The 288,358-nt window shown below is 41.6% G+C and overlaps 2 protein-coding genes and 1 long non-coding RNA gene across 8 annotated transcripts; 2 read left to right on the top strand and 1 right to left on the bottom strand.

Annotated features, from left to right (window-relative positions):
• The first annotated feature begins 49,023 nt into the window (after positions 1 to 49,023).
• Positions 49,024 to 185,354, top strand: drosha (drosha ribonuclease III). Of its 6 annotated transcripts, none has more exons than XM_039617617.1 (34): positions 49,060 to 49,098; positions 49,202 to 49,241; positions 51,912 to 52,740; positions 52,816 to 52,884; positions 54,347 to 54,653; positions 57,768 to 57,909; positions 59,297 to 59,457; positions 63,026 to 63,106; positions 64,974 to 65,060; positions 65,209 to 65,295; positions 67,820 to 67,891; positions 68,235 to 68,316; positions 70,782 to 70,856; positions 71,963 to 72,132; positions 75,335 to 75,459; positions 80,009 to 80,108; positions 84,395 to 84,502; positions 91,921 to 92,028; positions 107,539 to 107,677; positions 107,774 to 107,834; positions 107,926 to 107,976; positions 108,123 to 108,182; positions 113,624 to 113,723; positions 117,104 to 117,206; positions 126,742 to 126,812; positions 139,526 to 139,570; positions 145,135 to 145,292; positions 154,443 to 154,548; positions 155,700 to 155,841; positions 160,732 to 160,814; positions 162,345 to 162,448; positions 165,980 to 166,072; positions 167,062 to 167,108; positions 184,715 to 185,354. In XM_039617617.1, the coding sequence occupies exons 3-34, from the start codon at positions 51,914 to 51,916 to the stop codon at positions 184,843 to 184,845; spliced, it is 4,095 nt and encodes a 1,364-aa protein (XP_039473551.1). In that variant the 5' UTR covers positions 49,060 to 49,098; positions 49,202 to 49,241; positions 51,912 to 51,913; the 3' UTR covers positions 184,846 to 185,354. The 6 variants fall into 6 exon arrangements, with proteins under 6 accessions (XP_039473552.1, XP_039473551.1, XP_031584405.1 ...); XM_031728545.2 differs by having other exon boundaries at positions 49,066 to 49,098; positions 49,176 to 49,241; XM_039617618.1 differs by lacking the exon at positions 49,202 to 49,241 and having other exon boundaries at positions 49,024 to 49,098.
• Positions 185,355 to 187,745: 2,391 nt separating this feature from the next.
• Positions 187,746 to 262,900, bottom strand: LOC116311429 (cadherin-6-like). Its single transcript, XM_039617671.1, is given in 13 exon segments — positions 187,746 to 192,127; positions 194,391 to 194,642; positions 194,749 to 194,866; positions 197,239 to 197,360; positions 197,950 to 198,086; positions 204,744 to 204,759; positions 204,762 to 204,996; positions 211,506 to 211,693; positions 213,831 to 213,998; positions 220,718 to 220,837; positions 222,747 to 223,041; positions 236,654 to 237,047; positions 262,795 to 262,900. Coding segments are annotated over 12 exon segments (2,388 nt in total). The 5' UTR covers positions 236,888 to 237,047; positions 262,795 to 262,900; the 3' UTR covers positions 187,746 to 191,624.
• LOC120441985 lies at positions 207,088 to 211,572 on the top strand. The gene is made up of 3 exons (XR_005614435.1): positions 207,088 to 207,224; positions 211,222 to 211,374; positions 211,494 to 211,572. It is a non-coding gene; the product is annotated as an uncharacterized LOC120441985 (long non-coding RNA).
• Positions 262,901 to 288,358: the final 25,458 nt, after the last annotated feature.

Raw genomic sequence — 288,358 nt, 5'->3', positions numbered from 1 at the left:
CCCAACTCAAATAAGTGTTTTGCCTTAGAGACCTGTGGAGATGAAGAAATGCAGTATTTCAGTTTAGAGTAATTAAACTGTTTATGTAACAGAATTTTTTTAGCAATTTTTTTTTTTTTTTAATCTCCTTTAAGATTTCAAGACTATGGTTTCTGTTGAAATACTGAGCTCTAATATACAACCTAGAAGCAATTGTTCTCAAGTAGAGCTACCACTGATGATCATGGGCTTTGTATTGAGCTACTGCAAGTGAACTCCTTAAGATGCAAGCTTTCCCAAAGATGATATCAATGAGAGAGACAAACAGCAGCTAAATTAAAAAGTTAGCTAACAAGCTCAGGACATCATCAAAAAGTGTCTTGTTTCAAAAGTTTCAAGATTTTGATGAAGCAGTCACCTGTGACAAACAAAAATCTACAGTACATTGCAATGGAAACAGCTTATTTATATAAGAAAACCCTTGATGCCTGCCACATTTTTCCACATTTTTTAGCCATCTGTGGCCCCCATTGGTTTACAGATGAGAGCCTTCAGTGCATTTTGATACTGGGTCATTTTACCTCGTTCAGCCTCTTTTCCTTTTACCCTTTGAGTTTCAGATGAGGGTTTGCTTTGCTGGATGTAGGGCCCAGTTGCAATTTGGTCCCACACAATGTTCTCTCTAAGCTGCGCACGTGCGCAATTGCGCACTGCTGGCACGGTCTCTGCGCACAGAAAATCTGCGTTGCGCACAAAAACAATTCTAACCTGAATTGAAATTAAAATTAAAACTTCAACAATTCTGTTTTGCAGTGTTAGTCAGTAAGTGACTGGCTGCTCCCGTATGGGATTAGAACGATGCCACCTTATCCTATAGTCCAGCCAATGATGCGATTCACTTTCGTATATATGCAGCTAATCAACGTCGTCGGCAGGCTATGACAGCGTCCCTATGTGCCGACACCGGTGTTTTAGCTAGCAAAGCGGTGTGGCTGATGTGGAGTGAAGCCACGTTAATGACAACGTGTACAACCATTGGAGATGTGAGCAGGACAGACGGAACAATTGACGGAAAAAGTGTGGACTTTATACCAGTTTTTAAATTGTGTTGATAGGCCACGTAAAACCAGAATTATGATAAAAATATATACAATGTTTGGTTTTCTTCCTGAATACTATCGTTGTTTATATTGTAATGACCTGGCTGGGGTTGTTAGCCAGGTGCATTCTGGGTATTGTGTTGTCTGTGTTTTCTATTGTTCTGCTAGTTCCTATGTGTTTGATTCGCATGTTGTGTTAGTGTTATGTTAATGTAAGCCACAGTGAAGTTGATGTGTGTTCTGTGGAGCGGGTTGATGTGGCATGGTTGGCTGACACCGCGACCCTATGTGGTGGGAGCGTGATAGGGTTCGTGTCAGCAGCATTACAGTGGTTGAAAAGATTGTTGAATAAATGACTGGTGTGAACCACTACTGCCTCCTGCTGGATCGTTTGGGGATTACAAGCCTGCTGCTGAGACGCTCGGGTCGTAAGCGGGTGTATGAGGCACGAGCGCTCTCCATTCGCCGCGAAGTTCAGCGATAGCTGCTAGCACCCTGCTAGCCGCTTTTAGCTAGTGAGCAGTTTAGCCAGTTCAGCTCTACTAACCCACGGTCGCTACAATTGGTGTCAGAAGTGGGATTCGTGAGTGTCTAGCAGACACTATGGAGCCGACCATAGGCGAATTAGAGCGCCTAATCCGAGACAACTGCTTGCTTCTGGAAAGCATGGCTGCCGAGACCCAGCGGAGAAGACCCGAGCTGGGGCGGCCAGAGGCCACAGCGCCGCCCGGAACAGCCACCCCTGCTCCCCGCGGCCGGAGGGGATTCCTGGGCTGCACCACAGCTTCCCGCAGGACAGCTGCTAAGCTACAGCACTACACTGGGGCGACGCAGCTAGAGCCGCACCTGGCCCAAGTCACGCTGGCTGCCACTCACAACGGGTGGGGTCAAGAAGAGACTGCCACCCACCTGGCGCTCGCACTGGAGGGCCCAGCGCCCAGGTTCTGCTGGACTTGCCCCTAGAGGAGCAGCGCGACCTCCGGCTCTGACCACGGCGCCGGCAGACGGTTTGGACAGAGACCACCAGCCGAACAGAGCAGGGAGGAGCTGGCTCGCCGACGCCGACGCCGAGGGAGAGAGCCTGGGGTCCTTTGCTGCGGACGTCCGCCTCTATGCCCGACGGGCTATCCAACGCTCCCAGGAGCGGCACGAGAGGAGCTGGGTCTCCACGCCTTCCTGAGGGGCCTACACCGGAGGGCTGCGACAGCATGTCCGCTGTCATCCCCCGAGACCTGGAGGAGGCATTGAGGGAGGCTGAGCGGGCTGAGGAGGTGCTGCGGGCGAGCCAGTGACCCGACGATCGGCCAGGGGGTCGAGCGAGAGATGAGCGTGACCCAGTCGGATGAGGAGGAGGAGGCCAGACGAGCCCAACCAGAGGCAGTCCCCGCCGGAGGCGCCGGACAGACTGCTGTTATCGGTGCGGGAGCCCGGTCACCTCGCCCGAACTGTCCTGCACCTAGTCCTCGGCCCGAGTGACATCACCAACGGAAACGGCCACGGGCGGGACAGTGAGGGAACCCCGCCCAATCATTAAACCCTCTCCGTGACACTCATCCTGTGGTGGGTCGCTGTGGGTCCACCCGTGGACTATACCTGGACTGTATAATCGATGGACGGTCTTGCCGGGCCCTGGTGGACACGGGGTCCACCATCTGCTTGCTGCGGAAGGGGTGCTTCCGGAGACGGGCGGTTCATTGCCGAAAGATTGGACCCCTACTCACACAGCGCTGTACACTGTCACAGGAGAAAAGACTGTGATGCCGGGAAAAAGACTCTGCAGGTGGTGGTGGGAACGAACAGTGTGAACCATGAGTTCTGGCTTGCCGACATAACAGACGAGTGCATTGTTGGACTGGACTTGCTGGCCCACTGGGGGCACGGGTCGATGTGCCGGGAGTTGCCATCCACCTTGGTGCTGAGACCGTGCAGCTCCAAGTGGGCATGGTAGCCAGGGACAGACCCCACCCCACCAGCACCCCAAAGCCCTCGCGCCCCACAGCTCCAAGCCACAGCCAGGGGTCGGGGCGGCAAGGGTGCGGAAGAGGACCCAGGGGTGAACGTAAGCAGGGCCAACATCCCGCAGCCAGAGTCGCCGCCTAGCTCGGCAGTCTCCCCACCACCTGAGACTGTCGCGGCAGTAGAGGAGCTTGGGCGGCGGAGTGGGGTGCACCTCAGTGCGATACAGCAGCGGCAGCTGCAGAGCCTCTTGGCAGAGTTTATGGACATGTTTGCCGCCAGGAAGAGGACTGCACCAGGACGGGCCTGGTGCAGCACACTATCGACACTGGAGCAGCTGCTCCAATCCGCCGCGCCCCACCGCCTGCCCTCGCCAAACGCCAAGCTGCCGAGGAACTGATAAAAGAGATGGCAGCTAATGGTGTCATTGAACCCTCGGATAGTCCATGGGCCGCACCTGTGGTTATGGTGCGGAAGAAAACAGGGGTTGGCGCCTTGTGTGGACTACAGGCGCCTGAACGCGGTCACCCGCAAGGACTCTTACCCGCTACCTCGCATCGATGACGCACTGGATTACATCGCTGGGTCCAGTTGGTTCAGCTCGCTAGACCTCCGCAGTGGGTACTGGCAGGTGGAGCTTGCTGCTGAGGCACGGCCCAAGACTGCATTCACCATAGGGCAAGGACTGTGGCAGTTTAGGGTGATGCCTTTTGGACTATGCAATGCACCAGCCACGCTTTGAAAGGTTAATGGAAAGGGTCCTCAAAGACATTCCCCGTGCCCGCTGCGTGGTCTATTTGGATGACTTGCTGACTCATGCCAAGGACTTTGAACAGGCTGTTGCTAATCTGCGAGAGGTCCTGACTGCCATCCGCGGGGCCGGACTAAAGCTGAACCCGCCAAGTGCAACCTTCTTGCTCGCCAGGTGAAGTTCCTGGGACATGTGGTGAGCGAAAAGGGGTGGCTACTGACCCCGAGAAGGTGGTTGCTGTGGGGACTGGCCTCCCCATCGAACGCCGCTGAGCTACTTAAGCTTCCTGGGGCTGGCCTCCTATTATAGGAGGTTTGTAAAGACTTTGCCACCGCCGCTAGCCCCTTGCATCAGTTGACAAACAAGGGTCAGCGGTTTGGTTGGACTGAGGACTGTGCAGCGGCTTTCGAACAGCTGAAAACTGCCCTTGTGAGTGCCCCGGTCTTGGCGTATCCTGACCCCAGCCAGCCTTTCCTTTTGGACACTGACGCCAGCAACGTGGGGTCGGAGCTGTGCTCTCCCAGAGGGGAGAGGCTGAGGAGCGAGTGGTGGCATACTACAGCTGCAGCCTCAGCCGGGCCGAGAGGAATTACTGTGTTACCCGGCGTGAACTGTTGGCTGTGGTCCTGGCGGTTCGTCATTTCCCACCTTACCTCCTGGGCACTAAGTTCCTGCTCAGGACCGACCACGCCAGCCTAACCTGGATGCTGAACTTTCGCCAGCCGGAGGGTCAGGTGGCCCGGTGGCTGGAAATACTACAAGAGTACGACTTTGAGGCCCAGCACCGACCAGGGCGGCAGCACGCCAACGCTGATGCCCTGTCCAGGCGCCCCTGTTCTGCGGATGAGTGCCGGTACTGCAGGCGCCTGGAGGAGCTGGACCGGGTCCCACATCGGCAGCAGCAGAACCCGAGGGTGAGGATGAAGGGCAGGAACCTTTCACCGCGGGCGGAGCTGCAGCAGCACCAGGTGAGCGATCCAGCGCTGGGGATGGTGAGGGACTGGATGGAGGCAGGGACACGGCCAGACTGGTCCGCCGTGTCTTCCCAGGGGCCCGAGACGAAGTCGCTGTACTCCCAGTGGAACAACCTGGAGCTCCATGGTGGTGTAATCTCACCGGCGGTGGCGAGCGCCAGACGGGAGGCGACATACTCCAGCTCCTGGTTCCCGGGCCTTGCGGCCTGAGGTCCTCCGCTGGGTTCATGGGGCTGCAGGTACTGGCCATTTTGGGAATGGCAAGACGGTGCGGCGGCTGAGACGGCGGTTCTACTGGCCGGGTGTCGCCAGGACGTGGAGATCCATGTCCATTGCTGTGACGACTGCACGGCGCAGAAAGGTCCCAGCCAGCGCCCCATGCCCCATTGCAGCAATACCTAGTTGGGGCGCCAATGGAGCGGATCGGAGGGACATCCTGGGTCCGCTCCTGTTACTGATGCCGCAAACCGGTATGTCCTGGTCGCGATGGATTATTTCTCAAAGGTGGCCAGAGGCGCACGCGGTGCCGGATCAGAGTGCGGTGACGACGGCGCGGACCCTGGTGGATGAGATGTTCACGCGGTTTGGTGTACCGGAGGAGCTCCATAGCGACCAAGGAGGAATTTTGAGAGCCAGGTGCTGGGAGAAGTGTGTCGGAGGCTGGGGTGAGAAAACGAGGACCACCCCTCCATCCTCAGAGCGATGGTCTGGTTGAGCGGTTCAACCGCACGCTGGCCACCCAGCTGGCCATCCTGACCAGCCAACATCAGAGGGACTGGGACCAACACCTGCCCCTTGTTTTGTGGGCATATCGAACAGCAGTGCAGGAGTCAAGTCAGTGTACTCCTGCAGCGTTAATGTTCGGAAGGGAGCTCCAACCCCGTGGACTTGGTGTTCAGGGCGCCCCTGAGCCGGAGATTGCTGGTGGACCAGAGATGGACTACTTCCGCGGCTCAGGGAGCGGTTGCACACGGTGCATCAGCTGGCAAGACGGACATTGAGGGAGCCGGGGCCCGACAGAAACGGGCGACGATACCCGCAGGCGCACGGTCCTATGCTGGGGGCCGGAGATCGGGTCTGGGTGTTCTGCCCCAGAGGAAGCGGGGCTGACCCCAAGCTCATGAGCCACTGGCAAGGCCCGCCGAGATCCTGGAACAGCTATCGGAGGTGGTCTTCCGAGTCCGGACGCCGGGGGGAAGGCGGGCGGTGCTACACAAGGATCGGCTGGCGCCATACCATCCGCTTGCCCCCAACCCACAGACTGGTGTGCAGCCTGGGGACTCCTGCCCCCACGGCCGGCCCAAATGGGGCGCCATGGATTCAGTCAAGGCCGGCGTGCACTCGACGCCGCCCGGACATTTGCTGGACTACAGAGTGGACAGTTAAGGTTGTGGGGACACTAAACCTCTTGGGGGGCTGTGTAATGACCTGGCTGGGGTTGTTAGCCAGGTGCATTCTGGGTATTGTGTTGTCTGTGTTTTCTATTGTTCTGCTAGTTCCTATGTGTTTGATTCGCATGTTGTGTTAGTGTTATGTTAATGTAAGCCACAGTGAAGTTGATGTGTGTTCTGTGGAGCGGGTTGATGTGGCATGGTTGGCTGACACCGCGACCCTATGTGGTGGGAGCGTGATAGGGGTTCGGTGTCAGCAGCATTACAGTGGTTGAAAAGATTGTTGAATAAATGACTGGTGTGAACCACTACTGCCTCCTGCTGGATCGTTTGGGGATTACAAGCCTGCTGCTGAGACGCCGGGGTCGTGCGGTGTATGAGGCACGAGCGCTCCCATTCGCCGCGTTCAGCGATAGCTGCTAGCACCCTGCTAGCCGTTTTAGCTAGTGAGCAGTTTAGCCAGTTCAGCTCTACTAACCCACGGTCGCTACAATATTTACAGCGGGAAGAAACGTTCTATAAGAAAAAACACTCGAAAGCACTCTCCACCTGTGAGCAAAAGCAAAACCAAAAACACCCCCACCCGAAAAAAGTACCATGTCGACCAATCAAAAAATGATATGGCAAGTTGTTAAGAAACGGGGGGAAGTTTTAGGAGTGACGGCGGTGTTTTGAGATGTGAGAGATTTGAGACGTTTAGCGCAAATCTTGTGTAATTAGTGTGTAGTGTAGTCAATAGTTTTGTTGTGTGTGTCAGAACAATGAGGCGGCTGCTGAATGTTACAGGTGTTACAGGAGTGATACATCTCCTGTTGTCAGGCCTGCAGGTATCAGGCTGTTGTTCTCCTTTATGTGGACAGAAATTATTTTTTGGAGTGGCACAAATAATTTCTGTGGCATCAAATTTGATGCAGAACAGCTGATTGTGCTGTAAATAGTTTGAAATGTTTATTTTAAAAAAAACACCTTGGCTGCATTTTAAAAAAAAATAGCTGCAAAAAACTTTGTTGTTTGCCAAACTGAGTTACTTTTTTGAAAAAGTAACTATATAATTAATTGCCCAACATTGGTCTTTATATACTGTATTTTGCAGACAGAGAGTTACAGACTCTCTCCCAGACCACAGACTCATAATACAAGTCAGAGCTTTATTTAAAAAAAAGAAGAAGAAAGTTGTGTTTTCAAAATTGGAGTTCAAGTTATTTTTACTTCCAATAGTGTTAACATACTACACAGGTCAATGACTACATTTTTGTTTTACATTTTCATTGTAAGTGGGCTAAAGCAGTTAATTAAAAGTAGTCTAACATAAATGTAAATGCTGTAATTTGATTATCTTAATAAACCATGTAACTTGGATGGATTCGATGCTGGCGTGACCACAGTGCACACGTCTGATGTCGCTCACAGTGGTCCAAGGGATCGCCCAGGGAGTTCGCTCAGACACATGGAAAATTAGAGGGAACATTGGTCCCACACCTTTTCACTCCACAGTTTCTCTCCGTTTTCACATGAGGAGTTCACCACACATGCTGTTCCCAACCAACTAAAGTGGAGGAGGCTTGTGAAGCCCTCCAATGCAGAGTCTGCACCAATAAACGCATGCTAGCCACACAATGAACGTACAGCACCTGTTTTCTAAAACACAGAAAAATGACTTCACTCTGCTTATTTCAGGTCTGACTTAGTCATGAACAATAAAGGAAAGAGTGGGAGCATTTTGATTGAAATTCAAACAGAATAGTTGATTTTTTTTAATAATTTGTTCATTCCTTTTCACAGCAAGTTTCCCACTGCAGCAAGGACACCCAAGCTTTCTATACGACTAAAGTGAGAGACTGTTAACAGCTCAAGCATGAGTCAGAGTCACACGACTCACCCGGTGAGAAAGCGAAGGGGCTGGATTGGAATTGGGCCTCAGCTTTGGAGTATCACAAAACACATAAATCCTGTCCTGTCTGACAACTTTGTTTTGAAGCTTACTTTCGGTATATACAGTGGATGGCTAGAAGTTATGTCCAGTAAAATAATAAAGTTTGGTTTCAAAATGTGCCCCTTGTACAATAAATGATTCTCCTCATGGGTAACCAGGGCATTAAAATGACTGGGTTCTCTTTACAAGCTGCTGTTTTTGTTATCAATTATATCAGGTCAGTAGATTTATATTATTTTGCTGAGTCAGATCAAAATATAAAGTGTGTTTGGCTTAGCTTTGTTAATTTTATTTGCATCAGTGCATCCCTAATGCTCAGTTGACCAGAAATTTAAGAAAAAAACTGTCTGAATCTTCATAAGTACTTAAATATGTTGCAGTGATGTTATTCTGAAACACTTTAGAGAACAAGTGTATGCACAAGTAAAAAGTAGGAACCAAAAGAAGACAAAAAAATTGCACTTCTGTGGCAGGAAAAACCCTGATCTTGTGACCTTTGGCTTACACCCCCAGGCTTGTTGTTACTCATGTAACAGTAGCAATAAAGTCTTAATATCTCAGTCACAGGGGATATTTTACTGAACAAATGGTACTTTTTTAATACCTTTTGGTATCAGTGTTGTTTAAAGCGTGGATCTGTTAGCCTGATTAACAAATTTACCAGAAAAGGCTAATTTGCTCCCTTTCAGTATAATACTGGTGGAGGAGGAGAGTGTATTTCAGTAACAGCTATGGCTGGAAATCTCATTAAGTCATGCATTGGTCTGAACATTTTACACTTAATAATTTCTTCAAACCAGAATCATAATCATCCAATTGCCAGTGGAAAAAGAAAAATAGCTTGAGCATGCTAAGGCTGTCGTCACAAAAATCAGATCAACTTCAAATTTGTTTAGGGAGAGCAGTGATTGGAGACTGCAGCACAAACACAGTTACTGTAAATTTGATCAGTGAAATTCTGATCCCGTTGCCTTTGAAATTATTGCTATGTAGACAGGAATGAGGTTTGCAACAACCCGTAGTAAATTGCTGTCCTCAAAGTAACCTTGGTGTGTCAAGACAGTAATAAAACAGCAATAAGACAGGCAGTCTGTGATGAATTTGTGATTAAATATGATCAAGCTGGCCATTACATGCAATCTGTGACCGTGGCAAACATCATAAATCTCTTGCAGTCTGCATGTACCGAAATTCAACTTAAGCAAAAGCTCATATTAACTTCTCACACTGAGAATTCGGCTGGACTCACAGGTTTTTTTACTCATAGGAAATTCAGAAATCCCTCCAAAAAATAATGACCAGATGTTTAGGGACAGCAATTTAACTACAAAATGATATATGAATACGTTCAGATCAGCTGATTAAAACCAGCATGCAGCCAGCTCAGCGGAGTCCTCACAGACGCACTTCCTGCCAAATACTGACTCCAACTGATTCCAACATGTAACTTACACAGCAATTATTTGTAAACCTTCACCAGCCTTTCTGACAGTGATTGCAGTGATTACAGTCTAACTCGGTCACCACACCGCCGCACACCAACCTGTGCATTCACCTGAAAGTACTGAAGTACTTCAGTGTGCAACGCCCGCAACATCTGAGCTGCTAGTCGCCATTTACAATCAGTCGTAAAAGGAAATCAATGGAATCACCAGCCAATCACCTTTTTTACTTAGTCACAAGAAGGTTGCTGTCCGGCCTTATTCTCCTAAATAACAAACTGATCCAAACACATAACTTCTTTGGCAGATGTAATAAGGGAATGATGCAGGTATTGACAATGGATTAAAAGACTTGGTGTTATGCTTGTCTCTTAATCAGTAGTCATGGTTACGCTGACTACTGATTAAGGTTTTTTGTGTTGCTTGTTTTGAATATTTAATAAATGAGAGTTTGTTTTTCCGTTGAGTTTGCAGTTTTGATTTTTATGTTTGATTGGTTGAGTTTTGGTTTCCTGCCTTGCAGTATTAGTTAACAGTAACTTCTGGCTCTCTTCCACAGTGCGTCTTTTATCCTTCTTCCTAAACCAATCCCTGAGCCTGGTTCTGCTGCAGGTTTCTTCCTGTTAAAAGAGAGTTTTTACTTCTTTCCATCGCTCTGTGCTTGCTCACAGTGGGCTGTTTGATTGCTGGGGTTTATTCTCTATTATTGAAGGGTCTTTATCTAACACAATGCTCCTTGAGGCGACTGTTGTTGTTATTTGGTGCAAAATAAATCAGATTGAATAGAATCGTGTTATCATTTTAGCAATGCAATTCTTTGCAAACTCCTTTGACTCTAGCAATGCTACGTCTCCTTTTTATTGTATTATTTGAGTTTTCTGAGTAGCAGTTTAGATTGTCTTCCTGTTCTAGTATTTGTTCAGAATTCGTGATGTGTATTTAGCTTTCTACTTTTAATTTGCTGTTTGTGTTTACTTCCCTCAGTGTTTCCATATTCACTCATCTCTCTGCCTTGTTTTGTTGAAAGTTCTCATCTGAATTAGTTCAATCATGTTGAGAATTTGTTGACTTTGACCTTGGTGGAAAACTTCTTGAGGTCAAGGGAAGGAGAATTAATAAGAAATCTCACAGCTCTCTCAAACAGTGTGATAGCAATATTTACGATGTTAAAATTAAAATGTCCAGAAGATGGACTACAAAATGCACATCTTACTTCTTCCCATCGTGTTCTATCGTGTTCATTACATGGGTTGTAATTTTACACACACAGTAACCTAAAGTATGAATGCCTCATATTTCCTGCAATGTAACTCCTTTCATCCTGATTAAAGATCTCTATTTTCCCTCCAACCATCACTTATCCCAGCTGACCCAGAGTGAAAATTAATTAATGATAATTCTCAAGGCTGGCAACAGACATCACTAAAGCAGAACTGAAAAGCTTTAATACAATTTGATCAGTTACCACGGTTCATAGTCTTGATTTAGAGAGCTTATATAAACCTTCATAGATTCTTATAAGCTGAAGACAAAAGCTTGATCAAAAGGAGATTTTATCTCAGCACTGATGCTCAGAGTTCACCTGAGGGTTTACCAGCCTCCTGTTTAAAAGTGTATGAGCAGGCTGTGGCATCAAATTGCAGGTCCACTTATTTAATTGGCCTTTACCTAATGTGCATTACTTTGCCAGATTTGTTGATGTTTTCATGAATGGTTGGTCGATAATTCGTTGTTATGAATTAGGGGCTGGAATTTTCTCCTTTCCTTTTATAAAAAAATGTAACGTCTGCTAAAGGAGGTAATAAATAAACCATCGAATCATCCTTCCTTAGCTCTTATTATGCCTGCCACACAGATAATTCTAGGTCACTTCCCTCATTTAGGAACATTCCTAAGTAAATGTGACAGTTCACCAACAACCCATGTTTCTATATCTCCTTATTTCAGTATTAGTTGGTTCATTTCATGTTGGTTTTACTTTTGCAAATATCCTTGGGCAAGACACTAACCCCAAGTTGCTCGCCGATGCATCCGAGCATAAATGTGTGTGAATATTAGATAGAAAGCACTTACATAGGAAAAGCATAGAAAAAAGTGAGTGCATGAATGAGTGAGTGAGGCAAGTTGTATAAAAGCTCTTTGAATGCTCAATTAGACAAAAGCAAACCAGTCCATTTATCAACTGTCTCATTGTTTACTCAGCCATTTTCCTAGTTTGTGCTTGGTACTGCTCTCTGCTTGTTACGTCATCTCTACTGTAGTTTCTCAGTCTAGTTAGCCTTTGTTTGCTCCTCTGGCACCTTTTTTTATCCATTTTAATTACGTTTTTTGGCATCCTGACTTTTCAACATCCTGCTTTTATTACTCTCTCTATCAAAAGATGATAGATTCAGATTAAAATTTGTTTTCTATCCTCTATTTCTTGCATCTTTCCTTAGATCTTCATTTGGGTTACTTGTAAAAAAAGAAACTCAATGTTCTACTATGTACTTGACCCGCTTGCTTAAAATCTAAAGTCTTGTCATACTAATCTTATTAAGGTTAATAGATTTTGAGTTTCCTGGCTGTAAGAGACTCTCAGATATCTAACATAAGCATGCTTTGAAGCTGAATGAAGATAAGCGAATCATAATTTCAAATGATCTGATTAATAGTAGCTTAAAAGTTGAAGATGATATAAACCTCCTACCTTTGAACTCATTATAGTGAAACCAAATTTTGCATTTAGACAGACATGTAAAATTACCTTATTCTCATTACTGGTTTCAGTCCAATAATGCTGATGTATTTCTGGAGAAAAACCTGGGACCTCTTGAACCTCCTATTACATTTTCATTTTTCAGACAGTGCACGCTATTTCCACAAAAAAAAAAAAAAAAAAATCCCCACACATCCTGCCAGCCTCGACGATAGCTTCTAATCTCAGTTTCTGACCCGAGAGGAACCAATGCCTCCTCGAATGAACAATGCCGTTCTCGTCAACGGCAAAGAAAGAGAGAAGACTGAGTGACTGAATAATTTTCTTTTCATGAAATATCAAGCTATTATTCTCAAGTGTTTTTCGAAAGGTTATTTTAGAAAATTACCAACAATTTAGTGTGATATTAAAGTTATATCAAAAGTAGTTAATTATACAATGTGCTGTTTATGTGCCTTCTTTATTTCAAACTGACACTTCCTTTTGAAATCCTCCACACAGGAACTTCTCAATCTCCTCCATCAGTATTGATCTTCACATCCTGAACAGAGTTGTAACTGAACTTAGTGAACTTAATGGCCTTATCGATTCTTTCAAATGAACAGGAGCGTGTGTGCTCTGTTGGATACTGTTTAAACAATCACCAATAACTCCAAGAACACCAGCAGCGATAAGACGTCAATCACAGATAACTCCTTCAGCAGCTTACATCATAAAACACTTTGATTACTTTAAAAAGTCTGCAGTGAAAGAGGATGGCTGGCTCTCGGGGCAATAGCAATACAGCATGTTGTTATATGCAGACATTTTATTTTAGGAAACTACTGCTTGCAGTATTATGCACTCTCTTTACCAGCAACTTCCTAGTATCAGGTTGGACTCCTTTCGCCTTCTGTTCAAAATCTTTGTGGAGCAGATTCGAGGTGCTGGAAACATTGCTCAGAGATTTTGGTCCATATTTATGCGATAACATCACAGAGCTCCTGCAGACGTATGGGCTGCACATCTGTTTGTTCCACAACCTCCCAAAGGTGCTCTGGTGGATAAAGATCTGGAGACTGTGGAGGCCATTTCAGAACAATAACCTCATTGTTGTGTTCAAGGAACCTGCCTGAGATTATTTGAGCTTTGTGATATTGAATGTCATCCTTTATGAAGCAGCCATTACTAGATGGGTACACTGCAGTCATAGAGGGATGGACATGGTCAGCAACAATACTCAGGTAGGCTACACAGTTTAAATGATCCTCAGTTGGTACTAAGGGGCTCAAAGTGTGGCAGGAAAATATCCACCACACCAGGACACAAGCACCTCTACCACCTTGAACTGATACAAGGCGGGATGGATCCATCTCATCATGTTTATGTCAAATTCTGACACTATCATCTAAGTGTTGGAGCAGAAATCGAGACTCATCATCTTCTCTTGTCTTCCTCCGGTGAGTCTACGTGGATTGGAGTTTCGGTTTCCTGTCCTTAGCTGACAGGAATAGCATCATGTTCTCCAATTTATCAGCCTGTCAGTGATGCTCTTCTGCCTACCTTGGTTGCAATGAGTGGCTATTTGACTTACTGTTGCCATCCCCTTGAAACACTCTGGCCATTCTCCTCTGACGTCTCACACCAATGACTCATTTTCTCCCAGAGAACTGCTGCTCACTGGATATTTTCTATTTTTCAGACCATCTCCTGTAAACCCTTAAGATGGTTGTGTGGGAAAATCTCAGCAGTTCCTCAGTTTCTGAAATACTCAGCCCAGCCTGTCAGGTGGCAAGGTAATTTTGATCACCTTTCTTAACATGCTCAGTTTGAACTTCACCATGTCTCCATGCTTAAATGCATCTGGTTCATTTGTATTAATGGCAAGTTGCTGTACCTAATAAAGAGGCTGCAGATTCTAGCCGGACTTTGATGCTCAACCTGAATAAAAATTCTGTCTACATGAAAGTAATTTACAACAGCAAATGTGTTTTTAAGGAAGGGTAATTGCAAGTGGATTATGTTTTCTATTAATGTGACAAGGAAAGTGGAAAATGGGCTGATAATGGTGTATTAGAAAGCTGTTTATGACAACGTTTTTATTTTCGTTCCAAAATAATTTCCTACCAGACTACAGCATCATTAATTGGTGGGATTGTTTTACAGAGAAGAAAAAAGTTACTTTTGCTTGGAGACATGTTTTGTTTGTTAACATCTAAATAAAAAAAATGATTTGGACAGAGTGCTTTACATTTATAGAACGGAGTCAAAAGTATGACTAAACGCGCCTCGAGTGGGCAGTGAGACTGGAAACGTACGTTACATTATATCACACCTAACCTTAACCAAACAGCTGTTGCCTAAACCCAAACACAGATGTGTGAGAGTTTATGGGCTTTGCGTACCCACCATCAGCTGTAAAACCCTCCTGACAACTCCAGTCCAATTTATAATGTACTCAGAAATTTTGTCTGTAAGCCTAATCCAGACAAAAGTTGTTCCTAGCCACAGTCTAATTGGCAAGACAATTTAGAGCCATGTGGGCAGTTACAGACTGTTACTTCAGTTGCTACACAATTAGGAAACCACAAGGGATATGGATGACTATATAATTTTTGCTACATAAAAAGTGAATTGCATCTTTGTGAGGCCTTAGCGACCCATCACTGATGTCTTCAACACAGAATGATGGAAACACTGAAGGTCACTACCCATTAAATTAGATGTACCCATTGAGGAATCCTAGTAATGTCGGTGACGCAAAACACGAACTCATGATTTTTATGTAGGCTTCTTTGTAAACGCAGAATGACGGAAACACTGAAGGTCACTCCCCGTTAAATTAAATGTACCCATTTAACCCACAAAACATGAACTCACGATTTGTACGTAGGCTTCTTTGTAAATTATAAGTCACATCCAGCGGCGGCAGGACAGTCAATGAGATCACCTTTAGACAATCACAATGAAAAAAAGTTCCCAGTATTAATACCTTTCTTATTATTTCTTGTTGTCATTCCTCCATCTTCAAGCAAAGTTGCAGAGGCCTGGAGCCTATCACACCTAAGACTTGGGGAAAGCTCAACAGAGACATACCATTAACACTCATATCTACACCAAAAACCTATTTAGAATCCCTCATGTCTAGACTTTGGGCTACCACTCGATATTTATGTTTCTTGTAGGATAAATGGTTTGTCTGGTGATTCTCAGATTTCACGTGTAGCCTCATAGTTCACTCAATATACCATTCTGTCCACTGGACTTAAAAACCGATCACCAGTTTTTATTAAAACACAAAACTAAGATTGTGTGTTCCTGGATACTAAATTTGCTTTGACTCAGGAAGATAAACACCGCCTCTTCAAATCTGAATGCAGCAGAGTTCATTTCAAAATGTCAGCCATCCGACATGACACAGTTGGAGTTACTGGTCTGACACAACAATAGAGTAAAATATGGATGTACTCTCTGAACAGTGTCACTGTTATGGATGCACCCCTGGGTTTAGACTAATCTAGAAAGGTCACTGTAGCTGAATTCTACAGACATGCTTGTACTTCCACACTGGACCGTGGCTGAGGACGACTCTGATTTTGGATCAAAGTGGCTTGTGTAAGTCAAACTTTAGAAAGTACTCTTAATATGTCTCTATAGAAATTTAAAGAGGGCATTGATCAGATTGTGAGGCAAACATTAAAAAGTGATCTTACTTGAAAACTTCAAAACAAATGAAAATGTGTTCAGGATATTCTCACAGTCTTAGAATCAGTGATACCAACTGACTTCAACACTGCACTCCTGCCCATTGAGGACATTTCTGCTCTGTTTAGTTCACAGTGCCATCAAAGACATATAGTTGCACTTTTCTAACTGTGAATACATTTCCCCAAAACCTAATGCACATGTATGGTTGTAATTATGTGTAATTACAACATATATTCTTATAATGACCAGCAGGGGGCGAATTCAAATTCAAATCGCATGATATAGGACCTTACAAAATAATCATCATCATCTTGTGTTAAACAGATAAACTCATTGTTTTCTAAAGCCAAAAAAATCTTCTATTACATGGCTGCTTTGGAATTGGCATACAGACATACAGACACAGTGTGAGATTGCTCGTGTCCAGTTTCGAAGCCTGACAATGAAGATGGAAAATTTGCTTTGATAGAAGTTTCAAGATGGAGCTTTACAAACCAGTGAGTGACTTTGTGGCAGTTATGTCCATTTTAAAATATAATATATGGCGGCAACTGCCAAGTGGCTCCATCGTCTAATGGTTTCCATAGCAAGAAGATACACAAATCCCTTTATGATTGCACCAGGAAGTGCATCCAACATTAAAACTTTGCCAGATCAAACATTCAGAGCTACCTGCTGTGGTGACCCCTCGTGAACAATGGGGCAACAAAATTAATTATGTGGCTGCGCTCTGTAATCTCAGTTAACCTGTGCTAGATAGTCCTCTTAACTCTTTAGGTAACATGAAAAGATTTACAATACAAAACTCCAACCATAAAAATGTCAAGAATGCCACGAATAGTAACCAACAACACATTTCCCTGTTGTTCTGTGTTTTTTCAGCTCATAGTGCACACCGCCACGGTTTGTTAGCTTTGCCATTTCAAACACAGGTGCACAGTTCGCCTGATTGCGTTACTCTCACTGATGAACACAGTGTTAAATTAGAATTAGACCTGTTTATTTAAAGGGAAGAAATCCAGACATGAGAGATTTTGACTGACTCCTGTGTCTTCCTCCTAAGTAGACCTTTAACCTGCAGTTTATGAATTCATCCACTGCATACAGGTGCATTTTTATCTATAACAGAACTTGTGTCAAAAGGTGCAAAGATTAATCCTTTTTTCCTTTTGACATTAAGTTTGGTGTTTAATACTATAGGCGTGCAGTTTCCTGCATTTCTCTGTATCTTTAGGTTGGGGCGATTGCGTGTGCGGGCATTGCAAGGTTATCGGGTGAGCTGTGATGTGATGAAATGTCCTATTTTGGGAGCTTTGATGCAACAAGCCTCATGAAACCCTGCTGTGCCAAGTGTCCACACTGTTTTCTCAGAGTGCTGTCGATCAGTCGGGAGGGTCGATATGTTCCTGTCTCTCCGGGGGAGGGAGGGGGTTATATAATCATGACTTCACTGAGGAGACTGAGGAGTCATCTTTGTTGTTGACAGCGAGACTTGAGCACTGAAGAAACTGCATGCCTTTCTTTGAACTCTTACTAACAGTCATTAATTTACTCTGAAAAAAGAGATGAAAAGCAGTGCAGTTGTTTCTTCTGCTTTGAATAAGCCTGAATTTTTCTGAAATCTCTTTTAAGGCATAAACAATTTTAATAAGGAACATTCAGACATATTTACAGTGTTATATTACGGTATACAATTTTTAAAACATAATATGAACTACTCCAATTAGCAAGACTGCAATGTTTTAATAACCAACTCCAACAATATGTGATTCTGGACACTGACACACAGTATTTTTAATATTTTAGCTTTGCACCTAAGCATCTCCAAATTACTAGGATGAATAAGAGCTTGAGAGGTTGAACAGGAGGCGCTGAATCTGTCAGGCCAAAAGTACATGACCATAAAAGAGGATCATACAGGACTTTTATTTGATTGGAATTATATTAAACGCTACATTGTATTTTGACTGGGAATCTTTAAAGAGAAGCTAACATGGGGAAAAAAGATGTTTTGCTGTTGCTCACATGGTTTTTCAGAGCTATTGTGACATCTTATAGTTACAATATAAGCTTAGAAGTAATGAGTTCATGGACTAATTTTTCAGCACGTTTCTAATTTTGACAATGAGCATGTGCAAGATGGACAATTTCTTTGCCATAGTGGCAAAAAGAAACCTTTCTTCTAGTAAAGAAAAAAAATTCTCCTACCTTGTAATTTTTGAACAAAAGGTAAAAATGTCGCGTAAAAACTCGCAGCTGTGTGATAATAAAAGTAGCACAGCCTTTTAGCAGCACTAATTATCCGTGTACATTTGGCCACAGTGGGATAATCCACTCTTTTTGACAAACTGCCTTACTCATTCATTAAAAAGCATAGTTGTTTTTATTCTTCGCTTTCAAACCAAAACTCAGAGACTTGGTCTTCATTATTCTAAAGTCATAAAGTGTTTGTGTGAGTGCTAAGTGGAGGGCTTCCTGACTGTAAGACCCACATTTAATACTGAATATTGTGTGGATAATTAATCAGAAAAAGGGGCTAAATTCAGCACGTTTACTGTTTCCGTCACCTGTTAGTGACAGCTAAAGCTCTTATACACTTTGAGTGCTACTTGCCCTTGAGGTCCAAAGTCACATGAGTGTTGGTTACATATTTATGAATTAAGTGATAGTGCCTTTATAGTGCAAATTAACGTCTGAGTGTAGTCTGCTTTAAATTGTAAATGAGAGTTTGTTTTCATGTATAGTGTGGCTGTTATATCTTGACCTCGGAAATGGATCCAGAAATCGTTAAACAGTCACTTTCTAGGCCTTTCAGCAGAACCTCAGACTCCATTAGCAAACAGAGCTGCTCTTTTACAGCAAGCGCACTGAAGTTCAGTACTTTTATCACATTATGACAACTTAGATGTACCTGTTAGATGATGTCAATTGAGAGAAAACATCAACAGCTCCATAAAAGATGGTAAGTGAGCCACCATTTGTGGGTATTTCTGACCTGTGTCATGGTTCTGGGTGATTCGACCCAGCATTTTGGGTTTGTGATGTTTTTCTGATTTCTTTGTAAAGGGTTAGTTTTGTCATTTAGTTTAGTCCTTGATTTTCATGTCAAGTTAATATTACTCCCAGCGCTTGTTTTCTTATCCCTGTGTCATCCCCCGTTTTCTGTCCGAGTCTATCGTGTCTTCTGTGTCGCGTCGTTGTTGTGTTGTGCTTCATGTGTGCTGTCTCATGTTCCCTCGCTCCCTCGAAACAAACATGATCGTGATGTATATTTACAATATTTCAGACCTTCTACCCTTATGTTCATCACATGAAGTAAAATATTTGAGGCCTTTTTCTATTCAAATTTTGATGTTTATTGGTTATATCCTAGATCGATCAACAATACAGGAATGCTCAACTTCTGAAAAGTATGTTCTTACATACACTCAGTATTTGGGGTTGGTTAGTGCAGTTCTGTCGCTCTACACTCTTCGTCCAGACTCTGGGACCTTGACTCCGAAATGAAAAGCAAAAAAAGCTGAGCACGTTTCAGTTCCTTTGGTGTCTGTGGTTGAGGACTGCCTTTATAATAAGACTGCAACAGTTATCTTTAGGGCATCTGTGCACGCTAGCACTGACACTGGCCTCAGTCCACTCTTTGTGAAGCTCTTTCTAGTTTTTCAACTTTCTTGACAATCCTCACATACCCATTGCGTATGCATCTTTTCCTACTACTTTCAGCTGTGTTTGAAGAAATAAACACTTTGTCTTGGCTTGTGATTTCTTCATAATGGGAAATAAAGGGTCTCAGCTTTTCTTTCTTCTTTTCTTTTCTCCACATTATGGGTTGACTGGAGGCAAGCAATATGGTTAATGACACAGTTGGCATAAGGTTTTGGTTTCACATTACTTTTAAGCTTCCTGCACAAGCTGTCAGGTGCGTGTATAACTTCGACAAGCCCTTTTCTTTCTGTGATTTTCACCCCAAGTTGCAATTTGCATGGGACTGTCAACACAGCCTCCATTTAATGTTTCTGGCCAATTCAGTTATTTATTGAGGATTTGCTGAATGAATAGGAGTAACCTGGCAAATACTAAAGGAAAACAGGCAGATGTTGAATAAATGGCCTTGCTCCAAAAACACTGGCTCCTTTAGAATTTGTGTTTTGTAAAAGCCAACGAAGAAACCACAGAGTCATGAAATCAAGGACAAAAACGAAATTACAGGCAAAAATATTCCTAAATTATAAAATAATTATTTAAATAAATTGTCGGTGGACAGTGTGCGTCAATACTGCTTTAGCGGTGAGTCACTCATTCGTGAAGATGTTCACTCACATGTTTGCATTGCAACTCACCATTTCAGAGATTCAATACATGAGCACTCTGTGCCTGCTCTCTCTGTGCTCTGTACTAAAGTTCTTTAATTTGTTAGTTCATCTAAATCTAAAACCACAAAAACCTTTGACTTTGTTTGTCTTAAGGTTGAATCAATTGAAAGCTTAGCTAACATATGCTGTCTACTCAGTGTTTTACTTTTCAGCAGAGGACAAACTGTTTACAAGAGATTTTGTGCACTTTCCTTTAATCAGTTGGAAAATTATAGTTGAACTAACTCTAAACTAGGCCTGCACAATTATAACTAGAATGATTATCTCAATTATTTCAATCAGCACTGAGATCACAATTACTAGTCATGATTATCCACTGACAATTTTTGTACATTTTTTTTAAAACCTGGCCTAAGTGCATCTCTTAGAAGCAAAAATATTAAGGCTGTCACTCCATTCAATGCATTTGATGGATGTGAAACTTGAAGCAAATAATTCAAAGTCTTTCCCTTATGACTTTTGTGCTTGCTGTCTGGCCAAATGAGCTCAGGACAATATATTTAAATGTCCTTTATTCTGAACAAACTGAGTTTTAAGACCTATTAAAACCTTAGGCTGTAACAATTTCTCTAGTTGATTTCATCAACAACAATAATGGCTTGTCATCTTCTAGTGCAAAGGTGGGGAACTTCAGGCCTCAAGGGCTGGTGTCCTGCAGGTTTTAGATCTCACCCGGGGTCAGTGCACCTGAATCAAATGATTAGTTCATTACCAGGCCTCTGGAGAACTTCAAGACATGTTGAGGAGGTAATTTAGCAATTTGAATCAGCTGTATTGGATCCTGGACACATCTAAAAACCTGCAGGACACCGGCACTCGTAGCCTGGAGTTGCCTACCCCTGCATTAAGCAAACCGCCGTTTCTCACTAGTGAAATCATACACTCCTTCTACTTGAGCTCAGTGAACAACACCTCCCTCTGTTGCAGTGGCTCTTGTTCTTGCTCTCAGCTGCACCTTCACCTTAGTAACCCCTGTGTTCAATAAAGTGTCAGTTTCCTGCTCCCTTCATCCCTCACTTGTGAACAAGACCCAAGATATTCAAACTCCACCATTTGGGGCAGCAACTAATTTCTTACCCACAACGTGCACTTTTCCAGATGCCATTAAAACATACTGAGCTGAAGTTGGTCCATAGATTCTTCAGGGTGGCTTCCTGCTGCTCCTAATACTTAAAGGGTTAAATGAATTTCCCCATGATAGCAATAATGTACATCTAATGATAAATATTTCCTGGTTTACTAATATTTCCTGTCTCAGCCATGTTTATGAGGATTGTTTTCACTTGACACATTATGGGCATTTTGATTGTAATAAATCATTAACCACTTATCTAAATGCATCATGTAATGCGATTTGACAGAACACACTAATTAATGTGTGCATTTTTGTCTGATGGGTGAAGAGAGTAAATTATTTTTGATGGTGTTTGTGTGAAAATAACAGGATAAGCAGCCTACAGTTACAATTCCTAATGCACCCGGCACATTGTTGATAAAATTGCACTCTAGGATAATTTAATGAATTGAAGTAAACTGAAATTTCCCAAAAAAGCTGAGCTGAAATCAATAAAAATGACTTGCGGTAAGTGTGAGTGAATCAGGAATACAATGCAAAACCAGATATTGTGTTTTACTTCAGGATATCATTGTCACGGGATTTATATAAGTGCTTAACCTCTGTGAACTGAGGATAGTGTATTTTTCCTTGAGTTTGACACTTTGATATCTACTAGTTTTCTTCTGCTCCTGCTGGATGCATGGTTTATACCCAGTTTAATAAAAGAGAACTCGAAAGAATTTAATAGTTTAAACTGCGCTGTTCTGCAGCTCCACTGTCTTTTAACCTTCAGCTAAGGTTGATCGTGATTTATTGCTGTCTCAGAGTAAATATCAGCCTTTATTAACTGGTATTATCTGAAGAAAAAAGACTTTAAAGAACCTTTAGAAATGATGTTAGACTATGTGGTCCGTAGAAATGGAACGATGAATGAAAGGATGTTTGTTACTTTTAAATGATGTTTTTCCAATTTTTGCTTAATTGTCTTTCAGACCTCTATATATTTTTCTGTTTAGTCACACAGCAAGCCAGTGGGGTTTTTTCATTTTGTTTAGTAGCAATTTGTACTTTTCAGTGGAGAGCTTATTACTTATCAAGAACGCAATTCCGGTTTGCCTCAAAATAAACATTTCCTTTATGGCATGAATTTGTTCTACCTGCATGGTCCTGTTTGTGATTTCAGATCTATTTAGCAGCAACAATCTGAGAGGAAGCATTACCAAATATGGTTAAAGCTTTCCTGAGTTTCAGGCAGGTACATTTGCTTATCCAAAGAAAAAGCAAACTGGACGCCTTTGGGCTCGAGTAATGGTCGCTGCTGATTCCTTCTATCAGTCCTCCTGGAGTAAGTCAGGAATCTCACCCGCCTGCCCTCCTACCGTATCTCTGTTTGCCTCCGTCTTTCGAATTTTGCCAAATTTGTCTATTGTTTATGAGTCACTGAACTCTGTATGGGGCCAGTATTTTGAAGAGTATATCCATGTCAAATTAACAATGGAGGCTAGCAGCTTTTTCTTTATTATATTTTTTTTTCAGTAAAAGAAGACATTAATAAAAGATGTTTTGTGTGTGGGGGGTTTTGTTTTTGCACCTTCATTTGCTTTTTGTTTTGTATTTAGGAAGGGGTCATAGTTCGGGTTGAAACGCACAATCAGGGCTGTGGATGTGGATTCAGCTGACTTTATTTGCATTTATGACCTATTATTCAGACCATACAATTAGTCTTTATATTATGTAAAAAAAATAAATAAATGTAAAATTAGGAAAGTATTACTAATGTTTTAACAGTTTTACTCCTCTAAAACTGTCCAACACAGTCACTTATTCATACACTTATGAATACTCAGACTGCAAAATCATTGAGTGCTTTATCAGGCTTGGAGCAGAGCTCATTTCAACTCTGCTCCAACAGTCAGTCACACACTATTAAGTAAAATATATTTCTTCCAGGTCCAGTAACCTCAGCACTCAGCTCAATGGAAAGTCCCCCTTATTAATGAGACGTAAACATGCATAAATTGGTATTATTTCCATGTTAATTTGTATGAAAATCATGTGCACAGGGCTTGACTGCTTATCAAAAACTAACTTGTCAAAATAGTTTTATTCCTTATTTCAAAGTCACTCAAATCACATTTCTTCTCCATTCTGAGGTTTTTTTTGAATTTCACATGCTCTCATATGATTGGCTAATTAGATCTCCTTAATTTAATATGCAAAAAATAATACAAATAAACATAAGTGAATTCAATGAAGAACGGGGAGAAATCTGCTACACTTTAACAAGAGAAGTAGAGAATAAATCTATACTGTAGAAAGACCCAAACGTGCTATCATATTTAAAGTGTCTTAAATGGGCAATAATGATAGTAGCGGAGATACAGTAGAGCTAATGGATGTTCTTAACCTTTCTACTTGTAAATGTCAGGAAAACAAAACTGTTAACCCTAAACTTGTAAGAACATGGTGGTTACATCATATACATGAGAAAAATGCCTGAGTGACATTTTTACCAGGTGGTCTGTTAAGTTTTGTTTTGGTTGCAGACATTTCGCAGACATCTCAGCTCTGTTAAGCTGTCCTTCAGTTATACAGAGGTAGGCTGAAGCTTTGTTACTGAAAAAAGAGGTACAGGTTCAAATATCTTCATACATTTAGTCACCTATCCTTTAGATCTTTAGTGGCGATGAAACCTGATGATTACTGGAGTTAGTTCATGACAAATATGAAAATGGTTTCACACTTTAAATTCAGCTTTTACAGTTTTCATGTCTGTCATGTATCTGACACATGCACAACAAATAACAGCCGAACTTTGCAGAAGTCCTTCAAAAGTGGATGCAAGCACCAGTGTGTTTTTGTTGCTCTATGGTCATTCATTTAAAAAAAAAATGTCCCATTACACCACATGGATTCTCAAAATAGCCACATTTTCAGGAAATGGACATAATTTCCAGGTCAGGAAACAATTATTTTACCACTGGATCAATTGTAGCAATTTTACTGTTTCTTTCAATGTTCCTGACTACAGGGAAGTCCAATTTTCTTCTTTAGAGCTTCCTTTTCCCATTCTCAACAACTATGTATCATAAATCACTGGGTACCTGCATAATTAATTCCATATCGTACAGAAAAATGATAGATGAGCATTATCCTTTTTTCTTCTTTTTTTTTAAATTAACTTTGCTACTTGCAGAAACCCACACTGGTTAACCTCAGCTAATCAAGCTTTCAAGTTATAGGAAAAATCAAAGCAACATTAAAATTGTCAGATTGCAAATTAAATCAACAACAGCTGTGCATCCTTTCACAGCAAGGTTTGGACATTTGACACACTAATTAAGTACTCTGCTATCAATGGATTTTATTTATTCAGGACTCCACTCAGAAAACATTTGATTAATGTTCCACCCTTCTCAGCCAGCCTATTGCAGTCATTGATTGCCAGGAGTCCGGGCTCAAACAAGAGTACTGCTTGTACAACTACCTCTTTAACTTTGATAATTCTGTTGTAATTGCATTTTCGGGTTCCTGTAACAGAGGTGCTACCTGATGTAGCTTTCTTCCTCATGACACTTAAGAAACAAGCAGGACCTTTGAGTGTTATTTTCTGCTCCCTGAGTTTAAAATGTTATGCCCAAATAAGAAAAATAACACAAAAGTCAAAAACATTGTTTGGTTTTTGTGGTTTAAGTTTATTTCTGACACTATTTTTCTCCATTCAGCAGGCGCTGAATTTGATTTGCGAGTAAAGATTTGGTCATCGAAATAGTGAGGGAGAACAAAACAGGACTGAGCATACGGACAAAATGATCAGCCGTTTTTTGATGACCTTTTAATGCTCTTCATCCTCCTGCCTGTTATTCACTTGATTTTAACATTAATTCATTATTTTATGTTTTGAGTGCTCAGATTTGTGCGAGGGCGCAGGATTAATGGAGTGCTGTGAAAATGTGTTTGAATTTTAAACGCATGACTTGTGTTGCTGTTGTTGTTGGTCAGAGACTGTTTCCTGGTTAAATCCAGCACAGTCTCACATCAATGTGTGAAATATTTTACTGCCGTGTCATTTACTTCATAGTAGACTCGATCAGAGTTATGATAACAGTTTAAAACAAAAAAATTATTAAAATTCTGTGTAACAAAACCAAAGAGATGTCATTATTTCAGTTATTTCTCTTTGCGACTGCATTACACACAATATAATTCAGTTCAGGTGTGTTACCTTAATAAGCTTTAATGCTTCAAGCCTGAGGTACAGATAAGCAGCTTGTTATGGAGGACTCCTAATCTTAAGGTAAGATTATTTTTTACTTTATAGCAAACGCTGACTCGGTATTTTTCACATGATCCTTGGAGTGCAGAATTTAATGATTTGCAGGACATTAAGAAGTTAAAAAGTTTATTGAACGTTGCAAATAAATTACGCAATGTTATATATTCTTAATGCGTGCAAGTCAAAAGTGAAGCTTGCGCCTTAGTAAGAGACTTGAATGCAAGAACAGCTCTCTACAGATGGAAGCTAATGCATAAAACCACCATTTCCGTGATGGTTCTCAGTTTAACATTAAAAAATGAGAATATTGGTGTCCAGAAACACAAATCAATAAATGTAAGTTGGCGTTTTTCACACAGGAACAAATTAATTTATCTGTTTAGCTCGTTTGGGGATTCTGGTCTTGTACCTATCGATTTGTGTCCTTAGATGTGAAATGAAGTTTAGAAGTCCTTGTATAATGCATGAGGGCTTGGTGGTGGTATCCTTTTGCCAATAACAATAAAGAACACAGGTCTTCAAAGCCCCACATAGAACAGATCCCTGTAACACTTTCTTTGGTATTACCCAGTTTTACACTACAGTTTATTTTCATTCATTAATTGGTGAGATTTAAACTCCAGAAACTATGCAGTAAGGTTTAGGTTAAAACTTGTTGGTGTTGCCACCTTTTTAAAGATCTTATTCTTTGTTGCCAGGGTGACGAGTCTCAACAACTTATATGACGCAGATAAAACATACCTCCAAGTTTCAATTTCATGACTTCTCTGCCATCAACTCTGAGAGCTCAGTTTATTTAGTTACATGATTTGTGGTGTTGCTACTGTTTGGTACTTGAAGAATAACTCATGGAGAGGTGAGTATATCAATAATCTACAATGTAGTGTACTAATGTCGCTAATTGAATTAAAATTCCTGTATTGTCATTGTACTCCAACAAGATTCAGTTAGAAATATCTCCATATGTTAAAATAATAAAATAAAACTTGTTTTCCAATGAAAAGATGTGATAAAAGAAAATTCAAATATACAATTTAAGAAGAAAACAGGGCGTAATATACATGCAGTGCAAATTATTTTAAATGAAATCACAAATTTTAAGAATTATTTTTATTTTAAATATATTTGATTTAATTGTGCAAGTCCGGAATGATGAGTTGTAACTATACATACCAGCAGTTGTATCAAAGGCACTGCATATACTATTCAAATGCATTGATAGTTCTTACTATAAATGCAGTCTCTGAGCCTCAAGGTCTATGCATGAAAGGCACTATAGTGTTTGTCAGATCAGTGAAGTTCAAAAATGCTGTGGGTTGGAAACGTAAGGTGAAATATGACATTTATACTTTTAAGAACAGTTGCAGTCTCTTCACATAATTTCAGCTTTTCATCTGTTATCGTTTTTACAGACACAAATATTTGTGCATAAATACTCAAAACAATATATTTGGATTTTTTTTTTTTTAATTGATGATCAGCATTTCCCTGTAAAATGACCGTTCCATACCTTTAATTGCATTTTTATGGAGCTCCAGCAATATAGGATTTTTATATGTGGTGATTAATAAAAGCCCATATATTGGGATTGATATATTTTTTCTTTCAGACACAAAACATGAACCGTTAAATGTGTTGTGTAGTTATTAGTGAGGATGCAGTATAGCCATAAATTTTATGCAGCCTGAATGATTTGTGTGGGTGAAGATACAGATCTCTACTAATTGGTGCTGAGTTACACAAAAACATAATGTCCATCTAGTTGTTTTCTGTCTAAATTTGACCAAGAAATGATGGAAAAAGCTCAGATGACTCTTCTCATGTCAGAATATAGAGAAACAACCTGATGTGGTGATTAAAGACATCACGCGGTCCTTTCTTTGCCCATCGGTCGAGCCTGTTCGTTACGATTTATCTCAGCTCCCTTTTAGCTCGCATTTAGAGCTAAGTGGTTTCTCTTAATTAACCTATCAAAGCTTCTGCTTTTGATATAGCATCAGTCACCTACAGTGTGGTTTCTGCAGATGAATGGGAGTTTAAGGGAGTGACGCAGTATGGGTTCTTGTACACAAAACTAATGCTCATGTATTCAGACAAAAGCGAAGTGTAATACATCTGTCAGTTGCCCAGAAATCGGGCATATTTGTGGAGGTGTCACAAATAAAGCTGACACCTTCTTAGTTTCTCTCCCAGGCAACCAAGACTGCATCAAAGCTCCTTGAAATTACTTATCTGCCTGCTTTGTTCAGATGTGGCTTCATGCAATTGGTTTTGCAATCAGTGATCTGTTACAGTAAGGGGAGAACATCAGCAAACAAATCTCAGGCAACGGCAAATCAAGGAATCTTTTCGAATTTAACTCTTTTAAGGAAATCTGGTCAAAGATATCAGCTACTGAGATAGACAGGGTTAAAAACTGTCGATTTATGGATGAATAAATAATATGAAATATGAAATTCCTGATACAAAGTGCAGACATTTATTTACAAGTCAGATTCAATTTCTAAAAATGGTGAATGAAGGATACGTAATTATGCTGGTTTTTGTGGCACATGCTGTTTCCTAGAAGAGAATCTCATCTGTTCCCTACATTCAGCTGGGAAATGCACTCATTTTTAAAATTAATACAGTCAAGTACCCTTCAAATTTCACATGAAATGGAAAGGAAATCAGTAACTGAACATAATGTGCATTTTCAATGAATGTAATCTCTTAAGGGATAATTGTGAGCCTGTTTTACCTTTTAAACAAAAGGCTTTCCGGTTCAAATGTTTTCAACCCATTTAATGACCTTTGTCTGTTATTGCTTCGACAGATACAGCCAGTAGGTAATTATAACTTATTATTGGCACTGACAGCCATAATTCTTTAAGCACTGTGCATACATTTCCTTAGACTTGTTGAAAATGCTGTTTCATCTGTGTCCAGGTCAAAGTGGCAGGAATAATCTAATCTATCACATCCATAAAGCTATGTACAGTGACAACACCCTATCTCTACTACCAGTGCTGACCGCTTATTCAGCTGTTTGTGATATGATAACTATGGCGGAGTGAACACCTGATAAACATCCATCATGACACTGGATTTGATGCTTGAAGCAGAAGGAGGGGTGGACTATATACAGTAATGGACTGCATCAGATGTGTGCATAAAAGCTGTGTTTGCACATGCTTGTTTCTGTGATGATGATGATGAGACGGACTCGCGACAGAAAAGCCGATCAGCTGATCGTTAAGCAGTTTCACGATTGAAGTAGCTAGGAAGGTGAGGGAGAGAGAGCAGTCGCTCCATATATCGGTTGTTTTCAGAGATGAACTTACACACTTGCTTTACTTCTCTCTGGGATAACTTCCTCGGAGATGAACTGCCGGATTGCTAGCGAGGCTACAAATACACACAGCCCGCTCTATCACGTGCTCCCTATACCTGCGTGTAAAAAAATACTGTATTTCATAGTTCACGAGTTAACCCTACTCCATGCTCCCTATTCTGGGTATTTTAAAAGTTTTAAGCAACCTGACTAATAGGGTGCAAACTCCCAGCAAAAAAAAAAAAAAAAAATGGGAACCACCCCCACCCTCCACCTCATGATGCTTGCTGCTTAAATGCTTTTAATTAAATGCTCTACATCCAATATCGATGCTTCTCATGTGTCATCATGAGCACAATGCTCAGAATTGTTTGCCATGAGTTCTTTGGACATGGATCAACCACAAGTTGCTAGAGGAGAATGTGTGTCCATCCTTTAGGTTTGTCGAGTAGAATCAGTTGCAAAGAAGCTGCTTTGCGTTTGTTGCTAGTTATATTGCTTTATTCTTTCACAGTTATCTGCAAATACTTGCTAACTGCTAGGCAAGTGGTATTAAAACTTCAAAAAGTGTGATTCAAAGTTCCTCTTCAAAGTAAAAGCTCTACTGCCAATGTTTAAAAAGGTGCAACTGTTCCAGTTTGTATCAGGCTTTCCCAATAAACTACAGCTTGGAGACACAATTCCATTGATTCCATTCAAACTACAACCAATATGCAAGTGAACAAAGTAATCACAGTGAGGTTTTTGGCAACTAGTTGGGAAATGTACGTTTTTCCCTGGCAACAGGTGGTTACCAAGGGGTCACTGGCCTGTGTGACATGGACTTTTCACAGCTCCAGCTCCACTCACAACTCATCAGATCATTTATTTTCCACCATATAACTGGTGGTTGCTGACTGGTTTCCAGGCCTGTGTGACTGGGGCATTATTCACTTAATCCAACATGGTCACGTATCCAAAATGGTGGAAAGGTTATTGTTGCAGGTAGGTGGTAATCTGCTGGCTTATTTGCTTACTTATGAATGATTAATGAATTATTTAATCCATTTTGGCCTTTTAGAAGGTGAAAGTGTCCCATATGAGACAAAATTTGAGAGCAATAGAGATTGCTGTTTGTTTCAGCACTGTTTCCTTTAGAAATATGGGTCTTTTAAAATTAAAAGAACGTATTTTAGCCCAAATCATGATATCAATCAAAAACTTTGTGGTCTCATCACAAAAAACGGTTACTTCTTAATTTCTTTAAAGGTAATAACATATCTATTTGGACTTCAGAGCTAGTTTTGGGTATTTTCTCTTCATTTTGACTGCAACTTTTTACATTTTTTCCTTAGAACATTCTTTTCTTTTTTTTTAACATCTATATGTTTTCAGATTTTGTTTATTTTTATTGTTTGTTTTGTTTTTTTATTCAAAACATTTTCCAGTACAAGCTTCCTTCCCCTGGTGGTTCAAACATATTTTTCATTGTGTAATTCACTATCACACCCCCAATGATACACAAAGGTTAAATCTGGGGGGTTCAGTATCTTGTCCTATGATACTTTGACCTATGGACTGGATGAGAGAGTAACAAACCACAGCTGCCCCTGCAGTGCCTTCGTACCTGCTGCTGCCTCAGTAACCCCAATAAGATAATTGAATCCTGCATATTTTGTTTTTCTAGTAAAATGGACAGGGATGAATTTTTCTGAATACTTCTAATCACACATAATCACAGCAACAACCTACGCCTCGGTACTTAAGCTGAGTACATCAAAATAAACTCCCCGATCCCTATTTTTCAATGAACTTTATTTCCTCTTCCCAGCACTACAGTGAAATGTATCATATTTTACCAAATGAAAAATGTGCTTCAATCTCTGCAGGCTGCCTTTAATAATTATCTGTTTCTATGTATGTGCAGTCTCTGTCCTCCACAGTGGCTGAGATGGTAAATGCAAACTAATGAGGAACATGCTTCTGAAGAAAGCGGCATTATCAGTTTTTTTTCCATCAAGGAAGGAACTTTTGTTGGTTTTCGTCATAGCCGGATAATCACTTTGTATTTTACAGACCGGTGACTTTGAACATAATAAGCTACGCTGTCAGCAGAAAGAATATCAATTACTTTTTTCTAGAATTCTCCTGTGGACATAATTATTTACCTAGTTTTAACCGTAAATAACAAGTATACTAATGGGAATTAGTCATTTAATCCTCATGTCTATAATTAGTACCTCATTGCCATTTAAAATGATCCCAGTGCCCTGTTTCCCATCGTAAACAGGTCAGAGATAACTTGTAAGCTGAGCCATTAGGTCAGACTTTATAGCCTCTTACTCAGATGTTGTGGATCCATTAAAATCTGAAAGTGAGTTAAAAAGCAAAGAGCTGCAGTGTGATAGAAATTACCACACTTAAAAAGTCTGGGTCATACTAAATTGGTGGACTAGATTTTAATGACTCAGGCATCACATTACAGCTCTTTGCTTTTTCACTAGCTCCTTTGCTTGAGCCATTATTTAAGATAAAGATGTGCTTTAGATAAACAAGCAGCACTAATTTGCATAAAGTCAAAGGAAAGGAACTAGTGGAAGACTCAATGAGACTTTGCTCCTCCAGAAAACCCTAGTAAGCTCTTATTATAACTACAGTTATGAAGCTATAGCAAGCATGTGGATAAGTGCCTGTAAATTCAATTCAATTCAATTCAATTTTCTTTATATAGCGCCAAATCACAACAACAGTCACCTCAAGGTAGACTTGTAGTCAAAACCACCTAATCCGAGACCAAGACAAGACCAAGACCAAAACGAAGTTGAGACGAGACCAAGACCGAGACCGAGTCGAGACAAGACCAAGACCAAGACCGAGACAAAAAAAGTCTTTAAACTGCAGCCAGATGCTGCTTCGTTTACGGGTCTCAGGCATATTTATGTGTTTTTGCTTTCGCACAGCCCTCCTCACTGCTGTCTACTGTCTCACTCACTTACTGAGAGGACAGGCGGATGCTCCACTTGACTGTCGCGTCTCTCACCCTCTCTGTTTTTCACATAATGATATTATCCTATATCCTTGCATGTGATTGGCCACAATATGGAGGGATTGGAGCATAGCTGAGCCACTGTGTGAGAGCTGAGCAGCGAAAGGAAATTAAGTGAGGGTAGAAATGACTGAAAGATTATTAGGCTCTGTTTTGAGTTTTGTTCAAAAAAGAATGACTTCATATATCGTTAGCTTCATAGCATAAGTGCCTAAGTCATTGTCTGGTCAAAGTGACTTAGGCAATTATGCTATGAAGCTAACGATATATATATATGAGAGAGAGAGAGAGAGAGAGAGAGAGAGATTTCAACATTTATTTATCTAAAACAAAAGTTTACTCTAAATTGATGTTTAACAGTAAAAAAAAGTTTTTATGTTTTCTCCCTAAAGTGTATGTAAACATCTGGTTTGGTTGTATTGAAATTCCTCTTGTTTTGCATAGAAATATACTGAACAACATACAAAGCATAATATATAAAATAACATCTACCTGAGTTTTTTCTTTAAAAGAAGCTCCTTATGTCCATTGTTGTGTTCATCAGTACACAACTGAAACCGATTTAGAGAGTTTGTTTAGCCGTGGAGGGTAACAACTGAAAATATGAAATGTAAGTTAAGACTCTCTAAAAAAAATCAGCATTGTCGTTCGGCTTTTTATTTATCCATTTGTTGATTCACTCGAAGAGCAAGTAACGCAACCAAGTGATCAGTTTATATCAGTCTTTTGTGATACACTGTCATATTTACATTATTTGTACAGTACGAATGATTTGCTTTGGTACCTGGTCAAACTTAAGCTCTCCTCTGTCTGCAGCAAAGTCGCAGGCAGCAGCTTCTCCCCCCTCGCTCACATGGGTGCTGTGCTCAGTCGCCTAGTGCCTGAGCTTGGATCATACCAAAATTAGGGGGAATTTACGACGGTGCGCTCTGCGCTTCGTGTGTTGTTTTTGTTTTATACAGTTGTCAGTCAGGCATCTAACTAACAAATTACACTCCAAAAGACCCCATGCTTCTGAAAAAATGACCCTGGCTTAAGCCAGTAAGCCACCCCCCCGCTCCGCTGATGGTTGACTCCAAATCTCCCGAACACTATGTCGATTTGAGAACGCAAGACCGAAACAGCGAGACCAAGACAAAAGTCCGTCGAGACCAAGACGAGACCAAGACCACGTAAAAGTGGTCTCGAGACATCCAACTCTACCTCAAGATCGTACAATAATAGACACAGAGAAAAACCCAACAATCATATGACCCCCTATGAGCAAGCACTTTGGCGACAGTGGGAAGGAAAAACTCCCTTTTAACAGGAAGAAACCTCTGGCAGAAGCAGGCTCAGGGAGGGGCGGGGCCATCTGCTGCGACCGGTTGGGGTGAGGAAAGGAAGACAGGATCAAGACATGCTGTGGATGTCAGGGTCCTGGGTCTCCTGACCCAGTGTGTTTAGTTCTTCGTGGTTTTTGTATTATTGTACTTGTGAGTTATTCTATGGTTTCTAGTTTTGATCCCTTGCCCTTCATGTTTCTGTGTCCCCTCGGTTCTGTGTAAGTCTGTGTCTTTGCATGTTTGAGTTTCTTGTTTTCTGTCACTCTGTATTGTGAATTATGTTCTCATGGTTGGTCTTTTGTTACTCTCTCAAGTCTAGTTTCTTGTGTTCCAAGCTTAGTATTTCCCTCTGTGTATTTTGGTTCTTAGACCTCTGCCTTATGGTTTATGTCTCTGTGTTTCTTAGTTGCTGTCTCCACTGTGCCAAGTTCGCGTCTCTGTGTCATACTTCCTGTTTTACTTTGAAGGTCCATGTCTTATGTGAATGTGTCCTGCTTTGCTTCCTTGTCTCGTCAGTCCTGATTTCTCCCAGCTGTGCCCTCCTTCTGTGTCTCATTCCCCTCGTTACTTCCCAGTGTATTTAAACCCTGTGTTTCTCTGAGTCAGTGTCATGTCGTCCCTCATGCTGTGTGGGTCTCCTGGTGTCTCCCTGTAAGTTTAGTGTGTTATTCCCCAGTTTAGTTTACTTTGTATGCTTGTTTTCTGTTACCAGCAAATAAAGCTGTGGTTTAAGTTCATCCCTTGAGTCTGTGAGTCCTGCACCTTGAGTCCTCATCTCCTGCCTGCCACACAGCGTTTCATGACAGTGGAAGAGAGACAGATTAATAACAGGTATGATTCGATGCAGAGAGGTCTATTAACACAAAGTGAGTGAGAAAGGTGACTGGAAAGGAAAAACTCGATGCATCATGGGAATCCCGGCAGCTCACGCTCTATTGCAGCATAACTAAGGGAGGATTCAGAGTCACCTGGTCCAGCCCTAACTATATGCTTTAGCAAAAGGAAAGTTTTAAGCCTAATCTTAAAAGTAGAGATAGTGTCTGTCTCCTAATCCAAACTAGAAGCTGGTTCCACAGAAGAGGGCCCTGAAAACTGAAGGCTCTCCCTCCCATTCTACTTTTAAATACTCTAGGAACAACAAGTAAACCTGCAGAGCGAGAGCGAAGTGCTCTAATGGGGTGATATGGTACTACAAGGTCATTAAGATAAGATGGGGCCTGATTATTTAAGACCTTGTATGTGAGGAGCAGGATTTTGAATTCAATGCATTCTTTTGGAAAACAACATTTTTACACTACTCTATGCAGTCCTGAGAAAGACTTAAGTAGAGTTAAGCCATCAGTTGATCCAAAATGCTGCAGGAAGAGTACTGACAAAAACTAGAAAGAGCGAGCATATTTCTGCTATACTGGCTTCTCTTCATTGGCTTCCTGTTAAATCCACCATTGAATTTAAAATCCTGCTCCTCACATACAAGGTCTTAAATAACCAGGCCCCATCTTATCTTAATGACCTTATAGTACCATGTTACCTCATTGGGGTGCTTCGCCCTCAGGTCTAGCACAGAGAGACCGACAACCATTCCCACATATGAGCAGTTTAAAATCACCTGATCCCACTAACTGCATGTCTTTGGACTGTGGGAGGAAAAAGCAAAATAAATTGCACATTTTTAAGGAGCAAAATACAAAAAAAAATTCCAAAATGTAGCAAATATGACAAAAACGGAAACAAATATATGCAAAGAAATATTTAATTTATTTTTGTTAATTTCATTTGTTAATGTAATCAGATGAATTAACAGATGAGTTTTTTCATCTTAAAAATAGATAAATAAATAAATCAAATTAGAAAATGCATCTTTGTTTTGTTTACTTTATTTAAGTATAATGCACAAAAACTTTTATCATGTTATTTGACTTGTTTATAACTAGAGGATATAACTTTTTTGAACAGGATCTGCAAGTTTGTTGAAGATGCAACAAAAACAGGGAACTATTTTTACCATATATTCAAAGACTGTGAAATAACAAGAGTGCGATAGCTTGTTAAGAATTTAAAAGACTGTCTCTCCAGAAAACAAATTTCATTGTGAATCCAGTTTTATATTTTGCACTTTACAAGTGGAACGCATAGTTGAATCTAGCCTGATAAAGGGAAACAGAACACGACTTCGTGCACAGTATGCGGTCCATATTTGTACAAGAGGAATGTTTTTCTGCAATCTTCTTTTTTGTGTTCCAGGCACTGTGTGTTCAAATGCTAAAAAGGGGGAAAAAAAAAAAAACAAAGCCTTTTAGTCACACCTCAGATGCAGCTGAGCTAAAATCATGTGGCGATGAGTAATGTTTCTGACTGCTTTAAAAGTGTTTTTGCACAGGAAAGAAAAGTATAATGGGACTGCTGAATGATGCCTGAATTTTAAATTTGTAAATGGTTTGGTTTGGGATTTAGGGTTGGGATTTGTCACTGTGCCATAGTGATTAGGCTGCACATTAGTAGCTTCAGTTACTTCAGTAACCAGGATAACTACATTAACTACACCTTTACTGCTTTCACTGGTAAGATCCTGCTAATTAAATGCACTTGATTACCTGATCATCAGTGTGAGTACTTCTATAAATGCAGATGTTTTGCAGTTGGTGGTCTGAAGTATTCAGATATGTGTTAACACAATGTCAGAAGTGGGCATCGCAGCAAATTTACCCCAAGATCAGACAGTGCAGTGCTCAGAGAAACTGCAAAAGTCCCAAGAGCCTCATGTCAGACGCAGTTAGCATGTTGAATAGGGTGCTTTTCTAAGTGCTTTATACGTCTTATCTCTGAAAAACAAAAGAATCCAGTCAAAAGTCCAGACCTCAGCCTGACTGAAATACTGTGGTGAGACTTTAAGAGAGCTATGTTTAATCAAAGCCCACAAAACTCAATGAATCCAAAAGACACTGTAAATAAAAGTGCATCAAATTTTCTCCACAACAATGTGAGACACTGATAAAGTCATACAGAAAACCATTACTCTTAGTTACAGTTTTAGTTATTCATGCTAAAGGTCATTTTTCAAGTATTCAATTACGAGGCATACTTTGGTTTTAAAAGAATTGAATCAAGCCTATAAATGGCAATATGCTGCTCCCCTTAACAGTAGAGTATAAATAAAATGTAAATTGGTGCGTTAAAAGTTTACCCTTCTTCGAGTTATCTGGAGAAAATTGGCTACAGAGTTCAAAAACTTTTTGTATTGCAGGCTAGGGATGGGTATCGAAAACCGGTTCTTGTTGAGAACCGGTTCCCACTGTTTCAATTCCTTGGAATCGTTTGCCATTTTTGCAAACGATTCCCTTATCGATTCCAGTCGCCCGAATGACGTCACCACGCTATGGAGCGTCATTTACCTGGCAGGAAACATGGCGGCTCAAACGCTCAAAAGTTTGGTTATACTTTACAAGAACGGATGACAACAGGGCAACTTGCAATACTTGCAAAGTAGATATTTCACTTAAGGGAGGAAACACTATGAATCTGCAAAAGCATTTGCTCACGAAACACGCGATAACCTTAAATGAATGTTGTGTTTTTAATTCCGCTCCGGACTCGTGAATCTGAACTCAGCAGCAGCGGTAACGTTTGCACGTCATCTCCCGTTAATGCGGCAGGTAAATAATCAACTGTGCATATTATGTTAGCGCGATCTGCTTTATTACAAAACCTGCCATTGTGCATTTAGGTGACCATGATGAGAGAGACAGACAGTCTGGCTGGCGCTCGCTGGCAGTTGTCGCTGCAGTCTACCGGTAGCGTCTCTTTTCAGGCCCGAATGTCACCGAGCAGTGACTAGTTTGTGGTCAAAACCTTGCAGCCATTTGCCACAGCAGATGGTAAGTGAATGTGTTTAATTGTAGGCAGGGACATTACTGGATATTCTTGTGTAATTGCTACAGAATAATTTATGTTATACTTTGTTATTGCTACAGAAGAATATTTATTTTATTATTTTACGTTTACAATTTTCCCGGGGACCCTGTGACACCCCATTGAAGAGTCAGTGGGCTGTGGATCTCTTAAGATCTCACTGTTGGGTTTGTAAGGCCATGTTACTCCTAAATTTCTATCTTGTTGAAAGAGAAGATATAAAACAGTTCTAAGCTAATCGACCTTAGTGTTCTCCTTTTTAAAAACAAGAATCGATAAGAGAATCGATAAAGAATCGAATCGTTAAACAGAATCGAAAATGGAATCGGAATCGTTAAAATCTTATCAATACCCATCCCTATTGCAGGCGGTAAATATGTTTATTTCTGCTGTAAAATTTAGCTCTTTAATTTGGGAGCATATGGGGCTGACCCATTTTCAGACTCAGCCTCAAGTGGCCCTTCCAGGTACTGCAGGTGTTTTCTGATCTTATTTTTCAGTCCTGCAAAATTACTGCTGAAGTAAGATGGATAACACTGATGGGTACTGTTTTAAATATATTTTTGCACGGGTGAGGACTGCAGCAGTTTAGATCCACAGCTTCCCTCTCAGCTTGAAATATACACAAGTTTACACCCCATTTTCCTCTCCACAACATCATATCATAGACTGCCATGTCATACTGAATAGCAGTACTGAAATTCCTCTACGTGGAATTAAATAAAGTGTCTTGCTATTTGAACAACAAATCAATACCCTGTGCAATCAGCAGAAAATTAGGTCTGCCTTATTTTGTTCCAAATCCTCAACGACCCAGATGCTGAAAAATCCTTAGCTTTGCTCAGTCTGTATTTACCCCACCAGCCACTTTGGCAGAGCAGCAGTCATTGTCAGAAGCTCAGTTTCCACTTGTCTACATTTTAGACCCAGATAATTCACTGTTTTCCAGCACACTGCTCAAGCCTCTTTTAGGCACACTTTGATTTGTTGCCCTGAAGCCTTCAGAGCAATACAAAGCAAAACAGACAGCTCAAGCTCCTCTCTCTCAGGTTGAGTTAAGTAAGTGAAGAATCTGAGTCATTCTGCTTGTAGGCCTGGTTGGTTCTATAATCTATTGGCTACAATAAAAATTCAAATAATAACATCTGGCCATGAGTTCTGCTGCAAATCACCACAATTATGAAACCAGAGGGCAAGTACCCATACTGAATATCATCAGGAGGTATCTCTCTGATTGCATTATTTTATATAAGCTAATACATCAGTGTCTTCTAGCTTTGCTAATATGTTTTTAATCTTGCAGTGTCATTACTCCAACTTACACTTTTAGCTGTAAAGGTTTTTGTACATATAGAAATTTTAAACTGGATAATTTTAAAAAGTGTGTATGTGTATGGCCATTGATTTAGACTGGCTAATGGCAGCACCAGAAATAAATTCTCTGGATGAAAATGCCTTGTTGAGGTCAGAGGAGAATGGTTAGACAGCTGACAGGAAGGCATCAGTAACTCAAATAAACACTTGTTACAACTAAGGTATGCAGGAAAGCGTTTCTGGATGCACAATGCATCAAACCTTGAAGCAGATGAATTGCAAATGCCACTCCTGTCAGCAAAGAACAAGAATTGTAATTGTACTCATAGTTTCAGGCTCTCCAAAATCAGATAATAGAAGAATGGAAAAACATAGCTCTGATGATTCTGCTGCAACATTTAGATTGTCGGAACAGAAGTGCATGTGTCCATCCTCCCAGGTATCATTGGTGGTGGTGATGGTTTAATTGGGTTATTTTCTTGCACACTTTACTACCAACTGAGCATCATTTAAACAGCATTATTTTTGCTAACCATACCCTCATAACCACAGTCTACCCATCTACTGACAGCTGTTTCCAACAGGATAACCCATCATGTGCAGCTGACAAATTTGCACCAAATTTGTGATGTTATCATGTCAATATAGACCAAAGGTGTTTCCAACACCTTGCACAATCTGTCCCACAAGTAATAAGAGAACACTGAAGGCAAAGGGGGTCTGTCTATTAGCATGGTTTACCTAATAAAGTCTAGCTGCTTCTCTCTTTCTCACTGTCTACCTGCTTTTCATCACACAAGGTGAAAGGGCGCTCTCTCTCGAGTTGGACACAGGATAGACACACACATGCACACATACACATGTGCTCAGACCCAGATATGCCTTGCGTCATGTACTAGCAGGTGCTATTCCTATAGATATAGACTGTCTTCATTCTCAGTACATAATTCATTTGCCAACAAGAGGCAAACACACATCTCAACAATAGCAATATTGTTTTATTTTATTTTATTGTATTTATTTCAAATATGTAATCAAAAATAGTTAAACTGAGTTCCTCTAGTCACACAGAGATATGACGTCAGTCCTAGATGACACACAGGGTTGACCTAAGTGGGCTGGGATGGAGTCGGATTTCCACCATTAATTAATATGTCAGTGTCTCCCATGTTGGCAGAGGTACAGTGCAAAACCAAACTGGAATTATTGTGACTTTTTATGGCTGGAAATGTTGGAAAGTTGCTCAGAATAAGATGGAAAGCATATTACTTAAGCCTGTGCATTATTAAACATGAAGCTAGCTTACATTAGCATGAAGAACTTAGCCAAGGTTCTTGTTGTTTGAAGGCTTTATGCTAAGCTTCTGCTGGCTTCCATGGTCTTAATAGCTTTGTTTATCTGCTAGAAAGGGATTACAGTTGTATATTGTCTGTCTAGTTCTCAGCCCTAAATCAACAGAATGTACTTAAAAAAATGTGCATTTATATATATTTGCATTTCTTTGTGTGATTCCATGAGAAAGTGTGTTTTCTCTGTGTACAACAAGCTGTGACATGTGCAGAAAACATTTATACAGACACAATGCTGCATGCTGGAACGGCAAATGAGAGAAACTAGAGAAGTTACTCTTTATGTTCATCGTGAAGAAGCAAGGACTCAGCCTTGTCTATCCTCATTCCAGTGATTGCAGTCATGTCAAAGTCGATGACTAAGCACTTCATAAAAATTCTTCAGACTTTCATTCTTTCATATTTGAACCTTGAATCAACAAAAGGCTTTGGAATCAACACGGTCAACACAATATTAAAGTGTGCACAACTGAAATATCTGTAATGAGTGTTTATTTCACGATTACTGTGGATTGAAAGGTGATTTATTAAAATATGTTTCTAGTTTTTATCCACAAAGACCATGTGGCTCAGCCCATACAGCATTTTGACTCATATAGCACTCTTCATTAATAGGAGAGACGATTCCAGCAGCTGCTGTAAATGGAATAACTAACATAAAACTGCAGATACGATGTTCAGTTTTTCCACCCTCTTGGAGTTAAGTACACTGAAAACCTACAGGTGACATAGATGAACTAGCTTTCAATCAGGTGAGTTTTTAATATTTGAACCTATCCATTAAACCCTCCTGATGATGCGCTTATTTCAATACTTCAGTCTTCCCACAGATGCATTACTCTCCAGTGTGTCACCCAAACAACATTATTTTCTCTTTGGCCTTTTCAGCTGAAATGAGTCTTTTTTTTTTTTTCCTTTTTTTGAAAGAGGTAAAGCACAATCTCGCTCTGCAGAGATGGTGTTTTAATACTTCAAACCAAGGTTGTCAGTCTCTGCTTAATTGCACTGGTTCATCTTTTGTTTGGTACTTTAATTCGGTGCAATCTTGTGGGTGTTACGCTTCACTACAGAAAAACAACCGGATTCAAAACTGGCTGAGAAGGTTTACAAAAACTAAGTTTTATTAATATGGAGCACACGCCAAAAGACAGATTTTCAATGTTGGGGGCTTAACCTGGTTAGATCACTATGCCACACACATGACCTGCTCTGGAGCGATCCAGCCATCCATTTTCTTCCGCTTATTAAATTCAGGGTCACAGGTGGGCTCGAGTCTATCCCAGCTATCATGGGTAGAGAGGCAGGGGAAGACCCTAGATAGGTTGCCAGTTTATTGCAGGGATAACACAGAGAGACAGACAACCACTCGCTTTCACGGACAATTTAAAATTGTCAATTAACCTAACCCACAGTGTTCACATTATGGGAGGAAGCTGAAGTACATGCAACATGCAAACCCAACACAGAGGGGCCCAAGCAAGCCAATAGATTTTGACCCAGGACCTTCTTGCTGTAAAGCAACAGCACTGCACCAACACTGCAAAATCTTCTCTAGAGCCATTTAAGATTAGAGTCAAATATATTTTCACAGATGGTCCAGACTGATATAAATTTTCATCTTAGGAACCATAAAGGCCAAACCTTTTTAGCTATTTTAGAAATCAAACCAAACAGAGCCATGCCATTACAACTGTAATTCTCTTTTTATTTGTATTAAATTCACACAGAATCTATAACTTAGCCTATGCAAGTGATACTGGTGTTCGTGGATTGCTCTACTTCACTCCCAAAACATTAGCTGTTAGACGGGTTTCTTTATTTGAGTTGATCCTTTTGTCTTCTAGCTGATTCATGAAATCACTGTTCAAGAAGATATAGCCCGAAAGTGTAGGAGGAAACACTGGGTGCATAAATCCTGCATTCCATAGTCACCATACTCCACTGCAGATGTGGAAAACTGGTATTTCTGTTAAGACTTCTTTGCAATCCACCTAAAGGGCACACCTACACACGTTGTGTGATATCCACTCAGATACTCACATTCATCATGTGATGATAAAATTTACATCACTAGCATCCAAGTGGACCCTAGCAGACTCAAGTATGCAGAAAATGTAGCACACCTATTATCCATGCTGCTGAAGGCGTTGGGATGTCAGCACAAAAAACATCCTTTTGTCTGCAGGGAGGATTGCACTGAAGCACACTCTTCAGCTAAGGCACCAGTCACAAAGATGTAGAGACTGGTTGCTGACCACCGGTATCCACTGGTAGCTAGGAAAAAATCCTTAACAAAGTGGTTGCTGGAGGTTGCTTGCAGATGCTATGAAATCAGCTGCTAAAGCCCCGTTCACACAGGGCTAGCGACTAGACAATGACCTCTCTTAAGCACCAGTTGGTAGACAAGAAATGTATATTCCCCGACTGGTTGAAAAGGTTGTTTACTGTTGCTGGGTGACATTGGTCAAAGATACTGCACCAAAAACATCCTTGCAACTGGCCATTAGCAGCCTCCCATCATCACCTGTGGTTTGTACGAAAGATGTTATCCAGAGTTGCATTGCACTTGTTCATGTTTCAGCCAATTTAAGCAGTAGGTGAGTGAGTGTTTGTAGACAAGTCGTATCTTCCATCTAAACTACAAGTGACCACATCGCTCTCTTTGCAGCCAGCAAGCATCAGGAACTACTTGCATACTAGTCAAGAAAAATACATGGAGGTTGCCAGGGGGCTGCTGACCAGACTCTTGGCCCTCCATAAGTGCTCTCCACCAAGTTTCATACTTTTGTTGGGCTTCTTGTTTGAACTATTGTGATTTTTATGACTATTCACTAAGTTTTTTTTGTTCTCCTTAGCAGCTCCAGCCCTGTCATTTGATTGATTTAGCAAATTTTCGAAAATAAAAAGTGAATTTAAAAGTAGAGTTCATTTAATTTCACCTCTCAACCGTAATGAGTCTGTGCACCTTACTATCAATTTGTAGAGTAATTAAGCTTTCCTTTTCTGTCGTGCAATTCCCCAGGTGGTGTTTTTAGTCTCCTTCCTATTCTTTTAATATTACACAGTACAATTACATGTTCAAGTTAATATGAAAGTCTCTTTGCTGTGTGAAGCATTTCTGTGAGTAGAAACCAAATGAGCTATAATTTGACTGCCATAATTTCTATTTTCTGCAGCAGGAGTTGAACCCCTTAGAAGAAATAAGAGTCTGCATGTTGATTGCATGTTGCCCATTCTTTAATTAAAAACAATTACCAACCCTAGTCTCAAAGTCTCTGCTTCTATTATGTTATAAGAGCTTCTTTTAAGCTGAAAGGATGTCCAGTCCTCTTCTTCACTTCTCCAGCAGCTCTTTTGAAGTATCATCCGGCACACTCATTTCCTCGGCTCTCTCCTCCTCTCTCTCATGTCCCACTCATCAAAGGAGTCAATCAGCAACTGCCAAGTAAACTTCATCTCACTTTCCGTGTATTGTTTCAACCACAAATGTTGTATTTGTTGATTTTAGGAGGCACTGCTAGCCACCACACAACAACCTGATTTCTAACTCAGACTATTGAAATATGGACAAAAATATTAATGTGGTATTAGGCTAAGTAAGGGCAAATGCTGAGACTTAACACTGTTTACTCTCAGATGTTTGCCTATGCATAAACATATGCTCAATGATAACAGCAAATTAAACCACACACTGTTCTTTCCTTTCTTTGCACCTGCAAAGTGTCTCCAAAGTCCACAGCAGCAAGAGGTTCATCAACTAACAGCTGTTCTGACTTTTGTATTCAATATTGCAGGTGCACAGTGCTCCATTAATCCCCCCTGCCACAACAACAACAAAACTATTGGAAAGTTTTGACTTCTGTGCTTCTGGAGACAGACAACAACAGGCAGTGCTGCTTTTTCACTTAATCAAATATATACTGGAATTTAGAAAAATCAGTGATGGCCCTGAGTGGCACTTCTCGGCCTTGTCTAGATTCATTGTTGCTTTTCTGTTCAAAAAAACATTCATATTCACATTTATTCTGGCTTTTTTTCTTTTAAGGTCCCAGGCTACTCACAAAACATCCAAGGCCCTCTGGTTAATGATACATGTGAATAAATATGTTAACATGGATTTAAACTTTTAGTTCTTTCTGCCTGTACTTAACTCTGTCTTATTTTTAGTAGCAGTGTTGCTTTTGTCAAAATAACCATTTATATTCACAGTTTCTCCCCATTTCCTGTTCCTCTTGACAGAAGTAGGGAATGCTATTGGTACATTTTGTGCAGTCTTTGAAAAAGTCAAATGATGATCTTCTATTAGAGCACAATTAAGCTTGTTTTAGCCCATTACCTGTGCCTGTGGCACAGGGTTTGTGGGACCAGCAGTCAAAGGATAGATGCCCAGAGCTTCTTCTCTAATCATCCAAGGAGTGTAATTGCCCATCTCCTGGGTCTGGGTCTCCTCCCACTTAGACATGCACACAACACCTCAGTTAGGAGGAACTTAGGAGGCATTTAAAGCAATTGCCCAAACTGGCTCCTCTCACTGTGGAAGAGCAGCGGCTGTACTCTGAGGCTCTCCCGATTGTGTGAGCTCTCCATGTAATCTCTAAGGGAGAGTTCAGCTGCCTTTTGAATGAAGCTCATTTCAATCACTACCCACAGCTCATAACCACAGGTATGAACGTAGATGAAGCGGTAAATCTACAGCTTTGCTTTCAGGCTCTGTTCGCTCCACTCTTTCCACACTTGTGCACAAGACCTTGAAGTTCTTAAATGCCAGCTGGCCTCAGACTTGGAGGTGCTTGGATTGTGGTCCGACTCGGGGTAAAACCACAACCATGGCAGCATGATCTTTTCCTCATATTTTATGTGATACTTTGGATCCCTGCAGGCCAGTGAAGAGTATTAGGTTTATGAAACAGAGGTTTTCAGCATTTCGAAATACATATGTGTCTGTGTTTGTGCAGTACAACTGTGTAAATTATTAAAAACAAAGTTTACCTGAGGAGAAGGCATCCCACACAGTCTAGCAGCAAATGCGAAATCCCCTTTTTCTGTGATTTTATGAATGAAAAATATGTATCAAAACATGTCAGACAGGTTGGTTGTGTTGCAGCTTCCTGCAGATGGAGAAACTCCGCTTTTGTATTTTAAAGAAAGGAGAGTGAAGCTGGAGAAAGGCAGAGAATATTAATGCTGCCTGAGGCAGCCTGAAGTGAATCTGAATGGAGTTCTGCTGACCATCAGACGCCTCAGAGGAAAACCAAGAAGGCTGGTGAAAATGTACTCCTCTCCCTTTAATGTCTCTGTCTCTTTCATCTCTGCCACGTATGGTGAGGTTACGTGAGGTCACTCAAAGGACAATCTACTCCACAATACAAATTTATGATGATTTTTAGCTTAGATTTATTTATTTTTTTAGCTTTTTGGGACATTTCTTTTAGTGATTATCACAGTCAGACCACCAAGTCTAGGCTTCAGGTTTGGCGAGCGAAATTCTATTTTATTTGTTCATTTCTTAGCACTAGCATCTCCAGCTCAGCCTCCTGTCTTTGTGTCATTGCCACTGTCTCCAAACCATCCATCACAGCAGGCCTCACTACCATCTGACAAATATTTCTTATCCCTTTCACTTCTGTTGAAAAACTACTTCTGACACTCGTCTCCACCCTCCCTGCACTCTCTTCTTCATGTTACTTCTGCACAGTCGGTTGTTTTGAGTGGTTGACCTCTGGTATTTAAACTCTTCCACTTTCTCTACCTCTTGCTTCCTCCTCTTTACTGCCTTTCTCTCATTCACATACATGTATTCTGTCTTACTGACTTCCATTCTTCCACCTGCTCCCTACTCTCACTACAAATCACAGTGTTGTCTGGAAACATCATAGTCCACAGAGACTCCTGCTTGACCTCATCTGCCAACCTATCCATCGTCACTGCAAACAAGAAGGGGCTCAGAGTCGCTCCCTGATGTAATCCCACCGCCACCTTGAACCCATCTGTCGCTCCTATCCATTTATACCATCAAATAGTTTAATAATGAAGCTTTCATTCATAAAGTTCTGTCTAGAAAAAGAAAATGTTGGCGAAAATGCTAATATTTTGAAATGCACTGTCTGAAGCCATCAGGTGACATCGTGGCGGCTACGTCCATCTTTTATACTGTGTATTCCTGTAACTTTATAGGTATTTGTGTTGTGCAAACATGAACTAGTTTAGACACTGACAATCTGCAAGTGTATTTCCATACTAGTAGCAGCTACTGCTAAATTTCTAAAAGCATGTGCACACATGTGCAAACATGCAATCCAAAATGAGGGGAATTTTTAATACATCTTTAAAACTTGTTTCAGTTTCAGATTTCAGCAGATTTGAGTAACTTGGCTGCACATATTTGCTCCCTTTTTGCCACGAGAGCACTGGCGAGGTGGACATCATCACTGGATTTTGAGAGATGAGGTCTCTCTGGCTCAGAGCTGAAGCTGAACTGATTAAATACGATCAGCAGTAAACTGAGATGCTACTATTTCCACGACTGATTCAGTGCTGTTATATTATAATCATTTTAAAAATACAAAGTAATAATCCTGGCTTTGGCCCGTGGACTTGTGTTAGTTTTGAGGATTGTTTTTCACATTTTTTCTGGTATTTCGTAGTTTGAGTGAGCCAAAAGTAAAGAAAATATTTACCTGTCTGTCCAACAAGCATTCTTGAGTTTTGTTTTTTTTTACATTGGATCTCCCATGCTAGGTGATTAGTGGTCAGAGCAGAATGTGCGTGTTTCCTCTTAACAAGCTGTGTGGGTTTGTACACCTTAACCTTGTTCTTTCACATTAATTCACATAGCAACAGGCTGTCCATAAAATCACAGCAGAGGTCACAGCAATGTTATTGCGCACAGAGGTTAACAAGTGGGCTGTGACCCTTGTATTCAGCCCAACATCTCCAGAGACAAACTGGTGCTCTGTATTGATCTCTGTGTAAGAGGCTTCTCTCAGAATAATACAAGAGAAGTTCAACTGGCTGAGGCCAGATTGTCCCTCAGGTTCTTTAAGTGTAGAAGAACAGGCTGACCGTAAGAAATAAATGTACGATGATACACTGCAGACTCAGTCATTCATTCTGGAAAGAAAACAGGTTTCCATGGTAATGTTTCCCAAAGTTATTGCAATGAAATTTCAGGGGTGGAAAAGGAAACCCTCTGCTGCCCTCTAGGGGAGTTTTAGCAAAAGTACATAGTAATAGTTGTAAAGATGGCCCTGCTTTCTTTATCTCACAAAAAAGAAGCTGTGATAAACAGGATTAGAATCAGGGTCACATTTAGTAGCCAAAGAAAGCAAAGACACATACATCCTTGCCTGATGTACACTAGAAACAAGATGAAGCATGAAACATGGAGCACATTAAAGAAACATCTATAAAGAGAGCATCAGCCTGCATTTACCAGTAATCATGTTCACAAGTTAAAGCCCCCATAAAAATGACAAAATACATCAACCTGTCCCTGTTTACATTCACTGGTGCATCTCTAAAGACTTAAAATCAAGGTCCATGAATCTGGAGGAAGAGTTGGAAGCCATAGAATGAATCCAAGGTGTTTGAAGGTGATGGTCTGGGGTTCCTCATTATCAGCTGGTGTTGGTGGCAGTTGGTTCACCCTTTTAAATCATGTCCAAAGTCAACTTGTCTACTAGAGGATTTTAGAGCACTTCACATTGCTGGCAGGCTGCATGGAGATTTCATTTTTCCAGCAGGACTTAGCACCCTCCCACTGACCCAAACCTACTACCAAATATTTTGCTGATTATGGTTTTACTGTGGTTTAGGGGTCAGCCAACTCTCCTGACCTGATCCCCAAAGGTAATATGAGACGCATAGTCAAGACGAAGATGAGAAACATCAAAATAGAGATGAGCTGAAGGCACCTATCAAAGCAACATGAGCTTCAGCTGATCAGCTCAAGATGCCCAACTAAATATTACGTGCAAATTAAGATACCATTCAAACGTATATTATAAATTAGTTTTTGACTTATCTCGGAAAACATTCAAATCTTTTATAATAATCAGGCAGGCTGGTCTGAGTATTTCAGAAACGGCTGATCTGGGATTTTCCCAAATGATCATCAAAGAAAATGGTCCAAGAAAGAGAAAATATCCAGTGAGTGGGTGTTCTCTGATTGAAAATGCCTTGTTGATGCCAGATGTCATTGTGACCAGCTTCTAGATGATAGGTAGGCAACAGTAACTCAAATAACCACTTCTTACAACAAAGCTAGGCGGAAGAGCATCTCTGAATGCACAACATCAGGCTTACCAAAACTGAACAGCAGGAGATTGGAAAAAAAACGTTGTCTTGTGATTCAGATCTGACTTTGACATAAACATCATGAAACAGCGATCATTCCTGCCTTGTATCACAGTTCATGCTGGTATTGTAATATGGGAATAATGTATAACACTGTGAGCCCCTTAGCTGAGCATTGTCTGAGTAATGTTGCTGACCATGTCCATCTCTATATGACCGCAGTGTAGCCATTTTGTGATGGCTACTTCCTGTAGGATAACTTATCGTGTCACAAAACTCAAATAATATCAAACTGGTTTCTTGAACAGGACAATGAGTTTACTGTACCCAAATGGTCTCAATCCAATAGAGCACTTTTGGGATTTGATGTGAATAGATCACAGATGTGTAGCTGGTAAATCTGAAGCAACTGTGTGACAAGCGGACGAAAATCTCTGAGAAATGTTTTCAGGACTTTGTTGAATCCATGCCATGAAGAATTAAATCAGTTCTTATTAGTTAGTAGCAATGTGTACTTACTGAGGTGGGTGTATTTTCTGTTCATTATCAATGTTTAAGTAGTATATATATTTAGTAGGCTGTATGTGGGCCATGAGCTAAAAATGATGGCCTAGACTTTATGCCCATTTAAAGGCAAGACTGGGTCTAGCAGACATAGTTCAGGGTTTAAATTACACACCACACACGTTTCCTGAAAGTCATCTCATTTTGTGTCGAAAGCATAAATGTTAATTTCATAAGCCACAGATAGACCAAGTTTAATTTATCAATTTATTTATTTGTTCAATTATTTGTTTATTTATTTGTGTGCTACCACGACGCCGTTAGGAACCCACCAAAACTGTAAAGTTCTATTGGACAACCTCAAATCCATGAATTCGATTGGTCCATCTGTGTCCGTCTCCTTAAACATCCCGACCTGAAACACGGGCACCTCGAAAGCGTGACCAGGTAGCTAGCCGTATTTGCATAGCTTCCAATAACAAATATTTTAAATATAATAATAACAATATAATATCAACATTTAGGATTTCTGGATTTTTTTGACCAACAGGAATGACACTCTTTTGTTGTTAGCCCTCCTCGATTTGAAGGTAACGTCATACATCCTGACATTATGCTGTTGCTGCTAACTTGCTAACATTGCCGGCTATCCAACCTAAGGTTGGATAATGCTATTAAATTAGAGTATTCGCTTCTCTTTTAACCTTTACATTACGCCGGCTGCTGTTGGTTATTTTCTGCGTTTTATGTTTGTATTGGTTAGGTGGAGTTCATAATTGCAAGCAGCTCGTTTAACGGTGCTCAGCTGTGAAAACCTTTACTATCGTTTAGCCTTTATTTGGCTTTTTATAAGACGCTAACGCTATTTTAAGTTTCAAAGTCATTATATCAGGCTCAGAGTTCCGTATATGTACAAAAATTAGGGAATAAACGTGCTAGTCACAAATGTACGACTTTCATTTGTCCATCCCGAGAGCTTGAGCGAGATTGTTCATGTAGAGAAAGGGCTATCTAAAAAAACCATTGTGTGACAGTGTATTTGATGCACCGATCCAACCTTTACTAAGCTTTTCTGATTGCTGATCCAATACCAGTGTTAAATTAATCATCACAATATTAAAGAAACTGGGATCCAGTCCTTATTTCTAGGCAGCATTAGGCTGGACTCGAAATCTTTCCTAACTCTCTCGAATAAGCAGGAAAAAAAACTTCCAAGAATATAAATGAACGGAAACGATATTTATTAATGAAATAATACGTAACACGAGGATCACGATACCATGAAAAAATAGCGAGGTAATTTATCTTATTTGTTTTTACCACTATTGTCTTTCCTGTGAAGCAAACTGGCCAAAAGGGACCCTCCCCAATGAGTAGTTTGCTCTTACAGTCTGCATCACATTAATAAAAATAATATCCATCCATCCATCCATCCATCCATCCATCCTCATCCGCTTTATCCGAGATCGGGTCGCGGGGGCAGCAGCCTAAGCAGAGAAGCCCAGACCTCCCTCTCCCCAGCCACCTCCTCCAGCTCATCCGGGGGAACACCAAGGCGTTCCCAGGCCAGCCGAGAGATATAATCTCTCCAGCCTGTCCTGGGTCTGCCCTGGGCCTCCTCCCGGTGGGACATGCCCGGAACACCTCACCCAGGAGGCGCCCAGGGGGCATCCTTGTCAGATGCCCGAACCACCTCAACTGGCTCCTTTCGATGTGGAGGAGCACATTAAAAATAATAATTAATACTAATAAAATACTTATAGCAATCGAGCTGTTTGGGAACTTTAAATGTAAAGCTAAGGTTTTTTTCTTTTTAACGTCCATCTGCAGCCTGACATCAGCCACCCTCTCTCTTTCTAGCAGAGAGACTTGCAGCATTTAGAGGGAAGTCTAAAGAAGAGCTGATGTTTTATAGTTTATACACAAATGATTTTGTAATATAGATTTATAATATAAAATATAACTCTACTTATAAGTTGACGTTCTTATAAATTAGCAGCTTATGCAGTAAATAAATTACAGTCGTGCACAGAAATTTTGGCAGTGCACAACTTTCTGTGTTTGTCACTTCAGTTTTTATTTAGATTCCTTTTTGCATGTTTCTGTGATTTGGGAAAGAACAAAAACAAGCGTTTCATACGTTTCAGTGACTTTTATTGGCAACAAAATCAAATTGATGCAAAAAAAAAAAAAAAATTAAACTGTTGAACCACCTTCTTCATAACTTCTGCAATTCTCTGTGGCATGTTGGATATCAGCTTATGAGCCAAATCCTGATTGATGGCATTTCCTGCCTTATCAGTGCTTGAACTTGAAAGGTTTTTTGGGCTTCTGCTTTTCCACCCATGGTGGGTAAGGACTGACTAAAAATGTCTTTAAAAAAACATCTTCTTCCAATGATCCAGAAACTGTTTGGTGATCATTTGTGTACTCGATGCTGCTCCATGTCACTAAGCTAAATTGATGAGAGCTTGGAGATCATGAATTTACAGTATGGAGAGTTTCATGGTCATGGACCCAAAATGGTAATCTGATCGAGAATCTGTGGTTAGTCCTGTTCTTTAAACTAATCTGATTTATTTGCCAATCAAAGTATTTAAAACTAATGACAATACTAATGACTGTTTTTCACTTTATCAAAGAGATGTAAAAAAAAAAAAAAATCTAAATAATCAAAATAAAAAACTGACTTGTCAAAATGCATGAAACACAAATGTTCTGCCAAAACTTCTGGCCATCACTGCACTTTGTGAGCCAATACTAGTGGCCAATAAAAGTCTGATTTTCTGGTCTGATGTTTATTTTGGGGGAACAAATGTTTTTTTTGAATACTGTCAAAAAATTAGAAAAAGTCCAACAGTTCCTGAAAGCATCCATTCTGTGCTTTTTCAGTGATCTTAGGGTCATTACACTAATCCCAGGCAGGGCTCCACATCTAAATCTCAGTTCTCTCAACTGACCATCGTCTTTGCAGGGCTGCTGTGACACCATGCCTGGGATTACTGTAATGATACTAGTACTAATAAAAGTGCAGAGTCGCTGCTTTCAAGAACCAATGGAATTATTTCATTTGAGCAAATAGTTCAGGAGTTGCCGATGTTTGAAACCACCTGTCTGACGCCAGCGACAGGTTAGGCTTTAGAGGCTTAAACCCGTGAGTGGAAACTAAAGCTTTCATGTCAGTCGATTGATTTTCAGATGTGTCTCATTCGCACGTGGATGTCAGTTGTGTTGACCCGATTGTCTTCTTTTGTCCACAGCCATGTCTTTCCATCAGGATCGTGGGGGTCCCCGGGGAGGAGTGCCTCCTGGCCAGCATGGTACCAACCAGAACTACAGACCCACCAACATAAGGCCGCCCCCTCCCCAGCCTCCAGTTCCTTCCTACCGTTACGATTCGCAGACTGCCCCCTACATGCCTCCACACCCTGACTTCATGCAGTATCCTCCTCCAGTTCAATCCCAAACTTCCAATTCTCTTAACCAGTGCCCAGTGCGCCCACCTTTCTCGAAGCCCCCCACCCGACAAGGCTTCCCTGAACCACCACCTAACTTTCCACCTCCTCCCTTGCCCGGCTCCGCAGGTGGTCCCTCTCCAAGGGCGCAGGTATCTGCTCAAAATGCCTACCACCCTTACATGATGCCTCCTGTGCCCCCACCGCCACTACCACACCCCCCAATGCCTCCCCCCATGGCCTCTCAATCAATGAACTACCACGCTCCGTACTCCATGAACTACCCCCATCCTCCTCACCCTCCATTCCCTCCTCCTACCTTCAGCTCCAGCTACACCCAAAGCAACACCCAGTTTCAAGCAGACCACAGCATCAGGCACGGGGGGCAGTACAAGTACGAGAAGCCCATGGACAGCAGGAGGTCCCCAGAAAGAGGGTATCGGCACGATGATCACAGGCAGAAGTGCTTTGGCTATGGAGGCCACGGCGACAGGCACAAAATGGAATTTCCTGGAGAGAGGAAGGACCGCGGGAGAAGTCCAGACAGGCGCAGCAGGCAAGAGGGTGGGCGGTATAGGTCTGAATACGACAGAGGCCGGACTCCCCCCAGACACAGGAGCAGGGATCGCAGCAGGTACACAGACGACGCTCTGCCAAATGAAATCAATCAGTGAAATGATTTCCTTTTAACTACTCTGTCTGTTCACAGAGAGCGGTATCGGCACAGAGACAGTCGGAGATCCCAGTCACCCGACAGGCACAGAAAGAGGCCTCGAAGGTACACGTGTTGCTTTGTTTGGCTTACTGCAGCTGTTGTGAAATAGTACTCATCGATAAAGTTTAAGGTCACAAAGAAAAATCCTTGGTTTTGAAAGAAAAGCACATTTGGCGTTCATAGTTGTTTTTTAACCGCCATTTCACGCATCAGTACAGAAGATGTTTTCAGATTATATAGAGAGAACACCCTGAAGAAATTATACTTTTTCTTTCCCTTAATCAAAGGAAAAAAAATCTCTGCCATTGCTTTTCTTCCTGTTTTGACTTCTTTTGCTCCTACTCTGCAACCAGGGCAGTGACGTTAAACCAAGCTGTAGTTTAGTCTGTTGTCTCAAGCATCAACCTTTGTGGCTCCATTATAGTCTCTAAATGGCAATTGGGACAATTTAGAAAATTACCAAAAGAAAGTAGTTGTGATGCAAATATGTTGTCTACTCTCTTTATAATCGGCACATTTTAGTTATGGTGGTTGAGTTCAGGATTTCTGAGCCTTCTGTTTCTCAGACAAGAGACTTTGGTCTACTGGCATTGTTCAGTTTTGCACTGTAGCCTCCTAAGTTCTCTTTCCACAGTAGTTAAAGCTGGATTGTGCCCAACTGAGAAGTTCGAAGTGCACATCCTTGTATGAAATACATAATTTCCTCAGGGATTAATAAAGTACTTGGATTCTGAAATCTTTAGAACAAGAGTTGGTTTGCTTTTTTGGGGGGTTGTGTTCTGGGGAGAGGCAGGTGCAGCAGTGACTAAGCAAGAAATAAAGAGTTTTTATTTAAACTATTTAAAAAGAGTTTAAATACCTAAGGTCTAGCATTCAAAGCAAGAGACTGTGCACAAGAGAGGTGAAGGAAGGGTTGAGTGGATAGAGGTGATTTGCAACAGAAGGATGGCAGCAAAAGTAAAGGGGAGTTTTACAAGATGACAAAAAGACAGAGAGCAGAGCTGAAGATGCTCAGATTTTCACTGGGAGTGACCAGAATAGACAGGATTAGAAATGAGTGTATCAGAGGGACCGCTCGGGTTGAGCGGTTTGGAGGCTCACAGCGTTTGGACTTGTGCAGAGGAGGGAAAGTGGATATACTGGACAAAGGATGTTGAAGATGGAGCTGTGAAGCAGGTGGAAAAGAGACAGACCTCAGTAAAGATTCATGGATATTCACTTTAAATGAAAGTAATGATATCTAAGACCAAAACCTGAAGGCCCCATACTGGTAATGAATCATGTCAAAAACCTCTGTGGCAGAAAAAACTGTGGTTTCTTGAGCAGTGGCTCTATTTAGACAGAGGTCATTTTTCAAGCAAAGAAAAGTAGTGTCATATAAACAGTTTAACTTATTAATTTCTTGCCGTTTTCTAGTATTTTAGTATTAATATATTTTCTTTGATATAATGAGCTAGTGTAAACATGAGGCTTTAATTCAGATTTAACCTCCTGTCTCATGTTGACTTTTCCTTTTCATATGTAGCCGGTCAACGAGCAGAGACAGGAAACGTGGTCGCTGGGAGGAGGAGAGGGACAGGAGGTCAGAGAGCTCCTCGGGGCTGAGCAGAGAGCGCAGCTTCTCCGCCATAAGGAGCAGAGACTCTGATGAAGCCTTCAGCGACAGAGACCGAGAGCGGGAGAGGGAGAGAGAGAGGGAACGGGACAGGGAGCGAGAAAAAGTGAAGGAGAAGGGCGATGACGAGAAAGAAGAGGAAGACCTGCTGAAACCCGCCTGGATTCGGTGCACCCACGCCGAGAACTACTATTCCAATGACCCCATGGACCAAGTGGTACTGTTGACATCTTTCTTTTTTTATAAAGCTAGCATTTGCTAAATTCCTAAATAACTCTTTTACAAAGTGTCCATAGCTCTAACAGTATATTTGTCTGTGGTTATAATACATTCTTAAAAGGAAACTTTGCTAGTCTTCTTTCTGCCATTACACTAATTTTGCTTGCAGTGGTGTTAAAGAATAGCTTTTGAAAGATGTACCCACCCCAAGTAGACTTACAACACACTAATAACAAGAAACCAGAGCCAAAGGAGTAGCATAAATTATAAATACTAAAGAAATAAATCAACCTACTGTCTTTTCTAAGCTTTAGAAAAAAGTGCAATCAGCTTAACAACACCAAAATGATTAAATACCCATTTTATTCAGTGATCATTGCCATACCATCCATCCATCTATCTATCCATTTTCTGTTGGTTGGATCATAGGGTATGATCATAGGGATCATAGCGTTCCTCCCAGTCACTCCCCTCTGGTTCATACTGTTTCCAGTAGAAGAAGGTAGTCACCAGTTGCAACACTTTCCAGCACCCCACCCAGTGTCTTTAAGAAGGCCGGGTTCCCTGGACGTTTGTTCGCAGCATCCACAAGGGAAAACCCACTGCCTCTCACTGGGGACAACTACAGACTGGAACAGAGTCCAGCCCCTTTCCAGAGGACCTGTTCCAAAGCTCAAGCTGTCCATTGAAGTGAGTCAGCCTATATCTAGCCAGTATCTCTAAACCTCACGCACTACCTCGGGCTCTTTCCTGATCAGAGACGTGACATTCCATGGACAACAAGCCTGTATTCGAAGCTTGTGGTGGGCCACAGGAGAGTGGACTTCTGTAGCTTTTTCAGGCTAAGGCTGGCTGGGCCCCCACTGGCTTATAGCCAGACCACCAGAGGTCCTATCCCCGGCGGTACCCTAGTAACCCTGTTACGATTGCCCCACCAAATTTTATTATATATCGATACATTCCACATCCTCTTGAAGAGCCACCATAGCAGAACATTTATGAACACCTAAAAAAAAGCATGCATATCTGTATTTATGCACATACATGTGTTGTGAGTAAATAAAGTACCATAGATCTTTAAGTATTTTTACTTCACAACAGAGCTTAATCTACCAAAGTTCCAATTTCACAGTTGATAAATTCGTCAAGAACAAATCCCGAATATTTACTTGTGATACTTTTTGGATTGATGGCTTTGTAGCAGTATCTTTTTCAGTCAGTCAGTTAAGCCGACACTCAAATAACATCTTATTCCCACTTTTTTTTTCTTTTAGCAAATCCTTCTCAAATGCTTTTCTGAAGTCTTTGGATCTTGTGGATACTGACAACTACTTTTTCTCCTCTTTCCTCGCTGACCTTTATCCGTAGTCTCAAATGCTCGGTGTCCTCAGCTCCTTTCTCTCCCCACACATTACACATTCTGGCAGACACTTGACCTGTCCTTAAAGGAAAACTGAAGTGATGTTAAATGTCAAGAGGGAACACAACTTTACTCGTAAGCCTCCTTCACAAACCGATTTAGCTCTCCTGTGTCTCTGTTATGACAGAGAGGATGTTACCTTTGGGTGTCAATTACTGCTGCTGTGCCAGATGTGTGTAGAACTGACTTACACTTAGATTACACTTCACAGTGGTCCAAGCTTTGTAATAATTTAAGATACATTTCTCCTGGAAAGCAGATCATTTTCTCTTTTAAAGGCATAAGTAGGTTTTGCAGTTTTGTTTGTGACATTGTTATACCACCTAACATCACATTTTGTCTTGATCAATAGACTGTTAGTGTGAGTATATTAAAGAAACTCAAATATAGTTGTGCATAAGTTTTAAAAAGTCAGTGCGCATCCTGGAGGCCTGTGGGTTTGAGACTTTGACCGTGAAATCCCAGAATCCTCCTGATTAGAGTCCAGCTGGGGTTCTTTGTTGCATGTCATCCCCTCTGGCTCAGTCCTCATTTCCTCTTTGCTCAGAACCGTCTCCAGTGAAAGCATAAAAAACACACACAAAAGTAAACATAGTTTTAGTTCCGGCAGTCCACAAAATCAAGCTCAGCTACAATCCCACCAGATCAGCTCATCTCATCTCAATGCCAACCTTCATCAGCTGGTGCATCCTGTCAGCACGTCTTGTATAGAGTGCACGGTCTAAAATTCAACTGACAGAATAGTCTGATATTTCTATGTGATTTTATTATATTTTTTTAATAATAAAAAGGTTTCCTTTCATCAGTTGTCATTGTTCTCCTACAACTTTACATCCATGCATCCATCTGGACATCCATCCATTTTCTCCTGTTTCTGAGGGTTTGGGTTGTGGGGGCAGGAGTCTGAGTAAGATGCCCAGGCCTTCATCTTCCCAGCCACCTCCTCCATCTTTTCTGGGCAATATTGAGGCATTTCTAAGCCAGCATAGAGATGTAAATTCTCCAGCATGTTCTGGGCCCACCCCAAAACACCTACACTGGGAGGTCCTTAGTGGGCATTCACATCAAATGGCCAAACTGGCTCCTTTCAATGTGGAGTAGCAGCAGTTCTACTTCAAGCCCTTCAGCCTGTCTCTATGGCAGGAGCAGACGTATGGAGGAAGCTCGTGTCCACCGCTTATTCCCATAATCTCATTCTTTTGGTCTCTATCTAAAGCTCTTGGCTATAGGCCAGAGTGAAATGTAGAATTTTAACCAATAGCTTTCACGGCCTGCTCTCTTTTCAATACAACAAACCAATATCCCAACTTGGAACAGCAGCTCCACACTTTTCAATATAAAGCATACAGTATAGTTGTGATAAACACAGTCAGTATATCAGTATACAATAAGATATCAGTTCTTTTAGATTAGGTTGCTTGAGGGTTAATTAGAGATGCATTATCTTAGGCTTCACTTAGGAGTGGGAGCTACATGAGGCATACTACCCTATAAATAATAATAATCAATGAGTACAGGAGGAAATGATAATCTTCTTTTGACTAAAGTGGCTCTGACTGAAATATCCATTAAATATTAAAATGTTAGTTTGACTAAAAGATCCTGGAATCCTTTCTCAGTCTACAACTTTTCCATTTAACATTCAGCAGTTGAACAAACTTGACTTGTTGCATTTGAACTTCTGTATTTCAGGGAGACTCTACAGTGGTGGGAACGAGTAAACTGCGTGATCTGTATGAGCGCTTTGAGGAAGAGCTGGGAAACAGACAGGAGCGAGCCAAGGCTGCTCGACCCAAGTGGGAGCCGCCCAAGACCAAACTGGACGAGGACCCAGGTTAGTTGTGCTATTTTTATATTTTAGCTTTAACCTCACAGTCTTTAAGCTTAATTCTGTAAAGGAGACCCTGCTAATTTCAAGCTCCACATTTTTATTCTTGGACGCTATTAGTGTAGCTTTGCCTGATTCACAGTTCAAAATAATCCATCTTTGACTTATGCTAAGGGGCCTTGGAGCACCCTCTGAGACTGAAACAAGCCATTTTAGATCCTTTCTTTGAACCGTCCTTTAAGCTTACTTTCTTCTGATTGGCTGCCCTTTGTAAAAAGAGGATTTGAACAGCAAGTAGGTGGGGCTTCTTTACCTGAGATGACCATATAAGGGATTTCCTGTCTGAATAACATCATATAGGGCCAAGAGTATAAAAAAACTTGCTGAAACCGAGTGTTTAGAGCCATCTAAGACAGAGTATTTTACATACACTGCCCTCATCATTTATAACTGGCCATGTTTAATATCTGCTGTTGTGACTGTATGTATGTATGATTGTCTTTAAACAAAACCTTGGCCTGCACATACTTGTTGTGTTACCAAATAAAAGCCATCAGCTAAAACATCTGTTGACAACCTTTCTTATTGATATGGGGGGAAAAAAGCTTGCTATCTTCTCAGCAGTGCATTGGGGCGAGGCAGAGATTAAGTTATGTTTCTGATTTTATCTGCAGGGCTGTCAGCCCGATTGTCTATTTCACCACCGCAATAATATAAATCTCACTCAGGGAGATCCAATTTGCTAAATATGCTGCTCTGGGCGCCGACTTCACAATCAAACACTCGAGTTAAAGCGCTGATAAGAATTAAAGACTCTGCTTAGCTAAGGGCCACAAACCATTCAGCAGAATGGTAATTATAATCCTCATTTTGGTTTGATCTTTGTTTTCGGTGAGGGAGAATGACAAGTGAGGGAGAAGGAGAGAAAACACGAGTGCCAGATGTCAACTTTGGCAACTGCACCCCTCTTTTAATCTCACGGATGCATTAAAGTCTGCAACTGGCATGAAAATTGGAAATTGTTATGAACAACCGTGTTTAGACAACGAAACCACCACAGTTAGCTGTTAGTCATGCTAAACTATATTTGTTTGCATAAAGAAAGATTAAGCAAGTGCAAATTAGGTAACAGATCTTAAGGTTTGCTGTGTCATCTACACAGCCAGGGTGATTATTCCTCTTCAAGAGTTGGCAGAGCCCGAGCGCGCACAGTTTTAAAGCATTTTGACAGATTACTTTACTTTGACTCTGCCTTGTGAGTGTAATACTTTGCGTGGGCACAGCCGAGCAGAGGAGCTTAACCACTCGACCAGCTCCGGCTCGCCGAATTAGTTTTAATCGTTAGCCGCGTAGCGTTCGCATGATTAAAGACCTTCTTGCACTGTGGTTTCAGATGACAGCAGCAGCGACTCAGACTGTGAGTCAGAAGGCGAAGGAAGCACCTGCTCCAGCAGCTCTGACTCAGAGGTTTTTGATGTCATCGCTGAGATCAAAAGGAAGAAAGCTCACCCCGACCGGCTGCACGAGGAGCTGTGGTACAATGACCCCGGGGAGGTTAGTGTGTCTTAACAAAAGGATGCCGAGGATAGATTGTTCTATCTTCTGTGTATACCTCTTTAATTCATGTCCGACAAAGTATTAAATCATACAGAATATCTCAATCTGAAAGCATTCCTGAAATACAGGAAGACATACTGTCAATGTGAGAACGATAAGGCAGCTACACAGGCAGGCTGAAACCTTTAACCAAAACATTTGGTCTCTCGACAACAGCTGACTTTACATTCATCTTTGAAACAATGATTTTAAAAGTTAAGGTAAATCAATCAAATCATTTTTTTTTACACATGGACTACAGCCCTGAACTTTCAAAGACATCACCCCGCAGAGAAACAAGTGAGAATGCAGATGTCCCCTGCAGCCAGATCAGACATTAAATGGTCCTTAACCTGCCAGCTCTCTAGATCAGAGTCCTTGTGATTTGTGCCTATGTGATAACTGATGATGTTAACTCTCCTGCCCCCCTGTACCCTCTACCCAGGAAGCACCCTCTCCAAAACCAGAGTATTTCCAGCACTTAGATGTAATCTAATGTGCTGGCTCCTGCTGTGCAATGTGAAAATGACTTGATACTGGCCCTGCATTGTGAATAAAAGCAGGAAAACTGCAGAGACCTCACTTTGCGTTAGGCCAGAGGCATTATAAGAAAAGGACTCAAGTAATCCTGAATTAAAACCTCAGGCAGAATTTTGCATCAGCAAAGTATGACTTAAAAAAATGATTTTGCAATCTTAGTAATTAGTTTTTTTTAATCTGTCAGCTTTAACTGAGTCTATACACGTTTATTTATGTCACACTTGACCTTTAATAAGTGTCCTTGCAGGACAAAAAGTAATGAATAAATTCATTGGACAACATGAATAATATATTATACTTTTTAGGAAATAAGAGTACCTTAGTTTTAACATCACGTTCCCATATTTTAGTTAATAAATTTATGAATTGCTAAGTTATCATTTGTGTTTTTCCTCCATTTAACTGATATTTATTTATATAAAAAGATTGAATATCCAATCCATGAGCCATCATCACAATACTCATGGGTCAGACTCCACCTGGTTTTGATCTTGGCCTTCATTGATCTCAGTTACACACTTTTATGTGTGTTTTGAGCGGTTGTCATAATCCGTGCACAGACATCGAAGCATGTTAAACACCTGCCAAACCACTTAGAGCTGTTTTTGTGGTGCTGTAACACTAGGTGTCTCCAGGAACCTATTTTCCTGACACATGCAGGTTCACACAGGCTGGACCTCGTTTTGCTTTTAGAACTCTTTAAATTCTTTGTGGCATAAACTCAACAAGGTGCTCAAAACATTCCTCAGAGATTTTGGTCTATATTTACATGATGGCATCACACAGTTGCTGCAGATTTTCTGGTTGCACATCCATGATGTGAAACACCCATTCCACCACAACTCTATGAGTGGGAGATCTGGTGACTGTGGAGGGCATTTGAGTAGACTCGTTTTCAAGGAACCAGTTTAAGAGCATCTCAGCTTTGTGACATGACACATTATGTTGCTGGAAGCAGCCATAAGAAGGTGGGTACAGTGGTCATCATGGGATGGACGTGGTCAGTAATGATACTCTGTTGTGTTTAAACGATGCTCATTAACAATGTCACTAAGGGGCCCAGAGTATACCTAGAAAATATCCCACACACTAGTACACCACCACCACCACCCTGAACTGAAACCAGGGAGGATGGATCCATGCTTTCCTGTTTCATTCAGTTCAGAACCGTCCAAATGTCGCAGCAGAAATCGAGATTCATCGGGCTGGACAGCGTTTTTACAATCATCTGTTGTCTAACTTTGATGAGTCTGTATGAATTGTAGCCTTAGTTTCCTGTTCTTAGCTGACAGGAGCGGGGCATCTGGTGTGGGCTTCTGCTGCTGTAGCCCATCTGCTTCACGGTTCGACATTTGCTCTTCTGAAAACGTTGGTTAAAAGGAGGCGTTATTTAAGTTACTGATGTACTCTTATCAACTAACTGAGCTGTTGCTCAGTGGATAGTTTGTCTGTTGAAACCATTCACTGTAAACACTGTAGGTGGTCGTGTAGGTAAATCCCAGTAGATCAGCAGTTTCTGAAATACTTGGACCAGCCTGCCTTTTCTTCCACATTCTGGCGGCTGGTTTCAACTTCAAACTTGACCATGCCTAAGTGCCTAAGCGCACTGAGTTGCTGCCATCTCACTGGCTCATTAGGTGTTTGCATAACAAGCAGCAGAGCAGTTATGCTCAACTTTATAAACCATATAAAGTTACCTGTGAGAGTATATACTAGTTTTAAGACAGTAGATAAACTGCTGTCCAGTAAAGCCTGACTTATTTCAGCAAGAAAACCACACTCCACGTGTATTACAGCAGCATGGCTCTGTAATAAAAGAGTAGAAGAAGAAAGAGTAGAAGAAAGCTTGTCAAAAAGGCTGTAGGGCATCCATATGATCATTGCACCTTTGTCCAGTATTCATCTGTGTTAGATCCACATAGGTAAAATAAATACTGACTTTGGATAATCCAATAAAGAAGAAAGAAACCATACCAGCTATGCTGTTGGAACTGAGGATAATCTGCACATTACTTAACTCCAAAACAGACTTCAACTCGATAAGACTGCAAAAAACATTTGAAAAAAGCAGAATGTAAGAGTTGATTGTTGTGGCCATAAATATCTAGTGTAGCTTTTATTTTGATACAGTAAGGACTCTGTTTCTTCCCCATTGGCTTCTAAAGTCTTTCTTGTAAATATCTGAAACCACTAACAGCACATATAACCAAAGTCCTCCTATAAAGAAGTCTTCAAACTCAGCAGCCAGCAGAGCCTCTGGGCATTTATTTTGAAGCTGCTGTCTACATAAATTGGAAAAGAGCCATAACTTTTATTTCAGTGGGACGTAAAAAAACACATATATAGACTCACCAGCCAGATCTTACAATCTGCTTTTCCACCTGCAGGTTGGACTTCTAGTATCCACAGAAAAAGTAACAAAGTCCTACGGCTTCATTAGTGGCTCGATCCAGGCACCAGAGCACTGAACACTGCCACGCTAATTCATGTTTTGAATACACCTAGCTACATCTTTACTGCAAGGGAAATTACTGATGTGTGAATAAGTCTGCCACCAACCACTTGAAACTGCCGTGACCCTCGTGTCAATGCGAGTGGTTGGCTCACAGGTTTCCTGGTTCGGGTCTTTATTGGCTTTTTGGTTGCAGTGACAGGACAGCAGTCTTTCACATTTTAAGTATTCCTTGTATTGTTGTCTCGTCTCTATGTCAGTTGCACTCTTCCTCTTTGCTTTGAATAAATGTCATTTCCACTTGATGGAAAGACAGTCTGCAATAAAGTTGTAGGCCAGCAGTTTTATTGTGAGGATATGTATTGCGGAGACAATGTCACAAAGTGAAGTTTAAAAAGTCAAAACTTCAAACTGCAGCAAAGAAATAAAGGTCAGGAGTCTGCAGTTTAGAGATGTAAAATGTTGAGCAGCCCCTGTGTTATACATGGCAAGTGAAGCAGTTCTGTCTGATTTACGTATTTTCTTTCTGTCCAGATGAATGATGGTCCCCTGTGTAAGTGCAGTGCCAAGGCCAGACGTACAGGGATCCGCCACAGCATCTACCCGGGGGAAGAGGTATGACACGCCATGAATAAATCACCCTTTCATAACCTTGAAGTTGTGCCACGCGGGGGCAAGGGCATTATTTTAGTCAGGCTAAATGCATTTTCTATACAGAGGCCATCTTCTATTGTGTTAAAGGCAGGATAAGTGAGACAGAAGCATCTTAAAGAACAAAAAGATATTACATTTGAGGAAATTTGACTGGGGAGTTGCGTCCGAGTGATTCATCGGGTATTTTTCCACACACTGAGATATATTTTCTTTTATGACTCACTTTCTTACTTTGCTGTGTTTTGGAACTATAACTCCCACCAGCCACATGCTCATCTAACAAGTAAAATGCATTTTATCTACAAAAAGCTCCGTCGTTCAGTTGTTTCTTTTGCCTTTATGCCCAGTAGGAAATGATCAAACTCTGGGATTGTTTAATGAATCCTTAATGACTTTATTAACCAATGATAGGTACGTTGAATAGTGGTAAATGTGCATCATCCTCCAGACAAAGGCGGGTAAATGTCTGCTCCATACTCACTTGTTTGGGGATGTATATTTGATTGATTGATTTTTTTTTTTTTTTTTTAGTAATATTTTCTGTCTTAAAAATCTGTCTCGAGTTAATTAGTGCGTTAATTTCTTGTTGCTCTTTGTTGACCTGGAAGTTGTTAGTCAATTATTTGTTTTAATAAGTTTCTAATGTGTATTGACTTTATAATTATGCTCATTATAGGATGCCAATTAAGCTTTTACTCATCACTCATACCAGCAGTTTGTCTTTATAATAACCTCTGCAAACATGCTTTGCTCTTCACTTACTTCTGCACTTAACAAGATGCCTCTGCGTGACTGCATTCATCTGCAGAAGGGAACGGCAATGCCCCCTTTTTTTTTTTTTTTTTCAGTCGGCTCGACCAGCTAATGAGTGAAATCCTATAAAGAGTCCATTAGCAGAAAAATCCACTGTATATGCTTAAGTAATTTCTCAAGAAAACTGAAAAATATGTTGTAGTTTAACCTTCATAATTAGAACATTTTGATGCCTTTTTCGCCCCAAATCGGTATAAATTGAATGTTTTTGGCTTGATTAGAAAGGACCAAGAAGGTGAATGACAGATTGGAATTAAAATACCTTAAAAGTAGACTGAAAAGAAACTATGGAATTAGCCACTGTGGCTAATCGCTATCTTGGTCAGAGTTGTATTCATTAAAGCAGCGTTCCCCAACCTTTTTTGCGCCACGGACCAGTTTGTCGGACAATATTTTCATGGTCCGGCCTTTAAGGTGTAAATACAACAAAGTAAAATGATACGACCAAGACAAAAACTGTGGTATTTTGTAAATATAATAATAAACGCGAATTCATTGTGTAATTGTGTAACTTTATTAGCAGCGTCCTCCTGAAATGCTCCAACAACATTGAGAGTAACATCCTCCTCTCTGCCCCTTAATGCTTTCTGGTCGCTATGGTAACGCATAAATATTTCTTTCAAAATAAGACGCACAACTACAACACGGGAAAAGACCCAGGGAAACTGAGTTAACGATAACTCCGTGGCCCGGGGGTTGGGGACTACTGCGATAAAGAATTATTATTATTATTGTTATTGTTATTATTATTATCATTATTATTAGTAGTATTATTAGTATTATTATTAGTGTTATTGTTAGCCAGCCTCAAGTGGCCTTGTGAGGAACTGCAATTTTTGACACTTTGATGTTCGCATCATCGTTAAAGTTGCTGTCCTGTGGGTCTATGAAGGAAAAAAGGGAGTTTCAGTTCATTCATGATTTGCACCTCTTACATTTGCTTAAATTCGCCTATAAATGTTGAGCACAGAGGAACACCTCGGTGTCAAATATTGACTTTTTTAATCTTTTCCAGCCTGTGAAACGGTGCCGTCCAATGAACAACAACGCTGGCAAACTGTTCCACTACAGGATCACTGTGTCACCTCCCACCAACTTCCTGGTATAACTTAAAATAAACAACTAGATTGAATACATGCTAACACATTGTTCTGATAGTAGCCAGTTTGTTTATATTCACGGCACTCTACCTAAACTACAGCGCTGTGTTTGCGTGCTCGTGAGACTGTTCTTGTTCTTCTCTGTTCCAGACCGACAGGCCGACAGTGATTGAGTACGATGACCACGAGTACCTGTTTGAAGGCTTCTCTCTCTTCTCCCACACTCCTCTCACTAACGTAAGCCTGCTTTGAATTGTTAGCAGCTCGGGCGGTAAGCCATGAATTTTCCACCACAGCACTCTCAGGTTTTTGACAGTAACAGTGGGTGTCAGTGTATAGTCATTTTTCTCAGTTATGCTGTTGTGTTTTATAGTTTCTATTTTTATTTATTTACTTGTTCGGAGTTGGCAGTTCCTTTTGCGTTGAGCTTTTCGGAGGCGAGTGTCACACTGAGTTTACTCTATTTTGTTTGTAAGTGTCATGTTAAGCCTCGCAAAGGTGAAGTATAAGTGTACTGGGTTGGTTATGACTTCTTCATTGACATTTCACCTCGGGGGAGTCTTTTTCTGCACAAATACTTGATATAGTGTGTTATTCATAGAAAGTACTATGTGCAGCTTCACTAATGACTTAAAGGCCAAAAGGTTGTCTGGTAGAAACAGGATACACAAACCTAAATGCTTAAGTGTTTTTTGTGGATTGTTTCTTTTATTGGTGATATTTTAGGGCCTTTTTGGAAACTCATTACTAGGAATCCTGCTCATTAACCTTAGGGTTGCAAGAGGTATTCACATATACATAAATCTTGCACATCAGTTATCTTGCAGCTACACGAGGTCGAAAACAACAAGAGGAAAAGGAACCACATGTGTAATCTCTGTATATAAAGTCCAGTCACTGAAGTCCATGCAGTTAGAAAACAAAAAAAAAAAAAAACACGTAAGTGATTTAAATGTAATTGATTATTCCTTTTAACATCATCTCCGTGCGCATCTCTGGACCACTTCTGTTGTTGCTTTTACTTTAAGATCGTGACGTTGCAATCTGACTGCTCCCATCTGCAATTTCACAAGAGAAAAACTGGATAAATTGTTCTTCCATAAAACACAGATTTCCACATTTCCTAAGGCAGTAGATCTGGAAAGAAGTTTGTCCAAGAGCATCCAAGTCATGGTCCCCTAGGGTCAGACTGTCAATACCAACTCCAACTTGAGGCATCTGAGTATTTGGGGAAAAATAGCACCTGAGTTTGTGCCATCGTGTAATGGTACATGAGAATACAAAGTTTTTTTGCCCACACCATCTCAATTGTCCCTCATTTCCCCACCTTGCACACCTGATGTGGCTGCATGTGGTATTTTGCCTTCTTTCACAAAATGAAATGATGTATTAAAGCAGTTGAAAGGTCACTGCTTTAATACATTTGAAGAGATCCAGCACGCATCATCGTGCAAGCAGTCACAATGGAGCTTCCAGAAAGCGATCTAAAAATAGCAGAAAACCCTGGAAGCATGTCAGCGCCACACAAGGAGACTTTGTTCAAGGGGACATCAGCCAAATTAAAATCAGGCATTAGTTTTGATTTATATGGGTGGAGTTGCAGAAGTTTGCAATAGCAAAGCAATATTTTATTATATCATATAATATCCTTAATACATTTTTCTTAGTTTTCTTATTCTCTTTTCCCTCTTATGTGTGAGCCTGCCTGCTCGAAAGCCTGCAGTTTAAATAGCCCAGGCCTACGATCAGTTGTGCAGCTCAGTCAGATCTAGATTGGCTGTGATGGGACACTCTCAACCTTCTTCATGTCTGTTGAGGCAACACATCATTTTTTCGTATTTTCAGCGTGTAAGTGGACCATCCCTCCTCCTTTTAGCTCCACTCTTGTCAGAAATAACTTCAAATCGACTCTTGGCTTCGGGTCGACTTCTTTGTCGCGTGGACAAAGTGCTCCTCTCTCCCAGGGCTGACCTTGTCACAGAGTCCTCTCACTCACTTTTGAAGGCCCATCAGTGACTGTCAAACACTAGAGTAGCTGTGATTTGAAAGGAGCCTCTCTTTCTCTCCGTCCTCAAAGTGGAAGTTTTAAAGGAGCAAGAAATCAACCGAGGGGATCACCAAACGCCATTTCTGGAATATTTCCCTGCCCTCTCTACGTATGTGTGTGTTTTTCCTGCACGTTTGAATACTAGAGCACTCGGTCAATATCCCCTCTAGCTTGAAAAGAACCCCGAGGATTAGGCATGATTTGAACTGGATAATTTACACGGCCCTTGTTAAAAGCTGGGGTAAACTCTTCATGGCGGTGCGGGGATTAGGAACCGCAGAGTCTGGTGATATTAGCCCCCTGCTAGTTGGCTGCTGGGATGGGCAAGAATGAAAGTAGCTCCCAGGTTAATCTCTTAAAATGGACCCCTGCGCTCTAACAACAAAGACCGTGTAACTAGGGAGATTAAACACAGAAGAGCAGGCTTATCTATTTAGCATGATTTCAGTTAGTTAATTTTCAAGAGTCAGGTGCTCACGCCTGTGTGAGTGAGTAGGGGGAGAGCACTTGTACATGTGTGTTTGAGTTGCTTTTTTTCAATGTGGTTTCCAAATATTCCAACAGATGTGAGCTAGCTCCACTGAAGACAAAAAACACCCCAAAAACAAGGTTTTAATGAGTTTCCTTGCAAAGCTGTGACCTCTGCCTAACGCCATGGTAATGAGTCGGTCTGTCCTTTCTTCTCCTCGTCCTCTGCTCCTTTCATCATCACAGATTCCATTGTGCCGTGTGATCCGCTTCAACATAGATTACACCATTCACTTCATAGAGGAGATGGCACCGGAGGTCAGTAAAACCCCACTTTATCTGCCAGCTCTTTTTCTCCCCTTTCTCACCCCTTTTGTTTTTATCTCAAACGGCTGAGACTGAGCGCCGCTGAGCCGCGTGTAACTCTCGCACCTCAGTGCTCGGATGAGTGAAGGTGCTAATCCTTTTAGAAGAGGAAAAAGAGCTTCCTTTTGACCCGCTGAGGGTGATTGTATCAATAAGGTGGCTTATGTGATAAAGTCTCAGAACTGGATTTAGTTATCAATCATATCTACATTATGGGGTAGTCTTTGTGGCTGCATGCTGCTACTGTATATTCACGTGGCGCTGATAACAAACCTCTGCTGTCTCTCATGTACAGAACTACTGCGTCCGAGGCCTGGAGCTGTTTGCCTCCTACCTGTTCCGGGATATTCTTGAGCTTTATGACTGGAACCTGACAGGTATGATTCCCAAAGCGAGGGCTCGCGCTTACACACAGATCACAGAAACTCCCAGCTTTATCAGTGATTGTCGCTTGTAAATTGCAGCGTGTTCTACCAGAATCTCTTACGCATGGGTCACAAAATGAGAGGCAATTATCTCAAATTGCAGCTTGGATGCTACAGAAATACCAAAATGGGCATCTTATTGAATGCCATCCTTTATTTTTATGGAAATATTTTTTGTGTATAGTAGTTTTGTTTTTTTTAAAGCCTCACTTTCTCTTGTTTTTTGGGTTTTTTTCTTTGACACAAGTGACCATATTTAGATGAGGGGATGTTAATGCTTGCAAGGTTTGTTAGCAAACTGCATTCACACAAACTCACACACACAAACCTGCATTAAGAGTTAAAAGGTGGGAATGCGCTTTGTTAAAGCAGCCAGCTTGGCTCAATAAAATAAATTCTGACTCACTGAACAAAACAGCTCTGAAAAGTTGAAATCGTACACTAAAGAACTTGTTCGGCTAAATAGAAAATACAAGAAAGCGAAGAGCTCGATAAATCAGATCTAGTATGAGCTTAAATTTAAAATTAATAGAAGTATTGTGGTGTCTGTTATAGATACCACAATGCTTGCGCCCAGTAGATGTAATAGAAAATGTTGAGCATCTGCAGTAAGTGGTGCAGAGGCTGGTAAGGACCTATTACCATTTGGGTGATGCTTGTATCCACTGATGGAGAATTCCAAACTGTGTTGATGTAAACTGGATGGAAACAGAGCAATTCCCTCAGCCACTATAATGGATGCATTCCAACAGCTAGCAGTTCGATAGTTAGTTCGCAGAAGCATTTCTTCACAGCAACATGTCTGCGATTACATCGACGTTTAAACCACAACCACTGCAATCCGTCCATATTTCTTCTTACTGCTCAGAATAACGTTACATGTGAAGCCAAGTACACTGTGGTCCCGGGAAGTGTGAGTGTTTCATCTGCACGCCTACACTTAATCAGCCCAACGAGCTCGTTCCGTATTATTGTCCCGATACCTCCCGCGCCTCGTGGAACAGCTGTGAAAGACGGTCATTTCCTTCATAGCTTCTCTGGGATTACAGGCCTCGCTCCTGGTGGTAGAACTGTCAGTGCGATCAGCTGATAGAGATTCGCTATTCCCAAGAGTGTAATCCAATTTAAAAACACTGGTAGGCTTTTAAAACTTCACTGCAAGACAAAAGGTGGCTGTTTCGATCTTGCCTAAAACACAGTGAGCAAGGAAAATCAACCTTAAGTTGAAGTCATTAAAAACAACATCATGAGCTGCTGCAACAGAGACTGCCTCTCAGTGTTTCACTCACCGAAAGTGGAGCACACCTTTCTCGGATGAGTGCTTCAAGCACTTTGGTCGGTAGTTGCGTTAAAAATGATCCAAAGGGAAACAGACACCATCGGGAAGAGGTCAATTTTTGGAACTCCAGTTTTTCGAATTAAGTTTTTTCTTGTTACAAATGAGGCGACAATGATATAGATATATATGTATATATATACTAAAATTCTTCAGGACAACCTTAATCTCAGTAAATGGAAGCACCAAAGCCTCATCAGGCAGGTTATGGCATATTTGTCAAAACTGCCTAAAACTAAACATCAACTATCTTTTTAATGTGATTTTAGTTAGTTTTGTACATACAAACTCATTTGTTAGACTTTTTTTCAGTAAACTACAAAGTTTTACGATGACTCGTCTAGTTTTAAGGTTAGTTTTAATCCACTATTATTACGTTGCTGAGACACCTGTCAATCACTATGGCCAAATTTCTCATTTTGAAATTTTAAAAGTAATCATTTTTGACAGGTAAGTTTAAAAAAAAAAAAAAGTTTATACTGTGAAATATATTTTACCGTGGGACTCACTTGTAGTGTCAGCCCCCAGTGGCCATTTGTGGAACTGCATTCTGTTATAAACTTGCTGTAATGTTTTCTTGGATGCATATATAGTTGGATAACGAGGCTCATAAAACTAAATAATGGATTTTTTTGTTGCTTAGTAATAAAGTTATGCTTTTTTTTCTCCTTGGTTAAAATCTGTTGAGAAATGTGTTTAAAACAATGTCATTTTTCCCATTATTACAACAGTGCTGCATTTTTGATAACAGCGTGCACAGATCATGCATTTATATTATACCTGTCAGAGTGATAATGAGGAGATAAGATGGGGGCAGAGAGCATTGGCGACCAACACGTGATCCTATATGAGTTTAACCTTTGCGGTCATTACACATACAGAGAACATTTTAAATATTAAACATTGTATTTCACATTTAGAGTCACATCCATGATATGAAGTACCAGGAAAAGTTTGAATTCTTATTAATAACTCTTATTTTAAATAATTGGGGTCTTCATTTCAATTTCATAAAGTTAGACTCTTAATAATGAGTGAAAAGCACGTAAGGCTGTGTCATTAATAAATGTCTTTTTTCCAGATCCCGAGTCTGACGGTGAGGTCTCTGGATGCCCGCGTTTCCATTTCATGCCACGTTTTGTCAGATTTCTGCCCGGTAGGACTCGTCACAGAACCTTCTTTTTTTGCCATTTGTCTCCCTCTGGTGGTCCGTAATTCTTAAGCTGTCTCACGTTGCCTAAAACCAAAAAAAGCTCGCCTCCAGCAATATCCGCTCGAAGCTTTTACACTCATGGTGATAGTTGTGGTTCGTTCTTGGTAAAATGGCAGATGGAGTTAGTGCCTGAGCCTCTGTGCGTCTGCCTGGTATTCATCTTTGATACACATGATGGTGCTGGTGCACTATGATATTACCGTGGCGTTTGTCATGACAGCCGTGCCCAGCTACTTTCTCTCCATCAAAAAACAATTTCTCTCCCAGCTCTCCCAATTTAGTCGGCTACAAACACTTATCTGTCTCTTTTACAAAAGCGCCAGAAGACCCAATCCAGTGTTTCTGATGTGATCTGTAAAGGGGAAAGAGGCAGAGAGCGAACAGGGGAGTTGCAGTGAGAGCACGATGACGGCGTGTTTGGAAGTTAGAGTCACAGGGTGTGCATTAGTCCTAATGCATCCCGGACTGAGAGGGCAGTGGATTTTTTTCGGTTTGTGTCCATCTGAAATGGAGGTCAATCAATTTTGCATGAGTGTCTATTAAACTGCCTCTATTTGACCTGCTTGATTGCCCGCTTGTGTTCAGCTGTATTTCTCTGCACATGCATATGTGTGTGCGGTGCCTCTCAGCTTATTTCTGATCTTGTAATAAGCGTGTCATTATGTGCCTTCACGTATCACGCGCTGTCCGACCTTGCATCAGCTCCCCTGCTCACCTGTGCACTTCCTGAACAGTGCCATTGTAATGCACGGGGACATTTTCACAGTATATTTTCGCTGAATATTGGCTGAGAAACTTAGAGTTGGCAGAGGTGAGGTGGGTTAGATGCCTGTATAAAACAAAGAATATTCTTCAACAGCATTCATGATTTTTATACAATAACACATGGATGCTCGGAGAAATAGTTAACCTCCTATAACTGCAGTGAGGCTTTTACATTTTTCTTTTTTTCCCATTAACTATAAATATCTGGTGAACTCTGTCTTCAGCTTCTATGCATAAGTGGCTTTATTAATTTATTTCTTCTTTATGTTTATGAAATGTCTCAGATGGCGGGAAGGAGGTGCTGTCAATGCATCAGGTGCTGCTCTACCTACTACGCAGCAGCAAGCCCCTGGTCCCCGAGGAGGAGATTGCAGATATGCTGCAGTGGGAGGAGCTGGCGTGGCAGAAGTACGCCGAGGAGTGCAAGGGCATGATCGTCACCAACCCGGGCATGGTGAGGCCCTCGACTTCTTTGTTACGACACCGAGGTGGCTTTGTCTGACGTTTCAAGGACGTTTGCGTGTCCCCGCAGACACTGCAGGAATGAGGCTGCTCCTGTTAGCCTGTGACACGAGCAGCCTCACCTTTTATGCCCAGGGCATTTGTTGTCATCAGCACTATTACGGCAGGAAGGTTTTTATGTCACAGTCAAAGTTGGTTAACCTTCTCGTGTGGCCCACATTATGAAGGAGGTACAGAAATTGTGTCTGGGTAAAGGTGAAGATGTCCTTGCTAGCAAGGATGTTGCATATGAGCAGTGAATATGATTGTGTAACCTTTGGTGTGGGTGAGTTATTGAGTCAACTGCTGTTCCTGGCAGAACTGAATTGTTGCTGTCAGGCTTTCCATACAGTGGGTGTATAATGGTCTTCCATTGCTGCGCTCAACTTAAAAGATTAGACCGCCAGTCAAACAAAGTGTATTAAAGAGGTCGTGTCTGGAGCTTTACCCTCTTTGAAGAAAACAGAGTTATCAGAGGCAAGGGTCAAAGCAATGGATCACGACGCTCCCAGGAAGCTTTTTCCAATATTGGTTATTGTTTGGATGGCTGTTTACGGCCATTTCATTCTCTCTGACCAAGCATGGTTTTAAAATATTTACAGCTCTAAGCCCAGCGCCTTAAGCTTTGATTAAATCACTGTCGCTCCTGTGTGTTGTCTGTAAAACATGCCAGAAAATTAATATTTTAAACATGCCAATCACAAGTTCCCCGAGTCCAGGGCAGGGTTTCCAACAGGAAAGTTGTCATGCCCGGCGGCTGCGACTGGTCAGGAATGCGAGTTCAATCAGTGTAGCGCTAGCAGCTGTGCACGCGCTCGGTGGGTGACGGGCGTGAACTCACCTCAGGGTGTTTATTTCCCACTTCCAGGTTAAAGATAAAATAACGACGGCTCTACCAGCAGCGGTACATCCAATCATGTTTAACCTTTAGCCATGGATAACTTGGCACTCTGGTTTAGTTAACATATGTGGCCGATCAGCTGAGCAGGCAAAACATATGAACTCATAATACTCTGTTTTTTAAACTTGGACTTTCTTCAGGCTGTTGCTTCTGGATTTATTTCTTTTTAATCTCCCGCTGTGAGGCCTGGCAAGGGTCAATTTAGGCCTGCGACTCCGTTCCAAGGAGGAGAGGGAGGAAAGAAAAAATGAAGGCCTTATTATCCCAGATGTTTTGTAACAGCAGCCAAAACACACATTATGTCGGTTTATGAAATGCCTCCCACCTGCCCATCTCAGATTTATCTTTAAAAAAATTCCCTGTTATGCACAATTTCAGGCCCCTGCTGTTATTAGTTTTCTCCAAAATGCTTTTCAAGGCATGGCGGTCGCATCTTTTTAGGAGCCATTTTAAATTTCATTATCTCGAAAACTACTTGCACTCGGTCATTCGAATGTTTTAGGGTAAATACCTGGTACTGTGGCTCTATGAATACGGACTCTCAGCAGTGTCAGCTTAACAGAGAATGATGGATGCTTTAAATTTGATCTCTGACAGCAAATTTAAAGGCCTGCAGAAACCACATTTTTGCAGGCAGGGGACTGATATTTGATTTACAGCTTCTCATAAACAAGGACCTAACATTTTTTTTTCTTTTAAAACAGTCCAAATCTGCTGAATGATTTCGCAGATATTAAGTGTATAATATGGGAGGAAAAAAGAAACTTCACTGTGATATTCCCCAGGAATGACACCGTGTGCCAGCGCCATGTGAACTTTTTTAGAAAGAGCAAGATTGTGTTAATGTTATGCTCAAAATTTGTGATGTTTCTCTCTCGTTTTCCCCAGTATGAATTTTTGAAATACTCTTATATGAGTGTAGCAGCCAATGAGCTGTAAGACCACATTCACAGAGCCATATAATCAGATATTTATCCTGAAAAACCGAAACGATCTAGCTTAAGTCGTCATGCATAATTACTTTAAGGAAGTGTATCTTTCCCCTGGACTTCTTTCAGATAAATCTGAGGTGGGAAGTTTCTATTAAATCCAAAATAAAGTAACAGCGCAGTAAAATGGAGTATGATAAAAGCAAAGTGTTCAGTGAAATAAAAGCAGCTTAAAAAATGCTTAAATAGAACAAAATGGCTCAATCAATTATAAAAAACGTAGAAGTAGGAAAGTTTACTAAATGCAGTGGAGAACAAGCACAGCAAATAGCAGATGGCAATAAAGTGGCTCATTATACACACAGTTTAAACTGCAGCAAACATTGCAATTAAGTTGGAAAAATACACTGCAACCAGGCATTTTTATCAATAGATTAATTAAACCTATCCAGCGGCATTCTCATTTCCGTCAGTCACATAATTGATAGCAAACACAAGTGTTTTCTTGCAGGTATTTAAGTGTAAACCATACAGCGCTCCGTAATCAATAAAAATGTCCTTTCAGGGCTAAGTGGTGTAGGTCGGCCCGTACGTACTCTGGCTCTGTGAAAAGCCCTCACCTGCTGCGTTACACCAAGGTCACATACTGCTCCGAGTGAAAGCATCCGATGCCAATCACGCGAGGCTCCCCTGACGCCATCACCTTTCAATCTGTTACGGTGCATTAAAGCATAGGTGGAGGAGCTGAGGACACTAAATGGCCTAAGATCTGTGAATTAGCATTTACAGTGTATTTGTCGGGATTGTAAACAGGGCAATCACGACGCCAATCAAACCTGATTATGTCGCTTTAACGGCACAATCAAAGTTGCCTGCCGACCTCTCGCTCTCTAATCAAAGTTTGCATGCAGGCGGCGACGGGCGGACGCGGCTAATGTCAAGGTGAGCGCAGGCCTCCAGCCATCTGCCATGCAGATCAGCGCGCCTTATGCCGCGGCCCCTTCCTCTGATCCCACCCCACGCCTGACAGGCTAACTGTGATTTGGGAGTCGGCCGAGGACATGTTGCCTGTCAATCTCCTCCGCGATAAGAGCGTCAGAAGTTAGCTCGCCATCCCCAGCATCGCTTTATCATTGTTGTGCTCACGCTACGAGCACAATCTGGGCTTCATCTCATTATGTTCCTGTGACAGATGACCCTTGTTGGGTGGATTATTTTTTATTTCATATGCTGGCAGCAGGTGACTGATTGATGGTTGCCCGGTAGCTATGTAAATATGTTTCTCCTCGCTGTGCTGACTTCTTTGTTTTTCTCCCCCCCTGCAGAAACCGAGCTCGGTGCGCATCGACCAACTGGACAGGGAGCAGTTCAACCCAGACGTCATCACTTTCCCCATCATCGTTCATTTTGGGATACGGCCCGCGCAGTTAAGCTACGCTGGAGACCCCCAGTAAGACCGCCGACATGCACAGATAAATATCTTCCCCCGCTGCTCACCGGCCCCCTCGTTCCCACCGCTCCTCGTTCGTTCGGTGCCGAGAGAAGAACCGGCGGCGTTGAACGTCAAGGAAAGACGAGAGCGGCGTATGTCGAAGAGGAGGGGCGCTAGCTGAAGGGGAGGAAGAGGAAGAGAAAACGAGCGGCGTGACATTTTTACATGCGTCGTCACGGGTCCCAGGTTTCCGCTGGGTGCCTCCGCGGCGGGAGCTGGCGCGGTTTATGTCTCGTGAATAGTAATGCAACATACACGCACCGGAGGGCTTGCAGTAGGGAATACTGTGCTGTGCCGCTGCATAATTAACAAAAGCAGTGTATTAGATCATGTGAGCGGCAGTCTCTGAGGTGTTCAAAGAGATGCGACAACATCGCTAATCAAAAGTCGGCACACAACTCCTGCACTCTGATGCTAAATTTAAACCTGTGGCTTTCTTTTTTAACTCAAATGTCTGGTTTAAAGCTTAACAGTCAGGGGGAGGTGCGGGAGGAAAATGGTGGTGATGAAGATGCAAACAAGAGGATGATCATTAGGGAATCCATTTAGGCAGAACTAGTTTGCTTCTTCCCTCTGACTAATGTCCCCTCTCCCCTGCTGCCACGTTTTAGCAGTCTGTCCACTGAGCACTTTCATCCCCGTGCACCCTGCTGCCATGTCAAACTTCTCAAAGCGGCAGACAACGACAAATTTATGGATGGATTGGGACATCATTAGCCGATGCAGAAACGAGTAGTAAGAGACCAGCGGAAAGGATTTCCTACCACTGCTAATGATGCGTGTAGCGAGGGCAGGAGTCGGTGTTGATTGCGGCTGCAGCAATGCCACAGAGAGGGAGTCTTGGACACAGCAGCAGCATATATTAACTCGGGAGACTGAAGATGCTGTGTTGTCATCTTCCCTCGTCGCCGACCGCTGGACACACGTGCGCTCGGGGGCTGCCACTCGAGCTTCCCCCAGCTCGACCAATGAGGCAGGAGTGATGGCGTGACAGAGGTCAGGAGATGTATAGAAAAGCAGGAGCTACACACACAGGGGGAGAAGGGGTAAAAAATATGCAGAAGGATGGAAGCGCAGAGGAGGCGAAACCCCTCTTTCAGAAAAGCCCTCAAACGTGCTGTCGGGTTTTCATGTCGGTCTCGCTGAATAACTACAACGCCGCCAGCGTGGCTCGAGTTTGAACCGAACGCCGTCACGTTCATGCCTCGCTGATGTATGGCTTCAGAGTGGCAGAGTCTCTTGTCACTCATGAGCCTGAAGCTGAGCGCATAATTTACATACCGAGCTGTGATTGGGCCATTTTCTCCTGACACTGACAGTGACACTCTACTGACACAGTGTTTCCATGCATCATTTTTCTTATCCGTGCCTGTGTAGCTCACTGCAGTTACATTACACAGAACGCAAAAGCGGCTGTCTTTATTTTTAAATGGGTTTTTCGAAGGTTTAAGGAGAATGGAAATAAAATGGTGCACAGTGTTTGATGAGGAAAGCAAAATGAAGTTGATTTGATCCTGTCAGGTCCTGTAATGCTGAAGGTTTCTCATTTGTCTCAGATGACTCGGAGTCAAGTCTTTGGTCTGAAAAGGCAAAGAGTGCAATGTAAAGAGTAAAGCAAGAGAAACTTGAAGAAATAAAGGAATTTATACACTTTCTTTACAATAAATGACCTTTTTTAAACACAAATATATAAAACTTACATTTTCCCCCATCAAAAGTCTTCATATTTACAATGTTTAATGGATTCAAATTGTCTACTTTTATTATTTTTTAATCATAGAGCAGCTTCGTGCATTGAGAGCCTTGAGCTTGTTTCATGGCTTCATTAACTAGCTGGTCGCCACTTATTGTACAGAGTGGAGCATTTGAATCACCTGTTGCGATGAACCATTGATTTCAGTAAGATTCTTGATCTTTTCTTTTAAATGCAGCTTTCTTTTTGTTGGCACTCTGAGACTCTTCTGGTGTCTCATCTTTGGTTCTTTCTTGCTTTTCAAAGAAGCTCTTCAGCGACAGGGTTAGTTTGTAGACTTACTGATGCATGGAGGAAAAAAATCGGACTGAGTGCGGGCAGAACAGCACGAAAAGACAATCGGTTTAAAAGATAAGAAAAAGTTGAAATGTGATGCAGCATGTGAAAACCAGGCTAAAATAATTAATTGTTAAATTGTTTTCATGTTTCTGCAAATATTTTTGTTAATTTTTCTATGAATTTGGATTATTTTGGTTTAGCACAGTCATTTATAGCAGGTTCTTTGGCTAAAGAAGGAAAAGTCACTAATGCCTGAATTATACTTCAGCAGGAAATCTACGTTACAACGTAATCGGAAACTGTTCTTGACTCTACACCATAACCTGATGTGGAACTCCCGAAATATAAGAAATTATGACCAAACAGATAACATAAATAAAAACCTGCAGACCAGCCTGGATACCTGTGTAAATAATAATATGCTATAATCCTCACAGTAAGAGACAGAGTGTCATTCTCTATGTGTTCGAAAAGATCGAGCTCCATCCAAAGCATCAGTGAGAGAATCATAAAGCTGCTGCATCCAGCTCCATCACCACACACACACACACACACACACACACACACACACACACACACACACACACACACACACACACACACACACACACGAACATCAGCATGTGAAGTAATATAATAAATTTGACAACTGTTTAGTTATCATCTGTGCACCCCTAGCCAAGTGTCCCTCTAACTTCTACCCTATTCAAAGTCCTCCTGACTGAATAAAGCTTTGTCTCATCTCAGCCTTTCTGTCATGTCAAACTTCTTGAAAACAGTTAAAAAAACAAACAAACGTATAAATAAAAACTGTTGGTGTATCAGGTGCAAAATCCCTCCAAACTGCTGCTGCTTTGCTGCTAACTTCCTCCTACGATAGCGCTCCTACTGGCTGCTGCAGTCCTGCAAACAGAGAGGCAAACACAGTTAAATGGATCAGTTTGTGTTGATGGTTTATTGAGTAAGGATCAGACTAATATCTGATCAATGCGTCCCTATCGTTGTGTCTTATCTGCACCTTAAAGCGCTCTGGAGCGTTTTCACAATCCAGAAGAGACAGTCGTCCCTCTCTGAGCCTCTGTAAAAGGGGTGTGGACAGCTGCTCCCCCACGCAGCACCCAGATAAAGAGACAGTGGTATTAGACCAATATTACAAGTATTGTATTCCATCATTGTAGTGGGTATATGAAAGAGCAATGTAAACATAAAAGTCACTTTTCACTGCTGCTTTGGAACACCTTTTGCACTGCACTTCCCAGATTTTTCCACACTGGAATTTTGAAGCCAGAAAGGTGTGTTTGAATGCCAAAGCGCCATTACTGTAACAGATAGATGAAGCCAGCAGTGGTCTACATTTGAAAAGGGCTGGAGATGGGGGAGGAAGGGGAGGGGGCGGTTGAAGAGAAAGAAAGAGGCAGCATATGCTAATGAAAGCATGTGCAGGGAATGGCGAGAGCTGCGGCAGCGCTACCCTGAGAGCACACAGCAGATCTGTGGAAAGGTCATTGGAGCGGATTGGGGACGAGGGGGCCTCCCAGGCTGGATAGACTCGCTCTCTCCGTCTCGCTCTCCCTTTCTTTCTCTCCGTCTCTCGTCCGAGCGGGGCCGCTTCTGTGCGGAGGTGCTGGTGAGCTGATAATCGGGGCGGTAAAGCCGTCTCATTCCCTCGTCTCAGTCTCTAATGAAGTCCCCGCTATTAAAGCTCTATAATTCTTCTGTTCCACAGTATACCCCCCACCCCATCACCACCACCTCCCTGCTCATCCTCCACCCTTACTTCCTTCCTCCTCTCTCTCCCTCACTCCTTCTGTCATTTTATGCCACTCTCCCTGTCAGCGCGCCATCCTGTCCCCCAAGCCCCTCCATCCCACCAATCATAATTGAATAACTCTGGGTAAATGAGGAGAAAGTCTCCTGAATGGGAGCAGAACGGTCACACTCGGCCCTTGGTGCATCAATCAGGGGGTCTGATTGAAAAGAGAGGGAGAGAGAAGGCGAGAGAGAGAGAGGGGGGGGGGGGGAGGTGGTTAGTATCATGGCTACATGTCACCTTGCCGATAACTCCGTGCCTCTTTTCAGATGCAAATGAGAGCAAAGACAATAGAGTTTTATAGAAAATGAGAATGAGGTTGCGAGATAACTCGAGTCAGTGTCACGTCTGTTCCCTTTTTTTCTTTCATTCTTTTTTACGACGTGAACTGAAAATCGTGAGTCTGTGTGTGTGTGTGTGTGTGTGTGTGTACTTCTGCCCACAGCTCAAACAGTGGACATCTGAAACACTGACTCTTCTGTGTCCACTGCCCCTCACACACAAGCAGCTGATGCAACAGTGGCTGCAGGCTGCTGTTAAATTATGTTTAATATCAGGCAAGCTGCAAATGAAATATTGATGTGTTGTTGCAAAGGGTGGAAACAGAGAGAAAAAGAGAGAGGCTGGACTTGTCAGCATGTCACCTCCTTATTTACCGTCCGCAGGTATCAGAAGCTGTGGAAGAGCTACGTGAAATTACGCCACCTGCTGGCCAACAGCCCCAAGGTCAGGCAGATCGACAAGCAGAAGATGACACAGAGAGAGGTGGGTGAAAGAAAACAAAACCGCCTTTGATATGTATTTCTTTGTTTCCTTTCTCACACTCATAATTTATCAGGAGAACGCGCTTTCAGTGGAAGCGCATGTCCTGGAGATATGAAAGGTGCTGCTGCAACACTGGAGCTCTTACTCTCTCTGCAGAAGTAAGAGATTCGCAGATATTAATTACAACAACAAAACTATTACCATTGCTATTATTCCTGCTGTGCGCACTGATTCAAAAGCTGCTTATCGGAAACTCCCCGCCAGTACTCGGCGTTATTGCGGTAACAAGGATGCTGTTCAAAACTTACAAAGGCAGCAATATTTGATTCTTTTGTTAGTTTTTTTTGTTGTTCTTAAGAAAACGTAGCCACACTTTGTTGCATTTAATGTTTTTTCGCAGCAGAGGTAATTTTCTACACATTAATACCTGGAGTTTTTCAAATCATGTTATTTTTTTGTGTGTGAATATCAGACTTAAAGTGGTTGGTTTTACTTAAAGCGTAACTTTACCGCTGGTTAAACAGTCCAATTGTCCAGCCAACGCGAGGATATTTAGTCATTTTTTTCTTGTTAAACTATTATTTCGGCCAATAACAACCTTTTTTTTTTTACTCACAGTTTCTGATATTTTCTCTTATGTTGCTACAGTTTTGCACTGTTGAACGATGGTGCACTGAAGAACGGAGCGACATTAAAACATTAAAAGATTTTTGGCGTATTACTACTTTTCTCACTCTTCGCACCTTCTCTTCCACTTTATCTGTTTTAACTCCGTTCTCTTTATTTTGACAACTCACATTTGTTTTATTTAATTCAGTCAGGTGACCAGATCACCTGGGCTCTAGCATGCCTTCTGTGCATACAGACCATTAAAGCGTCCCATCCTAATGCACTTCCTGTGTTCTGGGCTAAAATTCAACTTTTCTGCAGTCTGAGTCTCACGAGTCGAGGTATTATCGGTGCACCTGAATATTGTTTTATGACAGATGTGAAAAATGCGACGCCACCCTTTAATGCATAATTTAGTTGATTTTTACTGCTCAAAATAAAACGCCTGTAACTGCGCTCTCGAGTTGACTGTGAAGGTCAAACCTCCACCTGGGAGCAGGAGTGGAAAAGGTTTAGGTTTAGTGAAGTAATAACCGTGTAGCCACGGGGATTCACGGGGTGGCGGTGCTGTGTGTGTGTGTGTGTGTGTGTGTGTGTGTAGGTGTGTGTGTGGCCTGGGCAAGCCAAGAACAAGCACCTTGCCGCACTGCATCCTTCCCACAACTTCTCTACAGCAGACACAGCTTCTCCTCTCTCTAATTCTTTGAGTGTGCTGCGGATCCAGCCTCCTCCTTTGGACTGTTTGATACACTCTGGACCAATAATGAGCGAGAACTCGGAGCTCAATTAGCTCGTTTCCCAGGTAGCTCGGCAAAGCTCCCCGGCTAACAGGCCCTGACAATCCCACTGTCAACCTGCACTGGAGCAATTAGTGAACCCAAACACTGGATCCATCATGCTCCTCCAGCAGCATTAGCCATGTCAGTGTCTCCTCACTGCAGTGGCAGTGTGGCACCGCTATTTACTTAATGCCCGAGGGAACACTGAAGCTTCCTCTGTAAATGGTCTTTCACTGACAGACTAAATGTCTGCTCATCTGATAGGCATTTTAAGAAGCACCCTGTCAGAGGTGTTCGCAGCAGTGTTGTGCGCCTCAGACGGGCCCTTTGATACTTCCGCACTCCCTCTGAAGTCCGCAGAGCTCCGGGGAGAGCAGAGGTGTGGCAAAAACTGGCCTTCACACCCAGGCTCACGCCTCTGCGCCCCCTCTGCATCTCATGCTGAGAGCACAGAGAGGGGTGTGTGTGTGCGTGTGTGTGTGTAGATGATTTGGCATTGACAGACATGCAGGCTGACTGTGTTGCCCAGATGGACTTCGTGGCATCCCCTTAGCCAAACCACTGACTGGTTCACACAACAATGCTGTCATATTTTTTGCAGTGATTATTTGCAATATAAATAAAGTTTTTGGTTAAAATTGTTCCCAACATAGAGCGGATAGGTGAAGTGTGTTATAAGATGTTATTTGTCTCTGTATTAGAAATGAAAGAAAATGAAATACAGAACTGTGCTACTTTATTATCTCATATCTCTAATTTGAATAAGTATTCAGCCCCGAGTCAGTGCTTTGACAGTGGATTCAGCTCCGAGTCTTCTCTATCAGCTCGGCGTATGTGGATTTGGGGATTTGCTCCGATTCTTCTTTTGCAGCATCTTCGCAAAGCTATCTTAAACTCATTCCACAGATTTTTCTGTTGGTTTCGAGTCTGAGCTTCAGCTCGGCCACACAAGAACTTAACGCTCTCTTTCCTCAGTACGTTCCAGCACCGACAGGGATATATATATATATATATATATATATATATATATATTGCTACATTGGTGGATGCTAAAATTAAACATGACTAAGGTTTCAAATAAAGAGGTCAGTGCATGTCAAAGTAATCCCTGTGAGCCAGAAGCTCAAGCATCAGACTGCTCTAAACACACAGTTTCAGATAGTAAATCACCCTTTAGATTATATCTTGTTTGGATTATTTGGATTATGGGTTAAGTACACTGAACCTCTGTAGAAACAGAGATTTTACCCAGAAGAACAGGCACCAATCATCGAACATAACATTAGGTTAGACCGCAAAATTCAGCCTGTGATGGTGGCACATCAGCTGATCTCATTGCCGTAGCATTATGATGTCTCTGCAAGCCAGCTTGCAACCCACCCTTGACCTTTGCTACTGCTGGTCATGTTATTTTTGACTCAGTAGTATCTGTTGTGCTCTGTTCTGTATTGGGCAGTCTTGCTGCTTCCCTCCCCTCATCTGGCTTCTTGCTCCACATACCCACATGTGGAACACAACAAGAACATAAACATGGGATAATTACTGTAGTGGTCTGGACTTTGGCTGAAGAAGGTAGCACAGCAAAGTTTAATAAAGAATCACTGGTATTCATATCTGCATTTCCTCCACATCTTATGGAAATTAGGGCATCAGCTCTAGCAAATCATATGCTGGATGACCTAAAATTGCAAAGGCTTTAATCTTCCTGCTTTGTACTGGAAACAATATGGTAGGAATAAGCTACAGGGCCCTAAATGAACCAGCAAAAGCTGAAGTAAATGGTGCACACATGCCACGGATGTGCACTTGCCTTCCACAGTCATTGAATTTCAGACAGTGTCTTTGGTGTTTGACCTCAGCCTGCTCCAAAAACACAAACACTCTTCACAGCAGAAGAGTATGATGATAAAAGTCAAATGTGCCATGACTCGTCTCTTTGACCAGCAGAAAGTTATGTCTCATCTCCTTCCCACACTGGTTAATTATTTACTTTTTGTGCTTCTCGTTCATTCCCTGACCTGGTAGAGCCCTGCAAAAATGAAGTATTTACATATCATTCGCACTTCTCTGTGATTACTGCTTTCCATATACAGTGGTTGGCTGTCCATGGAAAGTGTGTGTCTGTTTGTGTGTGTGTGTGTGGTTGCACATGCACGCGTGCGCGTGGGCGACGGTGTTCACTTTGATGCACAGTTCAAAGTAGGATGGCATTATTTATTCATGCCTTTGTTGTTCTTATTTCCTCTGCGAGTCGAAAATTCCTGGCGTTCCATTTTAGGCAGATCACGGCTAACTCAGACAGAGTCGATAGCGTCTCCGCTGAATGAAACACATGCATGCGCACGCACATTTAGGAGGTGCTGTCTGTCAATACATCTTCCATCTTGGTTGTTATTTGTAGGACCCTCTTATCTCAGACTCAAACTCGCCTTTTCCTCTGCTGAATCTGCTGTAGGGCTGACGTGTTTGTCTGTTTGTGTGTCTGTAATGATTCCTGGTGTTGCTGATGGAGGTACCTCTAGGCTCTGGTGTGGTGGGCCTAATGGGCAGGCAGGTGCCTCAGCTCTTGGTTGCAGCGACTGAAGCCTCATCATCAGCTTTCTTGCACCCAGGAGCACCACAACCACCACTCCCCACAGCCATGCTGACCTATGGCAGCGCCTCAATTAGCTACAACCAGCAAAGCTGTCACTTCTCCTCTTGCTGCTGTCTGCTGCTATACTATATGTGTATCCTGCCATGGAGGTTTCAGATTATTGCATGTGCTAGCCTATCTGTTGGAAAAGCAAGAGTCAAAGAAAGGAGGGAGCGAGGGTGGGGTGAGGTTTTGAGGATAGGAGCTGTCCCCGTAGGCTGTGCTCCAGTGGATCAATAATTGACTGGCTGGTTGTTTGGCAGGAAGCTCTTCAGAAGATCCGTCAGAAGAACACGATGCGCCGAGAGGTGACAGTGGAGCTCAGCAGTCAGGGCTTCTGGAAGACTGGCATCCGCTCCGACGTCTGTCAGGTAACGCCACTCAACTGTATGCATGCACATACAGCACCGATTCCATGGATCAAACACATGAATGTACACATTGTTTCACAGTTACATAACAATGAAGCATAACGCCCTGGTGCTTTTAAAAGTAAAGCGATTCAAAACATCCTTTAATGCACTCCAGAGAGAGAAACAAGTATGAACCACCTTTTAAAACAAACTCTTATATATATATTTTTTTTAACAAGACATAATAAAATACCAAATAAAGATAATTTCAATTACAGACTATTTATTTTTTAAAAATTCTATACAGGGTTCGTACGGGTGCTTGAAATCCTTGAAAATGCTTGAATTTTAATGTTGTCTTTTCAAGGTTGGGAAAATGCTTGAATTTCAGATGTGGTGCTTGAAAGTGCTTGAAAATGTAACTGTATTTCATTCACCACAAATAACTATCTGATTAAATAGTTTTCTTATCAGATAGAGAAATAAAAATGAGTCGCAAAATGTAAAAGCAAAATTTCCCTGCCTGGGCTGCGTCTGTTTCAATATGTAACCCCGCCCCTCCCTCGGACAGTCGGGGATGAGTGCGCTAACATACCTGTAGGTTGCTGTTTAAATGAGTGTATGATGGAAAACGACAGTGGCGGAGTTTGCGCTCTCCAGTCGCATGATAGGTGAGTGCTAGTAAATAATTTTCCAGTACGTGTACGTTACGCATGCAATTTTTTAAAATTATGATTATTATTTTGCTAGCTATCAAACTCGCTGGAGAAATGATTGAAATGCACTGAGTGTGATGCAGTATGGCAGCGCTATTATGGAACATGCTGTGAACTTAGCTAACATTACTTAGCAGTGATATGAGTTAATTTACTCAAGTGAAAGCTTTAAACATTAGCCCGATACATAATTAGCCAACTTAAGGCTTTCTGATTAACCCTCTGGGGTCGACCCAGAGTCTCCATTTCAACTTGGGTCGAACGTGCGGACTTCAAGCTATATACCAGTGTTTAAACTGTGTTGATAGGTCACGTAAACCGGTGTTTTTGTTTTAATAAAACAGTGGCGTTTACTCCGGGAAGAAACGGTAAAAACGGCGTTTTCTATGGAGAGCGCTAGCAAAGACGCTTTGCTTGTGAGTGAAAAAAGAAAAAGAAAAAACACTCCTTCCCTATTGGTGGAAAAATGTACCATGTCGACCAATCAAAAAATGATATGGCAACATGTGCAATTTGGTCGTTTGGGAAGAGAGGAAGTTTTAGGAGTGACCGCGAAAGAGAGAGAGAGCGAGTGAGCGAAAGACAGAGAGAGAGTTTTGATACGTGAGAGATTTGTGACGTTTGCCGTGTTTGGAGTCTCAAGTTAGTGTGTTGTCTTGTGTAGTTAGTGTGTAGTTTTTGTTTTGTGTGTCAGTTCTACTAGTGAATGTCACAGTTGCTGCAAAAAAGCCACCAAAGGCAGATTGCAGTGTAAACGCTGAGTGACACACCTGCCGTCAAACCTGCAGGTTTATCCCTGTGGTTTATCATCTGTGTTATAGTGGACACAAACTATTTTTTGGAGTTGCATAAATAATTTGTGTGCCTTATTTGATGCAGCACAGCTGATTGTTCTGTAAATAGTTTTGAATGGTTATATAAAAAACTTCTGAGCCTTGGCTGCATTTTTAGGTAAATAGTACTATATAACTTTGTTGTTTGCAAAACTTGTTCATATTTTTTAAAAATGTCCAATTTCTATTTGCATTTCAAGTTATGAAAATGATTCCTTAAACATGCTTGTGGTTTTACAGTCAAAATATCACTTTCTACTTGTATTTTAAATTTTGTCTGAATTTAGATAAATTGTGCTGACACATTATGTCAAAATGAGATAATAACAGATTGGCAAGATAAACAGTTTTTAATGGTGAAATATAGAGGCCAAATCAAAAGTAGGTAAAACGGCCAATTATACCCTGGACACCAGAGGGTTAACGGCTAAAAGCAAAGTTGTTACCAAGTACTGTTTATATTTGTGTGTATTGCTGCAGCTTTTTATGTATTAATTTGGTGCCTTTGGGTGAAATAATGGTAATATGAGGGATCCATATGGTCACAAAGAATAGCCACTTGTTTCTGTGCTACCAAGGTTCCCCGGCTTTCATTCAAAATGTGTTTATCGCCACCTACACATTAAACTACTTAAACAGTCAGTGCTGTTCTCCATGCCTGCCTGACTTGATGTTATTAGCACAAACACTTTAAAGGTGATCATTTAGGACTTCAGGAATAATACAGACAGCAATGTAGTTAGCAATAAAACAGTTTTGTTGGGAAATAACTTAAAAACAAACAAACATCTGTCTCCTATTTTTTTTCACACACAGGAAAAAGCATCAATATCTAGACTTATTTCTTTATTTTTCGTTTTTCTTTTTCAACAGGAGAAGAATATCTCTAACAAGTTGATTTGTTCACATTTGCACATCTTAATTTTTAAGTGAAATGTGCATTTTGAGTTTATACACTAAGTATATAAGGTGACCGTTCCTTTTGCAGTATTTTTGTGTGGTGCGTTTTCTATGTCCCAACAAAAGGGGAGCTAAGGTGTTTTTTCACATGGTCTTACTGAGGTGATGCAAATTGAAACATGCATTCTCTTTTTTTTTTTTTTTTTTTTTGGCGGGCAGTGCGGCGGGGGGTACTGGAAAAGCTTAAAAACGGATCTTGAAAGTGCTTAAAAAGTGCTTGAATTTGACCCTGAAAAAAGCGTACGAACCCTGTCTATAGTAAAGAAAAAAAAACATTTTCCTTAAATTCCAAAAGCAAAAAATCCTCACTTTCAGGAAGCTGAAAGCACAGATTGAGGAGCATTTTTTGTTCAAAAATGAAAGAATCAACTTTGTAAGTGGACTGGTATTTATACAGCGCTTTTCTCAAGCATTGAAATCCCTTTTACTGGAAGCCACAATCACCCATACAGTGCTTTATTCTGTGCCTTTAAACACTTTGTACAAATATAAATGCACACTCACACACTGATGGATGCATCGGGGTCCATTTGAGATTCGGTTTCTTGCCCAAGGATCTGCAGACTGGTGGAACCAGGAATCAAACCACAGCTACTTATAACATGTGTTGCTGACTGACACGGAAAAGCAAGGCAGCTAAATCCTACCCATTATTGTCAAATTAAATAGACAATAATGCTTTAGTATTCTTGGAGTTTTGACTGTACTATAGACAGCTTTAACAGTAGGAAGGACGGGTTTATAGGCAAAAACCTATTAATGACCACACTTAGACCTAGAAGAGAAGGAGAACTGCGAAGTTATCAGTTAATACTGTTGGTTAGCAAGGTGCATTCACAGACTGTACGGATACAGCTACTGGCACTAGCTCCAGTTAATATGCAAAGGAAATACTCAACATTTATCCATCAAAACTGGTGTGCATCCTTCTTGGATGGTTTCTTAGTGCAACTAACCAAACACTAAGTCATATGATCTGTCAAATAATCAGATTAACATGATCAGAAATGGCAAATAGGTCTGTGACGCTAAATGGTACAGGTTAGAGTGGACCCAAATCATTTTTTGTAGCAGGCACTTGTTTTATGCCTGCTGTAAAGGCGGAGTATTTTAAGGTGGGAATCTACTTTGCATTGTTTTTGTATCTATGTACTGTTTTCCTCTGTAATTAGATGGTTTTTAGTGCCACCTTTAGCTACAGATTGAGCTCTATGAAGTTTGTCTAAATCTTGTCTACGTTATATCTGTTAACAATGTAAGTACAATAGTTTCAGGGTACAAAGTGAAATGCTTGCTTTGTATGCTTGTAGCAGGTGGCTGCCTCTCCCTGAGTTTAGTTGAACACGAGGTCTCTTCCTGTTAAAAGGGAGTTCTTCCTTCTCACTGTCGCCAACTCCTTGTTATTTACCCAGCAACGTGAAGCCGCTTAAAGCAGCTGCTGTTGTGAATTGCCTGTATTTAAATAAAACTGAATTTGTATTTAAAACCAAAAAATATATATAGTTGCTAGAAGGTGGAGACATGCACATATTGCAGTGGCTCCACTCAGACGGACACGTCCACTGCACAGCCACAGCCCGACACTCGGCTTCTCTTCTTTCCACACATTGCGTCACTTCTCCATTCAAGTGTCAAAATCTGTGTAGGCAAAGCGTACTCCCACAGAGCCGCAGCGGTAGCCATACCTTTCATTAAGTAACAACTCCGACTGGACAGCTTATTTATATGCCACTTGACTGTCACTCAGCATTTCATGCACTTTTAGCAGCAAAAAAATATATTTAGGATGGATTCTTATTTTATCTTAACAGTAGCTCATTTTCTAGGAAGTGGAGCAGCGTGTTCAACTTGCACTTCGATGTGTGCACGCGATTTCGAACGGGCAGGACTAATGAGACTTGAACCATAACCCTGAATGTGTAAGCAGCGCACTGTGCCCACTGAAACAGAGCGCTTCGTGTGCTCATGCACTACATTGATAGTCAGTGTAATGATATAGCTAAGTCTGTTTTAGTACATTTTTTATTTATCGTCTATTCTAGGATCTTTTTTGTCTTAAACTTCTTACTGAAAAGATAATTGGCATCAGTGTACCACGAATTATTCTCTCGGCACACCCACTATCAATGTAGTGCAGTGAAGGTATCCTACAGCTGATGCTGCTGCTCACATTTGGAGAGGAATGACAGAATGTTCTAGCCGTGCAAGCCAGACCTCTCTTACAGCAAGGTCTAGCAAAGAAGAATCCGATCCATAATTGCTGTCCAATTATATTTGCTTCAAGCCGTACCGCTACGACTAATTGCTTCATGAATAATTTCAGTCCGAACTGCAGTGGTACAGTCTACACAACATGTGACACAGACAATAGATAGCTGCAAAACTGACCCATAGTTTCTCGATTTTAAAAGCAGTTTTGTTTTTTTTTTCCGGAGCAAAATCAACCCCCTTGTTACAAACATCGTTCGGCAACACCAAGGTTGTTTCACTTGAAAGGCTCTGTCAAGGACCGGGCTGCACATCGGGGGCAGAGATGGGACTTATTTATTCATCACAATTTTATTTTATGTTCATATTTTTTTTTATTCACTGCCTTTTCTTTCTCTCTCTCTTGTTTTCTTTTCTTTTTGGCTCCCTGATCACATTTATGTTCAGGCCGTCAGACAGTCAAAAACATTTCAAAGGGAAGTCTGTTTTTCTTTTTCTACAGTGGAGAAAATAAGTGTGGGCGGGTCTTTGTTTTCTGCAGCAATTACTTAGTATATATATATTAATCCACCTACTTATAAATTATATAACTAAGGCCAAGCATGGAGAAATACAACTGTATCAGCTGTTAGGGGTAGGTAATAAAGCTCGCCTGCAAAGGTGAATTTCTGCAGTAGTTTACATTGCACAATATATACAGCCTAATAAAATCTGTGGAAGCACTGTAAACCAGAGGCCTTACACTCACATCACACATGGCTCAATGTGCATCAAAATAAATGAGCCTATCAACGAAAAGAAACAGGAAGCATAGGTGGTTAGACAGCGGTTAGCGCTGTCGCCTCACAGCAGTCCTGGTTCAAATGCCGGCTGCAGTGTTCTCCCTGTACATGCCAAGCCGCGCTGTTCAGATCAGTTGGTGATTCTCACTGTATTCTCTCTGCTTTCTGCCTCACTGGCCAAGTTGCTGTTAATTTAACAAAATAGTTATTTAATGATTAATTAAGTAGCTCTACCGGCTGTGGTTCAGGAGGTAGAGGGGGTCATCTGCTAATCAGAAGGCTGGTTGGTTACTCAGCTCCTCAAGACCACATGTTGAAGCGTCCTTGGGCAAGACAGTAAACTCAAATTGCTCGTGATGCATCCACCAGAGAAAAGCCAAAATGTACTGGGTTTGAATTTAGCCCTTAAGTGGGTGCTCTGGCTTCCTCACACAGTCCAAATGCATTCATGATGGGGTTGTTGACTCTATCTCTGTGTTAATCCCGTGATGGCGACTCTTCCAGGGTCTACCTAGGCTCGTGCCCTGTGAAAGCTGGGTTAGTCTCCACCCAACCAGCTCCAGCTCTGCCATCATGCACTGTAGCTTCTGATGGTAGTCTTTCAGATCTGCAGTTCTCCACCTGCTGTAGGTTCTGGTTGGATTGAGCAAACAGCAGATCACCAAAGCAAGAACACACAAGCTGGAAAAGAGCATGTCTAGCATGGAGTTATCCTTTAGTAAATCGATAATGGGTGGTATAAATCTCTCCAACGCATAATTATATAATTTTTTTATCGCTAAAATGAGGTGCCAAATATGCTTGGGTGGCAGTTAATAAACCTGACTGGCTTCCCAGAGTAAAGCCTTGGTGTGGAGTCGTGCTTGTAATACTTAAATCAAAGTAAAAGTGAATTCAGGCTGCTGGGCTGGTTGGAAGGTGTCCAAAATACCCAAACGTCACCCATGACAGTAAATTAGGAATTTCTCACCTTTTAATTAGTGGCGTATCAACTCTCTAACAAGCCCCCACCCTGCCTTTGTGAACACAGAGACATACTCAGTCACTCAGGCAGTCGTAAGAACAGGTCAGGAGCAGCAGACATGACCGGGCCCCGGCTTTGTTTAATTGGCTGCTTAACAAGGCCCGGGGACTGTGTCACCACGGCCCCTGTGATGGCCCCAGGGCTACGTGGCAGCACCGCTTGTAGCCGCCGGGCCTCGGGCTCACCCTCCCCAGTAGCACTAATTAAAACATGCACGGCTCCTTCCTCTCTCATGTGGTGGCACGGGGTTAATGTGTGTACACCAGCCTTTGTTACAGTTTCTCAGTCACTCCGAGGGGAAGACTTGATAAACCTCGGCTAATGATTCCGCAGATTGGCTCTGCAGACTGCCGAGCTCAGTATCCGACCACCGACTGTTTCGCTTTAACTCCCACTTTTCTTGTCACATTCCCCTCACTCGCAGCTCATCCTCCAACCCCGCCCTGCCCTTGACTTTTCTTTTACTTTGTTGCACTCAAACTTTTTTCTTTTCATATGTGAGGGTCAGCGGGGGCTGTCAGTGTTTGTTCCAATGTAAGTGTGTCAACATGTCAGAATGGGCTTCGATTTTGACTGTCCTGTCCAAATGTGAATTTCCCCCATCTCTGTCATTCCCTCTCGCTCTGCAGCAATTGGGTTTTTGATTATTTCATCTCTCTGTTGCAGAGCACCACTTAATAAATAATGACTGGCTGATTGATTTCTCCCTCCCTGTTCCCTCCATCAACCCTCTCCCATTCTTTTGCCCAATCTCTTCATCACACTTGCTCTCAAAACACGCCTTCACTCTTCTTTCATATATGCCATGATCCTTGTTCTCTGCCTCTTCCTGTTACTTGAGATTTTCTATTTTTTTCTTCCTCTCCTGTCTTCCTTTCTTACCCTGCTTGTCAATTCTCTCTGTCCTCCACAGCACGCCATGATGCTCCCCGTTCTCACCCATCATATCCGCTACCACCAGTGTCTCATGCATCTGGATAAGCTCATCGCCTATGTCTTCAAGGAGCGCTGCCTCCTTCAGGTAAGAATCTGTCATGACGGTTTGATGTGACTGTGAAGGCCTGTCCCAAGCTTACTTAAAGGCTGGCATAGATGATAACTAACAAGATAGATAACATTAGGCGAATCCGTGCAGTGCTTTCAGGCAGTGCACAGTGTACAGGTTAGATAGGCCGATAAAAAAGTAAACATTCTGTGCAGGAGCTTGTTATGCACAGAGATCCAGGGAGGCAGCGTTTCCCCTCATTACTGTGCCCAATCCACCTCTGCAGGGATAGTTCAGGTGGAAACAGGGGCTCAGGAGTCAGCTAAGGTAACACACACACTGGCCTGAGTCATATCTCTGCAGTGAGCAGCCCAGGTCTGCTGTGAGTTGCAGTGACAGTAGTCAGGACAACGACAGCCTCCTCCGTAATGCCAGCTCTCCCCTGTCAGGTCCACAGCCTCAAGCTGTGTGCTCTCAGAGTGAGCTCCACGGCTGCCTCCAGCAATATTGAAGAGCTGTCATAACCTGATACATTAGAAATCAATGTGTTGTAGCCTATACATAGTTAAAAAGGGGAAGGATGCATTAAGATTTGCTCAGGGCTCTGTGCGTCTGTGTGCCAGACTGCTCAGTGGTCTGAGAGCATTTGTGTGTGGTTTTTGCACATATCGATCAATGATTGGCCTTTTTGTCGTTTGCATAATGACGACCTGTCATTACGAGCGCTAAAAAGGAAACACTGGCTCGCAAGGCCAGCCGGTAGCTGACAAGCTGCGGCCTCTTTCATCGTGAAGATGTCCATTTGAGCTTCAATGGTTAGTCTCTCAGGGGAGATGTTAATTGATCTGTCCCTCCCCCTTTCTCCTTCAACTCCTTCATCTCCCGTAGAAGACGCACAGATAGAAAGAAAAACAATCATTTATACATAACAGCTCACAGGCAGCGCACACTACAGGCTTCTGCAGCGCCTGTTGCCTGTCTGCATTGCAATTCTTGCCATTGAGGTGGTAATACCGTGGCATTGCTGTGTATCTGTGTGTGGACAAAGCCAGGGCTGTCAGTAGTTCACCACTACTGGGACTGAAATGACCCAAGTAGGGAGCCATCATTGCTGGGCTTACAACACTTTCCTCATCTACAGCACACACACAGCAGCGCCTAATGTCCCACAGCACTCACACACACTCTGCGCCCAGATAGATTCAGACAGAACGGCTGCAGGAGTGCAGCGGTGCCTGCTCAAACAGCCCCGCTCCGAGTCAGAGCGGGTTTCAGATCCGCCGTCACTTCTCATTTGCCTCCACTCGGATGGGATGATCACATTTAATGAGATAAATGTTTTCCTGTGACAGTCCGCTCATTTAACATGAGCAGAATCAGCTCCCACCCTTTGATTGCATTACAAATGAATTGTACTTTGATAGAAGGTTTGTGTGCTTTGAATATAATTTATCTTTAGTTGTGTGAACGCATAGGTATAAAAGTTTTGGCACAGTGGCTACCATATTGTTTGTTTCAAGGAGAATGGAACAAACACTGACACACAAGGAAGTGAATTGGTCAAATCCATTGCAAGTTGACCATATGACCATAATTTACTCTGTGGTTTTAATATTATCATCAATATAACCAGAGACTAGTCACTGGGATCAAAAAACCATCAGGTAAGTTTTTACTGAGGTCACAGAGCAAAGGAGCCGAGTGCTGTTTTCTCATAAACTTCTATACAACCTGAAAAATTTTCATCCCCTGGCGGCCATGAAAAAAAAAGCAGGTTTAAGGCGTTTCTTCTGCATTGGCTTCACTTTTCAGACCCAGAAACAGTCCATCCATGTTTAACACTGTCTGTGATTCAGCTGCAGTGGAGGGTGTACACAGACTGCCAGAGCTTCTCCTCAGTACGACTAACAAAATGTTGTGGATTGTTTGGTCAGTCTTGCGTAATGCACGCCAAAGCACCAGTTTTGCTTGTTGCTTGATTTGACCCTGAATTACAACAAGAGCAATGACAAATAAGTAATTACTTACAGAAGCTTTGTTCATATATAAATATATATATGAAATATTTTACAAAGTAAGTACTTTTACAAGTGATTTAGATGATTGTATTACAGATCTTAAAATATATAGTAGCATTCACTAATAAACAAACAAAAAAACGATTTAATTATTGTAGAAGACTTACGAAAAAAAATGTAAAACTGAATCTTGGATGAAGTGGTGTTAGATACGGAGCCCCACGAGGGACATTGAAGGAAAAAAATGAAGAATAACTTTTGCAAGATCTCCCACAATAGGCCGCATCCTTTGGAGGCCGCCAGCTCGAAGCTGACCGGGAGGTCGAGGCACGATGTGCCGGGAGTGCGGTTCTAGTGGGCCTCGACCTCCCGGTCAGCTTCGAGCTGGTGGGTAACAGACGTCTCCGAAAACGTCTGAGCACTTTTGCAAATATGTGATGTCTTGATAAACCGAGCAGATATTTGAACTTTACACAGCTACATTCAGGCCTGAAAATATGTTAAAAGTTTATTTTGTGACCCAGAGAGAGTAATATTAAAACTAAGCAGCTGCCGCCATTGTTGGAAACTAGAATTGGCTGGGCCGCGCTATGAATTCTGGGATAGGTTGGGCCACGAAGGATACCCCAACTCAGCCTTCAAATGCGACCCTTTATTTTTTTTTTCTCCAATGTCCCCTGCGGGGCTCCATAGTTAGATGCCCTAAAAAAGATACTGAAAAAACATGTTGCCTGGAAACATATTGAGCAGCTCATTGTCTACATTTTAAAAATGACCTCAAACAACTAAAACAGAATAAGAAACACGTTTTAATAGATTTATTAATGTTAAAGTTTATCAAACCATCCTAATCTGCCTGCACTTTAGCCCCTCAGCTCTGCTTCTCAGGCTTTAAAACCCTCAGATTTGGCTGCTTTGCTCAGGATTTCACTCTGTATTTGCTCGGATTGGTTCTCCACACTCTAAGCACTCTGTTCAGTTCAGCCACGGTTCCTCCACTGCCCTGCACAGCCAGCAACCCGCCCAGTTCACCACACTTTTCCCTCCTCTGATCCAGGCCAACATGCCATCAGCCCTGCAGTTATTATTTATCTTTTACCTACCTACAGTGCCCTATATATTTATTTATCAATCACAGCTATCTAGTTGTGTCTCATGTTACAGCAGGCGTCATCTTAAAATCGGTGTTGCTACTCAATACTACATCTGTTGTTTTACAACAGTTTCTGTGGCGTCAGGATGACGTCCTCACTGGTTCTAGGTATAAGTAGTCATGAATTCTTTAGTTTTTATCCCCCACATCACATATTATTTTTTTTGAAACTTAAATTAAACAACTTACTTTAGAAAAAGTTGTGAAATACGAGATGATGCGGTTACATGATTTTTAAAAAAGCCAAGGGATCAAACTGACCCCCTGAGCAGTTCTGATGTTAACCGACGCTACCACACATTGGAGGTGATAATTTAAAAGCATCTGTTCATCCTCACCTGTTTGTTCACGTAGAGGTGCAAGGTGTCCTTCACCTGACTGCTTCATTCTGGTCTATCAGCTTGGTTTGTGGCATTAAACAAAAATAATCTCAAACTGGGGATTTTGTATTCTTTTTGCGCACTGTATATGGATCAACAAATGTATCGCCACTTCCTAGTTTTTGGGCTGATAGTGGCTGATCATTATTATTATTAATTTAGTTATTTTTGTTTGATGTGCATTTCATCTCATTAATTTTACATACTACTTCAGTCCTTGAGTCAGCCTGACATGTAGAATTATACCAACTTAACACACTTCATTAGGCTCATTTCTATGCATAGCACCAGCATGGGAAGAAAACCCTGGAATAATACTATAAATATTAATTAAATTAAACACTTCAAATCCCAAACAAAAACAGAAGGCTTTTCGGGATCTTTAAATATAGACTAGACTGACTCACAGGTCATCATATATACTTGCCTACACTTTTTAAATCCTCACGTTTCACACGCACACAAATGGAATCACGTTGAAGGCTATAGTGAGATTTTCTCCAGTGAGGAGCCAGACTTCAGTGGTCTGTCTGGGTTTGGAGCAGTTGAATCTGTATTTCTGAATGGCTTTTCTTGTTCTATCTATGTAGAGTAATGAGCTGTACTCCTGTTAAAGGAATGGGAATTTATTTCCCTTTTTTCATAAGAGATGAAAGCGGCTTATCATCTGAGAAGAGCTGGGTGCAATCGATGCTTGATTTCAGCTCATTCTCTATAATGTTTAATGAACGCTTATCTGTAAATCCAAATCGTAAGGAGAATAAATGTTGCCGATGTACATTCACCATAGTAAACTCGGTCGGCGAAGCCATGAAACATCTTTTGATTCTCTGTGCAGCAACATACCTGCTTATGCAGTAGAGAAAGGCAATGTGATCCTGGCATGAGGCAACTGACAAAAACCCAGCCTGAGAGCGGGAGCCTCTGCACTCTGCACTTCCCCCCGCCCGACTGCAGTGGAGCCTGGGCCCTTTGAAGCTCCTCTTCTGAGAGCCTCCCCGTTAAACATTTAACATTTAAAACTTAGGAGGGGCGGGGCAGGGTTGGAGAGACATGTGTTCATGGTCGCCACATGCTCCCGCATCCCCACATCCAACAGACCCTCATAATCCCACCCCACCCCCCTGTTGCTTCATCCTCGTTCCTCGCTTTTGACCCATGCTGACAGAATGAGAGGCATCACAGAGCATCTCAATAATTTAACTGTACAAGTCCACAGCCCTGGCTCTGATATTGCATGCTTTTGTTTGTGTGCCCCTGTGAATACGACCGTGACTCTGTGTACTGGGGTATTTTATTTGTTTTGTTATTCATGGCGACGCATTTCCATCCATGTGATTGAGGTGTCCATTTGATTCAGTTGGGGAATACTGTTTCACATGCTTTGAATGTTTTCTTTTGTTTCAGGTTGAATACCTGAGTTTTTCATTTTATAAAATAAAATATTGCTTGTGCTATGTACTGTATGCTGGATATTAGAATGATACACTATTTATTTATTGTCAGGACTTTTGTGGTTGTGGTACACATGAACTACAATATGGAACTAACTGTTAACAGCAGCTAAAATGTAGCGTGAATTGGACCCATGTATCCAAGACCTTTCCGAATTCTGACAACCCAATATATGTTGGGTGTTTGGAACCAGATGTTTTTTAATATTGGAATTAAAAGGGTTGATTGCTGTTATCGGCTAAGGCTTGAGAATAGGTGTAGTCAGTTTGAGATCACCTATTTGTTTGTGAAGTACTGTTTTGAAGGTAAAAATTTAGCATTTTTGCTGCCACCAAGTTATTTTTATTTTTATTTTTTGGAGCCCAATGTGTGATCATTTTAGAAAGTCCAGAGTGCTTACGTTTTCAGCTAACTAGCTAGCAGATTTGGTTAGCTCAGTGCAATCACAGTTATAAAATACATACTAGAATTTCACTCACGCTTAGGTTTTCAGTCATCCAAGACATTGTAGTCTTGAGTGCTTTAAAAAAAGCAGCTGGACTTCTATCAGTTTGTAAACATGTTTCACCTCTCATCCAAGACGTCTTCATTTCAAATTCGTGAAAAGGTACAGGTATTTAATCTCTACTGGGGGCTGGCCCATTTGAAGGTAATCCTGACGGTCATTGACCCACAATTAATCACGTGAGTCATCACAGTCAAAAGTCAAGGTGTGAAATAAAGGAATGGGAAAGTGTGAAACCTCTGTAAGATATTGCCCCAACCCATCGCTGTGAGAGCTATTCAGGTCACATGATTGTGGGTTTCCCGAAAAAGAATCTCAAGACTGCATAAACAGTTTTAGGTTTTTCAGAAACCTTAACAAATCCATTTTGGGGTTTATTTTATTTTTATTTTGTTTTAAAGAATTAATTTAAAGAAACTTTTTAGACAGACTATACCAAAGTTTGGCAAACTAAACTTTTACTCAGACAATCCATACATATATATATATATATATGTATGTTCCAAAAGGCACCAGAACTGACTAATGTCTTCTTTTTTTGCATATCATTTAAGCACGTCTTAGTGGCCATGCCACTAACTCAAAGGTTTGACACGAGCCAAACGTAGGAACTATTAAAAAGTGAATAAATGACATTTAAAAACAAAAAACAATCTATATGTATACATATATAAATATTTAACCAACAGGCTAGTAAAATACTAGATTTTCATTCAGCAGAACCAAAGCAGATACTACTGAAATGCTTTGTATCAAATAGCAAACCATAAAATTAGTCAAATAACTTTAAAAATGCTTGGAAATGGATCAAAATCACCCACACATGGAAGAGGTCCAGTTTAATTACTCAGAGTAGTGGACGAGGCCTAAGAGATAAATCTTTCAGCTCCATTTGTCAAGACACCTGTCAATCAACGTGACCACACCCTTAACTCAGTTATCTAGGTCAATGGGTTATTTAAAATACATCCCACTCAGACTTGTTATGTAAGAAAGTATCTCTTTTGTTTTGTCCTGGGTTTTTAAAAAACTGGCTGTAAACGTGTTTATTTCTGCTGTGAAGCTGGGTACGTTGGGACACCGTGAGTCGATTGCGATTGACTCACTTTGAGGGAAAAACTGTAGCCAGTTGGCTTCATTTTTCAGCCGCTTAATCTGAACCAGTACCTAAAGCTCTAGTTTTATATTTCTAGTTTATTGTCTGATTTGACTGATTGATACAACTACCACAACATGAGACAGATATATTGTACGAATGGTTCATCTTGAAGACTACTGCGCCTGCCTGATGTTTACATTCTTCGATTCACTGTGATGGAGAGCACGGCTTGCAGTGCAAAGGTGGTTTGCAATGGATAGTTTGCATTATGTATTAGTGAAGAGACTGAAAGAACTGTTAAATCTTAAACTTGCCTAATATTGTCCACTCTCCTCTCATAAAGTTGTCTGAGAAAATACAAGGAGCCCAAGTGGATCTCTTACAGTTCTTACAGTCTCCATGTGGTGTGCCCCGCTGTGGTTCATCAGAACTGCTTGTTGGAAGGCTCGCTCTGGAAACCTCCTCCTCCCACACATGCCCGGGGTTAAATTGGAGAAGGGTTGTATCGAACCATTTCTGTACCTTTCTAACAATCTATCCGATATTCACTCCCACTCCATTCTGTGATTGGCCAGCTGTATGGAGGCGAGGAAGATGCCAGCGTTGGAGTTCTCACTCAGCAGGATGAAAACGGGGGTAACACCAATAACCAGATTGGAATTAATGGAATCAAACTTATTAGTTACTTAACAAACAGTTTTAAATACAACACCAATTGAAGGCTAAGTCCTCTAAGAGCCACGGGGTCTGTGGGAGCTTCCAAATCAAAGAAATCAATAAAACCTAAACTGTTTCAACATGCATCTATGTCTTTGTAATCCCTTGCAAAAATAATGAATCAAACATAACTGTTTGTTCAAGCCTGATCCTACTTTTTTAGAAATTAATGAGCTTCTACTTAGTGAGCGAACTTGTTCAGAGACAACATCTTTACACATTAAACCCTCATGGCATGTTGGTAAAAGACTGTATCAGTATTGTGATGCAGTGCAGTTAGTCAAGTCTAATTTACAATCAGTCCAAAATGCTTCAGTCAAATTGTTGAGTGGGACAAAAATCACATGACTCCAATGTGATTTCTGGGCATCACAGAACCCAGTATACGGTGGCACTGTTTTTGTTTAAGGCCTCAAGTGGCTTTGCACCTCCATAAGTGATAGATATGCTGCATCCAAATTCTCCTTCATGATCCTCAAGGTCTGCATCTCTTTCTCTCCCACCACAACCGAAGCTTGTACAAAAAAGGGCGGCTTTGCTTTTTGCCGCCATTGCACCATAACTCCGAAATAACCTTCCGGGCGATCTCAGACATGGATCAAGTGTGACTGTTTTTAAATGTTATTGAAGGCACACCTTTTCCAAGAAGCATTCAGCAGCCGCTGATGGGAAACACTGGATGGAGAATGGTTTGTTGTGATTGTGTGTAGGAGGAGGGAAAACTATGAAGCGTGTGTTCCTCTCGCTTCTTGATATTTTCATAACAAATATGCCTATTTTATAATATTCATCTGTGCCTCCTAAAAGATTATTTCCACACAAGAGTTAACCTGTTCTCACCAATATTTCCATAAGAAATGAATGAAAGGCGATTCACTAAGTGTTTCATTATGTGAAGGACGTGATAACGAGAGCAGTTATATTCTCAAAGAAGTGAAATCCAAGCTGTCATCATGTGGCTAAACGGCCATCATTCAGAACAGATCTCCGGTATTCTCTTCTTTTGTTCTTCACAAATATCCAAAGCATACAACCAAAGCTGTTGCCTCGTTATGGCTGTCAAATCTTTAAAACGCCACAAACTGGATTATGTATTAAGTATTTCTGATGGACAGAATCTCTTTGCTCAAGCTTTGACTTGTGTCGTGAAGATCCATCAAGGTAATGGTAACTCTCCGTTTTATAGCCTCAACCCCTTTTATTCGCTGTTTTTTTCTTTAACCTTTGAAGCCCGATTTTTATCCATGCACTATTTTAAATAAAGTTGTACAGAGTAATTACATCATTGTGTTTGCCAAGCAGGCAGATCGGCCCATCGGTTTTCCCTGCACACGGGTGCACGAGCAGCACCCTTTCCAGTCAGGTCCTCGGCTCTCAGCTGAGCGATGATGTTTATTTCCGTTTAGCCAAAGGCGGTCGAGCAGCAGCCGAGGCAGCGATCGCTAAATCCGAATCACTCCAATACTTAACGCAGTCATTATCTTGACAGGAACAGTTGCAGACGTCAATCCTGTCCACAGAGTCACTGCTGTTGGTTGTTGTTCTTAGCAGTGAGGGATCTGCAGTGTTTACAGAGTTACTCGTGTATTTTGTTTCATACTTTTTTTCTTTAGCGGGCCCAGCACCATAGTTCAGGCTGTGTAGTAGGCAGTCATTGACTTGTGTTTGACATCTCACAATGGGGGAGGTGAGATTGGATGTAGACGTGGTGGGTTGTTTTTAACTTATATTTTTATTTTTTTATCAAAGTGTCAACGCGGTGCTGAGAATCGCTTGATTTCTGTTTGTGTCATGTCAAATAACCGACTTTTTTTTTTTTTTTACCCACCTCCCTCAAAATGCTGTTACTCTTAACCAGAGAAGAAAAAAATAACAGATGCTGTTGAATTTGTCGTTTCTGTGTTCAGGGCTACAAAGCTGAAGGCCTCTTGAGCAACTATAAATATTGAAACCTCTCTGTTAACGTTTTACATATATATCTCATTGGAGCTTGAAATTGATTTGAAGTTGGCTGAAAGGAGACAAGCATTTTGAAAAGCAAGCCCAGGGGAAAGAGTAGTTGGAGTCTTTTTATTTTTTCTCTCTCTTGTATTTTTTCTGGGCTGAGATTAACATTCTCCTAATGTAAGATTGATAAAGGCTTGACATATCCTACTGAGCCCTATCTTTTTCCTTTTTCTTCCCTCAGCGAGTTTGAGATGTTCAGCTGCGGCAGTCTTTCTAGGCACAGCGGTTTTTGTCCTTTTTTCAAACAAAGCTGAATGTCGACTAATGCGTTTCCTTCAGGGTTGCTTTACTTTAAATTCCCACTTTTGGCTCTCTTTACAGGTTTGAAAGTTTAAGTCATTAATTTTCATGCAAACAACTTTCTCTGTGAGAAAGAAGAGGAATCCTTTTTCCCTCTTAGCAGCTCACCTAAGTAGAGCTACCTCCCCTCTTTTTCCTTCATCCAGCATTATTAGGCTGCTTTTCTGGTGTTACAGTTGGTAATTAGTCAATTAGTCAGTCTAAGTCCAGGATGGTAAATGGAAATCAGACTCTGTGGAGATTTTACACCAGGCCTCGGGAGGTTTTGGTCACGTTGTTGATGTCTAAATGCTGTCAGTTTGGCTTTTGTTGCTCACTGTGCACTGCACTTGGCCTTTGTAAAAGCATATTTGTGGTATTGCGTTGTTGTCTGCAAAGAATTTATAAATACTAAAGATAGACTCCAGAATAAATGGAGTCCTGTGGAGCTCTAACCCAGAAATGTTGAACCATCTTCCTCAATTTTCATTATGTTTTTTAATAGAAACAGTCCAGACAAAAGATATAGTTCAGTGTTTTATTATTTTGAGAACTCTTGATTGCAGTACAGTACTTTTTACAGCACCCCGGCCACTTTATGGTGTGCACCGTTTGGATTTCATGCATTTGTGGCCATCCAGTAGAGGCGATAGATGGCCAAAACCAGAGACAAATTCCCCTGGATTTTAGCTGTCATTAAAAATCTGCCAAATCAAGCATGTGGAGCTGTGGCGGCACCTTGTGAATAAGGAAGAAACCAAAAGTAGCTTTATTGAAATTGTTCATTTCATGTTGTATATAAATGAAATTGAATTTTTTTGGGAAACAACAATTATTTATTTATTTTATTTAGAACTAACTTAATTCATTGTCTTCTAGATAAATGGGAGCCCTTTAGGATACAGTAGAATTTTATCCATTATTCCAGTGAACTGGAAACATCATTCTACTTTAGTAGCAGCCTAAAACAGGAATGACAATTGATCTCATCTATGACTTTGGTGTCTGTCTGTTTAAATCTGTGGTTACAACCAAAGAAGATTTCACAAAGTGGAAAAGACACATAAGACAGTAAAAAGCAAAGAAGGACACAAGAAGCACTTACGAATGCCAAAGGACAGCTTTTGTTAGTGTTTGTACATTGTAGCTCTTGAATACTACTACGTCTTTCTTTGTCCTGAGCAGGCAGACTGTATGTAAAAACATTTTGAGTTCTTAACAGTAGAAATTTGACAACTTTGGAGAACTTCTTACATGGACTGTTCCACAACGCAAGCCACATTATTTACCAGCTCAAATATAATGCTCCAAACTGCATACAGACGCTATAGTTCATTAACTTGAGATGACTGAGGTGAGGCCTAGCAGACAGTTGCTGGCTGCATCTGCCAAGGTCAGTCCATCTGGGAGTCAAATTGGCCATTTCCCTAACCTTTAAGTCCTCCTAAAATCCAAATGGATGAGTTAAGAAAAACAACAAAAAACAAAACTTGACCCATTTGTGAAGTTTGTGAAACTGACTGGACTTCTTTAAGCTTTGTTAACGACTTCTCACCTACTTCATAAACCAGGGGTCGGCAACCTTTCTGATGATGAGTCCCATCTAAAATGTCCTCAGAAGTCAGTGTGCCATATGATTGCATTAGCAATAAATATAATAACGCTCTATATGAACAGTTACACACTATATAGAACAACGTTATAGAATTATATTGGTTCGCAGATGTTGGCAGCTATCAGCGAATAGTTATCAGCTATTTTGAAACAAAAAAAAGACACTTTTTATTCATAACAAGAACTCCATAACAGCAAATGAACTGTACAACAGCAAATGCTGTTTATGGTCTCCTCACAACAATGATAAGAAAAATAAACTGCGCCAATATGGTATGTTTGTTAATACAGAGATACAGATGTTAATGTGATCTCTGGTCTCCCACTCAGAGACACAGGTCTCTGAGTGTCCAGCATTCAGACAGCTACCTGAGGACACTCATGTGAGAGAAAATCTGCTCACACAGATATGTAGAGCCAAATACTGTCAATAATGCCTCTGTAATGTTCTGAAGACAGTTAAACTTGTCAGGTAGTGATGTCCAGCAGGTGAAAATGCAAGCTCCATGAACATGGACAGCTGTGGATTCCAGCTGCTTTCGTAGTTCTGCAAACTTTGACCCCCACAGAGTCGAGCTTTTCAGTTCAGTCAGCTGCATTTCGATGTCGTCTGTGTCCAGCCAGTTAATGCGAGGCAAATCCAGCTGCTCATTAACGCTTTCTGGTTTGATCAGAAAAGAAAGCATTGGTCCATACACCTGAAAGTCCAGAAAACGCATTGTGAGTTCTGTCTCAAGTCTGATGTATCCGTGTATTTCCGCGGTGCTGATGCTGCGCTGAGCGGACAGCTCCTGAAGCATTTGAAGTGTTGGAATGTGGAAATTTCAACATTGTTTGCATTTTAAAACTTCCAGCTAGCAACGTCCCTCTGACCAGTAGGCTAAGTTATTTTTAGCCAATTACAAGTTGAATCTGGTAGTTGGGGTTGTTAGCTAAGACACCGTCATTAAGAAGCAGCACAGCTAATGTGTCTATGTGAGCTAATTTGCGATGTGCACCGCTGGCCCGGCCATCTATCTTTTTTTTAATGCACCTTCTCAGATTAATTCACTGCGTGTCGTGCCATCAGTTAACCCTTCGCGTGCCAGCTGTGGCACGTGTGTCCAGGGTTGCCGACCTCTGTCATAAACCATGCAGCTGTTATGCCAGACAATATGATTAATAGAGATCCTTTAAAGTTGGACACATTAACTTGGGAGTCTTTTGGGATTGACTGACATTTGGAGGACACAAGAGGGCACTAGAGGAACTGCAGCTCTTGGCGGTTCTACTCTCACCTGGAGGTTGCCAATTGTTTTTCCCGTATTCCTTTATTCTGCTCCCAAGTGACAGCTCAGATGTCAACATATATAGTCACTAATGCAAAATAGGAACAAATGCATTAACAATGCAAATAGCATCACTGAAAAAAAGTCTCATGACCTAAGCAGCCCAAATACTCGAGCAATGCATATACCAGGAACTTAAAGCCTCATTGGTGTTGTCCTGCATTTGACTACAACTGGAATATTTTAGAAAAGTTAGGTGAATTAGACCGCTTGGAGAATTTGTGACTTTTATTTTAGTGTTTGGCGATGTGAAGAAGAGTCATCAAAAAACATTTGATGTACCGTTTGTGCGTGTTTTGTTTTGTTTTTTTAAAGAGATTTTAACTTTCTTAAATAATCAAGTTGGAATGAAATGAGAAGAAACGTGCAATTTGCTCATATTCATTTGAAAGCCGCCCAAGTATTCTGATCCAAAACTACTTTGCAGAATTGCTGTTTTTCTCTGTCTCACTTTGGTGACGAGCCAAAAGGTGACCTCACGCTTGTTGTCTTGGTAATGTTACTGTGATCCATTTGCTGTATTTGGCAAATGGCCTTAGCTTTATTCACCATTTTGCCATCTGGGACACTGAATCAAAGATGCTTTCAGATGGAGTTGTTTGGAGCTCATGGTTTCCTCCATTTTGTTAAAGGACAGGATAATAGCCTGCAGCGGAGGATGAGGATTAAGTGAATGGCTCTGACCTGTTGCATCAACCATTATAATCACAATACTGAATAAAAGCATTGGTCCAACTATGGAGTTTTTTGCGTTGCAGTTTTTGAGTCTTTTAGAGTATATTTCCTTAATTCTTTCAGTCCTTATCTTCTATTTTTTTACCAATAGTTGATAAGCTATCTGTCAAAATATTTAATTAAAAACCAAATCCCTCCAACTTCATTGATGCTATTAGCAAGAAGTGGATGTTTGCCACTGGATGCAGATGAATACTGTAATCGGTGCACACTCACAGCTCAAGTATGGTGCGCCTCTTGGGTAGTTCTTATTTTAGGTCTTTAATTGGCTGAAGAGGCCAATTCTGGAACCGTTAACGTTCTCGCAGTGTGGGCATTGATGTGAGGTGCTCGAATAGGGGACTCTCTCCTTTCTTTGCTGGTGCTTGCCTCTGGCAGCTTGTCTGAGATCCTCTTCATGGAGTGTGGCTCCCTCATTTAAACTGTTTTTCCATGCGGTTGCGTATTGAGCGCGGCCTTCCTAGTTAGAGCTGTTTATTTGGAAGTTTGATCTTGATTTTGGCCTTGATGTGTTTTTATGACCTGCTGGTGTCTGCTGGCCGGGATCTAATTTTGAGCAGAAAAAACAAACAACACCTCGTTCTCTATTATTTGATTGATTGAAACTATATGTACTTGAATGATTACTGCATATAAGTTGTAGCCACACAAGGGCTTGTGTTTAAACAGCCAGCATGGGTCAGTGCTTCAACGCTTTCCACTGTAGCGTTTGGCCTTTCAGAAATTACTACCTTAGTCGGCAGGAATGCAGACTCCATCTCATATATATTGGTGACCTTCCTGGTTGCAAAGAAAGCTGTTTTTACGCATGCACTGCAGCCTAAACTGTTCTAGACCAAACAGAACTCAAAAGATCAGACATTAAATGGCCTTTAACGAGCAGCTCCCCCGTGCAAAGTCTGTGATGCCTGATAGCGTGCATGTGAGGATTGCTTAGGTAACAGTCTGGTGACATATCACAGCCAGTGAATGGACATCACATGTTCTGTCTGTCTGCTCTATACAGTCAGAACCACTGCTTACATCAAACAAATATGTTTCAAATTGCTACTACCGTACTTAGACTTGCTATTTTAACACAGACAGCTGTAGACCCCCGGTCAGCAGTCATTCCTGTTATTCTCCTTTGAAGTCTGCCTGATGGGCGCAGCGTAGTTGGTGTATTGTAATGTAAAGTCTCTGTGGACGAGTCTGCCAGTCACAAAAAAACGGCAGAGCCTCACGCTTGCTGTCTGATGATGAAATTTATGTCACTTGGACCCTAGCAGACTCAGAGACGAGGGAATTGTAAAGCGGCTATTATATTCTAGTTGTGGACACAGACAGCTGGAGACACCACGGATGAGTAGTCAGTCATGTTACTCTTTGTTAAAGTCTTTGATAAGTCAGACTAAAAGGTGCCTGCGTAGGTCCTGCGTTGTAGGCTGGCACCTCTGCAGATAAATCTGTGTGATCATTAAAAACCAGCAGGCTTGTCGATGCCCGCTCAGAGCCTTGCGATCGTTGTCTGGTGATGAAATTCATGTCACTTGCACCCAAGCACACTCACAGATGCCAAACTGTAATATGCTTCTAAGAGCATTCACGCTGTCGGGTACAACTTCATGAGGTGCTTTTACAAGTACTGCATGGATTACTTGTGACGGTCAAAATGCAGAGTGTGGAAAACGGCACGTTTCTCGACTTCACTAGTTGCAATTTTAGCTCTGAAATGGAGAGACTGCTCAACACTTGTATGTGTATTAAACAATGATCATCACCCTATGAGACCATTGAAATAGGTCTGGTCATCATGCTGCAAGTATTCTCAAAATGTTAACGAAACATGTTGAGAACTTTTTCAAATCAGTTCAATTCAACAGACAATCACATGACACCATGTCGCCAACTAAGCACTTGGTATTAGTGGGAAGGAAAAACTCCCTTTTTACAGACAGAAACCTCTGGCAGACATTTCTCAGGGAGGGGCAGTCATGTGTTGGGACCAGTTGGAGAGGGTGGGAGACGGGACAAATAATAAACACCCTGGAACTCTGCAGAACTGCACAAGGAACTAATAATATGCATAATTTTCCAATTTGAGACGCACTACAGGTATTTTTATTCAAAACTGAGGATCTTCTGACACAAACTACGTAGAAGGATTTCAGAGAACATCCCAGTCAGATTTTCAAAGTGTGACAGCAACTTCCTGTGGTTTAAAAAGTGTTCAAAATATCCCCGTTTGTTAATCAACAAACGTTTCCTCTCTTTCAGCTGGCCTTAACTCACCCCAGCCATCACCTCAACTTTGGCATGAATCCCGACCACGCCCGCAACTCGCTGTCCAACTGCGGCATCCGCCAGCCCAAATATGGCGACAGGAAGGTCCACCACATGTACATGAGGAAAAAAGGTCTTTATCTCAAATGTTTTCCTAAAAATGACCAGTCGTTTTTATCAGGCGACTCTAACCCTACCATTCCGGCGGTTTTTAATTTTTTTTTCCCAGGAATCAACACATTGATTAACATCATGTCTCGTCTGGGACAGGATGACCCCTCCCCTTCCAGGTAGGCTGCCTGCGGGCACATATCTGTTCATGCTATCACTGACCACAGGAGCAATCAAAGGGACGATTCTTGTGATTAATATACCCGGCAGGCCTGCTGACAAGAAAATTAACTTTAACTGTGAAAGCAAGGGATTTAGCAGGTGAGCAGGTGTGTGTGTGCGCGTGTGGGTGTGTGTGTGTGTGTGAGAGAGAGTGTGCGTGCATGTGTGAGAAGCCCATCTCTCCTGCTACCTCTTCTAATGTCCTAACATCTCCGCATTTCCTTCCGTCTCCTCCCCATGTCTAGGATCAATCACAACGAGAGACTGGAGTTCCTCGGTGATGCTGTTGTCGAGTTCCTCACCAGGTGAGAAAGCGCTCGCGAGCCTCTGATAGACACCCGCGCTAATTGAAGCCGACGAGAACACTATCGGCCTTTGTCTCTTTTTTCCTTTCTCACCTTCTCACTCCATTTCTCCCTCTTTCTCGTTGTCTACATCTATCCTCGTCTGTCACAGCCACGCTCTTCTCCATACTTTCAACTCATTCAAGACAGTGATTTACTGGTAATTGGAACTGGGATGTAAACCCCACCCCTCCCACCACCTCCTCCTCCTCTTTACCTCTCATGCCGCCCTCAACCTATTTTAACAGGCTGAAATTCTCCATGACAACTTGCAATTAGCTGTCTGGAATTGCTGTCTGGAATGCTGACTGTGTTATTGACTGCCAGGTGAGTGCGGGCGCTGCTGTCCGGCACTTACCTAAGCACAGCACACACTGCTCATTATATATATAGCTACTACTAATCTCATACATTACTTAGCGAGATAGCCCACCTACCTCCTCACTGTTCCACCACTTCCTCCTCCTCTGGGCAGAAACATGTGAGAAAAGTGCAGAGATTATCAGTAGCTATAGTCTTTGGACACTGGCACTTTTTTGTGTGTGTGTTTTGGCAATTTGCCTCTCCACACCGCCACAGTGTTTGAAATCAAACAATCAAGATGTGATTGAAGTGCAGACTTTAAGCTTTGATTCAAGGGGTTCATTAACAGTTTAGGAAGTAAACCCATCTTTATATATAGTTCTCTGCTTTCAGTTATTGGACATGACTAAAAAACATTCCTTTGTTATTTCAAGACAGATTAAACAGATTAAAGTTCTGGGGTTGATTCCAGGTGTGGTCCAAATGGGCGTCAGAGCAGAGGGAGGAAGGGAGGACATCATTATGGTGGGTGGGCGGGCTGTCGGAGAGGTAATAAAAACTTGAGGAGCGACCAAATCAACAATGCGGTCTGAAATGTGGAATGAAACACAGCTTTGAGAAAATTCTCAAGGAGGCAGGCGTATTTGTGTCAAGGTCTACAATCAAGAGATGCCTTCATGCATAGAAATACAAAGGGTTTACAGCATGGCATGAACCACTGGCTACACTAAAGAAACAAGAGCCTGTACTGTTCTGAAAAAGCTGTTTGGACAGAGGAGACTAAAATTAACTTGTACCAGAGTGAGGAGGATGATCTGAGGCCTATCACAGTTTTATGGCATGGGCATGCAGGGGTGCGAGTGGAGCTAGGGCTAGTGGGATAAATGATGACCCAGAGTGCACTTATCATTATATTACTAATAGTATAAATTATGTCAACTTACCTAATTACTATTGAATCTCTGAAAATTGGGAACTATGTATAAAAAAAAAAAAAAAGGCTATACCGTATTTTTCGGACCATAAGGCGCATTAAGTGAAACAAAACAGTCAGATAAGTCAAACTTTACTCAACTCATTCTTCTTGGTTCCTCCACTTCCGTACCATTAATTCATTAATGTTGAATTCTCTCACAGCTGCTCTATTCCCATGTTGTTGCAGTATATTAATGACTAACCTCGTATTGTGGATGGATTATCTCAGTTGTTCTCCCGACTGAAGTTTGGTCTGTTTACAGCATCCTGCCATGCGATTGCATTTGTCCATGACCATCGGGAACCCTCATGTTAACTTTTATCGAGTGGAAAAAAGTTAGCGTTCATCCTTCAGCTTTACTGTGTTTATGTTATGCTAACATAGCTGTGTCGCTAGTGATCACGTAGGACATCATTATATACCAGCTAGCCCAACTTCAGTAACTCTACAAATGTCACTGCTGTTTAGTTTTCTGTCTTCATTTATGTTGGAAGTGATAGCAGAGCTGTACGTTTTATTTTTTTCAGAAATCTCTCAGTCAGAACATGCTATATCATGTTTAGGTAACTAGCGAAACTAGTGGGCTAACTTCCTGCTATCTTCTAACTCTGTTAAATCTAATAAATTCTGTTTTCATGGATGCCTGGACGTTAAACTTAATTGTTACACCTGGTAAAGCAGCAACGCTGATCATTTTATTAAAGATGAAAGAATTTAGACAGTTTTTATCTCTCAGTGATGCTGCAGTGTTCGTTTGACTTTGGGACCTGAAGCGGACGGAGTTTTGGACCCAGATTACTCCGCGAGGCTCCTGACTACGGTAGCCGTAATGCTCCGACAATCCATTAAGGGGTGTGGCTTCGTAGCTTACTAAAATCGTACTAAAACATTTTTGACAGATTTTTGAGCGCCGTGTACCACATAAAATCAGTTTGAGGTCAGTAAGCACAACCAGAATTCATACATAAGGTGCACCGGATTATAAGGCGCACTGTCGATTTTTGAGAAAATTGAAGGATTTTAAGTGCGCCTTATAGTGCGGAAAATGCGGTAATTCATAAACAGTTAATGAGGTACTTTTGTAAAATCCCTTAAATGACAGGCCGAAAGTCTTTACTTCAATCACATTTCGATCATTTGATTTAAAATCCATCGCAGTGAAGTCCGGATACCTGTGCCACTAACTGTACTTTCCCACTGTTCCACCACATCCTCCTCCGCCTCTGAGCGTAAATGCTGTAACATATAAGAAAAGGGCTTTTCTCTTTCTGCGAGGTGTAGCCTTCACACGCATACATGCACATGGAAAAGGGAGAATAGATTTTTATCAGATTTCCATTTGCCCACCAGCATAACTTCTCCTACCAGAATTTCATTTGTAAGCCTCAATGCTAACACTTCCATAACATCCAGGAACAGGATTAAACCTTAATTGGAGCTGACACTGGGTTACAAAGGATACCGCTTCAGCTCCTTATGCACCAGGAACTGTGTTACAAAGAAGGTGGTTAGCCTCTGTTTCTCTTGGTATCTCCGGGCATGTTTTGCCACTTTCTCTCCTTCTCACCCCCCTCCTCTTGTTCTGCCTTCCTTCTTTGATTGTTAGCGTCTGACGAGACATGCTTGGCCTACGCTCTGGCCCTCTGAATTATTTATCAGCCTCTTGTCCAGTTAAATGGGTACAGCAGATCCGGCCAACTGCCTCGTGCACCTCCAGCATGCACTGCCCTTGGAGGCTATCTGCGTCTCTGCTGTCCAGCCAACAGAATATTTTGCACATTTGAATAGCTCCAAACGCTGGGTGGGAGTTAGTGTTGAGTAGAGGGGAGCAGCGAGATTATTTTTTTACAAGGGTCAGCAGATGATGTAAAGAAAATAAGGCCACGTGCAATATTTGTAAGTAAATATTTCATCAGAAGGACTTTTTTAAGTCCAGGTGTTTAAATTAGTAAGAATTATTAAAGATAAATGCTTGGAAAGTCATGTTTGGAGTTGTGTTAAGAAAAACCGAGGCACGGGTGGACGCATTGATTTGGTTTCTTTATTTTTGGCCCAGAAAGTACAGCAGAACACGTAAAGAAAAGCACACGAGGAACAGACTGCAGATGAGCTTCACAGTTGGTGTCTGGAAAGTGCCACAGTTGGTGGAGGCTATTAATAAGCAGAGATATAAATACAGCGTGTTTTGCTACCTGAAAATTGCTGTGGAGTCCACTCAGTCGGGTTGTGTGACTGACACTTTGGCTAGCAAACCAAGAGTCTCTGGTCTCATTATTTTCCATTACACTAAGTGGGTTTTATTAATTCCAAGTGTTTTGTTTCCACACTAAGATCACAAACCCTGACAAATGGACCTCTGGTGAATTTGGAAAAACAGAACGCCACCTGCTTTCCTCTCTTTGCATTGATTAGAAATGACTGAATTAAATTGCCTGTTTTAATTCAAATGAAATCAAATGACACGCCGCAGTTAGGGAGACGCCGGACCGTAATGAAAATGGAACCTGCTAGCGCGGAACCCAGCTGTGGAACCACTCAAGCGTCCGCCGCCATTTTCTGGGTTCCAGCGCAGACCTGGAAAGGCTGGATATCTCGGGAAAATTAATTAGTTGGTCTTGAAGAGTTTTTGAAAATGCAGGATGAGGCAGCGTGAAATGACATTAAACTTTTTGGACAGACCAGGGCTGTCAGAATCTCTTTAGTTCATGGCCCAAGAACAGGCCAATTTGATCTCAAGTCCTATATAACAAGCTAAAAAAATCCACTACTTTAGTCTGAAAAAGTATAAGTACATCCCGAAAATGTCACATTTATCAAACCCTTCGTTTACAAAATAATGGATGAACTTCCTGAGATATTTTATGGGGGGAAAAAAGGCAATTCAGTCAGCCTGCTGTCATCAGTCAAAGAAATGTGTTGGCACAGCTCCTTCACTTAACCACTTCACTTTGGGGTGGTGTGTCAAGCCATGCATATTTCTTTGTCAGTAACAAATATGCAAAACTGGTGATGATTCAGACGTCTGGCTCAGAAAAGAATCGGCAAGAAAGAAAAGGAAGAAAATCCAAAAACGTGACATTTAAAGGGAATTAGACATACCAGTCTATACCAGTTTGGCCAGTAGAAAATATAGGTTGTTGTAGTTTGTCACTATATTATCGTTTATTCCACTTTTCCTCAACAAACCATCATTCTAATGTAGACCTAATGAAATAACTAACAAACACTAGCCCACTACAAGCTGTAAATGTCATGTCATTTGCCAACAGGCAGTTATTTCTGTGTCCACCCTTATATGTACCTTTCCATGTTCACGAAATGAATATTTTCCACTTTGAGATAGGAGGGGTTGATGGTGGAGTCATTTCACTGCTCACACCAGTTCGAGTCATACGCAGATTTTCACACATCATTTGTCTCATTTTTAAATATTCATTCAACATATGGTGCTCGGTTGAGCTCAGGCATTAACAATGACTTGGTGAGGTTTAGGAGTTAGAAACCTCCGAGTTAGGTTGAGGAAAAGATCACAGTTTAGTCTTTCCATGTCTTTTAAAGCTTTTTCTTTTCTTTATCGTTATAAATAAAAGAAATAAAAAATAATTCCTGCTGAAGCATATCACAAATATTATAAATTTGTGCTCTCGCTGACACAGAAAAAATTGGCAATTGGTGTCAGTGGGAAAAAAATAGATTGCTCTTTTGTGACTATTTCACATTTTCTATGAGACTAGACTGAATAATAGAGCCAGCGAACACCGGTATTTGGCCCATGTAGCAGTGAATCCTTAAAACACACTACGTTAACGCGGTTTTCTGGTATTTTTAGCGGCACGCAACTCAAACTAGAGTCCAAAACGATGCCCAGTTTTCACATTTGCAAAGCCATCTTTGGTGGGCTGCTTTTGGCATGTAGATTGTATGTTTGTCATCCTTATTTTGGACAGTTATTGGCTTATTTTTCTTCATCGCAGATTCTCGTGTCTGTTGGGCTGAGCAATAACTTTCAGTCAATTATACTGGTCATATTTTTCTATCCTTCAACATGTTCGGATGAATAATTATGATTTGAAATATCATAAAAAGGCTAACTTGAGCTGTTTTGTGTTTGATTTCTCCACAGTGTTCACCTGTACTACCTTTTTCCCAGTTTAGAGGAGGGTGGCCTGGCCACCTACAGAACGGCCATCGTACAGAACCAGCATTTGGCCATGCTAGCCAAGGTAAACCTCCCCCACCTCCTCCAACTCATTACCTTCCTCTGCAGGTCAAAGTGGTGTAAGGTGTCAGATCTGGCAGGAGAACATGTTGGAGACAGTCTTATTGTTTTCTGTCTTGCTGTTATGACTTTGCTCCTTTCTAAGCAGGCACTGGGGAAAAGAGTAATTTTGTCTCGCTGCCATTACTACCCCGTTTTTGCCCCCTCAGGTTTGTAATTGGAGTTAAAAGGTTGTTGTTTTGGAGGACTAGACGAGTGCGGCTGGGGTCCCTATGGGCCCCTAGAGGTCTTCCTGAAACACTCTCCAGTTCCTGTTATCGCTAGGCCCCCTTGCTTCCCTCCTTCTTTCTCTTGCTGGCAGCGTCGTAGAGCCAAGCTGTACTCACTGGCACGTTTGTAAAGAACACAACAATAATCGTCCCGTGATGTGGAGAAAGCAATTAAAAACTTCAATCTTTCATGTTGCTCCCTGCTGAATACAAAGATGCAGCCGCCCGAATCTGCATTAGTGCTGTGTAGCAGTTTGGCTTGTTTCAATTTGCCGCTCGCGGTAAAGTGAGTGTGATACAGTGTTCGACGTTGCCAAGTTGTTTACCAGGCTCCTCTAAAGCCGTCTGCTCAAGAACACTCGCAATCATCTTTCAAAAAATATCTTGAGCGAGCAACGCACAATCCGCCACTTCACTTGGAAGGCTTAAAAGTCAGAACGGGTTCCCTCTGAGTTGGAGTATTTATGAATTGTGATTTAATTTGTGTGTGCAATCACCGGGGGTGGGATACCACCAACAGTTATCAGCCATAATTAAATAGCACCCTGACTGTTTTTTGTTGTCTGTAGTGCGCTGCCAGTAGAGTCAAGTTGGGCTACTTTCGACTTGGCTCATAGAAATAGTTTGCAGAAAGTTTGCCTGACCCACAGTCTCACACATCACAGCACTGATTTGCAACCTATGCAGATTATTATCTGCGATGTGCTTTGTTGTTAGACCGAAAAACTCACTTTTGATGTTTATTAGTATTGTTTGAAATTTTGCAACTTCACGGGCCTGCATCAGTGATGCAAGCATGGATCGCTTTAATCAACCAAACCATTAACTACGATTTTAACAATAACTGCATTTAGTTAGAAATTACTGCACACAGTCACCCATTAGTGAAGCTCTGAGTTTTTGCTTTTAGCGTTTTTATTACCAACCAAAAAAACTCAGATGTGATCATTTAAGAAAACACAACAGAGTGCTGGCATTATCAGCTAAATGCTAGCAAACTTGGTTATCAAGCTGCAAACAGACTGTACCGGGTCTGTCACATACGCAGAGATATCTGCTAATTAGTACCAGGTGAAATATCGATAAATCGCCAACTAAAATTGGAGCACAGAATTCCTGGAAGATAATTAACAGCACTTCAACCATCGCTCTCTGTTTGATAACCGCTTTAAAGGCCATTAACACCAAACGATGATCCAGTGGCTCAGACCAGTGACTTAAATTAACTAAGGTTAAGCCCCACCTGTGGTAGCATCTGCATGTCAAGGAAAGTGACCATCGCTATAATTTTAAACCTTTATAACTCATCCAAATGGATGAGTTATAAAAGAAAATTCATCCTGCGTCCACTTGTTTAAAAAAACCATTTGAGACCAAAACTACCAGGTATACTAGGATGTAAGCATGCTTTGTAATCCTATAAAGTCAGACATGGTGTCTATGGGGATTGATCGCTTTTGAAGCCTCAAGTGGACATTAGAGGAACTGTAGTGTTTTGCACTTCCACATTTGATGAAAATATACATTTTTAAATTGTTTTGAATATTTGTTAATTAGTGCTATTATACAACACTAAAAAACTTGACATGTTACTGTTTCTTCCTGTTAATTGTGGGTAAAAACGAGACATTAATTGGCTTGAGAAGCTCATATCTTGAACGTTTTGGGGGTCTGTGGAATTTGTGGAGCCGCAAATGGCTGCAAAGTAAGGATTTTGGCAATTCCACATTGGCTTAAGTGTAGCCATGCTGATGTTTTTTGATAAGTGTAGCTTTAAGATGATCTGGCCAAACAACCACTTATGCCAATGTGATGCATCTTTCTGTCCATCCATGACTCCCAGAAATCGCTACTGTGATAGCTGAAGTTTGGTAATAAAAACTCCATTCACACTGTGACCGTCCAAAGCGGACTCAGTACAAGCTAGTACAGTTTCATTAGTTTAAGCAGTACAGCCAACCAGAGACCAGAAAACACATCACTTTGTTTTTGTACTTCATACATTGATTGATTTGACTGATTGACTTGATTTAGACTTCTGCAGTGAATTTACGTGCTAACTCAGAAACGCCTGTTAACATTACACCTCACCCTTCCACACCATTCAAGTTGTTGCGGGGTACATTAACTCAACGTGTATTTACATTTCTTGGCAGGTGCACGTCAGGTTACACCGTAGGGTTTTAAAGGAGTGTTTGGTTACACCGTACAACATCGATGTCCCACTGAAGCATAATTCAGGCATTACAGTGACCCGTGAACTGGATGGATCAGGAGCCAGTTGAGCAACTATTTAATTTATGTTCTGTTATCTTCTATTTATTTATTTATTTTTTAACTGCTCTTATAAATGCATACAAGTGTGGTCTCATAACTAAGAAATCTGACCTCAAACTTGTTATATGAAACTACTTTCTTGTTGTTTTTTGGGGTAAAAAGCACAACTTCAGCTCACTTTTGGAGCCTCCAAAGGCCGTTGGAGAAACTGCAGCTTTTGGCGTTTCCTCATTGGCGACTTGACTGTATTTACCTTGCATGCACTAATATCCTATTAAAAATTAGGACATGGACATATGTTCCAGGGAGAGTTTTATAAATCCCAGTGACATATTTAAAGTCAGTACGGTGATTCTGAGCATCGATTCTTTATGAATGGAAGCTGCTGCTCAAAGGCCATTTCTCTGTGGTACAATTTTGCTGTACTGATGTATGCTTTTGTAAAGAAAGTAGCGCATAGTGAAAGAACTACTTTTCAGAGTGAATGAAGGTCACCACAGTGCGATTTCACGTTTTATCTTGGGATTATCTAGTGTGCGTGTGAGCGTGCGTCTGCCTGTATTCACACGTGTGAACATTCTCCTCCTGTGCCGGCTTAGTGCTTCATGCCACAGCTGGACAGCACATGAGCACATCTGTCAGTGCCATGAAGTAGAACCTTTTCCAGCAAGGGCATGCAATCTTTTTCATTTCCCATGAGTTTTTGGACTCTTACATAAAAGCCTGTGAAAGTGCGGAGTACAAAAAAAAGAAACAAAACAGGTCATCATTTTTTACGTGGTTATTAGTGAGGTGCTGTTGACAGAGAGCTAACGTGAATGCATTTGTTCATTTGCAGAAACTGGAGCTGGATCGCTTCATGCTCTACGCTCACGGACCGGATCTGTGCCGGGAGTCGGACTTGCGGCACGCCATGGCCAACTGCTTTGAGGCTCTGATGGGTGAGATTCCCCTGAGATCAAGAGAGAAGCGGGGATGATGGTCGGGCAGGAGAACAAAACAGAGAAATGCATTTCGAGTCAACTAAATATGTAAATCTATTCCTAAAAGGGTAGATTTCCATATACTGAAAACAAATACTTTCTCTCCGCTTGTGTAAACACAACACACGCATTAGTAGGGGATTTAATAGTCGAGTTTTAGTGGACTTTGCATCAGCGCATACTGAAAACGCTTTAATGCATAAATGTGTTTAATTCAAATGCTTTGAATGAAACTGAACCTTTTCATAATAATGTATCTCCTTTTTTGTTTTTTGTGCGTGTTAAACGGTATAAATAGCTGCAGTGGATCTCCCATTAGGCTCTGGAAACATTACGCAGCTTTTATTGATCTCTGGAGATGCGGTTTGACCTCTGGCTGGACATGCTATCCCCAGAGAGCTGCTCTCCTTCGCCCGCACCAAACACATACACAAGCTCGCTATTCGTCTCTCCAGCTGCTCCTGTTATAGGGTTTGTGCAGTGATTAGGACCCTGCGCTGGAAACCACACACATATAATAAGAAATCTCTTGGTGGGGACCCGTCTCCCTCTCTCTCTTCATCCTACCCCATGGGCAGCGCTAAGCTAAGCCTCACTCCTGGAGAGCTGCAGAGTCGGCAGCTTTCCCCATCTTATCACCATCTTGATTGAACCAGTTCAGCCATCTCTGCGCTCCCCTGATGATAGATACAGAAAGTGGGTGACTTTAAAGAGATCTTCTTCGCCTCCCTCCCTCCCTCTCACGGAAAACAGGAGAGCGGCGGGGGAAAGTGCTGACTAGCGCCGCGGCCTCTTTGCTGGCCCCGCGGCCCCGTGCTTGTAACGGCTTCATTATCGGCAGAGACAAAGTCATAATCCATTCTGTCCCGTGGCTGTCGCCGCCTCATCGCCGCGCACATCCGAGCAAGGCAGCAGGGCCGCGACACTGGATGCCTCTCTTCTCTCTCAGCCTCTCCCCCCGCCTTCTGTCCTCCAGTTTCATCTTTAGAAAAGTGATGAATAAACAGGGTTCGTGCTATAAAGGAACCGGTGAGAAAACTTGCTGTCAGAGAGCACCCTGTGGTGATGGGTTTTTGGGTTGCTAACTCAAAAATATCGCCCACCCCTCTCTCGTCTTCCCGCTCACCGCAGACACACTCGCTGAGGGGCGCAACATGCACACGTACGCAAAAAACCCACAAAAAACGAGGCTTTCAAAGTCGCTTGCATCGAGAATGCCGTCTGATGTTGCTCCTCTTCTTTCACCGAGGCTTTTGTCATCTTCATTTCAGGTTTTTTTTTTTTTTTTTTTTAACTCAAACGCCTCCTTTAAGACCTTGTTGTTGAGCCGTCAATCTGTCTCCACCCTCCCCGTCTCTGACTTAGTCTTTATATCCTTTTGCGTTTCTCCATCTTTCTCTGCCCCCCCCTCTGTGATCTAGAGTTTGGGTGTTATTAGGTGAAAGATGTGCCACGAAGATGATGAGTCATGCTGTCACTCTGTCATCTCCCCCTCTCCTCCTCCTCTTCCATCCTCACCCTGCAGCCCCACAGCACTCTCTCTCCCTCACTGAACAGAGCACTTCTTTCTCCTTACAAGACAAACTCGGATCGCTCGCACGTGCCGTAGGATGGTACGAGGGGCACGCGAACACTGTCATTTCATCCTTGCGCACGCCGCTCCCTCTGACAGAGACGTCAAACCACCACTTTCGCAAAAGCAGCAGGCGCCACATCAACAGACGTGCACTTGCAGATGTGTCGCTGCCTTGTTGTCTGAAGTTGCCATAATTTTTTTTTGATTTTTCTTTTTTCCCTCCCTCTTTTTAACATTTTTTTCTTTCCCCTTCGGCGCGCTCATGCGTCGAATTCAAATGGGCCTCTTTCCACGCACGCTCCTTTTGAAAGCTCTGATGGAATATGACATGCTCATAATATTTCCAGGGCCCTGGCAGATAGCTTTAACGGCTTACTATGCATGTTTTCTGACCTTTGTTTTATTTGTTTCGCTGCCACAGTGACCATTGAACCTGGGCTGTGTTGGAAATGGCAGATAATCTCCTGCTTTGCATGGGCAAAGCTTTCTCTCCGCGGAGCTGAGAATGTGTCTATCTCCTAACCCTGAGGCAGGGCCATTCTCTTGCTCGAGACAGAGAGAGAAAGGGAAGGGAGAGAGCTGGAGAGAGGACGGATGGAGGGAGAGCAGTGGAGGAATGGAAAGCAAAGGCATCTGCAATGCAAATAGGTGCCCTGCAACCCTGAATAATTCAAAGTGTTGAATGGAAATCTTGCTTTTCTGATCCCCCGTCATTAACTTCTGCCGGAGTGGGCCATTCTCATTTGGGCTCTTTTGGCCTGCGCACCTCCCATTCTGTACAACGCCCCCACCACCACCACCCCCAGTCGCTCGCTCTCACCCTCTCCTTCAGTACTTTTGCTCTTGCCCACTTTACCTCTTCGTCTTTAGAAACCACTTTCTCCCACTGCTTATTCATAGAAACTCTGCACGCCTGTTGCCCTCCCGTTTCCCTCTCAGGTCCTCTTCGCTGATAAGCCTCGCCGCTTCCTTCCTACCAAACTGTTTGAAAAGAATTGCGAGAAGAAGAAAAGAGGCCCCACTCTGTTTTATGGCCCTAATTTCCTTGTACAGTTGATCTGTGGATTATACGCTGCCAGCAGCCATGGGGGATACAGATGGTGAACCTTTGTGAGGCCCCCTCTCTAAGCTCTTCCTATTAAAAGAACGCAGAGAAAGGATTATCTCTCACTTGCTGAATATCAGATTCATACACAATGCGCCCGGTGTATTCATTGAGTGAGAACTGCTCCTTTTGTTAATTGCCGCGATGGTAGCAGCGGTGGAGTTGGTTTCATGCGCGCCCTCTTTTGTCTCTCCATCTCACCCCTCGCTCCGAGCCTCATTTTTGAAACTGATGTTATAATGCACTTCGACTGCCTTTGTCACCGCCGCGCTGAAAAATTCTATTTTTATGTTTTGCTTTTGTTTATTTTTTCGCCTTTAATGTGTTGCTTTCCCTGTCCGTCTGCTGCTTCATCCCCCATTGAGCTGAGAGGGAGCTTAATATATTATTTGATGGATTAGAGCCTGAGCGTTTTTGAATAATTCATTCTAGGTTATTAATGTGTCTGTCAGCCGCTGGTGTTTCATATGCCCCTGACTCTGGGTTTTTATTGGTCACTGAAAGCCCACAGACATTGGAATTCCATTCCTAAACATAACGCTGTACAGTCAGCACGGCTGTCTGAATTAGACTTGTGACAATGTGGAGATTCATTAGACGCTGGCCTTCTCTGGCCATGACTGATATCCTCTGCACAGCACTGGATTAAAACTTGGTACATGAAATAAAGGGCAAGAAAAAAACATTTTTGGTCCTTTTTAATAAAAAAACCCACAATCATTATAAAATATGATTTTTTTAATTTAAAGTATCATAGTCGATACATCAGGTATCAGGACAAAGATAGTTATAAAACCACCTTAGTGAACCTCCAGCAGACTTGGCCTAAGTTCATCGTGGCTCTGCATGTCGTGGGACCGTCCTGTTTGGTATTCCTCTGCATGGAGGTTGGGGATGGTGCCTCTGGACTGGCAAAATGGGTGTTGATCCCCCCATTTTCAGACGCAAGACTGGAAGGTGTGCTTCAATTTCAGAGGGATTATACTCTATGCCAGGATGCTGGTGAGGGGAATGCCTCAAATTCAGGAGGCTCAGAGTCGTCTTCATCCTGGTTGTTGAAGACTGGAGTGTTTTTATTCTCTCAGATATACTTTGGGGTGCGTAGGAGTTTGGCCTTTCAGTCTTTAGTAGTCTCTCAGTGCTATGGGGGCTTGTTCCTGATGGGAATAGGATTTTGGCCTTTTCCACCAATTCTGTTTTTATTTACTTTGTTTATTTAGTGTATATTTAATATTGATTTAGTGACAACACTTAGTTTATATTTTGTATATCCTATACAGGACTTTGGCCAACTGCGGTTGTTTAAAATGTGCTACAGGAGACTTTGAGTTGACTTGACTTGACTTTTATGGACAGTATTTCTTGGCAGAGCCAAGGGGTGAAAGGTTTCCTGTTTGGTGGTCTTGGGATCATGCCTGTGCTTTTCACTGATGATGTAGTCGTTATTGCTGCATTGAGAGGCGACCTCCAGCTCGCACTGAGGCAATTTACAGCTGAGTGCAAAGCTACTGGGATGAGAATTCACACTGGGTGAGGTCATGGTTCTCACCCAGAAAAGATTTGATTGCCTTCTCTGGGCTGGGGAGGAGTTACTGGTCCAAGTGGAGGAGTTCAAGTATCCCGTATCAAGGTTCATGAGTGGGGAAAGAGTGGAGTGGGAGAATGCCAGGGGGATTGGTGCTGCAGACGCCGTAGCGGTCTGTAGTGTTAAAAAGAGAGCTGAGCGTGAAGGTGAAACTGTTGATTTACTGGTCGATCTACTTTCCTAGCCTCACCTATGGCCATAAGCTGTGGCTAGTAACCGAAAGAATGAGATCACAGATTCAAGCGGCGGAAATGAGCTTCCTCCCAAAGGTGTCTGTAGCTTTTCCTCAGATAGGATAAAGAGGTTGGTCATTCATGAGGGCCTCTGAGTAGAGATGCCACTCCTCTGGAAAAGAGTGAGTTTAGATGGCGCTTGACTTGGATGCTTCCTGGACTCCTCGAAGGTGAGGGGTTTCAGGCATGTTCAACCAGGAAAACACTCTGGGGCATATCCAGGACTGGAGAGATAATGCATGTTGGCTGGCTTGTAAATGCCTTGTTCTCCTGGTTGAGCTTGCGGTTGGAGTCTCATAGAAGAAGAATAGATTTGAATGTATTTGTCTTTTTTTTTATATACTATTCAACTTTTATTACATCTTTTTATTACATCTTTTGCTCACTTTTATTTTGAAAGCACACTTCTTAAAATATACATTTTGTTCAGATTTTTTCAATTTATTTATATATTTATTTATTTTTTTTAACTTCTGTGGGTAGTGTTGTGCAGATTGCATCATAAAATGCAATACAGGGAGTTCCATTTTTGGGTCTGGTTCATGTTTGGGCACTGCCAACATTAATTAAACCAGGCTAACAAATCAAGACAACGGCTATAAAGAGCAATGAATAAGTTATGTAGTCATTTGTCAACATAGCAAATAGGTGATCCAGCTTGGGGAAAAAAACGTTTTAGTGTGCTGAACTTTGAGGTCTTAAATAGTGAGTCATTTCTCAGGTTGGTTATCTGAAATTGAAGGCTTAAACTCGATACATTTAACAAGGGATTTGGAGGAAAATAACACTTTCATATTCTATTCAGATTCATGTAAAATGCTGCTGAACTTCAGTCTTACGTCTCTGTTATTATTATTGTGAAACTAAGTGAATCATAATGTCCTTTGGGCACGCTCGCTGTGATTTTCGTGGCTATTGTGAGATGTTTTATAGTTGTAGACCTCGTGCATTTCGTACTGGCTTCCCAGGCAGAATTGACAACTGAGTGTTGAATGTACTGGAGCCCGGAGACTGCAGAGTGATTTGGGCAGGGCATGATGTTACTGCAAGATGAGCTTTGGAGAGACGCTAGCATTTAATTGCCAGTCGAGCTTTTCGGGTGTTTGTGTGGGCCGTGTGTATTCAGGGCGTCAGCTGCAAGTTTGCAGGCTGATGGGGTGGCCTGAGAAGCACATATCTCCGTTTAATGATTGCGGCAAGTTGCACGTTTGATTGGATTGCTTTGGGGCACACTTTTTGCACGGACAGCCTCCTTGTCAAGTGTGTTCTCGCTAGACTTAACTGCATATCTTGGTTTCTTCATCCACTGGGCCCTTTGATTGACACCAAAGGTGTTGCTTTGAGATTTTTAATACCTTTTTAAATCCCTTGAGGCTCTCCTGGTTTCTAACCGCTTACCCCTACATTCTCCTTCCACTTGGAAAAAGTTTTGAAAATCTAATAAGAAGCAAAAACTTTGAATTTCAACAACTTTAAAGCCTCCATTTGGGGAACTTTCCAAATCTGCAGTGTCATCAGAACATGAAGAAAGCTGCCTCCCGGCCACACCCACTCTCCCCATAGCCTCGGTGCTCGCACACATGAATGCGTTATGAGTGGTAGTTGAAAGACATTGAGAAGTTGGACTTGAGAGGGAGTTCTTGCACTCTCACAGCTGGTCTCCAGAGGTAACATCTGCTTTGTAGCAGCATCTAGAACTGAGGTCCGCATTATGGTAAAACCACAAATCTCAGCGCTGCTGCTTAGTGGAAAACATCCTGTAGGCGAACCACTCCTGTCTCTAGAGCCTGTCGCGGTCGGCCTCAGTGAGACGCTCGCCTTCGTCGTGCCAAGATTACAGGGGGCTTTCCCAGTGATACACATCTGCAAGGGCTTTAATGTCTTGCTGTGCTGACTTTAAACAGGCTATAGATTTACAGATACTGATTTATAGGCATATTCTGTTTCACATCTAGGATGGTCCAAAGCATCTCGAGAAACGACTTTTTGTCTAATAGCCACTGTGGCTGCTGTCTTCCAGAATTCACAAGCTCCTTTCATTAGTTTAGCACTCAACTAGATTTTTGTATTAGTAAAGGGTGTCTAGATGATTGAGTGTTTTACTTGCCAAAGTGGCTGCTGGGTGAGACAAAGTTGGCAGGCTTAATCAAATTTTACGAACATTTGGGCAATGGCTGGTAGTAATTTCCCATTCTGTTTAGAAGTAAAGGGCATGAAAAGCACATAGAGTGGGAGTGCATTTGTGATTGTTTGTGTGCTAGGTGGTTTGTTTGTATTTCTTTATGGTTTGGTTATGTAGGCAGCATCTTCACTGTTTGTGTGTGTATGTGTGTAAATGGCCTGTTAGCCATCTGAAAGCAGTTTCCCTCCCCAGATGATGAATCCCTCATATGTTTTTGATGTCGTCCATGAAAGCAGTTTGCGCATTTAGTCTTGCGACCGCACCGCGCCCCATTTCCACTGGCTCATTTATGCACATAATAAAAACCGCTGCACGATTGTATACCCAATTTGCCAGGTGGTTATTGCTTTCTAAATTGAATGAGCCACCCTAAGTGTGATGGTTTGAAGTTGTATGCAGCTTAAAGGCACCATGATAGTTCCACTGATTTTAGTAGAAACAGTAGAGGAGCAAAACAACAAAGGGGAGTTGACTTGTGAAAAGAAGCTGACTGCTGCAGCAGAATGAGCCGAAGAAGCGGCGTATCATTCCCATAGAGGGAGAAATTTGGAATACTTGTCTTGTTCTTTGCTTGCTGTGATAGCAGATCTCCTCATTTTGGGACCAATCTTCAACCAAATTTCTTCCTTTGTCCTGTTCCTTTTGTGTGTTGGCGTATGCACATGTTGTGCAGAATTTTATTATTTTTTTTTATCCCCCCTCGCAATTCAGGTTTGATTCAGTGGACATCTGCACCAACACTCATGTCCAAGATTGTAGGCAAGCGACAAAAAAGATATTATACTTTTGTCCACATTGTCCGTGGGGGGGTTCGAAGATGAAGTACATATGTCTGTATGTGTTTGTCGGGTCTATTCACAGCCCAAGAAGTACACAGCACTGCTTTAAAAAGAGTGCTCACTCCAAAATCAAATGAACATATTTCTCTTGTGGCATGTAGTGCTGTTTATTCATCAGGATTGTTTTGGTGTGAGTTGCCCAGTTTTGAAGATATCGTCTGTCTGCCTTATATTACATATAATGGAACTAAATGGCACCCACCTTGGGGTGCTTAAAAGACCAAAAATGCATCTGAAAAACTCAGCAGGAATGTCTCCTTTCAGGAATAATGACTCAGCCATTCTGAGAAAAGAAAAAAAAAAACACAAAAACTTCATTGAGCAATTTTATGTTACTTTCTGAAGTTTACTGAAGTAAGAGGCAAATAGACTGATATTTTTATACAACTTTTTTTCTTGCCCAAGGACACTTTGTTGGAGATCAATCTGCCAACATTACTATTAGTAGATGACAGCTGCCAACCAGATTAAGCATTTAGCCATTACGTTGGGTCATTAATTTTTTTCTTGTGTCACAACTGTGGGCCTTCAGTCACAAACCGATGCATACTTTCTTCTGCCAGTCGAGTGGCAACTCACGAAACAATCTAAACACAGACCAGAAGGAAAAAATGTTCATTTTAGTTTGGGGTGACCGGTCTCTTTTAAAGCTGCATTCTTCACAATGGCCAGCAGGGGGTGAGACCTCTGGTTGCTGCAAGTTCATGGGAAAAAGTGGACTTGGTAACCCCCTGACAAACACCAGTTGTTGGGGAAAAATGTGCATCCTCTAATTGGTTGGTGAGTGGTTGCAGAGGTTGCTGGCTGTTGCTAAAATAGTCGCCTCTAGTTGGCAAAGTTTGCACCTTTCCAACTGGTCGCTGAATGGTAGTGCAATGCAATCTCGAAATAGTGACAATTCACTTTCAGAATAAAGGTAGTCCCTTACTGGTGCAACCAGCATATTTCAAAAGGTATGTTTTCTTTTGAAGGCGGACAATCTCTGTTTCTGGTTTGTGCCACATTTTTCATTTTCACTCCAACTTGACGAGCAGTTGCCGAATATTTGCTGACAAGTCAACATCTTCCAAAGAAACTGCAGCAGTTGGAATCTGGAGGTTTCTGGTGCGAGACCATATATCTCTTTACAACCAGTTTTACCTAAACTTCCAGCAATCACTCGCCAACCAGTTGGGAAATGTACATTTTCCCAACCCACCAGTAGTTGCCAGAGACTGCCACTGACCAGTCTCTCGGTTCATGTTTTCAATTACTAGTTGGAAGTCCTATTTAATACAGTACGATATTCATTTGGTCAGTTATGATCACATGTAGAGTGAAATAGGCAGTTGATCAGGGTTTAGTGTAAGCCGTGTCCTCATGTTTGACAGTTTGGTAGATTTCTTGCTTGTCATTTCCTGTTTCACAAAAACAAGAGCCAGAATTTTCATCTCGGGTCCACAAACAAATTAGTCACCTTGGCTAAGACCATTTTATAAATGCTGTCCGTGTTCATGCCTAAGCATGTGAGACAGGCACAGCATGACAGAAATCCAAGGTTTCTTTGACCTTAGCTGGTTACATCTCAGAGTGGTGATGCAACCATCTCTGCCTCCCTCCTCCTCGTCCTCCTCATTCTGCTCTCTGACAAGGGGGAGGTGGATCTGCACTGGAACCCTGAGGTCATTTCACCATCAAAAAGCAATAAAAATGCACTCCTACTTTTAATAAAGCAATTATAACTCATTGTTGAGTTCAATTAATTTTAAGTTTTCCATTAGCAGAGAACTCTGATATTGCCTCAGATTTGGTGGAAGTTTTTTACACTGCACTGGTGGAATGACGTGCTTTTTCACACTAATGTTAAATCTGTGTTGGGCAATTGCCTTAACATTTCACATGTTGTACAAAGATTCACAATTTGCAGCACAGATACATTGTTTGCACACACCTCTAAATAAAGTAAGTTTCTTATTTCCTGTTTTTCATTGCAGGGGCTGTGTATTTGGAAGGAGGCTTGGAAGAGGCACGGCAGCTCTTTGGGAGACTGCTTTTCAACTCTGAGGTAACTGACTCTGATTTGGTGTCTGCCCTTTGCCACACTGTGGTTTTCTGCACAGGAAGCGTATTTGCAAGGGTATGCGCATCTCTCTTTGAGTCACAGAGCTGAGCGGCGGACGAGATTTTCTTATTTCGATCTGTGTAAGACGTCTCTTTTATTCTCTCAAACCCACACACAGCATGTTTTGGCAACATACCACACATTGCATATTATTGAGGCCTTGCCAGCACCAGAACCTGAGATCTCACAAAATCTTGCTTTATCCTGCTGTACTTTTGACTAGCTGCTTTTTGTGTGTACGCTGATATGCACAAAGATGAAACAATATAACTGAGAAAAACTGAGATGTGGATTAATCCATAGCAGGAAAAGCAGCTCATGTAGTTTGAAAAATTAACTTGAGGATGTTGAATATTGCAGATCTCCACTCCTGAGCAGGACACCTGCTATTGTTTGTAAGTGTGTATGTGTGGATGAGATCAGCAGGCATGCATAATTAATGAATGAATCAGTATTTTGCATTTATCTTGGCTAGAAATGTTCTGAATCAATCAAATAACTTGCAGCTAGTCTAGTAAGTAGCAGCAGGCTTGCTTCTAATTGGCTATTGAGGTTGTTTGCTGAGAATCAGTCGGTGACTCCCACACACTGTATGACACAAAGAACTCTATCAAACAAGTCCTGTAGTCTTTGAGAAACCAGATCAGAGACTTTAGGGCTGAATCTTTTAAAACCTCACACCACAAATGTTACCAGAGAAGATGATCATCAAGTGAATACATATCATAATTGTCTTAAGGGTTCGAGATCAATGATTCAGTGTTCTGTGCCAAACTCTACCTTTTTACTAAGTTTTTTTTTTCCACTTTAATTGATTGAACACCTGGCCTTGATTTTTTTTCTTCCCCCCTTCAGTTGGCCGAATTTTACAGTGAGTTTCTTCCACTGTAAGGCTGCCTATTGAGTATTTGTGTCTGCCTGCAAAGCTGAAAATGTCCTTGGTTCTGTTTTGCTGTCATCCTGCGGCCATGAAAATCAACAGGAGTTATCAAGCTTTTCATCTGTCTTCATGCAGAGGTTTTTATTCGTAAGAACAAGACATTCCCCTTTAAAAACTTATTTTTGAGTCTGTGGATGTGGATAAAAAAACACTAAAATGCAAGTATTCTTACATCCTTTGTATGAATAGCAGTCGAATGTTTGTTGGAACAGACTGAGGATAAGGTACATTAGATATAAAAGCTGATTTGAAAACACAAACATGTGTACAAAAGCCCCGATCGCATAGGCCTAGAGACCAGACAGCAACCCCCTGGCACCCATCTGTCGATTAGGAAAAATGTGTAATCCCCAACCAGATGGCAAATGTTGGAAGTTTCTAATCAGTCAATAAAGATATATAAACTTTACTGAAAACCTCCTGTGAATACCTTGGCCCCAACACGTTGCTGCCATCACATGTACTTTGCATGGAAGATGGAAACATGTTGGCAAACACTTGCCGACTGCTTGCCGAGTGATAGTGTAAAGTGCAGCACAAACGTGAAACTGAGACTGTCGTCCTTCAAAGGAAAAGTTGCACGTTTTGAAACATGTTAGTTATGATGTTAAGTTGCTACTTTTATTTTGAAGGTGAGCATCGTCCATTTCTGGTTTGCATTGTACTTTTTAGAGTTTCATTGCTTCTTGGCAGTAATTGACGTAGGGTTGCAAACAATTTGGTTTCTCCCATGCCAACTACAAGCAAGTAGGACAATCTGCTAGCGACCCAAGCAATCACACAAGGTTTTCTGACTGAGGCCAAATGCAGATGTATAAATAGGGCTACAGAGGAAAACTGCTGGTCCATATATAGTGATGGCCTTGGACACTATGTTTGGTATTTGTTGTATCACACAGGGAGAGGAAAATTGACTGTGCTTGTAAAAGAATTATCAGTGTGATCATCCTTCTATTTATGCAACAAAGGCAAACAAAGTGGACAGTGATTATAACGTGAGGTGCAGAATAGTTATAGCTTAAATTCTGCTCTATCTATTTTCTCTATTTGATCTTGCTAATAAAGATAAGAACTACAAAGAACTGTATCAGAGGATCTAAGATTAATGGAGGAATAAGGACATTCAAGCTCAGAGAGGCTGAAAGGACTACACAGAAGCTAAACCATTCAACACTTCACTAATGAGCAAGATCTTAAAATCCATTCTAAACTCTAACAGGAGGCTATAAGGGTGGCCAAATTGGGATGTGTGATCTATATTCTTTGTTCTTTTTAAAAGTTTCCCTTCAGATGTTTGATTCTCCTGGAGATGAGCAAAAAGGGAGTTAACGTGGTCAGTATAAGAATAATAAAGTTATAAGTCACTTTCTTCTCATCTAAAATGCACAAAGATGATTTTCCTACGCTGTGTGCATAACCTTGAAAGTTCAGTGGGAATATAAAAAATATATCATTTTCAGATAAACTTTAAATATGAACATTTGATGACATCTGGACACAGCTGCACAGTAGACAAACTAAACTAAACATATAAACACTATGACCCTTAAATGATGATCAGGTACAATGTAAATTACACATTATCTTTCCGTATGGTCTTACCAGCTGCTTGGACCACGTACATCTTTGTACTCATGTTTCTTTTGGATCATTACACATCTGTGAAGTTTTGTGACTGGGTTTTAGTATGGTTGTTGACAAGATCAGCAAGCTAGGATTATTTTGCTTTAGACTGGATAATAAGCAAGCTTAGATACATAAATGAAGCATTAATATGAAGGAGCCTCTAAATGAACAAATGGGTTCTCAACCAGTAATGAGTGGTATATGATAATGTCAGTAGAATAGAGCAGAAGTACTACCATCATGCAGCTAGCTTACCTAGCATGGGCTCTGTGGATAGTTTGTTGGTTCTGAAATTTCTCAGACAGAGGAATCGACTCTTCCACATTGGTGCCTTTACAGCACTGAACCGCTTTACACTGTCAGGTCTTTCCGCTGGTCATACATCATAATAAGCTCCATTACTGTCTGGAGAGTTGTACACAGTCAGTACAAGGAAGAAAGCACAATATTGTGGCTCTTTTTAGCAAGTGAACTTTACAACTTCTAAAAAGTAGTTACCAAGTTGAATTCTTATGTCATTGAACTGAGACCACTAAACTCTCTCCAGTGTTATCATTTTGAGTATCTTGAGTATGCAAGGGTCTCCTACATGTTGTTATCAGAGTCTGAATCCACCACCTTCAGGTCCAAACATGTGGTTTTCTGCCAGAAAAAAATGTGGCCCGTTCTCTCTGGGAGAGGTTATTACCCTAAGTGAAGGAGTTCCAGTATTTCGGGATCTTTGATGCATCAGTAATGTGGGTGTTGTACCAGACCATTGTGTGAAGAGCCTAAACTTTTGATTTACCAACTGTGCATTCCGGTCCTCACCTCAGGACACGAGCTGTGGCCAGTGATTGAAAGAGTAAGTTGCAGATACACCTTTGTTTGATGGCTGAGCTCAGCCAAAGCAATGGGGCCAGGAGCCTAGACATCTGGAGTAAGGTTGCTTCTCCTTCACATTGAATGTAACCAGCTGAGATGGTCATCTTTGAGGAGACTATAGGGTAGACATAGGCCTGGTACCACATCAGTATCCACCAGGAGATTTGGGAAACCCTGCTTAGATACATGTAAATGGGCATCTTCCTGCCGACTTAATGCAGCTGTTTCAGACTCATCTGCAAGACATTTCATTGCAATGAACTAACTATTTATATATCCTTCAACCATATTTGAAAAATGTAAAATCTGAAGGACTACTTGTATCTACCAGTGTCTGCAGCTATCCACATGTAGGTCAACAAGTGAGTATAATCCTGGTCTTTGAAAGAGCAAAAATTAGCTTTGTTGCCAATAGAAGATAGAGTAGAGCACACACATACAGACTCATCAAGTGGAAGACAACCCTACAATTTGTGCTATACTGGCAGGTAAAAGTACCAGGCTTCTGTTGATAAACATATTCCCCATGGGGTTTAGTGTTAGATGTGATCATGGTTTGTGAAATGCTTTACATGATATTGTAGCTAGTAATGTATATTCAATTAAATACGATCAATAAGTTCATCTCTACAGTAAGATGAAACCCATTTTTCTGTCATGCCAGTTGAAAAAGCTACAACCTCTAATCTGCCAACTCACGGTTAGAGGAAAAAAATAAAAACAAGATGCTTTTGGGTTAAAATACAACCGTTGCCACCACTTCTTTTAATGCTCTGTTTTCTTGGTTTCTATGGTGACATGTTCTCTCTTTATCTGGACAAAATACATGGTGCAGGCACAAAACATACTTCCTGTGGAAATACTATACTTAAAAGTTTATGGTGCAAAAAAAGTGTAAGAATTCGTATCCATGAACAACAACAACATAAACGTATTGATTAGGTTGCACGCAACTAAAATTCCCAGTAGAAGTTGAGTGAAGTTCAACTTCGGTTTGAAAGTTTTCAGACATGCAGACTGAGGATTGAAATAGTATGGCTTGTCAACCCCCACTCCCATCCCCACCCCCTGCTGAATGAATCCTCCTGATGGCAGCTCTGTTATACAAAGCTGAGAGGAGACAGATGGACACAGACCAGAAAGCCAAACACCAGCCGGGTGGTATGATGGGTATGCGGGCGGGGAATTGGAGGGGCAGACCGGCGAGATGGACAGGCAGGAGAGTCTGCAGAACCACTCGAATCCTTCTGTATTTCTAGCTTAACACGTCAAAATGGGTCTTCACACATTATATTACTAAACTAAGGGATGCAGTGCAAAACGGAAGGACTCTACACCCTTTTTGCTGGTGTTGTATTCCATTCACACATGGGTGATCAGTCACATGCACTCCTTGTGTAACAAAAGGATGCTGCCTGGTGACTCTCTTTCGCTCCCTCTTATTTTCTCTCTTTCCTTTCCATTCTTTCCCCCCACTCACACCCCAGGATGTCATTACCCCCACAGATGTTTCCCCGTGCTCTTATGACAAGTCAAAACAAAAGCTCCACAACTCCGGAGGTAAAATTCAGAGCCGACTACCTAAAACAAAGCATGCATGTAATTTCCACCTCAAGACCTAGTCAGACAAACAGTATCCTCGGTTTTTTTCCCCCTCTCTGTTATTCCCTAATTGGTATGGCATTCATGGCTGGAGCGCAACAGTTATTTCCGTCTCCTTGTTTTTCTCTCAACACGTCACCTTTGCTGGCTCTGGTTCCCAAACAACAGGGCTCTTGCCGAGGATGGAATCTAGCTTCATTGCACACAGAAGCCCGGAGGAAACAATAGATGCTAATTTGCTAATGACATTACTGTGGAGGTTATTAAAGCATCAGCAGAGAGGCAGGAAGCATCTTCTTCAGGGGGAGCTGCTCGATTGCTCCCAACCTGGACTCAACAGCAGTGCAATATTGCTGGGAAAAGATGTTGATGCCACTCTGCTGTCCTGAGGGAAGTACCTCTTTTGAGGAGCAATCACCATAATGATCTCACTAGTTGCCCATCGGCTAATCTGTTGGATTTTATTAACACCACCACACAAGCATGCACACATACACTCAAAGGCCAAATTTAAGAAAAGGTTGCTGTGACAACAAAGACAGCCACTGTGGCGCAGAGATAATAACTTTTGGTGATATGGCTTTGCCACCACCTTTCTTTTCTCATTTCTGGGTGCAGTGCCAAAAAGGGTTTTAGAGCAGCTTGATTTCAACACGCTCAGGCAGAGAATGAAAACTGTTTGAATTTTTCAACTCCTTCCCACACTTTGATATCAATAGAGGAAAAATAACACAGAATCAGGTTTATTACTGTTTTTTTTCCCCAAAATGTTTCCTATTCTGACATTATCCCTAAACCTCTGAGATGGGCTCAGAATGCCCATCATCACTACCAACAGCCATGTTCAAAGTGTTCATTTAAACTCCTTTTAGACTGGATCTGGACTACTGCATTAACTGTTTAGCAATGACATTCAGAACATCAGTCATCAGTTTTGATTAGCAAACTGTGTCAACCTGATGGAAAGGGTTTAGTGACTCAAGTGACCACTGGTTGCATCCAAGTAATGCAGACGAGCATCTTTGAACACATCGAACTTTGAGCAGATGAGCCACAGCAGTAAAGGGCCACACCTGTCAGCTAAGAGCAGGAAACTGAGGCCACAGTTCACACTGGGTCACTTTAGTCAGAGCAACTGAAGATTGGGAAAACTTTGCCTGGTCTAAAGACTCTCGATTTCTGTGCAACATTCAGCTGGTAAGGTGGGAATTTGGTATAAATAACATGAAAGCATGGATCCATCCTGCTTTGGTTTAAGCTGTTGGTGGCAGTGTAATGGTATGGTGTTTATTGTCCTGGCACACCTTAGATGCCTTAGTACAGCGGTCCCCAACCTTTTTTGTGCCATGGACCGGTTTATGTCCGACAACATTTTCACAGACCGGCCTTTAAGGTGTTGCGGATAAATACAACAAAATAAAACCATTACCATAAAAAAAAAGAAGATTTTTTTCATAACACACGGGAAAAGACCCAGGGAAACAGAGTTAACAATAAAAACGATTAAAAGAAATAACAATGAAAACCATGAATTTCACACCCAAGCATGGACTATTGCGGCCCGGTACCAATCGACTCACGGACCGGGGGTTTGGGACCGCTGCCTTAGTACCATCTGAATGTCATTTAAACAACCACAGCCTTCCTCTGTATTGCTGCTGAGTATAACCATCCCTTTATAACCCGAGTGTACCCATCTTCTGTTGGATGACTCACCACGTCACAAAGCTCCAATCATTCTAAGCTGGTTTCTTGAACAATAAGTTACTCAAATGGAACGTGATGTCATTATGGATTGACAGCCGATACATTTTTTGATGCTGTCAGGCTAATGGAGCTAAATCTCTGAGGAATGTTTCTAGGACCCTGCTGAATCTGTGCCATCATGAACTAGGGCAGTTCTGAATGCAAAAGAGGTCCAGTCTGGTACTAACTAATGAAATGGCCAGAGAGTGTATTTGCCATTTTCTACAAGTTGCCATCATCAACCTAAAACTTCTTTCTTTTATTGTTCATTTTTGCTGTTTTATCTATGCATTGGTGTTGGCAGACAATTTTGTTTGCCTGTAATTTTAGTTGATCTGTTAGCCAACCTGAAAATGTCAGACTTTTATTTAGATGTTTAACTAGCTGCTTCAACAAACCATTTTTAAGGAACAAAAATCACCAAAATTTTCTCACTAGTGGCCCATCAGCTAATCTGTTGGGTTTCACTAACACCACCACAGAGGCCACCACACACTCAAAAGCCAAATTTGAGAAAAGGTTGCTGTGACAACAAAGACAGCCGCTGTGGCGCAGAGATTAATAACTTGTGGTGACATGGCATTGCCACAGTCTTCTTACTTTACTCATTTCTGGGTGCAGTGCCAAAAAGGGTTTTAGGGCAGCTCAACTTCAACACACTCAAGCGGTGATGGAAAACAGTTTGAGTTTTTCAAGCCTTTCCCCCGCTTTGTTGGCATGTATTCCAAAATGAGTGTTTTTGCAAAAAGTAAATCAGGTTTATTAGTGGATTTTTAAATGTGACTCATTCTGAGGGTTTTTTTTTTTTCTTCTGTGGGTGTTTTTGGATCTCTTTGTGTACCAGTAGAGTGTGCTGGGTTTATATGATCATACAGGTGACCAACTCCCTCCATGTTTAGGCCACCTCAGTGTCTTAGAGCAACAGTTCCTTTGTACCTATAATTTAAATTCAAGCTATTTTGTTGTTTGTTTCTTTGTGAAAGAAGAAAGACAAAGATTATATGAACCACAAGCATGCGCTTCATTTATCTTTTCACTCTGGCACCCTTTACCTGTTTGACAGCCTAGTGTCCCTCTCCATTCGTTGTGCAATTTGAACCGTTTGTCCAGTTAAGCATAATATTGCCAGTGTTTGAATGAGAATGTGTATGCTCTCTCCACTGTGTCCTTGCTTTGCTAATAGCCTGGAGAATGAATGCATTCGCTCATTCACAGGCCATTTTCTATTCATATACACTGTTCTGCCTACACTCAGAGGAACTGTAAAAGGTGTGCTCTTAACCTCAAATATAAATTGTGCGGTACACTTCACCAAAAGAATCGACGTTAGTTTTCACATATTTAGAAGATCACCTTGACCACTCACTGACAGAAGCCTTTGTTCTGGACTTTGGGCTGCTTTTATATCAGTATTGATCAACAGCGCTATCTCTTATTGATCTCTCTGCTGCACTACTACTTTTGATGGATTGATTGGCAGCCTGTAGCTAGAGACCAATTTGTCAGCGAGCATTGGACCTTGTCAGAGAAGAGCACCATTATGTCCCAATCATGGACAGCCAACAATCCCAGGGGTTGTGTGTGCTTGAGTGTGTGTGGGTAAAGGGGGATGTGACGCTGAGTCTTCACGGTTGGCTTGTGAGGCTGGAGTATGTGCAAGAATGAGGTTGTGCCTCGACTCCCCTGTGGGTTAAAGCATTGGTTCCCAATTTCATTTGACATACCCCCAAAGCCCTGAGAGATGGTTTCAAAAGCGGCTTCATCAGACCGCCACTCATGGCGTTCACATGAACTCATTTTAGACAGGATCTGAACTACTGCCAGCTTTCCGTTTACTCTATAGCAATTACATTCGGCATGCCATTTATCAGTTATGCTACAGTCACATTGGGGAAAATAGTGGTTGGAGACCGTGGCACAGCCAAAATTACTTCAACTATGTGTAATGAAGTTGCAGTTTTATAGCCCAGGAAATCGGTGCTTCGAAGGCAGGGACCGGGTTTGCAACTGCTAATCAGTTGCTCCCTTCAATAGATTTTGGGGTCAAGCTGGTTAATGATATATTGTCTGTTTGCTGTCTGTTGCCGTCTACATATACAGAAATTAACATCAAAGAGAAATGTAAGTACTTAAATTCAAAGTTGCCTCCCACCAGGAGACCTGTTGTGATAAATAACCTGCTACCAGCTAAACCATCATCACTGTATGATGGATCTTGCCTGTTTGCTTAGTTGAATCCAGGTGGTGATGCAGAGGCGGGTTACCATGGTTGGGGATAACTGGGTTAAAGCTGAGTCCAACAAAAGGAAGATCAGAGGCATTTTTTCCAAATTGCCCTTTATTTTGCATCTATTTTCAAATGTCATTATAGGTAGGTCAGTGACATTCCAATAAACATGTTTGCATGTGTTTTCCCCCTCCTGTTTGTAGCAGCAGTTATATCCTCCAAATGGTTGTGATTCAGCTGCTGTACATGATGATTTGTGCCCCTAGTAATTATACCTTCCTTACACTGGGAGAGAGAGAGTGTGTGTAGGGGGGGGGATGCTGTTGTTATTCTTAAATCCCCACTCGATGCTGGCTTAATCATTGTCTGACTTGTCTTTGGAATGGCTGTAATTGAAACATTAGCTGTTCGGGTCTATATACAGCATGTGGGCGGATCGCGAGCGCCTTGTGGATGGATTTTAATCATAAGCCTCGATCTCAAGCCGAACCGACTCGTGTACTTCACTTCTCCCTTTGTTTTTATGTATTTATTTATTTATTTCAAGTGTCATGTTCTCCCTTCTTGTCCTTTTCATTCTCATTTCCCCCAATGCCACTTTGCATGCGTCGGCCTAGGTGAATCACTTTTATGTGTTTTAAAGCAAATTGTGCATCTGCAAAAGAAGTGTGAAAGCAATCAATCCATTAGCCGGCGCTATCGACGCTCTTTTAACAACCGACGACACGTGCATTCGGGAGCAAGCTCAGTGTCGACTTGATAGGCGCTGTGTACTTAGTGCTCCTCCACCCAGCTCGCAGGCTAAGAAAAAAAGGACAAGCAACCAAAAGGAAGCATTTACTCAAACATATTGACCACTTTTCATGAATTTTTCATCGGCTGCTCAAGGCGATGGGTTGCCAGCTGGGTACGTTGAGAAGATGAGGCGCCCATTCGATGCTGCTGACCACACACAACCCCACCCCCCACCCCCCGTGGGCTAGCACCGCATTTTAAAGGTTTATCTCCTTGAACCTTTTAAACACCTGAGTGATACTGTACTTTAGAGGCCCTCTCCACATCTCTATCACCACTATGACTCACCCAACATTAGACTCTAGGCCTAAAACTGCCTCCGGCTGGCGTTGTCCTTGGCAACAACTTGAGAGCCACGACTTATTCTCTCTCTCTCTCTCTCTCTCTCTCTCTCTCTCTCTCTCTCTCTCTCTTTGTACTGTGTATATTTCAGCCTTGGTCTCTCTACTATTCGATCTTGTGTGGTTACCTCAGAGTAGGGTTGAGGAAACATGTTGATCTTGCACATATTTCTCTCCACAGGCAGGGCGGGCAAAAGTCCAGCGCCGCTAGTGTGCGTCTCCAGAGGAAACGCTCCTCTAAAAGCTAAATCCCACCAATACTCCACCCGCAAACACCCCTCACCTTCGGCTCAAATCCACATCACAACCCACCATTTTACAAGCACCACCTTACTTGACTGTGTAAGGTCGATATGCAGACTTCTGGGCCTGAAAATTATCTATTTTCTTTCACCATCGCTCACTGATGGCACCTGAAAGCACTTGGATAAGGAGTTTTCTACATAGAGCCTTGTGTGGTGCGTTACTAGTGTCACCGCCTTATCAACGCATCATTGTCGAGCATTACATTTAATTTTAATGTTGAGGAACTACAACACAGTCTTTTGATATCAGTGGAGTGAGCTGTCAAGGCTAAAAGAGAAGGTCACATGGTACATTTTCACTGGACCTGTCATTTCTATGCTTTGTACACATTATCTTGTCAACTCAAAATATGCACAAAAGTTAAGACGTAAGCTGCTCGATGCATTATTTTTAAGCTTTACTTGCTTATTATTTTACAGTTAAGTTTAAAATTAAACTCTTATAGTCTGCTATGCTGTGTTATTGGAGATAAAACTGCCCAGCAGTGTTTAGGTAATTAAACTTGTCTCCTGTTGCATCATTAAAGTGACATACATAATTAATAATCTGTGACAATGACGCATCAATAATTATGTTCCAGTAACGCATATAAATATCTTTTTAGTGCCATTAGCCTCTGTGACAACATCCATTGGTTTTGGACTGCACATTTTGAAGCTTCAGTGTTAGCATTTTGGTGACTTTTAATGTTTTTAGAGTCAGATGTTGCTTTATATGGATGAAAGACTAAAGTGCTAATTTATCAGTGGACATTAGCTGACTTTCATAAATTACAAGGGTGCATCACACAGTCACACATATAGGCTAATTACTAATTAAGTAGAACAGCGGTCCCCAAGCCCTGGGCCACGGACCGGTACCGGGCCACGAGAGTTGAAGCTCAGGTGTGAAATTTATGGTTTTCAGGGTTTTTATCCTTAACTCGATTTCCCTGGGTCTTTTCCAGTGTTGTAGTTGTGTGTCTTATTTTGAAAGAAATGTTTACACGTTACCATAGCGACCAGAGAGCATTAAGGGGCAGAGCGGAGGATGTTACTCTCAATTCTTTTTGGCGCATTTCAGGGAGACGCTGCTAATAAAGTTACAGAATTACAAAGTGAATTCGCCACAGTTTTTGTCTTGGTCGTATCACTTTATTTTGTTGTATTTATCCACGACACCTTAAAGGCTGGTCCGTGAAAATATTGTCTGACATTAAACCAGCCCGTGGCGCAAAAAAGGTTGGAGACCGCTGAAGTATAATGCTAATAAAGCTCTAGAATTCACCAAAACTGAAGCAAGAACTTCTAGGTTGATCTGCACCAGATAGAAGGCGATAATATTAGTCACGTAGTCCATTAAAACACTCCAAAAGGCTCCAACAACACACACACACAAAACACACACAGTGAAGCACTCCAGTTTAATGACTAAAAATGAGTAATAAAAATAATTATCCCCAGAGCTCTTATAAGGTGGATTATTGAACCTTTAAACTGTATTTTCTACCAGGTTGTAAACTGTCTTTTTAATGTGTATGTTGACTCACATTTGGAGAGAGCCTCTAGTGGCCACTAGAGGAACTGTGGCAGTTTTTGCCACTTTGCATTGACTTCATTGGAGGTTACTCTTCATAATGCTAATAGCGCTTTGTCAGCATCACGTTTCAGAGGGAGTCTCATCCTCGTTAGGCACACTCACTGCTTTGGAGACCAAGTGGCTTTTATAGACAGCACACTCTCTGACTCATTTTCTGTACATCTGTCCAAATCAGGTGGTTTACAACACTCTGTTTCTCTTAACAAACAGAGTCCACACATACACGTGCGCACATAGGCTTAAAAATATTCAAGTTCAAGTGCTACATCACAGAAAATGCAAGGTAAAATTCAACAAAAGAAGTAGTTGCAGAAAAATCGTTTGAAGGTTGGGTTCCTATTCACAGTGAAGGAAAGCAGTGTGAGAGGTAGTATTTTATGCCCGAGAAGCTTTTGTAATGTTCAAAACCAACCAATCTGAAGCTGAAATAACCCTTCATCTATAAAGAATGCGCTATTTTTGAATATTCATTTTGGGTTCTTTTGCTACTTTTAGTGATTCACTGTGTTTATTTGTAGTGTTAATGAATTATATTCATTAACAGGATGACCCTCATGCCAAGGGGAAATGCACTAATTTCTTCCCCCCTGACTCTTCATCTCTGTTCCCTTCTCTGTTTCTGTCTTCACAGGATCTGCGGGAGGTCTGGCTCAACTACCCACCACACCCCCTGCAGGTTAGGAGAGAGATATTTTATTATTGATGTTTATTTTGTCTGGGTACCTCTCATTAAAACTCACCTCACCCCCAAGACACAAAAGCGTTCGCGAATCTTTGAAGTTTTCCCGTCTAAATGTGCGTGTTATTTTTCTTCTTCTTCTCGTGTGTGTCGGTAACAGAGGTGGGCAAGCTGTTAGGTATTTTGCCTGAGGCTGACTGAGCTCTTTATGGCTGTCACAAGGCTCCCAGTAGCCTTCCACTAGTTTCTATTGTTCTGTTCCCTTGTCTCGATGCTCTCCATTTTGGTCGAGACCCTAATCCGCTTTTTCACTTACTCAGTCTCTCTTGCCTTTTCTCTTTGCCACATCATCCCCCCTCCTCATCCTTTCTCCATCATCCGTCTCTTCAGTCTCTCTCCGTTCTGCTGCTCTTCGCTTTGCATGATCTGCCCAGAAACATTGAACATGTCAACAGTGTTTGTTTGAAATTAGGATTTGGAAGAAGAGATCAAAGATGCCATAACAGGATTACAGTCCCGAATCACATGGGGCCTCCAGGGACCGTCAGGCATCCTTCTCTCTGATGTGTTTGTGAGGAGAAAGTGTTTCTTTGTGTGTATGCCGAGTCGTCTTTAAGCGCTTTATTCTCTTCATCTCGCTGCGTATGTACATTTTTACACATCCTGCTTTTGCCCCCCCAAAAAATAACATTGTGCTTTTTTGTTTACCTACAACATATGTTTGGGGGTTTTTTTATATCTTAGCCTCCTCAACCCTGTATTTGTTATCCCCAAGATCCACAGAGAGCCTGGATGTTTTTTGTTGAGCTTGTTCAGTGCTCATACTAAACCCACTGTGTACCCAGCAGCCTGTTTTCCTGGTGAGCTGCACAGGCGGTGGCAGCAGTTACTGTGGGCGGGGTGGAGCTCTTGGGTCAGTCCTGCTATGGCTCTGCGGTTCGGTTGGTTCCTCCACAGTGTGCATGAGTAGTCATACAGCCTCATTACCACACACTGTGCATTGCAGAGGTTTTCTCTGGGTGGTCCTCTGCCAGTGGGATAAGACCTACTAAATTATGTTAGCCTCTCGGTAGCTTGAAAGCACCCTGAACCGTGATGTGATGTGATCTAAGCTTTATTTACCCTTTAATTGTTTATGTATTTAAGTATATAATCTTGGAGTTGGAACATTAGGCCTCATTCTCAAATATGTGCAGAAAGTTCTCACCCTGAGGAAAAAGTTTATATCACCGCGTGCATTTAAAGCTACATGCCAAGAGACCTGTTGGCAACCCCATCAACGAGTGGTCCCCAGGGACAAATGTTGACGAGCGGTTGTTGCAGGTTGCTGGCAGTAACTGTGAAGCAGCCGCTCAAGCTCCAGTTACGCAGTTCAATACAAACAACAGGTGACCACAGCAATCTGACCTGGACATGGCCAGGAACCTCCAGCCAAGCTGTTGGGGAATACTCATTGTTCCCTAGCGATTTGAGGTTGCCTGGAGGTTGCCGATTGGTCTGTAGACCTTGAAGTGAATCATGGAGAAACGAGTGATATTCTAAGAGAGAGGTATGCACTCCTAAAGGCAGAAAGTAGGAGAATTTCCATCAGAAGAAACTGGAAAAGAAGTGTCAGAAACAGAAGGCCAAGAAAAGGCACATCTTTGCAAGAGTGACCTGTGCTGACATAGATAGCATTAACCTATCTGGAGAACATGCAAACTCCACGCAGAAAAGCTCTAACCACAAATTTAATGCAGGACGCTCCTGCTGTGAGGCCTCATTTCCGAAGCATTTTCTTTGGAAAAAACATTGATTTAAATAAATAAATGCTTGGGCTGAGATAATGGAGTTGATAAATGTTGTTTACCCTGAGACGTGGACTATGGCTCGAGCTAAAGAAGAAGGCGAGAAAACAAGCAAATTTTGAGCCTAACAGAAGACGAATATTTGAAAGCAGGCCATAAGAAAAAGAAGGAAGCATGGATGAGAAATTCACAGCCATTGCTTAAAAAATGCTGCCAAGAAATACGAGTTTAATGACTTTTCTGGATTTTTTATATATATTTTTTGGTCTTTAAATAAAGGTTTAATTAAACCCTTATTTAACCAGGACGTCCCTTGAGATTTAAATCTATTTTGGTGTCGTAGGCCAGTCCAGACGTGTTGGTAGCACCTCTGAGGTGACAGCCCTCAGTCTGTAATTTAAATTACCTTCTCATCAACTCTGATGAAGCCTCTTGGATGAAAGTTAAAGTGTCTTCAAGAACCTAACAGAAGTCCAGTTGCCTTTGACCGAAGCACACGACCGTCATGACCTGAGTGACTGAGTACCTACACAGACATGTCCGTGCTCTCTGTTTCTAAATGAGGCTCTGTTGCCTAAATCTGCTGTTGAAAGGTAACAAGGTGTGTCAACTTCCCGACCAAGAGGGGGATGACAGGGCAGAGATGAGAGAAGCTACCTTAATGAGGTTTGAGGCGACGGTGATGGCAGCTGGAGGTGGTGTGTGTAATTGTGCGTACGCAGATCTTTGTCATAGACACATACACTACCCTGCAGCAGCCTCACCCTACAGAATGCTGCGGATCGCTCTGCGCTCCTTCCTTTTTCCTTGATTCACACCAGCACATCATCACCCCCAGCTCTCCAGAATAATTTACCAGAACATCATTTACACTGAGTTTGGATTGCCAAATTTCTCCTTTAGTTTATTGAGGAGATACATGAGAGTCTGGATTTTTTATTTTATTTTATTTTATTTTTTTTGGCCTCAGAAGACCTGGGCTCTGATTCTGCTTTCTGTCTGGACTGAGCTGAAAGTGATGCTTTGAAGCCATTTCAAACATGTTTTTTTTCCCCCATCTTTTTTCAAAATGCTGTTGATTCTTCTTTTTTTCTCTCTCCTCTTCACTTCGTTTGAAGCCTTGCTGCTGGCCATTTCCCCTGAAGGATAAGCTCGCGCCTATGAGTGCTGAACTCGTCAGATGTCGTTAGTTGCGATGCATGACATTTACACGCCTTTCGTTAATTAACAGAAGGAGCAAAAAAGGCAGGAGTGAAATGTTTCTTAGGACACACTGGAAGATGGAACCATGACATTACCGGCAGCACTCCAATTAAAATACTGAGTTTAAAAATACATCTCTGCTCTGTGCACCGGCTCGACATGGGAGACTTTGAGAGCGCTGTTTACTTGTCATTCCATCACGAAAACGCAGACAAAAGAAAGTGCTGGAAAATGAAGAAAGTGGCTATCTTGCCTCTGAGAGCCTTGCGTGTATTCTTCATTCTTATTTTCAGGGTACTTCGTAGTGTAAAATAGAGCAAACTAACAAGGTCAATTGAATGTGCATGAGTTCCCTTTGAATGTCCACATCTCAATGTTTCTGTTTTCTGTGGAAAAGATGTCTTGGTCAAGCTAACAGTTGCACCACGCAGAGACCAATTAGTTGATTCTAGCAGCCTAATTAATGCACCCATAAGGATATCTGTTGATTTAACAAACATGCGTGCACACATTATCTTTGCATATCATTTCTTCTTCTTCTTTCTTCATATGTTCTTTGTAATGAGCACAGACAAGAAGAAATACTGTAGCTAGAGAGAGCCACATGTATTTGCTGGACCCATCTACCTCTGAACTCACCAAGCCCCGGAGCTAATGTTAAAAGCATAATCTATAGCGATTTACACAACTGAAAACTGCTCTTTAAAGTCTCATCACAGTCACAAGTAGGCTCATATAACAAGCCAGCGCATTTACAGTACCACTGAGTCACCAGAGATATTAATTGACTGTGGGAATCATCAGATTTACAGAGAGTGGGGGGGAAAGGGAGCTGTTTGACTTAAAACTTAATGACTAAGAGATTCCATCTGCTCCAGATCATCTGAGTTTGTTTTGAGGCGGAGGAAAAACACACACTCTAAACAGGCCCTAAAGCAGCACATACTGCAGAGGTTCATCTCATTTACTGAATTTATCTGACACTCTTATGTAGAACGACTTCATTGAGCAAGTTTCTCTTTGGTGTGTTATTCAAGCATCCTTGAAGTGGTCTTGCTGGCTGTTACTAGATACATATTCAGGGCTGTGAGATATCCCAAAGCAAAGAGCACATTTTTAAAATTAATTGCAAAACGTATATGCAAGGGCAAAAGAGTAGATTTAACAGCGAAAGCAATTAGACGCATCAAACGCGAGCACATTATTCATAACTACGTATCAAATTTTATTCAGAAAATTTCATATTTATTTATTTATGTATTTATGCCCAGAAGTTGGGAAATTCCTGCAGTACATTAGCCAAAATGTTAAAAATAACCCATAATGAAGTGAGTTAAATATAGAACAGCTCAATAAAATGAATACAGTGCTTCAAAATTATGATTTAAATGGCATAAATGAAGTATCAAAAAATAAAACAGGTCAACAATGCTAATAAAATACCTTGTAAAAAAAATAAATATAATACATAAGTAACTCAAAAGGTAAGAAAGTGCTGGATAAAAATAAGCAAAAATATAAATACAACAAAGCACTGTAAAAGATTTAATATATATTACTCAAGAAATTCAGTAACACTAAAAATACTGAACATTATTTATACTTAAAAACAAGTTGAATGCAAACCTGCCAATGGAGCTATACTGCTTGCATTTTCTGTCAAATACACTCACTGGCCACTTTGTTTGGGACACCTTCCTAATATCAGATTTTTTGCCTAATATTAGATTTAACCAGGGGCTAGAATCATTTCCACCCATGATGTCATACGCCTGCTCCACCACATCCCACAGGTGGTGCACTCCTGGATTAAGATCCGGTGACTGTGGAGGGCATTTGAATACATCGTTGTGTTCAAGAAACCAGTCTGAGATGATTTCAGCTTCGTGATCTTATCCTGCTGGAAGCAACTTTCAGAAGTTGCTTCTAACCCTACCCTCTCAACTGCGATAATCATATCAGACCATGTTAGCAGCGCTAATGTGCTGGACAGAGTTTAGGTCAGGGGTGTGTGCAGGGGATTCAGGTTCTTCCTCTTCGAACAAAACAATGAAAGAAAAACAACAAAAACACACGGACTGTGGTTTTGTGTTTGAGGATATGTTATTATGTAGAAGCAAAGGAGGGTCTTTCCCAAACTGTTAGCACAGTGGAAGCAGTCTGTAATTTAGCATAATCACTGTGTGGTCTAGCACTAAGCTCTCTCTTTACCTGGAGTAAGGACTCGCCAAAAAGTAAACACTGAAAAATTGCTACTCACTAAATGTTGACTCTGGCTAGTCTCAAATCTATAAAAGATGAATGGGAGTGTGTTCGGGTACAAATATTGAACAGTGATCCGGCATACGTACGTAGCCTTGGAAGGGTCAAAACAGACCAAGTGCTGGAACTCACTGATAAATAGACGTCTTGTTTATTGTTGCCACAGCCATCATCTTAAACAGGAACAACAGATTTCAGCGAGTGCTGGCATTCTGTCTGTTTTCGTTCTATCTATAATGACCAGAGCTCTTTCAGGGCCCCATATCTCGTCAGCAAACCTCCTTTGTTGCTATCTTTGTCCTTTTCCAGGTACAGGAGCCACAGACAGACAGGCAGCTGATTGAGACGTCGCCGGTCCTCCAAAAACTGACCCAATTCGAGGAGTCCATCGGAGTTTTGTTCACACATGTGCGCCTGCTGGCCAGAGCCTTCACCTTAAGGACCGTGGGCTTTAACCACCTCACCCTGTAAGTACCTTCGCTGTTTGTTTGTGGATAATAGAGTTACGGCCAATTAAAATGCAAAGTGCGGCGCTAGCAGGCCAGATGCAATTTGCAGGGATGCTGCAGAAATAGCCAGACTTTTATCTGCCGCTCCCTTCAGAGGTGATGAGGCATGATGCATTATAATGTATAATATAATCTGAAATGCTGGGAGTTTTATATGTTGAGCATTTTAAATTGTTGTATCTGTTGTGAATGCGGCAGCCGCCTCCTCCCACATCATCATTATGTTTACCCCCTGCAGCTTATACATGTTCTCGCCGTCAGTAAAGCTGCTTCTGTAACAAATGATGTCTTGAATGTCATGTTCAAAGTACCTTAGTGAAAGATGGGGTTTTTTTTGGTTTGTTTGTTGGCACAAAGCCTAATCCGAGGGTTTCACAGCCAAGAGTGAGACCCAGGGGACTGTGAAGTCCTCGTGTTTGTAGTCTGTGGTACCTGTGAGGCCATGACCCTGCTGTCACATGGGAAAAAGGAGGTTTGATTCATGTCTTATTTCACTGTCCACCCTGTGAACTCCTAAATTCTCATTTAAAGCTTTTTGCTTGTCCTTATTTACTTTGTCATATTTATATATGTATAACACTGTTACACAAAAGACCCTTTTTCAGAAGGCAATTTGTTTACTCAACCATTTCAGGTTTTTGAAACTGAAATACAATTGAGGGCTGAATCTGAGAAACTAAGGGACACCTTGTCCTTTGCTCCTTCTCCAGCTGGGCAAATTGATTCAAATTTAAATTTTCGCTTCCAGTATAAATGAAGACAAAATAATTTGGAAAAAGTTGGGGTTTTTTTTACAGCGATGTGTTTTTCCTCAGACTCTGGATTTCCTGATTCTGTGAAAAAATTGAAAAAACTGAGCGAAGCTGTTTGTGTCTCTGGATCGCTCAGCGTCTCTCAGGCTTTCAGTAACATGTGACAGTGGGCTCTCAGCCTGGGTTTTATGTCGCTTAAACTGAGGCTGCTGTTGCCGCCCGTTTGCATTAGACCGACATCTCGTGATGGAGGCAGGCCGGTTGGGACTTGAGGTTGCTTTTATGAGACTTTATATGAGGCTTTATAGTCAAACACACTCCCTGATTAAACCCTATCTTTCTACGCTCCACCACCTCTACCTTTTTTATTTCATTTAATTAGATTTTTTTAAATTGAAGTATTTAGTTGGAAAAAAAAGTTGTATAAAGGGACATTTAACCAAAATAATCATGATTTTTTTTAAGAGTGGCTGCACCGCCCCACAGTTTGAGAACCAGTGCCCCGTCGCCTGGGTCTTTTACCAGGTTGTTACTGTAGCAGTCTTCTAGATCATTCATCTGCTTCCTTAGAGAGGATCTCGTCCCATGGTTGGATGCACTTCAGCTCCAGCACTGCAGCTGGCGTCAGTCGTCCTCCCCCTGCTCTGCTCTCCACTGTGGACTAGTTAACAGAATCTGCTGCAGGTGGAGATCAGGTTCAGAGAATGCAGGCTTAAGGCACACTTCTGAATTGGCTTTGCAGTCTAATAGTCAATTTCGCTTTGGAAGGTTCCTAACTGGGTGAAGTGATCCGGAAGTGTCTGCGTGGCAGTCGTAAAAGCTGGGTGAATTCCCCTGGATAAGTTATGGATGGAGGGAATTTGACTTTGGTCATGGGAATCTTAAAGGAAAGGAGTTACATTGGATCATCTCTCGAGCTAGAAAGAATAAGAACACATTACTTTGTAGGCTGTCTGCTGGACACACTGGTAAGGGGATTAATGTGAGAACAGTTGGCTTCTCTGATAACCGAGTTTCTTTTTTCCTGAGTTCTCAAAATTCTCCTTCCTACCTTTTCGTAACCTCGTGACAGTTTCCTTTGAGATATGTGAGCAGTTAAGAAAAGGAGATAGGGTGTCATTTTTGAACTATTTGCCCGTGCTCCATGTTCCAGGCACACAGACTTGACTTTAAACACAACAGTCCCACCTACCTGCCGTTCAAGCTTAGTGGCAGCCAATCAGAAGACAGGAAAAGAAAGTTAAAGAAAAGAGGTTAAAACGGTTAAAATTATTTAACTCTATGAATGTTGCAGGGTTCGACACAACATATAGAGCTAAACATGAGCTTTAAACTACATACAATAAAACATATAGAGTAATTCTAAGGTGTATGTTTGCTTTTTTCCCTTTTTCTTTTAATTACAGTGTTTCACTGCAGCGCTGCTGTGATTTATCACTGACATTGGAACACTGGAATTTTTTTCCCGCCTCTGTTTTGACATTTGTTCAATAGTCAGTAAAGTTACAAACTTCTACAAGGACGACTTAAAAATTGATCAGGAAGAGAGCGGCCGGGTCTGCCCGAAACAAACACGTCGTAATTGTGTAGCTGCGGTGTACCCACCCCTCGTTTACTCGTCACATGAAAGGCTGAAAAGATTGCAATTTTCATAGCAAAATGTTTCCGCTAATGAGACCGTTCACTCCAATTTGAGGTGTTTCTGATTCAGACTATGAGAGGGTTATTTGCAACTGAAGCTTAACTCACTTCTGAGCTCCACCAAACAACACAATAGTGAGTTTGACAGCTAAAGCAAATTAGCCTTGGCAGCACACCTCTGATATCTTATTGGCAGGCTGCACTCTGTAATTGCTTGCTTAGATTTGGACTAGGACATTGCTGTGTGTGCATGTGCATGTGTGTATTACATCCACACACACACACACACACACACACTGCTGTGCATGTTCTAATCCATCACTTAAATGTCAAATATCTCTCCAGTCAGGGTCAGTAAAGTTGATTAGAGGTCCAGAGGTTTGTCTCCTACTGAGCTTCACTTTAAGGGGTTTCCAACTCAAGGTTGATCCCAATTATATTTTCCAATGTGGTGCCATTACGTTTAAAAACAAATAAATAAATAAATAAAAAATGCAGAGCTGGCAATTTAAACTAATGTATTTTTTATTTCACTGAATTGTATTGTTGCTTTTCCTGGAGCAAAAACGAACAAATTAATATATTTTCAGGGTAATTTATGTTCAGTAGCTCATTAGTAGCCAAAGGCATGTTGACCTAAATAGAGCCGACTGACTTGAAAGCTGGAACTGAGCAATGGCTGCCCATAAGGACCAAAGGTTACACCAAAGTGGGTCAGGCTGTCGTGATAGAGACAAGAATAAGGTCAGAAAATGGAAAGGAGGGTCACGCGAAAAGGTAGGCCGAAGATGAGGAGACAGGAGTGACCCAGGACAAACTGACCTAGAAGGAGAAGACAGTGCAGGATGCAGGGGTGGGAGCTGATGGTGTCTTGAAGCGGCGGAGACTGGAGGCTAGCATCAGACAGCAGTAATGGAGAGCTGCGGCCCCCAGGCGATGAGCTTCCTGTCTCCTCTCACAGCGGAAGAGCTGGGTGTGTTGCAAGAATCTCACTGTTAGGGAAAAAGGATGAAACGGGGTCCGGCTTTTTCTTCAAGTTCAGTGTTTGTTCAATGAAAGCACATTTCACTGTACAGCTTTGAAAGGAAGGCATTTGAAACATTTATATGTGCATTTATATTTTATACAGTAGTTTTAGGTTAAAATTGAAAGTTAAAGGAAATTAGTGAATGAAATATTTGTGATTCAGGCTGCTGTGAGAAGCAGAGTAATGTATAAAGTACTGAGAAGCTTCTTTGCCGCTTTATTCTCAGACCTCTAATCACTGCAGATTATCTAATAAAGGGGGCCTGTTATGCTCATTTCCAGATTCACAGTTTTATTGTTGGACTTGGACAGCTTTGCATGATTCACAAATGCAATTTACAATATTTTATTAAAAATAATCCTTCATCTTATGCTGGGCCGTGATTCAAGAAGTCGATTCATCAACTCTCTGAAGCAAGCTGGTGCAGCTCCTGTCTGCCCTCCCATTAGACTAGCTTAGTTCTGATTGGCTGCCCTTCATAAACAAAAGATTCGGGTTGCTGTGCTCACAGCCGGAGCTGTGCGCCAGAGATGACCATTTCAGGGATCTCCTGGACGACGTACGGACCCAGGAGTAAACAAAGCTGACTGTTTAGAGCCTTCTGAATCCAGAACACCTTGTTCAACGAAAGCTTTGTTATCATCTTAAAAGCATTAATATCGACAGTAAACCAGAAAGAAAACACAAAAACAAAAAGAAAATAGAGAAGAAACTCTCAGAATAACCAGCCAAACACTGTTATCCATGAGTCAGTTACACAAAAGGACTACAGAGCTCTAAAAGGTTCTCCGAACTTTGTCAAATATTCTTTCAGGACTTGTGTCAAGGTTTGCAGTGTAACGTTGGACATCATTTGTCTTATCTGGTGGCTAACAATACGTCTATGAGGGGTCTTCCCCTTCCAAAACAATGCTACAAGCTCTTTGCCATTTAAAAAAAAAATGATTGAAATAAGTCCTCATGTCACTCATACTTAAATTTTTCTACTTTTATCTTCGACCAGTGCCGACTTTAGTCAAAGGCACTGATGTTGCCTTCATTCTCTTCAACCCTTCATCAGATTGCTGATTTGACCGCTCCTGTTGTTTTTGCCGCCTCTCTCATAAGTTTACTTTTTTCAGTCTAATTGAGGCCTCATCTCTTTGGACCTCATATTTACAGTTCCAGTTAAAAACTACCAAATCAACTCCAGATCTTTAATCTGCTTAATTTTTAATGGAAAAAGTTGAACAGGCCTTGCATGACCATAAAAGTGGTCGTCAGTGAAGTGTCCAGTTGCTTTTCAGCCTTAACAAATTGGGAAGTGTGTCTAAAATTGGCTGTAATTTCTCCAATACTTTCCTTAAGCTCCTTGCATTAAAGCTGCATTTCAATCACATCTTGATTGCCTGGGTTAAAATGGTGGTGTGCACCGAGGCAACTTCACCCAGATTGTGCCTTTACCCAAAAAATATGGACCTAAGTGTATGCTGATGTGGTTTTTACAAAACCTCTCAGCTTTAGATGCGTTAAGAAGTGTTGGGCTACATGTTTAATGTAAGCATTCACTGTGTATGTATGTGATGGATGTAAGCCAACGCGTAATAGGAATTTGCAGTTTACTTTAGTTCGAAAATAGAAATTAGAAAATAACATTGAGCAGTGACCACTCTTTAAGCAAATAGAATTCCACTTGCATGATCTCCTATAAAGAATTTCCTGACCGTGAGATTGAATAAGAAAGCTCAAATAATGCAAACTACACAGCTTTCAGCCTGTTACATTACATAGTTTATTAAATAGTTTCTAAATTAAGCTTTTATATAAATCTAATTCCAGCTTCATTTTCTGTTCAGTGCAGCTTTGCTAGAAGAGACCCTGAGATTTCTTTCTGACAGAGAGTCATTTTAAATTAAAACTGCTCTTTTCATGTGGTGCAAATGGTTTCCCCCCTTTTTTCCCGGTTGCCTAAAATCACTCAGTTTCCTTATGTTCGGAGTCCAAAGTGGCCACTCCAGTTTCCCCCAACTATAGCAAAACTTTGTCACAAGTAGTTGGCGATTACACATCTGAAGCTTACACAAGCATGCACATATGAAACAAGAACATTATTTCCCTAAAAAGAGAAAAATGGGCTTTAAAAATGGTGCGCTTGGCCCTTTTTGGAGCGGGCAGCCTGTCGCCGCCTCTTCAGAGGGCCTGTTAAAGGTATTTTAGATCAAAGTCAAAGGCGAATAAAGACCTCGGCTCCACACTTTACTTCAATTTCCCCCACCTTACTGGAGCATTGTGCCTCTGCTGTTGAAGTGAATAAGGGATGGCTCTTTGTGCCGCTTCACACGGCGACGTATTCCTCTTTGACCTACTCTATCTCTTCTTTTTCCCCCCATCTCTTGCCTTTTTTTCGTTTCATCTCTCACTGTCACTCCCCTCTTTGCCTTCCCGCTCTGCCTCCTATTGGATGTGAAATTAGCTCACACTACACCTTTTCAATCGTCTCCTATCCACCACATTCTTTCTGGCATCTCGGGTTTTACTCGGCTCTCAAACGGTATACGTGATAGATTTTGAGCCTTTTACCACACGTGTGCACATGCACAGTGCTGAGGTACAGGATGAAAACTGACTGATCTCTGGTCTTTGTTCCCCTCCCCTTATCCCCCTGCTTTTCCCACCTCAGTTCTCCACGCTCTCATGAGCTGCAGCAGAGCCTTTTCATTAAGAAGCTCTGTGATTATTTTTAATGTGGAGTCTGCATCAGACAGTTTCCCTTCACTCCTAATGAAGCTCTGTACTGGGCCTCGAATACACAGTCATATAAAAAAGTTCTTGGTGTGTCAGCTGTTCTGTGATCTTTGAGTGTGCAACAATTAAAGTCAGTTTCTTCTTTCTTGTATTAAAAATTTACATATTTAAGAGGAATTTGAGTGACAAGTAAAATTAAAATAAAGAGTTACAGGAAAAATTGATTAAACCTGAAGACGGCAACATTACACCAGGACTTTTGCTGGTGTTTCATTTCTACCATCATGAAGTCAAATAAAAAAATAAGTAGCAACAGACAAAACTCTAAACTCATAAAACTAAAATATGACTAAAATCAGTTTTTAGAACTGATTTGAAATTGCCATTTCTCAGACGGGTTTCCACGAGCAGGTCCAGGCCCGGTCACCTTTCATTTTTAAATGGGTCATTAGGAGAGACCCTCTTGGCTGGATGACCACAGTGGCGCGGAGGCAAAATACGGAGTTAAAAGATCTGCTGTTCTAGAAAAATCAGAAATGATATCAGATTTAAGTTTGGATGAGTTTCTCTCCTTGTGCACCTGTAGAGTGCTTCCAGCATGGCTGCTAATATTAACTCTCTTCCTGAAAGTAGTTTGTTCACTACTTGAATTTCACCACAGGCCTCCGAGAGCCTTTTCTGTTAAACTGACCAAACTTTCATGTCAAGGATCATCAGCGATGCTGAGATCTGGCTTTCTGGCTACAACTCAATAACCAAACAGCAGCCTTCAGCGTTCAAGCTCAAAGGAAATGCATTAAGTCTGGAGTGCAAGCAAGAGCATGCTCACCATTTTGTTTGACATTCACGGGGTTCTGCACCGTGAAGTCGTGACCGAATCATTCCAAAAATCTACTTTAAGATAAGATAAGATAAGATAACCTTTATTAGTCCCACACGTGGGAAATTTGTTTTGTCACAGCAGGAAGTGGACAGTGCAAAAGTTATATAGCAAAATTAGAATACAATAAGAATAAAATACTGTACACAACTGTACAGAATAGAATAAAATAAAATACTATATACAGTAGAATAAATAGAATAAAATATACAATAGGATAAACATCCAGAAAACCACAAACCACCTGAACTGTTGGCACCAAGTGCACTGAAAGTGTGTTTGTAATGTTTTTTACATCCACAAAGTGAAATTAAAATGGTTTGGGCACACTGGAGACGATCCCAGACATATTGCAGAGTCACAAGTGGATGTGGTGACAAAACGACTTCCAGAGTGTGATTAGAAATTAACAGCCATGCTGGCAGGCTAGCTTGAAGGGAAGAAATTGGAATCACGTGTGGTCGTCACTTATTTTGTGGACATAACTTTATAATTACACCCCAAAGCCAAGTACACAGGTGTAAAGGCTTAGCGAAAACTTCAACACTGTACGATCGTTTTTTTAAAAGGATGACACTTGATAATACTTTTCTAAATAAACTCTTTCAATCGTGACAACTTGCTGCTTTTCTCTCCTTTACATGGTGACGCATTGAGTTTTAGAACTGTCGGTCCAGTTCAACAGTTCTAGTGTATGTTTTTCATTGTAAATGGTAAATGGGCCGGTACTTATATAGTGCACTTTTACTCTACCTGAGCACTCAAAGCCGATTTCATCCATTCACACACGTTCGTGCAGCACTTTATTCCATGCCTTTGAGTGCTTTCTAACTATCTTGCGCACACACAAAGACACACAGACTCGGTATCTTGCCCAGGAACACTTTGATATATGTTCTGGAGGAGCCGAGGATTGAGCCACCGACCTTCCGATTGGCAGGCGGCCAGCTCTGCCTGCTGAACCACAGCCGCCCCGAGATAAACAATTGGTCAAAAGAACAAAGAAAAAACAAATGAAGACTTTAATCAAAAATCTAGACGGACACATTTCTGCTTAATATGCTTTAACTGCAGTTTCGCTCTGTTTTAACCTCAGATCTCTTTGGCGGCAGCTCATAAAAGGCAGAAGCGCTAAAAATTGGACAATAAACTTTGGCCTTTTTCTCTCTTTGATGTCAACCACCTCCTCATCTTCTCCCTCTGTATCTTCCTCTCTCATCTTCAGACTTCCCCTCCTGCATGGAGCTCTTAGCTATAGATGGATATGTGCTCTGCTGCTGAATATACCTCCCTGCTTGCATGGCGCTCGCTCACGCCCACCCTACCCGACGCTTCCTGGCTGCCTGGCATGGCACCAGCCCACATCTGCAATGCTAATCTATAATTCTGTTTAATTAATGACCATTACAGCAGCAACAGCAGTTGCGTACCCCCCTCACACCCCTCTCGTCCTGCCCTGTCTAACACTGTGCGGGGAGTTACAGTATCCTCCCTGCCTTTCACTGGTAGTGGAGAAAGGCAGGAAGCTGATGTACAGTATCACAGTGCTGCCATGAGCTTTTTCTAGGAATTGTTGGAGGGTTAAAAGATGTTCTCTAAAGCTGTGCGCACAGTTGCTGCCTTTGTAGGCTTAGGATTTTGACAGGCTCTCCTGCAGGTGCACCAGAATTTTTTCTTTCTTTCTCTTTTTTTCTTCTTACCTTTAAATTTGAATTGCAATCAAAGCTGAAGGATTTCTTCATAAGGGCCTGCTACTTCAGGCTGCTTCCGACTTGTCACACACCCTGTCAGTGCAGCTGTTCCCAGAGGCCACCCATGAAATGTACATCAGCCGACTTTGCCGTTTCTGTTAAAAGACTAAAAGCTCGGTAGATTTGTCGAGAGAGCGCGATGCCTTTCATGCCCCATTGATGTGTACATGAATGACCTCGTGTGAAACGCTCCCTGTTCCCCCTTTTTTTTAACCCTCCTCCCATCCCACATATCGTTTCATTCCCCACATTATCCTTCGGTAACCTTGTGTTTTCTCTCCATGTCTTGCCTCTGTTTACCCCACTCGCTGTTCCTTTATTTTTCTTATCCAGGGGCCACAACCAGAGGATGGAGTTCCTGGGAGACTCTATCATGCAGCTGGTAGCCACAGAATATCTCTTCATCCACTTTCCTGACCACCATGAAGGACATTTAACAGTAAGATCAAATCACTTAAAACACTCCCCTAAGGCTTTTTTCCACCTGCAGCCATGTACCTCTCACATCTTCCTCTTTTACACCCGTGTTTGGTCTTTATTCCACCGTCTCCTGCCTTTTACATCATTTGAGGGGTGAGATTTCTTTCCCCACCTTCTCCCCTCTCATAAATCTGTGATCTTCCTCTTTTTTTTTGCCTTTTTGCTTCCACACCTCTCTTCCACTCACCCCCCTCATGCTGTGCCTGTATGTTTACTGTACTCCTCGTGATGGGTATTGTCATGAGACGGAACTGTTCAGTGGTTTTCAGCAACACATCTTTGTTGGCACATTTTTTGCAGAAGCTGTCAAGTGTCTGAAAAATAAAGTCGCGTGTGCGCGAACCTGCACGGCTTGTACCACAGGTACAAAGCAAATGATCACACTTTGAACACGCAAGTCCATTTTCCGACGGCGTCAAACAGCATTGCGGCGCCGTCTTTTTAGTCGAGCATCAGCACTTCTCTTCAGAGGACCCCACTGCTGGAGGCTGCAAGGATTGAGCTGGTCTAAAAACTGAATAAGAACCTCTGCAGTTATTTTTTTATTTTATTTTTTATGGATATTTCATGACGTAATTTTTGTAAAAGCATCCAGCGAGCTTTGGTTTAGAGACTGAAAGCTTCAGCAATGCCCAAGAGTCAAGATGGGGTACATCTGAAATGGATTTCAAATTGGGAGGAAGAAAAAGTGCCCATTCAACTAGTGCGTGTTTCTGTGGCTCCAATTGTGATTGCATGTGTACTGTTAAGGAGGGCATATCACAGCAAGACACATTCAGTCATATTGCATTCCATTTGCTCTTTTCCACATCTTGTAGCTATATTTAAAGTGTTTTTGTTTTTCTTTTAGGGACTTAAATGTACTTCAACCAATCTAACATGTTGTAAAGGCGCTCAGCTCCAAGTCACAATGCAATATTTAACAGACTAACGTGCAATCACCCTGAAACATTTATTCAGCGTAACCATGTCTGTCTTTGATGAATTATTTCATGTTTCCCTTCCATTTTGATGTTTCTGTGTACTTCTGCAGTGTGGATCTTTCTCTGGTGTTTCCAGTGTTCTGACAGGCGGACTTTAAAATGCGATCCTCTGTTTGTTCGCCCGCAGCTCCTCCGCAGCTCCCTGGTAAACAACCGCACGCAGGCCAAAGTGGCCGAGGAGCTGGGAATGCAGGAGTTCGCCATCACCAACGACAAAACCAAACGTCCAGTCGCGCTGCGGACCAAGACTCTGGCCGACTTGTTGGAGTGTATGTTCCCAGCTCTTTGATTCATCTCTGCAAATCTAAAATGACTAGAAAGACCGTCTTTATAGACTTTTATAGACCCCGACTCCTTTTCTTGTATGTCTCTCCAGAATGTGCAGTTTAAGATGGCAGCATGGTGTAACATTATTGATTTCTTTGTTCCCTCTGTGGTGGATGTCAAACAAAGTCACTTCTCTGCTTAAGAGGCTGGAAAATGCTCCCTGTGTGCCGCTGTAGTTTTTATTTTGGGCTTTTTTAATCTTCCTGCTACAGCTGCTAGATTTTCTCATAATTAATGAGCTATTAATTGGCTTGTGGTTCTGCCAGCTTAATAAGTCTTTTGTTTTTTACCAGTATGTGACTTCCAGTATAATAAATGTATGCAATATCGCTGGATTCATCAGAACTGCAGTCTGGATGGGTCATGGGAGTTTGACCACCAGGTCTACATGACGAGGCTTATGACCACGCTCCCCAGGGACACCTGTGTGGTGTCCTCTGGGATTAAGTTTTTATAGCCCATCAGGTCCTTGTATAACCAAAGTTAGAGCTCTTTCTGGCATAAAGTCGAGCATGTTTTCAGTGAGTGTCAGGCTCCTCTAGGACTCCCCCTTATTTCCTATCCTGTTTGTGATATTCATGGACAGGATCAGCCCTGGGTAGGAGGGTTTCTATTTCGAGAACCTCAAAAAAAGCAATCCTGATTTTTTTTTTTTTTTTTTCCATTATCTTCATCTGAGCTTGGCCTTCAACCTGCACTGGAATCTTTTGCAGCCAGGATGAGAGTCAATATACCTGCAAATCTGAGGGCATGACTTTCTGCTGAAAAATGGTGGAATAGGCTTGGACATCCCATAGAGCAGGCTTGGCCAACTCCAGGCCTCGAGGGCCGGTGTCCTGCAGGTTTTAGATCTCACCCTGGGTCTACACACCTGAATCAAATGATTAGTTCATTACCAGGCCTCTGCAGAACTTCAAGACATGTTGAGGAGGTCATTTAGCCATTTGAATCAGCTGTGTTGGATCACGGACACATCTAAAACCTGCAGGACACCGGCCCTCGAGGCCTGGGATTGGACACCACTGCCATAGCAGGTCACAGTAGACACACCTCTTTTTTTCCTGTTGAAAAAGTTGAGGTGACTCAAGCTTCTGCTTAGGATGCCTCCTGTGCACTTCCCTTTGGAGCAGCGGTCCCCAACTCCCGGGCCATGGACCGGTACCGGGCCATGATTGTTGAGGCTCGGGTGTGAAATTTATGGTTTTCAGGGTTTTTATCGTTATGGTTTTTATTGTTTTTATCATTAACTCGGTTTCCCTGGGTCTTTTCCCATGTGTTAGGAATAAATCTTCTCTTTTTTTGGGTATCGATTTTATTTTGTTGTATTTATCCGCGACACCTTAAAGGCCGGTCCATGAAAATATTGTCAGACATAAACCGGTCCTTGGCGCAAAAAAGGTTGGGGACCGCTGCTTTGGAGGATTTCTGGATGGACCCTGGAAATATTATATATTTCATCTGGCTTGGGAAAGTCTGGAAACTGTCGCTGAATGTCTGGATTACCCCACTTGGCCTGCTGCTGGGGTATAGGTGGGATGCAAAGCAGCTTAAATAGCACCAACAATATAAAGCCCTTTCCAGACATGGAGTTTGTAATATCACTGTGCTCTTCAGTCTGTTAGAGAGATGGCTTTCTGTCTCTTAGATATGGCTCACGACTTCATTCATACATATCCACAACGAGCCATATTACTTGCAGTATTATAGATAATAGAGTTTTCTTACCATGGCAGCTATTTTTGTGTTCTCTGCAATGTTTATGGGGCCACAGCTAAGCATAAAACAATCGGTGAATTGTCTAGTTGGATTTTTCTGCTCCTGCTTTAATAGACATTTTGGTATTTCTAGTTATTATCAGTGGCAGTGGGCAGTTAATCCCTACGATTTGCAACTGGATTCTGTGTGGAAATGACCAGGAATGGGATACTGACACCACACATGACAGTGTGTCTCACAGCTAAAGATTAAAGCGCTGAAAATACAGCCAATATATGTGATTCAAAAGTGGTGGGTTTGTGCTTTTGTCTCTCTGCTGTTTACGCAAAGAGAGTGAGTTTGTTTTTAATGATTAGCTAAACAGAAAAATAGAAATAACAAAGAAGTGAAAAATAATGTGCCCCAGGGCGCTGGCAGTGAGTAGGCAGCACCTGCCACTGTCATTCAAATCTATTTTAGTATGTATAAATTATAATAAGTACGAGTACAATATAATTACTGTTGGACCACCTGTTTTTCATGATTTTGGTCATATTTGTGCTATTTAGTCGTGTTACTGTGGCTCAGGTGATAAGGACCTATGTTAATTTTACCTGCTATTTAAGGTGTAAACAGGGGTGCTGCCACAGTGAGGAGAGTTCAGTCCATCAGTGTGGCACTTCTGTTGTTCTGTCAAACTCATCAGGTAGAGTTTGTGGGTGGGAAGCCTGTCAGGGATCAGCCCGTGTCACCGGTGCTTTTGAGACTCTTTTCTGACAAGCGAATTAGAAATCCATGGCCCTTTTCTAGGCCGCTCTCCATCACAACCAGGAAACAGCCAACAAGCAACTAGGCAAATAAATCAGCCCGTAGTAACTTATTGGAAACATGCCATTACTGTATGGGAAAAATATGCTGGAGGCCATTAAGAAGCTGTCTCTGCGTGGTGCTCGATATTTTCGTCCGCTGCATTACACTGACAGATTTATTTTTTCACATGTAAAATGTAATTTTCTACATAAACATACTAAACTCGTATAATATAGTAGCACAAGTGCATGTCATTAAACAGTAAAAGGATTGTTATTCTACCCGCAGCAACTTAAATTCGGTGGTGCGGCGCTGTTTTGGGGGACCGGACCTCCACGGACATCCATAAAAACAGGAGCAGAGCATTAATGACAGTAGATGTGGTTCTTTAAATAGAGAACCTGGGGTGGAGGGTGGGTTGGGCATTGTGCTCCACAGTCCGATCATCCTATTGTCCCTCTGGACGATCGCTGATGACCGATGGCACCACCTGTGTGGGAGGCAGAGGAGGTTAACATGTACCCATTATCCACCCTCCGTAATGTACAATGTGTGACCCAAACACAGAAAAACTCGACAGCACGCAGGGAAAAGAGTTTATTTCTCACTTCCAGCATGAAGAGACACTTACATGTTGACATACTCTACGATCAATGATTTGCCTTTGTTGTAATTAATTAACATAAGTGGACGGATGTCAGCCCAAACAGATATATAACATCTGCACGGCTCTTTACTTCTTTACTTTGGACCTATAGTTCTTCTAACTCATCCAGTCTGTTTTCTATGTTTAAAATAGTTCATTCCCGTCTCTGCTCCGCTTTGCGTCATGATCTCCGCACACACAGCAGAATTTTCCACCCACAATAGCGCCCTGTGGGGGGGGGGGTTAAGAAGATGAAATAAACAAAGGCCTCTGCAAGTGCACTAACATTAAGCTCTCGTTTAAAAATCAAGCCAGTAGTCAGAAATATACATGTCTGTCTTACGAGTTATAAGTGAAGATGGCGAATGAAACGACAGTGAGGTAGATTCACTGTATTTTAATAAAATTAATCGATAACTTTGATCATGGTGGATACCCGATATAGCCCTAGGCAAGGGGGGTTGCTGAGCGGCTTGCACAGACAGGCCTGAGGAGCTTAAATAAAACACTTTATAAGCTGACGTGAGCTGGTGTTCAGATCAGCTTATCTGCGAGGGTTTGGCCCTTAATAAATTCCAGTATTGATTGGGCAGTAACAGATTCTTCTGACAGATCTGGAGTTTTTTTTCATCGCCTACCTATCACATATAAATGTCCCTCAACCCTCAAGCACCTAGGTGTACATCGAATCAAATAAATTAAACTAGAGATAACATTCGCTTGATTTCAATCCTGCAATTAAAGGAAGTTCATGGTCGACTATAGGAAGGTATATGCTGAACATGAGCGCAGGAATTTGCATGCAGAGGGAGAACGGAAACAGAGAATTGGAGGAGACCTTTTGCGGTCCACATTAGGCCAACAGGGGGAGCAGGCAGGGACAGGAACTGTGATACAAAGGGAATAGAAAATGAACCGTTCCAGTTTGGTAGATTAAATGAGGAAAAAAAGACTAAAAAGCACTAATGTTTTTCAGGCCAGCATTCAGTAGACAGACCATAGTGCACGAATCACAAACCAACACAGGGCTTCATATCATTTGCCTTTCAAATCATCCCTCAAAAGTTTGCAGCGGAGCAGAGTTGATGACACGGGAAGAGGACGAGGGGCAGCGCTGGAGATGAGTGCAGCTCTGTATATGAACAGTTGTGCCCTGCAGCTACAGCGGGCCCTCACTGGCCTCCTGAAATATATTACCTATTATCTCTCTCTCATGTCCCACTGTCTTAGTCACAGGGATGAGTGAATGCAGTGGCATCTAATGGAAGGGGAAAACAAAGGGACAGCCATGAGATGAAGATGACACCCAGCACCTTCTGCTTACATTTCGTATCTTTGTTTTTTTTTTCTCAGAGCAGTTAGGCCGCCAGTTATTTATTCAGCTTGACATACAATTTTATCTTATATATGACATGTTTCTCTGAACTCTGTGTGGCCCTTGTAGTTCCAATTTCCTGTGTGATAGAAAAGGACAGGCGGCTACAGAGCCATCTTTTCCAATTGTTAACATTAACATCACGTCCCTCGCGAGGGAGGCCGCTGCTCGGGTCTCTCTTCTGGTCTTTGTTAATGTTTTATTTACTACAGAAGCAGAAATGGAGCTGATTGTTAAACAAAGCAAAGCACCCACCTCCTTTTTTTTCTCGTTTAAAAAGGCGTTCTTTCTTTTTTGTTTTCGCAGCTTTCATCGCAGCTCTCTACATTGATAAAGACCTGGAGTACGTGCACACCTTCATGAACGTCTGCTTTTTCCCTCGACTGAAGGTGAGTCCCTATTGATAGCCATTCACCGCTCGCACCTGATCAATGAGCTGCTGAGCCAAGCACCTAAGAGAGAGACGGAGAACGAGCGAACCGGGGGGGAGATGATGAGGAGGGGAGCTAATGGCAGGGCCCTAATGGCACTAGCATTGACGTGAGGCCTGAAGTGGTGCTTGGCTTTTGAATGCCTCTCACAATGGTGGCTTGGGTGGCTATTTTAGTCATCTTTAATGGGAATCTCAACGGCGTTGGGATGCATGCATTGGCTTGTTAATGTTAGTCGTCTGTGTTTTTCTATTGATCCGAGAAGTGCTTGAAGTTGCTGACGGTATCCACTTCTGGAGTGTTGCGAGAGCTGAATAAGTAGGCTTCAGTCAAAACTTCAATGGCAAGATGCGCGTTAGGAAGGACGGGCATTATATCCTTAAGTGCTCAAGTCTAAGTTTAGATAGAAGAGGCCCGTTTTTCCCTTTATTACCGCTGCTGCAGTGAAAAGACACAAACTGGAACCGGGCGTAGGTACACACACGCGTGCTCGTGTACGAGTTTCCCACACAGCGCGGACCTCTCCGTGTGAAGCTGCTGCAGCGGTCTGATATGCCATGCTAATTGCTGTCTTGGTGTGCCTCTCCAGGGAGAATCCCCAGCTCTAGAGGAGCTGAGCTTTGCGTCATGGTCGCTGCAAGAGAGCACCTCATTTCCACTTCCAAGAGAAAAGTTGTGAAACAGCCAGCACGTCTCCTTACATAGCCCTCTGGAAACCACAGTGTTGCAAACTGTGCTGCTTCATCCAATTTAGATGGAAATAGAGAAGCAAAACCGGGAACATAAATGCTCCTTTCCTTATGTTCGCAGTTTTTTTTTTCTTCCCTCCATTATGCATGTTAAGGTGTTTGCATGAGAGTGAATGCATCACCGCACTCGAAATGTACAAGAGGTAGGCTATAAGCTACAGCCAAATTTCTCAGCCTTCAGCGAAAGGAGTGTGGATGCCCCCCGGAGAGAGGAAAACCGGGAAGGAGGAAGAAGGGGAAGCAAAGCACGGAAGCAAGAACAGTAGAGATGGAGGGGCTGCGAGAGAGTAGCAGAAGCAGAAGCACTCTTTGTAGAAAATTAATAGGAGCAGACAGTTCTGGATTCAAAGTCTGCCTTTTTATGACAAGGCTGCTTCCCTGTTAATGGAAGGGCTTTTAGAAGTCCCTCTTGGATAAGAGAAATGTATCAGAGCTGCACACCTGGGAGACTCCCAGACGCTCTTTATTTCTGGCCGGGGATTGGCTTTTGTCTTAAGTAGCCTGTGATTTGTGCTCACCGCCAAGACATAGATGGAGAGCCAGTCAGAGAGCGCAAATAAGTCCAAAAGGGGGTAAAAGCTTGGAGATGGCAGGAATGAAATAAAAGCATGAAGGAGTGAAGGAGAACGGTTGTAACTGCAGTTGATTTTTTTTTTCTTTCTTGTGTTTCTGATTCTTTGAAATGAGTGGGTGAAGAGAGATAGTTTGGTCACAAGTGTGTGTGGTTTGTGTGTTGCAGGAGTTCATTCTGAACCAGGACTGGAACGACCCCAAGTCTCAGCTGCAGCAGTGTTGTTTGACCCTGAGAACGGAGGGCAAGGAGCCTGATATCCCACTCTACAAGTAAGGCCACCATATTACCGAGGCTTGCATAAATTTGTTTCAGCATTATCTAGAAGTGCCAGTGTGTGATTAGAGGTTAGTCTTTTGTGCTTAGTTTATATTTAAATACAAACTAAACAGTAATAATTTCTTGGCCCCATCAGGCAAGTTTCTTACCTGAAAGCCACACTCTTCATTGACATAAACCAATGTCAACCTATGGGTTCATCATAGTGGCAATTCAGTACGGAATCAAAAAAGTTAAGAATTCTACTAATGTCAAGAATCAAACGGCTCTTAAAACTTCAAAAACTTTATCAAAAACTTCACATGGGCACAAAAACAAACAAACTCTCACGACTTAGATAGTATTTTAATTGTAAAAACTATAATGAGAAAACAAGCTAAAGTTAACTAAAATACCTAAAACATGGTTTTGAATTTCATATTGGCTATTTTGTAACTTTAGCTAATGAAGTAATTAACCAATAGTGATTTACTACCTAACCAACCCCCGGGAGTTAGCTCAACTAGCTACTCAACATGGTTTGCACATTTGTCCCACAAGTGAAAGTCCCTCATTGTGATTCCGGGAGACACAAATCAAACAGTGCCGAGCTACCTGCTGTGGAGGACTCCTTGTGAATAAGGGAGCAGCTGAAAATAGCTTTGAATTCATTCAACATAACATCTGGTTAAGCTAGGTTGTTAGCATCCAGCCTGGATCACAGGCAAGCTAACATTACCTACCAGGATACTGAAAAAAGGCAGCTACCTAACTTAGCAAAGTACATAATATCTGCTAATTCAATCAAAGTGCTCATTAGATAGCCATTCATTGTAAAATGTCTTTATCAGCAAATGTTATAAAAGACAACAGAGTCACACAGCCTGCTAACCGTAGCTTGCCTGCTAACTAATTTAATTGCTTGCAGAATACTGAGCGGATTGGATGGCTAGCTTGCCGAATTAACATATATGTCTAAACATAGCTTTCTGCAGAACTAGCAGAAAGCAGTGCAGCACTTTCTCCCTTTTTTGTGCTTTTTTTTTTTAGTAAATACTGTTTTGGTTATTGCTTCTTTATGTTTAGAATTGTAAGCACATATGGTCAAGGATTTTTATCTTCATCTTTAAATCCGCTCTAACTGATTAAACACTACTTCACGCTATTTAATCTATTTTGCCATTCATTTTTCAGAGCAGTTTCAAATCTTTTATGGCTTATATACAGTGACGAATCCTTTTACCTTTTTTTTATAGCTGCATATTTCAAATAATGTAGTAGCCATTTATATTTTTGCAAGTTTTTTTTAAGCAGTCTTAAGATACATTCAAGTGCTGACACTTACTTAATATGTATTTTATGCTTAAAGTGTTTGAATTTGAACATGACATTTAATTAGCAATGGTAAGAAATTCAATTTTTGAGATTGAAGATCTAATCTAAGTGTGTATACACATGGGTGCACCGTACACTTGATCAGTCTCTTTAGTGTGAGCCAAACTCTGCAGTCCAGAAGGGTCAGGCATCACGTGGGCTGCAGTACAAATTCAGGGAAATGAAATGGCACAAACATAATTTACAAGACTACTCGACATCAGACTCTGAACATTTTGAACAACTGTGTAAAGGTCTTTGTTGTTGTGATGAAAAAAGAAAAGAAAACATAACCAAAACGATCTCTTATTTGACAAAAAAGTCAAGGAGCAAGTGTCATTTGACAGAAAGCTTTTGAGAGCTGCCATGATGCAGTGTTTGTGTCACCACTGGAAGCTGGCAAACACAGTTTTCTCAGAACAAAAAAAAAAAGAGGGGGGGTCGTCTCGAGGCTCACGGGTGGTTGGAGACGGAGCGGTTCGGCGTACAATGAACTCCACAATTCAGCATCTAATCTGTCCCCTTTTCCTCCCCGTCTCTCTTCCCTTGTATTTATTTGATCGTCTTTTCAGTCCCCCGTGTTTATTATTCCGTCTATCTGCCCAGCGGATGGCGATTTTTTTTTTGACACAGCACAGCTCTGACACCGCAATCAACACTTCCCTCCCCAACTCCACTGCCCACAAGAACAGGAAGGAGAAACAAATAGAGCTCCTGGGTGACCTGAATTTCAACAATTCTCACAGCCCCACATGTACAGGAGACACAAGCTTAGATGAAACCCAGCCTCTGATGAATGGAAGGCTTTCCCCCCCATCCTTGAGCGTAATTACGTCTTTCTTTCCCCTTGTTTGATGTATACACAGTAGCAGCCGGTAATATTGAGCACTCCTTTGACCACCTCGTGAGATGACCTGACCCCTGTTGGTCGATAAGCCAGACTCAGACAGCAAGACAGATTCGACGCCGAACAACTGCTCCATGCTATGAAAGTTGTATGTCTTCGAAGTCTGTGGGATTTGTTTACAAGCGTCAAGGGTAGAGAAACACAGAGTGAGACTAGGGTGTGAGTTGGAAAGAAAGAGACTAAATTACCAAAAGAGGCAGGAAAGGACAGGAAAAAAAAGGAGAAGGAAAGGAGTTAATGTACCGAGCCCCCTGCTAAAGGTTCCCTGGTGACTGTGCCTGGCTGATGACAGATCGACACCTCAACCCCGCGCTCTATCACTTTCCTGTACATCTCGACACACCAGGGAGCGCACATATACACCCATCTCGCACTGTACAGAAAGTGGCCCCAGTCTGGAAGTAGCTTTTAGGATGAACGCAGCGCCGACGACTTCCCGACAGCCCCGTGGATTTCCCTTTTATTCCGTCTCCTTTTGTGTTATTTTAGCGCCGCGATAATTCCAAGTGACACGCTCTCCCCGTTGAGATTTGGCTAAAACAGCGCACGCAGGAGTCTTATTTGCTCGGCACATGCTATGTGCTTCTTCATTTGTAAGCGAGAAAGGGGGCTGAATTATTGATAAAGTGTCATAAGTGACCACATTGCATTAAAAATGGATTTGCTCTCCTGAAATAAGTAAATTGTCTGTGAATAATTTAGGTGACTCACAGCTTGGGTCTGAGATGTTTATGCTAATGTTAACATTTCAAACAACTGTCTTGTACACATGTCCCTGCAGAAATAAAACAAAGTCAACATCTGGCTTCTTCTTCTTCTTTTTTTAAATGAGGTACATCTGTAAATTACTTCAGTGATAGTCTCTTGTCATCGCTCCCTCTTTAGCGTTTTCAATGTTTACCCTTCCAGCGCGCCAAAGACTCGCAGGTCTCTCAAAGACTGTTGTCACTCTTTTATTTCAGTTCCTCTCTCAACGTGTCACTTATTTATTTATTTATTTATTTCCCCACACTCATCTTCAGATCTAGGTGTCAGAAGATGAGTGCGGGGACTTTGGGAGGCTTTAAAAATTGTTTATGTGTCCCTCAGATGGATTGTGCGTCTTCTCAAAGAGCGCTCTTTAGTGGAATTACATTTGTTCCAATTCAAAACTTTTTTTATTTTTTTGTATTTCTCTGAAGGACGGTGTCCCCGAGTGTCCTTGTGCTTCTCTTTTTCTTATTGTTCCTAAACTCTGCCCTCCTTCCTCTGTTGAATTTTGCAGGACCTTGCAGACGGTGGGACCGTCGCACGCGCGCATTTACACCGTCGCCGTGTATTTCAAAGGAGAGCGAATCGGCTGTGGCAAAGGCCCAAGGTGAGTAAGATGGTACAATATAATAAGACACAAACAAGACAAGGCGTTCTCCTTCTCAATGCACCGCTAATGGGCTCCAGAATAATGGCTGCACTTTATTGATGGTGTTTATTATAGCAATTAAGCTCTGGCTGGCCTATTTTATTGGGAGAGACATTATGCATCATGAAAATGAATCGATCTGTTATCGATCTGATGTAAATTCTGTTATGGAAATATCACTTTGTGCCGAGGAGAGTTTGACGAGGCAGCGCTGCTGCTGGGGCTGTTAGGTCTACCTGAGCTATTGTGTTCACACAATATATCTATTTATTTTTTATTATAACCCCCCTTCAGTGTTGAGTTGCACACCTTTTGTGTGTGTTCGCATATTCATGCTTTTGTAAAGTAAAGAAAGTGAATCTCTGCGCCGAGGCCTTTTCAGGGTTGGAGGGGTTGACGATAAAGCTGCAGCTGAGCCTGCGAGAAATGAAACCTAAATCCATCAAACATCTTTCGCCCCCCCCCACACACACACACACATGTGAAAATCCCCTCCACGACCCCCTACTTGAAACCGCTCTCTCTTGCACTAAGCTGGCGATAAGTTTGTCCCTTCCACAGAATCTTTGGCAGCTTACTGTTTTTGTATTTACATGACTTAAGCTCCCAGCCACCTCCACTGCTGGGCTATGATCACACACCACATAATATATACGGAGGGGACGATGAATTGCAGGAGTAAACGGTGCCCAGCGTAGAGCCGCCGATAGGCTTACCTTTTGGAAATGCGTGCACCGTGTTACCTGAGATTGTTAGCGAAGAAGGGCTCTTTGGAAAACAAATATAATGCACTTTTGATAATCCTCTCAATATTGGTTGTGGGGTATTTTTCTCTTCTTCTTCTTTTTTGACAGGAATTCATAAAAAGGACATTTTAAATATGCTAAAGACCTTTTTCTCTCTCTTTCTCTGTCTCCTTTTTAAAAAAAAAAAATTTTCTAATCTAGCATCCAACAGGCAGAAATGGGAGCTGCGATGGATGCGCTCGAAAAATGTGAGTTGTTCGGCAACAAAGACCTCTCCTCGCCACACACACATACACGTTTTCACACTTTAAGCCCTTCACATGCTTTGCTTCAGTGTTGAATATTAGCTTTGGCTGTACAGTATGCAAGATGGCTGGCAGAGAGCTGTGGCCTGACCAGCCGGTTGGCTGCAACATATAGGACATTAGGTTGTTTGAAGTGCTAGCCCAGAGCACAGGCATGGGGCCTAGCCAGAGATGGAGAAGCAATAAAACAAGGACGGGGGAAGCTAAGCATCCTCGACCACGTCGATCATCCCCGGGGGACGGCGGCAAGTTTGTTTCGAGAGCCACACAAAGTTTGTATTTTTTTAAAAATGTTGTTTTCAAGCGCTTTTTAGAGACCACGAGAGCGAGGCTGCACACTCTGCTCCGCTCTCTTATGCTCAGCGCTCCTCTTCAGATTTGAAGGAGTGCAGCTGACGCGTCCCCCTACGTGCTGCTTCACTCCTTGGCTGTTTTCCATCTTGTCATTGTGTTTTCATCAAACGCCACTTAAGGAAAATAGGTAACGTCTCATTCGCTGCTAAGTAAAAAATACAATTACACGGCTCTCAGAAACACATCCACGAGCCTCTTCCAGCACCTCCAATTTGCTTCCTATACTCTGCATACGTACGTGGGCATAATAACCTCCATTAAACTGAGAGTGGAAAGAGTTTGGTTGTAATTTTTGGACCAGGTTCACTTGCTATCTGTGTGACCACATTAATCAAATGTACAATTTGTTCTTTACTCAACTAATTAGCTGGAGGTGAACACAAATGGCTTTGTTGGAACGGGCTGTGGAACTTGCAGAGGGCAGAAAGGTCAAACTTTGATTTCATTTGGCTTCTAAATGAGGCCTCCAGCCACTTGTGATTGATACTGTTTGCGCACCCAGGCTTTAGCTTTTTATGAAACATTAGCATTAGTGTGTTATTATTTAAAGCCGCTCTCTCAGCCTCCCGCTCTCCCTCCGTTTTTGGCTCCCTTTTTCCCTCGCCTCCCTCCCTCCTTATCAGGGGGCGTAGTTCAGAGCACACAGTCTCTCTCCTGTGTCATCCTCCCTCCCTTAATTCCACCCGTTTCCTCTCCCCAGTGTACAGCTCTGTCACCATGATTGATAGATGCTCATTCCTAGTAAATGAACATTTCCCCCCTCATAAATTGCTGTTTCATGTGACTAGATTAGCAATGCCTTTTAAAAGGTCAGGTAATTTAAAATCATCTCTTCAAGTCTTCCTTCCTTTGGCGCAAAAAAAAAGCTTCCAGTTCTAGAGCTTTGTTTGACTTTGCACCGTCACTTCATTTAAACCCACTAATTTACAAGTCAGCTGTCAGCTTGATGTACTCTCTGCTCACACCGACCTGTCTGTGGTGTTACTCTGAGCAGTTTTTAAGAACATTTACAGAACTCTGCAGAGATCTTAAGCCACCTCTCATTTTATATTTTGTTTGCAAAATGGCATGGAATATTTGGTATCACTGCCCTTATTCTTCACCATAGCTCAAACTCTCTTAGAGTTCTTCAAGTAGTCTTCAGGAATAGTTCTCTGGGATTGTTGAAGGACATTCAACGCTCTTCTTTGGATGATGGCCTTTTGTTCTGTTTTCTGTCGAGATGACCCCACGCTGCTTCAGTAATGTTGAGGTCTGGGCTCTGGGGTGGCCAATAGATAATGCTCCATTGTGTATTTTGATTTTACAGCATCATCAGTGTGTTTGGGATCTTTTTCATGCTTAAATACAAAGCTGTTGCCAATCAGATGCTTTCCATATGCTATTGAACAGTGGAACAAAATCTGATGGCTCTTTTTCGTGTTCATAATTTCATTAGTTTTGACAAAAACCCCCAACACCTCTGGCTGAAACGCAGGCCCAAACCATGACAGATCCTCCACTGTGTTTTACACATTACTGTAAACCAGCGGTCCCCAACCCCCGGGCCACGGTCCGGTACCGGTATGTGAGTCATTTGATACCGTCCGCGAGAGTTGAGGCTTCAGGGTTTTTATCGTTAACTCTGTTTCCCTGGGTCTTTTCCCGTGTTGTAGTTACGCGTCTTATTTTGAAAGAAATATTTACGCGTTACCATAGCAACCAGAGAGCATTAAGGGGCAGAGAGGAGGATGTTTCTCTCAATCTTGTTGGCGCATTACAGGAGGACGCTGCTAATAAAGTTATTACACAGCAAATTTGCGTTTATTATTATATTTACAGAATACCACAGTTTTTGTCTTGGTCGTATCATTTTGTTGTATTTATCCGCAACACCTTAAAGGCCCGTCCGTGAAAGTATTGTCGGACATTAAACCGCTCCGTGGCGCAAAAAAGGTTGGGGACCACTTTTTGCACCAGAGGACAACAATGTTGTCCTCTCTCCTGAGCTCCTCCATACATGTTGATGATGATTTGAACCATCAATTTCTAATTTCGATTCATCACTCCATCAGACCTGTTTCCACTGATTTTCAGTCCAGTTCTTGTGTAAATTGGCATACCTCAGTCTTTTCTCTCTGCTTCTTTCCTTAAGAATGACTTTGTGACAGCCATTCTGAATCTTTTCTCATTTCTTAAGGACATGACTTTGAGCTACTGCTCATCTGCCGTAGATGGGTTTTTTATGCCTGCCGCTTCTTCTTTTGTCCTCCACTTGTCAAGTTTCTACAAATTTTTTGGGGGACGCTCTGCACACGATGCTGAGATATGCCAAGTTTTTGGCTAATAGCTCTTCAGGAATCACCTTGTTGGTACAAAAATGCTATTTTATGCCTGTCAAACTGTGTTATCTTTGGTATTTTTCAGAGATTCAGCTAAAGAAATGGGAACAAATTGTGTGTTTTTGTGACAGGCTGGTAGTAACAAAGTGCCTAAAGATACAATTTAAAACGGGTTCTTTGCTAAGTTCGCTGTTATGTGTAAACAAAAAACATTCCTGTGAAAGTGGTCAGGTACAAGGCCTGGACTGAAAATAAGTGAAAAAGCTGCCAATGTCTAAAGAAACCCTGAAGAACTGTTGCTCAAAGCAAAAGGAGCTCGGGCTCGAGACTTTTGCACAGTATGTAGATGATAGCTGCGTTACAGGCAGGTATTCCTAATTAATTGTAGTCGTTTAAGACACGAGTTGTGAGAACTAATGCCGATGAAATGGTTTTAAAAGACCATGAATAACGAAAATCCTTGCAGTTAAACCTGCCTGTAAAATCTTCAGTGAACTGTTGCTTGTTTTTAGTCCAGTCGCTTCCATCTTTCACAGATAAGCCTCATTATTTAAAGGTCATATTTATTTTAAATGAAATATAGTTTGCTGATCATTCCTTATTATTCATAACTTAGTGTTCAGGCTTAAATGAATCACTTTGGTACTGGAAATCATAGTGAAAATTCATTAATTCCATTGTTGAACATCTTTTTGTTAAGCTAAATATGCAAGGTCAGTCAGCAGGGTTCAAACACACTTTGAAGGATTTGTGTGTCTCCTGACCATGAGCTTGTATAATGAGACTGGAGCTCATCTGCTGCAGAACCGCCTGACGCATCAACTCCTATTGGAGCCGCATTGTCTCTCATGTGATTGTCAAGAGCCTCGCTTCATTTGTTCGCATAGCAAGACTAATCAAGGACATTAGCCCCGGTGTCATGTAATTCGTCATTGATTGTCTTATTGGCCCTCAGTGCAGTACTGGCTTACACCATTACTCCTCGTGTACAACAGCCCTACCTTGTGTTACTCTCGGATCGAAAACAACTCGACGCAACGTGTCAGGATTCATTTCCATGTTTTATTTAAAGCCTCCTCGAGTATCAGCAGCACTTTGAGCAGGATTGAACTTTTTGTTTCTGCTGCAGAGCTTTTCCTGCCTGACAGAATCCGCGGCTCCAGCGGTGTCAGAGAGGTGAGAGACATGGCTGTGTTCAGTCAGACAGCTCAGAGCTCATTAAAGAGACCGGGCCCCAATATTTGGTGTGTGTGCTGTCTGTAGCTGATCCGCTGGTGGCTCAGCTGATTCACATTTCATTATTTGATGGCCCGCATTTTGACAGTCTCCTGCCTGTGTCTGTCAAGGTAGAATTAAATGTTAACCAAGGCCCAGACTGGGAGAAACATGAGTGCAAACAAATCGAGCTGAGAGCAGCCAGGTAGGCGAACGAAATCGACGTGAGGAAGGAGAGGAAGAAGGAGTCGGTGGTGCAGTGTTTCTGAGGCCCTGGGGCTCCATGCACCATGCACCGTTAGGTCTAAGGCGACATCAAATATACATGGAAACGGCTTAAGCATTTATCATTCATCCTTACAGATAGTACAGTGCCTGTTTAAAGTCTCCCATCTCTCTATGACTCAGTCCCCTCCCCATGCTGCTTTTTTCCAGCTTCCTCACAGCTGCTTGTTTCTCAAACAATACGGTATCTGTTAAATAAGAGAAGGAGCCTCAATCTGCCTAGTAGCTGGAAGGGGAGCTGCATTCTTTCTTTAGCTCTCTCTAAAACCCTTAATCTCTGGATAAAAGCACTGGATGGAAAGAGGCAAAGTAAAGTACAGTAGGCAGAATCTCCATTCACTGGCTTGAATCTTTTGTTTGGCCTTTGGCACGGTAGGAAAATCCCTTCATCAGCACCGCTATACAGGCACACTATTGGCTTGTTGACTGATGCTGTGCGTGTGAGCTGTAGGTGATGGACTCGATCTATTGTGCCTGAGCTTTGGCTGAATGGTGAAAGACCAGTGTATGTTCTTGAGCTCTTAAACGGGGAGCTGATCTCTCACCACAGGTTCCACCTCCAGCTGCTCGTTTCAGCAGCAGTGCTGAAATGAGCAAACTTTATATTTAAAAAAGGAAGCCAGTGCAGAAGTGCTTTAAAGCTGCATTTTTCTCTAATGACCAGCAGAGGGTGACTCCTCTAGTTAACTCTAGCTCTGTGGAAATCTATGGAGAAACTGCCTTCGGCACCTTTAGTCTGTGATGTCAATAAACATGATCTCAGTCAGTAGTTTTGTGTTTTATTGAATCATAGGGCATCAGCACAGTTGTTTCAATTTTCTCAACTTCGATATTCGGCCAGTGAAATCGCATTTTACTAGAAAGGAAGTAACACCGCCTGTGTTAATTTCCCAAAAGGAAGCTCGGTTGAGTTCTTTCTGCAACATTTCCCTTAGAAATCCTAGATAGATAAGTGCTTGTGCAAACAGCCATCTGTCCATCATTCCATGACAGCGTCCTCCAGACATCGTTCTACCCAGCAACACACTCCAGTTCCTCCTGAGGGATTCCAAGATGTTCCGGGGGTAGACAAGATGTATTATCTCCCAATCAGGTTCTGGGGCTACCCCAAGGGTGTCCTTATACACCAGAAATCCTCCGAAGGGAGGCGCCCAGTTGGCTTCCTAATCAGATGCCACCTTGAGCAGCAGCTCTACTCCAACATCCTCACCTGTTCTCTAAGGATGAGCCCAGCCTCTTGAGAGCAAACTCATTTGGCAGCTTATATTCATGACCTTTCTGTTTCAGTCATTCTCCTATGGTCATGAGATCTGGGTGAAGTTGGAATATAGATAGATGGCTAATATGAAAGCTCCACCTTTTGGCCAACTCTTTTACCATGAGCAGTTCACTGTTTTACCTTCCCATCACTCATTAAAAGATCCCAAGATCCTTAAACTCTCTCGCATGGGGAATCCTATCTTCACCAGTCCAGAGGAGGCACAGAGAGAACCATGGCCTCAGATTTGCAGGTGCTGACTGTTATCTTGACAGGTTTGCACTCTGCTGCAAACCAGTTCAGGCTGAAGGTCGATGAATCCAACGGAACCACATCAGATGCTTTCTGAGGCAGCCCGTTCCCACTCCCGAGGCGTAATATAATGACGATTTGTCAAGTCCCGCGGTATTCCTGAGGAACGCGAAAGGTGACCGTCCGCGTTCTTATGCTATGCGCCGGGGTATGGATAAAATCCAGTAGAATGATGGTCCCACGGTAATACACGTTCCAGCCATGTATTCCAGCCCTAACCCTATCCTTGTTGCTAACCTTAACCAGCATTTTAATGACATTAGATAGTGTTTTCCAACACGATTTAAGTAAAACGAACATACATATGTAGATTCATTTCAAACAGGTATCATGTTTCCTCATTTTTCTGATCTCGTAATCTAGGGATGTGTTGGGTGCCCAGAAGTAACAAAGTGCCTAAAGTAACATATTGACAATATGTCACCTTGCATAAAATTTTACGCTTTGGGAGTGAGAATGTGTTGTCTGAGGTTACCAAAGTACCTGCTATGAGTTAGCTGTCAATCACCCTCAATGCAATGAACATGAATGGAATCATTATTTTTGTGTATGTAGATTGGGTGTCTAGTGGTGTTCAATTGTAAAAGTTAAAGCCAAGGTTAACGGTACAGGTGATGGGCTCCGTCGGCTCTGTCAATTGTGAAGTCGTGTCACAGCCTTAAACTTTGGCTGAATAGTGAATGCTGAAGTGAAAGGACAAAAGAGGGAGCTGATCTCTCATCACAGATTCCACATCCAGCTGCTCGTCTCGGCACTGCTGCTGGTGGGCACAACAGAGCGCGTTGTTGCGCAGGCCCCCCAACTGCCAGTTCTGCACCTGAATCTCAAGACTGCAAACCTCCATCCTTGAGAGAAATTACTATGTTGTCAATTAACAAAAAACCTGTGCGGAGCGAAGTGTAATAACACTTTAACCAAAGCTAATCAGCATGCAAAGTGCACCGTTTCTCAAAGGTGCTTTTCTGCAGAACGCCGGACAGCTGAGAATTCACAATATGCTTTTGTGATGCCCAACACAGGCCGAAATGAAAAGGCTTGTGTATCCTTAGCAACCATATTCTTTGACGATTGCTCTTGTGCTGCATGTTAAACAATGTAAATGGCCAAATTTTTATTTATTTTTTTCCTCTCGAGTGGGTTATTCTCAAGTCATCTCCTAGGGAAAAATGCTGCTGATTTCCATATTTTAACTGCAATATGTAGTTTTCTCTCCGAGGCTCACCAAGTGTTGCTTACTCACCGAAAGCATATTGAAATAGACTGTGTGTTTCTGTGTGTTCATGCATGTGTGTGTTTCTTTCAGCATGCTTTTTTTTTGCTCAGTGTTCTTTCTTCAGGATTTTTTTTTTCATTTGATCCTTCTCTTTTTTTTAATAGGATATTGCTGTTATCACGCGCTTTTCCTCTCTGTTGCCATAATGACAAATTATAGTGTTGCAAGGGGAAGAATACATTATCCTTTTCCATTCACAAGCTGGACACATATTATATGGAAATTGCAGGGGGGGGGTTGGCAGTGGTTCATTTGCCATAGTAGGTTCTTGAATTTTGATTACAAGAACTGGTTGAGGACAACCAAAGCACTACATGGCCTTTACTCGCTCATGGCCAATTCCTCCTGGCAATCAGTTGTAGAATTTGCTGTTCTGAAGCCCTGGCTAAAGCCAATTATGCTTTATTCCATAAACTGACAGGAAAAAAGAAAACTACCTCACAGCTCTCTAGAGAGCTCAAGGTGACATCTTTAAAATATTTCATATGCCTAAACAACTCTCCAAAGAATTTAAATTAAATTGAAAGGCAACCTAAGCCTCACATGTAGGAGGCTGGAAATCCTTTCAAAACATCTGAATGCACAACACCTTTTCTCTTCTCTTTTTTCAACATTAGAGGGGACATTCTTTAACGTGAAACCCTTTCATGGTTTTCGAATGACTGATTATCAGCGCCAAAGTGGAGGTTAAACGCAACACAGATGGTTAATGTGTCCCTGCAACATGTGAGAAACATTTTCACTTGTGCTACTGTGGCTTATCTTTGCAGCCGTGGTCATGGGTCTGCAGCAGGAGGACAGCAGCTTTTTGCAGAAAACACAAATCCACACCAGATAGTCGAGTAGTTGTCTAAAACCCTAAGGCGCCATGTTATCAGCTGTGAGATCACTGTCTGGACAATAGAAATAATTAAATTTTCACATTTATTGGGGGATAATGTACATTATCTACTCATGATACAGCTCCTAAGTATTTAAGACAGTGCCGTATTTTCTGTTGTTTGGCTCTGTATTGAAGCACGCTGCATTTTTAAATAACATGGTCTGAGGTAAAACAAGAATCCTACAGATGCTTAGAAAGCCTTCAAAGATATTACATTGCTGAATTGCTTAAGTTAAAAAAGCATGAGTCAATCAATGAATACCTCTTCCATCTTTATTACGCAAATTCCAACAGCAGAATCAAAACACTCATTTTGTTTTGTGGTCAGGACCTTCAGAGCAAATGCAGTCTCTGCTAGCAAGCATGCAAATTCAATGAAAATTAGCTATTAAATCCAGATTTTGCATCACTGGCAGAAACCAATAGCTATTAAAATGTACAAGGTATTTTGTTTGCATGTAGTTCCACCAAAGTAAACCTTATCAGCAAGCTTGTCACAAGGCGATGAAGACCTATCAAGCTGTCAAATAAACCATCAAGAAATTGATGTTTCCGCTTCCATGTTTGTTATTCTAAAGCTGGTCTTGAGATTTCATACTATCATAATTTTAAATGGTCTTCTGTCTTAACTTAAGCAGTAGGAACAATGTAAAAGTGCTGAATAGTAGCTTGATGTTGATGATTCTTTGTGTCCATCTTGGGCAAACAGGCTAGGAGAATATTATTTGATATAAAGTTCTTGTTCTTTGAAGACCCAGCAGTGAGAATTTGAAAAGCTGTCATTTCGTTAATGGTGTGTTTAGACCTGCAGCAGAGTAAAGTTTTCTATTCAAAGGCACAAATCGACTTGGGGCAAAAGGAGCCAAATATGTATCTGTGCAAGTTCAATATATTTCACCTTTAGTGTTGTGATAGCATATCAGATGAGATTCTCCTGCAGATTGTGGATTTTACTGAGACCACCCACTATCAGCAAACCTATTGTCGCCCTTTAAAGGAAGCTGAAGGTGTATATTCAACTTTGAGAAAAACAAAATAGAGGACTTGAAGGAAAGTAAGGGAAACTGTAGGATTTCCTTAGAAGTTCTGGAAATATCCTCCTGTGAACTGATTCCAAGTATTGATCGTACTTTGGAAGGAAGTAATTCTTCCATTGGCTGTTAAGGGCTAATAGTAGCGGATTTCAAAATGGTCCAGAAACCCATGAGATGAAACTTCACTTCACATTTGTTCTGATGCGCCATAAGACTAGTCAGACATCAAGAAAGACCTTAAGAACTACAGTAGATTTTCACTAGAAAGCTGCGTATATCCTCTATTTAAGTGTTTTGTTACCTGCAGTTCTTTCCAGTCTCATATTTATAGCTAAAAGTGTTTCTATATTAACTCTTATTTCCAACATGCAGATGTACAAATGGCTGATGAATAAAAGGATAATCTAAACCTTTTACTGTATCTACTGTCCTCAACCTTCAGCTCAAGTTTATCATGACTTAAATGTGTCTCAGCGTAAATACCAAGTCCTATTCACGAGTTCTGAAAAGACTATAGAAAGCATTTAGAAATGATGTTATGCAATGTGGTCTCTGGAAATGGAAAGAGTGAAAATGAAAGTGTTTGCATTAAATTAATGGGTTTTTGCTTCCCTTTTTTCCCCTTAAACATATTTCATTCTTCAAACTCTTCGTCTGCTCATTGCATTAGTAATCTAATGCTTCTATCAACAATTCAGGTTTTACATTGGAGAGGCCGTTAGTTATTAAGCAGGCAATTCAGTTTGGCCTTAAAATGAACCTGTGACCTCTTTCTGTTTTGTTTGTTCAGATGTTATTTTACTTGGTGCAGTGCTTGTCCTAACAATTGGCATAATCTGGCCTAGATGACCTGGTAGACCAGGTATGATTAAACTCAACACACTAGCAAAAAAGAGGTTTATTAAAACTTCATACACCTAAGCCTTGAAATGTAGAAAGTCTTTCACTTGTAGATTGAAAAATGGAAAAAGAAGCATGGCCTTACATGAAAGGAAAACCATAACCCTTGACTCTTACATTGAGGGGATCTAGTTGCTGTGGAAGGTCGTGGTTTGGGTCCACTTGTCCCCTTTAGAGAGAAGATCAATACAGCTCAATTAGAGCTGGGCGATAAAACGATAACGATATGTATTGCGAAATAACTTTTTCTCGATAGAAAAATTAAACTATTGCGATAGACCTCATCTCTCTTGTCCTCTTAAAAAAAAAAAAAGAAAGAAAGAACAGCCAATCCAAATTAAGTAGCGCAGAGCCGAACCAATCACAGCCGCAGCGTCACGTCACATGACTTGTTACGTACAGCACAAGCCCCAAGGCGCACATGTGTATTTGTTTTTTGCAGCGGGCCGCCCAGGTAATGAAGGAAATGAGTTTGCCGACTAGAGAAAAATCAACCGAGAGCGTGAGCGAAGGTTACCGAAGAAAAAACAGATGATGGTTCCAATGCTGGAGAGATTGTCAAACGGAAGGGCCACAGAAGTTCCGTAGTGTGAAGGTATTTCGGCTATTTCAAGTCTGACAAAAAACAGAGTAGCGCACACTGTAAATTGTGCCGAAAGCAAGTCTGGATATACAATAAAGCGGTGCATGCTCAATCTCTGACTGAAAGCGCTAATTCGTCATTCGGCTTTTGTCAGACTAAAGTAACTGTTAAAACTGTTTGAAAAGCTAAGCTATACAACAAGGAGAGATTGATGCTACGTCCACACGCATTCGGTATTTTTGAAAACGCAGATTTTCTATGCGTTTGCACCTTTTCGTCCCACACGTGGCGGCGTTTTCAGTCACTGAAAACGGAGATTTCTAAAAACGCCTGCCAGGGTGGATATTTTCGAAAACTCCGTTTTGCATTTACGTGTGGACAAGAAAACGGAGAAAACGCAGCGTCAAAGGTGTGCGCCTCTTTTGACGTCACACTGTGCGCCACGTTATTGTTTCGGTGAAATGAATTTCTACAATACTGTTACTGTTAATTGTACTCTCTGCAGTGTTTAAATGCTTACATATACACACACAGTTACTGTCCCTCCACACATATGACTCGGTTCTGTTTCTATGCCCCATCTTTGTTTACTATTTCCTACCGAGGCTTCTAGACTTCTGATTGGCCAACATTTCTACACGGTTAGGAATATATCGCCACCTGTTGCTTTGGCATGTTCCTAGCAGCGTTTTCCTTCATTTCTGCGTTTACGTGTGGACGGGATTATTTTTAAAACAAACGGAAAATCTCCGTTTTCAAAAATACCCGTGTACGTGTGGACGTAGCCTGAGAATTTCCTTTTAGTTCTCAGTTTATTTGATATTGACAAAAGTTAGTCAATTTTGTCTGTTCTTCTGTAAAACGACCTAAGATTTATTTTTAGAATTAAAATTTTGTTTCTAAGTGGAATTGACAATTTAGTGGTCTGTTTTGTTTGTTCTATTTTGAAACTTAAACGCTTTAGCGGCTGCCTTTTGTGTAGTTTACAATATTTGCCTTTATCTGAAACTGAAGTCTCATGTTCCTTAAGTACATCTACCCTGTTGAACTTATTATGGGAAATAAATATTTTAATTAAAACAAGCTGCTAATTATTTCACATTTTACTTGTGAGCAACGGCACATTTAAATCTTACAAATATAGTTATTTGGCTTATATCGTGATATATATCGTTATCGCCTGAGATGAAAAAAACATATCGTGATATGAAAAAATCTTATATCGCCCAGCTCTAAGCTCAATACTAAGTTATCCTGAGTGCTCTCCAGATGACAAAGCACGTATATCCTGGGATGGGATGCCTTTTATTCATGAGGTACAGGCAGAAAAAAAAAAATAAAAGTTGGACACAGCTTCCATAATATCGCCCACTGCTTATAGACTTTGCATTCTGAAACAGCATGTTGTTTTGGGGTTTTGGGGCTAGCTTGTTCGTTCATTACAGGTAAGTTCTCGCTTCTGGCCAACATATTTTTGGGGGTTTTTTTGGAGCCAGTAAAATGGTTTTGGCTGCCAAAATCCTTAATTAAAGCTTAAAAATGCAGAGCCTGAGGTTACTGGTTACTGGTAGTTATGTTCATTTATTCTGCCTGTTAGACTAACTTGGTTTTGTACCCAGTCTGAGTGCTTCAGTGCCAGTTTTTGTTACTTCATGTTGGCTTCAGTCCTAGAGATTGGTGGTTGGGAATAAAGGTTCACTGAATGGTTTGAGGATTGTGGAAGTGATCTAAATCAAATGCTGTGACCTTCATAAGTCACACATCCATTCTGTCCAGTTTAACACTTATGGATGAGTTTGGACCATTGTTTCTTTTCATTCCGAGGCATAATATACCTAGTTATGACCAGTGTTGGGTAAGTTACTTTAAATTAGTAACTTAGTTACATTACTAGTTACTTCTCTAAAAAAGTAACTCAGTTACTTCAAGTTACTCGTTACTTTCAAAGTAACTAGTTACTAGGGAAAGTAACTTTGGTTTTACTCAGAATTCTCTTGTTAATGTGTTGCTTCCGTAACTGGATACCCAGCAAGATTGCCAGTCTTCTAGCTTGCTTACTTGCCACAAGTGCACTGTGCCACCTACCAACAGAAAGGAAAAAATAATGTGCACATTTCCACGAGAGAAATCCCACGCCTGGACCGTCGTTGACCGCCGCCATGATTCTAGCCTGCTTTTTACATCCAACACAAAAACTGCAGTCGTGGTGCTTTTGATTGTACTCAGAACTTGGAAATTCTGTCTTCTGAATAGGAAGATGTAGGTAACACCAGACTGCAGATGAGCTGCATACAGAGCTGGACTGGGCATTTTGACTAGAGACCAGCCCACCATTATAGGAAAAATCATAAAGCCTTTGAATGAAAATAAACACTGTTGTGACAGTGATGTGCACTGTTCTGATGGTATATATGTATCAATCTATCAATTGTTTGTTGTAAGACTCAGATAATTATTTTTTTAAAAGCGAGACATTTTAAATGAGAATAATAAAGAAAAGTATTTTCTTGTCCCCCCCTTTCCCTGTTAATGCCCTACCTGGCCCCCTGCTAGACCCGCCCCTGCACAGTTACCAGCTGTCAGCTACATAGAAAAGGATCCTGGTGTTATTGGTCTCTCAGAAACAGTTCATAACTTCAACTCATTCATGTGGCCTAAAAGGTAAACCTGTTTCTACATCACCTGTTCAGCTCTGATGATTCAGTAAGGACATCTCCTGGTTTCATCTGCATGTTTCCCTCTCACCAGATAACCAAACCGATATCATGACCAGCAGCTTTACAGCTGTGGCTCCAGCAAACATCAGCTGATACTAGAAATTAATATTAAATAAATTCTAACAACAGCTGATCAAGCTTAAACGTGCTGCTGTTGTTTAACGCGACTGGTTTTCTCTTTCTGGCGCAAAGTGGGCGATAAATAAACAAGAGAGAAAAGCCGATCAGCTGATCATTGATCAGTTTCGTGATTGAAGTAGAAACGGGAGAGAATGAGAGAAGAAGAGGCAGCTGTGCAGCTTCAGCTTTGTGTCTTTTTCATTGTAGCTGAAGTCCGGGACAAACTGTGTTCCTTTTCACCTCAGTACGAAACGCTGTAATATTTTCTCTGAATACCAGACGATTCTGTTTTTTTACGGGACGGTTGGAAACTCTAATAATTAACCGTATGAACAAAATAAAGTTCAACATCAGTAACACAGCACCCACCCAGCTGTATAGAAACTCCGTCATGCTAGCTAGCACGCAGTACGAAAATGTCAGCATACCGAAAATAAACTCCACCTAAACTTGGTTTATATCTGACTCAGATAGACTGCAGGTCATAACTTCTTACCTGAAGTTCAGTTCACCTGACACGCGGACCGGGCGGCCGCTTGGTCTCTCCTCTTGCCTCCCTTTTCCTTCATCCACCTGCTGGCCTCCACCACTTGCTAATGTTATTGAATCTGTGGAAGCTCCGCGATATCCACCACACAAAGTAACGAGTAACGAGCCTATCTAAATCCTAGTAACGAGTAACGCGTTCCTGGTTTTGGCATAATAACTAGTTACCGTGCTCGTTACCACAATAATAACGTAGTTACTGTAACGCGTTACTTAATAACGCGTTAGTCCCAACACTGGTTATGACAGATTCTACCAAAGTCTTCCTGTTATGCACAAGGTGTCCTCTGGCATCAAGTGGTAATGGCTCCATTTCCAAGACCTGCAAATTCCACATTAGGAGGTTGGAGGGAGGGTGCTAAGCTGTGATTGGTGACAACCCCAAACCTAGCCTAGCTTCAAGATTTGGAAACTCAGTGGTAGATTAACGAAAAAAGTACTCTCTGCAATTTGCCATCCATTTGTATGAATCCAAATTTATCAAAAATGATAACCTGATACTTGCAAAGTTCGCAGAATTGTACAAAACACACAGAGGACCTTATTTTAATGTCCTGTAAGTACACACCATTGTGGCTCCTCTGTTTTCCCTCACAGGCTATCTTTAAAATGTTTGAGGGAAAAGGTATTGGAAGCCTAATTTGCCTGAGTTTGCATGGTCATGATCAGTGACTGGAAAAACTGCACAGTCAAATGTGTGTCTCAGCGAGTAGACACAAACCACCGGGCAGCTGTCATGCATGCTGTTTTAAATTGAAGTTTGCAGTGGGCAGGCACAGTAATGTAAACACTTAATGGAAAATTACCTGAGCAGTGAATATTAAAATTACAAACGGTGCTGCTTGGCATGAAAACTGAGGGAAGTTGCTTCTTTCAAGACGACACTGGTCCACCAAATCTGGTGTTTTCAATATTTTTAAACGAGTCACTGCTCTGTTATCTGCTTGAATCATTTTAACTGAAGGGAAAATGTATTAACAATAAGTAAAATAATCTCTCCTAAGTATGCCAATATGATCTCATTCCAATTTGTCCAATGTGAGTTTTTGTTAGTACTCTGAAAAGAAGTTAATTACCTTTCTTGAGCAGACAAAATAAACTGTCAGCTGCCACTTTCTGAAATTTTAACAGGCATTTTTTCTGTCACCTTTGAAAAATCTACTCAAATATCTGAAACATGAAGAGAAAAAGCTCACGTAAGTAGCTTTAAAAAAGGAATGCATCACTTTTGTTCATTAGAAGTTGACATTTTGATGCTAGATGCACACACAACATTGTCATCACTAGCTTGACATTGGCCTCTCTTCCTTTAAATTACTTCATTGTCATCTTGATTCTTTGATTCTTATTTTGAATTGTTACTACTGCTATAGGTCCAGCTCTTGTGAAATTCCAACCAACACAAAGAAATGTTTTTTCATTGTTTTTTTAAAGTAACTGATGTTTCAGTTGTTTATCTCACAACTTTTTCATGTTTCACAACCATCCAAAGCTCCAAGATTGCAAATACAAAGGAATTTTAATTGATTTTGACTGTCTTTCATGTCATTTTCAGCACTGGGTGAAAAAAAAATAAACTGGGTATCTGAGGCAAGCAAAACTAGTTGCTTCTACTTATGTGATTTCTGTAACATTATTTATACAGTTATCTTCGTAATACTTACACAACCTTTGCTACAAAGCTCCTATCCACCATTGCCTGCTGTATTCTTGGGTTGTGTGATCTGCAAAACAAGCCCAAATCTTCACCCCTCCACCACCGTGCTTGACAGTTGGTATTACGTGTTTGTGCTGACAGGTTTCTCCAAAGTACAGCCAAATACCTCAACTTTGGTCTCATCTGTCCAAAGAAGATTGTTGCAGAAGTCTTGTGGTTTGTTCAGTTGCAAGTTTGCAAAACTAAGCCATGCTGCCATGTTTAGACAGAAGGTCCATTCTTGAAATGCTCTATGACAGCGGTCCCCAACCTTTTTTGCGTCACGGACCGGTTATGTCCGACAATATCTTCACGGCCCGGCCTTTAAGGTGTCGCAGATAAATACAACAAAATAAAACCAGTACCGGTACCAAAAAAGAAGATTCATTCATAACACATGGGAAAAGACCCAGGGAACCAGAGTTAACGATAAAAATAATTCAAAAATAACAATAAAAACTGATAAAAACCCTGAAAACCATAAATTTCACACCCAAGGCCCAACTCTCGCGGCCCAGTACCAAAGGACTCCAGTCCGTGGCCCGGGGGTTGGGGACCGCTGCTCTATGAGGCCTTTACTGCAGCCACCTTGAGTTGCTTCATTGAGTTGCATTGACAGCTCTTTGGACCTCATATTGAGAATTCATCGAAGTTCATCACTTAGAATTAACTCCAGATCTCTAATCTACTTTGTTTGTCATGAAATCACAAGGGAACAGGCCTCACCTGGCCACAAAAGTGCTTCTCAGTTACTTTAGAGCCTTTGAAAACAGAGGACTATGTACAACGGCTGTAATACCTAAACAGTTAAAGCAGTGTTTTTGTTAAAGCCCTTGAGTTAAAGCTGAGAGTCTGCGCTTGAATGACAGCTCAATTGTTTCATTTATAATCCACTGTGGTGGTGCATAAAGGCAAAATTGCAAAAAAAAGTGTCTTTGTCTAAAAACTTCCGAACCTGAATCTAAGTGGAACCTCTTGCAAATGATATTTTTAATCTCAAAGGTGTTTCTTTCCCTTAAAGGTTAAAAAGTTTAAATTAAAAAAAGGTGTAAACACTTAGTCATTGCAAAATTGATGCAGCAGAATACTTAATAAAATATTCCTTTGTGTATCCGTCACTCGGGCCAGATCTATCCGTGCTCCTGTATTTGCTGCCGTTAGCCTTTTAAGCACATTCTCTTGAGTACGCCGCCCCCACATTTCACAGCTCTTAATGAAAATATGTGACACAGAAATGTGGAAATCTTGAAACAGAAACCAATTTGCGTCTTGGTGGAGACTTTCACAGAAAGCGGTTCAGAGTGTGTCTCTCTGATTGACACGAGTCCTGAGCAGTTCAGTTGTTGTGGTTCCCACTTCCTGAGCCTGGGCTCCCTGTGTGTTTCACCACATTTGGAGACGACTCGAGCCAAGTTGGCAGCGAGCAGAAAACTCAAATCGAGGCCTCAGAACTTCTCTTTAGAAACTAATGGCTGATGTAGCCAAAGCTGCAGTTTGCTGGTTGAACGCCAAGTAGTAGCAGCTTTAAAAGAGGTTTCTAAACGAGCAGTTTAATATGAAAGTTTTCAAATAGACACAATTTCAAAACTTTAACAGTTTCTTTTGTCTGGTGCTTATATACCTTTAAGCTTGTGTCTGTTTTTGTTTCATATTTTTCTTCCTGCTGTCACACTACGCCATCTTATTACAGATCTCGTTTTCGAAATGTTCGCTTGTAATTATGTTATCAGATCTCACAGTCATTGTGCTGAAACCAAACAAGGCCTGTCTAATTCCTTGTTACTTCATCATTATTAATGAAATAACAACATGAGGGCAATTTAATTTCAATGCTGCCTGCAACATTTTCGCTCATTTGACCTAAGTGACAGCATGACACATGCTATGAAAACCATAGTCAGTGCAATTTGGGAACTAAATTGCTGTCCTCGCCCAGTTGGAAACTGACCTTGTCTCCTCACACCTCTGCTTCTGTGTTTCTCTCTCTTTCTCTCTTTATCTGTTCTCCTTGGTCGACTCCTGTGTTTCCCGCTCTGCCTCTCCCTGTACCAGATAACTTCCCACAGATGGCTCATCAGAAGCGCTTCATCGAGCGGAAATACAGGCAGGAGCTGAAGGAGATGAGACGAGAGCGGGAGCGGCAGGAGAAGGAAACCGAAGACTCGGAAGAGTACAGGAAGTGACAGCACCTTCTTTGGGACAGCCAATCAGGACCCGGGTCCACATTAGGGAGTCTTCTCTGCAGATGTTGCAGCTGTTCAGGCAAGAGTTAGCAAAACGGAGGTGCCACTAGTTGATCGTGAAGATGTAGTAAGGAAGATAGATGGGTTTTAGGTTGGGATCAACTGGGCTGAAGTGACTGTTAGCACAAATATTTGGAGGGAAACTAGCTTTGTGGCCGGGATTTTCAAAGTAAAAGTTGGACAAAGGGCAAAGAGAATTAGAAATGACGCCTCGTGCGTTCATGTTTTATGCTGTTTATCACTCCGGCTCTGTCAAAGGTGGCTTTATGTTGTCTTATGTCTTATATGTTAAATATAAAGTGGAACCTTTTTAAAAACAAAGCCACAGCAGGACCTCGCCGTATTACTGGCACATGGCAAAAAAATTCATTTTTTAAATGGAGTAAGAACTGTTAAATAAACCATCAGAGGATCTATTGTAAATAAAGTTTCTGATTCTGGTCCAAAAAGTGAGATTTTCTTATTTATTTTTTGTATTAATTGTAATCCCCTCCCACTCAGATCTCTGCTAAGAGGCCTAAACCTCTAAAACAGGATGAGTCCGTTATACTCCCTCACTACAGTGTCACCATCTGTCTCACATCTGCCACTCATCCTCTAATAATCAAAATGTGATTTCCCCCCCCTCCTCTCACTCTCTTTTTAACCTCTCTCTAAATCCGATTGGCTGTCTAACAGATCTTAATTATAGATTGTCTAATTAACAATTTCCTCAGCTCAGTAGCCTCTGGATCCAGCTATTTAGCAAAAGCCGTCATATTAATAACTATCTGACGTCTAGAATCGGGTCTTTTATACTGAGATTTATTGTAGATAATAAATACATACCTGTGAGGATGGTAGCTGTCTAGCTTACTAGCCTGTGGCTGCTGTCACATTTCAGATAAAAGTTACATTTTTCTTCATAACTAGAGGAAAAAAAGTGAAAGTGGTCCACTAGAGCTGCCACACAGCTGTCTGTCAAACAACGTTATTCTGAAGGAGAAAACCTCACAGCAGCTGATTTTTAGAGAGATTTGAATGTTTTATGTAAATAGTAAGAACTTCTGTCAATAATTTATTATCTTACTGAGCATATTTGGTTCATGGAAAACATAATAACTAAAATTTCATAAAACAACTAATCATAATAATGACTATATTATTACAGTTAGTAGTAGTAAAAGAAGTATTTAGTATAAAAATGTTTAAACTCTTTTTCCAGGACAGCGGGACCACCCTTTTTTCATTCTTAAAGGTTAAGGCTGTTCTAAATTTGTTCATATGCACAATTTGTGAATGAGGCCGGTTGTCATGGCTACACATTAACGACCAACAACTACAAATCTATTTTAAGTTAGACCGGGAGCTTCACAACTCACAGACAACGGAGGTTTTTTTGATAAAGGAACACATAGGTACAAATAACACAAATAATATTTTTATTGTTTATTAAAAATCTCCAATTCACTTTTTCTTTCTGACCCTTGTTCTGCTGTAACAGGTGAATTTCCCCAGTGTGGGATTAATAAAGTCTGCTGTATCTAAGACACAAGGCTAGATTGTTAGTTACTATAAATTTTAATACTGAAAAAAATGAACCCAATGTGTTTTAAATGAAAGAAATCAAATTTCTGTAATAGCGTCGAGTAATGTAATTTTAAAAAATGTTTATCGAGCATACTTCAAAATGTGTTTAGATGTCAGGTGTCTTGGGTGTTGATGATGATCTGATGATTACACAGTACATATTATACATCACTATGCTGCCTACAGCCACATTAACATGAATGTTAATTTTTTACCCCTCAATGGTAAAGATTAATGGGGTATTGTAGTCACCCTGCCGGGCAGTCAACGTTGACACCCAACGTTGTGAAGACGAGATCAATTTTAAATTGATACCATAGGTCAGGGGTCCCCAACTCCAGGCCTCAAGGGCCGGTGTCCTGCAGGTTTTAGATCTCACCCTGGGTCAGCACACCTGAATCAAATGATTAGTTCATTACCAGGCCTCTGGAGAACTGCAAGACATGTTGAGGAGGTCATTTAGCCATTTGAATCAGCTGTGTTGGATCACGGACACATCTAAAACCTGCAGGACACCGGCCCTCGAGGCCTGGAGTTGGGGACCCCTACCATAAGTGAATCTTCAAATCTCACAAGTGGGCAAGTTTTCAAAGTTTCCCAAGTCTCTCTCATTTTGCAGTTAAATCACCATCCTGTAGTAACTTCAGCACGATTTGTGGAGGAATTTCTTTTCTCAGACTCATGAGTCTTCTGGTTAGACTCTGAAAGCAATTAATGTCAGTTTGTATGTAGACAACAACAGATTTGCAACAAACAGGAAAAGATTTGTGATTTTCACTGATTTGTCTGAGTTAATCTCTGTATTATCACAAGCAGATTGCATGTAATTAACAACTTGAACCCATTTAATCGCAAACTGATAGCAGATTGACTTTGTCTCATTGGTGTTTTATCGATTTCTCCATATACCAAAGTTGCTTTGAGGAAAACAGCTTACTGACAAGTGGTCGCAGACCTCGCCCCGTCTTTGAAGTGACCTTGTTAAAGGCAACAAGATCGCATTAATTGCACACTTCGGTTGTGCCACAGTCCCCAACCACTGTTTTCTCCAGTGTATCTGTAGCATTACTGTGCTACCTACTGTAGCTTTTTTCTTACTTGAGTGTATTACAGTTGTTCCCGTCTTCGCTATCGGGAGAAAGAGGACATCAGCGTCACCATCTACAGTAGCTGCCTCGGGTTAAATAAATGCCTCACGTTGCACCTTGAGGCACACAAATCTGTGAAATATTCTCGAAGAAAACCTCATAAAGAGAAACGAGTGGTTGATTTTAAAGATATTTAATTGTGTCATATAAATATTCAGTACAAAATATCACGGTTTACAAAGCAGATTGATGAATGGCCAGTGATGCAGGGCCCCTTACAAGTACCACGACCTCTCAAATTGTTTCTACATTGACAGAACTGCTCAATCACATTGTCACCAACATAATATAGCGTAGTAGAGTTGAGCCCCGAGAGCGACCATGTCTACACATCAACAACCACGGATCTATTTTATCTGGAGAAAGAGGACATCAGTGTCACCATCTAGTTGCCTCAGCTTTAAGGAAAAAAAATTATGTGGCAGCATGGTTTGTTTGGACGTGTAACGTTTTCGACGACTTTAACTGAGCCTGGCGCCAACGCTTGGAGGCAATTACACTCGCCGTAGGAAAACACAAGTACGGCTTCGTGATGGCGATATGCTGACATCCTGTATGAAGACAGAGAATTGTGATGACTGAAGGGGAAAAAAATGGTTTTGGTGAGTGCTGCTGTCATGTTGACTTTCATTTGAGACCTTGCATTGCACCTTGAGGCGGAAAAGCAGTTTTCTTATAGTGAAGGGTGTTTAAACCCATTAAATGCTTATCATAGCAACATTACCACAGTCTGAAATGGCCACTTACACAATAGGAGCTCCAGCAACAAGCTAATAAACAAAACAAGGGGGCCAAGAAATAGAAAAGAGAACTCATGTATATGATATAAAGAATTTTCCAACCACTGTGCAATCAGCTGGCTCATGATAGAGGGGAAAAAAGTAGCACTATGGCAATTATGCCATTGTGTTTTGTTATTACCGTTTCAAATGTCTGATAAATGTCAGCCTCTTCACTGGTTGGCCTTTTGCTAAAGTGAGGGCAGAGCTTGTTTTAGCTGGCCTTTTTTTTTCCTGTTGATATCATTGTGCCCTCATGGTTTAGACATTTTTCTCTGTTTCACAGCTGTGTGTTTGTAGTTAGGCAGCTCTTAAAGTAATTTCCCAATTTTGCTGTGGTACAGATCATTTTCACAAGTTTCCTCCTACTTTTGAAAAATTAAACCTTTGCGATCTTGCTGCAGGATAATGTTTTGACCTTCTCTCTGAGCCGAGGACACACCTCTGGGCTTAAGAACCTAATTCCACACCACTCAAAGGTCAGGTGCCCCTTGATAAGCATGTTTATGGAAAGGGCTGTTAGTCCCACAGGAAATCAGTTGGGTAAAGCCTGAACATTTGAACCAGCTTCATGTTCAGCACTACATACAGTACACGTAATGAAGGGCAAAGGAAGAGACTAAAATAATGGAAGGGTTTTTAAGGAAAATACTGGTGTTCTTTGCTTTTTGGCACATTTCTATTACTGTACTGCTATGTTACATTATTATACATTCTACAGTGCAGGACGGAGCCCTTCTCAGGACACAAAATCTTAGCTAAATAGTGTTTAAGGTAGGTAGTGTGACACATTTGGATCAGTGGTTCCCAAACAAGTTTTCCTTCTGCAAAAGAGTGACCGCCCCATTTTTTTAAGGGTTCTGGATGTATATTTCCCATTCATCTTCTTCAATGATCTTTCATAAAATTAATACACGATAAAAAGTTTTAAGCCTTGAACCTAGCCAATCAGCCAGTAAAGTGTACCATGAACATAAAAACATTTGATTTGGAGAAAAAAAGAATTATAATAAATAGAAATGGGGGAAAGACCACTACAAAAATTATCAAATTTAATCATTTTTGTTAATACAGTGTTGTATAATAACATTTTTGAATATATTTGTTGCTTGTGTTTTGTGTGTGTAGTAAAGTATAGCCTAGTTATCGATAAAGTTTTTCATCCTGACTGCAATCACCTCTTTACAATTGTTAGCAACACTTAACGGGAAAAAAGTTATTAATTGTCTGGCTAAAATCAAAAGTGACATTTAAATAGTTACTAAAAGTCTCAGTAAAGAGTAGAGCTAGCAACTGTTTGTTCATAGAGCAAAAACTGCTATTAGCTAAACAGAATGGATGAATAGCTAGCTAAAATTATGAATACAGCAGTGCTGATTCTTTTTTTTTTTGTATTGTCTGTTAACAGTACAAAACAGCTGACAGCACAACATAATAGAAATACAGAAAACAGTAGCTAGTTGAAACTATGAACAAAGCACAGTGGGCTTTTTTTGGTTGAAGTGTAGTTAGTAGTTATGTTGTCAGCTAGCACTATGAATTAACATAATAGCAACGTGAAAGACTGGAAAACCATCAAGTGTTAGCTAACAGTACAAAGAAAGTTGTTAGCTTAAAGGATAGTTGGCTGAAATTAGGTATTAATATAATGCAGTTTCGCTTAAGTACAGTTAACAGTTAAATTATTAGCTAACAACAGTTAGCTAAAAGACAGAAGACTGAGGATATGTCAAATGAAAAAGGATGGAAACCACCGATTTAGCCTTTTATTTTTTCTTAGTGAGAAGAGAATGAAGTCTGTGGAAGCATTTTGCTGTTTTTTTGTGTGTCTGTGTTTATTTTGTGGGGTTTTTTTGCTCTTTTTTTTTAAAATTTAAGGCAACTTTCTTGATTCATTTCATGAGCTATGACTCTTTGCATGAAGATGTAAAGCTTCACATTAATGCAGACTTATTTCTTTAGGTTCCAGTCAATATGTCCCTATTGTCTTTGCTGCTTACATTGATTCAGGTGCTACCTTTCCTTTCACTCTATCTCTTGAACAGATAAAACGAGCCATTTAAGGGACGAAAATAAAATTGCATAATGAATTTTAATGGTAACTGTCCACAAGATGTTTAACCTAATCTAATTTAATGCTGTAATTTCAGGCTCGGTGGCATCCTCTCAGCATCTTCCAACTCTGTGTTTCTGAAGTGAAGTGAGCAAAAAGGTCCAACAAGACCAGTATTTTCCCCTTAACTGAGCCCGACACATGTTAGACTTGTGGATTTTCATTGCAGCATAGAAAATAACACTATTCTGTGCACTTCATATTTCACCCTGCACAGAGAAAAAAAAAGACTGCTGACAACATTCAGCTCCTTAAAGAAATATTTGGTATTTCAGCCCACCTCACAGCAAATGCTTTAAGCCGTGTGGTGATGAAAATCAAATACTGTAAAAATGATAAACCAGTGTGTTTGCAGGTGTTTGTAGTAGCAGTCCTTTACCACCGCTTTATATAAGCATTAAAGAACAACCACCACTTTTCAACACCTGCCACAACTAACTCAAAATTTGATGTTGTATATCTCCCCCACCTTGTGTGGAACCATATTTTTCATTTTCTTGTGGCTCAAACTCAAACTGTGGCTAAGTGTTTAAAGTGAGGCAGCCATTGCTGAAAGAGGGGATTGTTTGGAAGATAGAAATCCCTAGAAAAACAAAACAACTGTACAGCGTATTGTATCATATTACCGTACATACACAAGCTAAGATAGAACTCACAATATGCAGCATGTTTTTGTCCCAGAAACACTGAAAAATACATAGGCATATCTGTTGGTTTACAAAACTGCTTGTTGAAGTGTCCGTCACAGGCAGCTTTGGAGAAAATAAGAAACAAAGAAACAAAAAAATATCGGTATAGATATATTTGGGCCTCATGTACACCCCATATACACACAAAAAAACCCAAAAAGTCTTGACACAAAGTCTGTTTTAACTGTGCCCTCGCAAAAACGCAACTAACACTGACTGGACACACAAAGCCTACGTCTGGTCACCGGAGGGGACAACTGAACGGTGATCGAAGGCGGTGAAAGAGCACTCGGACAGACGGCGCTCGTTTCTCCGTCCTTTCGACTTTTCACTCGCCACACGTGCACCAGAACCCTCCGGATGTTTTCAACATGTGTTTGGGATTTTTGTTTTTTCTCCTTGTCCGTGTGCCAGGTTCTCGTTAGGAATCCCTGTCGCTGTCGTCGCCCCCATACAGGTCCGCTAGTTTCTTAAACCGGGGTCCCCACTCGCTCAGGTAGTTGTAGTCCTGGTCACTCTCAGTGGTCACTGACTCGAGCGAGCTGAGGGACTCCGCTACAGAGCCGTTCCCCTCGTAGGCGTAGGTGGCCAGGGAATCGTAAGGCGGCGCCGTCGGGTCGCTGTCGTTGTCCTGGAGCCTCTGGTTGATGAAGTCTCTCACGTCCCCGTTATTGTCCCGAGTTGGGGGCAGCACAGGCCGTCGGATCGGAGGGTAGAAGGCCTCGGGGACGATGTCTCTCCTCTGTTTGCTGTCCTCGATGGCCTCCGGGTTGCGCAGTGTGCCGATATCAAAGGCCTGGGTGTCCTCCTCTCCGCCCCCTTCGTCATTGTAGCTGACGACGTTGTCCCTGACATCCTCTTTGGAGATGATCAGAGGCTCCTTCTTCCTCTGCCTCCTCAGGGCAGCAAACAACACCACGATCACTGAGGGGAGAACAAAAACAAAGAGAACAAATATGAGAGTTTGGTGACTTTTGCTGTTGTTTCTGTGCTCTCTCTCTCTCCTTGTTCTGAAGGCCAGTGACTGTCCTGGGGGAATTGTTGATGTTGCGTGAGTGTGCACTGATGTTCAGGGACTTTGTCTGACTTTGTAGAGCAGGCTCTGCTACCACAAGGATGCATTATGCATCTCTCGTTCCTCAGGGCCGCCGCTGCTTAAGAACATAAAGGAACCCCCTTTAAGAACATAGCAGAATACATTACGTGCTAAAAAAAAATGCAACCTCTGTACCATTAAGAAGCATTATGACATTCAAGGGATGGTGTGAGGGTGACTTTTAATCCTTAAGTATTCAATTGGTGTTAAACAACTCAGGGTTGTTTAAGTGTTATTTTTGAAAGAAGTTCAAATTTCAGCAAGTTGCGACAGTCTAAAACTATATTTGTTATCATTTTTTATCATTATTTATGATATTCTTATTATTTTTTATGTTTTCTTTGTAATTATCTTACATTACTGGTGACATATGCTCTAACCATAAGATCTTCTTTTGAAACTGAAAGTGAGCGTTTTCACTATTGCCTTCTTGTTGTTTTAAAATTGCATATCATGAGCAAGGAGAGGACTGTGAAGCTGCACCCTTATTGGCTAACAGCTTGTGATAGACAAGTCCATACCCTGTAAAATCCTCCTTTCTGAAACTTTGAATGACCAAAGTTTAAAAAATGTACTTAATGTTATATTCTGTGCAACCTGAAATGAGTGACTAGTTCATAAACTCATCAGGAAAGTGTTCACTGACTTTGAGGCAGTGGGACATTTTTCATAGACTAGGACTGGAAAGGGTTATTTTCGCAACCACAGGTATTACTCGTTGGTGGCCATTAAAAAGAATGCATGTTTAAAACATGACTGCTTCGCTTTTTGGACCTGGAAGCTACATCCATCTTTTATACTGTCTATAGCCACATCGGACTACAATAAAGTTCTAGCTGTGCACAAAAACAGCAAAGCAATGCAGCCATGAACAGCCAGACCTTCAATATTCAATAATATCTTTTTCATCTTGATTTCACTATCTGCAGGCTTTCATCCAGGTCATCCAGAAAGTTAAAAACAGGTCGAAACATGTTGGTCCAGTAATAAAACTGTCCTTTATGTGTTGGAACTTCAGTTGTTTGAATTAAAATGAACAGGAATTCTTTGCCTTTGCAAATAAAGACATAGAGGCGATCTGCTAGATGTTGCAAGATGAAAGATACTCCAGGTTCCAATTCACAAAAATAGCCTCAAGGTAAACATTACAATATTAGAAAGAAAACCCCAAGAGTCAGACAATGAGCAGCTTTTGGCAATAGTGGGGAAGATAAACTCCCTTTAACAGGAAGTGACCAGGTTGCAGAACCAAGTTTACAGAGGCCATAGCCATCTACTGTACCATGACCTGTTTGGGCTATGGGGTAAGTACAAATGTCCTGTTGTCTGAAACACTATGCCCCCAAGGTCTGCTGCTGCTACATCATCAGCTCTTTCTTAGACCACAGGCCCATGACGGTGTACAGTTTGGTAGTCGTACACGAACAGCTACATTGTATTATTCTCCGGACTCAGATGTTAATACTAACTCTGTTCACTGTGAAAACTGAAATGTATTTTTTCTTAAATGTATGTTTTCTTATGTTTTTCAAAGCACGCCGAAACCCCTAAGAAACGATTCTAGTTTTTCTTTTTTTTCTCCTTTTTTACTTTAAGTCATGTTATTTTATGAAACTCAATATTAATGCCCAGTAAAAATGAATTTCCAGTAAACCCGCGATATTGTATGAGAGGCATTAATACTATAGCTGAAGTTTTTATACTTACTGAGTTAAGACTGAGTTAAGACTGAGAAGTAAAGGTGCTTCAAGGTATGGCAGCAATAATTACTTGGCTTTTGAAACCTTCACCAGGCTGTAGTTTTAAATAAAAATGCAACTATCACACCATCCTAATGCAATGAAGAAAAGCATCCTGTTCAAGTCAGTCGAGATGCTGTAGATCTTTCCTGCTTTGCGGTTAAAATCAAATTAAGGTGACAGCTGCGGTCACTGCCAGAATTATCCGCCCACAGGAAGTGATGAATCAAATTAAGCAGTGAAATACGAAACCGACTGTTTAACACCTCCTATGGATTGCTTTGCTGGAGAAGCTCTGTAGTGAAAAGCCACAAAAAGATTTATGCAAGAAAGAACGGAAGGCTGTACTCACTGAGCAGGATGATGACACAAAGCAAAATGGCCACCAGGGCGCCGGTGCTGAGCCCCGCCCTCGCTGTGAGCGCCTCTGCGTTGCACGCCTTCATGTTGCCCTCGCGGTCGCAGGTGCAGACTCTGATGGTCAGCGTGTTGGTGCTGCTTTGCATTGGGAACTCCCCGTCAGAAATGACCACCGGCACATGGTAGACGCTCTTTTGCAGGGTGCTGTAGCTGTTTCTCCTTGTGAGGATTGACGCTGTGTTGTCTGATGAGGGAAAATCTGGTTATTTACTGTAAAACGTCAACCAATCAATCACACATACAGCACATTAACAACAGTTAATGAATGTAGGACACACAGAGTGTCTTACTTTTGTTGTCGCGGACAGAGAAGTTTGCCTTTCCAGCAGCTTCCTGAGCAAGACTGAAGAAGAACCGGTGTCCTCCGAGCGGGGCATCGGGATCTGTGGCGCCCACGGTTCGTATCACCTGAAGTGAGAAGCACACAGGTGAGTGACATGGCAACCCAACCCCAGCCGTGAACATTTAACCACACGTAAACTGCTGTTTGTGCGGGTGCTAGTGTTTGAGCTAGCTAATGGGTTGGTAGAGCTATGAAGAGGAAGTGGAAGCTGAGCAACAGTTTCTAGCAAGAACACAGCTGTTAAATTTCAAACAAAGAATAAAACAACCAACAAATCTAATTCATACATGCTTTTGTGATGCTGTCTCTCTAGCTGTAATGCGTCTAATTAAAGATAACTCCACTGCATGCTCGTTAGCATCTGGTAGTTGCATGTTAACATCAGCTGCTGTGATGAATAACCTTGCTGTTTATTAAGATTAAAGGGATGGTTTGTTCTTCGGGGAATTCGTAAAGACAAATAGTTAAGGGCGCGCAAACAAGGAGTAAACCTCCAGAGGTTTTCTGATGGTAAACGTGTGCAAGGATATCATCAGCAAAGTGTCACATTGAATTAAGCTACCTAGCAGGATACAAAGTAGTTTAAAGCGGCCTCATCTGTATCTGATGCAACATGAAGGCACCAGGCTGATTCTGCATAAATGATCATTTTGTTCCCCTTTAAACACAGTATGAGTTTAATATAGTGATGCTGTATTTACTTAATGGGACAGTTCACCTCAAATTCAAAAATAGGTGTTTATCCTCTGGCTTAGAGTGGTTTGTATTCAAGTAGATCATTTTACTGTAAATTGTTTAGTTTTGGAGAGATGAATTGTGAGGATCTCTGCCTTGCCTGCCTTGTCCTATCCTAAGTAATAACTGTGTTCTTTCTAGTGAACGACACCTGAAAATATAATTACTATGCACAAGGAAGAGTGGCTCTACACTCATGAAGATATTTTTTTAAAAAGCTAAGTACAGAGAATTAAGGGGGTTAGCAGCAGCTAAGTGCCGATTAAGCTCTGACTGGTCTTGCTGGTCTGGAGCATTCAGGTGTGCGATGACTGGAACAACCTTCTTTGGACAGGTGAGACCAAAGTGGAGAAATATATATATAAGTATTTTAGAGTCAAATGTGAACTTGGCTCATGCAACAGGATCATGTTCACAGGAAATCCACAACAGAACGAACGGAAAAAATAAAACAAAGTAAAAACAAGAATCAAGTTGCTGCAATGACCCAAAACCCTGATTGCAATGCTGTGGCCGGACAACATTTTGAAGAAGTTTGGGCTAAAATTCCTCCACATTAACATGAGAGACAATCATAGTTTCTGCCTTCAAAACAACTGTACGGGGGGGTGACGGCTCCTTTGATTGGCAGGTGTCTCGACACAGTCAGCTGTAGCCCGACAGAAGCTCCTAGGCTTTTTCATAGTCTTTCGGCTGCTCCCTTTAGGGGTTGTCAAGGCGGCTCATCTACCTCCATCTCACCCTGTCCTTAGCATACACAGCAGCACAGTTTCCCCAGGCACCCTGCTGGTGAACAGCACCGGTGGCAGTCGTCGTTAAGCCAGGTGTCGGCCAATCATGTGGAAACTTTTTGATGATCCACATTTGATTTGGCAAAGATTTTACACCAGATTCCCCTCCTGATGCAACCCTCCCCGTTTATCTGGGTTTGGGACTGGCACTAGGAGACGTGCTGCGACAAGAAATGTAACAGCCACATGCTTAAAAGAAACTATGAAGCACACAAAAAAACCCAAACACCTGACATCCTCTGATTAGGCACATTACAAAATCAGTTATTTTTTCATATGCTGGCTCTAATTTGACAGTCGGCCTAAAAAACATTGAGGAGCCCTGATGTAGAAGGACAAATCGAACAATACTACAGGGCCAGAGGAAAAAAATCTACATTATCAAAGGCTAAGTCTGTGAATAGACTTTTTATCTGTGAAGCTACAAAGAAGTCTTGCAAACTGCAGCTTGGACCACATTTTGTTAGTAAAACAGCATTATTCGGACTTTACTAGTGATCCTAAAACTGAAGACTCACTGTCCACATTTATCTCTGAGGTATCACAGACTTGGGATTTTCAACCCTAGAAGAGCTGCAAATCCGAACCCAGCTGTGGGAGTCTTACATTAAAAGGTCTACAATGCAGCTCTGTCTTTTCAGAACCTCTAGACATCTCTTTTCACTGTGGATCTGTTCTCGACTTCTTTAATCTATTTTGAGGAAGAAAACTGCTCTTTATCAACCTGAGATGTGAAAGTCTGGTCCCCAGAAGCGGTCCCACTATCTAGTAGCTTAAAACACACGTGACAGATTTATAAATTCTCTCTGAGGCCCACTAATTACATGCTGGGCTGGGAGCGGGTGCATAATCCTAAACGGGGAAGTCGAGATGAAACCATGACTACGGCTTTGTGTTGGGTAATAACCAACCTGATTAGCCTTAGCGTTCTCACACACAAACGTCTCATAATTGTTGGCGAATGTTGGAGGGTTGTCGTTGACGTCCAGGACTCTGACGTATACAGGCACCCGGCTGATCTGTCGCGGGTTGGCTGGGAAACACAAAGGTGGACACAGTGAATTTACATGAGTAATTATTAAATTTCATTAATAGCAGCTCTGCTTTAGTTTCCAAGCAAACTCATTACAGTATTGTGCATATAAATAAATAAAAGCTGGTTAAAAACACTTATCTGAAAAACAACAAATCAGATGCTCCGAGTTTTGCTGATTTCTTTGTTTCCACAGTTATATTTATGCGCAGAGTCTGCACAAAGTTCTGGTTTTCACTGACAAAATAAATGAAAGTAATAATAAGGTAAAATAAGGTCTTTGGATGTGTCTTAGGATCTTTTTTTTTTTAAGACAACTGGCAAAGATGAAGGGAAATTGCAGTTTGCGGCAGCATTGAACTAACAGCAGCAGATTAGAAAACAAAGACGCTGATTTTTATATTTAAAATTAGTGGGAAAACGGATAAATGGGCACCCATGCTATCTTTAGAGAATGTAAACTATGGGCTGGGGAAACAAACAGCAGCTACCAGCCAATACTTGGGTCCCAAAAATCCAATTTGGCTGACAGAATTGGAGGAAGTACGTGAACCGAAATGTCTCTTTCTGGTCCGGCTGCTGCACTTACTGAACTCGGTGGCGATGACGGTGATGTTGTGCCAAGCGTTTTCCTCTCTGTCCAGCTCCCTGAGGATGAACACTGACCCGTTGCCTGCATGGATGTTGAACACTCTGTCCATGTCTGTGCGCCGATCAATAGTGTACCTGCACAAAACACACAGACAACGATTGGCGTGTAAACTTGTGCACTCATGCTGAGTGGAAATGTGTTGTTTTCCCAGGGCGACAGACACAGGGTACAGTCACATTCACAGAGCGTCTCAGGTGTGTCTTGGTCGAATTGACATTCTGTGTGGTGGAGACAGTGAAGAAGAAAAGGCCAACTTTGCTGAAAGGAACACAATTATCTTTATATATATTTTTTATATGCACAAATAAGAAAAAATATGAGTTAATTTGAATTTACAAAGCTTTTCTCTATTCATTTGTATCGTATCTGAAAAAAAAAAATCAAAATGCATCAAAAAGCCAGACTCATACTGATTTAATTTTGGCTGCACCCTGGATCACTTCCAGGACTGCATCTACTTTTAAAATCACTTCCTGAAAGACTTGACCATCTGCAAATTAGGCTAAATGTCCTCCACTGTATCAGGACAGTGAGTCTTTTACTTTAATTTTCTTTTTGTGGAAGAGGATAAAGTTGTAGTGATCCAAATCTGGGAAATGCCAAGTGAAGACTGTGTTGGTGAGGCCAAGGAAAATGGGCGCACACAGGAGCACAGCAAAAGCTACATTTAGATTCTTCTTCTACAGACACGCCGGGGCCAGAGTAGCATAGTTAGTCTGACCCTGGAGAACAAATCCGTGGCATAAAAACGAGGGACGGTCATGACTCTTGAATATTTTAATAGCACTTAAGTCATTAAAGAGAAAAAAATACTGCATGTCTGTTTTTGCCATAAAATATACACCGCCCGGCTAAAAAAGATTCACCAGTTGGTGACGGTGTAAGTAAGAGCTTTCCATTGAGGTTAGCTGAATATACTGAATGACCATGTTTTGCCATCAATAGATGTTTTTTTTTCTTTCCCAATGGCAACCGGGACATTCCGAGATGACAATGCCAGGAATCACTGGGTTCAAATTGTGAAAGAGCAGCGCAGTCATTTCCAGCACAATCTTTGGAATGTGCCACAGTACGCGAGGAGATCTTGGCCAAAAATTATCAGAAATCTGACTGGAAATAAATGTTGTGACACTGCATAAGCTTATTGAAACAACGCCACGGTGAACGGTGCCATCATCAAAGCTAAAGGCGGTCCAACAAAATAGTGTATTTTTATTTTTTACTGTTTTAAGGGGAGAGGGGGATGTTGTGTAGTGTGTCATGTACATATATTAAATAAGCTACCATATTTTCCACACTGTAAAGCGCACTTAAAATCCTTTAATTTTCTCAAAAATCGTCACTGCTCCTTATAATCCGGTGCGCCTTATGCATGAAAACAGACCCGTTCATTGACAGTGCGCCTTGTAATCCTTATGGTCTGAAAAATACGGTACTTCCAGCAGAAAATGGTAGTAGCCAATTATCAGGTAACGGGCCCGATAAAGTAAAGGAGTAGCAAGCAGCCATCCAAGAAGAGGATCCTAAAACTCTTTGAAAAATAAACTACAACAAGCATTTTGCACTGGCAGGTGATCTTCAGACAATGAATGAGTCTAGTTCTCAGTGAGTATCCAATAGTATTTCTGCACAAAATGTTAATCACTATTACAAGCCTGTAAATGTCAGAGACAACAAAAAGCTGACGGTCATTCTCCTGATGAGATCAACCATCTTTGTTGGATCAGTTTGGCGCACACGTTTGCTGTCTCTGGTATCGCAAATATGCACGTGCAAGAAGTCACAAAGGGAGTGACCTACAAATAGTAGTCGCACTAGGCGCAGCCCAGACGTGCACAAAAAAGCAAACTTGAAGGGAAGGTGGCCCACGTTTACACCGGCTATGGTTTTTATTGTTAATAGGCCTAGAGCTGTCTGACTACACCTTGACACATCTGCTGCAACTAAAACACCACAGAGGAGCAAGCAGCGGGTGTAATTGAGCTGTATTCACAGAGAAATCAGTGGGAGACGTGGAACCTGAGAAAAACCTGAGCACATACTGTAAAAGTAAACCCATCTGCTGGACCAGATACATCCAGCAGGAGTTTAATAAAATGATCTATTTTTGGTTATTTGGGGGGAACTGAACCTGTGACATATAATAATAAACTGTCTTGTCTGGCACTAGCAGTCTTGAATAGTCTGCCCTGTGTTGATACACACATTAGAGCCAACAGGTTATCCAGTTGTGTTGTTTTTCTCTGCCTCCCAGACTACTCTGTGATGCATCAGTGTGATTAATGGAGTAGCAGGCATCAGGAGGGCCAGCGTAAGAGGAAGGAGACCCCCGAGGGGAGACTATGAACCGCGGCTCTCAATGCATCGCCGCATCCCTCTCCTCCCTCCACCGATCTTCCCCCTCCCCACGGGTGTCACCCCTACCTCCTCAGCCCCTTCCTGCTGCTGCTGCTGCTGCTCCTGCTTCCCCCGCACAAACATTTTGGTGTCTTTATCTAAACACTCCCACCTATTTTTCTACCACCTCACCGGCGCGACAGTAACTCTAACCTTGTTAGATGTGCGTCAGCCGTGGGCTTTACTAATTGCTTTTCTAATATTCCCAATAATTCAGCTGCCTGGGTCTAACCCTTCCCTTGATTAATGGTGCAGAGATAACGGCGCTCCTCGTCCTGACCGGACAACCAAAGTGCTGCTCTCAGCAGGCACGCAGCTGGCTGGTTGGAAGGCCAGGCAGAAGGACGAGGAGGGTTACAGAAATGTTAGTGATCAGGGGGTTGGGACGTACATTATTGCTTCTTTCCTCCCTTCTGAAGTGACCAACCGACTTGACACAGTATTTTGAGAATGTTTTCTTCAACACAAGGTCTTATTAGGTCAAAAATCTGTATCAAAATGATCTTTGTTTCAAAATCATTTCAATTGGAGAGGTTAGCTATCCTTAGTATCAAGCACCAGCTCGGCTACATGTCCATGCAAAGCAGTGCTAACGACACTATGAAAAATAGTAACTGAAATGCTGTTATATGGCACCTAAAAGACTAAAAAAATGACTCACTCTTTAACCATATTTAGCCCAGATGAACATCAGGGTTCACATTCACATTTAGATGTTCAAATAGCCACTTTTCACAGCACTCGATGGTCTTTGAGGGCTTCTCATCCAAGCTGGCCAATATAGACTGCTAATAAAAAAGTGTTCGAAAGCTCCACAATGGCAAATCTGAACCCCGGTTAAATGAAATGTTCTCTAATAACCTTGAATATTGTTCATGCTTAAAAGGTCTGAACATCACTAAAGAGATCCCATCACAGTGGGATGGACAGCCACCAGCTACATACATACTGGCTCTATAGCAGTTCTTCAATAATAAAGCAGAATAGAAATGCTCCATATAAACACCCACATCAGATTAAACACACTGGCTTCAGAGGAGTGAAATAAACATTTTCATGAGCCCATCTGTTTTATGTTCATTGCACGTCCTCTATCTTAACATACACTCACTGGCCACTTTACTATTATACACCTTGTTAGTACTAACTTGGATCACATTTTGCCTTCAGAGCTGCCTTAAGTCTGAAAATATTCCTTAGGAATTTTGGTCATATTGGCATGACAGCCTCATATCATGCTGCAGATTTCATCCATGTTTTGCATCCATTCCATTAGATCCTGTGTGCAAGAAAATATCTCCCACAAGCATGGATCCATGCAATCATGTTGTTTACGCTAAATTCTGACCCTATAGAAATGTCGCAGTAGAAATCAAGAATCAAAAAAATCAATACTGGTCAGATTTCCTATGGCCCAATTTTAGTGAGTGTAGCCTCAGTTTCCTGTTCTTAGCTGACAGTCGTGGCACCCAGTGTTGTCTTCTGCTGCTGAAGCACACCTGCTTCCAGGTTCAGTGTGTTTTGCATCAGAAATGTTCTGCTATCTTTGGTTATAATGGTGATTATTTTTACTTTCCTATAAACTTGAAGCATTTTGACCTGATCCTCTGACTTCTGGTATCAACAATGCATTTTCTCCCAGTGGACTGCTGCTCACTGGATATATTCTCTTTTTTGGACCATTCTCTAAACCCTAGAGATGCTCGAGTGGGAAAATCTCAGTAGATCAGCATTTTCTGACACATTCAGACCAGCCTGTCTGGCACCAACAACCATGCCACATTCAAAGTCACTTTAGTCACCTTTCTTCTCCATTCTGGTGCTCAGCTTTAACTTCAGCAGGTCATCTTGACCATGTCTATATGCCTAAATGAGTTTCTGCCAGATGAGTAGTCAAACAAGTATACCTAAAAAAAATGGCTGATAAGTGTGTATGTAAGTACAGTGCTCCAGAAATGTCACGTCCAAGCAGAACTCTGTAGAGAATCTGGTTTTTAATATAAGCTCTTAACACGGACAGTACAGCACTGAAAACACGATAGCTCTCCACATTCACAGAGCCAGTGACACGCTTGCCAAAGAGCCATTCAGTGAGGGAAATGCATGACATGTTCATCACATCTTATTCGTATTTGTTCAGGCCAAAGTGTTCTGTTTAAAAGCATGTAAGCTGCAGACTGCAGTAATTCAAATCTCATGCTGAGCTGACCTGAAATCTTCAATCAGAAGGAAAAATGTAGGATGAAACATGCCGTGTGTCTGCAGGAGTCTATATACTGCACTTATGGATTACTTAAGGATTTGCGTATGCATCCCTGCCACACACGTGCACGTGTCCGCAAGTCGCAGCGAGCTAATAAAGATAACCGTCTCAGTGACTTCCTCATGCCAGGCAGCCCCCGGGTTTCCCAACCCTCCTCCCTCCTCCTCCTCCTCCTCTGCACGGCTTTAAATGCCACAGGGTAGCTACCTCCTTGATGATGGGCGATAAAAGAGAATGATATCATATTTGACACCTGCAATAAAGTGGTGGAACTTCAACCTTGAGAGCCAACTCCCTTAGTGCATCATAAAAATGAAAAAGTCTGAAGCGGAGTCGAGGCGCAGCCTCACACCCCACTGCCATTATTCCCATTTAATACAACGCTCGCATAATTTTGTATCTCCATGAGCTAAGTTGTGTAAGCGAACTTTTGGCACTTTTCATTATTTCGCTGCATTTTGTATGTGTAGCAGAACAAAGTGTCTTCCTGCGCAGGCCTCATTATTTTAACGCTGTTTATGTTAATGGTGAAGAAAACAAGAGCACAAAGATCCATTTACAACCTTCAGAACATTAAACAACATCTCGCATTAAAGATGAATAATTCACTTAATGGGAGCTCCAAATATTGACTCGGTATAGAAATCGGTTAGTGAGATATTATATGCTTAACTCAAGGTTCACATGGTGGTTTTTACTTGAGTTTTGTCTTGTTTTCTTATTGTGTGAAGCTGCTTAAACAGCTAAACGCTCAGCCTTGAGTTTAGACTATGTTATCACAGCATGTGAGCCTCTGTAGTCAGATTTTTATAGTAGATTTTAAACTGCATGTTGACAGTGACTGATGGTTTATAATGTAAGTGGGCGAGAACAGGTCAATATCACAGTAAATGTATGTTTATTCAAACCACAAATTGAAGCTGTGATCTAACCACTGGGGTATACAACTTTGTTAAATGAGTTGTGTTTATTGATTTTTCAAACAGTCTTAAAGATAATTGGGACCTGAAAATCCAATCTAAGGGCATAAGACTTCTTTTTTCTTGTTTTGCTAACATTTAGTCATTGTACATGAGATAAAACAGAATCCTTTGCAGAGCAGACTGGATAAGCAGGTAATAACTTCAATGACATCTTCAATGACCCTTCAAATTTTTACTTCTTTCAGCAGCAATTATGCTCATTTAGAGCCCACGCATGCTGTAGTTTCAGTTTTCTGGATGCATTAACTTTCATTCATGTTTGCACAAACAGAAATGACATTTTATGCACTTCATTTATTAACTTATTCAGTTCACTTCAGGTTTATTTATATAAGTCTCTGTTCTCCTCAAGGTGCACACTGTAAGGTAAAGACCCTTCTGGTGAAAACCCCAAGAATCAGTTAAACAACCCCCTATGAGCGGCGAGGAAAAACTCCCTTGTAACAGGAAGAAACTTGGCTCAGGGAGGGCTTTTTGATACCTTTTCAATCATTCAGCACTCTTAAAATAAAAGACTTTGATCACATCTCCTAAAATGACATACAAATCCATATAAAATATTAGCACATTTCCATATGACATCTGCTCTGTCGAGAGCTAGGGAGAGCTGGATGGCTTGCTGGTTATCCAAAAATTGTTTTTAACTTTTCCCTAATGCTCTTCTTGTTTATTAATTAAATTATTTAGATGGGTTAGTTTTTGTACCCTTTGTTTAGTTGTATATTTTAAAATATGTTTTGCCTTTACAATCTGTAATTAAATCATCTAAATGACTTGTAAAGCCAATACAATCCCCAAAACCGAATCTTAAAAGCTAATTTTGTCAGTTCTCCAACTCCCAGTAGTTGTACTGTTAACTAAGACTGATGAGTGGTCCTCAACTTGCTCAGATGTTACTGAAACCTCCAGCAAAAGCAATTAAGTGGTGCTTGAATGAGCTATCATGCTCAGCCTTTTTATTGGCTTTTGAATAGAAATCAATAGCTGCCTTGAAGTGCGTTCGGAAAGATCAAACAGCAGCAAATTTTGAAAAAGAGCTAAGCTGTGAAATAAGAAAATAAACTGGAGATGCCGCTTGGTTCATTTACCTGACGAGGCTGTTTTGTCATCCGGATCAGACGCGCTGACGGAGCCGATGGCGGTGTTCTTGGGCGCGTCTTCTTTCACCTCCATTACGTAGCTGGCGCGCTCAAACACGGGCGGCTCATCCACGTCCTCGACGATGATCTTGATGGTGGCCTCGTCCCTGAAGGGGCCCTTCGAGTAGAAGCGGGGGTTGATGTGGACGTTTTCCACCTGGACACGGAGACTGTACTGCCGCTTCCTTTCATAGTCCAAAGGCTGCAAAACAGAGACAGAAGAGGCATGAAGAAGAAGAAGAAGCACCAATTCCACTAATTACATCTTAAAGTGCTAATATTTACTTTACATTTGTGTGCATGAACAGGTTCTGTGATTTGTCACATTTTATTTTAGGTGAGACTGCCAGCTTAATGAATAAAAGACATGCTTTTCCAGAGTATCTAATGAGGGCATGTAAAGGGTCTTAGTGTCACATCCAAGGACACTAACAAGATTGTTGATGGACAAACACGGGCTGCTGCACACATCACAGCCGTGCTCTCGTGGACGTCTGCCTAAGCGCCGCTGAATAATATGACTGATGTGGCATTTCGGTGGAAAACAAACATGACAACAACACGGTCTGGCTAATGACAGGATTCATGTTTTAAGACTGGAAATCTGATTACAGTCTGCCTTATAACACAAACAAGAACAAAGTTTTTTTAAATTTTTTTTATTATCAACTTCTTACATGTTTGCGCTTTGCTTTTCAGTTTGATTTCCTGATGCTCGGCACAGCGCGGCTCTATGAAACAATCAATCACAGCTGTGCACAGATCTTTGCTGGGTGACATCTGTTCATTTTGATGCTGTTTCTCAGATCAACATACCAGGTTATTACAGTGATAGTGAATGGTAGGAATTTGGTGATTTGTATTTTGAAAAGAGGATTAAAATGCAGAGACACATCAACGTTTCTAATGTATAGGTTTATACATTAGAAATGTATAGGTTTAAGATTAGGGTTAGGGTTAGAGTTAATATAGTATCAGATAGTATGATCTTCTAGATCTTCTAATGTGGCACCATTAATGTTATTTTGCTGTGTAAACTTTTTAAAAGCCGTTTTACAAGTTTCAAAGACAGGCATGCTGGACATTCTTGAGAGACTTGGAAGTTGTGCTTAGACTTGACAACCAAAGTTTCCCTAAGAATTAGATTTTATTTATGGTCGTACTGGTCGTACATCACCCATACATTCTTAAATTAAATACGATATACTTGGTGACTATAAATAACAGACGAATAAACGACTGGGCCTCCAGTGGGAGGACAGATAGTCCAATTTCACCTTCCTGAATGCACATCCTTGTCCTTGTTGGTTAGCTCAGTCACAACCATCTTAAAATGATGTTCTTTCCCTGTTATGAAAGATTTGTTCCTTCATAACAAGCCTAAGTGGGTTGATTTTTTCTTTAACCCATCCATGGCCATAGCATGGCTACACAGACTAACAGATGTGTTGTCCTATGGTTCCACACATCCCAGGAATCTGTGCTTCAAGTTTGCCGAGTGAAATCACAATACCTAGCAATATATGTGCCCGGGCATTGCACCTGTACAGTTTATGAAAGTGAATGCTGTTTGGTAACCAAGCTAGCTAGAATTAGCCTGTAATGTAGCATTCTCATTATCATCCATATAAGGTAACTTCCAACTCCAAAAGTCATACCAGCCAAAAGACCAATGTTAAGGCTTCAAAACGTAGAGTCCAAAAGCAGCGGGCAACTTTTATCCTTTATCCTGTTGTGACACATGAACCAGTTTTCCACCTGATTTATGTGATCTTCCAACTTCGAGTTGATCTCCAGTGCACAGTAAGAACTAATGTCACAATCTTAAGTCCCAGACAGCAGGGATGGAGTTTGATCAACCACAAGCAAAGAGACTTCCTGGAGAAACTGGCTCCTGCCAGCTGACCAGGCTGCTTCAGCCGAGCCTTCACGCAATGTGAAACCAGGGTGAGCTGGTTATCAGTGACTTAGCTGTCTATATAACGGCTCAGTCACACTAGAGTAAAAATCAGACAGCAACCTCCTTACAAGTAGGAGAAAAATCAATGGCTGTTATTACCCTGAACTTTTTTTGCTGTTGGAGTACTTATTGCGACTAGCTGAGGGTGTTGCATGCTAAACTTCTGTGCAACCACTTTTGATTTTGAGACCTGTCTCCAAACAACTGTGGTCCGTCTTGTTGATTGGTGAAGCTTTGCAAATGGTTGCTGTTTAATTGACAACACCTGGCGATCCATCTATAGTAAGTCAGTCTACACTGATGAGTGCAACTCGTAGTCGAGTCATACTGAATTTGTAATATTCTGGTTATATTACAAACTTAAAGCAAGTTGCTAAGCGCCTATGTTATTTTACCCTTAAATCACCATCCTGCAGAAACTACATTGTTCTTTGTGGAGGAATTTCTGTTTCAAATCTGTGGCTCGAACAGTAAGTAGTTAATGTTTCTAATGTACATTTTTTGTGTGTAGACAACAACAGATTTGCGATTTATCACAGTTAATTGCTGTATTACCAGAAAAAGATGTAGGCATATAATTGGCAACCTGACCCCATTCAATCGCAGGCTGACTGTCTTATTGCCATTTTATCACCATCGTGATGCCAACAGAGTCACTTGGAAGACAGATTCAGTGTATTTGGATCAAACTTTAAATGTTTTGATGTTTTCAGCCTTGTATACCTGCAAAGTGCACCTGTCTCAGTAGTTACAACACAAGCATTTCTCCCCCAGGTAAAATGCATTTTGAAAACCCGCTATAACCTTTTAAAACTGTGACAATGCCTCTGGTCTTTTTGTTTAATCAACTCCCATATGTGAATATGGATCGCAAGCAATCCATTCACTTAATGTTAGTGCAGTAGCATCTCCTACTCTTATCTGGAGCCTTGAGCAAGCAGGCAGGTTGGTAACAGAAGAGAAACAAAGGACGATGAGGAGGAGGACTTACTGGAAAGTCTCAACAAGAAAGCTGTCAGCCACTCGGTGATGTTAAGGTAATAAGGTAAGTTAAGGTAAAAAAGCTTCTGGGACACAGCTGAAGGCATCATTACTGCAGATAATCTCAAAATGGGAAATAACCACTGCTGGAATATGTGGCCAAAAAATGAAGGGAAAAAAGCAGAAAATGATGCAAAAAATCGCTCGTTTGTCAAAATTCTCTCCAATTTCAAGCACGCCCCTCCTCCCAGCTTTAATCCCAGACTTTATGAGGGAGTGTTAAGGTTAAAAGGTTAATAGGGACGATAGTAAAAAGATTAAAATCAACTAAAACAGGGCCAAAAAGTCCTTTCATGATCGCCACTCTATTGAAGAACACAGATGATGAGCTTCAGTTTGTCATTGCACTTTTTCCATATACTATACTCACACTACATCTGTTTTTCCTGTTGCCATACTTTCATTTCTATCTATTTGTACACATAAAAGAACACAGCTTAGTTGCTTTTACGCACGAACCCTGATCTTCTTGCATCTACTGTACACTGCTGTTGCAGCCTATAATTTATGGACTGTGCATGATGATTAGGAGCCTGATTCCTTTGCGGTTCTGTTTTTTTTTTCCGCTGTTAGCTTTTCTCTTTTAGGTTCCCTGTCTGAACTTTTTATTTTTGAAGTTGTAGCCAGCAAAGGTATCCCCTCATTGATGGAAATAATTGGGGAGCGGTGCATTTTAATGAGTGTGCGCCCAGTGCTGAGCTGGAGCAGCTGGATCAGAGTGAGCTCCCTCGCCGGCTGCCTACTGTACATATAAAAGGACGCCGGGTCCGCGATTGTTGGAAACAGCCAGTGAAAGCTTGAAAAAAAGAATCCAGATGGAACGAGCTGTTTTCTGAAACTGTGAATAGTAACATATTATGAGTCATTGATTTTCACTGTTTGGTGCCAAGCCGGGGAGGGGGACCGCATGTCCACTGGAGGAATATGTTCCTTTGAAGGGCCGGTACAATCAGAGATGGGATGACAAGCCCATTTAATTAGTATGTTCAAAATTAGGGCATGCTTAGTCCCCACACACAGTGTGCCTGCACACCACATCCACTACAAAGGGCAATTATGTCATCCAGCACTTAATGATGGCATGATGGAAGCGATCGATCGAAGGCTGCAGAGAGGGTGCTTGATAAGGCAACTGCCAGATACTGTTGAATACATCAAACACACCACAAGCTGAATGCTGCAATCCATACTCAGCATCAATATTTCTGCTTTGGTCTCAGCTGAGGGGAAGAATGAATCTCACTGAAAACATATGTAGTGGAAGTGTGGGGAAGTGGAAGTGGATATCTAATAACTCTGCTGTCCGTCTCCTAGCTGCGTATGGAAATAAAGTTGTTTTTTTTCCTTTATCGAGCGCTGCTTATTGTGCTGTCTATCCTTTCGGTTACACCGAGGGAGTGAGTCCTGCATGCGGTGAAAGAACTGAAAGTCTGTGTTTCTTACCTATTTCGATCATTTCTAGCTCCGTCAGTTTGTCCTTGGTCACTACTAGAGGAGCTTTGCATTCACAGTTCAAAACAGTATCTTACACACAGACTCTAAATTCATCCTCAGTCTGCAACAAGCTGTTTTAACTCCTTCCCTTGTTACAGTAGCTGGACTTTCTTCTGATTGGCTGCCAGACAGTTGAATTTCCTGTACCCTGTACTCACAGGAAGGAGGTCAACGTCACCAAGATTCAAACTCAGTGATGGTGTCAATTTTCACCTAATTTTTCGAGTTATTATTTTCACAAAGTTAGATGTTCATGCTGCCCAACTCCTCCACGCAGACCCGATGGAGTCATGACAATACCCCATCGGCTTTTAATGGCTAAGGTTAAAAACTATGAAACTGAGTGTTTAGAGCAGCTTCACAGGGGTTACTTGCCATTCACTGACCTCATTACTTGAGACTAATGTCTTATGTCTTCTACATCCATGATTGTAACAGCATATTACAACTGTTATAGGTCCACTTTATTTGCATTCAGTATATTGCACTTTTCAGCAGAGTCCTGCAATTCCACACAAGGCATCAACCCAGCTTCAATGGCAATCAGCCTAACTCTTCCCTGTTTCACAGTAAAAGCATTTAATTGGCTTTTATTGTGAACCTGTGTCCGATTAGTCAACCAGATGTTGCCGTCCTCGCTAGTCAAGTCGAGTCCAGTCAGAAACATTAATTATTCAGCTGGTTCTACGTAGCGACTCGTCACCAGCCAGCAGCATCCCTCCGTCTGTGACGGGAAATCATAAATAAACAAGGTGAAACGCAACATGTTTGCTGTGTTAGAGGACATTGAGATCTAATCACCTTCTGTACAGGTGTAAGAATGCTAGCTTTGAAAGAAAGAAGGTTACTGGTGCAAGCACTGCTAGCATTAGTCCATGCTTATTCTTAACCTTTATTCAATTCAGAGCTAGAGCCTATGCCAGCTGTCATAAGGCAAGACATAGAGGGGTCACGAGTCTATTGTTGGGCTCTAATGTTAGCCACACTCAGAAAACTATTAAAAATACTCAAAAAAGTGAACCATGTTGCACGAAAAGAATGCTAGATACGTTTGCAAAGTGTTTTCTAATTTTTTTCTCTTTAGAATTCAACGTTTTTGTTCTTTAAAGAAAAACTACAAAACACTTCTAAGTAAATTCTTGAATTTGAAAAGTTTTTAGCCAATTCTTTAAAAGTTTTCAACCAAAGATTTTTTTTTAAAAGTTCCTGCTAAACAAAATGAATAAAATACCCTAAGATTAACCCTAAGTTTGTTTGACTACAGTGCAAAAAAAAAAAGAAGAAAAAAATTCCTTAAAAAGTCTCCAACAAGAACAAATTATATTAGAGATGTCAAGGTTATAAATTGTGTAAAAAAATGTAATTTATGATTTTAAGGTGATAATTCTATTCATTATAATTCAGTTTTACATCAGTTTACTTCATAGCACCGCTTCACCACAACATGCACTTTAAGGCTTTTAATTAGGTGATGACAATAACAGTGAAAGCTCGCAATCATAAGAAATCATAATGCTGTCGAGTATGTAAACTGAATTTTATGAATGTGTTTTATTTGTTATATTATCTTCGATTTGCCTGTTGTGCTTGTGTAATGTATTACAAAAGATAAAAAAGTAAAGGTTATAAGTTTAACTGTATTAATATCTCATCTTTTATTAGTTTTAGGGCACTTTTAGGAGAACATTTACGCAATGTTTGCACAGAGCATACAGTCACAGCTGCACGTTGGCAGAGATATAGCTAGTCTTGTGCACACATGTAGTAATGCATATAGCATAAGTGAAGTCGTTGTGCAGCCTGTGCCTCCACGTCTCTCGTGTCAACAAGATTTTACTGTAAATAAACATGTATTTTAAAGCATTTCTCTAGTGGAAAATATGCAGAAGACAGAAATGTTTCCCTGAATTTTTTCCTGGTTTGTGTCTGCAGGGCTGCCTCTGAGGAAGCCTGAGGCTCATATAGTTCTCCACCAATCACAGAGTTATTGCAGCCTGACAGGCGAAACCCAGGGCAAAAAGATAACAAAGCCGCGCCTGTTGCTTATGATTCTTGCTGCTGTAAAAGCTGCAACATAATAACCATGTGAGTATTTCTATCAAGCTGCTTTCATAATTTTGAAGACACAATTTGGATTTTTTTGGCAAATAAATCAAAGTGAAAGTGTTAAAACTGCTCATGTGATCCCATAAAACCTCCCTCAGAGAGTGCCTGACCTTCCTCAGCAAAATGACACCCTCCTGTGTGCTCCTGTTGGTGGTGATCTCAAACATCCCAGGCCCATCGCTCCCAATAATCCGGTAGTCCATCTCCGCATTCTGGCCGATATCCGCGTCCATGGCTCGGATCACTCCCACCGCAGACCCAAGCTCGATGGACTCGGGTACCCTGAACTCATAGAGGGCTGCAGAGAGTTTATGAGAGGAGAAGATTTGGTTAATTGGGGCAACACTGAAGCTGTTCAGAAAAAAAAGAAAGCTTGAAAGTGTGTGTGTGTGGCAGTAGGACCGCAAAAACCAAGGCCATGCCCTTGGTGTTTCTTTTCATGCCAGATTTCAATTTTTTTCCCACACAAAGATGCAATTCATATAAGTGGTGAATTAGCGCCTCTTTTTTAAGATCTCCTCAAGTCTAATCGAAAAGCAATTACAACACCCCTAAAACGCACCCCGGGATCGATTTAAAACAAACCGCACACACACACACACACAGTCGCACACGACGCGCCGGACACAAAAGAAGCAAGCGCCACCCCTGACAGCCCGACGAGCGTCATAACGTGAGTATTTTTTACGGCCTTGTTAGTGAAAAAAGAAAGAGTGTAAGTGGGTGAGTCAGAGAGCAGGAATACAAGAGAGCAGGTCAGGGAGAAAGTGAGTCAGAGCCAATCAGAGAGCGGCAGTGTAAGAGCCAGCCGAGGAGGGAGAGCGTGTCAGAAGGAGTGTTGGATTTAGTGCTGCTACATTTGTAGATTAGCTGCTCATATGCGCCGAAACATATTTCAGCTCCAAAACAGACGTTTGGCCTTTCACGTAGGTTGCTACAAGCCGTATTGACTCACCACTTCAAGTTTAGGATGTAACATAAATTCTGGGCCAATTTGCTCAACATAAATTAATTGCTTCTTCTTCCTCTCCCTCCCCCCACCCACACTTATTTTCCGAGATGATTTCTGGGTTTGAGGGGGGATAAATTGATGGCTGCCTGTCGGCCGCGGCGGCCTCGGTTGCATCTCGTATGCTTAAATAAATAGCTGGACTGCGGGAGGGGAGCGAGGGTGATATACACACAGCCTGCAGAGACAAACAGCAGTGACACACTAATAAAACATGCTGACAGTGTTTTGGCAACGCCTGAGTCGGCAGGTCTCTGTGACGCTGACACTTGCCTCCAAACACACACACACACACACACGCGCGCACGCTCACACACACACACACTGCACCACTAGAAGGTTTCCCTGGGCTAACAGGTATTTAGCATTGGGTGGAAAAGAAGAGGCATCACTCCGGCAGACAACAATGATATCGCTTCCTGACACTCTACCTCCTCTGGGTGTCCCATTACAATATCTCTTCCTCTTTCTTCCTCTTTCAATCTACCCGCGACCCCCACCCCTCCACCCCCCCTCGCCTCTATCACAGGCTGTCTTTCTGCCGTCCGCTTCACTCTTCCTCTTTCTTCCCCTTTCTTCCCCCTCCTGTCACCTTTGCCATCCCCGTCGTATCCGTCTCCCTCCCTCCCTCCTCTCGCTCTTCATTCATTGGTGGAGGGGTTTGAAATGACAGCATCTGCCACCCCACCACTGCCACCACCCCCGGAGCTGGTGGGAGTTCCGCAGGCGCGTGTTTGCCTTGCGTTTCGCGCCTGTGCGCACGCGTCACCCACCGTACAGTGAAACGCGTGGGGGGTGGGGGGAGCGAGGGACACGACAACATCGGTGATCTGTCAATCTGATCTGGCTCCCTTCGCCATTTATTTGCCAGATGCAACGAGAGCAAAGAGGGAAGTGGGGGAGGGAGAGGAAGAACGGGAGAGAGTATGTGAAAAGAGAGTAGGTAAGGAGTAAAAAGGAGTGAGTGATTGATGAGCGCGAGTGTAACAAAAAAGAGGAGAAAAATGCACCAAGGACAGTTTGAGCACTAAATTGAGAACAGTGGTTTTATGGAGTAAAAAGGCAGCAGAAGAAAGACTTAATAGCAAGAGATAGACAAAGAGAGAGGAAGAGCAGGGGAGATAAAACCCAGTGAATGTACTCTCTTCATTTAATAGGGATTACAGGGCTGATCTGATGCACTTTGCAGGACCCTTCGCTCTGTCATATGGCTCTATATTTAATTATTCGCTGCCTTTAAGAGGCCCGCCTTAGTCGCACAAAACCCAGAGCTCCCTGCAATAATCCAAATTCATTTTGAAACTGACACCAGATGGGGGCTGCCTGCCTGGCATCAGCTCACACTGACAAGTGGTTCTCATGAGCTGAGGATTGGTCACTGTGTGTGTGCGTGCATGCACAAGTCCACCAGAAGGGCTGTACTCACTCTTGGTGAAGCGTGGTGGGTTGTCGTTCACGTCTGAGAGGGTGATGCTGACCGTTGTGGTTCCTGAGAGCCCGCCCATCTGTCCGGCCATGTCTTTAGCCTGGATCACAACCTGGTAGTTTTCTTTGACTTCCCTGTCCATGCCAGGCAGGGCTGTCTTGATCAGGCCTGAGGAGAGCAAAAAAAAAACCAACCAAAAAATGAAAAATGTAGATTTACAAAGAGAATAGCGTGCATTTGATCAGAGCAGGCAATCTGTAGCTTCATCCAACTCATTATTTTCTGTTTTCCTCTGATTATCTGTTATTTTATGACATTAAAATCAGTCCAGCTTTGATTTAAAAAAACTAGGGGGAATCAGGAAGACAATAACGACGCAAAAATCTGGATGAAAATCAGAGTTTTAAAAATGCTCCAAACTCTGAAAAGTTTACCCACTTATGTTTATTTGCTTAGAGAGAAACGAGTCGCTGCTGCATAATCAGCAGCTCGTTTGCCCATTTTCCTCTTCACCGTCTATAACTGAAAGCATTTTCTGAGGTGCGCTCGGTACAAGAGGACCCGGTGACCTCGTTCACCCTTCAACTCCGGTCACTACTCACTTTTACAGCTTTTACAGCAAACTTTTGACAGAGTGGGAACATAAAATCAGAGCGAAAAGCAATTTAAACCTGCTTCTTTTTAATAACAGGGTTTTTTTGTGTGCGAAAATCTGCAAAAATACATAAATTGACGTGCTCTATTCATGCAGTATTCCAGGTAATCGTACACGCTGGCACAGAGAGAAAAGAAAACAAGTATGAAAAGATAAAAGCATGCCTGGACTCTAAAGTGTAGAATATGAACACTGAAGCAAAATAATAAGCAGTTAGTAAATTGATTAATCAGTCACAAAACTGATCAATAGCTACATTTGGTAAAAGTTTAAATAGCCCCAAACCACCAGCTGCAGTTACTTAGTTGTGATTGCAAAGTTCAGTTTTCCTACTCTAAACAAAATATCGTTAAAGACTGCTGAATTGCCCAAAACTGCAGTTCCTCTAGAGGCCACTTGAGGATGCTTTCTAAATTGAGTCAATCACCATAGACTCCCATGTTAAAATGCCCAACTTTATGTCTATACCCTGCTACAAAATCGTTTTTATATCCCAATAGATAATACCTCCCTTTGTGACAGGTGCACTGTGAGATTTTCTTTAATATTTCTCCCATTTACATTTGATTAATGCTTTAAGTTAGGAATGTTTCACGTAGCTTTGAGCTTTCCGTCAAGTCTCAGAACTGGACCTCTTCATTTTAATTGAGGTGTAGGTGCCTATTGGAGTAATTATCTGCCAAATCACATGGCAAGAAGTCTGTAAATGAGTAAAACTGTAGTATTTTAGCTGTATGCTACTATCACAAATTAAAAGATATCTCTGTCTGTGCAATGAACCCATTAAGTCTTGATTAACCTTGTTAATCAAGCTTGCCACTGTGGGCTGATAACTTGGAACTCGGATGTGGTCACTTCTGGCTGAAAAACAACATAGCAGTGGCTAAACTGAGGATTTACAAACTAATGAACACATGGCAATGTCTCAATGTCTGAGTGTTAGCATTTTAGCAGCTATGACATTGTTTTTTTTTGTTTTTTTTAATCAACAGTGAATGATAATTAGCAGCCAAAAGAAGAAAATAACAAGAAGTGAAGACAGTGGCGTTCAAAATGCACCGAAAGCATAAACTTCCAAAACAGATCTACAGATCTTGTTCTATGACTTGAAATAATTGATGCTAGCTTACAGCTAGCAGCTACAGATCTAACTGCAGTCAAAGCGCCCACAACTCGAAATATGCAAACATTATGCTTCAATAAAGTTCCAGCCAGTGACTTATAAAGGAAATCCCCCCTGTACAGCTGTTATGAAGGTGCACATTTCATACAGAAGCCAAAATCAGGCTTCTACGAAGATGCTTTTAACAGAGTTGGGAATTTTAACATGAAAGTCTATGGAGAATGGCTCACTTTTGCAGCCAGTCTCAAGTGGCCACTTGAGACACATCCTGAAAAAAGCCGGATGAACAGACTTAAAAACTAATTTTTTCTGACTGCCTTTGGCCTTTCAAATAACTCAGTGTGATTTAAATGTGGTTAATGTACAACATCAGTAATAGATACAGTATGAACATGAGCAATAAATACTTTCTAAGGAGTACACTTGCTGTCACATGACAGAAAATAATGCTTCCACGGGTGAATTGGGTATATCTATAAATATATATATCTTTAAAAAAAAGTACAGTTCTCACCTGAAACATATCTAAAAATATCACCCTGAATCAGCTGTATTGAATTAATGATATTTCATCTCTTAGATTCATGCATCTACAGGCCAGATAATTAAACCACTAAGAACATTTTATTACTCAAAGGTCAGTGCTCTTGCTCAGCAGCATGGAGCTCAGCGGCCACCCAGGAGCACATTTTAGTGTCTGTGTTCTCATGATTTAACTGGTAAGTGGACCAAAGAGCCAACATACCAAAACCACGGCGTATTCCTTTAATTTCCTAAGTGTAGCATTTGCCTCCAAATGCATTCGGCACCATTTATCTGCTCTTTTTTCTGAATTAACACTCTGTTAATGTTCAGCCTTTCAAGTGCTGTGCAGTTGCTTACTTCTCGGCTCTGACACCTCAGATCTCTAGTTTGGAGTCAGGACAGAGAGCGAGTGAAGCGGTAATTGGCAGCATATTCAAAAGGTGTGCTCCATCTCCCATCAGAGTCGGTCTTAAATCCTGTCTGCTATTACACGTTTGAATTTGAAGCATCATAAAAGAGGAGCAGGTGGAGGGGGGAGGCGGCGAGGGGAGATGCAGACAGACATAGCGAAACGGGAGAATGAAGATGAAAACATAAATTTCACCCTAAATAAACTGTTCTGACAAACTTCAGCACTTTTCGGCAGAACTGATGATTCACTGCATATCAAACAATAAGGAAGAAGGAGCAGCTGATGTGGCGCATCGCTCACGCTCAGATCAGAGTGGCCTACGCTGTTCAGAAGGCCCTCCAACTTGCTCCTTTTGTTCCTCCCATACAATAACTCCCCCCCTCCCCAACTTCTAACAATGTACAATTTATCTCAGAGGCAAGGAAACAGCGATCGTTCAGACGGTGTTGCGGGGAAGCAAGCAAAGGTATAGCATCTTTAGAAAAGCAGCATCTCGCTCGCTCTGCACCTCTGTCTACCTTTGTTATTGTTTAATGACTACAATGCACACAGAAGAGGAGGAGAGGAGAAACAAATCCTGCTTATAATGTGATGTCCAGGCATGTCTTTGTGTAAGAGGGGATGTCAGCTTACATACCACATGTGGGATAAACCATATTACTGTTAATCCCTCTGCTAATCTGCAAATGGCTTTTTTTGTCATTCTCCTTTTGTTTAAGCGGGGAAAAAAAGGACACGAGCGGGATGAGTTCCAAAGCGCACATTAATGATTAAAAGTAGCAAGCGGTTACATTTTAGGGGTTGGTTATTTGCCATTCTCTCTGTCTACAAATCCCTCGCCACACGTCAGCCTGCTAGGAGAAGGCTGCTGGTTAAAGGGAAATTCACTGCATTTATTTCAGGATTTATCCTCTGATAAATTGTTTTTAATTCACCTTCCCGCTGAAGCAGCGTTCCCTCAGCATGCCTGCGCCGTTTCTGTTTCGTTAGCCATTCGTTATCTTTCCCACAATGGCCACCCCCAGAAAGAAAGGTGTGAACTTGTTGCGCTGAGCCGTGGGTTACACACGTAGGTGGAGAGTGCAGTGGCTGCAGCATTGTTAGAGCAGCAGGATGAGAGGCTTTCTGCTCAAGAAAGAGCGAGGAGCTGTGCACATCAGTCAAAAAGCAGCGTCCTTCGGGGCTGCTGTGCATGCCGCTCTACTAAAGCTGCTCTCACTGAGGAGAAATTTGCTTTTTGTGTGATGGATTTCTCCTTCAAACTCTATAAAATGTTTGTTTAAAATAAAAAAAGAGACTACACTATACTTTTTGCTTATTTCTATGAAAAGGTTTTCTTTCATCTAACTTTTAAAGTTGATCTCTTTTATTAAAGTTACACTCTCTTCTCTCCTTGTGTGTATTTTTTTTTATTAACGCTTAAATTTATAAAGGAAGGCTTGAATTAAAGCAAAACTTTAATTTAAGCTCTACTGGTATTTTCCCGCACAACTATCCCTTGGATTTACAGGGAAAGGTCTGAAAAAGAGAAAAATATCCAGTGAGCAGCTCGGGGTGAGAGTGATGCTGGAGGTCAAAGGAGAGTGACCAGACTGCTGTGGGCTGACAGGAAGTAGCTCAAATAACCAGAATCCATAGCGCACTGAACTGTGAAGCAGATGGGCTACAGCTGCAGAAGACCACACCGCTGTGCCACTCCCATCAGTTACAAACAGGAAATTGAGGCTACAATTCCCACGGGTTCACCAAAGCTGGACAATAGGAGATCAGAAAAACGCTGCCTGGTCAGATGAGTCTTGATTTGTGGTGCACGCCATGCCACAAAGTTCATCTCAAACTGGTTTCTTGAACATGACAATGAGTTCCCTGTACTCAAATAACCTCCACAGTAACCGGCTCTCAATACAATGAGAGCTTCAACAAATCTGCAGCAACTGTGTGATGCTATTGCGTCAATATGGAGCAAAATCTCTGAGGAATGTTTCCAGCAACTTGTTGAGTCTGTGCCACAAAGATTTGGAGTAGAAGGCAAACTTGGAACTAGCAAAGTGTACATACACACTGACATCTATATGTTTATGAAACTTTTTAGAAAAAAAGAAAAGAATTATTATGATTTTTAAATAGTTACTTTATGCAATGAATATATTCTTTTTTAAAAGAAACATTGTATGTACCAACAGCATATATGTCAGGACTTCTATTGTGAAAGGAATGAACAGGAAGAAGCCCTTTTCGCATAAGGTTAAAAAAAAACATCCGATTACAAAAAACAACATGGCATTGGCCGAAATCTCAAGATCTTGTCAAAGCAAAAAGTGACATCAGTCTGGTTTCACAGACAGTCACAGACAGTCTGCAGGGTCAGAACACGAAGCCCTCAGTGGGATCATTTTCACAGCCACAAATCTGTTTTTGTTGTTTTTATTTGTGTATTTATCTGTTTAGTTGTTTGCTTTTTGGGGGGGTTTTGGCACCAAACTATATCTTAACCAGACTCCCATCAACACATGGCTGTCAACATCAGATTTTCACTACACAGTGATCACAATCAAATGAATGAATGACGACATTGTGGCAGTGGATATCATAATATATGACGATAATGTAAGTTTTACAGTATAAAAAATTCTTCCGACTCGTTGTTGTGAATTTGGTGCTATATATAAATAAACCTGAACTGAATTTAATTGAATTAAATTGGCTGGTATCACAAGAAGCATTAAAATCAATATTACATCCCTGCCGTTGCAGCTGCTGCAGGATAATGCAACATCCCAAATCTCAACACTCCACACATTTGTTAAAAATCCTTGAATTCAGTCCCTGCTGTGTGTGAGAAAGTGTCAGTGTTGAATCTTATATTTCAGGTAAAAGTATAGAAAGGCTAGATTTTCAGAGATGAAGGACAAGAAATTCTTCCCTGTCAAAGCAAAGGTGAGAGTTAATTAGCTAATATTTGGTAGCTACCTAATTTTGATCCATCAGTCTATACTTTCAGGGTCACCGTGGTCAGCTTTCTAGGTCAGCTGTGACAAGGCAGTAACATTTTGAAAAGGTTATATGACATAAACCTAATTAAAAACTTATTTCCAAAGTTATTTAAAAGAACTCAGCACCAAGAAGCAGAGTCACAGGAAGAAGGAGATTGCCACAATTTGGCCACTTTTTGATTCCATGACGTAGTTAGAGGAGTGTGTTTAAATAAGATCCAATATGCAATGAACAAGCACAGTGGTGTTGCTAGTCGATTTACCAACTATCTGACATCAGCTGGGATAAAAATAACTGGCTGTGGCACCAGTAGAGCTTACTAGATTGAGCAGGTGACCCACATGCCGAAAGGCTAGTGCAGGGGGGCCTGGGTTAGAGTCTGACCCGAACCACATCCTGCTTTCCTGTCTACTCTACAGCCCAGTGAAAAATAAAGGCTAAAAAGAGGTCTAAAATAAATTAAAAAAAAACCAGTTTGAATGCACAGGAAAGACTCATTCTGTCCAAAAGCTCTATATAAAACAGATATAGTAAACTTTTAGTTAGTTTTAGCTCCTTAAACCTTATGCTGAGCATTTCTGCCATTGAAATGTTTGCTGTTTGAAAACAAACGTGCATGGTGGTGCTTGATTTGTGGGCATAAACCGTCACAAAGAGAGGTAGTAGTGGGTATCACAACACTTCCCCCCCCCCCTAAAATTTTACATATTTAAGTTTATGAAAGACATAATAAGGAAAAGCTCCGCCTACTTTTTTAATAAAAGGCTTTTAGCAAAGTGCCATGATGGTAAATTTACGGGGCTCTCCGATAACATGTCAACTAAGACCCATGAAACATTTGTGTCCAGGCGTCTGTACTGAGATGATGTGAGAATGATGTTCTGAATCCTTAAGAGTCGCCCCCTACTGGTCACTAAATATAACAAAATAAGTAGGAGGAAAATGGATAAAAATATCAGAATGTTTCTCTTCTAGGAAAATATTTAGACTGATTAGACATTATTACACCCAGTTCACAGCACACAACTCTGTGTGCTGTGAACTGGGTGTAATAATGTCTTTGTCTAAAAGAGATAGAGATAGAGAGATAGAGATACAAAGATCTATCTACTGGAGGCATTGGGATTATTTTCAGGTGAGGTTTCTTTTTTTTTTTTTGCATTTTACTGAACACTGACCTGTTTCTGGATCCACGGAGAAGTACGGCTGGCCCTCCAGGATGCTGTAGACCACTTTGGCGCTGTTCCCGTACGTGGCGTCATCGGCGTCTATGGCTGTCACCTGAATTACCGAGGTGCCTGCGGGTAGGAAGATTCATGACAATGATTTAGATCAACTCTTCAATACTGCTGAAAATTGCCTGCTGGATAATTGGTTAAGCTGATGCACCTTCTGATGAGGTGTCGTATCCTCTTCTAATCACGCCCATGCAGAATGTGACGGATCATTTCTGTCCCTTTGCGTTACCCAAACCAATCTTTATTCCTCGGCCACTTATACCCTTATACATGATTGATTTTTGCAGGTAATCAATAACTCCTAATGTATTTTTCTAAGTATATCTCTCTAAGCATGCCAGCAGCACCTATACTGGCTCTCTGCAAGCCCTGAGAAGCCTATTAGCGTATCCACAGATCTGGAGTGTCTGAGAAGCCAAATATCTGATAGCAGGCGAACGACTGTGATCCATTTTCTCTTCCAGAAAGGCTGAGGCCCTATTTCAGTAGAACAAAGGGAAACGGTTAGCCAAGTGCTACCTCCCAAATGGCGCCTTGCGGGGCCAAGTGTTGCCTCATTAAATGCAGAAGAAAATTAATTGAGTAGAAATATTTAATGGCAAAGTGGTATAAATATAGAATTGTGCAATACAATGGGATAACGACCTTATGAAACTTCTGTAATTTGATGTCAGCAGAGATCAGTGTGGGGTGAGACCAGAGTTTCCCTCCTTTAAAACCCATGTGATTTGTATGGATGAAGGATGTTGTAGAAATAAAAATAAAAAAAGGCAGACAGAAAAAGACCACGGCTGTCTGATTTGCTGTAAGTGACAGTTCGGGAGGATTCTTGAGCAAGTTCACCGAACCTTGATCGCTAATACCTTTAACTAGGGAATTAGACTCAAAGAGGCTTTTCTGACATGGCGGCTTTTAGAAAATATCACTGATCCACATCAGCCATCTCATCGGCAACTTTAAGCTTTCGAGACAAGAATTTTCTGACAAACAAGTCAGGAATAATCACGGTTCTTTGTGCAGGGGGAGTAAATTACCCCCAACTGCAATCATTCACTTGTCAAAGGGAGGAGCGCGTCAAAATCTTGAGAGTCCGAGCGAAGGATGTCAGAGCCGTGAGACTATAATAAAACTCAAAGTGTCACATTTAAAGGGGCAGTGTCTCAAGGCAGTCACTCGTGAACACATGCTCTGCCAAGCGGTGACATCACACCTCGGTTGTTGCCATGGGCACCCGTGCTGCCCTTAGATAAGTGCCGGCCTCTCTCTTGGGGTTGCTGAACCAAGTGACAACTCTGTCACATGTCTGGGCTGCAAGACCAACGTCCCTCAGTCCCAGAAGCACGACAGCAGCAGCACAACATATAGTTCACCCCGTGTTTGCGTGCAAGTATTGATGACTTTTTTTTCCTATTGTTTATCTATATTCATGAGGCTGCTGTGTGCTTTTAGGCTGGAGCCAAAGTGCACCGTGAATTATTTCATTTGCTGTTTGAATAACAAGCAGAAAGGACGCCGCAAAAGCAGCGAATGGTGTCGTGCGCCGTCTAAGGAAGTGGCAGTGCAGAATCCACAATTATTCACTGCGATGACACAGCTGACAATGTCGGTAATTAAATTAAATGTCGTTTTAACAAGATACAATACTGTATTTAAAAGATTATCTGCACCGGCGCTGTCGAGACGCTTTTACCTTGTTTATTCTCCGGTCATAAAACAGCTCCTAGTCTTTCTCGTTTAATTAGTTGGGCCTTCTTTGTTGCGTCGGCATCATTATTATGATTGATAAAGTCCCATTGATCCAGTAAGGCTGGCATTTTATAACATCTCTATCCTGTTTGAATCATAATCCTTTTAATTCGCTCCTCTTGCGCACACAGGCGCAAACCTTCATTTGTGTAAACATTTAATTGTCTGAGTTGTCTGATAAATAGCTGTTTTTAAGAGTCTAATGTTTACGGCTGGAACGTACCAATGTCAGACATTTCAGGGACTCTGGCCATGTACGGGTCCTTGGTGAAGCGCGGCTCGTTGTCATTGATGTCGTGGATCTTGATGATGAACTCGGACTCGCCCTCGAGCGCTTCGTTGGTGAAGCGGTTGACAGCTTTGGCGTGGAGGATGTAGAAGGCCTTCTCCTCCCTGTCCAGCCTCTTGGTGGCATGGATGTCCCCTGACTTTTCATCTATCTTGAAGAGGGTCCCGGCTCCTTCCCCTGTCAGGACATACTTCACGCTGCCATCTCCTCTGTCAGAATCCGAGTGAAGCTGCGTGGAAAGAAAGAGGGGAAAAAAAGGAGAAAATATGATTTGGATCCCCTGCTACACCACAAAACACCCATTTCAGGCAACAGTTTGTGGCATTTTCACTTTAATGAATTTCCATTTTGCTGCTTTCTACTGCTAATTGTTATAGCACAACAGAGATTCAAACTCGGCTTTATGAAAGCTTTCACATTTGCTTAATTTCCTCTTATGAACAGCGAGTGTCAGCTACCCTTTTCCACATTCAAAAAAAAAGGAAAAAAAGATCTCCTTGTTAGCCTGAGCAGAAAAGGCGACAGTGAACAAAAATCTTCATCTGCTGCAGTCCAAGCTGCACCGCTTGATTGACGGCTGCAAAAACACATCCTGGCGATGAGCGCTTTGCAGCAAAGATGTCAGCAAAAATCACATTTCAAAGCCGAATGGCGGCATTTCTGATCGACTGCGCGCACATCGGTGATCTGACCAATCTGGGCCCTGGCAAATAAACGCTGACAGCTTTTGATAAGTGTGTTTGGTGTTATTTAACAGATTCATATCATCTTTGGTAAACTGTCATCGTGTTGTGACGATACACATTCACCTCGCCTCTGTGAAGCTCGCGTCCTGCCAAGAAGAAAGCCAGCAGCCGGAGTGTGTAAAATGTCGCATTCACTGCTACTGTTACTTTTTTACTTTTCGCCAAAGGGGTGGGTGAGGGAGGACACACACACACACACACACGCACACACACACACACACGCGCGCGCGCGCGCGTCTGTGGGGTTACCAGCATGAGTGAGCACACGCCCCGCAGCCTGCCAGTCCCTGATGGATCAGCAGCAGGACCGACATGCCAGAAGACCACAAGAGCCCACTTGTGTGCGGAGCTCCTCGTTATTATTATTTGCTCTGTTCCTCCCTATCTCCTGTTTAATTTTTTTCTGCATGAACAGCAGCTTAGCATGCTCTGACATTTTAATTCCACAGCCAAATCTCCCCCACCCCAACCACACACACACACACACACACACACAACATATTTATCTCCGAGAACTCATCAAAAGCTTGTCCAGTCTTCTCTCCCCTCCCACTACTTCCCTTCCTACTTCCCTTTCCCCTTTTTTAATAACCAAGGACACGGTAATAATTGCAGGGTGGGGTGGCGGGGGAGGTAGAGGGCAAAAAAGGAGGGCACATGTTTGCAGACACGGGCAAACATGTCAAGCATAAACCGAGGCAAACGCCATCCGAATGTTTACCCGCGTAAGTGGATGCCGGGATGTAATTCCGAGGTCCGTTATTGACACCTCATTAACTCAAGTGAGCCGGCACGTTTGATTTTGCCGGCTTGAATGCTTATTTTTTTTCTCCCTTTTGCGCCGGTAGTTTCTGTTGTGTCTATAAAGGTTCTTGGCTCAGCCGGTGGACAGACTGAGGGGGGGATATTGTGCGTCGCAGCTGGGTCACGTGGGAACACATTGCAAAGTCTCCCTTCTCATCATATATTAAAAAGCTTTTCATCGCAGGTGCTCGGAAGCTTTACTAATTCATGCTGTTTTATCAGGGCAAAGCTGGCACATGTGAGATGAACAGCTTTGTGGATTAGCATCTTTAACACTGTTTTGTTCGACTGCTTGAATGCTGGTAAAAAAAATGACTGTTTTCATTCCTTTCTCTGTCTCTCTAACCAAGCCAGTCAAGTGTGTTGCAAAATTTTGACTATCCTCGGATTAGGATCTCGAGTGGAGCACTGTTTCATTCACCCACTTTGAATTCTGGTCAAAACAACTTTCCTGTTTTGTTTTGGGGGGTTTTCCGCTCTGCCTAACCAAGCCAGGAGAATATTCTGCAGAATTGTATTTGTTTTCTGTTCTGCTTTACAGTACGTGCTCCCAAACAGAGACTCAGTTGGCTGAAAACAATCCACTTCAACATTATTATCTTTCCCCCGCTGTTATAGCTGCAATGTCCTTCTCTATGATTGTCTATCAAGCTGCCTATCTCTGCCGGCACGACAATTCAGTTAATAACTGTTGAGTCCTCTCTTTCGGCTGAGATGTGAGATAGACAGTGTGACATATGCTGTGTCGACTGTCATTTCTATGGAAACAGAGAGCTCTCGTGGTTTTGAAGAGTTCCTCCTTGCTACACTGAAGGATATTACAAGGAAGCTCGGAGTATCGAACTCCAGCACTTGCTGCAGCGACCCCGTCCCTCCCAGTTGCCCACCTTGCCGGTGAGGAAAATTTACTGCTGCACCTTCTACTCAAATTAAGGAGGGGGGTGGTAAGAAAAAAAAAGACTCTCTCAGAAATCAATGTGGCAGCCCAACGTGCATTCACAATAGCCCTTTGATCAATTTATATCGAAAATACAATTAAACTGTCACAGGGGGAGAAAAGAAAGCCACATGTGCATTCAGTTTGGTCACCAAGAAGCCCTGGCACATCAATAGCTTGCCTTTTCTCCTCTGCCCTCCTATGGCACCAAATCGTAAAAAAAGGCAGAGAGCATGATGCTATATCCATTAACACTTGGACTTCTGGTCTTTTAAAAAAACAGAAAAAAAGCTCTGCAACAAAAAGCTTCAGCAGAGCCACTGCTTTCCTAAAGTTAGAGTTCAACATTTAGGGAAGGGTTAGAAGACTAATGCTACAGTCACATCACACTGTCTCATTTCTGTTAGCATACGACCACGCTGCCTATTTTAACTGTGTGGCAGGGTTGGATGGTTTGGGTGAAGTACTACCGCAAATACTGACTTTTAAATTAAACGGAAGAACTGAAGAAAAAAAACAAACACATTTTTTTCTTTTACAAACTGTAAAAAACACACAGAGGAGCTAAACAGGACAACCGCTCTGTAGTAAGTAAAGTTAGACCTCAGTTACAAAGTTCTAGAGACTGGTCAAAGACTTCAATTCAATTCAACTTAATTTTATTTATACAACGTCAAATCACAACAACAGTCGCCTCAAGTTGCTTTACATTGTAAGATAGACCCTACAATAACCCAACAATCATAATACCCCCTATGAGCAAGCACTTTGGAGACAGTGGGAAGGAAAAACTCCCTTTTAACAGGAAGAAAGCTCTGGCAGAACTTCTTGGCAACTAGCAGTTGGTAGGGAACAATTTATACTCCATGGCCAGTTGACGAGTGGTTGCTGGCTATCACGAGGTGAAATTGGTTGCAAAGCAGTACGGAGTTGCGCTGAAAATCTCTTTGCCATTGATTTGCTCCATAGGAGGTTGATATGGTTGCCTGTAGTTTGAATGGAAGATGCTGACTGAACTGTGTTTAAATGTTTGCCCTTAAACTGAAGGTTATGTCTTTGCAAACGTGTTGGTTGCAGCAGTATTACACTTTTATTCTAAAACTGAAGGTTTTCTCCATGAAGTCCATCTTTTATACTGTCTATGTGCCTGGTACAATCTACCACTTTTAGCTAGGGAGCTAGCGTTGCCTTGTGTGACATTGTTCTCATCCTACTAGAGTTACTATAGTTTTATATTTTTAATTGGTTTATGGAGGATTTGCCTGGGTTTCAATTTAGCATCAGTTTTTTTTTAGTTTGATTTAAATGCTTTCATGCCTGTGAAGCCCTTTGTCCATTTAAATTGTATTGAATTTATAAATAAAACTGATTGGATTGTAGGTTTTATTAGCTTCATTAAATTGTACACATCACACTGTCACTAAACAGATGCCAGGAGGACTTATCATGTAGTCTCCTGATTGTGATGACAAAACTGGCAAAACAACTGAAACTAAACTAAAACTAAAAACTTTGCTGTATATTTTTCATTTATTTTACTGAGTTACTTGATTAATTATTCAAAATTTTATACTGTTTATACTGTTGGTGGACTAGATGGCAACCTTTTATGGTTTCCAGATTTAAACTTTTAGCTATTATGAGTACACTATCAAGGTAGCATACTTGGTTAGCTTAGCACAGCATGAAGTTGCTATTCATTTGAATAAATGACACACAAAAGTCTAGTTCAGTCTCAAACTTAAATAGTACAAAAAAACCAACCAAACAAGAAAACACACATAAATATTTCTGAAAATACAGAGTTTTGTTTGTTTTTAAAAAATTTCAAATATTGTATACAAGACAAAATTGCAAATGTGAATTTTTTTTCTCACTTTTAACAAACTGAATCCTTTCATAGTTTCCTTTGAACTACCAAATAAACAGATTGTGGCAGCACTTCTGCTATAATTTTGTTCGTATTTAACAAAATAAAAATGCAGACGTAAGTGTACACATTAGTTTTTGACTCTCTCACTAAACTTACAAAGCCAATCCCTCAGCATGTTTGTACTCTCTGCTCATACTGCCTTCATATTAAACCATTTTTTGCTTTTCAAATAACTTATTTTAACAACAAACAAATCCTCCCTAACAAAAAAAGTAGCTTCAAGGGGCCAAACTGCTTTATATGTATTCACGTCAATATATGGGTCGCAAATAAGGATGACGTGGGCCACAAGTGGTCCCCGGGCCGCGACTTTGAGACCCTTGGTCAAGTTACTGAGGTGCAGATTTTGTAACCTTTAGAAATATTACCTCAATGTTGTGCTAACCAGCTAATTAAGCATGTTATTCATCATACAGATTTGAATTGAAAGTAAGTAAATGATCAGAAATGTAAAACTAAGAGTTATGATTCTTTTGGTCAATTTTGCACTCTCAGTTATTTAACAGGATTATACATTTCAGTTCAGTTCATTTTTATTTCAAACATATACATTCACCAACATTTCATAAAATCATTCCATGCAGTTGTTTGAAAAGGAGTAGGCAGAAGTATATACTTATTTAGCCCTGCCCCCTCAGGTTTACATCCTCATCATCTAAATTTGAACAACAAAAACGTTTACAATGCCTTCAACTTAGAACATAGACATTTACTTAGAACATTTACTTAAACATTAAACATTATGCAGTTACAGAACTTTGCAAATGAGATTAAAATCTCATTAACTGGCCAGGATTTGGTCGAAATTCTCCTTTAACACATTTAACTGTGTCAAAACAGTTTGTAATAATGTTTCTAAAATTAGTGTCTGTGTCTGGAGGGATAAAAGAATATGGAAAGAATGTGGAGAGTAGTCACACTCTCATCAAGAAAAAAATGAAACTTGATTTCAGAGAATACTTGAAATGAGTCGATTTGCATGGGAAACAGGCTGAAATGTTCTCACTTTTCAACAAAATTGGAGTTCAAGGACTCAATCACAGAGAAAAATGACTCGTGAGGAAGAATTCCTTGTGAATTGTCTGTGAAACAAACTATAAAGCCTTTGCTTCAAGCCTTATATCATCAATAATGGCCTATATATATCAAAAACCCTTCATTCAATTATCCCACTTTGTTAAGTGACACGATAATATTTCTAAAAGCTTGTAATTTTTCCCCAACAATGAAAAACAAACATATTTCTGCTCCTACATGCTTCATCTTGCAGTTTGAAGTGGGCTGAGAGGTGAAGTGGCACTCATCAGACATCTGTGCGTGATAACTTATAAGCGAGCTGTCTTTGTTTGTGAAATTAATCAGCTTCAAGAGCAGCAAATGTTAGCGATGACTCGATCTGGTCGCCATTTGTGCTTCACTCGAGTTAGGCCAGAAAGATGGCACTGGAAACAGGCTGCTTAGGGCAATTAGCCAGTTAGCCTTTAAGGCCTTGTGTCCTGGCCTGTCGAGAACTGGCTGCCTTCTATGTAGCCAGATGGTAGCCTCAGACTGTGTACAAAAATAGCCTATCAAATGTCTGTTGATGTGTAAACTTGAGATATGCAGTGAGAGCGGCTGAGACTTGAAGGTGAAATGTCACTTAACTTACAATCCTCACTTGTGGACATCTGACATCTCTTGTTTTGTGCATAATTTCCAGCATGTTGCATTCTAATTACAGGCCGTTGTCAACAGTTTAACTTTTTTGTATCACTTCAGCTACTAAACAGTCATAAATACGCATTTAGTGCTTTTTTTAAAGGATCATTTTTGCTCTCGGTATCACAGTAGGTTCAAATTTAGATACGTTTACACTGCATGACATTAGTAAGAAGTGTTGCTTTTGTCTTTAATTAAGTGTTGCCTGAGCAGAAAGAATAATGCAACCTCTTTGCAAGAAAATAAAAATAATTTAAGTTATATTTAAATAGGAAAAAAATTCTTATGAAATTAAATGAATGAGTATTGATACCATCTGCATTTGGATTGGCTGCCTATAAACCCTGCTTTCACCATCCAATTGTCTCTGCCTCCAGGTACAAAATCTACAGTGCAACCAAAACAAAGCAGTAGGTAAAAGGTCCATCCTCAGGTGGGTGGAACGGTGGAAGAATTTGAGCAGGAAACTCTAACCAGCTAAGGAAAGAGTTCTGTTGTCAGGCGAGGCAAAGAAAGCAAAGAAAGAGACTGAAAAGAGAGACTGCATTGCTCCTATATTAGCTTCTATTCATTGGTTCTCAGCTATACTCAGAATTTAAATCCTTGCAAAGTTCCGAATGATCAGTGCCCATCACGTCTTAAAGACCTCACTGCTCCATGTTATCCTAAATGCAGTATTTTGCTCTTAGACTGCAGGCTATTAAAGATTATTCTTCAAAGGTTCCTTTTTCATAAAGCTTACAGTCAGGGCTGGATCAGGTGACCATGAACCAAACTTTAGTCATAGGATCAGGCTGCTGGGAGACTTCCTGTGATGCACTCTCATGCCTTTGATTACCTTTTATCGCATCTAGTTTGTGTTTCTTCTGTTTGTCCCTGAGTCCGGTTCCTCTGTGGGTCACTTCCTATTAAAAGGGAGTTCTTCTTCCCCACTCTCACCAAGTTCCTGCCTACAGAGGCTCATCTGATTAATGGGAGTTTTCTCTTTAATGCTGTAAGGTTACCTTGAGGCAACTGTTGTGATTGTTGCCAAACAAATAAAACTGAACTAAACTGGAAACCTCAGATTGGGATTAGCAATGGTAGCAGCTCCAGCTGGTTCAAAAGCAGTCAGAACGTTTTTACTGTTGTTCCTCTACAATAATTAAGAGGCTTGTTATAGTCAAGTGTTGAATTCTAAAAAGATACACTACTTGACCTATTCTATCTGGAACTGTAAAATTAATAACCTCTTGTTGCAGTTGTTACAACCATGCAAAAACAACACAATTCTTCTACAATAAAATATTTAAATGCCCTTTAATCCGTTGTTTGTGGCGTTCTCAGTAAATTGAATTCAAAACATACTTTACCTTTTAATCTGTAAAGAAAAAGCCTGAAGTAACTGTATAAATAAGAAGTGTAATATAATAAATGTTAAATGGTCATTTTGTCAAGTCTGTTGACTTGAATAGACGAACATTTACATTTTAACTGCTTCAAGAAATTATATCTTTTTTGACTGCAGATGTGTCAAAGGTTTTAATATGCTGGCGGCTCTACTGTTAAGTCTAACTGTTGCTCTACTTCGGTAAACAACATTGTTTAAAAGCTTAAATATCTGTGTGTGTGTGTGTGTGTGTGTGTGTGTGTGTGTGTGTGTGTGTGTGTGTGAATCAATAATAAATTGATGCAATATTCCATATTTTATATTTCTAAACTGTAAGATTTTTGGTTCATCTTGAGGAAAAAGGGGATCCGTTTTGGCATCAACATACTTGGCAACGTTGCCTTTCTTTTTTACAGTATAAAAAAATTAAATGACATTAAAATGAAACTAAAGGCTTTGATTCCTCATTGAGACCATCACTTGGCTCAGTTAAATTTTTTAATAAGTTGACATTTTTGTTTCCTTTGTGTCGAATTGTCTCGAGCAGGTGGGGCTGCTTTCACTCAGCCGAATAATGCCGGGCCAACGAAATACTTGTGATGTTGATGAGAGAAGATTAATTAATCTGACAAAACCAGTGGGTGTTTTAAACACTGGTAGGCAGGTGATAGCATGGAGATAATTGCAGGTGCCCTAGACATGTTGGCGTATCTCTCTCAGACATCACTTCGCCCCTGCAACGTTGTCAGACAGATGTTTACCGGGTGTCATCACCGCAAGACCTCATCGCGCCCGTTTCCTCCGAAGCTCACGCACAAAAGAAAAGAGCGTGCCTGAAAGTCGCCCTCCCCCTCGTGCCCACACTTCCCAGAACACAACAGGGAACTTATCGCCCAATCAATAAACACTGCCAATGCATGCTCCAGGTCGCCACTGGAGACCTGCAGGGGCTGCCATGTCTAGAGTACAGCCAGGCCTGCGCCATATTGCAAACTCCTTGCCTCTGTGCCAAGGTGAGCAGCTGGTAATGGGGGGGGAGTATGAACAGAGACCAAAAACCACCACCACCACCCCCAGCCCCCCCACACACAAAAACAAAACACACAAATCCCTGCACCTTTCCACTGCCATAAGACTCGTGAGTCCTTTCCCCAGGATGCCTCAACCGCTGAGTCATACAGGGCTGTGGAGCGTATTATGTCTGTATTCATCAGCCTTTTTTGTCTTTTCTGTGAGTTCTAGCCTATTACTGGAGGCTAGTATTTGCAGGTGCGTGCGTGTGTGTTTGCATGTACGCTGGGGTGTTTGTTCACTACGTTGAAGACTCTACCCACCAGGCCCAGAACCACTGGGGCCTATCAGGGGCTGTAAATACTTTATGAGATATGATAGTGCAGCACAAACACTCCTCAACCACAGGCCATTAACCATTTTCAGTGGATATGTGCCCTTTGGTAAAGTAAGAAATAATGAAATAAACAAACATTCTCTTCCCCCAGTGACAGCCCAGGCCCTCTGAGGCCTGTATGCAGCTCGCCTGCTAATGAGAGGCAGTGCAAGGCTTCCCTTTCTGCAGGAAAAAGAAAATCATTGGCCAATACAGCGAGATTAGCAGCCAACCAACTCCCCAACAAGCCACTGCCAGAGTCTTTTCCATCACATCTCGATCGCTTCTCTTAATTTCTTCCTGTTCCAGCTGCTTTTGTTACGCTTGCTCTGGAAAAATTGCAATTTCATTTGTTAGTACTTCACAGCTCGATAAAGCTGTTGTAAAGAGCAAAAATAAATAAATTAAAAAAACTAAGCCGAGGGAGATTGAGTTTACCAAATAACTGCAGACGGGATGTTGTAATTCAAGTGCAGTTTCATCATTCTATCTTTTACTGTGTGTCAAGCGCTGCTCCCTTGTTTATAATAACCTGTCATTGTGTTATTTCCAGTTGTTTTTTTTTCCATCACAAACAAAAGCGGTTTTGTTCCACGCTGTGTTCGCCGGCTGCCACGATGTCATTCGCAGTGACAAAAGCCTTCTCTTTTGTGTTTCTTGTAGTTTTTCACCCATTCGGAGCCTCTACATGGCAAAAAATATGGCCACCACCTGAGGATACAGATGCAGATGCTTGTGCTCTATGTTGAGCCATGTGTTCAACTCAAAAGCTATTCATTCCCTTTAGGGCTTCATTCATCACTTGTACTTTATCTGGCAATTACCAAACAGTAATTGCAATCAGATAAGATCTACATACTGCAATCCTATGTGACAACTGGCTAGTGAGCTGACAATGAGGAAAAGCACCCAGCTGCACGTACTTAGGAGGGGAAACAACAAGTGCTCACAGTCATGATTAAGTGCGCTGCTCGAAGGTTGATGCTTTAATGGTGTCTTCGGGATATGGGCTCTCAGGTCGTGGCCTCCTACTCTCTAAGTGTATACCTCACTCAGATAATCCATTCTTCTTATGCTATTAGTCCCTTTACAAGCTAAAAGGACAAGTGGGACATCAATCACCACTCTCCAAAGACAAAGTGGTTTGATCAAGCTCTGTATTTACTTTTGATCTTCATTCATTCTGGGGTTTTCTTTTCAACTTTTTTTTTCTGTTCTTTCTTGTATTTGCTCGCCCGCAAATGTTGTAATCCTTTTAGGCCAGAACTGAAAGTCAACCCTCACTCGGGGAGGACGTATGTTGCAGAATCTCATTTGGTTGGATGACTCCATCCTCCGTGGACGCACGATAGGAATGCAAAGCACTAGCCCCATTCAGCCCCTCGCACAAAACAGCCTTTCTTCCGACTCAGACATCCTGACCTTGCCACAACGCTTCACAATCTCCTCAATTACAGTAGGTTGGAAGAGGAGACTGATATCTTGACTTCCGCTTCGCTGCATGTAAAGCAAGCATTATTTGGCCCATCTTCTTGTACACCCCCTCCCAATGTTATCTGGGTCGACACTGTGTTTTCATTTTGTTGAACAAATAATACCTTCGGAGGAAGTCATATTTCACTGTAGGGCAAGACAGCCGCTTTAGGATGGTTTGATGTGAGTGGAATGGACATTGTGCAAGCAGCCACAGAGCTGACAGTGAGCACAAAATATATTGGACAGCCGACAGCAAACAAAGCCCGGGGATGGATGGATGGAAGTCCGATATGTGAGCATTACCCGATCGGAGTATCACGTCACGTCGACTAATAGATGACGGGTTGATTCTCGTATTCGCGGGGACAGAATGATACATTCATATACAGGACTTTATTTGTTGTGAAGGATGTCATTAAGAGGTGATCGTTGCCACTGAGTGTAGTTTGCAGAGGACAATTATATAGAAATGTATTATGTTACCGAGGCTAGGCACCACAGGTAGTTAGGTTCTGCCTATCAGTGCTATTATAGGAAATGAATAACAAAATTGCTGTATCACAAATTCAAAATTTTCTATGTGTGTGACTGTAGCATGTAAATGAAGCAATATTTGGTGAAATGTGCATTAATTTGGACTGATAAATAACAGATCGCTATGTTCATGAATATGTATTGACAAGACAGCACATAATGAGGCATTTTTAGATGAACAAAAATAGCACTGCCTCTGTACTGAAAGTTCATGTTGTGTTGCGTAGATGGCGTCTTCATGCAAACTGAAAAAAAAAGGTAAACAACTAATAAGCATTAAGAAAAAAGAAACTAAACATGGGAGAGAATCTGAGGACTGCAAGTTCTAATTTGCAAGAAGCAGTTCATTACTTTCTCTTCTTTTGCACTGGTGGGTGATACGTTTGAGTTTCCCATCTGGCCAGTTTCCGTTGAAGGAACGATGATTGACGACGTGGGGAAAGCCGCAGTCCCATTATTTTACTTACAGCAAACACCATTATGGAAGGGCTTGTTGAAACAATGTATAGAAAATGAATATAAAATAACCTTTTAGGGATTATTTTTTCTTCAAGTCTTTTCTGCTTTTCTTAAAAAACATAGGATTGGGATTAGGGTCGTTCCCAATAACGATTTCAGAGGATTAATATATTTTCTATATTCTGGAAAAAGGCAAAAGAACTTTTTCCAAAAAAAACTATTAAATATTTTTCATGTATGTCATCAACATAAGTCTCAGGTTATTCCACGTAAAATGACAAATGTGCCCTTGACCTTGATGCAAGTGTGACCTTGCATAATATGGCTAAAGATCCAATAGGTGATTATTCTGTGCAATTTGGATCAAATTGCGGAATAACGATTTTTGCAAATTGTGGACAGACAAAGGGGCAACGTCTTATCACAGCATGAAGCCCATGAACTAAAACCAAAAATGGCTTATTCGGATATCTTAGCGTCAGGTTTAGGGTCAGTTTTGGAGTTTGGAACGATAACTTAGTCTTGAATACAAATGTACAATTAAAAGTAGAAAACTATTTAAAATTTAGGTTGTTTGGGTCCTAGGCCAACAGTGTTGGAGTGTTTCTTGGAAAGAAAAGTCTACTACTACTCTAGTACTTATCTGATATTTTGATTTGCTTTTGCTTATGACAAATTAAGGAACAGTCCAAAAGTATCCATTACCATATGTAGGCCTACATAAAACAGCAGTCGTACAGTACCTGTGTTTGTGCAACTGAATCAAATTAAAAATAGCCTACTTTGGAAACAGTAAACACAAAGCAAAAGAAAAAGTTTCAGTTTAATTTTGACAAAATCGAGCTGCAGATGGAGGAGACTGACAGCCTTGGCATTATTCATTTACATAATTACATTCATCTAGTTGTTTGTCAAAGTCACACTTAACCACTGGAGATGGGTAAAAAAGAGCCAAATGTTGGTCTGGAGCCACAAGTTCAAGACCAGTCACTGTGACAATTTCACTGCTTTACACATTCAGATCTGTGTCATTACGCCCATGGTTTCAGTTCAAGGTTTGGAGAACATTCATCAATACTTTCTATTTAACCTTTCTCTTCATTTTAAACTGACTGGGAAGAGTAAACTTTAACTTCTGCTGTAAAAGTTTGATCTTAAATTTGACTTAAAGTAGTATGCAAAAGGTCCTGAAAGGTTTTAAATGCAACTCATTTACCTGCAGACACCCTGTTTACAAATCTGAATTCTCAAAGACGCCCTGATAGCAGACATATACAACCAATCTCCAGAATCTGCTTTGCTGCAAACATCTTCATTACTACAGCAGTCATTGCTGTTGGCACTTTCTGGTGGTCACTTATCAATTTTACAGTCCAGACAGTTTTCGTAATGACGTTGGAGATTCTGTATGTGCTGCTATTTTCTTTTCCAAACTATAATGCTGTTATGGCTGCTCTCACCAACTACTTCCTTTCATTCCCCGTGAACAAATTGAAGATGGAAATTGAAAAAAAAAAGTATTTTTGAGGACATGGGTGCAGTTTAAGCCACACCAAATGACACTTGGGCCCAAATTGAGAGCAATACGTGCATGTGTATAAAACTAGGAAAACACGACTTGCTCGTTGTTAGTAATAAAAATAATTATACTACATAAAATGAAAATTCTGACTGTTTTTATACAGGTTTCACTATAAACATACTATATTTTGCATCATGTTAAATCTTTCAAATGTGAGAAAATCAGCCCCAGCTCTCACTAGCCTGACCTCTGCCATCTATTTTATCCAAGTAAAAGCACCCCGAGAGTAGTGCACTCTGGTATTTTTCTTGTAAATCTTTCCTTCAGATTTTTACTTAAAGTATCCTAACTTCATAAATATTAAGTACCGACGGCACTTCTACAGGGATTTACTTTAATAGATGAACACCAGCACTATCTGAATTTGAATTAGCAACTATCTATAAGTCGAGATAATAAATCTGAGGAGGCATTCAGTACCTACTTTTGTCACTTAGTGCTTTTTATGCCTGGTATGCTTTCTGTATGCAATGGATACGCTTTAGTGTCCACAAAAGAGTTTTAAGGTTCAATTTCCTGCCTTAATTAGCATACTATATTATGGCCATTTTGTTTTATTTCCATTGATGTGTCTGATTTATGTGCACTCACTGAAAAAGCTCTGAAAACTCATCTGCAGGGCTTATTGAGGTGTCTGTGCATGCACTTAAAACTGGTGCCTAGACAAAGCAGGAAAAAAACCTAATCATTGTTTTGTTTTTTTATCACATGTTGTTTTGTTTAGCCTGTGTGTAATGCTTGTGCGTGAGTGGATGGTTGGATGTGGGCTCATCTTTAGTCATGACATGAAGCTGGTGTGTTTCATCAGCAGCAGGTTTCGGTATAACAGAGCAGCTGTAGTTTGCATCTGCTTGTAGTGTAGTGTATCTGCTGCGTCTGATGAAGGAAAAGAAAAGAAAGTCGAGCCTTGTACTACCTTTCCGACGTACTGCAGATCGGTCCCGGTGTACTCCTCCAACAAAAAGAACTGGTTCCACATCCAACCTCGCTTAGAGCGTCTCAGTGGCACTCCGTTGGCATCCTGTCCTGTCAGTCCTGACCCCCTCCGCCCCCCTGTAGTCCTTCTCAAGGCCCTGAGCCCTTGACCTGGAGAGCTGAGGTGGACCATGGCCCACAGCACCATAAATATGCAAACTTTCCTTCTATCCATGACCACGCCACCACAGCCTTCTGTTTTCTGTCCACTCCTCAGTGGTCTGTGTCCAGTGTTTTTTTTTTTTTTTTCGGTCAGAGTATCGGATCAGTTCTCATGCTGTAATCTACTGAAGCAGGAAAGGCTCCTCAGACTCACATTGGGCGGCAACCAGCATCTAGAACATTTAGAAAGACAAAGCAGAGTGTCAATACTGGGAGGGGAGGCAGCAATTTGTTACTGCACAAGCTCTTGTTTTGTTTCATAACCTGTTGTTAACACCAGCTTAGTCTTCAGTGCACAATAACAAACATATATCTTTAAACACTTCTTAAGAATCTACTGATATGAAGATCTATGAAGTCATTTTATAGCCACAAGACCTCAATCTTAAATATAAGGAAAAAAAAGAATTTCTATTATAAATGTAAAAAAAAATCATTTCACAAAGACATTTCCATCCAAATCCTCGCCTTTACATTTCCCTTCACTTCTCACCGCTGAATCGCTTCAGTGATCTTTCACTTTCCCTCCAGATGGAACTGATCAGCAGGAAAAAACCTGCGTGCTACAGGTGGTTTACTGCTGCTGGAAGCTTTCGCTTGCTTTCGCAGGTGAACTGAAATTAATTAGTTGTAGATTTTGTAATGAGCCAAACCTTCAGCAAGGTCCAGCTTCTCAAATGTGAAGATTGGCAGTTTCTCTGTGCTTTACCACATTTCCTAAAATAAACATTGGTAGTCTCGACAGTTAATGGGCATGGGCGAGGTTGAAATGAACAAACACGAGCTGTACTACAAATACAAGACAGAAATAAATAAATAGCTGAAAAAGTTTCACAGAGACAAACCTATTAAAAAAACCCCAAAAGATGAAGATTAGTTTTTGTTTTTAGAGGCAGTCCAATGCTTGGACTTTTTGATAATTAAAACGGCTGCACAAAGTTTTCCGAGTCAGGTGCATCTCCAAAGCTCCAAGAGAACTGCTATCAAGAGCTCAAACCCATGACAATAAATAACTTCAAGCATGCAGACAGCAACTGGTTTGCATTTTTCTGAATTCTATCACAATTAATTGCTGCATTATGACAGTTTGTATGTAATTACCAACTTGACCCCTTTCTCGTCACAGACTGATTCCATTGTACTGCCATTTTCTTTCTGTCTTGAAGCTTTGAAGATGGCAACTGACCGTGTGCAGCTGCAAACCTACTAAACAACTACTGCAAAGGAAAGATATTTCAAGCTCATTGCACAGAGCTGCAGTCATTTGGGTTGTGCTGCAGTCTCCAACTAGTGTTTTCCCTACTGTGACTGCAGCATTATATTCACAGTTAATTTGGCCATGCAGTGTTTGATTTTCATGTTGCATTAGTGAAGCTGTGACAACATGAGTGCAGTGGGTAGCTGGTTTGCATCTCCATTTTAGCAGAAAAGAATTTACATAAAAAACGTAATAATAATAATAATAATAATGAAAATCATCATCTATTTGTCATTGCTTGCTAAAGGCAGTGACCCATTAAGAGCAAATGTAAACATATCAGGGCAAGGCTTTGTTGAGTTAACATGATCACTTATTCTAATCAAACAGAGGGACTTGCAAATAAAAGCTGGCCTCTAATACAAGGCTGTTGCAAATATAGCAACGCTGGCTTGTGCAGCTTAGATAAATAAATGCCCCGGGCACTGGAAACGTTGTATATCATTATAATTTCAACATTTTTTTTACATTCGGTGAATAATAGAAGTGAAACAATTAAAATGCATCACCTTAGGATTATTTAAAAACCAACTAGGTGACCCAGAAAAAGCTACATCACCCTTTTTTTTATTCCCATATCAAACCTTACACGTTGAAATCAAAATGCTCAAGTCAAAAGATTTCGTGAAAATCAAATACAGGAAAAGCTGGGCACAAGACCAAAATGATAACAGGAATGCGAAGGGCAGACACGCTCACATTTCCTCTGCACGAGCTTTGATGTACATTCATGTGGACACGCGAACTGTATGCTGAATGTCAGTCATCTGATTGATGGGCAGGCTGAGTGCTGCCTAACATGATAAATTTAAGATTAGTATGTTTGCACATCAACGTATAGGCTTACATCTTGTACAGCATTTGTAGAGCTTTATCTGAATTAAGCCTCTGAATCAACATCTAATAGAGTACACGGCTGTATGTGGAGCGGCCCGTTCTATCTTTTTAAGCAATCTGCTTCTGCACACTTTATCTGACCCAGCAGAATGCCAATGGAGACCCTGGGCAATGTCGAGGCCCGTTTATTACCTTAAGATCAGGGTAAAGATACTGAACAAAATGACTGTTTGCAAACCATACAGAATGGCCCTTACGTGGGCGGCAGAATATCTGCGCTCAGTCATTTCTCCCACCCATTCTCTTTTTCTGTCCGCTGTCCTCCAAAGGCCAGTGAACACTGGCAAATGTAAGAGGGAAACGGAACAAGAAGAACAGCAACAGGACGGAGGTGGAGGAGGAGCAGAAGGTAAAAAGAGAAAGAAGGCCATGTATTATGCTTTTGTTCTCATTATTCCTCAGCGGCTGGCCGATATCCAGGCCGCCAATGTTCCTCAGCTGAGGTTTGGTAGGAGGGTTATCAGAGGGTCCGCTGGGGAGCGTCTGCAACGTTCCTCCATATCGCGTGCTCTCAGAAGGTGGGAGCAGAGGGATGAGGGGCCTGGGGAGAGGGGAGATTGCAGTGTAGCCCCAGTGTAAGGCAGGTTTGGTCAGCTTCCCCGCGCCGACTATATCAGAGAATGAGGAAACGATGTCTCTGGACATGAATTAAGTACCCTGACCTGCATGCAGAAGCGCAGCCAGACAGACTGAAGGGACTGAGAGAAATGGAGCGAGAGAAGAGCGGGGAGAGGAAAGGTGTCGGCTGATGGGAGCAGAGCCGGTAGTGTTGTGCTGTTACAATATCAGAGTTTTTGCTGTAGATACAACAGCCTAAGTTTAGTTTAAAATCTGATGCTGCAGAAATAAAGAGAAAAAACACACATCAAACAACCGCTGAGATTCATACAAAACAGATGCCGCACTACATCGACTGGGACAGCTTTGCAGCAACTTTTGTACAGGGATTTTGATGTTGGTTGGGTGTCTTTGTAGCGGCTGCATATTTCTCCACTGTGCCAGTCTGTCAAGCTGTTTGTGGTGAAAAAAGATTTGGTTCAAAACATAATGGCGAGTTTGATGCAGTTGTGTGTTTTCAGCTTATTTGGCAATGTCTGCTGCATTGGCAGAGGTTCACGAAGACAGTTTGAATGTCTTATTTACTTTCACTCCTACAAGCCGATCCCAGAGATCAGCCAGGGCACAGACTCCAACGTCATGTAAAGATGCTTGTCGACTGAACTGTTTTTATTAACAATGCTGCAGCATGCTTTTGTTTGCCTTCCTTACATACCCAATGAAAAGAAAAGCGTCTCCTGGTGAGCTGGAGATCATCACAAAGTTTATCTGCAACCTTGTTTTGACAAAAGTTGAGATGCCGTGCAAAATGTAAACCAGGATACTGACTGGCAAGTGATTTAAACCATACACTTCATTGTATATCACAGATAGAAATGTGTGTATACATCTTTTTCTTTTTACTTTGCACAACTGCATTTCGAGCTTCAGAGGTTTAAGACCCTAGCACTACCCAAACCCAGTGTTTTACTGAAAAGCAAAACAGACTTTTTTTGATGTGTGTCTTGGAAGAAGACTTCAATGAAAACAAAAATCATGTGTTCGGATTACCACGGGTCACAGTTATGTTAGGGTTAGGACTGGTGTTGTAAGCGATGGGTTAATGCCTCAGCATCCAAAACTCAGATTTTTGAAATTCTGTGAATCTCTTACTAATGTTATGCAGCATAGTTGATAATTTCCCCAGATTAATGCTAATAAGTCTTTCACAGTGGTGAGCCCGTTTACTTCTGAAATAGATGTGATTTTACTATATTACACCCAATTATTTTACTGTTGTTGCTAATTAGTTAAATGTTGTCTTTGCATTGTTTTTAATGAAATACATAGTTTAAATGCTTTAAAACTTTGTTATGCCCAAACCTTTATATTACATGTAGCACTTCTTAAACCAGAGGACCATATGGTAAGGATTTCCAGACATATGTGTAGGTGTGCAATATTTTTACACAAGTACAATATTGTGCAAAAGGCTTGAATCACCCCTCATTATTATATCTTGCTAGGAAAATGGGAAATAGATGTATTAGTAGTAATTTATTGAAACATATAAGGCAACATAGAACAACAACAACATACAAGGAAAAAAGAATTTGTACAATTCTTGAATATTCGGTATATACACAATAATACAATAGTTCCACGGGCTTCTTCAAAGCTCTTCTTTGAATGTTGCCTGGCTTTTGTTCCATTCTCCATCAAGATGATGCAACACTGCTTCAATAATGTTGAAGTCTGGGTTCTGAGGAGGCCAATCCATGACTGATTGGTCTGTTTGGTATTTCTGTCATGTTAAAAAATAAAGCTGTTGCCAATCAGATGCTTTCCAGATGGTATTACATGGTGGATCAACATCTGTTGGTACTTTTTTGTCTCCATTGTTCCATCAGTTTTACAAAATGAAGCCCAAACTATAACAAAGCCTCCAACATGTTTTACTGCAGACTCTTACTGTTCTATTGCTGCTGATTTTCAGTCTAGCTCTGGTGTAATTTGGCATTCCTCATATTGTTCAAGTTTTTTTTTACGCCGCTTCTTCTTTTGTTCGCCACTTGTTTAGTTTCCTCTGAGTTTTAAGGACACACTGCACACCATGCTGAGATATACCAAGTTTTTAGCTAATTGGTGTTCTGCAAATCACCTTGCTGGTATAAAAATACTATTTTATGCAAGTCAAACTGTGTTTTCTTTGGCATTTTTCATAGATTGAACTAAAGAAAAAGGAACAAATTATGTGTTCTCGCCACAGGCTGCTAATAACAAAAATACAATTTCAAATTGGTTCTTTGGTAAGTTGCCTGTTATGTGTCGACACAACATTCGCTTAACAAACACAAAAACCACTGTAAATGGTGATTTGCAAGGAAGAGGTGAATGTCTTCAGAAAGCCTAGAGAACTACTGGTCAACACAACTTTAATAAACGAGGCAAATTGCAAAGACATTTGGGTGACTCAGGACTTTTGCACACTATTATATTTAATTTAAAGGCCAAAACTTGGAGTTATTTAGTTTAAACTTGTATCCAAGTTTCTTGGATATGAGAATCCATATGTGAGAAACAGTACCCATATTTAACTTGATATATACTAGAACCTTAAGCAGATAAATGACTATTAAAAAGACATGCTGATGAGTTTCCATTGTCCTTTTAAGGAATAAGTTACCTTTTGTGCACATTTCAAAAGAGGACTGATCAGACTGGTCTTAAAAACTAACCATCTCTTCAGTTTCACAAGTGTTAAGTTGTTTATGACAAAAGAAAAATATCAGTAGAGCTGCTGCTGTTTATTTTTTTCTTTGTATTCATAAGAGTGAATGATGGCGTGTCTTGTGCACTGCATTGTGGCACGACTTCAGAGAAAACCAGATTCTGTGATCTGTTAAACAAATGTCAAACCGAGTGTTTGTTTATGTCGCCTAGATGAGACGCTGAACTTCTGCATACAGGACACACATGCCTAAAGTTAGATATCAGGTACTTACTGTGACAACACTAAGGGCCAAAAGGGGTGGGGGGGAGTGAGTGAAGGAGAGGTAGAAACGTCCTGTCAGAGCAGCGTCAGCAGTCAGGCTAGGAGACTGGCCCATCCATTACGCTACCTGTCTTCTAGAGGCAGCCAAGGCATGCCCTGTTTTCCCCTTATGAGGCAAATTGAAACTGGGGGTTAGGTCCCCTCTTTCTCTTTTCCCTCATGCGTTGCAGTTTATAGCAGTCCCCCCTCCTCCCCCCTCTCACATCTCCATCCCCATCCCCCGGCGTATGCCTGCTTTGCTTGCATAGGCCTAAGCTGATATGCATTATCGCTGGGCTTTTCGCTGAAAGCCAGTCACTTTGCATGTGTCCTCTGCCTGGCTCAGCATGGGGTGGGGAGGGTGGGTGGGGGGAGACTTCCAGGTCAACAGTGCGTGCGCTGATGGAGGCAGGTGAAAGTGAGATGGACTGTCAGGCTTCTTAATAATGCCCGTAGAGAAATAGTCTCTCAGACCACCACCCTCCGCTTTCTATAAACTGCACCTCACAGGCCAGACGCTCTGTTTCCTATCCAAATTTGTAAGATGACTGGATGATTTTTCCCCTGCTCTCTCTCTAGTTTTTTCCCTTTTTCATTTCCCTCCCCCAACTCCCTGCACTCTCGACTTTATGAATTTACTTAATTGACGCTGGAGAGGAGCATGTGGGACTTTGTGCTATTGATTTGCTGTAGGCTTCGGCGTGGTTGGAAATACCAGCCAGTCTCTGGGGTGGACTCATGAAGCTTTCTACCTCCAGTCCCTCAGCACTGGGAAGCCGGCCTTTTCAATGGATTTCTTCATAATGTCACTGTGGAAAGCTAATGCTTTCACTACATAGAGGGCTCCGCTGTCCCTAAGGAGCGCTCGCCCCTTGACCACATTTGTCATACCCTAGAAGCCATATTGTACAGTCCCCTGCCCTGATAATTCTCTTGACAAGGGACCACGACCAGGAGTAAGTCAGCTAAAGCTTGATTTTTGCTACGTCAAAAAATGTCATGGCTGGTTAAGAATGCTGTGGTGCCACGTGGAGCCCAGTGGCTACGACAAAAATGCTTGCCTCTTTACATTTATACTCTATGAGGCTGACGTTGAAAGAAAGAAAGGAGGGAGATTTAAGGGAATTTCTGGTTTCTTTCAACTTGGATCTTATTTTCAGTACTGAAACACATCATTTGTATTTGCCTTCCTCAGAGAAGTCTGAGCGATCAAAAGAACGCAAAACTTAAACTGGATACATCAAACCCAACTGAGGTCAAATTATTTGGCAGAAAAAACAAAGAAAAAGAGAAAAAGATATCACTCCAAGTGTCTACTGTAGGCATCCATCACAGTGTGCAGACTGTATTATACTATGGATAACACAACTTGGGTGTGCACTTTTTCTGTGTTTACCTAACGCCTCTGTCAAACAGGCCAAGAGAGCAGTCGGAGACCCCATGGGAACCACGGGATTATGGCAAAATGTGCATTCCATGACTGGCTGGAAAGTGATTCCTGTGCACTGCTGGGTGCTGCATCAAAAACCGCCTTATGATTGTTATGGTTACAGACAGTTTGCAGACAAGTTGGTGTCTTGCGTGCAACCGCTCGCCAACTACTCGTCAAGTGGTAACGAAACATAAAAAAGGATGATCCAAATGTAAAATGAAGAACGTTCATCTTCAAAGTAAAATTTGTTCCTCACCGCTGCAACCGACATGTTTCAAAAAGTGCAACTTTTACTCACTTTTCACACTTTTATCACTGCATGAGTAGATGGTGAGTGTTTGGAGACGCAACAGCATGTTCTGTGCAAACTATGGGCACCAGTGGGAATCTGCTGGTGATCAAAGCAATTACAAGGAGGGTTTTGGTGCAGTGCTGCATACGTCTTTGCAACCAATTTCAACTAGCAGCGATGGCTTGCCAGCCAGTTAGGTCAGTAGCAGCCGGTGGTTGCCGAGGGGCACAGGCCTTTGTGACTTAAGCAGCAGCCTCTGATGCTGAAAACTGAGGTCACTGGTGCCAAAAATGAACAACATACAATTAAGCTTAACCAAAAAACTGCCAAACTGTTTTATATTATTGTAAGCAGTACGAAAAGGAGGGCAGAAATTTTATATTTTGTGTTGCAGGTCAATATACTTAAATATTAAATATCAAAGAGCTAAATATAAAAGCAACAAGCATGGTTAGCTCTTTGTCTTTCTCAAGCTAATATAGTCTGATGCTATAATAATTTTGTTGCATCCCTCCTCTGAACATCTGGAGTGTTGTGATTAAATCAGCCTGTAATTAAGTTGTGTCCCATAAATAGTCATGTCATCCCTTACAGATTTTCGAAAGCTGATCTTTCAAATGAAGCGCTACAAACTGCAGTTCCTCTAATATCCACTTGAGGCTGTCTCCACTGACTCAGAGAGAGACTTTGAAACTCTGGTACAAAAGTGATTTTGGTATCTATAGCTAAGTTCCCGATTTGTAACGACAATACTTTTTGGTTAATCTTCCTCTTTTAATTGCACTGAGACCAACTCATGGATTATTGTGGTGTGGCCACTTTGATGGACAGGCTCCTCTGCTATTCCAATAAGCATACTTGATGCAATTATTAGATAAATAATACAGCTTTTTGTACCAGTAATAACTATGCGTTCAAGAAATCCACATTGAAGTATCCTATTTGTGTTTTACTTAGAACTAAATAGCAGGTATTTATGTTTGTACCATGCACTCATTCATCCAGATAAAAGGCATACATAGACAATATGCATAGACTTTGGTCACTTATGTGTACAGAAAAACAACATGGCAATGGCCAGAATGCTATAAACAAAACCAATTAGCGATGCTGCACCATTATTATGCAGTTTAGGATTTTAACTCCAAATAAAGTTCATCTAAGGGTTCTGCTACTTCCTCTGTGTTTCTAGATCACACTTACGGTGAGTACAGTGTAATTAAAACTGAGAAAACAGAGAAATTATGGTGGGGGACTACAGGCTAAACACAAGCCGTAATTAACCCTAATTTTCTGTTAAAGAAAGAGGAACCGGAGCAAAAACGTGTAACCGAAGAATAAAAATGAGTCTGCTCTTGTTCGAGCCATCTTCTTCGAACGCCCATTGCTGTAGGTGAATTTTGAAACAGAGCCACAGGTCTCGTCTTTCCCTGTTTGCTTTCTCAGGGAGCACCATCGTCATAATGAAGGTGTGTAATAGAACATGACACCATAATTATATTCTCCCAGTTAAGAGGCAGTGTTTACAACAAGCACAAGGCTGCCTTTATTTTCTCCCTCCTTGCACACACACACACACTGGCTGCCTCGCCTGCCCCGTCTTCACTTCATATCATGTGCCATTTAATTGCATTAAAAAAAATGCTTGATGAAAAAATGAAAAAAGTAAATTGCTTTAAATTGCCTGTCACAGATTGTGTGGAGTCACCATAGAGCAATAAGACTTGTGCTTTGTGGTGGGTGCTGGGTAAGCAAGATTAATGTGTCTGCTGCCAATTTTAGAATGCCCCATGATTCTACGCTCAAAGAATTGCCTGGGATAACATTTTGAATCAGAGCAATTAGTTATTAAATGCATCTATCGGGTTTATCGAACACAGGACCGTGAGGATAGAGACAGGGACAACGTGAGCTGCACAAATGCATTCATCAATACATATTGGATCTGGCCAGCTAATGGCCTTTTCTGTGAACATGGGCTGTTACAAACAGTGGGTCTGGGTGGCATTTTAGCCTAATCTAGAGTAGATTACTCCTCCTCTACTTCTCCCACCTTCTCTTCTTGTTTTTTTTATTTTTCCCTAACGAGGGATATGAGCGACACGGCAAAGCACCCTATCGCGCCCGTTGAGCCGAAGACTTGCACAGCAACCCAGAAAAAACCCCGGGGGTGCAATTAAAAGTGAGAGAGGAGAATGTCAGCCGAGTGGCTGAGCAAGGGAGACGGGAAGGAGGAGGAGGAGGGTTGGGAACTGGTGCCACAGGTAACCTGGTCATGTTACAATCCACAGAGGAGGCCCTTATAAGGCTGCTAATGTGAGGAGGTGTCAGCAGCAGGTTGTTCTCTTTGGCCTCCCCGTTTCCTCGTCCTTGCTTCATCTCAGACTCGGTTTGTTAAGTCCAACTCAGACTGGATGTCACAATCCATGTTATGCCGCTCGCTGGAGAAATCTACAGCCTAAATTCCAAGCGTGAATAGGGAAACACTCGACCCAAATGTGGGAGTCTCCATTTGTCTTATTGCCCATGTGGGTTAGTGGTTCACAACCGACTTCCCTGAAGCCAATTATGGAAAAAAAACTGAGCATCTGGGTGAACTTTTGCTCCCTTTTCTGTCCTGTTTTTGCAGCAAAATGGAAACCAAGAGAGGAAAAAAAAGCAATGTCTTCACAACCCTGTCAATATATATTGATCTTTTGTTTAGCTGAGAAACTCTGTCTAGACACACTGTCACATTGTCTTGAAAATAACTTCACCCCACTCCAATCTGATGTACAGACGTGCCCACTGCCTCACAGATTAAGGCAAGGAAATTGATCACTAAAAGGAGATTTCAGACAGATGGGGGTTATTACCACAAAAGAAAATATATATTAAAAAAAATCTCCACAGATTGAGGAGGCCAAAATCATCATCATAAAACGCTGCAGAATAAACAGCTGAAAATCCCCAGTCAAATTGGAATGCAAAGCTGAAGTGAAATTCCTCGCTGAACGCCTGCAAAACACCAGAGTCCTCTAGTCGAAATTAGGATTCAACCTGCAACACTGGAATAGCACCAAGATTTAGTTAAAGTTGCTCTAAGTCCCCTATCTGCTTCTAAATAGCACATTAAGTTTTCAGCAAAGATGTGTTACCAACAATTACCCCTACCGATATATTCTCAGGGAAAGGATGTTATTAGATGTTTATCCACAGACTAATAACATATCTGAGGAAATATTTAGAAAGAAACGGGATGCTCTGCGTGTGAATCCGACAAATTGTAGACTATGTGATTAACCAATTTCCGGATCATACGTGTCGGGGATGTGAGGCTGTGCCTTTGAATGGACGACAGTAATCCAAACAAATTAGCTCATACTATCCCTGTCACACACACACACACACACACACACACACATGCACACACAGACAGGGGGAGACCACAACATTCATCCCAGTGCACCGCTCCAGAGCTCACTGCAAACACATTACCTTGCCTCGCTGCCCAAATGCATACCAAATAACCCATATAAATCATACAATCTGGGCCAAGTCAATGAGAGCTATTTTGCCTGTTTTTCTAGTTATTTCCACTGTGCCATCATTCAGCAGAGCCCGCATCACTCAGACCGAGGCTCTCACAACCAAAGCTGGAGTGGCCCAGTTTAAAACCCACAGAGGGCTCCTGAAGTAACCATTCCTCCAGCACACTTGATTTTATGTGTCTCCTCAGTCTGGACTAAATTGTGGGTTGCCAGCTCTCCACACACTGCTTGGTCTTTCAGCTCACTCCCTATTCCTTCTTCCTGTCGTCACAAAAACAGAGATGGGCACCTTTGAACTTACAACAGTGTTTATGGTAAGTGACAGAGCAGCAGAAGAGTATCCTCTCAGTTACTTCCCCTAGTGTGAGATGAAGTGATTCCCAAACTTTCGTTTATCCCACTGAGTCCTGTCAGATGAACCTTTCCATACTCCCCTCAGGTTCAAATCAGCTAATTTAAGTCCATTTTACTGGATTACTCTAAGCTAAGTATTTACGCTAAGTGATTAAATTCAGCTTATCCTTTAATCAGTTACAGTTAGCAAGCTGTCATAACATTTACTCATAGATACTGCCTGACTACCTCAGCCATTTGTCCACTGCTTACTTACATTTAGCAAACATGTTCGCAAACAGCTTCAACCGCTTACCCATTATGTGTGTTTTTAACATGCAATTTTATTCATCAATTATTCTTTTATTGCTAACGATTTGAAGAATTTATTTTTTAGGACATTTCAACTGTTAAGTACTTGCTTCCACTGTTTATGATAGACAGACTAAAAGTAGCTACTTTGATGTCGTTGAAACTCGTAAACTCACCAAGAAACACTTTGTTTGCCAAACACTTATATATGATTGGAAAACCATGTAGACGTTTGGTAAACAATCCATATAGTTCTATAGAAGATAACAGCAGTTATCGCCCCCTGGTGGCCATTAAAAATAATGTATGTTTAAGGCAAACCTTTTTTAACTGTCGATGCTGTTTATGGCCATTTTTGACTGTAAGCCATATGTCTAGTTATTCATTTCAAACTTTTTATTTACAGCTTTACTTATATTTTTTTTAACAGTTACAAAGTTTTAATTTGTATCCACATTTTTAGTTTGATCATTTAACATTTTATTCAGATTTTTAACAAACTTTTAAAATATTTGCGTTGATTCATAGCTAATACACAAACAATGTGTATTAATACTTTTAGAAAACTTTAGAAACATTTTCATGAAAGTTGAATGGCTGACAATGACATTTTGGCTTATTTATTTGCTATTTTAATAGTAATTACTGTTCTTGGATTTTTTTTTATATTCTATAATTCTGCAATTTCTCTCTGTGAAGCACTTTATTTGTATAGCACTTTTTTAACAAGGTCATAAAGCTTCCTCTTCTTTGCATTATTATTATTATTATCATTATTATTATAAGCATACCTCTGAAATAGTTTTATAAATAACCTTTTTATATAACAGTTCAAAGCACTTCCATACTACTGGCTGTTCAGATTTTATCTGTACTTTTAGTGAGCTTCACTTATGGGCTATTACCTACCTATACACCTGACTATTTTGTTTATCTCTACTGCTTAGACCCAACAACTACTCTAGTTAAGCATTACTGTATTAAGGTTGCATTACTGTGTGACAGATCTAGGTCCAAATAATTACTTTAAGCCCTGAAAAAATACGATTTCAGACTATGACATCATAAACAACAGAGACTCTCACATTTGAGCAAGCAGCTTCTGATTCCACATCCGAGAATTAATTGACTAAATGGGAGCTTAAAATCATTATCTCCCCTCGCCAGTTCTTCAGTTCTGTGCTAGGGGCTAATAAATGGAGGCCTGATTTTGCTAAATGTCCTCGTGAAAAGATTAATAATGTCTAGTACCCTGGTGGCAAACAGATGTGGTCGTCCTCTGCTCGATGGCAGAACAAATGGGCACGAGATGTCCTCGCGCATAAAGAGCAAAGAAATAATAGCTTAATAGCATTCATCCTGTGACACGTTAGCAGATGAGACACCCTGAGTTGTTTGCTTTCCTATGTGTTCACCGGAGCACATGTTTTGTCACCAGCAGCCGTGTGGTCTAACACAGCCCTCTTCTGAAGGACTGACAATGGCAGAGGGGGGTTAGGGACAGGAGGAGGGAAGAGGCTCAATGGAGGGTCTGCCGGCTTCCTGCATTTCCCACTGTGGCCTTTGTGGTAATACACTGGTGGTTATGGGAGCCTCCGTCTCTATGCAAATCAGTGTTTGCTTCCCAAGTGTTTGCATGGCTCATGTGAAGTCAAGCGCAAGAGTCTGGCTTTTCTGTACATTTAGCCTTGCACAGTCTGGAGGCCAAAAGGCCAGAGAGCATGCATAGGTGTTGGGATAATATTCACAGTAAACCAGGCAATTAAAAGGCTGTTATTTCTGTATCAATGACACTGTTTTCCTCCGTTATAATACTACCCTTCCAGGATATTAGATTAAGACGGAGCCATTGCTTTTAAATGATGGTACGTCTCATGAAGCAGATGCATTGATTGGGCTACACAAAGGTCAAACTCGGTGCAGTGAATTGAAAATCAGTGGAGGAGTTGTGTTCCCACGTTTGTCTCAGCCTCCCTGTTGTGACAATTACACGAAAGGGAGCGACGTGGAAGCACATTTCCATTCAGGCGTATATTGACTGTAACAGCAGGTCAGCAGCAAGGCAGTTAAGAACACAATTGTCACAAAACCCTAAATAATACATGAAGCTAAAACAAAGACATCACCCACCTAAAATATGACCCCAATAAAAGGCTGCACAGAGAAAATGTGTTCCCCCCTTTGACTAAGAGTAATGACCTTCCCACAGAAGCCCACCATAAAAATCACACGGCGACAGTTAGGAGCACCTGTTTTTACATTATTAACAGTTGAGGCTTTACACATGTTCACAAGCTAGAGACATGCATGGCTTTTGACTCTTCGTAAATTGGACAAAATTCCTCTCAAACCGCACCCGACTAAAACCAGCGAGGCAGCCGAGTGTCAAGAAAGCCATTTGTCACGGGCAAGACTCCTGCAAGGATATCAGCCTAGCCCTGGGATAGAAAAACGCACCACAAATGAAAACAGTATAAATTGTATGAATACCACTCAAGAATAAGCCGCAGACTTTGTGAAGGCTTCTGAATTTAAATGGCGCATATAAATACATATTTTGGTAGCAATGCTCCTTAAGAAATGAAAGGAGGGTATTTGCTGCCTTCTCCTTTTTCAACAGATCCGGCTGGTAAATAAGGGTCTTTCAATCCGACCACGTCAGAAAAGATTCAGGCATCGTCTCAGATGCAGAACAGACGGCCATGATCTCCTCTGACCTTAACTGTTACTCATGTTTATTTACCTCTGCTCGTTACCCCTGAGGGACAGCGGCCTCATCACTAAAATGAGCGCTGAGATGGCTTGCTTTTTTTGTTTTTTGTTTTTATTACCACTCCCGGGAATGGATGACTCTAATGAACAAAGAAGCCCGATTGATCCGAGTTAGCGTTTGATTCCCCGGCACCGCTGAGGCCCACGCTTCAATATGCTGGCCTGCCAGCAGAGCACCCCTTGAACTTTGCTGTACACACATCTTTAATCACACTCACCTTTTCCGTGGCTGGTGTGACTTCCAGCTTATTTGTAATTACCGAGCTCCTCGGGGTTGGCTCAACAACAGGCCCGGCCATAGGTCACAGAGAGACACTGTAGCTGGCCATATGGGCTCCGGGGCCTAGGGGCAGAGAGTGGGTGGACGGCCGGCATTGGCACCGGGAAGTTACCAGAATGGTCGGAGCAGGAGATTGAATTATTCAGAGACAGGAGACAGCCTTATCGAGCAGCGGCCACATTGCACTGACGTTTTCACCCCAGTTTCTATTTCCCATTTCACACCTGGACTATTGCCAGATAGGATATGTTCAGGCACCTCGTTTTACCCCAGATTCACAATCACCAGCCACCAGTCAAAAGAGGGTATAGTGCGTTATCTATCACCACCTTACCACCCGCAGCACCTCCTCCCTTCCCTCGTCTGTTGTCACCCAAGCAGCAACAGCATGGTGTTATTACAGATAAACAATCAATACTGCATTAACGTGTCCGCGGAGGCTAGCCGGCGTTAAACAGGCAGACGAGGAAAATAACTCAAGCCAATGTCTCGTGGACTTCAAGCATTGCTCACATATATACACGTACGGTGTATATAAAACTCAAGCTACTTTCTTTCATTATCCCCAGCCATCATTTCTTTGTGTTTGAGGTCAGTGGATACATTTCTTTTCCTTCCTCTCCTCACTGGTCACAGAATAAAACTCCACTGCATTAAAGAAGTAATACCCTACTTTATAGCAAAGGTGACCATGGATATTGGAGAGCAGGGACCCATACGATCGATTTGGAGCGAGGAATGGAAATTTTAACATGATTCCCAGCCAGGCATTTTAACTTGGGGAGTACTGGACCCTCTCTTTTGATGATTGCTTCCAATCCGACTTCCATTTCAAAATTCTGACGACGTCTTTATTTGGGGAAAGGGCAGCGAGCGAGGCGAGCCCTGGTGCCTCGCTGATGGCTGTGTGGTCCTCTTCCTCTTTGCAAAGCTTCTGTGCGGCACATTTGCATCTACATTCCCAGTGCAACTGAAAAAAAAGAAGGCTTTTCTTTTCTTTTTTTGGGCCAGAACTTCTGTGAAAAAATGAAAACAAAGGCTTTCTTATGAGAAGGCCTTAATAGTCCCTCCTTCTCCCAGGCTGGAATTAAATACTCTTCATTCCATCCTCATTCATTAAGCCCCCACGCCCACAACCTTAACACCATACGGGGCTATGAAATACTTCGCACACACAAAATAAAGGAGTTGGACTTGGCTGAATGAGTGCGGCGACTGTTTACTAATACTGCTGCTCACTCTGCTTTATTATAGAGTGCCAGGCTTTCCATTACTGCGACGGGAGAGAGAGAAAAGGAGGAAGAAGCAGAGGAGGGAGCGGGCAGCATGGAATGAAGCGAGAGGGAGAGAGAGACTGCCAACGTCAGATTAAAAGAAGAAGAAGAAGAAGAAGAAGAAAAAACCACGGCTCAGTTGATTTACACCTTCATTACTCTCCCCTAACTCTGCTTATTGCAAATCATGATGCTGCTTTATGAGCTGAATCCTCTATTACGACAAGGCCGGGAAGACAGTGCTTTAGTCCATAAAGCAACCGTACAGTAACCGCCACCCGGCAGCACCCGACCCACTCATCCTCCCGCCCCAGCTGCCAGGGGGAAGGGAAGCGAGGCAGAGCCCGAGTCGCTGCCGAAACTTGTTCCAGCGCGCAAATCCCGAGCTTGCTCGCTTGTCCCCTTCCTGGCCGCTTGCCCGTGGACAACACACCCCGATATCTCCGAGCCAGATGCCAAGGAAGTGTGACTTAGCGAGCGCAAAGCTCTGTGGTTACGTCTGGAAGGAACTCACAGCGAGTGTTTAATGTTACGTGAGCGCTGCCATATTTAAGTCAACAAACATGTAGGCCATTGGAGGCGTGTGTTTACTGCTTCCCCGCCACCAAGTGAGGAGGTGCTACTGATGCGTTTACTCGAAGAGCCTTTGGGGGATATGTGTGTATTTAGATAGAGAGCAGTATGGCTTTTTAAAAAAAACTTTTATTTATTGAACCAAGGGGAGGTCTTCAGAGCACACTTGCTCTTTTTCTTGCTGTGATTGAATTTGTGAGTGTGTGTGTGTCTAGAAAGAGACGGCGAAGGAAGCTGGGTGCAGGACCTAAATAATCAGCAGATAGGCTGAGGCATGTAGGTGAGCGCGGGTGTCAGTGCGCTGATGTAAACAGGGCGCCTGTGCAGGAGGCACCCTGGATGGAGGTTTGTTCTGTGTATGTAACACGCTGCTCCGGCCTGGCCTGTCTGACTCCCATCTGGAACAGAGTTGACAGAAAAGTTGACAGATGCTTCACCGACGTCCATTATTTATGAGACTGAGGAGATCCACACTGCATTTCACAAGTGTCTGCTTCTGCTACTGTAGGTCGAGTTCTGACATTGTACTCTGTGTGTGTATGTGTGTGTGTGCACCTGCTGCCTCATGTTTGTGTGCAAAGGCTGATGAACCGGTAGCTCAAGGTATCATATCCACTTTTTTGCACATTAGCTCAAGCACACCATGTGTGCTTAGGTACTCTTGTTTGCACATTCACTCTAGTGAACGCCAAACCTAAGTAACCACTCCACCTGCCTTTGTGAGTCTAACCCCTGACCTCTGGAGTGTCACTATATCCCTGGTAGGCAGGCAGCCCATCAACTCAAGCACGGAGGACCGTACACCAGCAGGCTCTGGCTCTCTTAAAACCCACTTAAAGGCTTACAGCTGGGAGGCCTGACCATCGGATTGAATTAAGGCTATGATTAATTGAATCTAGTGGTGAGTAACTTGAGTGACTGATGTCTCGTAGGACCAAAGGTCCAGACACAATGCTTCAGAATAAAGCTATATTCATTCAGTCAGTGACATCACAGCCAGCTTCAGCGTGCCTGAGGCATGGATGGTTGCCTCTAATATTATTGCTCGGAGTGCCGCTTTAAGCCCAATACCACCGGCGGTTCTGCTGCTCCTGCTCCTAACAGCGCCAATGTTAATGAGAGGCACAATATAATTAATACAAATGGAATGTTTAATGCAATTTTTCCATTTCAAAGAAATTCCCCCGGCATCTTTCCCAACAATGAATTCAACTCTGTTGCATTGTCCTCGGGCAAACAATAACCCACGTTTGGCATTGCCTTCATTAGATCAAACTCAATTATTGCAGAGCGCTTAAAGCTCTTCCAGCACAAGGCTGGACTCTAAGGCTGCCTGCTCCAGCAATGTGAAAGTCCTCCGGCAGGTCCTGGCCCATTTGTCTTTGACGGACAGCGGCGTCAAACAGTAATTGGGTGCCTGTGAGACCCATACACATCCGTTTGTCAGTTATTCATGTCAGAGCACAGTGTTCAGCTGCTGGGGGTCTTAAACAATGACCTTTTCTCAAAGGGGACAGGTTTCCCCCTTATGTCTGAGGGACGCCCAGGGTATTATTTAGCTTGAAACAGCAGCGTTCTGTTATTGCTGTGTGTCCCATGTTGCAGCAGAAAGCTCGTATTGTGTCCTTCCCCGAGGAATATACAGTCCCACGGCGACGCACACACTTTGATTCGACAGGTAGCTTGTGCGGAGGTCTTTCTATTTCTCTCGCTCACAATGAACCATCCTAATGTTTTGAGAGGTAGGAGAACAATGGCAGAAACCTCTCTTTTTCACTCCTGAGACTGAAAGTAAATAGGACCTTTGCTGATGTGTTTGCCTGTTCATTTACAGCACCTCAGAATACAGCCTGCACATTGTACCTCTCCGGGAAGAAAAAGAAGAGAAAAAAAAACAAACCTCACAAAGGCATTCTACAGGACAATAGCACAGCGAAGGAAACAGGCGCACAATGGAGTCCAGATATCATTCACAACATAGACAGGAGACCATTATCCACAGAAGGAGGGGCCCATGTGAAGGTGACAGGTTTGGGAGACAGAGGAATTGTGCGCTCAGTGCTGCCACCAAGACAACAGCCTCCCTGAAGCCTAACCTATAAGGACAGGTTTTACTGCGCCAATGCCCGCTGGGTTGAGGTGTTACACGTCATCTGCAATAACCTGGATCATTACTCCTGGAGGCTGTTAGAGGGGAAAATCACATCATTCTGCTTTCGCCGCTGCCAAGAAAAATTGACACGCTAAAAGTCATACAAAGACACACCTCAATATGCACGCGCACGCACGAAGGCCCACAAACAACCTCAGCATCGCCCTCTCTCGCAAACAGACACATACGTGTAATTACGCAGCCGCGATCTATCACGTACTGTCAGTGGTGTCTGGGGGGTTAACATACCAAGGCATCCCAACAGCGTCCCACCAGCCAGCGTTGCCTGAAGCTGACAGCTCTCGCTGCTGCTGCCTTGCAGGGGTAAAGTAAGCATCATTATTGCCTTCTCTCACCATACCTCTCTCTACTTCCCTCTTTTACAAGTCTCCCTTATTTCATCCACCACTCGACCCTTTCCCTTCACTGCCTTCTCTGTCTTCATTGTACTCCAGTCAGGCGCTAATGCTCCTTGTCCTGTGGCTGGACTCTCTGATCTCCTATTACCCTCTCGTCATCCAATAGTCAATATTACCAACTCCCACCCCCCAAACCCACCCACCTCCTGACCAATCCTCCCCTCTTCCTCTCTTTGCTTTCACAAAAGTCTCAAAAGTCAGACAGACAATTTTGCCCCTCTCCACCCACCCCTTCCACCCCTCCAAGCTCGTCTTCCATACACTTATTAACTGGCTGTCATGTTCAGCAGCCTTCCCCCAGACAGTGTTTAGCGTTCCTCAGTCCTCTTACTGCAGTCAGAGTTAAGCCTCTGGGCTTTGCACAGACAGGAATCCAACTAGAAGGGAAAGGCAGGACCTGCGGACACGATCTGTCTACTGCACTCACTCGCACTCTCGCTCCTGAGCCAGGTACCTCAAAGGCAGCGCTGAAACACACACATCATACAAGACGTTACCTCCACGATGGCTTTTCTTAAATTAAATACTAGCAAAGGAGCTAGATTACAGAATCTAAGAATCCAGGGATGGAACAATTACTTGTGATTTAACCAAGTTTTCTTAAATGACATAGTTTTTACTAATTGCAGAACGCAAGATCCTCTCAAGATATAGTTTTGAGAAAATAGCACTCATTTTGGGGTTTAAATGTGTGGGCGAATTTTCACCTCTCTAGGAAGCTACATTTTCACCTCTGTCACTTAATCTGTATGTCAGCGTGGTGTCTGAAACCCCCACGAACAAATTTCCATGAAATTTGCCAGAGAGCTCAGCCTCAAGCCTGAGAAGGGTTGATTAGATTTTGATAGTGATCTGGATCTGTGATTTCCACTATTAGATGATTATTGTTTTCCACCCCCCACCCACCCACATACTGGATATAGAGATTTAATTCCAAATCCAATCCGCAGTCTAACGGTATGCTCGCTGGGTCAAAAAATCGATTTCACCTCGAATTTAAGAACCAAGGAATGTTCAGTGTCCTTGAAGGTGGGCTCCATCCAGTTTCCGCTCATATTTTCGATGACATCCAGGAAAGAATTCAACTCCTGGGCTCGACTCATTGTGTGGTACCTACAATAGTGGATTTGTCATCTGCCCCGTCGTTCTCCACCCTCCCCATCCCAGGGCAAATGGTGTAAGAAATGAGACGTGGCTGGTGGATAGACTTTCATGCCCCTGCTTTACCAGTGTCATTTCCGCAACTCTGAAATTGTGCCATGGTCTACGGGGCTTTGTTGTAAATCACTATCTCCCACTGTCAGACTGCAGTCTGCTGCACACTGTGGATGCCGGGCTTTCTGCTGCCTCCTGGGTGACTAATATATCTTGTTAAATTGTGCTGAGAAGCGTGCGGAGAACTGTACACCTTCGCTCTTTGTACTGTGTTTGTTTGCTTGCATTTGTGCTTGTGTGTGTGCGCCTCTTTCCATATGTGTGTGAGCCTGCGCCTGTGCATCTGTGTCTACATTTCGTGGCTGAACAGGAAGGTGGGGATGTTACTTTTGCAAATACGTTCGCTAAACTCCACAAGTCTGTCAGGCTTTGTTGGTAATTCAGTTAGATTGCCATTCGGTTAGCTCAACCACCACATAGTGTCGGAGCTGTGAAGCTATCTCTCAGCCACTTCATAATTAGAAAAGCTGTGGAGCCAAGCCACAGTTTGAGGGGGAAGAGGGACCAAAAAAAAAAGAAAAAAAAAGAAAAAACTGTTGGCAGACTGCGTTATTCAACATTGGCAGCGATTTACTCCGTCTCCCACCCCAAAGACACGAATCTAAGTGATTTCATAGTCACATCCGTCCTCCTGTGCCATACTGTAAAAAGCTGCACTCGTCTTTTATCACCAGTTCATGCGCTCTTTACTATCAGCTTCATCCAGCAATGTGCATTACATTACACACACACACACACACACATACCACATCTCTGTCCAACCACTTTGAAAACAGATTTAGGAGTATATTTCTGTGTAATTGGTGTTCTCCTACACGAAGCAGGAAGTGATAATTAGTCATTGTTAAGTGAGGTATAAATTGTCAGATCTGTGTGGATTTATCTTCTCAGCACACAGAGTGGAGAATAGGCCTTTTTCGGAGGGATTTATACAGACTCTATAGGGATGTTCAACCCTCCTGGCCATCGTCCAGCTCGCAAATCCCTTCAGCTGAAACCTGTCGAGAAGCAGCCTTCGCCGTGGCTTAACTGTATCCCATCTAATTCTTGTGTCTTTTTTAGTCATAGCAAATTCACTCTGAGACTCAGGTTGACCTTCAGAGGCAAGGTGAGGGCGGACCCTGACAATAGTAATCTAATAACCAGAAGTAGACGTCACAAATTCCTGCCTCCTCTGTGAGTCTGTGGGTGAGAAACACGCGTCTCGCCTTATTTTGGTTTCCATGCAATTACGGATCTGACGGCTCCATAAATAGGCGTCTCTGAAGGGAATCTGTCTCATTAGTAAAGGAGCAAGTTAAGAAGTCACCATTGTGGCAGCAGAAAATTTGCTCTAATGGTCACAAGAAGCCTGGAGAAATAAAAGACAGCGTCACATATTTAGTGAAAGGGGGGGAAACTTCAGATTTGAAAGGAAGCGAAAAAGAGAAGAAAAACAGAGAGACCTAGTTGGCTGGCACTGAAAGAAGCAACTCCAGATAAATATTTGGCACAAGAAAATCTTAGGAGGAATCCCGGAGCACTCGCAGAACAAACAACGTCATGATTTATTATCACATCATACAGACCGTGACTAATGCACTCAAACAATCAAGGTGCATCTACTGAACTACAATGCCCAGGGGTGCTCTCTGCCTCTGACTTCAAACATTCGTAAGCGAGGCACACACACACAGACGGACACACGCACACACATTAGAGCCACTCGCCGTGCGCGCAGGCTCAACAAATGCCCACAAGTATCCAAACACGCTCACAGGAGAGGAAAAGAGGGCCGCAGAGATCACCATAGGGGATCGGAGGGTGCTTCAGCACAGACCGCTGGGATGTGATTTTATTAGCTCCAGATGCCACTGCAGAGAGGGCTAGAACCGTTCAATATTACGAGCAGGACACATCAAAATGATGCTGCCCATCTGGAGCACAAATAATGTAATCAGCTCGGGTCACCGGTCATCATCGTCTGGCCGTCGGGTAAACCCACCATCCGGTGACGTCAGCGCTCACAGGGACAGACAGGAGTCGGCCGGCAGACTGAGACTGGAGCTTTTTGGAATAGCCCCTGAGCTGCTGCACATGCCCCACAGAGGAGAGATATTTGGGAGAAGAGGGAGATGAAATGTGAGGGGCTGTCTATTGTAATCTAAGCTCTGCTTTAGAAAACGCTGATGGCTGGAATATGTCTATCCCCCCTCCGCCTGTCAAACCAGTTCAGCAATATCGCTTAAAAATGTCTTCATGCGAAGCTCCAGCGCAGCCGGCGCGATAAACACATACATGCTGTACTGTATGATCCCCACACACATGCACACATACAGACTCTGTTTGCAGAGCCTTTAAATATTCAGTACCTGCCATGTTTTCTGTTTGACTTTGATCAGCCACAGATTCGACTCTGTCCCTTTCATCTCAAAACTTCAAACCAGCGAATGAAAAACCTGGACCACAAAAGCTATTCTGGTTAAGACAATCTCCTTTCACCACGCTGCTTTGTGCCATATAGAAACAGGTGGGAAGTTGTTCCTGTAAAAAGGCAAGCAGCGAAGTTAACCCACTCTTTTCAGATGTAAAGCTTTTTTCTTTCTTTTTCTCCCTTATCTTCAGATAAGAGGAGCTCTTGTTTGTAATCTTAAAAGCATGTGTGAAGAGGCGTGCTTATTGCAGAATATTCCCCGGGTAGTTTGACAACTCCCCCAAACAACTTCTTGGCTGCCTTCAGGCATATTACCTCAGGCTTACTTTAAGCCAGAGCAATAACTAACATGGAGCAATCTGCAGGCAAACAGGAAAGGACGGCGAAACTTTTCCAAGCACAGAATTCAATTTTCAGGATTGTGCAGGGGCTGCTGGATTCACCACACCTCTACCCCATCACCCTGTCGATACCTGCAAGTTTGGAGTAAAACAGCCAAGTTAATCCCTTTATAGCCTGCCTGCATTATTCAGCGAAGCCATTAAATATTCACAGCCACATCACTGATATCATCTTGTTGTCAATAACGCTGGAGGACATGTTGTTTTTAGAAAACTTGAGTCAACTCCAGGAGTGCCCTCCCCCAGAAAGAGGAAAAGAAAGCAAGGCCTTTGAGCTGATCTCTAACAGCAGAGCAAAAAAAAAGAAAAGGCAGCAGAGCATCACAGTGCGACTGCAGGCGGCCACAGATAGACAGTCATCCGCCTTTATCAGAGCATGCTGTCCCACCTGCATCGATTCGCATCCCGTGGATTTGCCACTGGCTTCAGCGCGATCATCGGTGGAGAGGGGCGGAAAAAAAGGGAATCTTCAGAGATAGATTCACGCGAGCGTCGGGGTGGGGGGGGTTTGGGTGGGGGGTGAAGTTTCATACGCGACAGAATAAAAGGCAAAGGTGCGTTGAGAGCCCAGGCCTGCATGATCGCATCACAGGGCAAAAAAGAAGGGGAAAATGCGTCGCCGAGGACCTCTGTACCGGGAGGAGCACGCTTCCTTTCTACATCCACAGAAATGAATGAGAATTGCGCACAGAGCCCTTTCACGAAAGAGAAAAGTTAAAGAACCCACTGGCCACCGATTGACCCCCGATATAAGTTGAATGAGCAGGCTCTGGACATGCATACAAATAACTTCGATTCAAACTCATTTCCAATTCAAAGCCCGAAGTTACCCCACTAATTAGTCTCCTCCAAATATGGATTTTCTTTCTTTCTTTCTTTCTTTTTTTTTTGCCCCACTTGCGATTTCATTGCAATCCATACAAGAGGAAACCGTCTTATAAAGGCGACACGATTAATTCGCTTTGGTCATTTTCCAATAGGTGAGCAACCGAGAATAAAAAATTAACCCCGACTCGGACAATACAGCGCGCCGCAAAGAGAAGAAGTAACTGTTCGAGCGGCGAATCGGGCACAAATGAGACATTTTCCCACCGGCGGAGAGAAGTTGCAAGCAAAGCTCACCTGATAATGAAGTTTATTCTAGGGAGGAAATGTTCCCGGGGTGTTGAAGGCGCACGTCGGAGCCAAGTGTGTATCCGTTCGCTGCAGCTTTTTTGTTGCCCGTTGTTCCACCTCAACTGCGCGTCTCAGTCGCGCTGCATCACTTCTCGCTGTGGATGTCAGGGAGGCTGAGAGGCTGAGGGGACTCAACCCTCCCATTGGCTGCCATTCACAAGTCCCCAGCAGAAAGGGAGAAGGGGAGGAAAGAAAGAAAGAACGAAAGAAAGAAAGAAAGAAAAAAACAGTGCCACACTCCGACAAAAAAACAAAACAAAAGGAAGATGGCAGAAAGGGGGGGATTAGGAGCTCCGGTGGGGCGAGCGCGTTCAAGTTTATTAATAAGCTTGATGTTTTATTTGTGCATCTGCATAATCCCCGTGATTAACAGCTGCAAAGTCATAGGTTGACTGCGGGTTGGGAATCAATCAATAAATCTTTATATTTGCGAAAGCATCCAGTTAGGCTCGCTGCTTCCTTTAAAACCGTGTAAACCACAGATCACGGCTTATTACAATAGCTAATTAAATGTGAGTAACTGTGTGAACTCAAGTGTCATGCCAGGGCAAATTAGCATGTGTCTTAATATGTCCCTATTAAGCCTACAGTTACTATGCTTATGATAAATTCAATAATATGCATGTATTTTCTTTTGTGCGTCCAACAGAGCTGCAAATGTAAATGTACTTAAAGTATGGCTATGAATCAACTCTATGAACTGAATAATGCTGCTGCAACAATCACCATGCACTTACTATTAAGGCACTTCTGTTAATAGCAGCCTGACTTTACTCCTTCTATTACATCCTGCTGTTTCTACCACTAATACCTCACGATTAAATGCTACCGCAGGACTATCCTTATTATTATTATTATTATTATTAGTCGAGGCTTCTAATAGTAAAACCCCAATCTAATACAGCATCCCTGCTATGAACCCTACCTTTATAAAGGTTATTATTTTCATTTTTTGACACTTCAACTCAGTGGTCATTTCAGAGTCTGTAATCCAGTTTAAAACACTATGACCTCCCCAAAATGTCAGCTATAGCGATATTTGGGAGGGGAAAAAATATATCAGCCTGTAACTAAACTTTCTTAGAGTAACTGTTTTGCTGGTGGGCACAAACATTGTGAGAGCCTCTCCTACCTTGAAAAGAAAACTTGATCTGTATGGTCCGCTGTCTGCTGCTAATCATGTCAGACTTACATTTGGGGAGATTTATGTGTTCACCGGCCAAGACACGATTTTAGCATTTCTAAATATATCTCAATTAAGAGCACAATCAAGTGGGAAGTGCTCAATCATAAGAGCACTATTGCAAAGAGAAAAATGGGCTAAACTGAGCTTTTGCAGCTCAATAGATGCTTTAAAAAATAAATTTCGCTTGACAAAACAACTTTGCAGGATGTACAGTTTTCCATTAAGGCGTTTTTTGTAAGGCCACTTCACTACAAAAAATAAATTACAGAAATAAATAAATACATTTATCAAATCACACGTGTATATTTTGCCCCTGGTCTGCGGTGCTATTTATTGATTTAGACTGTTTTGGCGTGAGTTGCCCAATTTTGAAGATTTCCGCTGCTAGGGATGTCGGCCTTCTCTTGAATATAATGGAAGTAAATGGCACTCACCTTGTGGCGCTCAAATCGTCACAAAAATACATTTTAAAAAATCATGACCCTTTTACTCCAAAATATCCACAAACCTTGCAGTAAGCAGTTTCATTTAGGAACTATTTTCTTTCTACCAACAACCTTCAATCTTATCACTCCGCAGCAGGGAGCATACCTCTGCTCGTGATGAGTGGCTCGTGCTCAGGAGAGCGTGACAGGATGTAAATATTAATGGCGCCCCGCTTGGCTAAGCTGAAACATTGGCTAGCTTCACTTCTTTTGGTTGACTAGTGTAAGATACGATAGAGATAAAATGAGATATTTTTATGCCTAAAACAAAAAAAGTGGTTGTAATGGTGGTGATGGGTATCCTGTATGACAGCAGCCAAAATATTAAGCACGGCCTATAACAAAATAGCAAAAAAAGAAGAGCCATAAAAAAAGCACAATAGGCTCAACAGGTTTAAAAAGACACACTAAAAAGGGGGGAAATTTAATATGCTTAAAATGAACTCGATAAATACAAATCTAAATAAAATATTAGAACGCCAGAGCTGAATATAACACAATAAGCAGCTCAGTAAGGAAAAACACAAACTCCTATAAGGTAGGAGAAAATGTTCTGTCTGTAGTCAGGGGCGGATCTAGAAGGGTGGCATGGGGTGGCAAGTGCCACCCTAAAATGATCTCTTGCCACCCCAAGTGCCACCCCAGTTTTGCATATGACAGTGTTGTTTATTAAAATAAGATAGCATTAACAGTTTGAGCGTAGTTACAGTCAACAGTGAATATAAATGCTAAAACTGAATATATTGCATAGTGTTCCCCCCTGCACCATTATTAACAAATGGTTCAGCCCATAGCAGGACGGCTTTTTCTTGTTTTCAGTAGCAAGCGGTGTTTATGATTGTGCCAGAGCACATTTTGAACAACACCATGGGAATTTCGGATTTTACACAGGTGGTTGGATGTTACACTCTGGAAATGGAAGGAAGGTGAGTGTTATTAACCCTCTGTGGTCCACGGACACGCTGCACCTCCAAATCACATGACTGATGTAAGCTGACAAAGCAACAAGCTGCAGCCACGCTGAGTCTCTATTTCAGCCCATATTGAAAGTTCGGACTTAAAAGTTTTTACATTTTAGTTACAGGCCAGTGAATCCAGAGTTGTGGTAATATATATAATCCATGCTTTTTTCTAAATACTGTCATCACGTTTGTGTGTGTGTGTGTTTTAAGCGTTTTCTAAGGACAGCGAAAACAGTAAAGAAAGGGGAAAAAAAGCCACCGCTTTCCTATCGGTGGAAAATGCACCATGTCAACCAATTAAAAAAAAGTCAACACGTGGGATTTGGTTGTTTAGGAAGAGGGTAGAGTTTTGGGAGTGACGGTAATGGCAGCGAGACAGAGCGGGCGAGTGAGAGAGAGGAGAGAGAGAGAGAGAGTTTTAGATGTGGGAGATTTGTGACGTTTAGTGTGGAGTGTATAGTTAGTGTGTTGTGTTGTCTTGTGTAGTTGTTCTGTTGTGCAGTCGTTTTGTTTTGTGTGTCAGTGAGGGCACTAATGAATGTCACAGAGGCACATTTGCAACGTAAACACTGTCACCAAGTAGAAAACCAGCGGAGTGATACACCTGCTGTTGTCAGGCCTGCAGGTTTATCCCTGTGCTGTTCTCCTCTGTCTTTTGGTGGACAAACTTTTTTTTACTGGCACACATAATTTGTGGGGCATCTTATTGCGACACCTGATTGTTCTCTCATTTTAGTTTTAGTAATATTTTTAAATGGTTGTACAAAATGAAAAAAAAAACGGCAGGTGTATTGGCTGCATTTTTAGATAAATAGTTGCATATGTTTACAAAATGTACAATTTATATTTGCATTTCAAGTTATAAAAATTTACTCAACATGTCTGTGGTTTTTTTTACAGTAAAAAAATACTACTAGGATTTTAAGTTGTTTGTGTGATTTCAGATCAGTAATACTAATGCAGTATGTCAGTGAAAAAAACTAAATTCAGTTGAGCTGAAAAGATACCAAACAAGGCAAGGGGAAAAAATAAAATGAAACAATTTGAGGGTGAAATACAAACGTAAACTCAAAAGGAGTCAAAAATGTCCGGTTGTATTTCAGACCTCAGTGGGTTAATCCAACAAATCATGAAAAATTAGGTTTAAATTTTTGTTCATGACAGTGCAGATTTCTGACATTGTGTAATTTAAGCTGTAACAACGTGATTGTTTTCTAACAAAAAACAGTGTGAAACTTAAGTTAGACTTGTGTTTGTAAATGAACCGCCCCATGTTGTGTAGCTTTCTGGATTTTATACTTATTGGCCTACATATTTATTTATTATACAGGCTATACAGTACATAAGATCAAAACTCACATGTTTTATGTAACTAAAATGTGTAATTATGTGGGCTACAGACAATAATTAAGTTATAGACTATATTTATATGAAAAACGTGTATACTTACTGCATTTGAATCATTTTAACCATATGTAACCACCTGCATATGTGTTTGGGGGAAAAAAAAGGCTTTGATTTTGCCACCCCATTTGATTTCTTTGCCACCCTCATGCCACCCTAAGAAAATTTCTCTAGATCCGCCCCTGTCTGTAGTACCTATCCAGTGAGTGGAGAAATGGTTTCTACAAAAAACACATTTATCAGTGATTTCTTTAAAAAAAAAAAAAAAAAAATGTGTAATGACTGAGTTTTTTAGTTGTATGTTTTGGCACATGTGAACACCACAAGCCAATTGCCATTTAGTCCCATTGTATTTAAGAAAAGGCAGATTTCTCAACAAATCTGGGAATCACATATGAAAAATCTAAATGGGTAACCAGAACTACAAGCCAGATGAGCTGACCCTTGTTTTTTAGTGACTATAGTACACTTATTTGTCCTATTGTGACTACATATAGTACATAATGACACTTGTTATAACATATGTGGCATATAAAGTCAGTCAATGCAACCCCATCAGAATCTATTGCTTATTTTGTACAATAACTTTAGTCTACTTGAAGAATCCATGCAAAATTTAACTTTCACGCTTTTAAAATTTCCAAGTTACAGACCCTCAAAGTGAATCAAAGAATTGGGTGCTTTTATTTATCCACTGTTTTTGAGCTCTCTTAACTTCTTAAATACAGGAGACAAGCGTGCAAATGTTTCAGGGTTGAAAAACACAAACGATCTCTTACAAAATGCAACCAAATCCTTTTTATAACCACTCCAAGAGTCACAGTCATGGACTATATCAAAGCTTCAGTGGAAAGATTGCACCAGTTTAGTGTCTAGGACATAGAGTAGCAGAAATGAGCTTCTAGTATTTCATTGGCGAAAACTTCAAAAAATGCACTTTGGTGAAATTTTATGGGTGTAAGGTAGGTCCTTGTTCTAGCCAGTGAATGATTTCCTTGTATAATACCCGGATCATCTTCTAGCTGTAATTTCTTCTTTGTAAAAACACTTCTAGACAATAATTTTTTAACTCTCTCCAAATGTTACATTTAGGATTTTAAATCAGCTGATTCAGAGACGCTCAGTGATTTATTTTTAATATAGAGTGTGTAAAAGATGGATGTAGCTACCATGATGTCACCCACAGGAAGTCCCATTATGAAGCTGCTATGTAGTATTTTCACCATCTTAGTGTTTTGAAACTGGATGTGATGAGCAAGGGGCACATCTGACTAAAAAAACACAACAACGAAAAAACATGGCCATCAGCAGTTCACAAGCATACTGTAGGTAATCCTTCTTTCCGACCCTTAGAGCCACTAAAATTAACAAAATAATTGTCTTGTACACTGTGACCCAAAGCAAGCGATGGAACCCAAAAACTCAACAGGAAGGTGTTTACAGAGTTAAAAGCAAAGAGCAGTTTCCCCATAGACTTCAATGGGACTGGAAGCCTTATTGTAACCACAGATATTGCCCCCTGCAGGCTCAGATTTTCAGACTCAGAAGCATTCATCTGTTTTACTGTCGACTGAAGTTTTTCATGTGACGCCATGCACACACTGCTCAGTTCGCTATCATATTGGACATGTTACAGTCACTGGTAGCCATGGAAAAACTGTATTCCCTGACTGGCTGGCAGTGGTTCCAGGAGGTTTCTGGCTCTCACTGGATGGAAGCAGTTGCAAAGAAGCTGCTGCTGCTGATTGCTTTGGTTGCTAGTGGACTGTCAAGGTTGGCTGCAGTTTTTCTCCTCCTCAAAACATGTGCTAACTACTTACCCACAGGTAGTAAAACTGCTACACCTGAAGAGTAGCTGGACAGTAAATGGTAAATGGCCTGCATTTGTATAGCGCTTTACTCAGTCCCTAAGGACCCCAAAGCGCTTTACACTACATTCAGTCATTCACACACTGGCAATGGCAAGCTACATTGTAGCCACAGCTGCCCTGGGGCGCATTGACAGAGGCGAGGCTGCCGGACACTGGCGCCACCGGGCCCTCTGACCACCACCAGTAGGTAAACATGGGGTTAGTATCTTGCCCAAGGATATTTGGCATGCAGCCAGGAGGCAGCCTGGGATCGAACCACCGACCTTCTGATTACTGGCTGACCTGCTCTGCCACCTGAGCTACAACCACCCGTAAAACTGCTACACCTGAAGAGTAGCTGGACAGTGTTTTTTGACAAGTCCGTCTATCACTTCTATTCAAACTAAAACTATAGCATTCTGCTAGCGATGAAAGCAATCACAAGAAGGTTTATATATGCAATCCTACATTAACAGCATGACAGTCACGCCTTGAAAATGGTGAAGTCACGTGGTTAGTGGTCACATGTCTGCAATACATCAATAAGAACAAACCAAACGGCAATGCAAAGGCTGATGTTGTAAAGAATATGTTATTATATTCCAAAGGCTTTGAGGTACATGTAAAATGCTGGTATGTGCACTGAATGCAATAAAAAAACAACATAAAATATATGCAATCACAATCTAATTACGCTGTAACTATGTGCAACCCTTCAGCTGCTATTTACCTTCAACATAAATGCAGTTCAGTTAAAGTGTAGACTTTCCAGTGAAATAACATGATGAATTTGAATATTTGTGAAAGATTTCACTGTCATAAAGGTGCAACAAAGGCAGACACTCCAACTATAATCAGTCCCATAATTAAGCGACAAAGTCATGAAAGCAGTGCTGTGATGATGAGATAATGAAATCAGAGTTACAAGTAAACAAAGTATGATTTTTTGACATAACAGGATAATTAAGTTATGAGGTAACAGGAGTAAAGGAAAAATTAGTAGATATATTCAAGACGTTTATAAGACTTCGCAAACGAGGCTTCAAGGGGTGAAAATACATCAAGAAGAGAGCCCAGAGATGCACAGCCTGTTGTTTTATTTATCATTTGTGTCTCATAATTTTCACAACACTTAATGAAGCTTTAGCAAGAGAAGCGCCACAAAGCATATGTCATTTATAATAAAAATGTGGGAGATGGGAGAAAAGTCTGCAGGCGTTTATGGTTTTATGGTTTCAAATTTCTCCCTCTCTCTCGCTCTCTTTTATTTTCCAAGCCAAAGACCCCACGCTGTGCACACGTTACCACCCATGCAGTGTTTGTGTCACGATGACCACTGGCTGCTGCTAGATTCATGAGTTTAATCCCTGGAAGTGCTCCAAGCATCCACTTTGCTGCTGTCCTGTCCTCTCAACCAAACATCAAACTCTTGCCTATAGCGCAAAATGCAGTGAGCCAAAGGGATGTCTGCATTTGGCATCATGTTCTATCAGGAGATCAGCCTGAGATGAATAACCGCTGCCCTTGACTGCACCATTGCCTCTGTATTTTGTGCAGATTATTTAACAGCCGGCCTCCATAAACATATCACAACAGCAAGAAGCTGTCTGCAAACACCAATTCTGACAAATCTCGACTTGTTACGTTAATATGTGGAAATGTGCTTATTTGCTTTGTGTTAGTGCTCCTTGTATTTAATATAAATGAGCAAATAAGAAACATACTGCTGTGAAAATGTGTGCAACAGCTGCCTTGTAAAGGACAGAATAGATTAGAATAGAAAGCCTAGATATTCATCCTTGTGTGTTATTTTACAGGAAAATGACATTTATAGGGCATGGAGTTAGACAAGGCATGTGGAGGACAGCCTCGGTAGAAATTTGTGCTCCTATTATACCTGACAGCAGAGATACTTTAGGATTGGTCAGGAAAAGAAGAAAAAAAAAGAATTGCCAGGACTCTTTGCTTCTGTGTTTATAGACACCCATACTTCATTAATCTGTGTCTGGCTTTGCCAGGGTCTGTCTGAAAGTGACAGAAAAAAACGAGGACACAGTGAGCTATGGTTATACCGCCAATCTACAAGCAGTGAACCAATCCATCCTCAGTCCTCCAGGCCGTCACGCCAGCACAGCCTCCCCCTCCTCCTTTCAGCATGAGTTCTTATCTTGTTTTTGTAAACTCATTACAGTTGGCGATTTGGCTGGCTGTGGTTGTTTGGTTGTTGGTTAGATTTAAGCCTTCTGTGTATTCATTTGCACATCTGAGCTCTTGAAGGGTTAGCAATGGATTCAGATCTGTAAAAATAAAGAGGCAAACCAGATAATTAAAAGAATGAAATCAACAGTGTGTCCAGTGGCCCCTAACACAGACACAAATCATTAAAAAAGGAGTCGCAACTAGAAGTTTGATTTTGAAAAACAACTGGGAATTGTAGTAAAGAAGTGTAGTTGTAGTTTTTATTACAACAGCAGGAGAAACGTATTCGTTATGGACAGATCAGAAATATTAGGTGGACATTTATTGCTAAAGGAGGACATACTGTATGTGGAACTGTCTTAAAATATATCATTTGGATTGTTATGAGTACAAATCATTTGCCACATTATACTGTATTAATAGTAGTGAACTGAACAGGCCCTGCTGCAGTCCGCTGGCTGTCCAGGAGTCCCAGTTGAGTGGAGTGCAGCTGCATGTTGGACCACTGCATGCCAGTGTAGTCCCACTGCAGGTCCAGCTCGGACAGCTGAGGCACCGAGGCCCAAAGCTGCGCCGGCAGATTGGAGCTCTCCATGCGGTCTCCAATAGCTGCGTCTGTTCTTGCTTTGGTTTAACAGTCCCTCTGGGCTTTTGGAACAAACCTTACACATGCTATTGCACATCTAGCTAGCTATTGCTTAATAGAAAAACAGAAATATAAATCTGGATAAAGGGATTTCAGACTATAATAAAAATGTATAACTCTAGTGTATTTTTAATCTATATCTTAAGTAATTTAGTTTGTAATTTGATTATTATAATTATTCAAAATTGCAATTTTATCTGTGGTATCTGTGACTTTGCTATTGCTTCATTACACTCATGTAGGCATGACTGAGGACTGAAGATCAAACCTGGGATCAGTCATTGGACCAATATGGCTGCAATATTGTATCCAGTTTGTCGATTGGTTGGGGAGGAGGGAGTGGAGAGAGTGGGTGTAATTTAAGCATCTTAGCAGATTAACATCTAAAAAATTCAGCACTTTTTCTGATTTGGTGATGAGCACTACAGGACTTTCATTGTGCTGTCTCCATTTCTGTTCACCTATTCTGCAGCAAAAGGGAGATTTTCCATTGCTCACTTGTGGCAAACATAATGTACTTTGCTATGGTCTGCTGAGGGAGTGACATCAGAGCCGGTGACACAGACAGAATGCACTGATTAGGAAGGCTGCAAAATGACTGTGATTGGCTGCAAAATGGACATCTTTGAAGCTGTGGTAGAGGAGACGTTATCCTCAAACTTTGGCCAGTCCGGACTCTCTTCTTTAGTACTTACTGGACAGGCAGCAGAGCACTGAACAAGGACAGATACAGGAAATCTTTCCTATTATTTGCACTAACTCTTTAGGATATTTATATTATCATGTCAGCTGTTGAAGTTTCCAAATATGGGGCAAATACAATATTTCCTTTTTCTTATTCCTTTTGTTAATCTGAGGAGTTGTGGTTAATTGCTGTTGATACCATTAAACCTGGGGATTTTCCAGTTACTAACTGTTAGCTTCACTGTCACACTGTGGTGTTTTTTATTGTCTTTGCAAGCCTTTTTTTGCCATCGCTTTTGAATGTGTCATAAACTTGTGCTCTGCTTGTTCATTGTTCAGTTCTACAAACCAGATGTGACAGGAATGTGTACCCTTGTACTACAAGGCCTCAGTTATATACAAGTTTACTTTGTATTTGCAGGTGTGTTATGAAGAGTTAGACAAAGACATTAATATAAACACGAGTTCAACACAAAAGTAGACAGCGACTGTATCGTAATTACTCCTCCTTTATATCTTTTATTTTTTGTAAAGCACTTCAGGGTTTCCACCAGGAGGAGCGGGAGGCAGCCACCAGGGAGGATTTGTCCAATTACCAACGCGAAGAGGATGTGGGAATGCTCCAAATCACAGTTGACTTTGTTCATCTCCAGCAATAAATGATTTAGCCTCCCTCAGTTACTGGACTCAAGTGGATGGATAACAGCTAAACAGGAAAAACATTATTTAATCACTCTTTCATTTTTTAAAAATCTTTCTTGTAGTTTCTTTCAAGCTGGGTTTTTTAAAAGTGTGGACGCTGTTTAATAACTGATCATCTGCTCTAATGTTTTGTTTGCTTTTAAAAAGGCTTTTGACACTAACGTTCCACATCCTCTCCACCTTGATCCAGCGTCTACTGACGTCATTTCTGAGGGAGGTTTTCATGGATTGTCTCAAGAGGTTACCTCAAGTACTTTGCCTCCTGTTTGGACTGTTAATGCTTTACACTTCAAATCAACGATGGATGCTTGGCTTGAGACAGAAAACAAGGGAGTTCCTGCAAGCTTTTAGAGTTTGAATGTAACTAAATAAATATCTGCACATGTGGTTTTTAACTATTACACGTGAACATTAATCATGCTTTGTGACTTTTGACATGGACACAGTGCCAACGTGTGCAGGCTAAACCTGCTCTCTGCCATGTTGGTCTCTTCTAAAAAATCATGTTGCCAAAGATGTCCCACTTGCTATCCTTCTTTCTTCTGCCTCCACCAGCCTTAATTACATTTTAAGATGAGCAACGTCAGTTATTTTAGAAAGGAGAAAATAAAATCTGCATATAACTACTTTGAACTGTGTTTTTACCTTTATTATACGTGTGTGTGAGAACAAAACCTGTTTTTTATTTATCGTTATGCACTGAAGCACTCAAACCATACGAGTAACATGTAGTGTTGTTTATTTAAGACAGTTGGTTTGTATGGTTAGGGCATGGTTTTCCATTCAAGTAAACACAACTAAGAAATCATGTTGCAAGAACTCTCACGTTGCTTTTAGGTTGGTTTTTATTCTGGCCAGGGACAACGATTGAAAATTAGCCTGTGTCTAACTCTGGTACATAAATGTTTATTGACTAACATTGACCCTGTTAATCATAAATATCCATCCATACATTCATGTTCTTCCGCTTACCCATTTGTTTGTTAATTATTAAAAAATGGGAGTAGTTTTTACTAAGTAAAGAGTACAATTGACTTAATATATTAAGCTATTCATTTTGTAATTTACTTGAACCTGACTGCACTGACTGGCAGCTCACTCTCTGGGCACTATTTAATTCTTAGAGAATAGTATTGTATTTCTATGTATTTATCGTGTTTTCTTTGTTCTTTGTAAACACACTTTAAGATGTCTGGAGTGCAAACCCATTTTAATATATTTTACATCATTTTGAGTAGATGTATAGTAGATTTGTAACATTAATTTCATTGTTTATTTCAATTTTTGTAAAAGAAATTAAATGAAAAATTTTCCCCATTCAGGAATATTGTACAAATGTATTCAGATTATTATGTATTTAAACAGTTATAACCTGTTACTGTAATGTACATAACAAAGTAATAACAAAATAAATGTTATAAATACAGACAAAGGCAGGATTTTAAGGATACAAGACATTCTAAGAAAGTTTGACCTTCAAGAAGAGGTCAGAGGTCAAAAGTTAGGTGCTATTTAGAATCCGCATGTATCATTCCTTATGTGCTTATATGATATCAATACAAACAACAGCAGTAAGAAACCTAGTTTTAAATAGTTCTATATAGCATTATTATCACTTTGACATTCAGATCAGTCTATTGACCTTGAAGAAGAGGTCAGAGATCAAATGTGACATGATATTTTAAATCTTTAGAGCGTACTTTATATTCTGACAGTGCCCACCACACATGAAAGAAATGGAGTTTCTAAGTTCTAAGGCTTTTTTGTCAGTTTGTGACCAATAAAGCTTGAGGTTGACCATGGAGGATTGTTAATATGACCTCAATCTGCATCCCAAGTTTTTATCAGAATGAATTCAAAATTTATTTTTCTATCATGTTGATAGAAAATACTGGCGCGGGCAGTGGTACCCCTCAGCCCCCTAGTATATACCTACAGTATCAATTTCAAAATCCTATGTCGCCTTGTTCTCAAGTTATCGCATTCACAAGCTTTTCAGGAAAATTGACCTCTGACCTCTGACCTTGAGGTTGAGGTTACTGTGATTCGGACATGTCTGAGATTTTAGGCGATACACCTTTGATATCCATTTGAAACTCTTGCGCTGCTTTGTTGTTGAGCTGAGTCCGCCTGCCAGGCAGGATGACGACAAAAGAGGTAAATTTGAACTCCTCATCTGACATTAAGACTCAAAAAATATAAGCAGTGTGAAAACAAGAATAAGACATTTTAGGTTTAACTAAAGATGCAAACCTTATGTAAGTTAAGTAAACTAGAAAATATGATGTGATTCAACCAAATCCTGGTGTAATCTCTTTTAAAGAGATGTGTAGTTTAGAGGCTAAAATAGGTTAGTGATTAACAATTTCCAATATTACAGCACAGACTCAGCTTCTCACTTCCCTCCCACTGAGTTTGCTACCTTGTGTTTGTGTGTTTAAGTGATGAAATCTACATTAGCAGAGCAGCAATGAAAGTTTCTCTGAACCAAAAGAAGAAAAGAAGACCTGGGACCTAGTTAGTTAGCATGAACAGTGATGGCTATCAGAGCGGAAAAAAGTTCAGTCCACAAATGACTTTCACAAGAAAACAAAGAAGAGTTTTACACATGTTAGAGATTGCTATCATAAATGTGTTTTATTCACTTTGGGGACTCATTATGTATGATTAAGCTGACTAATTTTATTATGCCTTTTTAATTTTTATTTTAAGGGTGAGACTTTGAGCTCTGCTGTGGCAGAACCCTAGAAAAGGAAATCAATAGGTCTCCTTTTAGACACACAGTCCTATAAACAATCCCAGAAAAAGATCGATACGCTACAGGAAAGTGAACAAGGGAGCACAGAGGAGTCAGGCGCCCAAACACCTCGTATCAGATATCATAGTCTTCTTTAAAGAATATCAGATACCATGTTGTTCTGTGGGGCTAAGATAAGTTTTTATCAACACAGTTTCCCAACTCCAGAGAGAAATAAAAAAACTGCATAATGTTTGGATCTTCCAACTTGAAGGACTCTGTGGTATAAATATTCACTATGTCGCAAATAATGCTGCGTCTCCTGCAAAAAACTGGAACTCGGCCTGAAGTCGACCGTATTTCTTCTGTCATTTTCGGCTGAGATAAAGAGACGCTTAACACAAGGAAGCAACTCGGTCTCAGGCTTGTTTACAGCTCATATACAGTACATTGCAAAAATGATCTTTAGGGGCATTTCTTGAATCGGTGCATTGTTTCGAGTGAATCACACTTAAAACAGCTGATGGTCACAAGTTTTCCACTGCATGGCAGATTGTTTTCTGTAGTGCTTAGGGGTTTGACCTTAATATCAGTTTGACACGCCTTCATGATGCACATTTACTTTGACTGCTGACCAAGCTGCCTTTCTGTGGAAGTGCTCCTGAGTATGAAAAAAATGTGAGGTAGGCTAATCGGACAGGCAAGATGGAAATGCTTTAATTTTGCAAGCACCGAGAAGGCGAACGCTGCACTAAATGGTCGATTAAGGCGAGATAAACCAAAGCGGCTCAAAATGAAGTCACAAAGTATTCTTTTCTCTCTCAAAAACCACCGAAAGAATTTTTTCAAACATTCATCCCACCTTTTCTAGCCAGTGCAGAGCTGAAAATTAGGCCTGAGCTAAATGTCAGAGGGCTGTTCACACTTAGAATGTCTCTCTGCTCCTCTAATGACTGTGGAACACGGGGCATTATCTTTAGTACATGCGACAGGATAAGGAGAACTGCTGTGAGGAGCTGTGCATAACTCTCCATAGACTGCAATTAAGAGCTCATACATAGTGTGTATCCCTTCATTTCGAATTCTGCAATAGAGCTGATCTGGGAGAGGACAGAGTGTACCATAGCAATAATGACACTCTGCTGATAACATTTGGTTGCAGGGAAATAGTCAGTGTTAAAGGTTTCAAAAACTTCCAGAGATAAACCGTGGTCAGCAAAACATCCAAATGATAAAGAGATGTTTTTAAAAGCTTTTGACTCCCTGAATATTGCTTAAAGCAACACTGTGTAACTTCTGAAAGGAGAACTCTTTCACATATAAAAAAAATTATTTCACGAGCAATCCAGTGCATGCCTGTTAAATGCAGGGTTATAAAGAGTTTTTTCACCAAAGCTGATATGAGCGACAGAAGCTGTGATCTTGGTAGATTAGTTAGTCAGAATTATAGACTAGTTAACTAGTTAGAATCAGGATATGTTCAGATATAGTCAAGATGATCAAACTGAGCATCAGAATGGTGGAGAAAGGTGATTTAAGTGCCGGTGAATGTGACTTGTTTGTTGGGTTTGTTGGCGTTGGTCTGAGTATTTCAGAATCTCCTAATCTACTGGGATTTTCCCACACAAACATCTCCAGGGTTTACAGAGAATGGTCAGAAAAAGACAAAATATCCAGTGAATTTTCTGGGAGACAACGTCTTGTTGAAGTCAGAGGTCAGAGGAGAATGTCCAGACAGCTTCAAGCTCCTTGGAGGGGAACATTCAATCAAGCAACCACTCGTTGCAGCCAGGATATGCAGATGATTATCTCTGAACACACATGAGCTTCAGCAGCATTAGACCACACTGGATGCCACTCCATACTGAGGCCACAGGCTACAGTTTGCACTGGTTCACCAGAACTGGACAAGAGAAGCTTGGAAAGATGTTGCCAGTTTCATGAGTCTCGAATTCTGTTGCAGCATTTGGATGGTCAGTATTATAAGAAATTATGGGTCTATGTCTACAATTTGAACCCTTTAATACCAGCCAAGCTCTTTTAAATGCCACAGCGTACCCGAGTGTTGCTGCTGACTATGTCTATGTCTTTGGGACCACAGTGTAACATCATCTGACAGCTGATTCCAGGAGAATAATGTGACATGTCACAAAGCTCAGATCATCTCAAACTGTTTTTGAACATGACGATGAGTTCACTGTACTCAAATTTCACCAGATTGCAATCCAGTAGTGCACCCTTTGGTATGCAGTGGAAGAGGCGATTCATATCATGAATGTGCAGCTGACAAATCTGCAGTAACTGGGTGATTTTAGCATATCAATATGGACCAAAGTGTCTGAGGAACATTTTCCGCACCTTGTTGAATATGAGCAATGAGCTACAGCCGTTGGATAAAGTGGCCAATACCTGCATTGCCTAAAGGCTTCTACACACCGGATGCAATAATTTTTTCATAAAATAATACTATTTTACCTCAGACACACAGCTAGACACTGCTCCAAGTCAATCAGTTCTCTAAAATGATTTCTCTTCCTCCTCAGATGCGGCACCAACTCTGCCAATTAGAGCTCAAACTGTCCCACGGACATCCTGAAATATGTATGAAGACAGTTTTTTCCTTTTCTGGTTTAGAAACATCAAGACCAGCTCATCATCGCCTGATGTGTTGATGTTGTTGTGTTGTTTTTGTTCGAATCTAAAAAAATTGGCACCAACAATGTCAATTTTAAGCCTTAATAACAACTTTATATTCAGTTCAATTCAATTTTATTTGTATAGCATCAAATCGTAACAACAGTTGCCTCAAGGTAAAGATCCTACAGTAATATGGATATGATCATACACATATGAATAGAACACTCCTATACAGTTGCTATTAAAAGGGCAAATTAGCCATAAAGATGAATAGCACCTGACTTTGAACAGATTAAATTCAGCTCTTAACATGGGAGTCTGTGGGTACTAAATTTTGGAAGTACCGTATTTTTCAGACCATAAGGTGCACCAGATTATGAGGTGCATTAAGTGAAACAAAACAGTAAAAAGGGGTCAAGTTTTACTCTTCTCATTCTTCTTGCTTCCTCCACTTCCGTACCATTAATTCATTATTGTTGAATTCTTCTCTCTTCACCATCGGAAACCCTCATGTTAACTTTTATCGAGTGAAAGAAAGTTAGTGTTCATCCAGCTTCACTGTTTATGTTATGCTAACATAGCTGTGTTGCTAGCGATCACGTAGCACATCATTATATACCAGCTAGTCCAACTTCAATAACCCTACAAACGTCACTGCTGTTTAGTTTTCTGTCTTCATTTATGTTGGAAGTGATAGCAGAGCTGTACGTTTTAATTATTTCAGAAATCTCTCAGTCAGAACATGCTATATCATGTTTAGATGCGAATTAGCGAGCTAACTTCCTGCTAACTTCTAACTCTGTTAATCTTAATAAATTCTGTTTTAATGGATGCCTGGATGTTAAACTTAATTGTTACACCTGGTAAAGCAGCAACACTGATCATTTTATTAAAGATGAAAGAATTTAGATGGTTTTTAACTCTCAGTGATGCTGCAGTGTTTGACTTTGGGACCTGAAGAAGACGGAGTTTTGGACCCAGATTACTCTGCGAGGCTCCTGACTACGGTAGCCGTAATGCTCCCACAATGCATCAAGCGGTGCGGCTTCGTAGCTTACCGAAGTTGTACAAAAACATTTTTTGACAGATTTTTGAGAACCATGTACCACATAAAATCGGTTCGAGGTCAGTAAGCACAACCAGAATTCATACATAAGGTGCACCAGATTATAAGGCGCACTGTCAAGTTTTGAGAAAATTAAAGGATTTTAAGTGCGCCTTATAATGCAGAAAATATGGTAGCTACAAGAAGTGGCTACAAGAGGAACTGCAGTTTTATTCAAAATACATTTGAATAGCAGCCCAAAGATATTGGGAAAATATTGTAGAGTTTTGAAACTGTTGACTGTATTTTTGTCCAAATACGGCCAACAGCTTCCATCTTCCTCCCATTCAACATGCTACATTACCTCCAGTTGTTCAACAAGCCAAAGAAGTAACCATGAAAGGACAACGTAAGCTTTACTGTTTACAATATATAAACAAGAATTAAAAATATTTTCAACACAACATATTTCTCCCTCTCCGCCTTTCATATTGTTTATATTGCACATAGTTTCTGGTTGTGTGTAACATCATGCTAAAATCAAACAGATGAGCAGTGCTGAGGCAAAGTTTAAATTATGGTATTTTGTTTAGCAACTTCCAAATTATCCACTTTTTCTAATGACCGAGGAGTTGTTAGTGTTTCATTTAACTTATAGTATGGTACAGTGCCTCCATATATAAAGTGGTTAACATGTTTTAATAGGACACTGGCATGGGCACCTAAGCATACACTGAAGCCAATTAAAGTGTGAACCTGAATGCTAACACAGAGACAGACTTAGTGCTGTTTCCTCTTTGCACATATTACTAATTTGGAAAACTGATAAGGTCTTTGCTCTGGTGTTTGGCCTCTATGTGTACATACTGAACATGACGACATAGCTTCCTCTGGTAATTCCCAATAATGAGATGACCTTTTCCAGTTTCCAAAATACCCTTTTCAGCTTTGGCAGGAAATTATTAGTGTTGCAATTTTTCCCTAAGAGAAAAACTCACAAAGCGGGGGATTATGATCTGTCTTTAGCCATCTCTTTTCAATTCCCACACCAAAATATTCTGATTACTCTCCACTGAGTAGAGATTGCTGTTATGCAGAGGAAAGCAGAGCAATAACTGTTTCTGCAACTACCCCCTCCAACTCGGTGAAGATTTTCTGACATTGTGCAATAATCAACATAATTCTTTGCTGACAGAAAAGCAGCCACACCTAATGCTGATCAGCAGATTAGTCAATAGGAATATTTTAAAGGCTTCTCTGCAGCTCAGAGGGCCAAAATACTAATTTATCCCAGATCATGAACTCTTTACTGCCATATATTTATATTCTAACAAAGAAGTATTGCAAAGATGTGACTTTTCTTGTGAGATGAGTCATTCACTGAGGCAAATCATCTGGTCCCAATTGTTGTGTTTACTGAAAAGCTAATATAAAAGCATCAAAAATGCTTGACTCTGCTTCTTAGAAGTTTTCACAGTCTCTCTGCAACTAAAGCACACCAGGAGTGCCAGTCTTAAAGGGGGCTGGCACTTTGAGGCAATTCAGTTATGCCGTTAAATAAATCACAGTGAAGCATTTGAAAAGGATTTTGAATGGCATTTGGACCTGGATTTGAGGACCTCATGCTCCGCGGAAACTAAAAAGCAGAATTTGAAACCGTACTTCAGGCCACCTTAACAATAGTGAGGGAAAGTGGCACACAGGGACTGTATCAAACATGCAGTGAAATTGCCAAGGGGAGTTCACATTTGCATGACACTGTGGCGCTCTTGTTTATTAGCATGCAACCTCAGCTTTTGCATTTTTGCATCGGCAACCCCTCCACCCCCAGCCCACCGCCCCGCACACCCCTTACCCCACCCCTCCCCTCCTGGAACTGAATCCTTTCCACCACTTTGACGGCGGGCCTCGCCGTTCGGGCACGCTCAGCGAGCGTAGCTAATCAGCCAAGCTGAGCCATGTCCTTTGACGGAGAGAAATCCTGCTTCCTGTTGGAGCGCTGCTGCAGATGAACTTGTGGTGCTGTGACTCCAGAGGGGGTTGGAGTTATGGATCAGCATTTGTTGTGTCACAATCATTCTTTCAGAATTGGCAGGAACAAGTTTCCCCTCAAATGATGATAATTCGGCTGCTCCCAGAATTTTGCAAGGTGTGTGGAAGTCCTTTCTCCTCTCTACAGAGTAGCATAGCTTCATGCATATGTAGAGGCATAAATTTTGCAGTTCACAATTTAAGGTGATATTCAAAGCTTAATAGTCTCTACTATGTATATATGCAGCTCTGCAGGTTTCCCCAGTAATTGGTGCTAACATCTGAAGACTATGTAGGCATATAGCGTCGAAGATACACCTCCTTTACTGCAACAATGGCAGAGAATAAATTCTATCACAGCATCGGGGAATGAAAAAGAATATTAAAATGCAGCATTAGCATTTTAACATTATATTCAGAGACAGCAGATAAATGGACACTGACTGCTGGAGATTAGTTGTTCTTTTTTGGAAGTGAGAGCATAGCAGCACACCGGGAGATAGAGGCATCTAAGACAACACGGTGACCCTTGGTGAAGCAACAGAAAAAACTGTGTACATTTTGACGGCATCATAAATCATGGGGCTCATGGCAGGCAGCCCAATTGTGCTGTGAGGGCAGGTTGAAGCTACCATCATCCCTCCTCCCAAGTCCCCTGGCTGTGTCTGAAGAAAGAAGTGGAACGGCGAAAACATGTCTGCTCTCTCCGTCTCCTTTTTCTATCAGCATTGATATCTCAGTGGGCGGGGTGAGCGGCGACAGTCACGGTGCAGTCACAACACTGTGACTCTGCGGCAGTTTGATACAGAATTTACAAAGTCTGAGCAAAAACAGCACATGATCCCCGAGTGCGTGTGATTTAGCATGGTTGAAATGCACTGAAATGCACTCTGGGAGGAAGTCTTCCCAGTGTTTTAACTTAGAGAGAAACGGAACATGAAAGTGCTGTAAGAGTGAGGGAGAGGCAGAGGAAAGAAAAGGCAGACAGTGAGAGTTTGCCAAAAAAAGAATCTAAGTCAGCCTTGGTGTGTGGGTTTGGAGAAGGGCTGGTCAAAATCATCTTTATCCTGAAAGTGGAAGTCTCCGGGCTTAGTGATCACAACAAACATGGCCAGCTTGGGTTTCGGCTTTGGTTAAGATGACTCCAGGGAGTGTGGACAGTGGGAGGAGGCCTTGGATGCTTTGCTTTCCTCTTCCTTTCACTTCTCATTCTCCCCACCCACTCCAGCAGCTGTTGACGTGGGCCATCATGGGGAATTTGTACAGTCTCATTCAGTTGGGGGAAAGGATTAGTCCTGAGCTCAACTACACATGGACTTAGACTGCCCCCTATTAATAAATCCTCCTGTGATGCTGTATATTCATCTGGACATTTTTTTCTTCCCGGCGTTCCAAGTAGCTAGTGGACATGAGCACAGCGGCATGCTAATCTGCCTGTTATAAAAGTTACGGAGAAAAGGAGAGAAAAAAATGACGTGACAAATTGAAAGAGGGTAGAGAGAGAGACGAAAAAATGGCCTTCTTCTTCTTTTGCATAATTTGGTTCCTATTAGCAACATCATTCAGTGGGTTTTTTCAGATGATAATTTGGAAATCTGGGGTTGCGGCGCTAATCCAGCGGCATTACACTTTACCGAGGGATTACTGAGTGACAACTTCAAGTGAAACGAAAGATGTAAGGGCCTCTTAAGCCGTGTTCCTATTAAAAGCCACAGTGCGGCGTGACACTGTGGCAGGCTTCATTGCACACTTGCCAACTAGTCGGGGATATATATCCCCTGATAAACGCTCCAACGCTCATAGGGATTTCTTCATCTTTTTTTAATTTTATTTTTTATTTCTTCACCCTCTGCATTCAACTATTTTTAAAATATTTTTTCAGACTGGCTTTTATATTTTTGCAGCGTACTGGATGTGCGGGTTGTTTTTCAGGGCTTGTAATGGAAAAGGTTGTGTGTTGAAGACCTGGCAATTTTTGGAAGGAAGGCTGAGGGGCTCCTTTTTTGATGTTTTTCAACCTTTCTGATGCTACTTTGCTATCCGAGGCAGCACAGAAGTCATTTAATGCTTTATCCAGGTGACTCCAGAAGAAAATTTAATAAGTTCTTTTTTTCTGCAGTCACGTTAAAGTCCTCTCAGGTGTTCACAGAAATTACAATGCAATTCTAAGTTTTGGCAACTTGAATTTTAACCATCATCTCTATTATTATTATCTTTATGCAAACACTGCTTAACAAAGAATTTGCAATATTGTGAAACAGGTTGCAAACAAGCCTACATTTAAAAAACTGTAATATATACAGGTTGTAGTACCTCTTCTACCCTCCAGACTAGTTTCTTTTCTTTGGTCCGCACCTGCTTCCCTGCTTTAACTTGTGGCTTTTGTAGCTTTATGCATGCAGCAGTGGCCACATCCCTGACAATAGCTGTAATAGGTTGTTTTGAGCAGGTGGAGGTTAGCTGATGGGTCTAAAACATTCAGTGAGCTTGGGTTTGTTTTTCTGTGCATGCAAAACCTTGACTCTAGTGGACTACACAAATCGAGGAATGATGGTGGGAAAATAGGCAGCTCCAGCAAAGTGCTATGAAGCACAATCAAGACACTGCTGGTCATCTGTTGCATCATTTCCAGCTGTCTCGGCTAAGTCGTGTCACTAGATACTGATGGGTTGGAATGAGAACGTGTGGCTTCCAGTTTTGATACCCAGAGTCTAAGTGGTAATCTTCACAAGCAAAGGATGGACAAACACATAGATATAACTGTAGGTATGCCTGTAAAATCGCATGTGGACTAATTAGCCTGAGACTACTGTAATGTGCGGTGTCTTTCAGAGGTGTTACTTAAGTGTGGACAGAAATAAGCAGACTGTTTTTGCAACACTATATAATGTCTTTAAATTATGTGCTGGCATCAGGTAAATCAGCAAGCTTTTCCTCCATTACCTGAGTTCCCAGGGTGATGAGTTCTGCTGCAGAAAATGTAGCAATTTTCTCTGTGCACTTGTTCACATATGTGAACATAGGTTGTTTTAACTCAGTAAAGTTTTGGTTGTGTCTTGTATGATAATGTGAGACTAGTTTGGAAAAGAAAACAGGGTGTCCTAAATGGGTTATGTTTGTTATAGGTGTAACTCAAGAACAATGCTGTTGTTTTATTCATGTAGGTGCTGATAGGTTGGCATCCATCATTTGATATTCTAATTATTACAAAGTCAGTTGGGAGTATTAAAAGATACTCTAACCAGTTTTTGCAAGAAACTCATGTAGCTAGGTTACCTTAATTGTCAAAATACAATACTTTCTTCATTTTCAAGTAGTACATTTTTTAGAGTGCGTACTTGTATAGTATTTTTACAGTCTTTCTACACTTTGTTTTTTCCACAGTTGAGTTTTACGCTCGCCACAACTTTGTTGCTAACTATGACAGTTTGTGAGCACTTATAATATCCGCATCTCATATTTAGTGCTAAATTCTTTTACATGTAATTCTTCTACACTGAAGAGGCCAGTTTAACAAGTAAAAACACTGAATAATGCCATAATGTGTGTATCTAATATGTACTTTTACCTGAAATGTCTGGAAAATATCTTCTGCTGTAATCTGGCTAGCTAACATTAGCATAAAAATAGGGTTAATGACGTTTCTGTCTCCTGCATGCTAAACATTGTTTGCTGGTGCCTAGCTTTAGGCTACACAGCCTAAAGGTGCTAGGTGTCTTATGCATGTCCCCCATTAGCATCAATGCTATGGAGCTCTGGTCACAGCTAAATTGGCCAGTGAGAGGTAACAGCCCTGTTTAACAAAAGTACAAAGTCCTCAGGGTTGGTTGGGTCGCGGTAGTGCACTTTCCAAGGTAAACAACCTTAAGACCCTTTTCACATTTTGCACTTACCTCCTTCCCTTGGATTTTACTTTGTCACTTTACTGTCCACTTGTTGGTTAATGTTCGATTGTACAATTTACTTGATAATTTTAAGGTAATGCAAACTACTTGAAGGTTAATCGTTTGGAATAAAACATGCCCTGCTAACTGACAATCAGCTACCAATCACTCCTACTAATGCCATAATCCAGGGCATCCTAGCACACATGCCAAAGGACACTTTGTGTGTGAACTAGCCTCACCAGTGGCTTTAAAAAATCAGTACTAACTAATGCCCCAGACATGAGTGGGCTGGAGATCATTGCGGACTACTTTTTTGTACACACTTCACTGATTCAATAGAAACAAAGGACACATCTCTTATTATTATATGCTCAATGTGTACAATAAAATCTAAAAGTTATTAATAACTTTTTTATAAGGACACTATGAATGGACTTTTGAAAGCAGCACATAGTGAAGAATGTGGTAAATTGTCTTTCTAAAGTATTTTTGGGTATATAGCTTTGCCATATTATTTTTCTCTCCTGTACATGGTAAACAGAGGAGGAAAAGAATAGCCATTACTTTCCCAATATCTCCACATGGGGTGATATTGGTGTCCTTTGGCTCTGATGGAATGAGTCTGGCTCCTGAGCCATACGCTGAGATCACAGAGACACACAGGAGGGTTAAAGCAGGGGAGGAAAAATATTAAAAAAGGTGTTGTTTTTTTTCCCTCGGTGACCTGGATATGCAGCCAGTTCAAGACGCATCGCTTTCCTCTCCTGCCTGCTGACTGCCTCCCCCGAGAGGGACAAAGTAACTGTTCAATCCCAGGTAATTAACTTCACCACGACCCAGGGAACACTCGCACCAGACACCACAATCCTTTAAGCACAACACTCCATTAGTCATATCCCACAAGGCTTTGCAAATGGCAGGACAAAAACAGGGGCATGCTGGGGGCTCATTTTGCCCATATAATCACCGGCACACAGGCAAAATCTGTCTATTAGCTTGGATCATAATGAGAAGCTGTGTATGATACGATGTAGATACAGAACAAGTGGGATAATTTTTCTTTACCACTATTAGTTGGCACATATTTATATATATATATAAATATATATATATATTCCATTTCCCCTTGAGGTCAATTTTCACAAGGTACATATACACCTACTAAAACACGGTACCTTTAGTCAGCGGGAAGCATCTAAACATAATGCAGATCTAGTGAAAAAACAGAAGGGAAGTGCTGCTGAATCAGGTCCTCGGTGTAAAATGGACAGGTGCTGCTTGGATGGAGGTAACAACTTCTTTCCTAATTATATCCAATGTACCTTTGCACAAATTACAGCTCCAGAGAAATAAGACTGAAAAAGTATGTATGTGAATTCATTATGGGAAATGCACCTTGCAGTTTATTGGAGCCATTTCACATCTATCTGTCTATCTATGAGAATTCAATGCAAAACAGGAAGACATCACATGTAGAAACATTCATAGCACATGCAGCACAACTGTTGAAGACTGTCCCATATGACTGGTTAACACATAGGAACATGTAGCTTGTTCATTTCACTTGAATGAGCTTTGCAGTAGGGATGAGTTTAAAAAAAGATTTTTATCCTATTTAACAGGTAAGATCCTGTATGGTAAGGGGTGCAATCCCTATTTGTTACTTTAAAGAATATCCTGGCATTGGTTGGATAGTATCAGTCACTTTCTGCAAAGCAAGAACAAGTTTAAAGTCTAAAAATTAAAGATTTAATGCAGTTAACTAATAAGATTATTTTTTGCCATTTGAGGGGAGCTGTAAAATGGTGAGCACAGCACTGACATATCTTTGCCTTAGAAGTCAATATGGCTAACTTCTTAGCAGATTGCTCATTTAGTGCACATCCAGTAGCTGTGGAGCAACATTGTTATTCATTGGGAGCTGTGCTTCTGGCAACCTGGCAATGAAAGACCAATATTCCCTTCTCTTTAAGCTGTTTTGGTCTCTTACCAGCTACTGGAGGAAATGTTTAGCTCTTCAGTGGCTAACTGCTTCACTGTGTTTACCAGCTTGTTTGTTGCCTGCTTTGTACATGAGGTTTTAAAATTTCTTATCTTCTTTGGGGGGAGGGGGACTAAAAACAATACTTTAAGAGCAACGAGGGGAATCCAAAACAGATTTGTGGGCGCCATGAGAAAAAAAAAAATTTGGTCTGGAGTTTGATGTCAAACTCGTGCCTCTACACTGATGGAAACTTACAACAACAAGGAGTCATGGTGCAGTAAGGCTCAAAGAAAGATGACGGCATTGGCTGTTGTAATGACTGCAAGAACACAATTTCAAATAAAGGTGGAGAACATGAATGCCATGAATGTGATACTCTGTGCACAGGTGCAGCTGTCACACATTCACTACAGAAGGTACTGTATTTTTTGGACCATAAGGCGCACTGTCGATGAACGGGTCTGTTTTCATCCATAAGGCGCATTAAGCGAAACAAAACAGTCAGATAAGTCAAACTTTACTCTTCTCATTCTTCTTGCTTCCTCCACCTCCGCACCATTAATTCATTAATGTTGAATTCTCTCGCAGCTGCTCTATTCCCGTGTTGTTGTGGATGGATTATCTCAGTCATTCTCCTGACTGAAGTTTGGTCTGTTTACAGCATCCTGCCATGTGATTGCATTTGTCCATGACCATCGGGAACCCTCACGTTAACTTTTATCGAGTGGAAAAAAGTTAGCGTTCATCCTCCAGCTTCTCTGTGTTTATGTTATACTAACATAGCTGTCTTGCTAGCGATTACGTAGCACATCATTATATACCAGCTAGCCGAACTTCAGTAACCCTACAAACGTCACTGCTGTTTAGTTTTCTCTCTTCATTTATGCTGAAGTGATAGCAGAGCTGTACGTTTGAACTTTTTCAGAAGTCTCTCAGTCAGAACATGCTATATCATGTTTAGATGCGAATTAGCGAGCTAACTTCCTGCTAACTTCTAACTCTGTTAAATTTAATAAATTTGGTTTTCATGGATGCCTGGACGTTAAACTTAATTGTTACACCTGGTAAAACACTGATCATTTTATTAAAGATGAAAGAATTTAGACAGTTTTCAACTCTCAGTGATGCCGCAGTGTTTGTTTGACTTTGGGACCTGAAGCGGACGGAGTTTTGGGCCCAGATTACTACGTGAGGCTCCTGCAGTGTTGCCAACTCCTCAGTAAGGAAAATCGCTATTGGCTGTCCTAAAAGTTGCTAGAAGTCGCTAAATGATGTCATCGCCTAATTTGCATAATAGGTCATGCTAATGTAATTGTAACCTACGTTGTTGGAGAGAGAAATAACATCGTGGAAGAGACATAAAGTGAGTAAAAAATGTCCTAGTTTTGATTTGACTAAAACAACCTAAATGAAAATGAACACCGTGCTCACATTGTTTAACTTCCATCTATTTTAGATGACAGACCTCGTGTTGCTACAGGTAGCTCATCATCTCCCAGCCTGCAAAACCGTTTCACGCTTGTTGCACCAAGAAGGAAAATGATGAGCCAAGGAAGGCTTACTTTTTCCCTCTACACAGAAAACTGTTCAGGAATCAATGAGAACAATCTATAATTAAAATGGTACCGATATACTGTTGGAATTTCCCTTCACAGATAACAACAATAAAAAATAAAAGAGAGGTTTGGAATTAATTATACAGCCCTGTAAAGCTGAGTTAAGCTGCAGATTGAAGTGTAAGTTTTCTGCGAATTTATCTCCACCAGCTACACCTCTTGTATTGTTTTCACATCATCATTTGAAACACTCTCATTAAACATTGATTTCTTTTGCTTCACATAAAAGACACTAACACTTCCTCCACCTTTCTGTTGGACAATCAAGCTTGTATTTTGTCACTGCCTTAATTTTTGCTACACTCTTCTCCAGTGATAATCCTGCAAAGATAATGGAGCTCCGCTTTCATTAAAACAGTAGGATGCAAATCTCTTCAGCCTTTAAACAAACATAACATTTAGCTGCCGCATTGTCAGGCTCTGTGTGAAAAGCACTGTGACTTTCTGTAGCAAGAAACAACTGTTAAAGTGCAAAGGAAGTATGGAGGATATAATGCCTTACGGACCTATTAACAGCAGTTTCGATCAAGACTGGCTGGCGAAAACAAGGCGTAGGTTGATAAAAGTACTCAGTCCAATACGGTTAACACAATCAAAGTCTCCAAATAAAGAAAAGACAGAAAGAAAACATTAAAAATATATAACGTTCAGATCAGACATTATCGGAATGTCTTTCATGCAGGCGTGTGGATTTATCTCAACTAAAGATTCTCGACATGCTTGATCTTTTCTTTCAGGTGTGCGTGTGTGTATTTGCTCATTGTCATAGGAGCCATGCAAATCAAATATAAATACTGCCATGTCCCTAAGTGTAAAATAGAATGTATTCAGTCAATAAGATATCTGCAAATGTCAAAGCGGCTTGAATCAAACAGCTTATTGAAATTTCAATGCAGCTGTATGGGTGTCTCTAATGAGGTAAAAAAGAACAGTGTTTCTCTGACTGTGCAGCAGTCTAACCAATTATCAGACTTCCCTGCTGCTGAACCATGGGAGAAAGTCCATAGGTGATGGTGGGGAGAACGAGGGGAAGCCACGTTGTTTAAGTGAGAGAGAACAGATAATGGACTTGGAGCTTCTCTCCCTCCTTCTCCCTCACTTCCCCCCTGACACTCTCAACAAAGACAGG

Source organism: Oreochromis aureus, linkage group 9 (genome assembly GCF_013358895.1).
Source record: "Oreochromis aureus strain Israel breed Guangdong linkage group 9, ZZ_aureus, whole genome shotgun sequence".
In the NCBI taxonomy this organism is placed as follows: Eukaryota; Metazoa; Chordata; class Actinopteri; order Cichliformes; family Cichlidae; genus Oreochromis; species Oreochromis aureus.
Note: the sequence above shows the minus strand (reverse complement) of the source record. Positions and strands in the feature narration are given on the sequence as shown.

Excerpts from the sequence above, each read along its gene's own strand:
- drosha (XM_039617618.1), top strand. The coding sequence starts at position 51,914 with ATGTCTTTCCATCAGGATCGTGGGGGTCCCCGGGGAGGAGTGCCTCCT. Across the intron at positions 108,183-113,623 it reads GTTGTCGAGTTCCTCACCAG|TGTTCACCTGTACTACCTTT; the intron begins GTGAGAAAGCGC and ends ATTTCTCCACAG. Across the intron at positions 154,549-155,699 it reads ACCATGAAGGACATTTAACA|CTCCTCCGCAGCTCCCTGGT; the intron begins GTAAGATCAAAT and ends GTTCGCCCGCAG.